The sequence below is a fragment of the Lepidochelys olivacea genome (genome assembly GCF_965140295.1).
Source record: "Lepidochelys olivacea isolate rLepOli2 genome assembly, chromosome: 4".
NCBI classification, from domain to species: domain Eukaryota; kingdom Metazoa; phylum Chordata; order Testudines; family Cheloniidae; genus Lepidochelys; species Lepidochelys olivacea.
The window spans coordinates 142,743,839-143,032,196 of NC_140414.1; the positions used below are offsets into that span (position 1 = coordinate 142,743,839).

General features: G+C 43.4%; 1 protein-coding gene across 2 annotated transcripts; it reads right to left on the minus strand.

Annotated features, from left to right (window-relative positions):
- Window positions 1-107,671: 107,671 nt before the first annotated feature.
- Window positions 107,672-242,041, minus strand: DNAAF9 (dynein axonemal assembly factor 9). Of its 2 annotated transcripts, none has more exons than XM_084626795.1 (37): window positions 241,901-242,041; window positions 228,507-228,586; window positions 207,824-207,943; window positions 206,063-206,187; window positions 200,062-200,158; window positions 197,616-197,722; window positions 196,157-196,234; window positions 191,984-192,082; window positions 190,887-190,942; window positions 186,978-187,113; window positions 185,153-185,234; window positions 179,288-179,324; window positions 173,296-173,380; window positions 172,755-172,831; window positions 172,023-172,067; window positions 171,416-171,461; window positions 168,588-168,699; window positions 167,240-167,310; window positions 166,407-166,457; window positions 163,281-163,368; window positions 159,509-159,612; window positions 153,856-154,002; window positions 149,938-150,023; window positions 149,541-149,639; window positions 149,135-149,252; window positions 148,569-148,657; window positions 144,944-145,102; window positions 141,283-141,408; window positions 138,916-138,953; window positions 123,796-123,931; window positions 122,855-122,941; window positions 121,451-121,557; window positions 120,624-120,698; window positions 120,213-120,415; window positions 117,585-117,650; window positions 114,283-114,376; window positions 107,672-111,793 (listed from the first exon to the last, which is right to left on the minus strand). In XM_084626795.1, exons 1-37 carry the CDS (start codon window positions 241,999-242,001, stop codon window positions 111,681-111,683), a joined length of 3,540 nt encoding a protein of 1,179 aa, XP_084482921.1. In that variant the 5' UTR covers window positions 242,002-242,041; the 3' UTR covers window positions 107,672-111,680. The 2 variants fall into 2 exon arrangements, with proteins under 2 accessions (XP_084482921.1, XP_084482920.1); XM_084626794.1 differs by having other exon boundaries at window positions 173,296-173,383.
- Window positions 242,042-288,358: the final 46,317 nt, after the last annotated feature.

Sequence of the window (288,358 nt, forward strand, 5' to 3'; positions counted from 1 at the left end):
TCCCATGTAGATACTTATAAACTGTAATCAAGTCACCCTTAACCTTCTCCTTGTTAGCTAAACAAACTGAGCTCCTTCAGTCTATCACTATAAGGCAGGTTTTCTAACCCTTTAATCATTCTTGTGGCTCTTCTCTGACCCTCTCCAATTGATCAGCACTTTCTTCAGTGGATTGTAAGAGACCCCCGCCCCTACCTTATCTGGGCTTTGTTAGTTGACACATTGATCCACATGCATTCAAGATCCTGTGGTTCTGAGTTATCAATGACTCTAACACAAGTAAAGGTGTCTTTAATTCAGAGTGCCACTCCCCACATATCTCTTTTACCTACTCTATCCTTCCTGAACAGGTTAGAACCACTGATTGTAACATTCAGATCATGCTAATCATCCCAGCAGGTTTCAGTAATGCCAGTTACATCAAATTTCTTCTCATCAATGAGAATTTCTAGTTCCTTTGGCTTGTTACCCAGCTGTCTAGTGCCGGTATATGAGCAACTGCAAAATTCTCTGCTGCACCTGTTCACTTTTGCCTGCTTAGCACCCTCTCCTGGGGTTACTAGCTTGACGTCCTCCTGGCTGCTCCAGCTAGTCTGCACCCAAGATTAGCTCCCCTACCTGTGAGATACAGGCCATCCCATTTATACCATCTCCTCTGCCCCTGGAATACAAGAGGCGGGAGAATTTCTTGCATGGACGGGATAGGAGCCCATCACCCCAGCTCCCACTTGGTCCCTTGCGCTGCAGTGGCCACTCCAGCCCTGCTCGCCTCCACCTGCATGCCTGTAGTTACTGCTTCCCCATTGGTGGAGGCGTGGGTTGGGGGGGCTGGCCAGAACGGGATTGGCTCTCAGTTCCTATGGCCAATGGGGAGGCAATAACTGGAACTGGGTGGTGTGGGGCAGGGTCAATGAGGAAGTGGAGCCAAGCTGTGCATGGCTGGAAACAAATCAGCCCGCACAATATTCCCACAATGGGGCCGCTAGCCCTCTCTGCTCCCCAGTCCCACTTCCCCTGCACTGAAACATGGCCCAATGTTCCATAAAGCCAAAGGAATGCACCCAAGTCCTATTTACCTTGAAGAGAAACTTCTACCCCTGCTGCCAAGCTGCACAGACTCATTCCCATGCACAGAAATCCCAGCCAACACACCACCATGCCCAAGAGTAGCCAGCTCCCCCCTCTGATCCTCCGTGACCATCTCTCAGTCACACACTGCATGCTCCCCCCCACCCCCCATGTGCTCTCTTGTGTCACCCCTCAACCTCTGTGTCAGTGGTGGCCTTAGTGAGAAATGCACTGGTCTGTAACAAATGTTTTTCGGGGGTTTATAGCTGTGTAGTGAAACCAGCCCATGAAGCACTAAGCTCCCCCTGACTGTTTGCGCCTCCCTCCCCCCAAGAAATAGGCAAAGGTTTTCAGTCCTCAAAACCGACAGGCATCAAGAGTGTCACCAGAAGCCAGGGCTGTGGTAGCCTTGTGCCTCCTAGGCCCCAGGCCTGTAATGGAGTCCTTCTCCCAATCCCGCCTCAGCAGGCTCCTTCCTCTGAAACCCTCCCTCAGGATAAAGAGGGGGCACATAATGCTGACCTCCCTCCCTCACCCCACCCAATCCATTGCCTCACCTGGGTTTCTAACCTTATAGAGAAGTGCCCGTGGGTCACAGAGGAAGCCTGGAAACCAATGAGGCACTACCAATATTTCAACAAGAGGAGGTTATTGAAACCTCCCACTGATCCTGTGATAACCCTTATGCCAAGGTGTGAGGCTGAAGATGGGTGAAGGGCTAGGGAATCTATTAATGTATTCTACCATGTAAACAGAAACGTTCTTCAGCCACAAGCAAGCAGGGAGGTAGCACCCCATGACAGAAGGACCCAGTAAGTGCCACTTGCTGGAATTTTTTTTATATTTTTTTCCTTGAAACTGAATCTGTTGAGACTAGAGCTGAGGGAGTGTGAGTGTGTCACTGTCTTTATGGTTCCATAGAGATAAGTTCATCTCTGGTAGGGTTGGGTATTTGACCAGTCCACAAGTAATTGGTCAATTGACCAATGTCAAAAATGGTCAAACACTCCAAAACAATAATTTATTAAAGAGTAACAAAAATTAGTAAGACTTTATGGTCTTCAATAGACTAAACCTTAGATAGATACTTATGCCTGATTACAAACAAAACAAGTGACTTAACTGAGCTATTTTAACTCAGAAAAATGCAAAACACAATGAAATGAAATTCTAAGAAATGAAAGAATGGCACAGTGACACAATCAGAAAGGCAGGCTGCCACATTCTTGCCTGGAGTATCTGATAATATTTACCCATGGTCAAGTAATAGGCAGTCAGTTGACTGGTCAATTGACATTATTTGACCAGTCAGTCAATTAACCAGCTTGCCAAGCCGAGTCTCTGGCATGGAGGATACCACAGAACCCAGAGAGAAGGGAAATCCAGAGGTGGAGAAGTCTGGGTTCCATTTGGTTCGCTGGTGGCATTTTAACGAGGGGCTCCCAGAAGTACCCTTGAGCAAATGACTGGGGTCGGGGAAGTATGTTACATACTTCAATCATTTTTCTCAGACCCGAGTACTTCAAACACACACTCACAACTTTTGTGGGGTCCCACTTATTAACTCCTTTTAGGGAGTGCCAAAACCTCCTCATTAGCCCCTCAAGTCCAGCCCTTCTTCTGCCTCTGGAGCTAATGGGGACGGGCATCCTCGCCCAAGTGCAGGAGTCCCCCAGTCCTCCTCCTGGTGCTGGGAGTCAGGCCATTCAGCTTCTCTATAGCTGGCCTCTTTTCACTCCATCCTTTCACCTGTCGGATGAGAGAGGGCGGCAACCCTCTTTCCCAGGGCTCGTCCCAATTGGCTGGGAGGGAGGGGAACCATCCCCACCCTGTGCTACAAGGCTCCTGGTCCCAGGCCCTAAAAGGAACAGTGATCTGGGTTTCTCTGAACACTAATTATTCCTTGGGGACAGGTTCATCTCTCCCAATATCTGCCTCTGTCACTTCCCAGGACTCAGGTATATCCAATCTTCCAAAATCTTAAAGGGGCATTCCAAGGAAGAGGGGTTGTTTGATCCCTACTCCTTACTGCCCTTAAAGGGAACAGACCACTCCTGTTACACTCCCCATTCATAAGATGGAGATAAGATACCTTCCTCTGTAAAGTACTGAGGTTTGTAGATAAGAGCGACTTCTAAATTCAGCCTAATTTGGCACACCACTACTGATGTAACATGCATTTCTGCCCCTCCAGCCTTACACCATTCTGCTCTTCTGCTTCTTCAATGGATACATCTTTTATGCAGCCTGAGGCAGGCGGTCATTTCCCAGCTAGGCCAGCCTACCATAGGGTCTGTGGTCTTTCACACACAGCTTGCGGGCTGTGGACGTTTTGTCCTGTACATTAAAATGACTAGATGGTGTTCTCTGACATGTATCTTTCAGATGTTCATGCACTGAGAAATCACCTGTCAAGATTCAGCCCCTTGCAATTTTTTTCAAGCAGCTGTGATGTTAGCTTCCTAGCTGTGAGGACCAGATTCTTGTCTGGTGCTGGGCCAAGAAGTTCAGTGAGAAATGAGAGCGCCCGGCTCCTCACAAAATTGGGCCCTCAAACTCACAGGACTTGCCCTCAGCTGCCCTGCACCTTGGTGTTGTCGTTTATACTTGTGCAAATGCTACCAGTGCTGAGTAATGGTATTCTACAGAGGCCTAAGTGACGACACAAGGTGCAAGATGACAGAGAATCAGAGCAACACTATCCGCAGACAACAGGACATGCCTCAGCTACGTCAGCTCACACCAGCTGTGGAGCTGGCCTGTACGTCTCCCTCCTCCACACAGACTGTACCACCCAGCTGGGCCGTGTGGTCTAGTAGCGAGGGCTCAGGACCGGGAGTCAAAAGGCCTTGGAGCTATTCCCAGCTTGTTACTGACCTGCTGCATGACCTTGGGCAAGTTTCCCCTCCTGTCCTTCGTCTGTCTTGTCTATTAAGAGCTTACAATTTAAGGGCCAGGGAGTCTGTCTTACAAGACACTAGACAGGGTTTGCTGGCATAGTTGTACTGGTGAGCCGAGAGAGTTTGTTCTGGCAAGAAGGACGTGTGTTGGTGTAACTGCATCTACATTAGGGCTTTTGCTGGCACAGCTTTATCTGTCCGGGGGGTGATTTTCCCCCACACTCCTAACTGACATAGCTATACTAGCAAACCTTTTAAGTGTAAGCCAGGCTTAAGAGTTTGTACAGAACCTAGTACAATGGGACTGATCGCCTTTGAGGTCTTTTGTCGCTACCATAGTACAAACACTTACAGCAGTGTTTAACCACTGCTCAACTCAGCTGTTTTCACAGCCTTAGAAATAGTCTCGCCTATGTGAAATATACCATAGTTAATCTACATGCTGAAGGAAAGACATCTCCAAACCCAGAGAGCATGGCAGAGGAGCAAAGCAGGAGAAAGTTTCCTCTGAGCATTGTTGGGAATGGTGATGATTCAACCGCACATTAGGAAGATAGAATCTGCCACCTCATCATATCTCACAGAACAAAGATAGACTGTGGTACCCCCCATTTTTCTCCCTCATTAGAGCTGTGAAATGCAGATGACAAAAAAAGGGCGTGGAAAAAACTGGAAAAGTGCAGCTTTGACAGGCTGCCGCTGAATTTTTGGGGTCCCAAGAAGAGCTACTGAATGCTTAAATAATCAATCTGAGCAAAGGTTTCCACATGCAGGCCCACAGTATAATACTAAAAAGGGAAACAAGAAAAGGAGAGATCAAAATGGGAATGGTAGGAGAGCAGACGGCCTGCAGCTATTTTCTGGTTCCCAAGCGATAGAGATCATGAAATTGCATAAATCAGTATACTGCACGAAATTAATTTCACTCCTAGTTACTATGCACTTGATAGTCAGACTTCTGGCCTCTATTTGAGTGTACGTATAATTCACCATTTAATGCGTTATGGATCCCCTGATCCTCCACCCCATGTTCCCACATGGAATCAGAGTCTGCTACAACTACCAGCTGGAAAGTTGCTCCTTTAGTTCAAGCTGTACAGACTCACGAGTTAGATCAAAAAGAACGAGGAGTACTTGTGGCACTTTAGAGACTAACAAGAGGTCCTCGATTCAATCCCCAGTGGTGACCAAGATGGTTACTACATATGTGCTATGGGCAGCCTTCTTGATTGACACATCAGAGATTGAACCAGGACCTCCTGACCTGCTACAGCTTGAGATAGGAGCCAGCACTCCCTAGCTGGGGCTGTTACAGATTCACATCCTCTAAGAACTGGACATAGAGAAGGGACCTCAAATCAGTGGATTACATATACTACTTTACCAATGCACATACATGCATTTTTTCTGCACTAATGCCTGACCATACAGAAGACAGATTCGAACGCTTGCATGTGCGGGTGTTGAAATTCTTCCATGCCCTACACCTGTAGAACAAGAAGGTGGAAACTGCCACAGGAGTAAATGCTTCAGACAAGAATGTGGAATGCAGCAGCTGATATCGTTGTGTCCTGGAGGGCAGGCACATGGCAAGACAAAAGACCACATGGCATTTGCTGTTACTAGAGGGTACATGTCTGCAGTACTCTTCAAGGCAACGTGTGTTAGTGGAGCTACAAGATCTACCTTTTTCTTTTCAGCTGCATAGTCAGGTCTCCCATTCAGGCCCTCATTCCATCTTGCCTCAATTACTGGAACATCTACCCCTCTAGCCTCCCAGATGCTTACATTGTCTCCCTTTAAGCCATACAAAATGCAGCTACCAATATGGATTTAAGCTTCCTGTCACCCCCTTCAGCGTTCTACATGATCCTGCTGTCCCCTCACATCCTCCCTTGTCAAGATTCACACACCCTCTGCCGTTGTTCCCATCCTTGTCCGCCTACCTGTCAGCCTCCCATGAGGCCACTTCTGTGCCTTCTTCCAGGCGGCTCCCTAAGCATGGCACGCTCTCCCTGAGCTCACAGATAAGGCCCCTCCACTAATAGGGACCACTGATGTGGACTGAGTGAACCTTGACTAGGATAAAATGTGTATTTTTAAAAGGTTTTAAACCAACATGTTTTAAAACCATGGTGTATACAGGGCACATTGTGGTAGCGTTCTCTGAAATGCTTCTGGTTAGCCAATTGCTAAGAGAAACAAGTTTGTTTACATTTACAGGAGATAATGCTGCCCGCTTCTTATTTACAATGTCACCTGAAAGTAAAAACAAACATCCACATGGCACTTTTGTAGCCAGCATTGCAAGGTATTTAGATGCCAGATATGCTAAACATTTATATGCCCCTTCATGTTTTGGCCACCATTCCGGAGGACATGCTTCCATGCTGATGATGCTCATTTAAAAAATAAAGCATTAATTAAACTTGTGACTGAACTCCTTGGGGGAGAATTGTATGTCTCCTGCTCTGTTTTACCCACATTCTGCCATATATTTCATGTTATATCAGTCTTGGATGATGACCCAGCACATGTTGTTTATTTTAAGAACACTTTCACAGCAGATTTGACAAAAACACAAAGGAGGTACCAACGTGAGATTTCTAAAGATAACTACAGCACTCGACCCAAGGTTTAAGAATCTGAAGTGCCTTCCAAAATCTGAGGGACAAGGTGTGGAGCTTGCTTTCAGAAGTCTTAAAAGAGCAACACTCAGACATGTAAACGACAGAACCCAAACAACCAAAAAAGAAAATCAACCTTGTGCTGGTGATATCTGACTGAGACTATGAAAATGAACAGGCATGGGTCTGCACTGCTTTGGATCATTATCAAGCAGAACCTACCATCCGCATTGACGCATGTCCTCTGGAATGGTGTTTGAAGCTCAAAGGGACATATGAATCTTTAGTGCATCTTGTAAATATCTTGCAACGCCAGCTACAACAGTGCCAGGCGAACGCCTGTTCTCAGTTTCAGGTGACATCGTAAACAAGAAGCAGGTAACATTATCTCCTGCAAATATAAGCCAACTTGTCTGTCTGAGCGACTGGCTGAACAAGTAGTAAGTCTGAGTGGACTTGTAGGCTCTAAAGTTTTATATTGCTTTGTTTTTGAATGCAGTCATTTTTTGTACATAATTTGACAATTGTAAGTTCAACTTTCATGATAAAGAGATTGCATTCCAGTACTTGTATTAGCTGAATTGAAAAATACTCTTTTATTTGTACAGGGAAAATATTTATAATAAAAATAAAGTGAGGACTGTACACTTTGTATTCTGTGTTGTAATTGAAATCAATATATTTGAAAATATGGAAACCTTCAAAAATAAATATTTATATAAATGTTATTCTATTAATGGTTTCATTTTTTTAACCATGCGATTAATCACAATTATTTTTAATTGTTTGCCAGCCCTAGTATTATACACCAGTTTCACGGCAGCATGCCAATCAGGCTACCAAGGAGCTCGCAGCCTGCAAAACCCCTGGGAGCTTTTTCTAAATGAAATGTTTTGGGGTTTTTTTGAGGTGCCACAAGTACTCCTTTTCATTTTGTTTTTCTTTTAAATCTCTTTTGTGGGAAATTTAGAAATTTCTGATTTTCATTTCAAACTGGAATGAAACATTTTCTGAAATGTTGGAGTTTCCTGCAAAAGAGACCAGCTCTCTTCAGAGCACTTAGGGCCTGATGGTACAGGCTGCCCACACTTGAACTCCCTCTGAGTAGAGTGGAGTCTATAAGGAAGGCAGAGTCAGTCATCTAGCTCCTTGCTAGATGAGGAACAAGGACTGGCCTAATGAAAATAGTCATAGTGCTCACAATCGCACATTCCGGTCCTGATCCAGCTCCACCCAAATTCTTTCCATTGATTGTACTAAGAAACATGCACAGGCTGCTTGCAAGGACTGATAAGGAACAAAAAACTTTACCATAAAAGCAGAAAAGTCAAATTGATTCTGAACTTAAGGGGAACAGATGAAGAAAGCTTAACCAGACTGGATCTTGTTTTGCTTTGCGTCAAAACAAGATCACACTGAACAGCTACCCCTCCTCAACTAAAATCAGCATAGCTACAAGTTTCCCAGAAAAAAAAAGGAGCTTTCAACAGCATGAAAAGGCCAATGTGACTGAATCAGGCTGGGTTAGGATGCAATTGTGAGAAAAGAAAGAGCAAACTGATTTTTGGTCTGACAAGCAGCATCTGCAATTGCGCAGCCCATTCAGTAATGCCCCATGAGTCAGAATCACAGGTTGTCAAAATGGAACAGAAGCATGTCAGCGCAACGCATCAGGATGTAGCGGATGAAAGCAAAATCCCAGAAAACTGATGGGAGAATTCTATTCTGTATAGATTCTTGCACTGCAATCATCCCCGCAGTATATGAACACCTTCCGGTATTGCGGTTTTTGTTTTGAGTTTTGTTTTTATACCTGCAGCTTTGTGTTTATATGGGAGAAGAAATGTACCATACAGTTGGAGCAAACTGTGGTGATGTTTGGGATGGTCTCTAGTTCCTGGAGGTGTTCATTCCACAGTCTCGGACCAGCTCCCAAGAAAGATCTATCTTCTGCACTTTTATTACAGAGAACACACCACTGTGCCAGAGGAGTGAAGTCGTTGACTGTTGTCTATAGCTTTAGGATCTTTTAGGTATCTAAGGCCCAGGCCATTTAGTGCCTTGAAAACAAGAACAGAGACCTTGAACTTTATGGGAAGCCAGCAGAGAGAGCGTGAGAGGTCTCGTGCTCACGGTAGCCTGTGTTGCTGAGGAGACATGCTTCAGCCTTTAGTACTGGTTGAAGTTCCGTAAGTATTGCAGGTTTCATGCCCAGGTACATTGCTATAGTCCAGGCAAGAGGTGACAAAAAGGCATGAATAATTGAAGCCAGGTCTTCACACACCATGACAGGATGAAGTTTCCTGGTCGGCTGGAGGTAGTAGAAAATGATATTTGTGGATGCTGCTATGTTGCAGCCCACCATCAGCAATGCAAGAGCACTCCTACACTACTGAATTGACTGACTGTGGGTGTGAACCTTCCACCAAAGGAGACTGCACCGTGGATGCAAGCTCATCAAGATGCTTTCCTCTGTCCACCAGCATCACTTCTGCCTTGCTCGAATTCAGCTTCGACCAGCTGTTCTTCATCCATGAGCTGATCTCTTCCAAGCACTAGGCCATCTTGATGGTACTAGTGTAGTTGTATATGGTGAAGGATAGGGAGAGCCATGTGTCATCTGCATATTGCTGGCACTTGAGTCCATGTCATGTGACCTGTTCACCTAGTGGCTGCATGTGGATGTTGAAGAGGACCGGAGAAAAAATGGATCCTTGTGGCACCCCACAAGCAAGGGGTCTAGTGGTGAAGGTCAAGTTTCCCATCCAGGAAGGACTCAAAGCATTTTAGCATATTACTCTGGAAAAACTCGTGGTGATTGTGGGAGGTCCTGGACAATTGGGCACTACATTAGCCTTTTTCCATCTTTAAAAAAAAAGGGAAGGAGGAGAATCCGGGTAAGTACAGACAAGTCAGCCTCACCACAGTCCCTGGAAAAAACCATGGAGCAGGTCCTCAAGGGAACCATTTTGAAGCACTTGGAGGAGAGGAAGGTGATCAGGAACAGTCAACATGGATTCACCAAGGGCAAGTCATGCCTGACCAAGCTGATTGCCTTCTATGAGGTGATAACTGGCTCTGTGGATACAGGGAAAGCAGTGGATGTGATATATCTTGGCTTTAGCAAAGCTTTAGATACAGTCTCCCACAGTATTCTTGCCAGCAAGTAAAAGATGTATGGGCTGGATGAATGGACTATAAGGTGGATAGAAAGCTGGCTGGATTGTCGGGCTCAACGGGTAGTGATCAACAGCCTGATGTCTAGTTGGCAGCCGGTATCAAGCAGAGTGTCCCAGTGGTCGGTTTTGTTCAATGTCTTCATTAATGATCGGGATGATGGGATTAATTGCACCCTCAGCAACTTCGCGGATGACACTAAGCTGCTGGGAAAGGTAGATATGCTGGAGGGTAGGGACAGGGTCCAGAGTGACCTAGACAAATTGGAGGATTGAACCAAAAAAAAAATCTGATGAAGTTTAACAAAGACAAGTGCAGAGTCCTGCACTTAGGACAGAAGAATCCCATGCACTGCTACAGGCGGAGGACCGACTGGCTAAGCAGCAGTTCTGCGGAAGAGGACCTGGGGATTACAGTGGACGAGAAGCTGGATATGAGTCAGCAGTGTGCCCTTGTTGCCAAGAAGGCTAACGCCATATTGGGCTGCATTAGTAAGAGCATTGCCAGCAGATCAAGGGAAGTGATTATTCCCCTCTATTCGGCACTGGTTAGGCCACATCTGGAGTATTGAGTCCAGTTTTGGGCCCCCCACTACAGAAAGGATGTGGACAAATTAGAGAGTCCAGCGGAGGGCAATGAAAATGATTAGGGGGTTGGGGCACAGGACTTACAAGGAGAGGCTGAGGGACTGGGCTTGTTTAGGGAGGTGTGGGATTTGATAGCAGCCTTCAGCTACCTGAAGGGGGGTTTCAAAGAGGATGGAGCTAGGCTGTTCTCAGTGATAGCAGATGACAGAGCAAGGAACAATGGTCTCAAGTTGCAGTGGGGAAGGTCTAGGTGGGTTATTAGCAAACAATATTTCAGTAGGGGGATGGTGAATACTGGAATGGGTTACCTAGGGAGATGGTGGAATCTCCATCCTTAGTGGTTTTTAAGGCCCGGTTTGACAAAGCCCTGGCTGGGATGATTTAGTTGGGGATTGGTCCTGCTTTGAGCAGGGGATTGGACTAGATGACCTCCTGAGGTTTCTTCCAACCCTAATCTTCTATGATTCCCTGCCACCTCCTTTGCCCCCACACTTCCTTGTTTTGTCTCCCCACTGTGATACAGCATGGCCAGAGGGCAGCAGGGGAGTGTTAGAAGGGAGCCTTATTCCCTGTAGAGGGAAGAAAGTTTGCTATAAATTAAAGCACCTGAAGCCAGTCACATGATAAAAAACCCCTGCTTCAATCAGACAAGAGGAGGAGTTGAAGCAGAGTGGATTGGTGTTGGAGCAGAGAGCAGCTGGAGGGAAGCAGAGGAAAGTTTGGAGAAGTGCTGTGGTGGGCTAAGAAGACCAAGACCCTAGGTAAAGGGAAACCTGGTTTGTGCAGAGGGAGGGCAGGAAGCCCCACAAGCTGAAGGGAAGGAGAGGGAAGTAGCTCAGGGGAAGGAATCACTAGTTCTAGTAGTTTACCGCTATCCCTAGGGCCCGTGGCCTGGGTCCCTCCCTCTCCATGCCCCTCCTCTAGGACACTAGTGGGGCAGTTAATACCCTAGTTCAGGAGCAAGAAATCGTGCCCTGGGACCCTCCCTCAAAGAGGAGAAAGCGCGAGACCCATCATAGAAGTGCTGGCAATTTGCCACACCACTAATTCCCTATGTGTTGAGGATTGTTGCAAGATTGTGTCTCCTTCACAGGCATAGTTCCATGGACTCCACCCAACACCTCCCTAGTAGTGCTCTGCTAATCCAGGCCACCTCTTCCTCAAACCAAGAAGTAAGGGCAGGGACTGTACATTTTAAAACTAGATCTCAAATGAAAATACTAGTCTTGAAAACAGTAAAATGCACACGTTGTGCTCTTCCCGCACAGTTAATATTTACAAAACAGGGACAAGTGAGGACAAATGGCATCACCAGGGTGCTAGAAACGTGTGTCACTAGGCAGCCTGAAGAGTGTACGTTCCAGGGGGAAAACCCATTATTCAGACTTGAACTTAGGTGGACTAAAAAAGGAGCCAGAGTGGATGCAGAAGAGACACACACACAATGGGCATCCCTAAAGCAGACTGTAATGGATACACATCATAACAAACCTTGGAGCCACCAGGACTTCTAGGATGACTTGACTAAAGGGGCAAACCCTCAGAGACTTAGAGGTTTAGTTCAGATGCGATTCAAATGCTTCTCCAGAGTCAATCTGGAGTTGGAAATCTCTGCAGCACAGGGTGCCGTAACAGATTTCCAGGACCTCCTGCTTCTGTGCAAGCCAGAGATATGATGAGATCAGGGTCTCTCACATGTTTTCTTATGCTCCTACTCCAGTCTGAAATCTGGAAATAGAGATGAAAAATAAATTGTTACATCTATTGGCCTGAGAAATTAGCCAATATTCGGGATTCTGAAGGTTGTTTCCATAAGGAGAAATTGATAAGAGTCATGTATTTCTTTGATACAATCCTGTTTACAAAGAAAGCCCTATTTCTCAGAAGGAATCAAACGGAAGGCAGTTTCCTTGGTCATGGTTCCAAGACTCTCTTCATCCAGCACTCTGCCCAAAAAGCATGCTCTTGCTCTCCTTCATCAGTGCTACCCATGTCTCCCTTGCCTCTTTCGTTGGCTTTTCTGATGCCTTCTTTGTCTGCTTCTTTCTTCTGCATGCACACACACACACACGCAATCAAATCAGTCCCCCACCCCTGTGTTTGTTATCAGAGCCCCCACCCCGGAAACTCCTTGGACTGCATGCACAGCTATTGCCCACATTTGCCTGAGTTCTAGTGCTTGGGCAGTGGTTTTCCATAGTTTCAGCTATCACTAAACAAAGATATATTTAAATTGTTTTCCCCCTTTTGCCTGAATAGAAAGCAGCCACAAGATTCCAATTTTGGATTTGTGTGATGCAGGAAAGCTTCAGGTAGGGGGGGCTTTTATTTGACTTTTACCAAATTACACATCAAGCCCTTTGCCACTGTTTGTGCAATTCTCATCCCGGTTTATGAAGCAGAATGTACAGTCCCTGTGGTACTTTCATGCATTTGATCAAAAAGGCATCAACTTATTTCAATTTCATGTAGTCAACAATAAAGGGAAAAAAATAGTATAATGAGGGGAATTGTCAAAAACAATGCGTGTTTCCTCCGTATGAAAGAGAAGCCTGCTAATTAAAAGCATGCCCTTGAAATATTCACCAAGGAAGAAGATGCACAAGACAGGGACGCTTAGTGACAGGTACCTTTGATGAATGATTTACTGTATTGTTCTATGAAAATTACCCTGGCACCATAGCAAGGAGACAAATTCAGTAGGCATGCTAGGTCGAATCTAGAGTAACATTTTCATCAAGAAACTTTTCATATTTCTATGATTGTGGCATCTAAGGCCCCAACCAAGAGTATGGCTCCATTGTACTAGGCACTGGACAGACACATAGTAAGAGAAAGTCCCTTCCCCAAAGAGCTTGAAGTCTAAATAATTAAGTCAGACAAAGGGTGGAGGGTAGCCAGCTCTTGCAATTTTAGCATGAGTCTTGCAATATTTGATTTTTTACGAAGAGCCTTAAAGTCATGTGATGACACCAGAATCTCAGCTTTCGTTAAGAAAAAAAATAAAATACCCCAATATGGACTTTAAAGAGATGGCTGTGGTCATGATTAGATTTCAAACAGAGAGCCAGGGCTAGACAGCCACCCACTTGCTGGGACCAGGTTACCTGCACCTGACACTCGGGGCCCAGCCTGGGACTGTGGGACCATGAAGCCCCCTTAACTCTCCAGCCCTGGCTGGCTCTCACAATGCTTTGTGATTGACAAGCAGCAAACCCCTCCAGGACCTGTTATCACTCAGCACAACAGCATGTGGAGCCCCACACCCAGCTAGATTTCATGAGTGGCTCTGGGAGCATTCATGCATCACACAGAGAAAGGCATCAGCCAAATCCCCCCAGCTCCCAGCACTGTTCCTAAGGAATATACTGTCTTGCATTGCTCAAGATGAGCGATGCAAATGTATTAATTGGTTCACCACTTCATCAATGGAAAGTGAATATACATCAGCCTTTGTAACCTAAGCAGATTTACCACACACTTCAGGCAAACTCATCATCTCAGGCATTGGCACCCTGACAGCAGGATTGTCTGGCTATGTAGACTCCCTCCTCAGGCCCTACACTACCAGCACTCCCAGCTACCTTCGAGACACCACTGACTTCCTAAGGAAACTTCAATCCATCGGTGATCTTCCTGATAACACCATCCTGGCCACTATGGCTGTAGAAGCCCTCTACACCAACATTCCACACAAAGATGGACTACAAGCCGTCAAGAACACTATCCCCGATAATGTCACGGCTAACCTGGTGGCTGAACTTTGTGACTTTGTCCTTACCCATAACTATTTCACATTTGGGGACAATGTATAACTTCAGATCAGCGGCACTGCTATGGGTACCCGCATGGCCCCACAGTATGCCAACATTTTTATGGCTGATTTAGAACAACGCTTCCTCAGCTCTCATCCCCTAAAGCCCCCACTCTACTTGCGCTAGATTGATGACATCTTCATCATCTGGACCCATGGAAAAGAAGCCCTTAAGGAATTCCACCATGATTTCAACAATTTCCATCCCACCATCAACCTCAGCCTGGTCCAGTCCACACAAGAGATCCACTTCCTGGACACTACAGTGCTAATAAACAATGGTCACATAACCACCACCCTATACCAGAAACCTACTGACCGCTATTCCTACCTACATGCCTCCAGCTTTCACCCTGACCACACCATCCATCGTCTACAGCCAAGCTCTGCGATACAACCACATTTGCTCCAACCCCTCAGACAGAGACAAACACCTACAAGATCTCTGTCAAGCTTTCTTACAACTACAATACCCACCTGCGGAAGTGAAGAAACAGATTGACAGAGCCAGAAGAGTTCCCAGAAGTCACCTACTACAGGACAGGCCTAACAAAGAAAATAACAGAACGCCACTAGCCGTCACCTTCAGCCCCCAACTAAAACCCCTCCAACGCATTATTAAGGATCTACAACCTATCCTGAAGGATGACCCAACACTCTCACAAATCTTGGGAGACAGGCCAGTCCTTGCCTACAGACAGCCCCGCAACCTGAAGCAAATACTCACCAACAACCACATACCACACAACAGAACCACTAACCCAGGAACCTATCCTTGCAACAAAGCCCGTTGCCAACTGTGGCCACATATCTATTCAGGGGACACCATCAAAGGGCCTAATAACATCAGCCACACTATCAGAGGCTTGTTCACCTGCACATCCACCAATGTGATATATGCCATCATGTGCCAGCAATGCCCCTCTGCCATTTACATTGGTCAAACTGGACAGTCTCTACGTAAAAGAATAAATGGACATAAATCAGATGTCAAGAATTATAACATTCATAAACCAGTCGGAGAACACTTCAATCTCTCTGGTCACGCAATCACAGACATGAAGGTCGCTATCTTACAACAAAAAAACTTCAAATCCAGACTCCAGCGAGAAACTGCTGAATTGGAATTCATTTGCAAATTGGATACTATTAATTTAGGCTTAAATAGAGACTGGGAGTGGCTAAGTCATTATGCAAGGTAGCCTATTTCCCCTTGTTTTTTCCTAACCCACCCCCCCCCCCCCCCGACGTTCTGGTTAAACTTGGATTTAAACTTGGAGAGTGGTCAGTTTGGATGAGCTATTGCCAGCAGGAGAGTGAGTTTGTGTGTGTGTTTCCAGGGTGGTGGGGGGGGTGGTGGTGAGAAAGCCTGGATTTGTGCTGGAAGTGGCCCACCTTGATTACCATGCACATTGTAGGGAGAGTGGTCACTTTGGATAAGCTATTACCAGCAGGAGAGTGAGTTGGGGGGGGGGCGCACGGCGGAGGGTGAGAAAACCTGGATTTGTGCTGGAAATGGCCCAACTTGATGATCACTTTAGATAAGCTGTTACCAGCAGGACAGTGGGGTGGGAGGAGGTATTTTTTCATGGTCTCTGTGTGTATATAATGTCTTCTGCAGTTTCCACAGTATACATCCGATGAACTGAGCTGTAGCTCACGAAAGCTTATGCTCAAATAAATTGGTTAGTCTCTAAGGTGCCACAAGTACTCCTTTTCTTTTTGCGAATACAGATTAACACGGCTGTTACTCTGAAACCTGTCACTGGTAAAGATAAACAGTAACACAAATTTATTGATTACAAAATATAGCTTTAATGATTATAAGTGATAGGAAAAAAAGTCAGAGTTTGTTACCAAAAGAAAATTAAATGTAAGCATGCAGTCTAAACACTCAACTCTATTAGACTATGCAACCTCTAGAGGCGTTACCATTTTTGGCCATCCTCACCAAAGTGGTCCAGGCAGCTGCCATCATCCCCTAGGCTTATGAGGAACCCCTGGAAGAGTCTGAAAAGGGGGAGGATCTCTGGGTTCACACCCAAGGCTATGGCACTGTTATTTGGAGAGTATTGGTGATTATCCGGCAAGGCACTGGGCTTTCTGCCACAAATTGGAATGCTCTGCTCTCAGAAGTAACCCAGCTGCTGAAGCAGGGAGCCTATCTATGTGAGGAAGAGGGCACACTGGTATGCAAGACCTGAGATCTCAGGACTAATAAGGAAGTCACCCAGATGATGCTGCCCCAGATAGCTGCCAAGATAATGCTACAAGCCTACCATGATGCTTTGGGCCATGTTGGCCCCCAAAAGACGGAGATGAATGTCCACAGGAGGTTCTGCTGGGTGGAGATGGCCCAAGCCATGCAGGAGTGGTGCAACAGCTGCTCGGTCTGCACCTGCAGAAGAAACCCAGGGGTGGGGGACAGTGCCCCCCTCCAGCCAATAGAGACTAGCTCACCCTGGGAGCTGGTACCATCAGGCCACTTGAAGGTGGAACCAAGCCAAAGGACAGTTGCATACATTCTGACCATGGTGGAGCATTACATCAAATTCCTGGTCACTACACCCCTCAGGGAGATCACAGCCAGAGCAACCACAGAAGCCTACTTTGTCCAGCCCTCTAGCTACCCTCCCTTTCCGCAAGGTGCTCACAGACCAAGGCACCCCCTTTGAGTGACAGATGTTTCAAGCGTTGTGCTCTATTTCTGGCAGGCATAAGCTTATGATGACAGCCTACTGCCCACAAGGCATCAGCCTCTGTGAGTGAGCCAGCTAGACATTGCTAGCGGGGCTGAGGACACATTCAGAGACACAGCAGAGAGATTGGCCTTCCAACCTGCCGGAGCTGACCTACATGTATAACATGGTGCACTCCTCCACAAAACACAAACCTATTTTCCAAGGTTCGGCAGGCACAGCCAGCTGCCAATAGACATGCTCCTAGGCATCTAACTGGGGACCCCAGAATGGGTCCATGAGCTTTGCCAATGCCTCCATGAGGCAGGCTGCATTGTAGCCACTAACATGGGCCAAGCCCAAGACAGAGTGAAATGGAGCTATGACGCACATGCTGGTGCCAGCCCTGGGGAAATCGGGTCCTACTCAAGCAGCAGAGGTGCTCCAAATTGAATTCCGCCTAGGGCCCCCTAAAGTACATGGTCTGTGGGATCCTGTACCCCAAATGGCCAGTAAACAAGAGCCAAGCAGAGTCTGCGGACAGACTGGAGAAGGTGGTCCACCAGAGCATGCTCAGGCCTTGGCACTGAGCGCGAGCCGTGAAACAGTGTGGAAGAGGAGATCCTAGTCCTAGGAGCCAGGAGGCATGGCCGAGAGGCGTCACTAGACTCCAATTAGTGGGTGGATAGTACTGGGGGGATCCCCTCTAGAAGCACCCGACCCTGGTACTGGCCCTGAGACAAGGGAAGAGCAGAGTGAGGAGGTTGAGGGACCCAGAGAGGAGGCACCCAATTCTGGCCCTGAGGCAGGGGAGGAAGAACCTCAACATGGGGGCAGGGGGGAACAGAGCAACAAGGCAGGAGCACCCCAATGCTCTCAAAGGCCAAATAGGGGGACCCCCCCCAACCTGACTGATACAGCAATGCTGAGAGTGGTCAAGCCCCAGAGCATGTCTGCTACCTGAGCACAGGTGTGTTGATGTGATGGTGTGCGTGGGGCTGAGCAGAAAGCTTCTCCCCCTCCCATCTTCCTGCTACTCTGCACAGACCTGATTGGCTGGGGGTGCGGGTGTTACTCCAAACCAAGGACACAGAATTAACTGTGACCCCTGGAAGGGTGTTTGAGCCAATGAGCAGATGAGGGTGGGACAGGGGATGAGCCTAGGAAAATTCAGAGAGGAAACAAGATGACACAGGTGCAGGAAGCAGGAGCGCTGAGCTAGGGCAGAGACAGAAACTATACATATAAAATTATGGGGTCTAAATTAGCTGTATCAACTCAAGAAAGATCTTGGTGTCGTTGTGGATAGTTCTCTGAAAACATCCACTCAATGTGCAGCAGCAGTCAAAAAAGCAAACAGAATATTGGGATTCATTATGAAAGGGATAGATAATAAGACAGAAAATATCATATTTCCTCTATATAAATCCATGGTACGCTCACATAGAATATCAGGGTTGGAAGGGACCTCAGGAGGTCATCTAGTCCAACCTCCTGCTCAAAGCAGGGCCAATCCCCAACTAAATCATCCCAGCCAGGGCTTTCACAAGTCTGACCTTAAAAACCTCTAAGGAAGGAGATTCCACCACCTCCCTTGGTAGCCCATTTCAGTGCTTCTCCACTCTCCTAGTGAAAATTTTTTTCCTAATATCCAACCTAAACCTCCCCCACTGCAACTTGAGACCATTACTCCTTGTTCTGTCATCTGCTACCCTGAGAATAGTCTAGATCAATCCTCTTTGGATCCCCCTTTCAGATAGTTGAAAGTAGCTATCAAATCTCCCCTCATTCTTCTCTTCTGCAGACTAAATAATCCCAGTTCCCTCAGCCTCTCCTCATAAGTCATGTGCTCCAACCCCCTGATCATTTTTGTTGCCCTCCACTGGACTCTCTCCAATTTTTCCACATCCTTCTTGTAGTGTGGCGCCCAAAACTGGACATACTACTCCAGAAGAGGCCTCACCAATGCCAAATAGAGGGGAATGATCACGTCCCTTGATCTGCTGGCAATGCTCCTACTTATACAACCCAAAATGCCATTAGCCTTCTTGGCAACAAGGGCACACTGTTGACTCATATCCAGCTTCCCATCCACTGTAACCCATAGGTCCTTTTCTGCAGAACTGCTGCCTAGCCACTCAGTCCCTAGTCTGTAGCTGTGCATGGGATTCTTCCTTCCTAAGTGCAGGACTCTGCACTTGTCTTTGTTGAACCTCATCAGATTTCTTTTGGCCCAGTCCTCTAATTTGTCTAGGGCCCTCTGTATCCTATCCCTACTCTCCAGCATACCTACCACTCCTCCCAGTTTAGTGTCATCAGCAAACTTGCTGAGGGTACAATCCATGCCATCCTCCAGATCATTAATGAAGACATTGAACAAAACATCTTGAATACTATGTGTGGCTCTGGTCACCCCATCTCAAAAAAGATACATTGGAATTGGAAAAGTTACAGAAAAGAGCAACAAAAAATGATTAGGGGTATGGAACAGCTTCCTTATGAGGAAAGATTAATAAGACTGGGACTTTTCAGCTTGGAAAAGAGATGATTCAGTGGGGATATGCTAGAGGTCTATAAAATCATGACTGGTGTGGAGAAAGTAAACAAGGAAGTGTTATTTACTCCTTCTCATAACACAACAACTAGGGGTCACCAAATTAAATCAATTGGCAGCAGGTTTAAAACAAACAAAAGGAAGTATTTCTTCACACAACACACTGTCAGTCTGTGGAATGCCTTGCCAGAGGGTGTTGTGAAGGCCAAGACTATAACAAGGTTCAAAAAGATCTAGATAAATTCATGGAGGATGGGTCCATCAATGGCTATTAGCCAGGATGGACAGGGATGGTGTCCCTAGCCTGTGTTTACTGGAAGCTGGGAATGGGCACCAGGGGGTGGTTCACTTGACGATAACCTTTTCTGTTCATTCCCTCTGGGGCACCTGGCACTGGCCACCGTCGGAAGACAGGAGACTGGGCTAGATGGACCTTTGGTCTGACCCAGTCTGGCTGTTCTTATGTTCAGTGCTGCTTGGAGGAGAGCCAGCTGCTTGGAAAAGGGGGACTCTTGTAAATGCTTGGCCTGGAGCTGCAGGAGAGCTGAGACCGCACAACAGGACCCATCATTCTGAGATCACACTACACATCCACCTTGGAGTGCACACACAGACTGGGCTGACCCAAAGGCAGGGAGGGGATTGCACTGGCATGGCGAAGAGAGTCAGTGTCTCTAGGCCAAGCATGGGGGGCTGTGTGCTGTATGTTGCATCAAGGGCATGCGAGATTGCATAACCCCTGCTAGAGACCCTGACCTAGCTCTACTCCTACCTGGGTTAGATAGAAGTATTGTTCTATAGTTAAGGGCGGTGCTTGTTTCAGGGGTTAACTCTGACACCCTCCTTCCCCTCAGAGGCAGGGTTGGTGTTTGTGCAGAGGTACATGGTTGGGACCCCACTCCCAGCCCTAGGAATCCCCCAGCTGCCATAAGGCAGAGAGGGGAAGTGACTTGCCCAAGATCATCCATCAAAAATGTGTTGAAGCTAGGAATGGAAGCCAGGTCCCCAGAGTGACAGTCCAGTACCTTTTCCACCAGACCAGCCTTCTTCTCGTAGTACAGAACATTCATTTACAGTTTGTTTGTTTTTGGGGGGGGAAGGGGTTTGCACATATTTACCTCCATTCCCAAGGTTTTATTCCAGATTTTAATATTGTTTTATTTTAATGCAAAAATATAATGGCATTTTTCTCCTGGAGTTGACAGTGAGCCAAAGGGAGAATAGTCCCATTTGTAGTCCTGTCTCTACTCCTAAATGCCATTAAGAAACAATATTTATGGGTTTTGAAATAAGTTCCTGTCCCAATCTGGCTTCAGGCCCATCCACTGCCTCAGTTTCTCCTCACAGGTTGGATCGCTGTACCTTCTAGTACAATGTGGTCACCACAGTGACTTGGCTCTCCACCTAAATCACATGGGGATGGATCAACATCAATCCCAGTGTCTTCTGCCCACCTTGCCAGGTACAGCTCTTCCCTCCCGAGCAGCTGTTTTCTCTTCCCTTGCCCTCAACTCATTCCCAGCCCATCCTTCCCAGCTCAAGTGCCAGCAACTCCTGGGCTTTAATCAGTGCAGCTTCCCCCTTATAAGAGGGATCACTACACCCCCGACCACAGGGTGGCAGTGTAAGGAGAATTCATGTACCTGTTCTGTGGGCTCCCAGCCCTGGCAACCCCAAAGAGTTGGGCTGTCTGCCCAAAACCATAGTTATTTTTAACAGCATATGCAGACCGAGTATTTTATGTTTTTATCTTTCCAAATGGTTGCAACATAACACTAGTTTATTTCTTAAAATCTAGTATCCTACACACAAGAACCAAAACCAGAGAGAGATAAAGAAGGCTGCTCCATAAGGCAGAGGCACACAACTCACCCCACCTTGTTCTAGGCTAGCAGCAAGATTGCATGCTTCCTTACAGAGCCCCTTAGCCTGCAAGCAGAATCAGGAAAACCCTGATAAAATTATAAGCTATCACTTCAAATTAACAGAGTTTTCACACTGACCTGCCCTATGTCTCCTTCCCAGGGCCTCTTCCTAATTATCAGCCCTCCTGCTGTTTTATAGAGCATCAACATCCAGGGCTCCTCTCCCTAGAGCCATTCTCTGCTTGGCTCTCCCCCTCTGGAATCTCTCCCCTTTGGCTGATCCAACCTGCTCCTCATCACAGGGCCCATCACTTGACTTTACTCATTTCCTCCACTGGGGAGGTGAGCCAAGTTTGGCACAGGGGCAGTTGAGTCCCAACTCTCTTAAAGGGCCAGCTCATCCTGTGACAGTCCCAATCATAGATAGATTCATAGATCCCAAGGCCAGAAGGATTATCTAGTCTGACCTCCTGTATAACCCAGGCCAGAGAACTTCCCCAAAATAACTTCTAGAGCAAATCTTTCAGAAAAACATCCAATCTTGATTTAAAAGATGTCACTGATGGAGAATCCACCACCCTCCTTGGTAAATTGTTCCAGTGGTTAATTACTCTCACCTAATAATGTATGCCTTATTTCCAGTCTGAATTTGTGTAACTTCAGCTTCCACCCATTGGATTGTTGTAAGGGTGTGGGGCCATCTCTCATGGTCAGTCTCTGAGGGAGGCCACACCTCTTTGCTGTCACACCCCTGGAACAACAGTCTAAGACAAGCAGGAAAGTTAGAGTCTCAGGGCTCGATCCCTCCAGAGGGATAGAGCAGCGAATGAACCAGGGGCCCAAGCCCTCAGCCGGGGCAGGGTACCAAATAGTTTAAAGCCCAACCCTCAGGGAGGGTAAAGCCAGGTGTAGTCTGGGAAACCAGGCCCTCAGACTGGACAGGGTACCAAGCACAGGGCCCTGTGAACTATCTGGGGACCCCAGCCTGTAAGCAAGGGGGGGGGTATCAGCAGTCTAGGGCTCCAGCCCTCAGGCAGGGGCAAACACCCAACACAGTTGGGGGGGAGCAGAGAGCAGCAGTCAGTAGACTCCACAGGCCTCCTGGCCAAAGGTGGAGAGGCTGCCACCCCAGGGGTGGCAGGGGGACACAGGCCCACCCAACTCCCCCACATCCCAGTCCAGGCCCCTAACAGTGAGGGAGTCAGCGGGGCCACTGGGATCTAGCCACAACACACTGAACCGGTCTCAGGCAGCAACCCAGCCGGACCGTAGTTGGCTGTTCCTAGGCCACTTCCCAACCTTCCCTCTGGGTGTACCTGGATCTCTGGGTTGTCCTCCGTCTCCCCTGGGTACATGGCAAGCGGCAATCCCAGCTACTCCCCAGCACCGGGTGCGTCTAGTAGCTCAGGCAGTTCGGCCAAGTCCTCGGGACAGCAAAAGTCCTCAGCGGGCTCTAGCTCCAGCAGCAGGGTGGAAGCATCTGCCTCCCTCAGCAGCTTCAGCCCAACTGAACTACAGGATCCACCTTTTATACTTCCTCTTCCTGCCCCGCCCCCTCTGCTTCCGGCATGGCTTTCCTGGTTCTGCCCACCAGGGGGCGTCTGGTCCTCCCTCGCTGTCCATCTCCGAGGGAAGCCACGCCTCTTTGCTACAATTGTGTTATACCTTTCTCTGCTAGACTGAGGAGTCCACTATTAAATATTTGTTCCCTGCGTAGATACTTACAGACAGTAACCAAGTGTGCCCTTAACCTTCTCTTTGTTAAGCTGAATAGATTGAGCTCTTTGAGTCTATCACTATAAGGCAGGTTTTCTAATCCTCGAATCATTCTTGTGGCTCTTCTCTGAACCTTCTCCAATGGATCAACATCATTCTAGAATTGTGGGCACCAGAACTGGACACAGCACTCCAGCAGTGGTCGCACCAGTGCCAAAGAACCTCTCTACTCTGACTCCATGTTCCCCCATTTATTAATCCAAGGATCACGTTAGCTCTGTGGTTAGATGTTCAGCTGCGTGTGTGTGTTCTGTGTTCTCCCTGTGTGCTGCCCAGCAGTGCTCAGACAGACAGCACAGCAGACCTTGAGCAAACTGTCCAATGACCAGGGGATCCGTTAAGGGACAAGGACACCCAGCCAGGTTTATTGTTGACGAAGCACGGTACTAGTATCCCGCAGACTCTATCAGACCACTAATACATAACAATGGACCTTTCCATTCCTCCCTAGGCTAGACATAAAAACTCCCTCTGAGATACATCTTTATACCCTAATACAAACAAGGTACATATTGCTCCTCTGACATAGTTAGTTATCACCCATCACCTTGTACATGTTGGTTCAATCAAAACATCTCTATTACATACTGTCATCCTGACCTTTTCTTTTAGGAGGAATCATCGTGTTCCTGTTATCCTTGGAGAATTTTTTTGTACCATCCTTGATATCAGGATGTGTTTGCATGAGTACTCTGTGCCTAGCACTTCTTAGGAATGTGTATTTCTGCAATATTAGCCCTGTTCTTGCCAGATTCTGTGAGCAGGTCCTGCCTCTTGCTCACAGCTTGTCTTTGCTTTAGATCAGTAAAGCTTTAACTACTACTTTAGCCCAGGCCTCAGGCCTCTGATACAAAAGCTTATGTCTCAGGCTCTCTTCCTACTACAAGCCCTTTAGCCACAGCGTTGCACTGGGAGCTCATGTTCAGCTGATCATCCACTGCCACCCCCAACCCTTTTTCACAGTCACTACTTCCTAGGAGAGAGACCCCCATCCTGTCAATATGGCCCACATTCATTGTTCTTAGATGTATACATTCAGGCATATTAAAACTCATATCATTTGCTTGTGGCCAGTTCAACAAGAGATCTGAATCACTCTGCATCAGTGTCCTGTCCTCTTCATTATTTACCACGCCCCCAATTTTTGCACCATTTGCAAACTTTATCAGTGATAATTTTATATTTTCTTCCAGGTCATGAATAAAAAGGTTTAATAGTGGAAGGCCAAGAACCAATCCCTGCAGGACCCAACTGGAAACATACCCACTTGATGATGGTTCCATTTACAATTACCTTTTGAGACCTATCAGTTAGCCAGCTTTAAATCCTTTTAATGTGTGCCCTGTAAATTTTATATCTTTCTAGTTCTTTAGTCAAAATGTCATGCTTCTGTTAGAAATTCATCACCAGGATATGGGGAAAAGGGGGAGGAGGGAAGAGGAAAAATAGAGGAAACATTTGTAGGGATGCACAAGAAAAGGAGAAGGTTCCATATGAACTCTGCATAATAAGCTCTTCCATGGGCAAATCAGGATTATTTTCCTTTAGAAAACCATGACCCCATTACTTTCCCCACCTGCACAAATGTTTAATTCATTGATCAACCCACATGCCCAGTGTACTGTATATTTTCTAAGAACATTGCAGCTCAGAATAAAAATACCTGCACAGCAAGAAGCTATCCAATGCTATGATTTATTATCCGTATTGCAGTCACATCGACGAGCCCCAGTCATGGACCCGGGCCCATTTGGGCTAGGTGCTGTACAAATACAGAACAAAAATGGTCCCTGCTCCAAAGACCTTGCAATCCACACAAAAGGGCTGATTAATCTAGCAGACAAAAAAGTAGCAAGGTCCAATGGCTGGATGTTAAAGACAGAAAGCAGCAAATTGGAAATAAGGTACAAGTTTTTAACAGTAAGGATAGCTTAACTACTTGCACAGTTTACAATGGCTGTGGGACAGTGGTAGGCAACCTGCGGCACGCGAGCTGATTTTCAGTGGCACTCACGCTGCCCGGGTCCCGGCCACCAGTCCCGGGGGCTGCACTGCTGGCCTGGGGTACTGGCCTCCTGCCCCCTTCCAGCCAGGGTTCCATCTGCCGGCCCCGCGCAGCCCGCTGCCGGCCCCAGGTCCTGGCCACCGGTCCAGGGGGCTCTGCTGCCAGCCTGGGGTCCCAGCTGCCAGCCCGGGGCTCTGCAGCTGCCCCCAGCTATGGCCCACTGGCCCCAGCCTGGGGCAGTGAGGGGTGCAGACAGGGGCCAGAGGGGTGCAGCTCAGCACCCCCACCTTAAAAATTGTTCCAGCACCACTGTGTTGGGATATTTTTAATTTGCTGCTTACATCACTATCACGCCACATGGAACAGCGCACTGCGTTTGACATTGAGATTAGAATGAACACGCAAGAACTGGAATCAGAATTTTCTGACAGATTTCAAGATTTCCAGCGATTTGCCCCAGTGCTTTCTTTTCTAATTAAACTTGAAAAGTTCAACGAACGCGACTTGGATTTGTCTGTATTTCAGTGGGTGGGTGCTGAAGATTTCGAAATGCAGCTCATTCAGTTAAAAAGCTCAGAATTGCAGGCATCAAAGTTTGGAGATCTGCGGAGTGCAACTGAAGCAGCCGAGAGAGATCATGGGGCCTCTATTCTGACCTACTGGACGTCCCTGCCAGTGAAATTTAACTGTTTGAAGAAAATTGCGTTTGCAATGCTTTCAGCATTTGGATCCACATACCTGTGTGAACAGGTATTTTCACACATGAAATCTGTCCCTCTTGGAGCTGGTTAACAACTGATCACTCAGAAGCCTGTGTGCAGCTTAAAGTATCCAAAGACGTGCCAGACGTTGGAAAACTCAGCAAGGAAAAGCAAGGGCAAGGATCACACTAAACTGATAAGATCTCCATTTTAATTTAATTTTAAATGAAGCTTCTTAAACATTTTAAAAAACCTTATTCACTTTACATACCACAATAGTTTAGTTATAGATTATGGACTTATAGAAGGAGACCTTCTAAAAACATTAAAATGTATGACTGGCACGCGAAACCTTAAATTAGAGTGAATAAATGAAGACTCGGCACACCTCTTCTGAAAGGTTGCCGACCCCGGCTGTGGGACATTTACCACTGGGAGTCTTTAATTGGAAACCAGATGCCTTGCTAAAAGAGATGCTCCAGGACAACCACAACTTGCTAGGCTTGTTGAAAGAACCATCAGGTGGAATTCTCTGTGTGCTGTGCTTGGAGGTCAGGCTAGATAGTCATGATAGAGGCTCCTGGGCCTTCAGATTTATCACTCTGGGGAAGTTAAGTGTACACTTAATTTGGAAAGTACAACTCTCGTCCAGGTAAAGGCATTTAAATGGACTATTTTAAACTATTTTCCCTGGCCTCATTTCTTGGCTTCAACTTCACTTTCCAGGGAATTGGAATGGAAAGGCAGCCGACAGCCAATATCTAAGCGTGAGCAATTCTCCCTTGTCTCTTAATTTCTGGCTTCTTGCTGAGGGCTTTGTGAAAAAGCAGCTACACACTTCAGGAGCCAAGAGTGGCTGGAAGGGTTTCGCAATTAAAATAAATGAGTAAAAGAAATTACTATGCCACATATTTTCCCCCTTGGAGGGGTTTAAAGTGCCTCCCGCACGGTTCTTGTAGGACACATTTGCTGCTGGTCACTGTCAGAGGCAGGACACTAGACTAGATGCATCACAGCTCTGATCCTGTCTGGCACTTCCTATGTTCCTAGTTGATTTCACTTCTGAAAACTCACATTTGACCTAGCCAGTTTAATGGGATGCCCGCATAGGTGGGCACTTGTAAGCCAGTTAGAATCCTCCTTTCGTTATGCCCATTTCATTAGTACACATACGGCACATTTCAGATCACATCAACAGGAACTGTAACTGCAGTGGTTTGCTTTTCTCTGCAAGCAGAGCTTGGGAAACCTGGCTGGACAAAACAATATACTGCTAGGGAATGATTTTGTGCTGGCAGAAGGATGGAGAAGATGCTCTAAGATTTATTCCTTTTAAAGCCCTCTCCCCAGTTCAACTAGCATGGTAGGATATAGATATTCAGGCCTGTCTGTAAAGGCCTATACTCTAAGAATTTAGGTGTATTCTTATCACTTGGCTAGTTATAGAGGTATAAAAGAAAGAATCAAAATCACTGTCTGCCGGTGTAAGGTCCTTCTCCTACTGTGACAGTCTGAGGCCCTGTGCTTAGGCTAAGGCCTTTGGCTAAGCAGCAGAGGCAGCCATAAGCTGGGAAGCGACTGGTCACCTCCTCACATTCCAACCTAGTCACACTGAAATAAGGTGCTATTGGGCTGTTAGGAATACAAACCTGTCCTGATAATGCTATTGCCTCCAGAGAAAGGGAAGTGCCTAGAAGATGTAAAAGGAAACTTAGTTTGATAGCATCCTGTCTGGCAAGAACTCACTTATCAATAGCTGGGATGTGAAATCCTCATTTCTGTGTTTGTTCTATCACTGTAGTCCCCATTTCCCTATTGTTTGTCTGTATAATCTCTGTCTGGTTCTGGGATTGTTTCTGTCTGCTGTATAATTAGTTTTGCTGGGTGTAAACTAATTAAGGTGGTGGGATATAATTGGTTACATAATCATGTTACAATACATTAGGATTGGTTAGTTAAATTTCAGGAAAATGATTGGTTAAGGTATAGCAAAGCAGAACTCAAGTTTTACTATATAGTCGGCAGTCAATCAGGAAGTGTGTGTGTGGGGGGAAATGGGAACAGGGAATGGGGGTGGGGAAATTGGAATCATGTTTGGCTAAGGGCAGAAATGGGAACAGGGACACAGGTAAGGCTCTGTGGTGTCAGAGCTGGGAAGGGGAACGCTAAGGAAGGAAACTGGAATCATGCTTGCTGGAAGTTCACCCCAATAAACATCTAATTGTTTGCACCTTTGGACTTCAGGTATTGTTGCTCTCTGTTCATGCGAGAAGGACCAGGGAAGTAAGTGGGTGAAAGAATAAACCCCTAACATAGCATAGACCCTGTGCAGAGCCCTGTGGATTTCTGCAGTGTCTAGGGGTCTGTGCTAGTGTTATTAATGTTTGGAGGGATTGAAACTCTATTTTAGCCTCTGATGGAATTCCACTCACTGCAGGTGCACCTCCTTGTCGCTGCGTCTGGGAATTAGCTTTGGCCTCCTCTGGCACCCCCTTCTGCCCGTCATTTGCACTGTAGCCCCTCTCTCCATAACTCAGGGTCCTCCCTTCTCACCATTTGGCCCTCCAGCCAGGTCACTATATAATCCCCTTTTTCCAGGGTAACATCGTCCCACTGGACAAGCTGTCTAGATGCTATCTCAGATGGTCTCCAGGTCCTGTGCCACTTCCCAGTGCCTGGTAGGGGAACCTGGGTACATCCCCTATGCTGCGTTCCAGCCTAGGGACCCTGTGACTAGTAACCTACGTCTGCTCAGTCTCAGTCCTTCTTGTTGTTTCCCTGGGCTCCTTCCTAACCCAGCTCTCTATCTCCTTGCCTATCTCTGGATTTACTCCTGGAGATTCCTCTGCTCCCCATGGTTACTTCACCGTTATCAGCCTCTTACCAGACTCCCCAGTCCAGGACAGGACCCCAGGATTCTCTTTCTTATTCCTGGCCAGCTCTCTTTTCCTCAGGAGTGACTGCAAATCTCATCTCTATGGCCTCTTTCTGCTCTCACTTCCTGGCTTATACTGTTAACCCAGCTCCTTCCCCATTAGGCCTTATCAAGCCCTGGTTCCCCTCCAGCTGCAGCATATAAGGTTAATTAATCCTGTCTGGCCCCCATTAACCCGCTCAGGGCTTGTGTAGGGTCTCCCATGGGTCCAGCAACCTTCCCTTGCTAAATCCTTGGTGCAACGATCTGCTAACTGTGAAAGTTTCCTTTTTACTGACTTTCTGCAAATACAAAGTCACATCACTAATAATTTCATGTGCATTCTGCTCCGAGGTGCGTGTGCGCACAGTCCCTCCTTGCCACATGCATCCGAGGGCAGCATCAGAGCCTACATAAGTAGGAAGGGAAACACACAACAACCTGCCGCCTCAGTAAACCGTGATTTCATTACCCAGGAAATCCAGAGCAGAACTGATTGACTAATATCCGTGGAAGCTTCTTTGACGCATTTCTCTCATCAATTCCAAAACAATTTTCCCCTTTTCTGCCAAGTTCTGCAATAGAGGGCTGGAAAATATTCTTCTAATGACATTTTTCCCATGCAGCTGGCCACTAAGATTTTCCTATTGTTTGACCACAGCTCTGATCAAGAAGATGCACGATATTTGCAGATGGAGTGAAGATGTGGACAAATTGGAGAGAGTCCAGCGGAGGGCAATGAAAATGATTAGGGGGCTGGGACACATGACTTACAAGGAGAGGCTGAGGGAACTGGGGTTATTTAGTCTGCAGAAGAGACAATTGAGTGGGTGGGGAGGGCTGGATTTGATAGCAGCCTTCAACTATCTGCAGGGGGGTTCCAAAGAGGATGGAGCTCGGCTGTTCTCGGTGGTAGATGACAGAACAAGGAGCAATGGTCTCAAGTTGCAGAGGGGGAGGTCTAGGTTGGATATTAGGAAATACTATTTCACTAGGGGGGTAGTGAAGCACTGGAATGGGTTCCCTAGAGAGGTGGTGGAGTCTCCATCCTCAGAGGGTTTTAAGGTCAGGCTTAACAAAGCCTTGGCTGGGATGATTGAGTTGGGGTTGGTGCTGCTTTGAGCAGGAGGTTGGACTAGATGACCTCCTGAGGTCTCTCCAACCCTAATAGTCTGTGATTCTATGTGTGAACAGGAACAGGGGAAATTATGCCACGTAGGATATGCCTGCTGGCGCTGTAAATTTCAGCAAGGGGAGACATACTTGTGCTAGCTCTGATCAAATTAGGATACTAAAATCAGAGTGTAGGCAGTGGGATGGGCTAGCAGCCCTGAGAACAGTCTTCTCTGAGACATGGGGCGTGTATTCAGGCAGCTAGCTACTCATGCTGCTGGGGCAAACCTATTTTTAGTGCACTAGCTCAATCAGAGCTAGCATGTGTGTGTCTCCTTGTGCTGGCAATTACACCTCCAGCTTTAAGTGTAGACCTAGCCTTAGTGAAAGACAGTTAGACAATAATACCAATAAAGCGTATCCATGCTCAGAGATGCCAGGGTGTCGTCCTGAGATAGTATTTGCATTACAATAGTACCTAGCAGCTCCAGTCATGTACCCCGTTGTGGTCAGTGCTGTACAAACACAGAACAGACAGACAGCCCCTTCCACTAAGAATCTAAAGAGAAGTCATTTCACTCCCCACCTCTGGAACTGTTAGTCCTGCTGCTACAGTGGGTGTTCTTGGCTGAACGCCCCTTCCCTGCAAGGAGCATGATGGGCTGGAATGAAACTAGGTCCCTCCCAGGGTGAGACTGCGATGACTTGAGGAAGATATAGGATTTGCAAACAAAGGCTGGGGGTAGGGGTGGGCGTTGGGGGGAAGAAAAAGCATGATCTTCATTTTCAAACCCCTGCCCCCCGGATAAAAACGAAACTCCCATCCATCCATTTTCTTTTTCTCCGCCCAAACACGCCCCCACCACAGCCCACTTGTTTCTCCCCTTAGCGATTCTAAAGAGCTGGCTGGGGAGAGGAGGCAAACACTGCCTTTGCAGGTGCTGGCTGCTGCTGTGAAAAAGTACCTTCTCTCTCACACTAGAAGCGCTTTCTATATAAATATGGGTATAAACACGCTCTGGCCAATCGCTGTGCAGAACTCTCAGGCCCTCTGGAGTGCTCACAGCTTGCCCAGTGCCCGCCGTGTTCCCCAGTTCTTTGTAGTATTTTTAGCTCAGTTGGCACTGGCAAGGTGCAGACGAGAACAGCCCAGGCCTGATAAGAAGCATATAAAAGGGATCTGTGAACCACCAGCGTTTGCCTGACCTTGGCAGACCGCAGCGAGACAGGGACACATAGCAACTAGGGAGGTAAGTAAAACCAACTATTGCTAAACCTCGGCTTCCACCTATGACTGCAGCACGCTTGCCCGTCCTCAGGGAGCAGGACGTGGCTATTTAGCACATAGTATTTGAAGAAAAACGGGCAGAGGCCAGACTTGGTCACGGTCATTGATTGAGCGTAAGGCTGGGCTCTCAGGCGCTGTTCTATATTTGTTTTCTAAGCTATGTTAGTCGGTGCTGTCATTCTGACACAAACTAATTCCCACGGCACAAGGGGCGGATGGCTGCAGCTTGACGTTTCGCATTTCAGCTGCTTTCTTCATTGACCTATCACTCCACACACTAACCTCAAGTTCTCTGCATCCCAGTGGGTTTCTCTTCTGCTCACAGACTGGCCAAGGGCCTGCCCCATCCCAGAGCTCACCGGTACTCCACGGTCAGCCAGTCATCAAGAGATGGCAGGGGCTCTGCCTCCTTGCCTGAGCTATGGGAGTGTCTGAAGGTTTTTCCTTTGGCTTATGTACACGTATAAGCTGTCTCAGCTATGACCCATTTTGTGACACAGAGCAAATACAGAAACAGCAAATACATCGAGTTGCCCCCTAGCTGCGAGGGGGTTGTTATAGGCTCTCTGAGTGATTTTCCAGGCATCAGACTGATTGTCCTGGGAACCGAGTCATAGAAATGGAAAAGATCTGTAGGTCCTCTCCCTTCTCCCTCAAGGTCCTGTTAACCCCCAGCTCAGGTACAGCGTGAGCAGCAGCAGTGCAAGCTTTCCCAGCAGGGCCCCAGGAACACAGTTTGGTCCTGATTGCTGGGGGAAGAGTCATTGCTGTTTCCAGCCTCCTGGCAGGGCTGCCCGTAAGGGAGCCAGCTAGCGCTGCTTGGGGTGGCGAGTCTTTGTGAGGTGGACACCTGTGCTCCTCCACACTGGCTAGATGCCCCAAGACAAATCGCAAAGCCATTCTAGCTCTGTGATTCCTTTACCTACAAGCAAGGCTACTGCCTCCCCAGGCAGGAAACGGGAAAGCCCTGCCCGTGGTTTTTGAAGCTTCAAGACTGAGCCCCTGGCCGTGAGCCAAAAGATAACGCAACCGGCTTTTCCTCCCTATTGAAGGGGAGGAGGTTTGCCGGAGTTATTTTTCAAATTCAAATAGCAGCCCATCCCCTTAGAACCCAGCCTTATCTCCAGAGCTGGGGACACATCTCTATGCAACAGACTTCATATTCATACCAGTATTTCAGTGTTATTCCGTCCACAGCTGGAGCAGGAGAAAGGCCATTTGCAGTGACTGGTTAAACGGGCATCTGCAGTGGCTGGGTGTAGAAAGAGGCTATCCTGGAAAGAGTACAGCGGAGGGCAACGAAAATAATTAGGGGGCTGGGGCACATGACTTACGAGGAGAGGCTGAGGGAACTGGGCTTATTTAGTCTGCAGAAGAGAGAAGTGAGGGGGGATTTGATACCAGCCTTCAACTGCCTGAAAGGGGGGTTCCAAAGAGGATGGAGCTCGGCTGTTCTCAGTGGTGGCAGATGACGGAACAAGGAGCAATGGTCTCAAGTTGCAGTGGGGGAGGTCTAGGTTGGATATTAGGAAAAACTATTTCACTAGGAGGGTGGTGAAGCACTGGAATGGGTTACATAGGAAGGTGGTGGAATCTCCATCCTTAGAGGTTTTTAAAGCCTGGCATGACAAAGCCCTGGCTGGGATGATTTAGTTGGGGTTGGTCCTGCTTTGAGCTGGGGATTGGACTAGATGACCTCCTGAGGTTTCTTCCAACCCTAATCCTCTATGATTCTATGGAGGCTGCCAGCCTGTCAAAGGCAACAGGGCTACAGCATGTCACTTGTCAAGAAGGAGGTTGCATGTCACTCTCCAACAGCTACTAACATAAATGATCCCACCACTGACAACAGTTTCTTGTATGTTGCTATGTGCTCGCTGGAACAAATGCTTTACGTGCAGCACATTGCAGGTACCGGGACACTACATTCATCAGGAACCATGCTGAAGAATCAAAACAGCAGCTTGTCCCGCTTCTGGGAACTCGAGCTGGCCTGGAATTTTTCAACTCAACTTTTTTTTTTTTTATTATTTCGGTCAGAAAATGCAAATTTGTTGAAACCAAAACTTTTTGCAGAAATGTATCTGTTTGGGCAAAACTTTTGCTGGGAGAATTTCTGGTCAAAACAGAGAGACAGAGAGCGAGAGGGTTAGGGTACTTGCTGGGCTATTGTTGGATGAGAGGGTCTGTCTGTAGCTACAGAATTTTTGGTTCATAGGCTGAACTGAGGAATTGAAGGAAAAATTGGGGGGGTCAAACAAAACCTGTTTGGGGTTTTTTTAAAAACCTTTTTAAAATAAAAGTGAAGTTTGGAAAATTGGAACAAAGCGTTTGGCAACAATAATTTGAAAAGGGTTCAATTGAAATCTCTTCTCACTCTCACTTTTTTAAATTGAAACAATTAGTTACATTTGATTCAAATTTGTGAAATGGCTCAATCAATCTGAATCTGCCTTTTGGGGTGAATAAGTTCTGTTTAAAAATTTTGCAGCTGTAGGTCAATCTGTCAGTCTCTCGTGGTTTTTTCGCTTTTTTTTTGGTTTGTTTTTTTTAAAAGGTCTCATTTTTGTTCTGCATCGGAACAAAACCAAATTCTGAAATCTTCACATATTTTGCAAAACGGAATTCTTGTTTTCCAGCCGGCCCTATTGGGAACCGATGACAAAGCTGGTCCAAGACACAATTCACCTAACCATAAGGAATCCCCACAATTCTTGCTGCTGGCTCGCAGGCTGTACAAGTACAGAATGATATCATTTCACAATGACAGCACTCCAGCATCTCCCAGGTCAGCCTAGTGACTGTACAAAGTGGATAAGAACAAGAGTGTTACTCATATAATTCTAATTCCCTCTTCTCAGGGGGAGTGATCTTGTGAAATGCTGAGTGTCCTCAGTGCCACCTGGTCTCAATGAGAGGTAAGGCTGCTCAGCACCTAATTGTTATTTATTATTTGTACTACCATAGCACCTAAAGGTCCCAACCCAAGATCAGGGTTCCATTGTTCCAAGCACCGCACAAATGCACAGTGAGAGAGAGAGAGAGAGAAAAAGACCTTGCTCTAAAGAGCTTATAGTCTAACCAGACACGCCAAGATCATGCCGCAGGTCAGAGCTGGGATTGGAACCCAGTCTCCAGCTACCTAGGCCACTGCTTTACCCCCAAAACCACGCTGCCTCCTCTACCTTGTGGGAACTAGTACAGAGAGAGCAAGTTGAGAAAGATTGGGCTTATTTTGCTGTGAGTTCATTGCCAAGTTGACAACTGGTGATTGTCACTGTACCTGCTAGCTAGCCAAAGCCAAAGTTTCAGAACTGGACTCTCTGGCTCTCACTCATCAACCTGCATACCAACCTGTATTTCCAGGCGCGAGCTGGTGCATACAAACTGAACCACTAGCTGCTTCCGTTTACGCTACAAATGAGCGAACAGGTGGGCACGAAAAATTTGCCTGTGTACATTTAGAAGCTGGGCTGCAGCCAGCTTTAGATGCAGTCCTAAAGTAAATCTAGACCAAGTGGTGTCTTCAGGCTGTGGGGTCAACCCATAAGCTGAATGGTTCTGCTCTTGGCAAACCCTCTATGAGAGGTTGCATCATAGAGAGCTCCTCAGAGCATCATACACTGAACCATTACTGTAAAGCACCTACATAGGGAAGAGTGCAACTAGCTAATAAAATGGCAGCTACTATGAAGGTAGTGGGGAAGTATCCTACTAACATGAAAGGGGATTCTCAATGGCTGAGATGCACATTGAAAAGGCTGAAAGAAGGTGTAAATCACACCCATTTGGGCTCCTCTGGGAGCTCACATTTGCTGCCCTTGGCCCAGTTCATGGGCAGGCAAATTAAGTGTAAGGGACAGCGTTGTATCCTTCAGGAGGGTATTAGATTATTATGTATATTGCACTAACACCTAGAACAGGTGTCTCTCATTCATGGTCTCCCCCATCTGGTGGTGGGATGCAGTCTGTGCACGCCCTGCGCACCAGAGCCGCAGAGTTCCAGACAGGGAGCATCCTGATTCTCTACCAGTGGAGCTAAGGGGAAGTCTCTCCTTGGCCAAACCAGCAGGAGCTGCACCATGCTTGTCTTGCATGCAAGACCCTCTTTGCAAGTCTTGCTGTGATGGCCAGCCACCTCACTCACCCACCAATGGAGCTGCCTCGGCAGGCCGGGGAAAGAATCACCCCTTTAAAGCAGACAGCAGGGTAGCACAGTGATGACTGACGTGCCATTTCATTGGAAGAGTCAGGCAAGAGTTCGAGTAGTTGCTGAAAATCCACTCTGCCTCTGCATGCAAGGAGCCGGAGGGATCCGGCGAGTGACACTTCTGGGCTGCACTGTGAGTGCTTCACAGCACGACATGCTTTTTGCATTTCACAAACAGTCACTTTGATATTAAAAACCAGAAACAAACCCAACCTAATAACAAGCAGCACTTGGCAGCCTTCCCCAGTCATGGAGGGAAGTAGAGCTGGGGCAAGAGGGGATTTTTCAGTTCACTGCCAAAGCCCCCCACACAAATGGTTTGGGGTCAAACTGGGAATGAAATTTTTCAGCAATTTTGGTGAATCGAAGAACTAGGAAAAAATAATGTGGGTCAAACTAAACTGTTGGATTCAGTTTTGTCAAAATGAAACCAGACAAAACATTTTGTTTCTATTCTGACCATTTTTAAAGGGTTTTGACGATTTTAATAAACCGGGAGGAAGGTTTGAAAGGGAAAGAACGGAAAAATCAAAAGGTTCCATTTCAAAAGTGTCAGAATTTGTTTCAGAATTTTTTTTATTTTGTTTTTTTGTTGTTGTTTTGGTTGGGCTTTTTTTACACAAATTTGATGGACCTGACACGAAGTTGCAAAGTGTCTTGATGTCACTGCATGTTTCGCTGACAACCCCCCCCCCAGCACCAGTGGAAAGGCTTAAAGCGCACAGGAACAAGTTCTGGGAGTGCTTTCCCATCTATGGGATTAACCCACTGTGACGAAGTGGGAATGTTCTTAATGGTTTCTCTGAACACTGTGTGGGTGCCTCAGTTTCCCCTAGGCATTTCTTCAGTATCTAGGTGGTGGGATAAGGGTGGTGTGATTGTTGCAGAGCCTGAGAGGACCAGTGTGAAGCTGTCTGCACAGAGAATGGCTGACACCCTGTCTCCTGGCAACTGATGGCCTGGGCCCCTCCCCTGCAAAGGTGACAATTGAAGGGGTTGGAGAACAAAGAGATCAGGTGGCCTCCTGGACTGGGAAAGAGATAAAGGCCAGAGGAGGGGCTGGAGAGTTTCAGTTTGGAGCTAACTGGGGAAAGAGAGGGAGGTCCAGACCCAGTGTCTGGCCTCCCTGGCCCCAAGATAGACCTGACTGAGGGGTCCTGTTTCCCGTACCTACAAGCTCTGTTTTGGACTGTGTTCCTGTTGTCTAATAAACCTTCTGTTTTACTGGCTGGCTGAGAGTCATGTCTGTCTGCGGAGTTGGGGTGCAGGGCCCTCTGGCTTCCCCAGGAGCCCTGCCTGTGCAGACTCACAGCGGGAAGCGCACAGTGTAAAAAGCGGATGCTGAATGCTCCGAGGTCAGACCCAGGAAGGTCGAAGCCATGTAAGTTTCTTGCCCTGGAGACAGTCTTCTCACAGAGAGGAGGCATGCTCCCCCAGAGTCCTGACTGGCTTTGTATGGAGTAGTTCCAGAGCATTGCCCAGTGACTCCATGACACCCACCTACCCTGTAAGTCTGGGGTCAGGCCTTTCATTCCACTCCCCAACCCACACCCCTGTCCCCCTTCCAGCCATAAGCAGTAACAGAAAACAAAACCAATATATTAAACCAAAATGTGATGGAGCAAGAGGTAATGCTGTTCTACAGATACCAAGTAGCTTAATGAAACTGAAGGCATCAAATAAACTTTTGTGGGATAATTTTCACACCTGGGTGCCAAAATACCCATTTCAGGCACTCAAGTGTTAATTGCATGGAGTACTGGCTTGGCTCAGCCCGGCTCTAACATAGGGGGATGTACCAAATTGTTATTCTAATATTACAGAGGGGAAACTGAGACACGGCTATGCCCAAGAACACATACGGAGGCACTGTTAGAGCCAAGAACAGATCCCAGCCCTGGATGGGAGCAACAACGCCCAATAAGCTTAAATACCTCTATCAATTTCCCTTTGACTCTTTCTTCCCAGCTAAATTTCCCTGGTTTGACATCCTTAAAAATTCTCCTGTGCCTGGAAATGGCTTTGCAATAGACTGTGGGGTGATTCCAGCTCACCTTTGCTCTTCTCTTACCGGCGGGAACCTTCAGTGCTGTGGGTTGCAGCTCCAAAGCATCAAATACAGAGTGACTCTACTTACACAGGCTGGTGATGCAGAGTAAATATTTCCTTTTAACAGGAATCATAGAATCATAGAATATCAGGGTTGGAAGGGACCTCAGGAGGTCATCTAGTCCAACCCCCTGCTCAAAGCAGGACCGATCCCCATTTAAATCATCCCAGCCAGGGCTTTGTCAAGCCTGACCTTAAAAACTTCTAAGGAAGGAGATTCCACCACCACCCTAGGTAACGCATTCCAGTGTTTCACCACCCTCCTAGTGAAAAAGTTTTTCCTAATATCCAACCTAAATCTCCCCCACTGCAACTTGAGACCATTACTCCTTGTCCTGTCATCCACTACCACTGAGAATAGTCTAGATCCATCCTCTTTGGAACCACCTTTCAGGTAGTTGAAAGCAGCTATCAAATCTCCCCTCATTCTTCTCTTCTGTAGACTAAACAATCCCAGTTCCCTCAGCCTCTCTTCGTAAGTCATGTGTTCCAGTCTCCTAATCATTTTTGTTTCTACCTTTTCTTCACAGACCTTCACAGTTACTCCACCGAACTGCCATCTGGACAAATGAAGATGGACTGCGACTCTGGCAAGTCATTCAAACCCCAGGGTGTCAAAGTGAGCAAATCTATGTCTACCATTTGCTCTTCCTCAAGTAATGCTAACTGCCATGAAAGCCACCCCATCCAAGGCCCTGCGAGGCAAGCTCAGGGTAGGAACCACAGTGAAAAACTGTCCCCGTCCCCAGATATCATGTCAGCTGCCGCTAGAGAGAGTCAAATATCAGACTTCTATAATGGCAATGTGGCCCTGGGGTGCCCCTCTGACACCTCGGAGAAGTTCCACCAAAGGGTTGCCAAGGAGAGCAGATGGAATGGGGAGACCACTCCGAAGGAAATCATGGCCACAAAGAGAATAGCCAATGCCCCCAAGGATTCTCCCATCAAGCGTACTTTCCTGTTTGGGGAAAACAAAATTGACAACGGCAGCAAGATGTCCCTGAAGAAATCTACTGTCCATAAGCTGCCTGAGAAGGGTTGTTCTCCGCTAGCTGTTTCCAGAGAAGGGCCGGATGGCTTGAGAGGAGAGACACAGGCATGGTCCAGCGTGACCCAGAGAAAGAAAAGGCGAGACCTTTTCCCAGACTCAAAGGTTTTCAGCCACATAGACGCTCATGTTCTGCGTGTGAGCGAGCAGGTAGGTACTTTAGGCACAAGCTTCCTCCAAGGTCTATATTGATATTGTTAATGAGAAACCAGCCTTTTAATGCTTTGGCTAATGATGAGCCAGCTTTCTGCCTTATGAGTTGAGAGAAAAATCACAACGGGAGGCTGCTGTTGGCATGAACAAATGGCTTTCCTTGCCAGCAGAATTAAAAGAAGGGCCAAGGCGTGTGGCCTTGGGTCAGCCTAAGATGCAAACACACTTATTGCTCATAACAGGTTCTTTTGCTGAGACAGCTACATAAGAAATTGTATTGAGTTGGTGAAGTATGCACAGATGTATGAGCTTTGATTAGTACAGACAAGTACAATTGAAATCGTAAGCAAAGATTACACAAAGAGTAGAATAAATATAACCCCCTGGATCATACATAGGTACAGATAATTCCCCCCCAGTCGATATATTTACAGCCATGTGCATACTTACAACTTTATGGTGGCCATTAGAGACAAAGATGAACAAAATAGGAAATGGAGATCACCACAAGAGGGCTTGTTCGTATTCCGCCATTCAGTTGTCCCTGGTGTCCCAACCAGGTGTTGGTCTGACCGTCTTTTCCTTATATCCCTCCCACATCTGGGAGAATATTTGGTTTAGGTCTCAGCCCTTTGCCCAGGTTTAGTATTGCGGGACCATAATCAGGGATACGGCTGCTAACAAAAGCTATTTGTTTCAGAGTAGCAGCCGTGTTAGTCTGTATTCACAAAAAGAAAAGGAGGACTTGTGGCACCTTAGAGACTAACCAATTTATTAGAGCATAAGCTTTCGTGAGCTACAGCTCACTTCCTCAGATGCATATCGTGGAAACTGCAGCAGGCTTTATATATACACAGAGAATATGAAACAATACCTATTCCCACCCCACTGTCCTGCTGGTAATAGCTTATCTAAAGTGATTTCCAGCACAAATCCAGGTTTTCTCACCCTCCACCCCCCCACACAAATTCACTCTCCTGCTGGTGATAGCCCATCCAAAGTGACAACTCTTTACACAATGTGCATGACAATCAAGCTGGGCTATTTCCTGCATAAATCCAGGTTCTCACATCCCCCCCACCCCCATACACACACAAACTCACTCTCCTGCTGGTAATAGCTCATCCAAACTGACCACTCTTCAAGTTAAAATCCAAGTTAAACCAGAACATCTGGGGGGGGGGGGGTAGGAAAAAACAAGAGGAAACAGGCTACCTTGCATAATGACTTAGCCACTCCAAGTCTCTATTTAAGCCTAAATTAATAGTATCCAATTTGCAAATGAATTCCAATTCAGCAGTTTCTCGCTGGAGTCTGGATTTGAAGTTTTTTTGTTTTAAGATAGCGACCTTCATGTCTGTGATCGCGTGACCAGAGAGATTGAAGTGTTCTCCGACTGGTTTATGAATGTTACAATTCTTGACATCTGATTTGTGTCCATTTATTCTTTTACGTAGAGACTGTCCAGTTTGACCAATGTACATGGCAGAGGGGCATTGCTGGCACATGATGGCATATATCACATTGGTGGATGTGCAGGTGAATGAGCCTCTGATAGTGTGGCTGATGTTATTAGGCCCTGTGATGGTGTCCCCTGAATAGATATGTGGGCACAGTTGGCAACGGGCTTTGTTGCAAGGATAAGTTCCTGGGTTAGTGGTTCTGTTGTGTGGTATGTGGTTGTTGGTGAGTATTTGCTTCAGGTTGCGGGGCTGTCTGTAGGCAAGGACTGGCCTGTCTCCCAAGATTTGTGAGAGTGTTGGGTCATCCTTTAGGATAGGTTGTAGATCCTTAATAATGCGTTGGAGGGGTTTTAGTTGGGGGCTGAAGGTGACGGCTAGTGGCGTTCTGTTATTTTCTTTGTTAGGCCTGTCCTGTAGTAGGTAACTTCTGGGAACTCTTCTGGCTCTATCAATCTGTTTCTTTACTTCTGCAGGTGGGTATTGTAGTTGTAAGAAAGCTTGACAGAGATCTTGTAGGTGTTTGTCTCTGTCTGAGGGGTTGGAGCAAATGCGGTTGTACCTGCATGCCTCCAGCTTTCACCCTGACCACACCACACGATCCATCGTCTACAGCCAAGCTCTGCGATACAACCGCATTTGCTCCAACCCCTCAGACAGAGACAAACACCTACAAGATCTCTGTCAAGCTTTCTTACAACTACAATACCCACCTGCAGAAGTAAAGAAACAGATTGATAGAGCCAGAAGAGTTCCCAGAAGTTACCTACTACAGGACAGGCCTAACAAAGAAAATAACAGAACGCCACTAGCCGTCACCTTCAGCCCCCAACTAAAACCCCTCCAACGCATTATTAAGGATCTACAACCTATCCTAAAGGATGACCCAACACTCTCACAAATCTTGGGAGACAGGCCAGTCCTTGCCTACAGACAGCCCCGCAACCTGAAGCAAATACTCACCAACAACCACATACCACACAACAGAACCACTAACCCAGGAACTTATCCTTGCAACAAAGCCCGTTGCCAACTGTGCCCACATATCTATTCAGGGGACACCATCACAGGGCCTAATAACATCAGCCACACTATCAGAGGCTCATTCACCTGCACATCCACCAATGTGATATATGCCATCATGTGCCAGCAATGCCCCTCTGCCATGTACATTGGTCAAACTGGACAGTCTCTACGTAAAAGAATAAATGGACACAAATCAGATGTCAAGAATTGTAACATTCATAAACCAGTCGGAGAACACTTCAATCTCTCTGGTCACGCGATCACAGACATGAAGGTCGCTATCTTAAAACAAAAAAACTTCAAATCCAGACTCCAGCGAGAAACTGCTGAATTGGAATTCATTTGCAAATTGGATACTATTAATTTAGGCTTAAATAGAGACTTGGAGTGGCTAAGTCATTATGCAAGGTAGCCTGTTTCCTCTTGTTTTTTCCTACCCCCCCCCCCCAGATGTTCTGGTTTAACTTGGATTTTAACTTGAAGAGTGGTCAGTTTGGATGAGCTATTACCAGCAGGAGAGTGAGTTTGTGTGTGTATGGGGGTGGGGGGGATGTGAGAACCTGGATTTATGCAGGAAATAGCCCAGCTTGATTGTCATGCACATTGTGTAAAGAGTTGTCACTTTGGATGGGCTATCACCAGCAGGAGAGTGAATTTGTGTGGGGGGGTGGAGGGTGAGAAAACCTGGATTTGTGCTGGAAATCACTTTAGATAAGCTATTACCAGCAGGACAGTGGGGTGGGAATAGGTATTGTTTCATATTCTCTGTGTATATATAAAGCCTGCTGCAGTTTCCACGATATGCATCTGAGGAAGTGAGCTGTAGCTCACGAAAGCTTATGCTCTAATAAATTGGTTAGTCTCTAAGGTGCCACAAGTCCTCCTTTTCTTTTTGTAAAAGCTATTTGTGTCACTTCATTTCCAACAGTTTTGATACGTGAATGTGGTTTCTCTGTGGTTACATGTACCAAAAAAAACCCCAAGAAACCCCTAGAGGTCTGTTATTTCAAGCTTAAGCTGCCCTTTTGTGGTTTACTTGATTATCACAAGATGTCTATTGCTAACTGTTATAATGCACTTCAAGCTAACTGTCTAGGCCTCATGCTTTGCAAAGCCTTTCACAAAGCTTTTTACATTTGCTTTCCATGTTAAAATGGGTTAAGATAGTAAAATTAGTAGAGCTGTAATTTAATATGCATTAACACAGGCTATAATTTAAGTTTGCACCCTAAAATCAGGTCGGGGTTAGCAGTCAACAGGTGACTAGTTGGCTGGGGTGCCCACCTGAGACACCTCAGATGGGCCTATTCTCCAGAAAAAACACTGAGTACTCTAAAAACCAGGTCCCTTTTAAGGTGTCAGGTAAGGCACCCAAAACCAGCCACATCTGGAAATCTTGGTCCCAGTTGACTTGAGCTAAGAAGAGTCTCCATTAGAGACTTGTAGTCAGGCTCATACTGTATTGAGTAGTTCATGCCATGACTGTTAAGTCTGGGCCAAAGCTTAAGGAGATCCCATGTGATAAGATGAGGCAGCAAATAGTTGTGCTTAGGTAATTGGGGCTAGAGAGCCAGTGTCTTTCTTGTCCAGAAAAGAGAGAGCGAAAGAGAGCACCAGAAACAACCCCAGGGTCTGTCTGTGTCCAGCAGCTGCAATACAGAATCCCTTTTCTATCCAATACACCTAAGTCCTGCTCATTCTCAACCATGAGGCATTCTACTGGATCCTCTTTCCAGGCCGACCACTGGACAGACAATCAGAAGCTCATAAACTCTAAACTGGGTGTAAGATTCAAGCCAGCTCCCTGACACATTTCACCACATGAGGTTTGGAGAATGGGGCTCCATAAGGTCTAAACTTTAACTGCAGTTGTGGAATGATACATGTTTGACTCTGTAAGAGGTCCAGGGATTGTCACACAAACAATTACCTATGCTAAACACCACCAGGTTAGCCTCAAGACCTCCATAATGTGTCAAAGATCCAACAGTTTAATTGGCAACCTTTTGTTACTTACGCACCAAATGTTAAGTAGAGAGAAGGCAAAAGTTCAATTATTTACTCGGCACTGAAAGTAATTGCTCTCCCTGTTCTGTAGAAATCTGTCATTCATACCCAGCCGCAGGCTAACATCGCTTGGGATTTGGAGGCAATTAGTTTTGTCTCCATGCAAGCTTTGCTTCAGGACCATGGAGATTACCTCATATGCTACAACGGAGCTTGGGAGAGACGGAGGCAACAGCAAAAAACACAGTAAAGGCACCCCTGGGAACAGAGAGCTGTACAAACCACCCACCTGCTTATTTAAAATACTGAATGTACTGCAATCTGGTGCACTTTGTCATTTTCCCCTCTCCGCAGTTATTATTGTGAATGCTGACAACAGTAAAGCAACTATCTGCATTGCAGATGTGCGTGGGTCCAGTGCATTCTGCCAGTGAGGGATCACCGCTGTTCAGTGGCCCAGGTCTTCTCTGGGGTCAGGAACGCCAACCTAGAGGACAGCTCCCCAGAACGAGCTTCTCTCCGCAAGAGACCCAACAGGGAGCCCTTGAACTTTAGACTCAAAGCTAAATCAGGCCTTAAGCCAGCTGGGAGCAGTGCCATTGACCTCAGTGGGGCTATTTGCATATAGGGTTTCTCCTGTGAGTCAGGCTTTGTGTGTGTGTGGGGGGGGGGGGGGGGGAGTTTGGGAGGAGGGAACCCAGTCACTCAATCCAGAGTGGTCAAGTGGAGCCACTGGACCTGTTTACCTAGCACCTAGAAACCGTGGCCCAGATTCTCAGCTGTGCCCAGTAACTACAGAAATGATCAGAAGCAGGGACTGCCTAGGAGCTGCTTGGAGATGCCCATTTCTGGGATCTGTTCTAGCCAGCTCTGGCCCAAGTGGAGTTTAGAGCAACCTTGGGGCTGCTCCATGCCGCATGATGACTCACTCATGCTGTGTGAATCCCCAGCTAGCAAGTTCTAGCCATGTTCTGACCCTTTTACACCAGGGGTCGATGCAAAGGGACCAGCACTACAAGTGAGTCTGGCCCTACCGTGAGCACCATACAAAAGGACAGACATTAATGCATGTTGTGGCTCGTGATACACATTCAAGTTGCTCACATAAAATCCTGTCCTTGCCAGATAAAATCAAAGCCGGCTTTGCCGTCAGTCCAGACCATTGTTCAGCTGATTACTGATGAGGCCCAAAGCAAACTGGAGACCGTGCGAGCAATATGGATATGGCTGTGTCACAATATCCGTGAGTACATTTTTCATTTCAGCTCGACCCATAGTAGGGTGATTTGTCTAGATTGAGGAGGATGGTCATTAGGAACTAGCCTAGGCCTTGGGAGCCCCAGGCTTGATTCACCAGAAAATTTGCTAGTGGTACCCCAATTTACACCAGCTGAGGATCTGTCCCCAAGGCTCTTTACCAATTCTTCTTTCATTTGGGGAGTTGCCAGGGCCTCTGGATAATGGTTGTGGTTTCATTTCCTCCTCCTAGGATATGATGTGGATGGCTTCTTAGGGTTATCTCAGAAGATCCATACCCCAGAACAGGTCCGGCAAACTGGAAGAGGCGTGTGCTCCGGTTATGCCCATTTATGCCGAGAAATGTGCAGGTATAAATTAACCGTGGTCTTACCATCCCACCAACACAGTGAGAGTGGCTGGCACTGCTGGACAAAACATGTTATGTGTTTATTTCCGTACTACATTACGTCCGTTCACAGGGTGCCCTGCTCTCTCCTGGAGACTTGACTTTTGTTCTTTCTTGTTTTTGTCATGCTCTTATTCCAAAATAAAAGTCATTCTGTCTGAATGAACCGTGACCTACGCAAAGAACAAAGAAAGAATTGGGAAGGTCATTGCTGATCCTCAGAGCTAGCAAGCTCCACTAAGGGGCTATTAAAGCAATGGAGGTGCAGGCCCTGAGCTCAACAGCAACCATATGACCATAAACATCCTGGAAAGGAGACTACAGAAGTCTGAGCTATCATGTCATCTGAGTGGCCAGCAGTTAATTAAGCACCAACTCTGAGTGGTTTCCAGCCTAATCTGTGCTTTCCTACCATGAATGTTCCCATCCTTACAGGGAGGCAGGTGTGAGCTGCATTGAAGTGTCGGGCTACGGGAGAGGTACCGGATACCAACAAGGGCAAAATTGCCAACAAAAGAAATCCAACCACATGTGGAATGCAGTTCAGCTGGAAGGACAGTGGTACCTGCTGGATGCATGCTGGGGTGCAGGCACTGTGGATGCAGAGAAGAGATTGTTTATACCCAGGTGAGACACTGACCCCTCCATAACCTCTCGTTTCTCATTTCCAAACATAAAGAAAGCCACTTATTTCGGATGTGACTAAATTAGCCATTCTCAGCCTTTCCATACTGTGACTCCATGTTACAACAGAAAAAAGGTCCAGGGTCCCCACCCTCCCTCTCATCTAGTCCTCAAGAAAGGGATGGTAACTGCAAATCCCTGAAACCTGAACACAGACCTTACCCCCAGGGATCACCAGGCCCCCCTGGTTGACACCCCATGGCCTAGAACACTGGAGAGACACTTTTATTTAATATTGTACATGTAAATCAGTAAGTCCTATACATCAACCACCTGGGCTCATTCTATGGTGATCTGTGGATCACAGCAGGAAATTCGGAATCAGTATTTCTGGATGCTATCCCTGCCTCACCCTGCCCATATAACTTCCCACAGCATTCCGCATAGAGAATCATGAGCTAGATCCCACAGCATTCAAAACAATGGATGTTTTGCAATTGACTTGAACAGAAGGAGAATCAAACCCTATATGGGGATGGACAGGGATGGCATATATAGAGGTGGATTCATTTTGGAATCCATCTCTAAGCCACTAAAGAAGATGAAGCTAGTTTCCTCCTTCCACCCACAAATCATTCTAAAATAGATGCTGCTATGTATGGATTTGCACTCCGTGGTTGGAGTGCCTTGTGGACCTAAAGATTTGATCCAAAGCCTATTAAAATTGCCACACTGATTTCAATGAGATTTGGATCAAGCCATAGGTGGGAACCTAACCAAATACTACAACCCACTTTGAAACACAATATTGGGTATCTGGCAGGTGAAAATCTGAAAAGTTAGGACCAGAATGCATGTTTTTATTTAAAATGCAGTTTTGAAAGTCATGCTTTTGTAAATACAGATTTTTAAAGAATAGTCAAATAATACCTTTTCTCCCACCCTGAGTTTTTGATTAAAAATGTGTCAGCATGTAAGTAATTAATCTCCAGTTCCACAGCCATTTTATTATTATGAGGCTCTAGACAGAATTGCTGGCGGTTTCTCAGCCCATTCTGACGAGGTAAATAATGACTGAGTCAAAATTATTTATCAAATCTGATAATATTCCATTAGACATTAGAAACTTGACTTTTTTTTTACTCTACTGCTGCATAATGAAAGCATTGGCCATTGGCAATTCTTTTCCTTGGAACAACTTCTGAACAGTATCAGCTTGTTTGGGTTGTTTTTGAAGAGTGGAGAGGGAAAGAGTGGAACAGACAGCTATTGTCTCAGGGAACAGGCAAATGATAACTGCTCCCTCTGGGTTCAGTCCAAAGCTCACTGGAAGTAGTAGGCATTGGTCCAGTTGGTTAAGTCCTGATGAACCTATCCTGTATGGTGATGAGTGCCCTCAACGCCTGTTGAAGTCAATGGAAGTAGAGGGCCCTCAGCAAATCACAGGATCAGACCCTAACTTGAGCGCTAGGCCTGCTCTGCTTTTTAATACTGATTCCAAATCTCCTGCCATGACTCAAAGGTCACAGTAGAATGAGTCAAGTTGGATGATGTACAGGCGTTATTTGTTCATTTGGTTCTGCTTCTACAAAGGCATAACAGTGAGGACGATCAACCGTTGGAGTGACTTAAAACCAAGACGGGACGTCTTACTAAAATATCTGATCAAGCTCAACCATAAGTAGTGGGGCTTGTTGCAGGTATCAGTGGATAAAATTCAATGCCCTGTATTGTGTCGAAGGTCAGAATGGATGATCATAAATGGTCTCTTCTGGCCTTGGAATCTAGGCATTCTGCTTTCAGCACTAGGCATAGAATCATAGAATCATAGAACCATAGAATATCAGGGTTGGAAGGGACCCCTGAAGGTCATCTAGTCCAACCCCCTGCTCAAAGCAGGACCAATTCCCAGTTAAATCATCCCAGCCAGGGCTTTGTCAAGCCTGACCTTAAAAACCTCTAAGGAAGGAGATTCTACCACCTCCCTAGGTAACGCATTCCAGTGTTTCACCACCCTCTTAGTGAAAAAGTTTTTCCTAATATCCAATCTAAACCTCCCCCACTGCAACTTGAAGATCTCAATATGCATCTCAATATGCGTATAATTATCCATGAATAAAATCTAAAGTCTAAATGCGTACTTGAAGATCTCAATATGCATCTCAATATGCGTATAATTATCCATGAATAAATTTAGGCTGCAAGTCAGAAGAAGGTTTCTAACCATCAGAAGAGTGAGGTTCTGGAGCAGCCCCCCAGTAGGAGGAATGCGGGCAAGAAATCTAAGTGCTTTAAGATGGAGCTTGGTAAATTTATGAATGAGATAATGTGAAGGGATTGCTTGCATAGCAGGGGACTGGACTCAGTGGGCCAGGAGGTCCCTTCCAATCCCACGTTCTTAGTACTAGAAAGATACAGACAAAACTTGTGTTGGGAGAGCACTAAGCGGCCAGAAGAACTGGTTTGTGAGGAAAAATTAAAGGAACAAAACATATATAGTGTGGTTGAGTGACAACAATTAAGCAGGAGGATTAAGATAACTGCTTCAATACCTGAAGGGTGATAAAACCCTAAATGGAGAGGAATTGTTTAAGGTAGTTCATGGAGGTATGGGAAAAAAACTTCTGGACAGTGAGATCTTATGGATTGTGGAAGAAAATATCATAGAAGCCCCCCCAAGTCCCACTGTACTGTCCAAGGGAACTGAACAAGATGACTTCATGAGCCCATAGGTGACTCTCTCACATGTATGATTCCATGGTATTATACTTAGCCAAGGTACAAAAAAGATTTTATTGGGGGCCTGCAAAGATTTTTCAGAGTTAATGTACCAGATGGGTGTGAAAGGCAATCTGCAGCTGAGGCCGAAGGTCACAAATTCTAGTGGGGCCTCTGGAGAGAACTTATGGAGGAAATGGGTTCAGAATGATGAGGCGATGAAAGGCCAAAGCCCTGGATTCTGAATTTAAGCCCAGAAAGCAGCATGATCCTACACACGTTCCAAATGACGTTACATGTCTGTGTGCTAAACCTGAGGCCGCATTCACCCCTTGTTTAAGCAGATCCAACTCTGCTGAAGTCCATGGTGCTGTATCCTCAGACTTCAGTGCTGAAGGAGGGGGCTGGGATATGAACGTTTGCAGTGTCCTCATGCTGTGGCCTGGTTTCCCTACTCTTGCAGGTATGACGACTTCTTCTTTCTAACCGACCCTGAGCATTTCATTGAGACCCACTGGCCTGATGAGCCAGAATGGCAGCTTGTGCAGCCGCATGTCTCGCTGGAAGACTTTGAACAGAGAGTTTTTAAAACGTCGGAGTTTTTTAAACTGCAGCTCTCCCTTCTTTCTCCAAACCACTCCCTTCTCAAAACAGGTAAATGCAAAGCAAGGACCTCCGTTTACAGCCATTGACTCCTAGGTCCTGATTATAAGGTGATATCTTTTTGCAGATATAGGCCCCAATTCAGGAACAGGGCTTAACTTTAAGCACATGCATGTGTCACATTGAAGCCAATGGGCCTTAAGCGTGGGCTTAAGTGCTTTCCTGAATCGGAGCCATTGTTCAGTACAGTGACTGGAGAACCAGGAGTGAAGATGCCTGAATTGTACTTAATCTGGGCAAGTCACTTAAGCCCTTCTGTGCCTCAGTTTCCCCATCCCTAAAGTAGGTACAATACTACTTCCCTATCTCACAGTACAAATAGCTGTAAGATCCCTGAAACATCTTTTCACAAAGCACTCTGCTAGAGGCAGCCGCATAACAAAAAAGTGGGACATGAGTTTTCTTTCTTCTAATATTGCTGGGATTGCAGCGAGATTACAATATAAAGCATGATTGAAACATTCCTGTCCTATTTCCTGAGGAAGAAGGGTTTTTCCCCAATCAGTGGAAGTTTTATAGCTTTCTGGGTCAGAAACAATATGACCTTTACCTGCTTGAGAATCATTTTTGCAGCTAGTTAGTTTCCCCAATGTTCATCCTCCTTGGCAGTCAGTCAGGTTTTTCTGCCATTTATTTTATCAGACGGGAAGGCTTCTAGGGAAAAGTAATCTTATAAATTATTACAAGGCTTAAGAAACCGTTCTGAAGAATCAGTGGATTGCTAACAAAGCACAGCAGAAAGCTTTTGATAGAGAGGAGCCATTTAACCGGAAATCCAAGTCATGCCATATTTCAGGAGGTCTGGGCTTTGCTGATAGTGTTGAGCATATACCTTGACTCAAAGATGGAAGATATAGCCCTCCTCCCCCCAACCCTCACAGTGCTCTACAAGTAATGAATACTTACAACATCCCTGTGGGGTAGGCATGTGTTTGGCCAAGGCATATACATATACATGTCGGTTCTGGGAGGGAGTTTGAGTGTGGGAGGAGGTTTTGACCTGGGGTAGGGGGGTTGGGAGTGGGCTCTGGGAGGGAGTTTGGGTGTAGGAGGCAGCTCAGGGCTGGGGCAGGGGATTGGGGTGTGGGAGGGGATTCGGGGTGTAGGCTCTGACTGGGCAGTGCTTATCTCAAGCAGCTCCTGGAAGCAGCAGCATGTCCAGTAGCGGCTCCTAGTCTTACAGGCGACCAGGTTGCTCTTCGCATTGCCCCTGCCTGCAAGCAGCACTCCTGCAGCTCCCATTGGCCACGGTTTCCCGTTCCCATCCAATGGGAGCTGCAGAGTCAGCACTCGGGGTGGGGGCAGCACACAGAGACCCTCTGGCTGTGCCTCCTCCTAGGAGCTGCTGCTGGACACGTCGCTGCTTCCGGGAGCAGTGCGGAGCCAGGGCAGGTAGGGAGCCTGCCTTAGCCCCTCTGTGCCACCGGACATTCAGTGTCCTAAAATCTCCCAGATTGGCTTCAGTAACCTCCGGGAGATCTAGCCCTATTCTGGGAGACTCATGGCCAATCCGGGAGGGTTGGCAACCCTATTTGTGAGGCGGTAGCAGGAAAGAAAAGGAGTACTTATGGCACCTTAGAGACTAACCAATTTATTTGAGCATGAGCTTTCGTGAGCTACAGCTCACTTCATCGGATGCATACCGTGGAAACTGCAGCAGACTTTATATACACACAGAGAATATGAAACAATACCTCCTCCCACCCCACTGTCCTGCTGATAATAGCTTATCTAAAGTGATCATCAGGTTGGGCCATTTCCAGCACAAATCCAGGTTTTCTCACCCTCCACCCCCCCACACAAATTCACTCTCCTGCTGGTGATAGCCCATCCAAAGTGACAACTCTTTACACAATGTGCATGATAATCAAGTTGGGCCATTTCCTGCACAAATCCAAGTTCTCTCACCCCCTCACCCCCCTCCCAAAAACCACATACACAAACTCACTATCCTGCTGGTAATAGCTCATCCAAACTGACCACTCTCCAAGTTTAAATCCAAGTTAAACCAGAACATCTGGGGTGGGGGGGGGGTAGGAAAAAACAAGGGGAAATAGGCTACCTTGCATAATGACTTAGCCACTCCCAGTCTCTATTTAAGCCTAAATTAATAGTATCCAATTTGCAAATGAATTCCAATTCAGCAGTTTCTCGCTGGAGTCTGGATTTGAAGTTTTTTTGTTTTAAGATAGCGACCTTCATGTCTGTGATTGCGTGACCAGAGAGATTGAAGTGTTCTCCGACTGGTTTACGAATGTTATAATTCTTGACATCTGATTTGTGTCCATTTATTCTTTTACGTAGAGACTGTCCAGTTTGACCAATGTACACGGCAGAGGAGCATTGCTGGCACATGATGGCATATATCACATTGGTGGATGTGCAGGTGAACGAGCCTCTGATAGTGTGGCTGATGTTATTAGGCCCTGTGATGGTGTCCCCTGAATAGATATGTGGGCACAATTGGCAACGGGCTTTGTTGCAAGGATAAGTTCCTGGGTTAGTGGTTCTGTTGTGTGGTATGTGGTTGTTGGTGAGTATTTGCTTCAGGTTGCGGGGCTGTCTGTAGGCAAGGACTGGCCTGTCTCCCAAGATTTGTGAGAGTGTTGGGTCATCCTTTAGGATAGGTTGTAGATCCTTAATAATGCGTTGGAGGGGTTTTAGTTGGGGGCTGAAGGTGACGGCTAGTGGCGTTCTGTTATTTTCTTTGTTAGGCCTGTCCTGTAGTAGGTGACTTTTGGGAACTCTTCTGGCTCTATCAATCTGTTTCTTTACTTCTGCAGGTGGGTATTGTAGTTGTAAGAAAGCTTGACAGAGATCTTGTAGGTGTTTGTCTCTGTCTGAGGGGTTGGAGCAAATGCGGTTGTATCGCAGAGCTTGGCTGTAGACGATGGATCGTGTGGTGTGGTCAGGGTGAAAGCTGGAGGCATGCAGGTAGGAATAGCGGTCAGTAGGTTTCCGGTATAGGGTGGTGTTTATGTGACCATTGTTTATTAGCACTGTAGTGTCCAGGAAGTGGATCTCTTGTGTGGACTGGACCAGGCTGAGGTTGGTGGTGGGATGGAAATTGTTGAAATCATGGTGGAATTCCTCAAGGGCTTCTTTTCAGTGGGTCCAGATGATGAAGATGTCATCAATATAGCGCAAGTAGAGTAGGGGCTTTAGGGGACGAGAGCTGAGGAAGCGTTGTTCTAAATCAGCCATAAAAATGTTGGCATACTGTGGGGCCATGCGGGTACCCATAGCAGTGCCACTGATTTGAAGGTATACATTGTCCCCAAATGTAAAATAGTTATGGGTAAGGACAAAGTCACAAAGTTCAGCCACTAGGTTAGCTGTGACATTATCGGGGATACTGTTCCTGACGGCTTGTAGGCCATCTTTGTGTGGGATGTTGGTGTAGAGGGCTTCTACATCCATAGTGGCCAGGATGGTGTTATCAGGAAGATCACCGATGGACTGTAGTTTCCTCAGGAAGTCAGTGGTGTCTCGAAGGTAGCTGGGAGTGCTGGTAGCGTAGGGCCTGAGGAGGGAGTCTACATAGCCAGACAATCCTGCTGTCAGGGTGCCAATGCCTGAGATGATGGGGCGCCCAGGATTTCCAGGTTTATGGATCTTGGGTAGTAGATAGAATATCCCAGGTCGGGGTTCCAGGGGTGTGTCTGTGCGGATTTGATCTTGTGCTTTTTCAGGAAGTTTCTTGAGCAAATGCTGTAGTTGCTTTTGGTAACTCTCAGTGGGATCATAGGGTAATGGCTTGTAGAAAGTGGTGTTGGAGAGCTGCCGAACAGCCTCTTGTTCATATTCCGACCTATTCATGATGACAACAGCACCTCCTTTGGCAGCCTTTTTGATTATGATGTCAGAGTTGTTTCTGAGGCTGTGGATGGCATTGCGTTCCGCATGGCTGAGGTTATGGGGCAAGTGATGCTGCTTTTCCACAATTTCAGCCCGTGCACGTCGGCGGAAGCACTCTATGTAGCACCTCCTTTGTCAGGACACGGCCCATCTGGCCGATAGTTGATGCAAGCAAGAAGACAAAAGTGCTTTCACTCAAAGTTTCTGTTTATTCAGTCTCCAGCACTTACACATGTTGCAATGGGTTAGTAGAGCCCCCCACATTAACCCCAGAATAATATTTACCCAAGGACTTGAAGAGGTCTTGGGTGGATGTCTGTAGACTTCCAGTGGCCCACAGGGGAACTTGAGAGGTGTCCAAGAAATGGTCAAGGTGTTCCAAGTGTTCATGTGTCCACCAACCTCATCTCTTTTCCCTTTTTAATACCCAAATTGTTAGTATTACATAGGTTAGCCATCAGATAAACTGCTGAGCAGAAACTAAGTTAAGTGTGGAGTTTTCCAACCTGGCAGGCAGAGAATTTTCTATCAGTTAACCAGCTGTATTGCACAGAGCAATAGTCATTATACACTGACCTCACCCTTGGTAAGGCAACTCCCATCTTTTCATGCATTTATACCGGCTCCTGTATTTTCCACTCCATGCATCTGATGAAGTGGGTTCTAGCCCATGAAAGCTTATGCCCACATAAATGTGTGAGTCTCTAAGGTGCCACAAGGACTCCTCGTTGTTATTGCCTGACTTTCCATCTTGCACAACTGTATTCTTCAGCTCAAGTCAGAAGGCACAGGGTCATGTTTACACCTCATGGTCACTAACTTCCCTCTCCCCTCCTGGTGTGTTAGCTGTGCTAAAGTTTCAGAAATGGCCTTTCTAGCTGCTTTCAGCAATGAGTATAACAATTGGTATTCCAGCTGCAGGCAGTGGTCTAGGCATGTTATTAGGCTCTGGCCTATCAAAAAAATTCCCCCCTCCTAGGGTAAGATATGGAATTAAAATACATATATGCAGAAACTGCTTTGGAACTCATCTGTGGTTTCACCTACCTTCTCCTATATACAGGAATCTTCAGAACACAGATGGAATAAATTCAGTATTCCCCAGATATGTTTATAATGTATCCTTTAATTATCTTTTAGAGTTTCCCTCCCAAAGCAGAACGTGTTGTTCTCCATATCTCACCATCTTCAGCTTGGTTGAATACAATGTTCTTTTCTTTCTGTCTGTTTAAAGATCCTAATATGATGCAGCCAGCCAGGGCAGCAGCTTAGGAAACGGACGTTGGCCGAATTTAATAACAAGCAAACCTGCAGTTAATAAATTCTGTCATCTGTAAGGTCTCCGGTGGAGACTTGCCAGAGGATTATTGTTTGTACTTACTGCATGAGCCAAGTCACAACTTTAACAAATCAAGGCAAAAAAACAAAAACAAAAACCCCAGCCACTTCACACTTATGTTGGGTGTTTGTGACAAATACCAAAACTCAGGATTTGCACTGAAAATTTCCATTAATTATTTTGATAACGAAACGCTTCCTTTCATATGAAAAGCCTCTGAACCTAGGGCAGATCTACACTATGTTATATTTATATTGCTAGAATGCCCTGAACATCAACAATTTCATACTTACGTTTCACTAACTTCAAAGATGTAGTAAATTCTGATGGGGGCAGCAGCTGCCCTGAGGCAGCTGCATTTAACAGTGGGTTGAATAGTCCCTGGGTACGCGGAACAGCATCTTCAGCATCTGCTTAACTTTATTCACAGGCTTAAATCCCTTTGAGGCCAGTGGAAGGTGAGCATGTGTTTCAGCACCTTGCTGATCCAAGGTCACAGGCTGTAGAGCACCTTGGTAGCCTTCAGGAGTTAGAGAGACTTTATAGCCTTCCTTCTCTCCAGCCTTTCATCTTGGCTCATAATTTACACCTATGCAGAGATGGGGGGTGCAAAATGCAATTAAACCAGGATGTCTGTGTTTAACTGCACAGGGGTCAAGAACATCTGATGGAGTGAGGGGACTTGCCAGTTGCTGGAGGGACCCTGAGTAGTGTGTTACATCAGCAAACTCAAATATAACATAAAACAGAGCAGGGGGACTATCAATGAGTGCATCTTGAATTACCTTATGGAACTCTCACACTTCTAAGCCTCAGGAACATCCAGATGCCATCATCCCACACTTCCAACCCAAGAAAATGGATCCTCTTATCCTACAGTGATGGCCAAAGTGTTAAATGCCTTTATTGTTTTAGGTTTCAGAGTAACAGCCGTGTTAGTCTGTATTCGCAAAAAAAAAAAAAAGGGGTACTAGAGGCACCTTAGAGACTAACCAAATTATTTGAGCATAAGCTCTCGTGAGCTACAGAAGTGAGCTGTAGCTCACGAAAGCTTGTGCTCAAATAATTTAGTTAGTCTCTAAGGTGCCACTAGTACTCCTTTTCTTTTATTGTTTTTCACCAAAAAGGTTAGCCATGATCAGACAACTTACATCTTTGTAAATGGTATAAGCTCCGAGACTGAAATAGAGAAAGAACATGTTAAGAATTACTTAGACAACTTAGATATCTTCAAGTCAGCTGGGCCTGACAAAATACATTTTAGAATACTTAAGGAATGCTCTGAAGAGATCTCTGAGCTATTATCTTTAAGGACTCATGGAGGATGGGAGAGATCCCAGAGAACTGGAAAAGGGCAAATAGAGTGCCAACCTATAAAAAGAGGAATAAGGACAACCCAGGGAATTATAACCCGGTCAGCTTAACATTGGTACCCAGAAAGATAATGGAGCAAATAATAAGTTTGTAAGCACCTAGCAGATAAGGTGATAAGTAACAGTCAACATGGATTTGTCAAGAACAAATCATGTCAAACCAACCCAATAGCCTTCTTTCATAGTGTAACAAACGTTGTGGTTGCAGGGTGGGGAGCAGTAGATGTAATATAGCTCAACTTTGTTAAGGCTTTTGATACAGTCTCACATGACCTTCTCATAAGAAAACTAGGGAAATATAGCTTAGATGAACCTGCTATAACGTGGGTGCATAACTGGTTGGAAAACCGTTCCCAGAGAGTAATTATCAGAGACCCACAATCAAGCTGGAAGGGCACTGAGTGGGGCCCTGCAGGAATCTGTCCTGGGTCTGGTTCTGTTCAATGATTTGGATAGTGGCATAGAGAGTACACTTATAAAGTCCGAGGATGATACCAAGCTGGGGTTGCAAGCAATTTGGAGAACAGGCTGAGTATTCAAAATGATCTTAAACTGGCAAAATGGTCTGAAATAAATAGCATGAAATTCAATAAACACAAATGCAAAGTACTACACTTAGGAAGAAATAATCAATGGAACAAATACAGAATGGGAAATGACCGGCTAGAAAGGAGTGTTGTTGTAGCCATGTTGGTCATAGAATCATAGAATCATAGAATATCAGGGTTGGAAGGGACCCCAGAAGGTCATCTAGTCCAACCCCCTGCTCGAAGCAGGACCAATTCCCAGTTAAATCATCCCAGCCAGGGCTTTGTCAAGCCTGACCTTAAAAACCTCTAAGGAAGGAGATTCTACCACCTCCCTAGGTAACGCATTCCAGTGTTTCACCACCCTCTTAGTGAAAAAGTTTTTCCTAATATCCAATCTAAACCTCCCCCACTGCAACTTGAGACCATTACTCCTCGTTCTGTCATCTGCTACCATTGAGAACAGTCTAGAGCCATCCTCTTTGGAACCCCCTTTCAGGTAGTTGAAAGCAGCTATCAAATCCCCCCTCATTCTTCTCTTCTGCAGGCTAAACAATCCCAGCTCCCTCAGCCTCTCCTCATAACTCATGTGTTCCAGTCCCCTAATCATTTTTGTTGCCCTTCGCTGGACTCTCTCCAATTTATCCACATCCTTCTTGAAGTGTGAGGCCCAAAACTGGACACAGTACTCCAGATGAGGCCTCACCAATGTCGAATAGAGGGGAACGATCACGTCCCTCGATCTGCTCGCTATGCCCCTACTTATACATCCCAAAATGCCATTGGCCTTCTTGGCAACAAGGGCACACTGCTGACTCATATCCAGCTTCTCGTCCACTGTCACCCCTAGGTCCTTTTCCGCAGAACTGCTGCCTAGCCATTCGGTCCCTAGTCTGTAGCTGTGCATTGGGTTCTTCCGTCCTAAGTGCAGGACCCTGCACTTATCCTTATTGAACCTCATCAGATTTCTTTTGGCCCAATCCTCCAATTTGTCTAGGTCCTTCTGTATCCTATCCCTCCCCTCCTGCGTATCTACCACTCCTCCCAATTTAGTATCATCCGCAAATTTGCTGAGAGTGCAATCCACACCATCCTCCAGATCATTTATGAAGATATTGAACAAAACCGGCCCCAGGACCGACCCTTGGGGCACTCCACTTGATACCGGCTGCCAACTAGACATGGAGCCATTGATCACTACCCGTTGAGCCCACCAATCTAGCCAGCTTTCTACCCACCTTATAGTGCATTCATCCAGCCCATACTTCCTTAACTTGCTGACAAGAATACTGTGGGATTCTGTGGTCCTAATATATTAGAGCCACAAGGTGGGTTCGGTAATATCTTTTATTGGACTGACTTCTCTTGGTGAAAGAGACAAGCTTTCGAGCTTACACAGAGCTCTTCTGGTCTGGGAACTGTACTCAAAGTGTCACAGCTAAACATAAGGTGGAACAGATTGTTTAGCATAAGTAGTTAACATGTATCCTAAGGGACCATTCAAGGTAATGTAGCCTATTAACAGCCCTGCAGTCATGGCGCAAAAAAGGGGGATTAATGGGTTTCAGATTGTGATAATAAGCTATAAAGCTAGTGTCTTTATTAAGCCCATAATTTTTAATGTCTAGCAAAGTTATGTGTTTCCTTTAAGAAGGAGGACTGAGAGGTCAGATATGGAGTGATCATTTCGTGGCAAGCGTTCGCCCACAGGTGACGAGGTTTTTCTGTTTTTGTTTTTTGTCTTTTATCACTTTTCTGTGAGATTTCATTCGAGCGCATAGTGATTGACTGGTTTCACCCACACAGTCGTTATTGGGGCATTTACTGCACTGGATAAGGTACACCATTGTTGTGACAGGCATGTGTAGGATCCAGGGGTCTTGAAAGGTGTGTCGTTGTGTGGTGGCATTTATCATTGTAGCAGTGGAGATACGTCTGCAGGTTTGGCATCCGTTGTTCTGGCAGGGTCTGGTGCTGTTTTGAATTGGTGCATCCTAGTCTGTGGGGAGCTTGCTTCTGATGGCAAGCTTGGTGAGGTTGGGGGGTTGTTTGAAGGCCAGAAGAGAGGGAATGGGAAAGATTTCTTTCAGGATGTGGTCCATATTGAGTATCACTTGTAATTGTTTCGTCATACACCACCTTGTGTGTTCCAGTATGAGGTGGTAGGTAACAGCTAGGGGTGTACGGTCAGAGGGTTGGAGTTTGTTTTTTTCCTGTATTGAGGGAGTTTCACTCTGGATATTGGGTGGCCCATTGCATGATCCAATCTACTTCTCAGATCCAGTTACCACCCCAAACACACTGAGAAATTGGTTATCTACAAGCCCTCAGACACCACAGAACATGCTGCTTAACACACTTAAAACCGCCTTCACCAAACAAGGACACTCCACCAGAAAAGTAGATTGCATCATGCAACAGCAGGATGTTCTTAGTGGCCTAGTGTATCAGGCAGGCCCAGTGTTTCCAGGACCGGAAAATGGGGGCTGGCATGGGGCATACGTAAACCTACCCAAAGAGTAAAAATGCCAGCAGCTGGGAATACTCTGTACCCTACCCCGCCCCCCAACCAAAGGAACATTCACACACAACTTTGCTGCTTCCTTGAACAGAGGAACAGAGTAAAGTATCCAAGATGTTTCAGGCACATCACAGATATCCCAGCTGCCTGGATAGCTATAATTATATGTTTGTATTGCTGTAGTGTCTTGGAGCCCCAGCATGGACCAGTACTCCATGGCGCTAGGTGCTGTACAAACATATACACTATCCATCCTCCTAAAGATCTTTTCCTCGTGTAATAATGTGTAATTCTCTTAAAAGATATTCTGCCTCTGCCTTAAAATACAAGATATGCGCACATATCTGTGTCAAAAGAAAGTTAAAAAGCCAAACAAGAAAGGCTCAAAAAAGGAAAAGGGACTCAGAGGTGTAAATTGCCTCAGGCAATCTAATACATTTGCACAACTCCTCTGTGCTGTGTGGCTGAGCTCTAAGCTGTATAATCAGAACAGAATGTTACCCAGGTCATTCATCAGGTACACTCTGTGAAACTCCTGCATTTCCCCTCCTCCTGGTTTAGAGCTGCCTCCCAGACAACAGCACACTGAATTTTTCTATTTAAGGTGACACCTCCCCCCGCAAAAAAAAGGGGGGGTGGGGGGCAACTTGTCTGACTACAGTCTGGCTGACTGCTGTGGGATTTCCTCCCAGCTGTGCTGCAATCCTCTGAGCTTCTCAGCTGCTATGATAGCAGCACGTCAGATCTGCACCTCCGGTTCCTGCATCCAGTGGGAGAGCTACTATTAAAGTAATGCTCTGGATGGGACACGGGGTTTGCCACATAAGTCTAATAAGTTCAGGAAACAGCTCCCATTGACAATGGTCACTCTGGAAAGCGACTTAATAACCCTAAAAGCACTTTCCGTGTGTAGATCTCGAAGTGCTTTACGAGGGAAAGGCGATTTCATCACTCCCGTCTAACTGGTGTGGAAACAGGGGGCACTAAGAGGAGAAGTGACTTACCTCTGGCCACTCAGCCGGTCAGTAAGGGCTGGGTGTAGAACCCAGATTTCCTGACTCCCAGTCCAGTGGTATATATCCAGACTGCTTCCTATTATGTCTGCAAACCTGCCTTTTACTGATGTTACGAAAGAGTGAGGCTTTGGGCTGAGAATTAAGTTTACTGTGATCCTCACACTGAACTGTGATCTTAAGTGTTTCACCCCTTCCCCTTCCTACAGAACACGGGGAAGCAACAGTGTCTCTGAGGAGCGCACATCCAGCAGAATTTAGCTACCATCTCTCCAAGCTCTGTGGCAACGTTAGCAAAGAAGCTTTAGGCACGACTCATGGGATGCTGACAGTGTCTGAGAAGAGCATGACTCTCAAAGTTCTCCCCCCTACGGAGGGCTTGTTTGAGCTGATGATCTTCGCGCGGCCGGCGGACACTCAGAACCCCTATAGCTGGGTGTGTTCCTATCAGATCAAGTGCCTGGAGTCACACAAGAAAGAACTGCCTGAAAACCCCTTTCATTTCTGGGGCCTCCATCCGAAGGGGAAAGACTTTGGGATCGAGGAGAGCAACTGCGGCGAGGACCTGATTGTTGTTGCAACAGGAACTTTGCTGTTGACGCTACAGACATCTAGACCCTTGCTGGCCACGTACCAGCTGGTGAATAAAGATCTAGACACCTCCCTGAGCATGAAGTGCCTGGCCTCTCAAGCAGAGGAGGAGAAGCTGAGTTGCCACGTGCTGTGTCCTTTTCTGGGTTACTACAGACTCTCTGTGTTTGTGAAAGATTTAGGAGGTGACCTGTTCAAAAATGCAGCCAACTTCCTCATTCGTTGCTCTGGTCCCATCAACCAGAACGAGCTCTTCCCATCTGGCCTCAGCATGCACTGTGGGACAGGGATCAGCACTGGCTGTAGGGGCTTTTCTAACCCCAGCCACCCTGCCCCCATCATCAACACCAACCAGGGTAAGTGCAACATCACGTTCCACACCCGGTCGGACACCGAAGTGGCCGCCATCCTGAGTAAGGACAAAGTGACCAACACCAAGTACCCCATGGAGAGATACGTCCTGCTCACCCATCTGGGAAACAAGGTCAGTGTCTGTATCCTGCTTCCTGAATCAGGCCTCTACAAAGTGGGGCTCTTCAGCAGGAACAAGGACCACAAGGATTTTGCTCATGTCTGTGACTACGTTGTCCGCTGCTTTTCCGAGCCACGGTGTCTTCCGTTCCCCCGAGTGTACAGCATGTGGAGGAAAGGCTGCATCTTGCTACAGCCCAGGACGGGAGTGCTCCAGGAACGAAGCTGGATTAAGTTCAGAGTCAAGCTGCCAAAAGCCTATAGAGCTCTCGTGGTCGGGCAATCCAGGACTGAACTGCAGCCAAATTGCAGCAAGATCTGGGAGGGGGAGGTGTACACCGGGCTCGCTCGGACTGTGCTCAAGCTGGCAGTGAAGTTCAGTCAGCATTCCACCAGCATGGATGTCATCCTGTCATTTGATGTGGAAGGCAGCTCCCCCAGTTCAGAGGGGTCTTCAGGGTAAATGATCCAGAGATATGGGGAAGCTGGAAATGATCAGGAGAGTGATGGAAGCAAGCAAGAAGCTCTCAAAATTGAGGTGCTTTGATAAGAGACATAAATAAGTCCAATGTAGGAGCATGTCAGGTGGAGGTGCAGAATTGTACATTGCATATCATTTTCTGCAAGATATCCTGAGGTGCCTAGAGATGATGCAGCAATTTAATCAGAACCAGAACGCTGAAAACTCCTAATAGTCTACATGTATCGGGGGAAACCGTTGTTTGACACCTCTCCAGGAAGATTGTTTAACTGCTTATTACCAGATTGAATAATTGTTCAGCATGTTTTAGTTAAAAGAAAAGGAGTACTTGTGGCACCTTAGAGACTAACCAATTTATTTGAGCATGAGCTTTCGTGAGCTACAGCTCACTTCAAATAAATTGGTTAGTCTCTAAGGTGCCACAAGTACTCCTTTTCTTTTTGCGAATACAGACTAACATGGCTGTTACTCTGAAACCATGTTTTAGTTGACATTTCTTCAAGATCTTGGGAATTAACAGGGTTTTTTTCCTCCTCAGAGCAAAAAAAAAAACACAAACCTGGAGCCAAAAGCATCAGGTGGTAGCAATATTTTTAAAAACATAAATATGTATAAAGGAAGTTAATCATTTCCTGATGGAGTCCATGCTAGCGAGGGAGAATGTGTGTCATTTTTAACTGCCGCTTTAAAATTTCTCCCAGGATCTGAAGAATGGAGTCTACCAGTCCTTCACTAGCCAGCTTGATGCGTAAATGCACTGTACATGTGTGTGCTGAGGATCTGGAGCGAGAGCTGGGAGTGGGTACAGCCGACAGGAAAGCAGTTCCTTGGCCTAGATACACCATATAAATAATAGAAAAGCCTGGTCAGAGAAGCAATTATAACCTGACACATGCTAAAAGGCAGCCTTGTAGCAGAGATAAGAACACTGAACGGGCAGCTTGCTACATATAACAGCATGGATTCTACTAGTCATATATTCTTCCAGAACGTGTGTATAATTTATAAAAACACGGACACAAAGAGTAATTACATTGCCAACCACCAAAACGCAGCCACCTCTGGGGTGGTGCTAGACAACTGAATGTTGCACAGCAATATTATGTGACAGTTTAGGATAGGAAGAGCTGGTTACTATCTCCAACTGCACCGCCAAAAGGAATCTTTACAACAGGGTTTAGCTCAGCATTTCCACCTTGTTTGGAACATATGAACTGCCCCTCTTTTAGAAACTGCTGTCATTGCTGGGGGACTAGAGAGGGCAAGAGCAAAGAAGTGGGTATCTGTACAACATCCAGTGAAACCATCTCCACACCCGCTCCACACTGATGTTTTAAATGGAAATTCTGGCTGCAATACCTTTGAATGAGGTCTAGGGTTATTTTTGGATGCTTTTAAAGAAACAGACGGGGCACTGTCCACTGTTATTCAGAGGCAGCCTATTGTGTTTGATGTACTGAAGAAGTTGGATAAAAATGGCTTTTACTTAACTTCAGCCGGCTTTTCCAGGGCATGGAAAATAATCAAACATCTGAGCTGCTACACTGGTGAAGGCCAAGGGCCCCATTTTACAGGAGCTGAAGAACTAACTGGGAAAGCACAAAAGTCCTGGAATAATAGGGAGAAAATCCTGCCAGGAACATGATACAAGGATAATTCAGAACCGAGATGGATCTGCCTGGGAAGCGTACACATTGCCAACAAGCTAGAAGCACAGAGCACCTGGCAAGGAGGGAGGTGTGACTGTGATTACAAGTATCTGTCAATAAAGTGTGTCTCCCAAGATGCACCTGGGCATTTGTTACACATTTAAGTTTCTTTTTCAAAAAGATAAGGATCAAGGACAGACACTGCTCACACTTACACACAACCCCACTGACTCTCAGTTCAGTGGGCTTGTAGGGATAGACTGAGAACAGAATTGGGTCCAGTGTGCTAAAGATTTAGCTCAAGGAAGGTAGGAAACCATGTTCCCCAAAAGGGAGAACAGTCAGAGTACCACAAATACAGGACAGCCTATAAATAAATGGGTAGGGGAGTGAATCGTCAGTGGAGAAGGGGATGTTTGAGACCGTGATGGTTTCTCAACAGGTGCATCCTCTCAAGAATATCTTCCTTTTCCTTTTGTTTTGAAACAATGGACCAGATTCTCAGCTGGCGTAAATGCATTGAAGTCCGAACCGGGCAGTACTGCCTAGGGGCAATACTCTGGGCTGGGTCAGCCGGTGGCGGGAGTCAATGGCTGGGAGTAGGGAAGCCTGGGCCCTTCCTGCTCCACCGGGTTCCAAGCCAGGGCCCAATAAATAGTACTTCAAACCATGCAGCCTATGGGATGGGCACCCCTATGCCTGCTCCCTGGGCTACTTCCTACCCTGAATTCGGTTCCTCTGAGGGTGCCACTTGTTTACTCCTTAGTCCTCTCTGGTCACACTCCAGAGGGGCTTCCTCTCCCAGTCACAGCTCCTCGTCATTGACCTCCACAGCTGAAGGGCCTGCAGCAGCTTGGCAGTAGCACCTGATCCCGGCTGCATGGGGCCTTAGTGGCTTCTTGGCAGGAGCCTGCACTACACAGCTACTCTCCTGCTCCGTCCACCTAGACTGAACTGAACTGCTCCCTGCCTCCACTGTGAGCATGCCCAGCAGGGGCAGCTGGGCAAGGTTTTCTAGGCCCAGAGCTGCTCCTTAACCCTTCACAGCACACCTTGATTAAACTGAACAGGACGGTGCCACTTTGTACCAGCTGTGGATCAGGGCCAATATTTCCCCTCTTTCCCCCAAAAAATCAATTGAAGAGGGAAAGGAGCTGCCCAGCAGGCCAGACAAGGTGATCATAAAGGTCCCTTTTGGCCTTAAAAATCTGAGTCACCAAGGAAATTTGGTGTGTCATGTTCATGCACTCCTCTGTCTAAAGGAGATCTGTCATCTCCTTTGTGCACCAAACCTATATGGCATTACCCTTCACATGTAAGGCTTTCCCTTCTGCTCAGATCCCTTTTTGTGGGAGTCACTTGCCTGAAATGTCACCATTTATTCCAACGGTCTCTCTCACAAAGATTATTTTAAAGCGTTAAAGTGCTTAAAATTGGATGGTTAGAGGGGAGGACAGAACTGGAGTAAAAGAGCAACAGAAAAAGGGGTATCTAGCCAGAAAAAGAAATGATCTCATCAGCTCCAATCCTACAAGCAGATCTACATAGGCAGAGATGGCTCAAGAGGCAACATAGCCTAGAGCTCAGAGTACCGCCCTGTGAGTCAAGTAGGCTGGGTAGATCCAGCTCTCCTATTTAACTGGTGCGTGACCTGGGGCAAGTCCCTTCATCTTCCTGTGCCTCTGTTTTCCCTCCCGCTTTTGTCTTGTCAATTTTGTAGACTTTAAGGCCAGAAGGGACCATTAGATCATTTAACCTGACCTCCCGTAGAGCACAAGCCATTCCATTTCACCCAGGCAGCCCAGCATTGAGCTCAATCACTGGTAGGTTTGACTAAAGCACGTCTTGGGGTTGGCTAAAGCGCATCTTCCAGAAAGACATCCAGTCGCCATAGATGGGGAATTCGCCACTTCCTGTGGTAGTCTGTTTCAGTGGTGATTCACCCTCACTGTTAAAAAGGTGTGCTAATTTCTAGTTTGAATTTGTCTGGCTTCAGCTTCCAGCCACTAGTTCTTGTGCTGCCTTTCTCTGCTTGACTAGAGAACTCTTTTGTGCCTGGTATTTTCTCCCTGTGAAGGTACTTTGACACTGTAATCAAGCCATTTCTCAAGCTTCTTTTTGATAAACCAAACACACTGAGCGCAAAGTCTCTTATTAAAAAACCTTTTCTCTAACCCTCCAGTCATTTTTGAGGCTCTTTTCTGTATCCTCTCCAATTTTTCAATGTCCTCTTTAAAATGTGGACACTGGAAATGTACACAGTATTTGTGATGTTGGCAGACCAGGTGCCAGCTCATGCCTAGGCCCCTAGGCCTCTGAACCCTGACAAAAGCACAGCTGGAAACCAGACTGGCTCACCCGTGTGTTAGTGTTGTTAAAATGGTATTTGATTTATAAAAAAATGTGTTTAAACTTTATGAAATGCTTGTAAGTTGCTGCATGCATTAATCTCATTTATAGTCTTTTTACCCCATGTTATAAGGTACTATTTAAATGTTTTCTCTATAACTATCAAAGTGTTTGTAATGAAACTGGAAACCCCTGCAGACTTAAGAGAAGCATTACCAAGTTTGAAATATTAGTTTACCACAAGAGATGTCATCTCCTGCCCAACAAAAGAAGGCCTATAGACATCAGACAAGCCACTGTGGACCATCAGTGGACAAAAGACTATGTTGATTGCTCCCTCCACATCCATGAAGAGGAGACATGCACAAACGCTCATCCCATCAGCTTGAGCTCTGGGAAAAGCGAATAAAAATCCCGGTCAAGAAAAAATGTTTATCCTTGTGCTGCTTGGACTTCAGGGAGAGGGCAAGACTTCTAAGCATAAGCAAGGGATCCCCAGCTGTTTAGCTTGGGTAAGCCCTAAAGGACTCTCTCAGCTTGCACATTACAGCAGCTTCGATCGTTTTTTGGAATCTAAGGCCTTGTCTACACTGCAGAGTTGTGTCTCCAAAAGGCAGCTTTGGACACACTACAGTGCCACTTTGGGCGACAAAACTCTTCAGTTTCAATGACAAAATAAAACCTCCTTGACGAGAGGCATAAAGCTTCTTGCGTCAAAGTTAAAACAACAAAGTCTCAGTGTAGACACTCTCGTTCATTATGTCACAAGAACTGGCCTCCCCCAGTATCCCAAAATGCCTGCCCTGACCCTTCCGCGAACTGTTTTGAACTCAGCAGCCCTGCGCCCCTCCCCTTTCAAAGCTCCATGCAGACAGCTGAGCATGGTGCTCGGCTCCAAGCAGCCAGGAGCAAACCACTTACATGGAACGCTCCTGCTCTCTCCCACGCTAGGAACAGAGGCAGGCAGGGACAGATGTGTGTGTGAGAAAGAGAGACTGCTGTGCTGTGCAGAGCCAGGGGCTGATGCTGGGGGTGTCCCCCTCCCCCAGGACTGGTTGTTTCCGGCAGCTGTCTGAACTTACAAGACAGTGTGTCGACACACTCACGCTCTTACAACACAGACGCCCCCAACACACACTGTCTCTCACATACACCCTCCCGCTCTCTCACACACTGCCCCAACATACACGGTCTCCCCTGCACACACCCATACACACTCCCTGTCACGCACACTCCTCCCCACCTCACCCCTCGCACGTTTCAGTTGAAAAGCAGCTGGCAGTCTAGTAGGATGCCCATGGAACAAGGGGACAAACTTTGACAAACTTGCATCATGTGATGCCGCACCTGCCCCATGAGGCATTGCAAACCCTTCCCAAAGCTCCCTGCGGCCAGTCGCACAGTGCACCGCTCTCTGTGTTGATGCAAGAGCTCCTAGTGTGGACGCTCCCCGCCGGCGCAAGGAGCATAGTGTGGACTTGCAACAGCGCTTTAATTAAAATGGCATAACTTTTGGCGACAAAACTCTGCAGTGTAGACATACACACACAAATGTTACAGTTTTAGGCTATGTTGACCTGCTTTAACCTTGTAAATAACTTATTTCTTTCCCCTAGTTAATAAACCTTTAGTTAGTTTATTATAGGATTGGCTACAAGCATTGTCTTTGGTGTGAGTTCTAAGGTGCAACTGACCTGGGTTAAGTGACTGGTCCTTTGGGATTGGGAGTAACCTGAATATTGTTGTGATTTTTTTGGTGTAATGGACCATCTATCACAAAGGCAGGCTTGTCTGGGTGGCAAGAAAGACCGGGGTGCTCAAGGGGACGTCTATGACTCCATGTTAAGGCTCTCATAGTGCTTGAGGAGTTCCCATTTGATACTTAGTTCATGAAATCTAACCATAGAACCCACACCCAGTTTGGGGCTCGTGCCTTGGTTTGCCGATTTCCAGGAGACAGCTCCCCCATTCTGTAGGTTTAAGCAAAACTGCTCAAAGCCAGTCTTATTCTGGAACAAGAGTGGTCACGCAGGGCGTGACAGCAGTATAACTATAGCAACTTAATTAGACCAGTATAACTTTCAGGCCAGACAAGCCTTAAATGATTTGCTATTATCCCCATTACACAGATGGGGAGCTGAGGCACAAAGAGAATAAAAGGCCAGATTTTTAAAGATATCTAGGCACCTAAAGCTACAGACAGACACCTAGTGGGATTTTCAGAAAGCATATATGCGCCCAATTTCCATTGACATCAATGGGACCATACTAAGTAGATGTAGGCATTGCATACACCTATTCTTCATTTTGTTTTTATTTAGATTTAGACACCTCAAAGCACTTGCCCAAGACTCTAGATGCTTTGACAAAGCTTGTAAACACGACTTGCCCAAAAATAACAAAGCCAGAGCAAACTCCACCCCACGTGAAAAAATAAAATCCAGTCAGCGAGAGATCAAATCCTCACCTCTACAGCGGTCCCCACCCCCGCACTAGGATCAAGTTACGTAACTATAAATTACAGCATGTACTTGCAGTTAAGAAACACGCATTGTTCTCTGCCATTTCTATTCAATATGTTTGTTAATGACTGGGATAAGGGAGTGGAGCGCACTCTTACAACATTTCAAGGCAACGCCAAGCTGGAAGGGGTTGCGAGAACTTTGAAGACGGGATTAGAATTCAAAACAACCTTGAGAAATTGGAGAATCGGTCTGAAATCAACAAGATGAAATTCAAGAAAGACAAGTACAAAGTACTCGACTTCAGAAGGAAAAATCAAAACTACAATGAGGCAGTAGTACTGCTGAAAAAGGATCTGGGGTTAGGGTAGATCACAAATTGAATGTGTCTCAGCAACGTGATGCAGTTGTGAAAAAGATTAATGTCATTCGGGGGTTTATTAACAGGAGCGTCATACGTAAGACATGAGAGGTAATTGTCCTGCTCTTCTTGGCACTAATTATCAGGGGGTAGCTGTGTTAGTCTGTATCCACAAAAACAATGAGGAGTCCGGTGGCACCTTAAAGACTAGCAGATTTATTTGGGCACTAACTCCTCATGGTCTTGGCACTAATGAGGCTTCAGCTGGTCCAGTTATGGGTGCCACACCTTAAGGAAGATGTGGACAAATTGGAGAGAGGGCAGAGGAGAGCAACAAAAATGCCAAAGGTTTAGAAAACCTGACCTCTGAGGAAAGGTTAAAAAAATGGGTATGTTTAGTCTTGAGAAAAGAAGACTGGCGGTCTTCAGATAGGTTACAGGCTGTTATCAAGAGGAGGGTGATCAATTGTTCTCCATGTCCCCTGAATGTAGGACAAGAAGTTATGGGCTTAAACTACAGCAAGGGAGATTTAGGTTGGATAGTAGGAAAAACTTTCTAACTTTAAGAATAGTTAAGGGCTAAAATAAGCTTCCAAGGGAGGTTGTGGAATCCCCATCATTGGAGGTTTTTAAGAACTGGTTAGACAAGCACCTGTCAGCGATGGTGTAGGTATACTTGGTCCTGCCCCAGTGAAGGGGACTGGCCTCTCAAAGTCCTTTCCAGCCCAACGTTTCTATGATTGTAGTTCAAGAAGTCCCTAGCAAGATTCCGTATGCACATGAGTGAGCCAAATCAGTCAAAGAGGGGTCAAAAAGAAGCAACCTTATAATCAGTATGGGGCAAGACAACTATATTATCCCCAGCTCCAGGCTTGTCATGGTGCCATCTTAGACATGCCCCTCTTTTTGATTCAAAGTCCAAACTTTGGGTCACTAGCAGGGATTGAACCCAGGGTTTCAGTGCTAAAAGTAAAGGGGGTGTAAACTAAAGGAGTAACTCCATTAGCTAGTAACAGTAGTATGTGCTTATCCTCCTGTGTAGAGCAGCCAGCAGAGGGGGACTTGGACTGAAGTGGTATAGAGAATCTTCTTTCTAGATGTCTGGCTGATGTGTATTGCTCATATGCTCAGGGTCAAACTGATAGCCAGTTTGGGGTTGGGGAGGAATCTCCCCCCATGTCAGAATGGCAGGGAACTTGGCGGTTTACCTTCTTTTGCAGCATGAGGTGTGGTTCACCTGTTGGGATTATCTGGGCACGTCTCACCTAGTCAGTTCCCTGCCGTTGGTAGCACCTCGACCTCTCCTGTTCTCTGCCTGTGGCACACAACTGTTTAGTCTCCTGAGGATTGAAATCCTTTGGTCTAACCCAAGTTGCTGGGCTCAGTGTAGAGTGTGACTGGGTGAAACTTAGTGGCCACTGATAACCAGGGAATCAGAGTAGATGATCTAACAATCCCTTGTGGCCTTAAACTCTATGAATCTATGAAATACCCACTGAATCAGAGTTCCCCTAGTATCTTTGGGGCAGGCACTATAAATGAGTACCGTAGCAATGAGCATGTTGAGCAGGATTTGACTGTATTCTTTTGGGGAACAAAATACCTTCAAATAACCTCTCCAAGTTTTTATCATCAGACCCAAGCTCCACACAGACCAGGACCCGCCAACTCAAAGTGGCACCGGACCCTACCAGAACAGATGTAAAATCTGTAGCCATATCTCCAGTACTATGATGATCAATACCCCTCACAACACACCTTTCAAGATCTGTGGGTCCTACACATGCCTATCACAATGTACCTTGTCCAGTGCATTAAATGCCCCAACAGCAAGTGTGTGGGTGAGATGAGACAGACAATCACTACACCTTCGAATGAATTCACACAGAAAAGTGATAAAAGACAAAAATACTCCCTCACCTGTGGGCAAACACTCGAAGCAATCATTACCCATCTAACCTCTCAGTCGTCATCCTCAAAGCAAACCTGCAAAAACCTTTAAAAGATGAGCCTAGGAGCTTAAATTCATAACTTTGCTAGACACTAAATATCATGGGCTTAATAAAGACACTGAATTTATGGTTTATTATAACAATCTGTAACCCACTAACCCCCAGTTTTTGTCATATGACTACAGGGATGTTAACTGGCCACTTCACCTCAAATGGTTTCTTAGAACGTGTTAACTCCTTATGCTGAACAATCTATTCCACCTTGTATTTAGCTGTGACAGGCTGGTTACCTTTCCCAGACCTGAAGAAGAGCTCTGTGTAGCTCGAAAACGTCTCTCTTTTACCAACAGAAACTGGTCCAGTAAAAAATATTACCTCGCCCACCTCGTCTCTTTAATATACTGGGACCAACACGGCTATAACACTGCACACATTCAAATATGCACGTCGTAGGTCTGAAATGCAGACTGAGGAGGTGTGAAGGAGACATCTATGAGATTCTGGGTGCTTTTATTGGCTCATTGGGTAATACTTCCTTATTTAAGCATTAATACAACCTGAAACACTGAATTGCTCTTAGCCGAGTTTTTGACAGATGTAATTGTATATATTTCCCTCAGAATGATGGTGTTAATGGGCTGCAGGGCAGGAAATATGGAGCAAGCGTCTGTGGATTGGCTCTCTCAAAATGACTCAGTCCAGAAGTGCAACCCTGTCCAGCAATGTGGCTTTCTATGCCATGAGATCATGTTGGGAGCATGAGAGGTAAGGTGACTGCACAAATAAAATAAAGCTCGCAGGCTGCCAGTTCTTCCAACGGTAGACTGTTTAAGGGATGGATACACACTGCTGAGAAATCTTTGCTGCTTTTAATTGCTGGAGTCTTTGGCACCAGGTTCTTTTTTTTTCCACTCCCCACTTCAACATAATATAACAAATTGTTATATATTATTTACAGTAGCACGGAGAGCCCCTCCCCTGAGATTGGGGCTTCATTGTTCTAAACAGTATGCATACACATCATCTGTATTGCACCTCGGAACGCCAGTCTTGAAGCAGGACCCGCTGGTCTAGGTGCTGTACGAGACACAGAACAAAGACAGTCCCTGCCCCCAAACGTTTATAATCCATGTACAAGACAAAGGCTGGATACAGACAGATCGACACGGGAGCACCAGCAAATAACGTGACAATACTGGTCAGCATGACAAGCCGCCGTCTCAGCACACGAAGCAGCCTAACCGTTATAATTAGCGTAGAGAGTTCCTACCCCATGGACAGTACAAAGTAAATAGACAAGACAGACAGAGGAAGTATTACTACCCCAGCGGTACAGGAAGGGAACTGAGGCACAGAGAGATTAAGGGCACATCTACATTGCAATTTAAAACCCATGGCTGGCCCGTGCCAGCTGACTCAGGCTCACAGGGCTCAGGCCAAGGAGCTGTGTAATGGCAGTGTAGATGTTTGGGGTCAGGCTGGAGCCCAGACTCAGGATAATCCCAGAGTTCAAGCTGCAGCGCAAGGCCTGATGTCTACACCACAGTTAAACAGCCTCTTAGCCCGAGCCCAAGTCAGCTGGCACAGGCCAGCTACAGGTGTCTAGTTGCAGTGTAGACATACCCAATGTGACTTGCACCAGATTACATGCTGCAGCAGAGCCAGGAACTGATCCCAGAGCTCCTGAGTCCCATCTGAATGTCTTAAACACAAGATCATTCTTCATCTCCAGTAACAACCCTCTGGACCTCCACAACAAAGATTTGCAGATACCCATGAGGCAGGTATTTTGGAATTTAGCGTTACCTGGTGTTTAAATACCACTAAAAGAATGACTATTTACTATTTACTGGTCAACCAAATAAGGAAATATCCCCTCCCCCAAATAATCCATGGGTTGTGAAAACATGGAAACAGAAATGGGGAAACATCTAGCACTTGCAAAGGATATTTCAAAACTTACCCCATTTATAATAGCCCAGAAGTTATACTTTATTTCACAAAAGATTGGGGAGAGAAATAAATAGGATTAAAATATGTAAGAAATGTTATCTGTTAAAACAGAGCTAAACTCTTTCACATACTGCGAGAGCCACATAAATCTAAAAGACCAGAATTTTATTTGGAGTTTCCATCGGAGATTTGGGCGGGGGAGTTGGAGAAGTTCTCTGGTCTGTGGAATGCAGGTCAGACTAGACCAGGGGTTCTCAAATTTCATTGCACCACGACCCCCTTCTGAGAACAAACATTTACTACATGACCCAGGATGGGGGACTGAAGCCTGAGCCTGCCGGAGCCCCCTCCGCCTTGGGTGTGGGGACCAAAGCCCGAGCCCAAAAGCTTCAGCCCCAGACAGGGGCCCTGTAACCTGAGCCCCACCACCCAGGGGCCAGGGCTGAAGCCCTTGGGCTTCCGCTTCAGCCCCAGGCAGTGGGGCTCGGGCTTCAGCACCAGGCCGCAGCAAATCTAAGACCGCCCTGGCAACCCCATTAAAACAGGGTCCCGACCTACAGTTTGAGAACTGCTGGACCAGACAATCAAAATGGTCCCTTCTGGCTTTGGAATCTATGAATCCCTAGGAAGTGACTATGTAAGGAAATATCTACATAATCAAATCTCTGGTAAAAACAAACCAACAGATGCACTCCCCTTTCTCAACTCCCACCCCAAACTGTACGGCAATTTTGACAATGTGAGGCGAAGTGGAAAAGATGATTCAGAAAATCTCTGCAGAGGATTGGATGGATATAATGCCAGCTCCTGCTACAAGCGGTGGAAGTTCACCCCCTTGTGAAGAGAATACCAGGGGAGAATGATGATCAGGTATTTTTGCACATAAACTTTGCAAAACCAGGTACACAAAATTCACAGCCAAATGCTTGAGGGAGTGCTGTGATATATGGAACAATCCCCTGGGATGATAACGAAGAGTTATCATTGGTATAACGGTAGAGACCAGCGACCCAATTGAGATCAGGTTCCCATTAAGGTAAGCGGTATGCAAAAATGTCTCCCAAATTCCAGTGACTATGATGGAAGATAATAACCCAATTTGCAAAATTAACCAAACACAGACGCCTCTTTAGCATTCTCGCAACTGCAGCCAACACATGTGTTTCGTCACTATGGCTACAAAACCAAATAGCTACAGAAAGGTGGTTGACAAGAATAAGAGAGAAACGGAAGAACTTCCAGACTGTGTTAAACTAACAGCTGAACTATTCGATGTGAGATGATGGGCCAAATGGGCTGCACTGGTAACAGAACCTTGACATAGCCTACGCTGCTAGCTCTGTTGTCTCCCCTTATCGTGTATGGCTGTCAACCTCTCAAGACTTACTAGGAAAGTAGCTTGCAGAAATCCACCGTTTGGTTTATCTTCAATAATAGCTCAGTAACTAGGGATAGCTGGATTTCGCTCTTGAGTTTGTGTTGCCCTAGGAAAGGACATTTTCCCTCCATCCCACCCTGCATGAATTATTTATATTGCAGTAGCGCCGAGAAGCCCCATAGAGGTAAGGGCCACATTGTGCTAAGCACTGTACATAATGGAGATGGACCCTGCCCCAAAGACCTTACAGTAAGATGAGAGGTACAAGATGGATGTAATTAACGGGAGGAGCACAAGTTAACAGTGAGATAATCGTGACCAGTGAGATAAGCAGGCCACCACATCTTCTTCCTCTATGGCATGGTTGGCACTGCCTTAACCACATTTGCCCCTGGGTGTCACAGCCAGATGATGACATTCCCAGAAGCCCTGAAGCAAAAGTGATAGAATTTCCAGGAATGAGGGTCTGGTCTACACCGCAGATCTATGCTGGTAAAACTGTGTCACTTGGGGGGGGTGGATTTTTCCACACCCCTAAGCAACATAGCTAGACTGACCTAGCCCCCCATGTAGACAGCACTATGTTGCTAGGAGAGCTTCTCCCGCCAACACAGCTATCGCCTCTCAGGGAGGTGCATTAACTACACCAAAGGGAGAGGTCTCTGCTGTCAGGGTAAGAGCATCTGCCCTTAAGTGTTAGAGAGGGGCAGCTGCATCAATGCAGTGTTTTAAGCGTAGGCCTGCCCTTGGTTACTGCACTGGGAACGCAGATGCAGTATCTCCCAGGAACAGCACTCACCAAAGGAAGTGGGCAAGGTGTTACTCGATAATGCCACATATTAATCAGCAGTGCCCCCGGGGCGGGGCGGGTCTCTTAAGGAGTCTCCTATCCAAGTTTTGACTAGGCCCAATCCTGCTTAGTTTATAAAACCTGACAACATCCCAGACTGGGGTACTTTGGTTGTTGTTACAGGTCAGTCCAAATAAGCTTCTAATAACTGAGGTGCTCCCTGGTGCTTAGAACTATAGGAACTGATTCAGCATTGCACTACTCCAGTGCATAACCAGCAATTGCTGATTGATTAATCAAGGTGGTTTTATGGAAACTAAGTCTTGTCAAAACACTCCTGATTTCATTCTTTGATGAAATTACAGGTTTGACTGATAAAGTTAACTGTGTAGATGTAAAATATGAGAGAAGATGGGTGAGATAATATCTTTTATTGGACTAACTTCTGTTGGTGGAAGAGACAAGCTTTCGAGGCCCACAGAGCTCTTCTTCAGGTCTGGGAAAGGTACTCAAAGTTATTTACAGCTAACTACAAGGTGGAACAGATTGTTAAACATGTTGCAAAAAAACATTTAAAATGAACTTGCCATTTAACACCTTAGCAGTCAGGACAAAGAGTTAGGCCTGGTCTACACAAAAAGTTAGGTCAACCAATCTACATTGCTCAGGGGTGTGAAAAATCCACACCTTGAGTGACACAGTTAAGCCAACCTTACCCTCAGGGTAGACAACACTAGGTCAATGGAAGAATTCTTCCATCAACCTAACTATGGCCTCTCAGGTGGATTACCTACACTGATGGAAGAACTGTCTACACTGACGCATAGACATGCCCTTAATGGATTTCAAACATAAAACCAGTGTCTCTATTGAGTCCATAATTTTTGGTGTCTAGCAGAGTTCACAATCCCATCTTCTAGAGGTATTGTGCATGCTTCCTTTCAAGACGAGGACCGGGAGGTCAGTCTTTGGTAAGGTGTTTGGCTTAGTACTGCACGGCATTCTGATTCAAAAACTAGTACTATACAGAATCAATAAAGCACACATTAGATAGATTAAGAACAGGCTCGCGGACAGATTTCAAAAAGTCGAATGGTAAATAATGAGGTGGACAGCACCATCATAGCGTGATCAGGATCATTTGGTGAGCTGGGCCCATTCAAACAAAATGCATTTTAGTACAACTAAGTTCATACTGCTAAGAGCAAGGAATACAGGCCATAGCTGCAGAGTGGGGAACTGTATCTTGGAAAGCAGCGATTCTGAAAAGGATTTAGCGGTCAGAGAGGACAAGAAACAACATGAGCTCCCAGGGCAATGCTGTGGCAAAAATTGGAGAGGGTATAGAAAAGGGCTGCAAAATGATTCAAGGGCTGGAGAATATGCCTGAGAGTGAGACGTATAAATCTCAGTCGGTTTAGGGTACCAGAAAGAAGCTTAAGAAGTGACTTGATTACAATGGCTAAGTATCTTCACAGGAATTAAATATGGGTACTAATGGGTTCTTTAACCTAGCAGAGAAAAGCATAAGATTCAGTGGCGGGAAGCTGAAGCCAGATAATTTCTAATTAAAAACAAGGCCCACATTTTTAACAGTGAGGGTGATTAGCCATCGGAACAGATTGCCAAGGCAAGTGGTGAATTCACCATCTCTTGATGTCTTCAAATCAAGACTGGCTGCTTTTCTGGAAGATGTTTTAGCCAGACACAAGTGACTGGAATCAGTACAGATGTAACTGGGTGAAATGTCATGGCTTGCACTACACAGGAGCTCAGACAAGACGATGTAATGGTGCCTTCTAGCCTTCAACCCTACGAATCTATGCGTGGAACTCCATTTTCCAGTTACAATTCCAGAGAATGAGGGCACGTCATAGGCGTTGACTTCTAGTTTTCCCCGGGACTGCTCCACCCCCACTCTGCCTTGAGGCCCAACCCTACTCCGCCCCCTCACCCAAGGGCCCTGCCCTCACCCCGCCTCTTCCTGCCCCCAGTCCACCCCCTCCCTGAGCACCACCCACCCCCTCCACACTTCCCCAAATCCCTTCCCGAGCCCCTGATCTGCTGGTGGGCAGCGTGGCCGAACAGCTGTTTGGTGGTGCCACCCGATTAGCTCCTCAAGGGTGCCGTCAAACAGCTGAGGCTGATGGGTGCTGAGCACCCGCTGTTTTTCCCCGTGGGTGCTCCAGCCCCGGAGCACCTACGGAGTTGGAGCCTATGCACATGGCTGACTTCCACACTCAGGTCTCACATTTACCCACACACTTTCAATACAGTTGAGGAGGTGGGTTTGTTTTAACAGCACTGGACTCAAAATTTCCACTTTTCCTGCCGGAAGAGGGAGAGTCTCTTTTACAGAAACTCCGTGTTGTTCAGTAGAACCCACTCTATGGCCAGGTGGAATTTTAAAGGTGGAAAGGTAAGATGCCGGTGCTACTTTAACTTACATAATTGTGGCGGTCACAGCTCCTTAGTTAAGCATGAATTGAATATTGCTAGATATTTGCTAGATATGCATTTGATCTGTTCATTCTTTTTACATGCCCTGCAAATGTATGTTGGATGGATCATTCTGCAATAAGGGTGAATAACACATGACTGATGATAGACCCCAGAAATGACTGATACCAAAGGACGTATAAAACAGAAGTAAGGCAACAGTTGTGTTGACTGGATTTGTTTTCTCTCTCTGACTTTATTTTATTTCACCTTGGAAGAGCCATCCACAGCCAGCTGAGCTCCAGTCCCTGTGGTGTTGTGTTACCTCGGGGGCTCTGAGCTCCGGGGCCGGGATCCCCAGTGAGGTCAGAGAGGTGTCAGCACGTGGCATAAGCACCCTACTCTTGCCGCACTGCTAAACTGGAGGAGGCGCCCGGCTGTATCCTGGTTAGATGGGAACAGGGGTGGAGGACAGGTTGAGACACCCAGGCAGCAGAAACTGGCTTTTGATCAGCCTCATTGTCATGGGCTTGTGTGGCATGAGCACAAGGCCTTAGCCTTGTTTTCCCCCATTGCATTTACTTTTCCTGCTGTTGGGGAAATTGGAGACATAAGAAGTCAGTTTCACAGAAATAACTGTCCTCTCGCTCGTCTACTGGGGAGATGAGCCGCCTCCACCAGCGTCCGGGAAGGCTTTATCGACGGATAAAATCATTAAACCCAGCTTCAGCTTGCAAGAGCATCGGTGCCTGTGGTCTAGTCTCAGAGCCCTGCGAACACAAGGCTCAATATTACCAGTAACTGCCAGCAGCCGAGACTGCTGCCTGCCCAGCCAATAACCCCCTGTGGAACGCGTCCTGCGTCTGGTTTTATTTTCCTACCTTGACTGAACCAGTCATTTTACAATGTACCTGCCAGCCCTCCTCCCGCAGAGCAGGGCCCGGTCATTTCCCATCAATGCCACCAGAGAACCAAGCTCTTTGAAGCTGTAAACTGCTCTCCACCTTGCCATTTGGCAAACATCTGGGCGACAGGCGAGCTCACAGGTGAGAAAGCCCCGCTCTGGGCACCACTGCCTGAACCGCCTGATTGGGATGCTCACACCGCACCTCGGCCCTCAAGTTGTTAGGGGGTGTATGGACTGTACAGCGCCCAGCACTGTGGGCAATAAACCCTAAGGGGTTACGGTCGAAATGGTTAAGACAAAGGAAGGATTATTCCTGTTTCAAAGAGGCACAGAAAAACGTCATGACTTGCCCACAGCCACACACGCAGGCTGCGGCGCAGTCAGACGCTGAACTGGATCGCCCGAGTCCCGGTCCAGGGTTGTGACCACAAGACCCTGTAAAGGCGGTGGGCTCTCTCACCAGCCCAGCGAGGAACCAGGGCCGTGCCGGCGTCTGTTTCAGGCCCTTGCCCCAGGGCTTAATTTACTGGTTAGACAGAAAAGTAGTAATCCCCAAACACAGCAATTCCCCAGCCCAGCGCAGGCTGCCGGCCCCCAGGGCTTTCCCCTTGCCTCTCGCAGACCCCTTCCTGTCTCTAGCCCCTTCCCTGCCCACAGGACGTCCTTTATATCCCAGCAGGCCTGGCTCTGAGCCACAGTCTTCTACCCTGTGACCCCAGGACCTGTTTTCTTCACCTGGAAGGTGGGCTCAGCCCCGGCCCTCTTAAAGGGCCAGCTCACCTTGTGACACCATCCTTCCTGCCTAGTACACCGGAGTGAGTGACAAAAAACCCCCCAAGTGTCCCATGGACTCTGTTCGCTTCCTGGCCGAAGTCACTAGCGAGAGATCAAGGGCTCCGTGTGGCTGCAGGTTGTCCACTACATTGTGCAGGGCTCAGTGACGTCGAGCAGATGCTGATGGAGGGGGAAGGGAGCCAGAATGTGTCCTGAACAAAGCCTGGGCTGTATGTGGAATTCCTTCGGGCCTCCAAGGGAAGGATCCAGCCGGGGATGGACCTGCTGCATAGAAACTGTAGGGCTGAAGCAAGCTGGGGCAACGGTTGCCTGCATTTATGGCTTGCTCAGCCCCAAGCATGTTGCTGCCGTGAAATAAATACTTACATCCGCACCAATACTAATTCATCTGTCAGCTGCCTTCCGCACTGCCAGCCATTAAGGCAATGCTGCCCTAGCTTTCCCAACCCTGTAGGGCAGCAGCTCCCAAACAGTTTCCCTGCATATCCCCATTTTCAGATGCATTGCTTCCCACAACCCCCAACAGCCTGGAGGATGCCATTGAAAAATGCTTTACAAAATGGCATCCCCCATGTAGTGTGACCTCGCCTACGTATGGTGCGTGCGAGGTCCTACTGCATGGAGGATGCCATTTGTGGTATCCTCCATGCAGTCGGGATTGCCACAACCCCACTTGGAGTTGCCACTCGCAGTTTGGGAACCGCTGCTGTGGGTGTGAGGGAGTTGCCTTTGTTCGTTCCTTTTAGATTGATCCCGTAGACTCATGATGGACAGCCGCTGCTCCTCCTCCTCCAGGAGCTCTTTGAAATGACAACTATTATGTTTCAGATCATACACACAGAGAAGTTAGGTACAAACATAAAACTCTCTTGCTGGAAGGTTACACTATAACACTACCTTAATTTTTTAGAATTCAGAACGATAACACAAAAGAGCCTGAAAACAGGGAAAGAAAAAAGCAGGCTGCTCCCTAAAAGAGAGACACAATTCACCTACACCTTGCTGTAGGCTGGCTTTCTGCAGACTTGCTGCACAAAAGCCAAGAATACCCTAGCCTGTAAGCAGGGCGAGGAACCCCTTACTCATAAAGTGATCGCTTTTCATTTTAATGCACCTTTTAATACACCACGACAGTTTACACTATCCAAATTCTAGTACAACTTGTATTGTAAAATAAGGGGAAAAAAATCTTCTTTCCTAGTCAAAGCATGACTGCTCAAAAAGGGTTTTAGGATCTGGTCAAATGATGCAATACAAAGAGGATGGAACTATTTTTCCCCCCTCCACACTTGTCCAAGTCAAACGCTCCCCTGAAAACATTAGCCTGCTGAAATGACAAGCTGAGCAGCGATTTGGGAACAGCGGCTGTCCCGAAAATCACTCTGGGAGATGGGGCTTCATTGGCACAGGTTTCCAGCTACCACCAAGATGCGTGTCAACCTCTGACACTGTTACTTTTTGATCCCCCCCCCCGGGTCTTTTTTTTTTTTAAAGGCAGTTTCTAGTGCAGCCTGGAAAAGATGCAGGTCTCCACCAACAGAGGTGTGGGTCTCTGCCAAGAGAGGTGACTGCTGAGGAGTCTAGACTGGGTGCCCTGGGAGGACCACAGAGGGGGAATATAGGCGCCATTGCCCTGAACTGTGGCAGGGAGTTCTGCTTCCATTCTGCCCCCGGCCTTGGGGCCCCACTGCAAAATGACGTGGCTGCTTCCAGACGGCGCCGACTGGAAATTCCATCCAATGCTGAAAGGCGGGTTCAGCAGCTAGGGATCTCAAAACACCATTACAGCATGAGCCCCACGGGCTCAGCAGTATCCTTAGAGCTCCCGGTAGGATGCAGGCAGCGAAATCGGTGCTTTTGGAACGGAACCGGGGTCTGGAGGGTTTGATATCATGTGATGTTCTTGTACAGCCTCGACAAGGACAAGTGATGCTGTCAAAGGAACTTGTACAGGACTATTAGCAGGCTTGAGATACACAAAAAAGTTAATTGGACTCTAGAAATCCACCTTCAATGCTGGGCTTACACTACAGCAATGGTGCTTAGGTGTACGGGGAGACTTTGGCAAACCAGTAAAGTGCCTGAAACCACTATGGCTTATTGCCAAAAGCAGCCAAATCAGCAGGCTGTAAATTAGCCAAGTCAGCAGGCTTAGCTCAACCAAGGCAGGAGGGGGGGTGGGTCTTTGGGTGCCACAGAGAAGGCAGCTAGATCCCACTTGATCTTCCTGATAAGAATTGTGTTGAAGTGGTTGATCCATGCATTTTAGAAGAGCAGGATGTGCCCCAGGAATGTCTATTGGGGGCCTCACGGCTGAAAACTCTGGAAAAACCCACACCTGGTTAATCAATAATCAGAAGGAACCTTTTGCTGGACCACTGAAACTGCTTGTTAACAAGTTTTCTTTAAGGGACGTGTCTAATGCATAAATAAGTGGGAAAAGTTTGAGGTAGTTGGACCCTTTTTGGACTCTCCCTCTGGATACATCTTGTAGTCCCCACGGGCAGATGGAAGATTTCGCCACCAGAAGCCTGCCGCTGTGCCAGTCGAGAGGCACGCTTAGCATTGGTAATTATCAAGGGTTGGGGTGTTTAACAACCTGTTGTGGATGTGTGTAAGTGCTTGAGACTAAGTTAAGTTTAGCTTTAAGTGAAAGCACTCTTGTGTTGTCCTGTTCGTGCCAGCCATCGGCCGTGTCTCCCCTGATTTATTTCCTGACACCACCTCGCACAGAGTAAAAGTTACCAAGAGCTTTGGGTTGAAAGAACCCTGGGTAACATAGGTAGCCCTGGAATGGGTGCCATGCAGGTGAGTGGACAGACAGATACCAGGCTGACAAATGCCTTCGACAGCGAGAAGGCCAGAAATCCAGCGTCTGTTGTGCACAGAATCAGCGGTGTGCATTTTTCTTTTCTGTTTTTTTAAAGGGAGACTGTTTGAACTCTCTTTCCTTTTATAAAAACCAAGAGGAAACCAAAGGCAATTTGGACTAATTACAATGTTTAATTAATGGGAAGGCTCTGACTTAAAAGACACAAAAGCAAAACAAATTAAATTAAATTAAAAAAAAAAAGCCAGAATGATGGCCCAGCACTCTAGCACGATAGCGTTTGCCTCAGGCCAGAGGGTCAGGCTGGATTTCAGCCTGGAACATGCATCCCCCCAGATTTCGTGAGCTGAAATCTGTCGGTGTTGTGGCTTAACCCTTTGAGTGCGGACCGTAAACAAGACCAGCGTTAAGTTGAAGTTGCTGCGACTGTGGCAACCTCAAGCCTTAAAAGCAAAATTTAACAATTATGGTCATTCAGTGCTTCCCTGAAACAACATGACTTGTCCTGCCTGGTTCGATGGGGATACAGATACAAGAGAGTTCACGTTTGCAGAAAACTTCTCATTTGCCTTCAGAGTAAATATGGCAAATTTCCAGCCAAACTAATGTTCGAAGGCAGCAATATATGAGTGGAGAGGATTATAAGTCAGAGATATAATAGAACCTGGACACAACAGGCCTTGGGTTAGGTCCCAGGTTACTGGAATCTCCTTCAGTCAATGCCGAGACGCAACAGTGAAGCAAGTCTGAGCTTTATGGATCACATAGGCACTGCGTGGGTACCCACCCAGCACTGAGAGCTTCTCTTGACTGCTGAGTTACCTCAGGTTCTAACCTGGGTGTTCCCCCAGCCCCACTCCCATCCTCACACGAAAACCTCTCACACAAGTGTGGTGGTGCTTTAAACTGAAGCTAGCTGGGTTGTAGGCTAAAGCCTGAGTGATGCTTACACTTGAGTTGCCCAGGGCTTGTCTTCACGTACACCAGTGCAGCTGTAGCCCTTTAGTGAAGACACTACTATGCCAATGGGAGAGCTTCTCCTATCAGCGGAGTTAATTCACCTCCCCAAGAGACAGAAGCTAGGTTGACGGAAGAAGCCCTCCTGTCACTGTCTACGCTTGGGTTAGGTCAGTATAACGACATCGCTCAGGTATATGAAAAATCCACACCCTGGAGCGATCGAGTTATACCGATTTAAGTCTGTAGTGTAGCCCTGACCTAACATGACCAATCAACAGTGTGGATGCATGGCTAAGCCACTTGAGTGCTGGCAAGCCTTCAGTGCCTTCCCACAATTGCTCCTGGTCTATGCTTTCTTGTCACCTATCTACTTCCTGCTTCCAGACTGGAAGTCACCTACCAGTGACTAAAAGCAGGGGTGCTGGAACGGGTGGGGGGACGGATGGGATGGAGAGGAGTGAGCAGGGTGGGATCTTGGGGGGAAGAGGCAGTGTAAAGTTGGGGCCTGGGAGGGGCCTGGCCATGGTTCAGGTGCCAGTGCCCCCCCCCCAGCACACACACACACTTTTAGGGAGCATCCACCACTCCTGACTAAAAGTCTAGTGAAGATACAGCTTGTCTGTGCAGGAGACAGAGCTTTGTCATGGACCAGTCCAAGGCTGTGGAACAAACTCTCCCAAGAACAAGGGACCATCACAAACCTTCCCACCTTCCGCTGCAAGTTTAAAGGGCATGTGATGGGTTGGACCCCCCCCCCCTTTTCGGGGTGCCACCTGATGTGCTGGGGTCCCTCTGGGCCCACCTGTCCCACCGGCCTGGGTTTCCCTCACACTGTGTTGCTATGACCAATTTCTTTCCAGCGCACACACACAAGTAGGGATACACCCCACTGTAGAATCACTTCCTTCCGAGGACGGAGAGGTCAGGTATGGAGTGACTGCTTTGTGAAAAGTGCTCAGCCATGGATGATAAGGTTTTTTTTGTCCTTTTTGCTGTGAGACTTCATTCAAAAGCATAGTGATGGCCTGGTTTCACCTATAGAGTTGTCACTGGGGAATGTAGAGTACCAGATGAGGTATAGCAAAGAACAAGATCGCATCATAGAATGAGCCACCCAAATATTCTGAGAAAACCTGCTACAATACAGACAAAAAACCTCCTGACTGCACACTCGTACTTGTCACCTGCAACCCTCCCACTCTGGAACACACACAGGTATCAACAAAGAATTATAATGGGGACCACATCCTGAAAGAAACCTTTCCCGGACACCCTTTTCTGGTGTCCAAACAACCCCCCAACCTCATCATCAGAAACAAGCTCCCCACAGGCCAGGACACACCAACTCAAAACAGCCGATGCAAAACTTTCAGCCATATCCCCACTGCTAAGATGATCAATATCCCCCAAAACACACCTTCCAGGCTCCATGGGTCCTACACATACCTATCACAACACTGTGGTGTACTTCATCATCCAGTGCACTGAATGCCTGGAAAACAACTGTCTGGGTGCAACTCTCAAATGAGTACACTCTCAAATGAACTCTCACAGAAAAATGAGAAAAGACAAACACCCTATCACACATGTGCGAACATTTTTCACAAAGCGATCACTCCATATCTGACCGCTCAGTTCTCATCCTAAAAGGGAACCTGCACAGCACCTTCAAAAGGCGAGCCTGGGAGTTTAAATTCGTAACTTTGCTAGACACTAAAAAAAACATTGGTCTTAATAAAGACACTGGATTTGTAGTTTGTTTACAACACTTTGTAACCCACTCCCCCCTCCCCAAGGCTACCCAGAGGATTCAGGGGGCCTGGAGCAAAGCGCCTTTTTAAATTTTTACTCACCCAGCGGCGCTCCGGCTCTTCGGCAGCGGGTCCTTCACTCTCTCCGGGTGTGTTCAGCGGCACTGAAGGACCCGCCACCGAAGTGCTGCCGAAAACCTGGAGCGCTGTCCCGCCCATAAAAGTGCAGCAGCGGGCCCCAGGGCAAATTGCCCCACTTGCCCCCCCCTCTGGGCAGCCCTTCCCCTCCCCCTTTGTTTGTCCTGTAACTGGAAAGGCGTTAATGGGCCACTTCACATTGAATAGTCTCTCACAGTGTTTGTTAACTACTTATGCTAAACAATCTGTTCCATCTCCCATTCAGCAGAGACTTTTGAGTACCTTTCCCAGAGCTGAAGAGGAGCTCTGTGCAGCTTGAAAGCTGGTCTCTTCTATAAACAGGTGCTGGTCCAATGAAATATATGACCTCACCCACCTTGTCTCTAATATCCTGGGACCAACATGGCTACCACAACAGGGCAAACAACTCTTGACCCTCTTAGTCATGATGCTTAATCAGTGCCTTTCAGTAAGGATGATACTACAGTAGTTTGTGTGGACTAATAACCTGTTCAGAACAGAACAGAATCCAGCATACACTGGGCTCAAGAGGTTGTTGGGAAGAAGACAGTTGTCACTTGGGTTATTCCAGAGTCTCCTAGTCAGGAATATGGAGAAGATATCCCTAGCAATGCATAAATTGCATTCCCCCTAACTGCATTCCCATTGATAGAATCTTAGGACTGGAAGGGACCTTGAGAGGTCATCTAGTCCAGTCCCCTGCACTCATGGCAGGACTAAGGATTATCTAGACCATCCCTGAGAGGTGTTTGTCTAACGAGCTCTTAAAAGCCTCCAATGATGGAGATTCCACAACCTCCCTGCGCAATTTATTCCAGTGTTTAACCACCCTGACAGGACTAATGTCTGACCTAAACCTCCCTGGCTGCAATTTAAGCCCATTGCTTCTTGTCCTATCCTCAGAGGTTTAAGAACAACAATTTTTCTCCCTCCTCCTTGTAACAACCTTTTATGTCCTTGAAAACTGTGATGTCCCCTCTCATCCTTCTCTTTTCCAGACTAAAAAAACCCAGTTTTTTCAATCTTCCCTCACAGGTCATGTTTTCTAGACCTTTCATCATTTTTGTTGCTCTTTGCTGGATTTTCTCCACATCTTTCCTGAAATGTGGCACCCAGAAGTGGACACAATACTCCAGTTGAGACCTAATCAGTGTGGAAGAATTACTTCTCGTGTCTTACAACACTCCTGCTAATACATCCCAGAATGATGTTTGCTTTTTTTGACTCATATTTAGCTTGTGATCCACTCTGACCCCCAGATTCCTTTCCGCAGTACTCCTTCCTAGGCAGTCATTTCCCATTTTGGATGTGTGCTACTGATTGTTCCTTCCTAAGTGGCAGACTTTGCACTTGTCCTTATTGAATTTCATCCTATTTACTTCATACCATTTCTCCAGTTTGTCCAGATCATTCTCGATTTTAGTCAGAGCCTCCAAAGCAGGGGCTCGCGACCTCTTTCTTTCTGAGCCCCCCACGCACATGCTATAAAAACTGCACAGCCCACATGTGCCACAACAACAGATTTTCTGCAGATAAAAGCCCAGGCTGGCATTAGGGGGTAGCAAGCAGGGCAATTGTCTGGGGTCCCATGCAACAGGGGGCCCCACAAAACTAAGGAGCTCATGCTTTGTCTTTAGCCCCGGGTGGCGGGGCTCAGGGCTCTGGGCTTTAGCCCTGCATGGCATGGCTTCGGCTTTCTGCTCTGAGCCCCAGTGAGTCTAATGCCAGCCCTGCTTGGCAGACCCCCTGGAAGCTGCTTGTGGTCCCCCAAGAGGCCCCAGACCCCTGGTTGAGAACTGCTGCTCCAAAGCACGTGTAGCCCCTCCCAGCTTGGTATCATCCACAGACTCTATAAGTGTACTCTGTATGCCATTATCTGAATCACTGATGAAGATATTGAACAGAACTGGACCCAGAATTGATCCCTGCAGGGCCCCATTCGATATGCCCTTCCGCTGGACTGTGAACACATGAGTTATGAGGAGAGGCTGAGGGAGCTGGGATTGTTTAGTCTGCAGAAGAGAAGAATGAGGGGGGATTTGATAGCTGCTTTCAACTACCTGAAAGGGGGTTCCAAAGAGGATGGCTCTAGACTGTTCTCAATGGTAGCAGATGACAGAACGAGGAGTAATGGTCTCAAGTTGCAGTGGGGGAGGTTTAGATTGGATATTAGGAAAAACTTTTTCACTAAGAGGGTGGTGAAACACTGGAATGCGTTACCTAGGGAGGTGGTAGAATCTCCTTCCTTAGAGGTTTTTAAGGTCAGGCTTGACAAAGCCCTGGCTGGGATGATTTAACTGGGAATTGGTCCTGCTTTGAGCAGGGGGTTGGACTAGATGACCTCCTGAGGTCCCTTCCAACCCTGATATTCTATGATTCTATGATTCTATGAAGCGCTGATAGCTACTCTCTGCAAACAGTTTTCCAACCAGTTATGCACCCACCTTATAGTAGCTCCATCTGGGTTTATATATATATATAAAGTCAATCATACATACATATACACACACACACACAGCTCCCTAATCTGTGACCTTCCCTTTTCAAATCCTTTAAATAAATAATCCTTATGTTTCTAAAAATGTTTTAAAGGCAGAAAGAAGCCACTTCTACAACTGTGCTAGCTGTGGAAGGCAAAACAGCCAGAATCACTTGAAAACCATCAGAGGCATTGCCTAAAAACCATTGCATTACAGCTACAGACAGGTCATCGTGCCAAAGCATGGACGTGGTTTTCTGGAGAACACCAAAAATCCTGCTCAGAAATGATCTCATTCTTTTGGTATGGCGCCCATACCCATCAAACATTATCTCTAGAGCCGTGGAGAGGGGGATTGTTTCCATTGGTTGGAAAAGACACTAACTTTTAAATATACGATTGATTTCTCCTCCCTGTTTGGCATGCAAAGTGCTAGTCCAGATTAATGGCCGAGCTAATGATTTTAAAAGTGTACAGGAGAGGCCCAGGCAGCCGTGGGTCTGTGAAAAAAAACTGTCTTTAACAGGGTTAGCATTGTGCTCAAACGTCAGGACCCAGTTCACACAGCTGTAGCTGTGGTGTCAGTCCCAGGATATTAAAGAGAAGGTGAGGGAGGTAACATCTTTTACAGGACCAGCTTCTGTTGGTGAGAGAGACAAGCTTTCAAGCCACACAAAGCTCTTCTCCAGGGAGAAGACGAAGAGCTCCGTGTGGCTCGAAAGCTTGTTTCTCTCACTGACAGAAGTTGGCTCAATAAAAGATATTACCTCCCCCACCTTGTCTCCCTAAGCTTCGCCATGGCAGACTGGCTGCAGATAATTGCAACAGCCTCCTTGAACAAAGCGCTGACAGAGCGGGGCAACAGCTTTCAAGCAGGCACCATGCTGCAGCGGGGGGCTGGACTCAGCTACGCCACTTGCCAGAGAATCGCCTCATTTCTGCACAATCAAAACGTTCTTTAAAAACAACTGACGTTCTAGCCATCGTGGATATAAAGGAAATGGCAGATGAATGAACTGAGCACTGTCTGCAGGGTGACAAACAAAAGCTGTGAGACGTGTGAACTGATTCATCTCAATGGGATTGACAACTCTGGAGCTTAATGACGACAGTTTGAAGTATCATTAGTTAGTGGCAGCCTTCAGCTTCTCCTGCATTGCTGGCTGGCACAGTGGCTAGTTGGGTGAGTTTCTGGCTACTGTCAAGGTTTGCAAAGGTGGGAACGAGCAGTTCAAGTCCTTCCACAAGGCAGGGAGTGGGAGGGGAAACTCGTCGTTCTGCCCACATGGAGGAAGGAAACAGGCAGTTACACCTTGTGTAAAATTAATATGGCTAATATAATGTTATGGAGGTTAAACTATCTGGAAGAAATGTGCATTTTCCCATATGTGTACAGTGCTAAAATCTGAAGCTGTGTCTCAGCTATAACCTGAGAATAAACTTAAAGCTTGGTACAGCAGAGAAACTATTGCAAACATGGTCTGTTGTACAAGAGGGGAAACTGAGGTACACCACCTCATGAATTTCATAACTGACCAGTGAGTGGGGTAATTCACTAGCCTGACTATAGAACAAAATAAGGACAGCCTGGAGGTAATTCTTCTGTTTTTCCTGCAGTTAGCAAGGAAATTTGTAAAAGAAAGTGATATTATTATTATTAAGCAATAATCTGTCCCCACCAGGGGGGTGCAAATTCTTTCTTTTGTTTTTCAGACACTCTACAAGCAAGCTGGCGCCAGAAGGAAAAATAACCCAGAATACCATAGATTTGTGTTTGTCTGTGGTGTTTGTCTTGTTGCTAGCATTGTTGTTTTTTAATTAACAGAAAACCTCATGATATGGGTGAGGGATGGATTCAAAAGGCTGACCCTGGCGGGGAGATGTGTATGGGAATGTAAAATGCTCAACTCGGAGGCCAGCACCTGTGTAATAGCTAGCTTGGTACCTGGAAATGGAACGGCAACTAAGGTGGCCCCCACAAGCCCTATGGAAATAACAAGAAGGGGAGGAGCTCACTGGGAATCAATGGAGGGGTGTGTAAAATAGTGTAAATCAACAGAAGATGTTTGGATGTGCCCTTCTCCTATGACTATAGAGTAGCAGGATCAATGGCCTATGCAAGGGGTGGACAATTGGGTGTACTGTTTATAAGGTGTTTTGCTGGGAATGTACATATTACTGGGGGCACAATTACACCAGCCCATAACCAAACTACACACATCTACATGCTGCTGTCTGGACTTTGGTGCACAAATGGATCTGTGAATCTTATTGCTGTGAATAATCAAACCAGGGCATACTGCCTGATTCCATACCAAGTAGTTAAGCTGATTTGGACAATAACCCATTTCTCTGTGAACATTCAATGGACTTATGATATGGACAAAAGCAAGCAAAACCTGCAGGGGCAGCTTGTTGCAACTGCCAGCAACTGGACACATAAGATCGTGACCCCGTCGAAGGAGGAGAGGACGTGTTTTGGGGGTGTCTCGGATGTTGCACCATACTGCGGTGGTCAGGACTCGGTGTTGCTGTGGATTTTGTATTGTTAACTGTACTTGTGTTACGTTGCATATGGAGATAACCTATAAGTAATGTAATAAGCCCTCCAAACCCTACAGTGTACAAGACGCCCCAGACCCAACCTTCTCAGGCCCACTCTAATGGGAAGTCTGGACCACTAATTGGACTAGGTGTGGTATACGAGAGAAGGTGCAGGGCCCGGTACTACACAAGGGGCAGTGGGACAAATGGAATATCGACACCTTCCACCTTGATGCCTGGCCCTATCAGGAAATGTGTCGCCATATGTCCTATGTTTTTCCAGGAATACCTGGGCAGGAGGATCCCAAAAGAAAAAGGAAAAAAAAAGGGGTGGAGTGTTAGGATATAGATATTCAGGCCTGTCTGTAAAGGCCTATACTCTAAGAATTTAGGTGTATTCTTATCACTTGGCTAGTTATAGAGGTATAAAAGAAAGAATCAAAATCACTGTCTGCTGGTGTAAGGGCCTTCTCTTACTGTGACAGCCTGAAGCCCTGTGCTTAGGCTAAGGCCTTTGGCTAAGCAGCAGAGGCAGCCGTAAGCTGGGAAGCGACCGGTCACATCCTCACATTCCAACCTAGTCACATTGAAATAAGGTGCTATTGGGCTGTTAGGATACAATCCTGTCCTGATAGTGCCTATTGCCTCCAGAGAAAGGGAAGTGCCTAGAAAATGTAAAAGGAAACTTAGTTTGATAGCATCCTGTCTGGCAAGAACTCACACATCAATAGCTGGGATGTGAAATCCTCACTTCTGTGTTGTTCTGTCATTGTAGTCCCCATTTCCCTATTGTCTGTCTGTATAATCTCTGTCTGGTTCTGTGATTGTTTCTGTCTGCTGTATAATTAATTTTGCTCAGTATAAACTAATTAAGGTGGTGGGATACAATTGGTTACATAATCATGTTACAATATGTTAAGATTGGTTAGTTAAATTTCAGGAAAATGATTGGTTAAGGTATAGCTAAGCACAACTCAAGTTTTACTATATAGTCTGCAGTCAATCAGGAAGTGGGGGTAGGTGTGTGGGTGGGGGAAATGGGAACAGGGAATGGGGGTGGGGAAATTGGAATCGTGTTTTGCTAAGCAGGGGAATGGGAACAGGGACACAGGTAAGCCTCTGTGGTATCAGAGCTGGGAAGGGGGACACTAAGGAAGGAAACTAGAATCATGCTTGCTGGCAGTTCACCCCAATAAACATCGAATTGTTTGCACCTTTGGACTTTGGGAATTGTTGCTTTCTGCAAGAAGGACCAGGGAAGTAAGTGGGTGAAGGAATAAGCCCCCTAACACTTCCCAGCTGCCTATACCCTGGCTTCTCAACCCACCCCGCCAAGGCAGTTATGCATTTCCAGTGCAGAGCTCGGCAGCACTGATCTGGATTGTAACATCCTGACAAACCCCACGGAGGGAGAAGGCCATACTGCTTTTACCATGCAGCACAATGCTCAAGCCAGTGAATCCTAGCACCTTCTCTCTGCCGCCCGCTAGATATCCACGTGTGGCCTTATGATTTGCAAGGTCTCAGCCTTCCCGGGGAATGGAACACAGAGAGGAAGCGACAGCTCAGTTTTCCTCCCCTGCTGCTAGTGGTGGTCGGGAGCAGACACACAGAGCAAGCTGGCTCCTTAGTAACAAACAGGGCAGAACCTTAATGTCTGCTCATAAGGCAGGCAGGGAAGCAGCTCTCAGAGCTATGGGGAAGGCAGTCGGAGACCCTGAATAGAATCTGGAAGGAGAACAGGCTACAGAGCCATTACTGCAGTGGTGGCCCCGAGAGTGATCAGATTGTCCCATTCTCATGCAGTAGGGTAGCACATCACCTTCCGCAGCAATTGTCCCTATAGGCCCATTGGTTCAGCAGGCTAATGGGGTACACGATGCGTGCAGGACGGGGAGATATGGCAGCAGCTACTGGCTAGCTGGCAGCCTTGCACAGGGAATTTTTGCACAACCCAGCGAGGTACCCGAAATGGACTGGCTACAGAGCTCTGAGCAAGGTGCACACCAGATGGGGTCGCTGTGAGATCCTTCAATGCTCTGCCAGGTATGGCCGAGGTTAGCTTAAATAAGGTATTTTGCACATAGCACCACCTAGTGGCTGAACAATACAATAGCTTCTCAGCTCCTCAGAGTACTTAAGTCGTCTCTCGGCCTATCAGAGGCTGTGATCAAAAAGCATCTTGATAGTTTTGGTCTTTTGGCCCCGAGATGAAAACCTTGTCTGTGACTCTTGGACCGCGAAGTACAAACATTTCATTTACACACAATTTTAGTGCTACAAAAACATCCTGGGCCTAGCGAAGCTACGGTGCTGGCCTACTTTTCACAACCGTCATCTTAAGCAAACCGCTCACGCTGCAAGGGAATGAGAGTCTCTTCTTCCCCCTGGAAAGGAGAGCAAGTAGGGAAAGATACTGCAGTGATGGACACTCAAATACCATAGCAATTGGTGTGGTAGAAGAGCTAGAATAGAAGTTACATGGCATGAATCTCAGGCTCTGGCGTGAAATCCTGGCTCAGTGAAGTTGATGGCAAATCTCCCATTGATTTCAATAATGCAAGATTTCACCTATGGGGTCTATTCACGGGCTCTGCCATTCATACCCTGTGTGCCCTCAAGCCCATCATTTACTTGCTGCGTGCCTCAGTTGGTCTTTTTAAATTGGGCTAACCTACCTCGCAGGAGCATTGTAACGAGGGCTTACTAATTGTAAGATGCTCTGAAATCCTGCTGTGGAAGGTGCTAGAGAAGGGGGAAATATTCAGCTTTATCATCATTCGTTGTGGTGCTTTTGCAATGGTAACTTTTTGGTTTGGTTTAGTTTTAAACCCAAGGACTAAAAACGAAATCAGCCACACCTTGCTGCCACAATCACAGCTCTCTGGCAAGCGTAGCCCTCTGCCAGCTTAAAGTAAAAAAATCTTATAATTTTTCATTTAATTCAACATATTTATCAAGGGGCAAGTCACACCCTTTTCGATGTCCAGTCACTGCCCTCTTCCTGCCTGCCTTTTGAGGCCTTTTTACGTGCTATGTTCATTTAAAGTGTAATATTTACAGGGATTCTTGTAGCCCCATTCTGCCTCTGGTTGTCCTGAACCCAGGTGCTATGTGAAATTACAGCCTTCGCTGTTGCTACCTCCACAGCTGACCCTGTGCTCCGCTCCTTCTATCCCCCACAAATAAGGCCCTGCTCCCACAAGCGCACACACACACCTATAGGGGCAGTGCTAGTGGAATCAAGGGAGTGGCGTTTAATAGCTAATGAGAATCGTTACTTGGCAATTACAGCACTTTCCAGAAAATGAGGCATAGAAGTTACATGGCGTGCCAAGGATCAAACATCTAGTCCATGCCAGAGCTGGGCATGGAACCAGCTTTCCCAAGACCCAGCCCTATGCCCCACCCCTATCTGTTTCTGTGAGAGCAGGATCATGCTCATACCCACCCATTCATTACCCTCCCATCGTCCCTGTCTCACACCCACACAAAATCAACTCGCTCTGGGAACGGTGGATCAGAGCCTGGAAGGTTCGAAGTGCTGGATGGAGCCTTCAGCAGAGACTGGGGTCAGATCCCAGCAACGGCTACTGTCACTATTGCTTCCCCAGTTGCTGTCCCCGGGAGCTCCTTCCCTCCTCTTTCCCCTCACAGCCGTTGTGAGATCCTGCAACGCAAACTGGCCTGACGAGCTCTCCCATGAGCAGGAGCGAGTGAAGCCATGCTCCTGCAGGGCACTCTTCAAAGCCAACACCCCATTTATTTGGTGCCAGCTTAGTCGACAGGGCCCAGTCCATAGGGGTGTGTGAGGTGGCTCAGCCGGCGGCTCCTGCGGGTTCCGACAAAGCCTGTGCTGGGTGAGAATCTCCTCATTTTTTGAAAGATGAACCCGACTGAGGACAAAATTTGCCTCAAAAGGGCAGAAAAGGAGCAAAAAGAAAACAGGGGAATCTCAAGTAGGAGCAGAGAGATTATTTTACCTCTATATCTGGTGCTCATGCGGCCGCTGCTTGAACACTGTGCCCAGTTCTGGTGCCCACAGTTCAAGAGGGTTCTGAGAAGACTCGTGAGAATGATTAGAAACCTGCCTTATAGTGACAGCCTTGAGGAGCTCAATCTATTTAGCTTAACAAAGGGAGGGTTAAGAGGTGACTTGATTACAGTCTAAGTACTGTGACAGAGCCGCCTTCTCTGCCTCAGTGGGTTCCCCACTTCCCCTTAGCAGTGGGCCAGGGTATTATTCATCTGTGCCTCAGAGTTTTTGCCCATGCCCCTGGGCTTGCTGTCCACACCTTACCTGAGCAGGGTTCCTCCTGGCCTCCTTGACGTGGGGGATGGGGAGGAGAGCCTCTTATAGTCTCTGGTAGCCTCTCTGGGCTTGGTGGCAACAGACCAGGCACCCAGTTCAGTCTCTCCCCTCTGGTGGGGTCTCTTCCCTCAGACCTCTGGGGCCCAAAAGGGTTGTTCACCCGATTGATGAAGGTTTCCCCAGTACCTGTGGGGTTTCCCTCTGGGTGCTTGTCAACATCTGCACCGCCCAGCTCTCTGGTAGCTCGCCTTCCTCCAGAGCTCCTAGTGCGTGCCCCTATCTGGCTGGAGGGGAGACTCTTAACAAGTTCTGGCAGGCCCTTGATTGGCCCCAGGTGTCCTAATTAATCTAGAGTAAACCTGTTCAGTTACCAAGGGAAAAGGGACCTGCTTATCCTGGAGCTAATATACCCGCCTTCCAGCACTCTCCTGTAGCTGTCTGGCCTGACCCCATCCCATTACCTACGTGGGGAACAAATATTTCAGAATGGGCTCTTCAGTCTAGCAGAGAAAAGTCTAACATGGTCCAATGGCTGGAAGGTGAAGCCAGACAAACTCAGACAGGATATAAGGCATAAATCTTTGACAGGGAGGGTAATTAACTACTGGAACCATTTGCCAAGGGATGAGGTGGATTCTCCATCACTGGCAATTTTTAAATAAAGACTGGATGTTTTTTTCTGAAAGAGACTCTCTAGGAATTATTTTGGGGAAGTCCCCTGGCCTGTGTGACACAGGAAGTCCAACTAGATGATCACACAAATCTCGTCTGGCCTTGGAATCTACCAATCTATCAAAAAACCCAAGGAACACTTTGAAGATACACTGTGAGAGCCAAGCTTCCAGCACGTTCAGTGGTTAGAAAGGAACTGAGGGGTGGAGTTAGGGCCAGTCCCGCTTTTATTCCCAAAGAACACTCCAGATTTGAGGAGAGGAGAGGGGACAAGTGGATCCAGTTGCTCTCCAGAAGGTTCTGGAAACTCATTGCCCAGGCACTTTGAGCGCACCCATGGGAATATGCAGAGCCCCCTTGAAGGAGGGCAGGCATAAAAAGAGAGAGCAAGTTCACACAAACATTTTAAAAGGCCACTGTTTGCGTTGATGCTTGTTTAGCCAGTACGCACAAACTTCCTGCTGCGTCTACCGTTCTCTCTCAAACACAATATCCCCATGTTCGACAATGTTAGGGTTTGTTTTAAATCCACACACACAAGGGAACTCACAGGTCAGGCTTTTATTTTGCAGCCACAGAACTTTACAAAATAAAGCATGGTAGAGAAGACACCTGCCCCTTTCAGATTCTGTTTCGGGGGGAAAAAAATTAGAGCTTATTTTTTGTTCTTAACACACTGGAGATTTTGAACAGCAGAGCTTCAGCCAGAATAAATGGTCACGAACAACAGGGAATAAGGATTGTGAATAGAAATGCCAAGAGACCCTGTTACACAGTTACCCGCACAACTAGCTACCACAACAGCACCTACCAAGAACACACACCTGCAGCTAGTTACATCAATACAACTTTTCTCAGGTACTTTTTAATTTTTTTTGCAAAGGGGAGTGGGGTAGGGAGCACCACCTCAAGCTGTTTCAGGGCTTGTCTACATAGACCATTGGTGCATGGCAAGCCAAGGTGTGAACCTACAGAGCGCAAACTTGCTGCACAGTCTCGTCCTATGTGGTCCCTGCTACGGCATGCTAGAAGTTCCGTAGCGTGATTTGACGTTTGAAACAGAGTACATCAAAGCACACCGTAGCAGGGTCCACATGACACATAGCATCCCATGGATTCACACCGGAGCTTGCTGCTTGCGAACTCACTGTGTAGACAAACGCTTAATGAGATTTCCCCCCTTTTCGGGTCTCCATTCTTGTATAATGGAGTGGAGCAAGCTACCTCCAGCACCTGCAAAGAAAGCCCCTTTTTAGGACTGCTCATCAGTCCTTACCACCCCACCCTGCAGCCAGAGAGCAGGTGAGCTCTAGAGGGAACCAGCTGCTTCCCAAGGAGATAGCACAAGTCGGAAGTCTTTTACGTTTAATGGGAAAACTAAGGGCAGACATTCAGGAAGTCAAGGCTGCTATTCGGTATCGGGGAAATGAGCAGGGTGGACCTCCCGCGTGAAGCGGCAGTGTTGCTGACTCTCACGATACTTGATGTTTCATGTGGAGCCCCAGCTCCTGGATCCACCCAATCATGTGATAACCTCAGCTCTCGTTAGCAAACCTTATTTAATCTCTGCTTCCATTAAAAAAAAAATCTAGCTTTCGTGGTTGAAGGGAAAACATGGGAATGTGACCTGAAGGCTCAAAACCAGAAGACAAGAGAAGAGAATCTAAAACGTATATTTAAAAAAACAAACAAACAAAAAAAAAACATTGGGGTGGGGAATGCTGAGCAAGTCTTGACCCACCTGCACCCATCCAGCGTTGTAAAAGCCTAACTCAACTGCATCCCATTCCTGCCACCAACTTCCACCACGAAAAAAACCACCCCTTCATTGGGTATTTGCATTCAGTCTCTTCTCTTACGAGAAAGCAGCAATGGTTTTGTGGTTAAGGCCGTGAGCTGGCCCTCAGGATGACTGCATTCGGTTCCTGGCTTCACCACATGCTTCCCACGTGACCCTCGGCAAATCATTTAAATCTCACTGCAACCCACTTCCCACATCCCCCACTGAAAATGTGGGTAAACCGAGGGATGTTGGGGAAGGTCCTTCACTGGCCTACATGTCTTGGATGGTTTAGACCAGTGGCTCTCAACCTTTGCAGACTACCGTACTGCTTTCAGGAGTCTGATTTCTCTTGCGTACCCCCAAGTTTCACCTCACTTAGAAACTACCAGCTTACGAAATCAGACATAAAAATACAAAAAAGTGTCCCAGCACACTAGTACTGGAAAATTGCTGACTCATTTTTACCATATAATTATACAACAAATCCATTTGAATATAAATATTGTACGCACATTTCAGTGTATCGTATATAGAGCAGTATAAACAAGTCATTGTCTGTATGAAATTTTAGTTTGTATTGACTTCGCTAGTACTTTTTATGTAGCCTGTTGTAAAACTAGACAAATATCTAGATGAGTTGATGTACCCTCTGGAAAACCTCTGCGTGCCCCCCAGGGGTACACATACTCCTGGTTGAGAACCTCTGGTGTAGACCCAACTCCTGCATGTTGGCAGGGAGCTAGACTAGACCAGTGGTTTGAGCATTGGCCTGCTAAACCCAGGGTTGTGAGTTCAATCCTTGAGGGGGCCATTTAGGGATCTAGGACAAAAATTGGGGATTGGTCCTGCTTTGAGCAGGGGGTTGGACTAGATGACCTCCTGAGGTCCCTTCCATCCCTGATATTCTAGGATTCTATGACTGTGTTGTCCTTTCTAACCCTCTAGTTCTATATTAAAACCTCCTTTGTGCGCTTCGACTGGAAGCTCTGTAGAATAAGCACTCAGCTACTCTGTATCGTGCTCAGCACAAACAGGCCCTTGATCTCACATGGGGACTTCAGGAGCAAGCGTAACAACAAAAGTTTGCATCAATTCAGCCACCAGAAGAGCTCGAGTCCCTGCTTTCGTGTGGGCTCCAACAACCCCCATCACAGGGTGACACAGAGGGAGCAGGGCCAGCACCCCTGTGCCAATCATCTGACCCAGATTTAAAAGAGGGCAGCTGGGCTGGGGGAAGGGGGAAACGATTTAGTGAGTCAGAAATAGGAACCAGGAGCAGCCCGACTGCCAGAGTCCCCTGGGAGGGGAGGCAGTGAGACCCTGAGACATAATGGGGGAAATCTACTAGGAGTAACACAGCCCAGGCTGAGTTTTGCTTGTTGCTTGTTTGTTTTGCTTACGTTTGGGACCATGAGATGGATGAAAAGAGAGCCGTGGGCAGGGCAATGAGTCCTTCGTTGGCTGGGGAAGAAAGCCTGCCTGGTCAACCTTTTTCTTTCAGAGGCCCCCCGTCCCCCAAAATGCTATAAAAACTCCACAGCCCACCTGTGCCACGACAGGTTTTCTGCATTTAAAAGCCAGGGCTGGCATTAGGGGGTAGCAAGCAGGGCAATTGCTGGGGGGCCACATGCCACAGGAGCCCACACAAAGCTACATTGCTCAGGCTTCGGCTTCAGCCTCAGGTGGCAGGGCTGAGGGTCCCGGGCTTCAGCCCCATGTGGTGGGGCTTCAGCTTTCTATCCTGGGCTCCAGTGAGTCTAATGCTGGCCCTGCTTCGTGGCCCCCCTGAAACCTGCTCACCGCCCCCCCCACCCCCCGAGGGCCTCGGACCCCTTGTTGAGAACCACTGTGTTAGATTACCTCTGAATTTAATCGCCTCTCCCAAGAAGGTCAACAAGGAGGGGAAAACCTGACCCTCCCCCCAAGCCCACGATCTTGTACTGGTGCATAAGAACTGCTAACGACAGCTGAAGGGCTGTACACTGCGAAAAGTAGGGATCCAAAAAAATACCTCCCTGTTGTTGTCGGGTTTTTTTTGCTGCAGATATGTTTGCTCTTTGCCCTCAGGGAATATTGTGAAATATTCCCAGGGAGCCCCTGCAAAGAGGTCAGGGCGGGGTTCAAACTTGAATAAGATGGAAAAACTGGTAGACCAGGAACCTAAAATAGTAAAATGTTTGATTGTACATAGAGCAGAGCAAGAAACTGTCTTCTCAGCCTGCAAAAAAAAAAAAAAAAATTGAGACTTCAAAAAAATGTCCTGTTGTATACCAGGGCAAACCCAAGACCTTTAAAAAATCTTCACCCAAAAACCTCACACAGGCGACGGCCTTCACCTCAGGTGTTGGAGACACAGGTTCTAGTCCCTCCCTTCCTGATTCAGGCCAGAGCCTTGGATTTGCGTCTCTCACCTCCCAGATGAGTGCTGTGACTACCAGGCTGTTGGCCACGGTGAAGGTTGCGGGTGCGTCTCTCATGTTGACCAGAAATTCCAGCATGGACTGAGAAAGCTTCCCGTCAAAACAGATACATTCCCATGAAATGCTTCCATTTGCACGAATTGGCATTTTCCGATTTAATAAGGAAAAAAATTCCCAACTGGCTTTGTGTGTAAATGCATCTTTCAGGAGTCTCAGACTTCAGTGGTGCACCTGGACCCTCCTGGGCAGACCCTCATGCCCATGCAGAGCCTCTGAAGTCAGTGGGGCTACCCAGGAGCTAAATCTTGAGCAGTGTCTGGGAAAAGGAAGGGAAATTTTAAAGAGTTGAGTGCTGGGGTATATGCTAACACGATGGCAGGTCTCCAGTTGTAGATGGAATTCCCTTCCCTCTCCTGAGCAATCTGGAAAACCAGACTGCTCAGAATTGCCTGTCAGGGAACCCCCACTCCCAGAAGTCCTGGGAGGCCTGCCATCCCATGATCTCCATATGGCCATGTGTCAGATGGTTGGACTGGCATGGATGCTAGGCATAGGGGGTCTGGGTGGAGAAATTGTATTTCCAGAGCTACTTGTCCTTGCCTGTGAAGGCTGGGTGAGGGAACCAGCTCCCAGTTCCATCCTAGGGCACAGCGAATCTATCCCCAGAAAGGTGGGTTTGTACACAGACGGTCAGATTCTCCATTGCTCTGCACCTTTGTGCAGTTATTTATACCCGTGTACAATGAAGTGTAGAGTGCTACCGAACAGAGAGGTAGTGTTATACACCCGCTAAGGGCGACTGTCCTTCATTCTAACCCGAACTCTGCACTGACTCCCTGGGGGGCCTTGGGTACATCACTTCACCTCTGACTCTGTTTTCCCTGCTGTAAAATGGGAAGAATAGAGAAGGACCCCACAGGGCTGCTGTGAGGGAAGCTGTAACAGTGGCACTGCTGGGGTAGACAGACTGTTTGAAGGCTCTCTCGCCAGACCGCGTGGACTAGAAGTAAGTGATGTGCGCAGAGAGGACTATGCAATGAAAGGCTAAACAGATCTTTACTTAGGCCGCAGGCTCTTCGGTGCAGAGACCATCTTTTTGTTCCACGTTTGTGCCATGCCTAGCACACTGGGTTCCTGGTCCACGAAGGGGGCTACTCCTAGGCACAACACACATACACGAAGAACAATACAGTGCACTGAACATGGAATGCATTATGGAGTGGGTCACCTTTTGCAAAATTCTACTTGCCCGTGGCAAGTCTCGTTTAGTTTTTCTGGATGAGCAAGTCATTAGCTTCCCCCCACCCCATCAGCCTGCTGCATGGAGCTTGGATGACAATTCTGCAAGGCTCTGTTATGTGCAGTGAACCAAGTGACACCTTCACAAGGCACAGCAGACACTAATTACAGTGCATCTGTCTTTGCTTTTCAAACTTCCTTTTATTCGTCAATCTCTTAAATTAAAAGAAAACCAAACCTGCTATGACCTGATCCACACTGTGTAGGGCCGGTGCCAGGCTCCACAGAGTTAGGGAAGCAGGGCAGGCAGATAAGCTCCCAAATGACTAATTTTCTCAAAGCCAACAAGGCGGGGGAAGTGACACACTGACTCCCACTCCATTGAGAGGCCCAACTTTCAAGTTGACAAGATAAAGAGTTAAAGCGGGCGGAGCGAAATCTTACAAAGAAAAATGATTCCGTAATAAATCAGATAATAGAAGGCAGGAAGGTGCACTCCGTGGAAGGAGTCAAAGTCCGGAACAGGATGTATATAAAACAAATATTGAACTAACTTTGATAACACAGAAAAATGGAAGATTTGCGGAGGGGTTAACCGAAGGCTCAATTTTAACCATTATAAATTTCCTGTTTTACTTGAGCTGGGGGCTTTCGCAGCGATCTATAGAATACATTGTGTGCCTAATGATTTCCTAGCCATGAATGGGTAACTTGGACGAACAGTCCAGGCCTTTTTGTCTGTACCAGAGAAATAATGCTATTGAAATCCCCTGGGCCTTGCTGTTGGGAGTTGTCTTTCCTACCTAGGCAGCCAACTAGCATGAAGGTTTATTTTAAGCAATTCAATAGGGCTCTCTTATGAGCACCTCTCAGAATGCGCACAATGGGAGCGCAGGGCGATTCATTTAAACAAGCGTTCCATTTTCATACAGTTCCTGTTGTGAATGTGTCATTTCAATTCCACTAGTAATTCAAGAAGCGAATAAAACACCTTTCGTATGTAGACGTGCAGGCTAAGAAATTCCAAACGAAGGTTCTTTGGCAGGCTTAATGTTTTACTGACGGCTAAGCAGTGTTGGGAACCTCTGCAAATATTGCCAGACTCCCTAGAAGATAGGGAGATACAAAGGTAAGTACGTTACTAGAAATTTTATTTCAAAGGGTAAGTTCAAGTTTATTAAGAAGATTCTAAATGACATTCACGGTTAAGGTTCTCATACGAACCATCCCCACCCACCATCTACGGTATGGAAGCTCTCACCATTCACCACATGACAAACTAAAACCTCTGTTCTGTTGAGTATATTCACAGATTGAAAGACCAGAAGAGACCAGTCTGACTTCCTACTAACACAGGCCACAGAATTCACCCACCAATTACTCTGTCTAGCTCAAGCGCTAGGAGAAAGAAATCCAGTCTTAATTTAAAGAGGCTAAGTCATGGCAGGTCAGACACCTCCCTCGGTAGTCTACACCAATGGCTAACTGCCCTCTCAACTCTGCACCTTGCAGCCTTCAAGTGCTCACTTTTGGATTGTTTGCCTTTAATGTAGCCCACAAAGAGCCCATTACTATCCAGTATCTTCTCCTTAGGTAAATAATTACTGTGCATGATCAAGCCACCTTCTAACCTTCTCTTCAGATAGCTAGATAGCTCCAGCTTTCTAAGGTACGTCTACACTGCACCTGGGAATGTGCTTCCCCGCAGGGGTAGACAGATGTGCTAATTCTGAGCTAGTGTATGAAAATATCAGTATGGCTAAGTGTAGCATGGGGTAGTGGCTCAGGCTAGCCACCTGAGTGCAAATCCACCCAGACCCTCTGGGTACATACTCACTGGCTACCCTGAGCTGCCTCCCATCTCTACTGCTATTTTTAGCATGCTAGCTTGATCAAAGCTAGTGCATCGGTCTACACATGCTGGGAAGCATGCTTCCAAGCTGCAGTGTAGACATATCCTTTCTCTCTCACTGTAAGGGATGTTTTCCTCATCACAGATCATTCTTGTAGCTCCTCCCTGCATCCTTTCCAATTATTCATCCTCCTTTTTTGAGCGTGGACAACATCACTAGACATGGTATTATTCCAGTGCAGGTCTCACCAAGGCTGTATAGAGGTAATACCACCTCTCTCCACCTGCTCAGTAGCACCCTGTTAATACAACCAAGTACCACGCTAGACTAGCCCTTTAGGCAAGAGCATCACACTGGGAACTCATGCTCAGCTGAATGCCAACGGTCCACATTTAGATGCATTGCAAAACCTGCATCCATATTTCTGACCTGTCTGCTATGAAGGAGAAAGGAGAGGTTCCCTGCATAGGGACCCTCCTAATTTACAGCAGATGCCTCCCCTATGCCAGAAAGGGACCTCACCTCACCAGAGCCGATGGCCAACAGCCAACTGGCTGGTCCTGGTGCAGTGCCTAGGACCCAGACAGAGCAATAAAAGGTGCACAAGATGCACCAGTCCACTCAGACACAAAGAGGCTGCCAAACAGAACTACATGAAGGTTGGGTCCCCCTCCCATTCAGGGGGAGAGAGGAAGAACTAAATCTGCCAGATGTTTGGAGAGACAGCTAGTATATGCAGATCGGAAGGGGTGAAGATGGCTTTCTGGACTGCAGGGGAAGGGATCTTTGTACCCTACCAGGAGTGTAAACAAAGTTTCCATTTGGAACAAGGGGATAGGTGTAAGAAGTTGAGCTCTCCAGCCCACAGTGGGAGTGGGATGAGGCACAGTGTTGTCACGAGACCATACGTGAAGAGTAAGATGGAATATCATTGAAGTCTGTGGTCCAGAGTTGGCCTGGAGCAGGAGGAATAGTTGTCACGGGTTGTCCACCTGTTTATGGAGGCCCTGATTTTCAAGAGTGTTTAGCCATTCTGGGTGCCTCTGTTTTTGAGGGGCATCCTGGTGGCCAAAGGGCCTCATTTTCAGAGCACGCTGAGCGCCCAACCTGGCAACCAGGCCGTTTGAGGTATCTTGGAGTTGGACACCCAAAAATCTTAGCCAAAGTAGGTGGGGAGAGCTGTGGAACATGGGCCATGATGGAAAGGCTAAGGAGGCCTGAGAAAGCATCAAGAGTGGGTGAGAACGAAGGGACAGAATTAAGCTTGGGGTTGCACATTTGCTGAGTTGCTGTGGTTCTGAGGTTTTTTTTGTTTTTGTTCTTAATGACAGTGTCTCAGGACTGTTTGAAAAGCACTCTATATCCTCCCCCCAAGAATTTTCTTCATGGAAGTTTCCTGAGGTTTTATTAATTATTATTTTAGATAAAGAAAATGATCACTTATTTGCCTATTCATACAACGCTAAACCAGAACAAACAGGCAGCTCTCAGTGAAGTCACCAGCTCTGCTCCTGAGAGCTCCAAACCATGGAGGCTGTATGGCAAAACCTTTTCACAAAACCTGAAAATATGGTTTGCCAGGGGCATGTTAATGGTGGTTTCCAAGTTTGACTCCAACATGACCAGACTCACATTTGAGACCTCATGGAAACCTTAGTGGTCCCCCACATCTCCTCTGCCCTTTGTGACCACATTTCAGGCCTCCTTTAAGATATACACTTCAGTAGGATGCTTCCAAAAAGCTCTGCTGGGATGGCAGGTTCAGGCTTATAATTGTCTAGCAGAGTCCAGCATTTACAGTGACAAATATTTCATAAATTAACTTCTAAACCCTGATTGGTTGAAATAGCAGTATACTTCAACTTAAAACAAGAAACATCCAGTTACATGCTACCAAGGGGGAAAAAAAAGCCACCTAAAAACTGAGGCAGGGGAATAGCTTGACATTTCCATAAACAGCTAGAGAAACTGGAGTTTAAGATTATCAATTTATTGCAGGCAGAAAGAAGCATACTGGATTACTCATCAGGCCTTTGGTCATTACTCTGGTAGCAGACAGGCCTCTTCTCCTCGGCGCACCTAAAAAAAAAATATTTAAAAGGAGAACACATTCCCTTTGAAAGGAAAATGTGACACAAACATTGGGTTGCAGCCTTTCTAGAAATCTTCCAGATGGCTTGACAGTTGCCAAGGTTTATATCCTTTTATACATTCAGGCTTCCAAACCTTTAAAGATGAAGCTTGAACAAGGATTATTTTTTAGACCGTTAACTCCTTGATGCCAAGGATCCCGAAATCCAGCACAACACCAAAAGCATCTTGTTAAATCATGCACCAGCACATTCTGGATTAAAACAATTTTCCATACTTTCTCAATAAAGCATTTCTCCTTGCATGGGATTTTCCTTGCAATCTGGTTAAGACAATTTCACATTTCATCTAAAGCCACGTACGGTTTGACCTCAGATTAAAGCATACATGCTAAATAAAAATGCTGGGTAAATCCAAGCGGCAAAAACTAAATGGAGCAAAAGGGAGGCAAGTGGGACAATACAACTTGCTAACGGAGGGCTAAAATGTAATTAAAGCATACAGCATCAAAACACTGTCTAAATCGACATTCAAAAGATGACTCTGCAAGGCCTAAACAAATGCAATGAATGAAACAACCTTGACTTTATCCTCCTTTATGAATGGCTTAGGTTGACTATTCAAATCCAATTAAGAAGTGACTATGTGGCAAGATAAAAATCATACGGAGTGTTAACTTACCAGCATTTTCTATCTAAAGGCCTGGTCTCTGGCGGAAAACCTCCTATTGACTCAACTTCTACTGGACCTAGTACAAAGGTCCCAACTTTAAACACGTACCTAAGCATTTGTCAGATCAGCGACTAAGTTCTTTATAGCATTTCTGAAAAGAGCAGCAACATTTCTGGAGACTGAGGTCTAATATTTAAAAGGTAACAGTCCGGAAGGTTGGTGGATTCTGGCAAAACTCTTGGTCTGGTTGGTAGAAACTAAGGGGCAAAAATTGCCCATTATTCAAAAAAGCTAACGAAAACTCCCTCCTTTCCCCCCCTCCCCCGATTTCAGTACAGCACAGCAAGGCCAAGGCCAACTGCACATACCCAGCAGCACTGTAAAATGGGCTAAGAAAGGGTAGACTTAAAAAAGAGAAATGACTACCGTGCTTTCAAATGTGACCTGTTTAGCTGCAGAAAATTCCTGACCATCAATTTAATGTTATATTTTGAGTGGTTTTGAGGAAGCATTGGACATCGGGCACAGAAACTTACCTTTAACTTGAAATTAAGGGATGAGGACAGGCAGATTGCTACATCACCTCAGGGAAGATTGCTCAAGGGGAAAACAATCCATCTTGCTTTAAAAATCAACTTAAATTTCACTTGATAGCAGGTGGTGAGCTAAGATTACTGTCTACTATGCAAAACATGCTCCTTTTATTGTTATTTTGGTTTTTCCCAACCCCTGCCTATCCCCTACCCCTATTTCATTCATTTATTGTTTTATCATAGATCTCTGGGGCAGGGAGTTTCTTGTTTGCATAAATTACTATCAGTGAGTTGATCTGAATGGATAATGTAACATGCTGTACATCCACCATGGATCAGTGTTCATTTTAAAGAGGTGGACATAAGAATTTTTAGTAAAAAATAAATAAATAAAAATTAGGTTAAGAAAATGACAAATAAAGAAGAATATAGTTTGGTAAGGAAGCAATACTGTAATCCAGCCGGTCAATAGCTAATGGGATAATTTGTTTTTAAAGAATGAGCAGCTGGTTTTCATTTAAAAACACTGGCTTTTCCCAGTCTAATTGGTTTGAGATGCGTCTCTCTTCACTAGTGTTTTTTTGTTTTGTTCCTTTATAGCTTGCTCTCTCATCCAGTTGTTCTCTGCAGTGAGTGAGTGAGTGAGCGAGCATGGCTGTAACCCTAGCTATAGACAGGGCAGAGACTGGCTATCCAGAGCTGAGCCAAGGAAGCTAGTTGTTTTCAGTCTAATATTGTTGGATATGCATATGTTTTTTTCATTGTTTACAAAAAGGTGTACCCAAAACACACTTCTTTGGTGAAAGCTTTTTCACATATGGCTCACAATTTCCCCCAGATGGGATAGGGGTGTTCAGATATTCAGGCTCAGCTTCTCTTTCTATGTAGTAGTTCAGCATTATGTAGAAAAAGCGGGGAAAGAAAAGGTATAAAACTTTTAAATACAGACCGGGGGAGGGAGGGCAGCTTTTCTTTCTCTTAAGAGGGAGAAGCAGATTTTCAGGTTTTTCAGTTCTGGAAGACTGGATGCAAAATATAGTCTGTTTCTCTCAGGTTAACAATGAAAACCGACCACACAACAGAACCACTAACCCAGGCACTTATCCTTGCAACAAAGCCCGTTGCCAATTGTGCCCACATATCTATTCAGGGGACACCATCACAGGGCCTAATAACATCAGCCACACTATCAGAGGCTCGTTCACCTGCACATCCACCAATGTGATATATGCCATCATGTGCCAGCAATGCCCCTCTGCCATGTACATTGGTCAAACTGGACAGTCTCTACGTAAAAGAATAAATGGACACAAATCAGATGTCAAGAATTATAACATTCATAAACCAGTCGGAGAACACTTCAATCTCTCTGGTCACGCGATCACAGACATGAAGGTCGCTATCTTAAAACAAAAAAACTTCAAATCCAGACTCCAGCGAGAAACTGCTGAATTGGAATTCATTTGCAAATTGGATACTATTAATTTAGGCTTAAATAGAGACTTGGAGTGGCTAAGTCATTATGCAAGGTAGCCTGTTTCCTCTTGTTTTTTCCTACTCCCCTCCCCCCCCCAGATGTTCTGGTTTAACTTGGATTTTAACTTGAAGAGTGGTCAGTTTGGATGAGCTATTACCAGCAGGAGAGTGAGTTTGTGTGTGTGTGGGGGTGGGAGGGGATGTGAGAAAACCTGGATTTGTGCAGGAAATAGCCCAACTTGATTGTCATGCACATTGTGTAAAGAGTTGTCACTTTGGATGGGCTATCACCAGCAGGAGAGTGAATTTGTGTGGGGGGGTGGAGGGTGAGAAAGCCTGGATTTGTGCTGGAAATGGCCCACCTGATGATCACTTTAGATAAGCTATTACCAGCAGGACAGTGGGGTGGGAATAGGTATTGTTTCATATTCTCTGTGTATATATAAAGCCTGCTGCAGTTTCCACGATATGCATCTGAGGAAGTGAGCTGTAGCTCACGAAAGCTTATGCTCTAATAAATTGGTTAGTCTCTAAGGTGCCACAAGTACTCCTTTTCTTTTCACCTTTTCCTTAGCTCTGTTGGTCATTTGAGGAGCCCATATAAAGGAGAGCAGGATGCGCATACTACAGCTAGTTCTTCCAAAGCACACCCTATAGTGAGTGCTATCAACACCTCGTAGATTCCCAGGCTAGAAGGGACCACTACGATCATCTAGTCAGACCTTCCGTATAACAGACCAGAACTTCCCCAAAATTCCTAGAGCATAATGAATCTTAAGCATCAAATTAATACAATTAAAAAAATAGTGCATAAAGTTAATGATTTATATCAAATAGGAAATAAAGTTGCTGGAAAAGATACTGAGCATATGGAATAAAGATATTGCTGAATATATCAAACAGTTCTGAAATAAAGGAAATGTCAAATTCAATTACTTTTACATAGGCTTGGAAGGATTAGATTTTTAATCAGTAGATGTCGATAAATGTCAATTTCACTACACACAGATGAAAAAATATTTCCATTGATAATCAAAGGCCAAAGAAAGAAAAATGCTGCTTGAGAAATTATTAGAGTTTGATTTAAGGATACTTACTTTGTATATTTGGACATGTGATGTTGACTGTGTGTGTCTGAACAGTTAGAGTGATTGAATCTCAGTACCTAGGTCATAAAATAATTGTGTGAGCCCTCCCCAGTTTCCTGCAACTGTGAAAATTTGAATAGATACAAATTGAAAAAAACTACTTAATAAAACACTGACATTATCCATCAAAATTATCAAAAACACGTACTAAAAGACTATTTTTACATAAAACCAGTTGCTCAAAAAGTGGTCCTTCCTCTTACTTACATGAATAAAAGGAACAGGATTTAGCCATTATCCAGTGTGTGCATAAAAATGTAAACACTTTCGCCTACAACTAAGTCCATTAACAACATTCTGAGATGAACATTAGTCGATAATTGATTTTGCTTTAAAAATTAGTAAAATCAATTTTGCTGTTGAGACTTGCAATACGATTTCTTGCTTTCAAAGAGTAAGTGGCCATAATTCTTTTTACAAGTGTGCAACTGGTTAAAATCAAGCCTTGAGTAGTTACAATAAACAAAAATCACTTCCTTGAGCTTTACCCAACTAGTTAAGAGGCTTACCATATGGTCTGATATAAACCAGCAGCTTTATATGATGGTTTTGCTTGACAGAGATCACTTACCATGAAGATTTTAAGTGTACACAGAGAGCTTTAGTTACAAGTGATCTCGTGGCATTTTGTTTCCTGTTTTAGTTAACTGTCTAACACACCTAATTATATGTAGCCTTAATTTAAAAAGTGACTGCTGAGAGCCTCAAAAATATAGCTTAAATAACCTTGAACTTGTTCAATTTGTCAAAGAATCAAATGAAAGACAACAGATGGATATACTTTATTGGTTCTTAGCATGACATCGGAATTACAGTTGTAAAAAATCACACAAACTGCAGGTATAAACATGTAAAACAATACAAAAATAAATGGAAAGGTAATTTTATATATTTACTGAATCGAGTTGTGTAATAAATACAATAATAAGCAAAAAAGCTTCAATCACACAATTCAGTTTAACTGAAGTTACAGTAGTGTTTGTAAATACAAGTTTTAACTTAACAAGTTGCAAATATTAAAGCATTGAAAACTAGTATAAAAGTGAATTTTGGCACATTGTAAAGTGAGATTTGTTATATTAGTATTTGACAATTATGTAAAAATGAAGCAGTTTCTCACTAGCCTTTTGAGGTACATTTTTAACAATCTAAAATTAGATTAACAACGTTGTTCTAACAACTCACAGTTTACAATTTACTATACTAGTTACAATTTTCCCTTTTAAGAATACCAAGCAAGGTATTCCAGAGCTTATATCTGTGCAAATTCAGAAAAATCTCAATATAAAACTTATTAGGGAACTTAATTGCAACTTAAATCCTCCCTGCAATCATTTTTGCTAAATAATAATACAAAATGTGTAAAAACTGGAATACCAAATTCCACAGCTTTATAAAGAAATAATCCTAGGTCACAGCTCAGTTCAAGTTGCAAGTGTTCCCTTGCTAAGTTTGTCACATTTTCCACCCCCCTATAACTTCAGCAACTTCTGACCAACACTCATTCTCTGTGAGAAAAAAACACAAGCTGCTAACGTTAAGGTCAGCAAAGCATATAAACCCTTTGAGGACTCTTAGCACTTCATCACAATACCAGAAATGCCTGGACACAAAGTTACTGTTATCCATTTTCATTATACAGTAAAAAGACAGTATAATGGCACTTTTTACTTATTTGAACATTTGCAGCTTATCGAGAGATAGTGCTTTTTTTGTTTTACAATAGCTAAAAATTTCAAAAACTAGATATTTATGATTAACCCAATTCTTATCTCAACTTCAAAAAATAAAACCCAGATTACCCTACAGTTAGGGTTCAGCATGGTATATACATCTCTGACAGGAATACAAAAATGACGATTTTCCCCCCTTAAAAAAAAGGGGGGCTGCTGACTGTTGGAAGCAAAATGAATCAGCAACTGCTATAAAACATCAGCGGCATCAAGTATTTATACATTTTAGTCCTCAAAGAGTTTTTTTAAAAAACGATTTAACCATATGTGCTAATATTCTTCACTAGGTTAATTTTAAGTCCTTTCACCAAAACCGTTTCTCCTTTAAAAAAAAGGGTGCAAGCAATACAACCCATGACGTCCACTCCCATAATTCGCTTAGTGCATCAATGGCGCCATATGCAAGGCACTGCTATGTTTAAAGGATAGTATTGTCACAGTTTCACTATTTCGGTAATTTTTTAAAAATCACAGTTAAACATTAAAAGCTGAGGTAATCAAATTATTTCAATACCAAAATATATTAATTGAAATAGTACCAGTATGGTGAAAGGTCTTCATCATATTACACAGTTATTGTTACCACTCAGCATGCAGTACAGCATATAGTATCTATACTATGCCTTTGTTGTGGTGAACTCTTCTGATTCAGGCTTTAAAAACAGCTTGATTTGTGCAGCAATAATCCCAATTTAATATGTTTATTATTTCCTGTTTTGGTCACAGGGCATCTCGGTTTTAATTAGCTTATTATATACTAAACCTAGATGAATCAGCCCATCGATATTTATTTTCAAGAGCTACACAAATTAGCGTTCTTAAAGAGAGTTCAGCAGAGTATAAGCTACAATATCTTCATCTATCAATTGCACTTAAAACCTACTCCATTACTGATTTCCAAGTTGAGACAAAGTGTCAACAAAGTGCCATTTGTCTCAGCTCCTGGTATTTTATGTCTGACATTACATAGTCATACAGCTATTCTAGATATATGGCTTTTGCAGATTAGACAATTTAGGCTAAAAAGGAGCAAACAGTGTTTACGCTAAGTTATATTGGCAAAGAATATTCTATTGTCTAAATGCCCCTTTTGTTGCAATATTACCTACAGAATTTTATATTTTCACAACGCTGTTTTAATACATAGTTTCCATAGCCAATTTTACTTTGTTTCTAAACACTGACAACACCCCAGAAATCAACTGTTAACTACGTTTACCTACCAGGCACTAAACATATTAAAAGACTAAAGTGTAGCCATGCATAGATAATTCTCGAGCCTTATTATGATGCTCTATACCTGTAATATGGGTTGCCCCAGACAGCATACAAAACTTGGAACTAAATTGCTGGCTTTTACTGTGCTTTATAAGGAAAACATTTCTATCCTATTCAAGTCCTGTGGTGTGCAAGATAATGCCTAAATTCTGAAAGCTTTTAACATCTAGCATGAAAAAAAAAAAAAAAAAAAAAAAAACCATCTAAGCAGCAGCCTTACAAACATTTAAATTCTAATCTGCACCACCTGGAATTCAAAATCTGTACTTTCTTACAGAATCTGTATACCCTAATGATCACAGTACAGGCAGCTCACTGAGGTTAGCTAGTAGTGATGTATACTAAAATTTTATCTAAAGTGTTCCAATTTTTATGGTCTAATTGAAATTTCAGCCATTTAAGATTCCAAATATAAAGGATTTATTTCCTAACTAAGGCATCAAATTTCTATGTAAACTTGCACTTGACTGTAGGAGTTCAATATTGTTTTCCTTTCTTAACAACAGAGCTTATGAATACAAGTTAGGCTGCATTATTATAATCATACTATACGGAATTATTCCTTCAATAAATTCTTATTGCATCAAATACATCTGATCAACAGAAAGGTCACAGATGCACTAAAAGCTGATCCTTATCTGTTCCTGAGGCAAAGGAGTATGCAAGTTAAAATATTCAGCCATGGTTGGTTTCCACAAAACTAATTTCCAAACACACAGTGAGCTACAGTAAGCTGTTTTTCAAGGTAACAAGCCCTACAATAAAGACAGGCAGTAGCCTGCAGGTTAGCCACTTCAGAGTCTTGGCCAGCACTCTACGCAGTCATATTCAAAATAATTCTTGTTTAATTTAGAGGACAAGGTGCCATCATTCTCACTATAATATCAGCTTGAAAAAAAAACAAACAGGCAAAAAAAAAAATCAAACCCAGTGTTTCAATTCTGTGGAAGGCTATGGCACACTGACTCTCCTAAAAGCTTGAGAAATAAAGTACTTCAAGTACTATTCTGTATTTCTGTACTGTTCTTTTTTACCTTTGAAAAACATATCAAAGTAGACAAATAACTCATCTCTTCAGCCAAAAGATACCTCGCTCATCCCCAGATGATTTGCTCAGATGTGGGCGCTAAAGGAAAATATAGAAGATAACCCTTTTACTCTCAAGCAACGGCAGGTCATAGGTTACGCCACTCTGCCTGTAATGCATTCTGCATGATAACGATAGTATCGCAGGAGAAAATGAGCCATTGAGAGCAGCAGTATCAGATCAGGTGATCAGAGCTTTGCAAGTGTTCCCCCATTTCTCGCTTTAGGAACACACTCAAACTCTCATACTGAAATACTACAGGGCATAACAACTGTTGGCCACTTTTTCATTTATGGACACTTGTGTACATTCTGTACAGGAAGTTTGATAGGACTTTGAAAGAAATGAGCTCCAGGTTTTTGATTATCTGTACCACAGACCAATTTCACTGCTCATACACAAGGCTATTAGGACATACAGTTTTGTTTTGAACATGTAATATTTCCACTGCTAATCAGAGAAATTCCAGGTGATACTTTTTATGATCTGGAATTAAGGTGAAGTGGATGTGAACCAGACTGTACAAACAACTAAGTAGTTACCAGATTAAAATGCCAGCTTTACAGGAATGAAGTTTCATTTTAAAACTGCTGAAACCTAACATTTTACTTTTCATTTTCTTGTTAACCAGCAAGGCTGCCGCATTTTTCGGTTACTGATAGTCAGATGACAGTTTAGAAATCCAATGTTTATGTGCATTTAATACCACGAACATGCATGCTTATGTCTTCTGCTCAAAGAGGTCATGATATTCTTGTTCTTCTAGCTCTCTGTTGTACTTTTCGATTTCTCTGTTAGCTTCTTCCAAGTAGTCATTCATGAATTGGTCCATTACTGATGTCAAAATACTAAGGAAAAGTATTCACCCAAATAAAAATGTGCGTTAGAATCAGAACAGGTTGGACTAACTAAGCAACTGATCTGCATATTAACAGGATGAATTTTCCTCTGTGGGCAATAATGCAATGTATTAGCATATCCTGGAGTCAGAACGGATTACCAGTACTCCTCCTCAAAGAGGCTGTAAGAGTTACATAGGTAACTTTCTTAAACGCAATAGGAAAAAATAATAAGGGCTGTGACATATACCAGCAGGGCAGGTAAGTGACAGTAAGGATATCTCCAGGACATCCAGTCTCTGCCCCATCCGTTGCTTCTCTAAAATCATCCCAAGCTTCAATCTGATGTCCCTGGGGAAAGTTCTGTTAACAAAATCAGGATTCCTATCACCAGCTGCTCTTTCAATCTGGCTTTTAAATGTACTCTAAAAAAAATGTAGACCCATCCCACAGTATCTAGACTCTGGAAGTATGTATCATTTGTACCGAATTTCATTTAGGAGGGGAGAGTAAATGAGAAAGAGGGTATTATTCCTGTTATTAGACTGTTTTAATGGCTGTGAAAGGGTGGTTGATGCTGTGGTACATTAATTTGGGATAGTCTCATCTATTACTTGGTCTTGCATATCAGAATTACATGAATTTGATTAAGTAGGTTAATATTTATGGCCAAGGTTTAGCATATGTGCTGCTTTGCTCTCCCTTAACTTTTCTACCAAATGACTATGGTTAGGGAATGCATCCAAGAAGGGAAGAGAGGTCTGATGATTTAAGAATTAAAATTAAGTGCCACAGAAGTTGTGGAAGGACAGGTCAGCCCTCTTGCTCAAAGAAGAACTGAAGTATCCACCTGCAGCTTTCCAAGTAAATTACAATCAATCAGTTACTGAAGATCAAGAAATAATAAAAACAAAAGTGAGAACATAAAAGCAGACTTGAGGTAAGTTCTTTGTGGCGGAGATGGTCTTTTTGTTCAGTACCAAATGCAATGGGGTACTGGTTCCTAGGCACTGCAATAATACAAATAAATAATAGTTTAGAGAGAATCTTAGGACAAAAATATTACAAAATGTGATGGACACATGAGGAATTGTACAGTGGGGGGTCTGTTAATAGGACTCTGAAGTTTTGGCCAAATATTGAGACATATGGCAATACACCAATTCAGGAAAAAAGTAATCAGTGATATTCAGGAAAGAAAATTTTTAAAAAAACCCTTTGATCTTTGTATACTTTATTTCGTCCTGACAAGGAACAAATTCTGCTGATTTAAGAAAGCAAAGATCGCTAATTTCAGAGTTTAATGTATGCTCCCCATAGCTGGTTGCTCATATCAAGTAAAGGGTGCAGAACCCAAGAAAGGGTTTTTAAACAACAGAGAGAGTGCAGCCGTATTTTAATTCACAAGTAAATACTGGAGGATAATCACGCACATGCTTCTGATTTTGTGTGCACACTCTGAAGACAGCGATTAGTTGGTATGCACGGGAGGTTTTTCCACATCAATCAGGCTAGAAGGTTTTTTACATTAATGAAACTTCAATATCCAAGGAACAAGAATATCCAGAGATCTTGCTGTCTTTTTATTTGGTTTCTCTAAGTATATATTCTTTTTGTGACTCATTATCTTGAAAGGTAGTTAAAGGATTATTTGGTTTAAATTGAGATTTTTTTTTTGTATAGTATGCTTCTGATTATCTGAAAATCGCAGAGGACACAGATTTTGTTTGGATAATCAGGAGTTTGGATAATTTAGAGGGCAGGAGTGGCAGTGAAGGGAGCTCTCTGTAGCTCATTGCCCCGCTCACTCACTCCCATGACACCAGGACTACCCTCTTGATTGTTGCAAGCAAAAGGGGTGTGGGTGGGGAGGAGAGGAGAGGAAGGCTGCTGCCCTCATGGGGCAAAGAGGAGACTTCTGGCCATTACTCCGATCTGCCCCAACAGGACCTTGCACATGCAGGGATCATGTGTCACCAGCCCTGCAGCTCTTTTGTCATGGCTCCACTCACTCAGTCCCACGACAGGAGGGCTGCACAAGGTTTCCTGAGCTACTGCAAAGGCCATTCAGCAACAGGGTGGCCTCCACCAGAGCCGGGGGTCTCTGCTCTATCATCTGAACCTCCACATTATCCTAATGCAGAGCATGGAGACAAGGGAAGGATTTGGATAACAGGGTTTTTGAAAAATCAGGGTTATACTGTACTTGATTTTCTATATGATCTAATGACCAATGGTTTGTTCAATTCAGCTTCTTACACGGTGACTGTAGGAGTGATCTATTAATGTTAGAGCCTGATATGGCAAATGGTCATATGCTGATTTAAAACATCAAAACCCTTCACTTTGCATGATCACCAGCTAGTCAGCTGGCTCTTTTAGGGATAATGCTCCGCCTCAGTATTCCATACATCAGCTTTGTCTAAATCTGCAGCATACTTTCTACAAAAATACTCATGAATTTAAATACATATTAAAGGATACGTGGATGGTAATCCATCTTGTCCCCAAAGAAATTCACAAACTGAGTTCCATTGTAAAAGTAACCAGCTGGAAGTGGATCCAAGTGGCGCTTCACCTGCATTCAAAGGCAAATACTGTCCCATTAGACTGTCAGTAGCTCTAAATGTCTAAAACATGGTTATGTAAGTCTATGCAGTTAAACAGAAGGGGATGCCTCTTTCGAGAAACTTACCAACCCAGTACAAAAGTGCTTGACCTTTTGTTTAAATGAGTAGTCACTTTGCAAAACAGGCTTAAATACTAACATGATTGCAGTATCTTTAGCTGTTACCTTATAATTTAATTTTCTACTAGGAAAATTGAGGAAAAAACAAAACGTTTATTGTCCTCTCAGTTGTAAAAGAGGACCCCAAGGGCTTGTCTAGACTAGGATAAAAGGTATACTCTTAAAACTTTGTTAGCTAAAGCAATGTAACACTAGTTCGGAAACGGCAAGTTAGCCCAGCCCTGTTTTAGTTAATATAATTTAAAAATACGCCTTTTATCCTAGTCTGAACAAGCCATTAATGTTAACTGATACAGGGCTACCTTCTTGTGTCTGCAGACAAACCCCTCAAGAGACATGGACTGGCCCTCTTCATCTCAGTCTAGAATAGATTAATAGTTTCCAAGGCCAGAAGGGACCACTATGGTCATTGAGTCTGACCTTGTGTATAACAGGCCACAGAACTTCCCCAAAATGATTCCTAGAGCGTATCTTTTCGAAAAACATCCAGTTGATTTAAAAATTGTCAGTGATGGAGAATCCATCATGAGTCTTGGTAAATCTTCCAGTCATTGGATCAATGTATATGTTTCTCTGCTAGATTCAAGAGCCTATTATTAAATATTTGCTCCCCATGTAGATACTTATAGACTGTACTCAAGTCACCCATAACCTTCTTTTTGTAAAGCTAAATAGATTGAGCTCTTTGTGACTCACTATAAAGCATTTTTTTCAATCCTTGAATCATTCTCATGGCTCTTCTTTGAACCCTCTCCAATTTATCTACAACCTTCTGTACTGTGGACACCAAAACTGCAAATACCGAACACGGTTGTACCAGTGCCAAATACAGAGGTAAAATAACCTCTTTACTTCCACTTGAGATTCCCCTGTTTATATATCCCAGGGTCACATTAGCTCTTTTGGCCACATCACCACATTGGGAGCGCATTTCAGCTGATTATCCACTATGACCCCTATATCTTTTTTAGAGTTACTGTTTCCCAGTATAGAGTCCCCCATCATGTCGGTGTGGCCTACATTCTTTGTTCCTTGATGTAGATATTTACATTTAGCCATATGAAAATGCATATTGTTTGCTCGTGCACAGTTTACCAAGCAATCCAGATAGCTCCATATCAGTGACCTGTCCTCTTCATTATTTACCACTACCCTAAATCTGTATCATCTGCAAACTTTATCAGTGATGCCTATGTTTTCTTCCACATCACTAATAAAAGAGAGCCAAAACTGATCCCTGCGGCACCTCCCTGGAACCATACCCACTGGATAACTTTTCCCCATTTACAATTACACTGAGACCTATCAGTTAGCCATCTTTTAATCCATTTAATATGTGCCATATGAGTTCTAGGTCATTCTAGGTTTTTAATCAAAATGTCAGGTCTGTCAAAGCCTTACAGAAGTCTCAGTGTATTATGTCAACACTATGACCTTTCTCAGTCAAACCTGTGATCTCAAAGAAGAGATCAAGTTAGACATAGCCTATTTTCCATAAACCCATGTTGATTTGCATTGATTAAATTACCCTCTAATCCTTTATTAATTGAGACTCTACATCTAACAGCCAAGGTGCTTACATCACTCCTGTCCCCATAATACCTGAACATCTCTGACTGTATCTCCGTGATTGCCTAAGAAATGTGGGAACACTCATTGCACAAGCAACTATAAATACTCTGTACATCAGTCCTCATTTCATTTAAGAAAATGGTGGCATGAGCACTAATTCCTTAAGCAACAAAAGTGGGGTAAGGAGTGTAGTCACAGTCATTGTAGTATAATGTACTGTAATTGTCCTTATTTGAAGAACAGAGAATGCTTTAAAAATACATTAAAATATGTCTTAACTACTTAAAGAACTAAGAAACAGGTTGCTTCATGGAGGTAGCCTTATAATAAAGGTAGTTGTGGGGTTGCTTTTGGATGGTCTCTTATGACAGGTTTCCTAAGGCGGCCTGTTGCATAGATTTCACTGCGTTTCAAACTAATTTTGAAACATATTCAGACCTTGGTAATGTGAAGCTTTTATCAAACAATTTGTTTAATTAAATTTAAAATTGATATATTTTGAAATAAAGGCACATCCTAATGACGTGCAACTTAACAGCTTTGCACCCTGTGCCATTTTCCAGACTGACTCTCCACAAAGATCTCCTGCAACTATCCATACATTTGTTGTGAGGACAAAATCAAAATAAGCCTTCATTAAAATGCAAGAAGAGTATAGGCTAAAAAATGCTGAATAGCTTGCCATGTAACTTCAAGTACTCGTAGTTTCCCATATCAGATCATTAAATCCATTTTCTTTCCTGCTTTTTATTAACTAGAGATACATGGTTCTATTCCAGATGCATTACTACTTCAAGATATATACTGAAGAGCAAGAGCAATCTAAGATTGAGGCACTAAGTGCTTATGATTATAAGGATCTTTTTCCAGTCCTATGACATGACCAGATGCTTCCTTGACAAACTTCACATTTCATACAGGAGGTTTTAGTGTTTAATCACCTTCTATTACAACAGGAAGCCACAGAGCAACTTGTAAATACTCCTGGTTTGTCTAAAAACAGACTGTACCAACAGCAAGACCAGCAAAGGACAGCTTAAGAATAGCAGCTGCAGGGGCAGACGAATATAGTGTCCACAGAAAGAACTATCTTAAATGAGTTTATTTTTGCCTCTCACATGTAGATGACAGCATAGATGAGCAAACAGTATGTATCTATATAGCTTCCAAGAATTAAAGGAAATACATCCATCACTATTCTGAAAATGGGATTATTACTATGATGTGATAATCCAATTCCATAATAGAGTTTTGGAAGTGGGAGCATGGGGCTATTTGGAAACGAATGCTTACACAGCACTCCCACCACTTATCTGGAAGCTTAACAGCATCAGGAAAAATAGTTTTGAATGTATCAAGTCAGAAACTTAGAACACAGTTCTTGCTATAGCCTTCTATCATATAAATGGGCACTTAAGGAAGTGAGGATCAAAACAAAGCCTTGATGCTAATAGCTTGTACTTACATGAATGTTTTTGATCTCCTGCGGGGTCAGCATTCCTCTGGTTTTCAAGGCTTTCCTCTGAGGTTTCTATACATAGATTCAAATACCAAAAATACATTTAATCCTCATGGCAACATCACACTACGGTATAATTAAGGTGCCAAAAAAACAACAACAAAAGAGCAAACAACCAGAAAAGTAAAACTACCAAGTTCTCGCAAATATGAAAAAGGTAGCAATCGGTAAACAAAGATAATTGTGGTTTCAGAGTAACAGCCGTGTTAGTCTGTATTCACAAAAAGAAAAGGAGTACTTGTGGCACCTTAGAGACTAACCAATTTATTTGAGCATGAGCTTTCGTGAGCTACAGCTCACTTCATCGGATGCATACCGTGGATGCACACCGCATCCGATGAAGTGAGCTGTAGCTCACGAAAGCTCATGCTCAAATAAATTGGTTAGTCTCTAAGGTGCCACAAGTACTCCTTTTCTTTTTTTAAAGATAATTGTGCTTAATCCTAACACAGGGTATTTTTAAAAAATGGATATGAATGCTAATAAGTGGACACGGTTATTAAATTGCATTGTTTACTTAAGGCACTCTAGATTCAATTTTTACAAATACAAACGTAAAAAACAAGAATCTTATACAAATGTGTTTTAGTTAACAGAACAGAACAAAAATTCTGAAGGTATTTTAACGAGACTAGTTAAATAAGCTATTGTAAAAAACAAAAAAATGACATAAGAGGCAGAACAATCAAGTTTTTAGACTTAATAAAGAGACCTATACCTCACTTCTTTAGGCAATATGCAGAAACTGAAGTTTATACTTAAATACTAAGTTATTTAAAACCCCTGAATCAGTCTCTACTGTTGATGTTGCAGGGGATGAGAAGGCACTTTCATTATAAATTCCATTTACAGGAGGTTTGGAAATTTTTGAGAGCGCTACTGGTTGGGTTAAAATCTTTCATGTTTGCTCTCAGTCCAAAGATTATGCTTTTATTTTCAAGGTCTGATTGAATTCAGTTCAATCATTGCTGAGTTAGCTGAAGAAGAGGAGTGTTTTTCACCCTTGGAGAAATGTGCTTATTTTTAAAAACGTCCAATCTTCCATGAACTTAGTTCTCAGAACAGATAAATGCCATTGGCATGTAAGAAGCAGCATGATTTAGAAACAACATTTGTGTACATACAGCATGTACATTTCCCACTTAAAAAGAAAACACACCCCATGCTGGAGGAACAAAAATAGCATGGCATGAGAACAGGGCTGGAAGCCAGAAACTCTCGAGTTCTAATTCTGGCTCTGATAAGGACTCCCCTCTGATTTCTGGAGAGTCTCAACTTCTCAGCCTACGCTGCATTCCAAGATGCTACACATACGAATTTATAGTTGTAGAAAAGATTGTCATTTATTATATCAGAGAAATCATGACCATCTAATTAAAGATTGTACCAAAATGTTTATGGACAAGGAGCTCGAGTTAATACAATGTATACAATCATAATTTTAATAGTTCCTGGCTCAAGTGCTGAACTGTGCAAACTTAATGTTCTCAGTTTTTGTATGGAGTTTTCTTAAAAAAAAAAAAAAGAATTGAAAGAGATACACTCGCCAGTACTGTGGAACTGATTGGAAAGCACTGTAATATCTTTTCCCATACTCCTCAGGAGCTCAGACTGGTCACAGCCTCTAAAAAGCCTACAGAAGCACTGACTGCAGTCCCTATAAATATCTCACAGACAAGACACTCTTGTCCATCTTACAAAAGTGCATGCACCCAACCCTTTACTCTTCACGATGTGGCTATGTTAGCCACACACACGTACACATTTTGGACTTACTTAACAGACCACTTCACAAACTTAGAAAAAAAAAAATGTACCGCCAAACTGAACGTATGATTTTCAAGATCATGTAAATCAAAACCAGCTTTCACCTGAACACAGGTTATTTCCATGCTATATTTAAATTTTCTTTTCACAGCAGCAGTTTGCAAAATGTTTTAAAAACAGGAAGAAAACACATCCCCTCCCACCAAAAAAATTGTCTCATGATGAAAGATAGCTGAATAGTTTTTGCTCAAAACTTTTTTTTTTTTTAAATCTTTACCGTCAAGCACAGACCAAGCCTAGAAAATGTAATGCCCAAAATTTGAGCAACTGAGACCAGGAGGGAGGAATGGAAACAGTTATACACTAACTACAGTGGTTACTGCCGCTCATTATCATTACACCCAAGTGCAGGTTCCACACACTGAACTGTCAGCTTCAACGGCTCTGGACCCTACCCATATGCAGGGCAACCATGTCTCAGTCCAAGTCTTCTTGGGTTTATTTGGACATACTCGCATACTCAATTTGCTATGGAGTATTCTGGAGGAAAGAGTTCTCACCGTGATTATGCTGTGACATGCTTTAAAAACAAAGTTCGAATTACAGGTGGCACCAGTGAGCCTTTTCAGCCATCTTGTTGAAAAGATCATTTCTAATGGTAGAATCATGTGTGCTCTATACAGTGCATAGTTAACCAGTTTCCAGTCTACTTTAACAATAAGAACATTAAAACACTCAAATTTCATTTTGGATTTTTAAACGAGGCAACACAGAAAAAAATCAACAGTTATAAGTGCGTCTGCAAACCTGCTTTGCAGTTTGTCTGAGCCAGTCTTTTATATCCTCTTCCTTAAGAGAGCAGCCAATGAATACAAGGAAGTACTCCTGCTGACTGCTGCGATCTCTGTTATCATTTCTTGAATCAGGAGGAGTAGGCCCCTCCTGAACAGGCACAAGGCTTAATGAATTAGATGATGTGTTATGACAGACTTCTATCATCTTATCAGAATCTACCAAAAAGAGAACACATTTTCTTTAAACACTGGGCTGGTATAGCTGACTTACCTCAGTTATTTTAACAGGTAGCACATGTGCATAGATGCGTATAGTTCCTTTACAAACCAAACTACTACAAATTATATATTTTAGTATTCTGGGAGTAGGTGAAAACAACAAGTGTAATCTCAAGACCATGCATACAAAGTACACTCCAGTTACCTGAAAACTTAACTTTGCCCAAAATGTGGTATATGTTTCCAGAAAAAGGACTTGACTTAACTGATGACTTAATTGCTGTATGAAATAAAAATAAAAACAGGTTATTAAACTTATTTTTCCTCTTCCCTGGTGCAGCTCATTCAGCACAGATCACCTTGGCTACCAGTGGAAGGTTAGAGTCCCAATCTCTAAATAACCCACTTCACACTATTTGCTATGCTACGTCCCTTGAAGCCCACACTACTTGTAACTTCTCTTCCCTACGGGGGAGAAAAGGATGTATACTCGAAGGGTACTTATAATAAAAAAGTATCCCTCCCACATAATTGACTCTTAGTGTGGAGAGAAAGAAGATTCTCAGAAAAACAATTTTTAAAGTGACAGAAGGAAAGACATTATTTCTACTCTAAAAGCACATTTTCACTCTAGAAGTGGTCTGATTTTGTAATCATTGCAAGAAATTATATATAAAGTTGCAAGGTAGCTATACTTTAACACAAGAAAACAGAAGAAAAAAGTGTTTATTTCAACTTAGAAAAAGCTTCTAAGTATTGAAGTGTATGGGATAATTACCCTCAAGTGGTTTGACTGCATATTAAAATGTTAGATTTAATATTAAAAGCTTACACTTATTTAAACAAGGTCATGAGTCTTTAAGTTTCCAGAATAGACAAAGAAGTCAAAATACACAGCATATGAAGAACTTTGAGGAGAAATTATTTTCTAGATAAAAATTTCACATCATTCATGATTAGCATAGCACAGGGTCTCCTTAACTAAACACCCACAATATTTTAAATCTTAAAGTCACCAAAATCCATTTTTACCTTTACATTTGGTCACAAATCGTGTTTTTTCCAGAGGACGGCTAAACCACACACAGATCTGAACCATTGGTGGGAAGACAGAACCAGCTCCAAACTTACCATCATACCTTTTTAACAAAAAAGGGAAATCAAGTTTATTTGCCAAAGATATTTTTGATTTCGTTTCCCCAGACTTCATGTGAGCAATCAAAGTTCCTGTAAGTGTCCATTTTCATGCTTTATCTGCTTTTTATCTAATAGGTTTCTAAAAATGAAGAATATTTGTTATTTTAACAACAGAGGAGCTTTCATGAAGAGATTGCTAAATTCATTGCTTGTAAGAAGAGAAATACAAACGGTAAACAAGGTAAGAATTAGAATCATACAATTTCAGGGTTGTAAGAGACCTCAGGAGGTCATCTAGTCCAATCCCCTGCTCAAAGCAGCACCAACTCCAACTATTATATATGTAATTTTGTATCACGACTGATATCAGGAACCGCTTCTATGAAGTTCCTGCTGTTAGCACTTTTTCCCCCCTAGGTGCACTACATTAAGAGACAGAATCCCAGCATCAAGAGGTTTGAAACAGTTTTTTCTCCAACCCAATCCTCTTCCCTTTGGAGCGATATGGGATCTAAAAGAAGCCTTACCCTTACTCCATGATGGTTTATTTAAGAAACCTCTTTCAAACCCAGTTTGGAGTCAAGGTGTAATTAATTCTGAACAAGAAGCTGTTCTGGACTGACCAGGTATGTTGGTTTAAGGGCTGCACACTATGCCTCTAATACTCTAAATGTAACTAGAAAACAATTGGTCAGGATTTGGGACTGGTGCCAGGTTGGCAGTTCTGGAAAACAAAGTCTTCTATTTGCCACACAGATACAGCACAGACAGCAGCAGCAACATACCATCCCCAGCAACGTGTTGCAACCCTGAACTGTAGAAGATACCACTAGGTGTTAGAACAGAGTTCTGTTTCCATGTATTTTCTGTCCTTGGCCTCCGCCGAGGCTGCCAATCAAGAAGGCTGATGTTTCACTGGGGATAACTGTGTGCTCGTAACTGAAACGATACCACTAGATCATTTAATTTAGGCTGAACAGATGTCAGACTGAATTTACTTCAAGTCAGTACTGACCTACTCCTCTTATTCTCACAGGGCTAGCTCTTGCTCTCATTGAAACAGCAACTTTGCCACCCATTTAAATGGCAACAGAAGAGGATCCTAAGTAGGCAAAAGATGGCACTAGTGGATCTAAAAACACTACTCACAGGCTCTTAAAAAAAAAGAAAAAAGACATTTACAAAGTCATTGGTCCACAGGTATGAATTGTCTTGAAAATATAAGCTAGTGGGGGCTTCTAAAATCCTTCATGTTAATTAAAAAATGCTTTTTTATTATTTCTCAACTAAGATACTTGCCAGCCAGGATACATTAAATATCGAGCTCTCATCATCGGAGGATTTGAAAAACTGCTTTCAGAGAGAATAAGCTCAATATCCTCATTCCTATTAAAAAGATAAATATTGAGATTTTTAATTTACAGAACACAGTAACAATAGCCATTTATCTGTAAACCATTTATATAAATTAGGATGTGCTAGTCACATTGCAGTAAAATAACGTTTACTATTTATGGTAAATTAGAAGTTTTTGTTTAAAAAGAAAGGAATTCTCTACTCAACTAATTTTCTATTTGCAACTAGGATACAAGTAAATATACTAAATAAAATATATAACACAGCAAAAAAGCCCTTATAAGAACTTCATCGGATCCTCAATTCAACTTTTACTGATATTGAGTACGACTTACTCATTGACTTTGGTCCCATTAAAGTTGAGTGGGTTTACTCATCCATGCCACTCAATGTGCGTAGAGGTTGCACAATTGGTCTCTAATGGAACAAATATTAATTTAAACCTACAATCTGTAGAAAGAGAATCTTACCTGCACTGCTGTATAAAGTAAAACCTAACATGAAAATTACTCTGCAAATGAAAAGCTACACCCATTTTAAACCTTAACTTTTCCTAAATCATACTGTATTATTTGTAGCTTATGGTCATTTAATGTATTCCTTTGACACTTAAATCCTTCGTGAATCATGCTGTATCAGAACATCTGGTTGAAGTGTAGATGACATTCTTAAAATGCCAAAATTCCAAGAATAGATGAGGTATCCTGTTATCAAAGAAGTAATCACTAAGAAAAATAAACATTTTTCTAGTTTATGTACTAAGTCCACTTTCTGTTTATAGGTGAAAGTCAAAGATGGTCAGCTTTTCTTGTAAGAGAGTGTTTTCCATTTTTAGAACAGCAACTTGAAAATTGCAAAGAACTGGAAACTTCAGCCAGTATTACCTAGTTACGAGGCCATTTTCTGCCAAGATAAATGAAACAGCAGGATTTGCTGCTCGTATGAGGCTCTGGAGTTGTACAAGGAGTGGGTGTCTCTGCTCTGTAGTATGACTTGTGAAGACCACATTGCTCACCAGCCCTGCATGAAGAAATTGGGGAACAGTTCACTCAAATAATGTCTGCAATGGTGGAGAACAACAACAAACATATGCTGGTTAAGTAGTATAGCAAAAACATTTTTCCAGGTTGTAACTGTTGACCAGTATATGCTGGCTAGTATATACATAAACACACTGCTCCATGTGTATGAAGAAGCACCAATAACATTAAGCACAAATATTTTAACAGTGATACAAACTAAACTGGCCTATACCATAATCCTGTTCACTTTATCCTAAGTATCTCACTTAATTTGCTGAAGTAAATATCTGGCATAAGCAGATAGAACAAATTTAATCTTGATTTTGACCAGTTTCCTATGTCTTAGTACAAGCTAGTGAAGTACCTTCACAGACCAGTATCTGGAATGCTAGTATATAAAACTAAGATAAAGAAGGACCTGTACAACTAGTTAGGGAACTGGGACAAACCAATGGGTTGGAATTTAGTGACATGTAACGAGATGTGTAACCTGTAAAAAAAAAAAACATAAAAATAACACCAGGTGAAATGTACAACTTTGGGAGCGCCCCTCCTGTATAAAGTGAATATAATGTCATTGCATGAGAGAGTTTCCTGGAGACTGGTGTCATAGATAGAACCTTTTCCCTATGCAATATTATTATTGGCTGAGAACAATAAACCTGACTGACACTGGTTATTTCGCCTTTTGAATATATTTCATAACGAATCCAAGTATTGTCAAGCAATTGACTACTCAGTTTATCAAAAGTAATTTATATTTGTTTGCATCTCACCCCAATAAGTAAAGCTTATTACAAATGAGAAAATCTAAAGCGGACAGCATTTTGAGCAAGTTATGTGGAATAATCAACAGATTTAATTATTCCGAATTATTAAACATTTATATTGCAGTATCTTCTAGGGGCCAAGGAGGCGGTGGGGGGGGGGGAAGCGTTGTCAGTTGCGTCAGGCATTATACAAATATATAGAAAATAAGTCCCTGAACTCCAACAATCTTACAAGCTGAAAGAGACATGACATGACATAGGTTGCAGTTAGAAAGAGGGGAATAGTGTATTTAGCAAATAAAATTATTCCAGTTTGGGGCCCCCGCCCCAGAAGCACTTTACTGACTTGTGTGAAGTTATGTACGTAAGTAAGCATTTGTTTGTGAATATTTAGTTTACAGTCCAACTAGAATACAGTCATTTGATATTCAAAAATGAGAGAAGGTTAGAGAAGAAAAACCTCTGTTCTTAAAGGGAGAGTAACCATTGCTAGGTATTTCCACCTTAGAGAAGCCAATTAATAACTGGATAACAAAATTAAGTCATAGCAAAGCTACTAATGCCATCATGCAGCTTATATTTTATTGTTACACATGTCTCAAAACACACTGAGTACCAATATTCCTCATTGGTCTTACAAGCAGTTAAAAAAAATCACAACTTTAAAAATATTCACCCCTTTGCAGTGACGGTCTTTAGTGGAAAAAGTTTTGGAGGGACAAGGCAGAAAGTGATACATAACCAGTGTTCCCCATCAATGTTCAGAGATATTGTTAGTCTCCTATACTACATAAAATTGAGGGTTTCAAAACCAAATCACTTAAAGAACATTACTCTGTGAAAGATATTGTATCCTAGTCATTCTGACTTGGAATTGTGGAGTTCTAATCTCAGGTTTCTTACTGACTGTATGGCCCTGAGCAGCTTTTACTCGGCCACTCTAACTCAGCTTCCCCATCTGTAAAATTGGGATATTTACCTTCCTCACAATGAAGCTCTGGGGCTCAATCTTGTGAAGTGCTCTGAAGACAAAGAATTGATACTACTTTTGATGCAGCAAAGGAAAGGCTTACTTCCATGAGAAATTTCAAAGAGATCTATCATCCCCTATACAAGCAACAGCGCTAGTCCACACCAGTTCTCCTCAGCCAGGGGTACATGTACCCCTGGGGGTACACAGAGGTTTTCCAGGGGGTACATCAATTCATCTAGATAGTTGCCTACTATCAGGAGGATGTAGGGGTAGGAATCAACCTTTGGACTCCTGTACTCAGGAACTCTTAAAACACTGAAATGACTGGTATGGTGCAGCTCTACAGTTGCAGGGGGAGATTTTTCTAAAGACAACTCTTCCTCCGGCAACAGGCAGCAGGAATCCTTCAGATTTTTAAAGATCAGGTGGTATCACTTTACAGAAGCCAAGTTTGATCAGTCAGCGCAAGAACCAATTTAAAATAAATAAAAGGGAAGGAAAAAGCCAATATAATAAAATTGGACTTAAAGAAAAATGAACATTTAAGCCTCATGACAAGCTCAATACACATACGTCTGTCATACCATTTTAGAGCTGAGACTTCGGACAGTCAGACAATTGTCACTTTTAGAGACAAAAATAGAAAATATTTTTCCTTTCTATTTTCAAAACTGTTCTTTTCGACACCAAGTTTGCATTCCACTCCATAATAGTTCCACAAGATGACATAAATGAGGATAATAGCTGGAAAAATACTAGTGGGGCACCTAACTTCCTTGAGTCTAACCTTGGAGAAAAGTAACAGACTTCAGCTGGTGCTTCCATAAAGAGAAATTCCCTCTTTAAAATCACAAGGCTATCTGTTCTCCCAGACTTAGGGCTAAACAACAGCTACAATTTTCATCTACAGGAACCGTCCTGGATTTGAATACAGAAGATGCCCTTTTACACCTGGTGAACAAGTACAGCATGGAGACAAATTACAAGTTAAATGGGAACCAGCTGCTGTTGTTGCAAATGCCTTCTGAAGAGAATCAGAAATAAAGTACTAGCTTCTATCGCCAATAAGCCTTGGGCACCAGAACCAGTTTTATTAATGGAAAGCATGTTGGCTGGAATATTGGTGTTATCCTCCTTCTCTTTTCTTAAAGTACCACAGGAACCATTAATTTCTGAGCAGAATTACACTGAAGAAACTTCTGTCTAATACCTCACCCAAGGGATGGCGGAGCACAGGGTGCAAGATCCCTAGTAACTCCCAGGTTGTAGTACTGAGCTTGAAAATTCCCCCATGTCCCGAGACCAATTTATAAACTATTTCAGGTATTTCCCCTATGCCATGGACACTAACATGAGACAAAATAGAGGGTACTTGCAAGAGAAAACCATTTAAGGTAGAAATACTTATGGTGGGAGGTACTGTAAAGGTCAGAATTGGGCCTTCTAATACCTTTATCTTATGAGGTTCTTAGACTAATTTCAGAAGCATCTTCATTGTCAGATACTGAAACTGGGATTGAGAGGCTGAACAGCAAGCACAGAGCAATTCAAACAAACTCAGAGACACACTTACAAGTTCCGATGTGGATCACACAGATGACCTGAAAGGTAAGAAGTATGCCCAACAACAACTACAACTTGGTTTGTAAAGTCACGTGTTGGATATTTTCTTTTAAAAAAATTTCCCCATTTAATTGGCGCCACCAAATGGATAGCCTGCATATGGCTGCTTTACATTACTAGTTCATAATTTTGACTGAAAACAAATGAACCATATATTTAGCTTCCTACTGTGTGTAAGTGACAGCACAATAGATGTGCACCTCAACCCAGCATTACAGACAACTACCATCAGGATTGAAAAGAATGAAAAAACAGGCAAGGATTAAAAACAAAATTAAAAAGAAACAGGCAAGGAGGCAATGGTTAAAATGGTATCAGCCAAACCAGAAACAGGAAGCAAATACACTATGCATTAATAAAGAAGATGAGAAAAGAAATCTCCTCATAATGCCTTCTCCTTTCCCCAACTCCCGCATTTGCCTATTTAGAATTACTTCTATGGCAGTGACCGTCTCACATTTGTCTGTACAATCCCATGCAGATCCAGGGAGCTACAGACACAATTGTTTCCGCTCTGTGGAGCTTACAAATTAAGGGTCTACTCATGCAGGTATCTTTACCCATGGAAGTAAGTATTTACAAAATTAGGCCCTATATTAAACTGGCAGACCACAAAGTTGAGATGAAGGAGACAAAGCCAGGGAGGAGGTGAAGCGGGGGCGGGGGTTTGTGAAATGAAAACTAGGAGATGGTTAAATACACAATTTCACTCCTTAACGATTTTGACCTTTTAGTATTTGAATCACCCCTTCCCCTCCCTCTTCTGTTTCTAAAATCTGTGTTTCCAAAAGGGCTTCGGTTTGTTTACTCCCTTTATTTATACACCTGCCTAACCGATGAGGTTATCAGGAATGTGCACAGCTCTGAGAATAGCGCGTTAGATAATGAAGTTCAGAAACAGCAAGGGAAACTCAAAAACCTATGCTTCACAGTGATAATGATTCCGTTTTGTCCTCAGCAAAAAAAAATAGCAACTTTAAACAAAATGGATATCTAGGATGTTAGAAGATGATATCTGGAGCATTCCTTGTCCATGCAGAAGAGAGATTACCTAGACTGAACTGTTGCAGAGAACAATTTGGAAGCAAAAGGGGATTGCAGAAGTGTATGGAGGGAATGGATGGAGACTAGCAAAAAAGACTGAAAAGCTAACAGCAAAGGAATTTCAGAAGTAGGAAGCCTGCCAATCAATCAGTAGGGCCACTGGATGATCAAGGCGCTAAAGGAGCACTCAGGGAAGATATAGCCATTGCGGAGAAACTAAATCAATTCTTTGCATCAGATTTCACCGCACAAGATGTGAGAGAGATTCCCATATCTGAGCCATTCTTTTTAGGTGACAAATCTGAGGAATTGTCCCAGACTGAGCTCTCATTAGAGGTGGTTTTGGAACAAATTGTTAAATTAAACAGTAAAATGTCACCAGGACCAGATGCTATTTACCCAGGAGTTCTGAAGGAACTGAAATATGAAATTGCAGAAATATTACGTATGGTATATAACTTATCACTTAAATCACCTTCAGTACCAGATGAGTGGAGGATACCTACAGTAACACCAATTTTTAAAAAAGGGCTCCAGGGGTGATCCTGGCAATTACAGGCCAGTAAGAGTAACTTCAGTACCAGTCAAACTGGTTGAAATTATAGTATAGTAAAGAACAGAATTATCAGACACATAGATGTACACGATTTGTTGGGGGAAGAGTCAACATGGTTTTTGTAAATGGAAATCATGCCCCACCAATCCATTAGAATTCATTGAGGAGGTCAACAAGCATGCGGACATGGGCGATCCAGTGGATATAGTGTACTTGCACTTTCAGAAATCCTTTGACAAGGTCCCTCACCAAACGCTTTGAAGCTAAGTAAGAAGTCATAGAAGAGGGAAGGTCCTTCTCATGGATCAGTATTGGTTAAAAGACAGGAAACAGAGGGTAGGAATAAATGGTCAGTTTTCAGAATGGAGAGAGGTAAATAGTGGTATCCCCCAGGGATCCATACGAGGACCAGTGCTGTTCAACATATTGGGAAAAAGTTCCTCCTCTGCCTTGGTGGGTCCTGCGCTTATTGGTGGATTTGCTCACCTCAGAGATTCACAGCAGCCCTCAGTTTGGCCACTTTTGCCAGTGGCTCAAACCTGCCATTCACTCAACTAACCTCATCACTGGCCAGCATGGGGAAAAGGAGGAGAACAATCCCCGCCATCTCTGCTGACCCACCGAGTGGGTCAGGGGACAGGCCAGAGACCTTCCCCTCTGGTGGGACCCACAGTCCAGGTCAACTCCTCTTATATCAAACAGGGAGATGGGGAGAATGGAGGGAATCCGGGCTCGCCCTCTACTCTGGATTCCAGCCCAGGGCCCTGTGGATTGCAGCTGTCTACAGTGTCTCCTGTAATAGCTACAACTCCCTGGGCTACTTCCCCATAGCCTCCTCCCAGCACCTGCTTTATCCTCACCACAGGACCTTCCTCCTGATGTCTGAGAACGCTTGTACTCCTCAGTCCTCCAGCAGTATGGCTTCTCAATCTCAGCTCCTTGCGCCTTCTTGCTCCCAGCTCCTCGCGCGCACCTCACTAACTGAAATAAGGTCCTTTTTAAACCAGGTGCCCAGATTAGCTTGCATGTTCTAACTGATTCTAGCAGCTTCTTAATTGGCTCCAGGTGTCCTAATTAGCCTACCTTAATTGGTTCCAGCAACTTCCTGATTGTTCTGGAACAGCCCATTATCTTATTCAGGTGTCATAAATATAAAGGGAAGGGTAACCACCTTTCTGTATACAGTGCTATAAAATCTCTCCTGGCCAGAGGCAACATCCTGTTACCTGTAAAGGGTTAAGAAGCTCAGCTAACCTGGCTGGCACCTGACCCAAAGGACCAATAAGGGGACAAGATACTTTCAAATCTTGTTGGGGGAAGGCTTTTGTTTGTGCTCTTTGTTTACGTGGTTGTTCTCTTGGGACAGAGAGGCCAGACAGAAATCCATCTTCTCCAACCCATCCTAATCCAAGTTTCCAATATTGCAACCAGTATAGGTAAGCCAGGCAAGGCGGATTACGTTTATGTTTTGTTTTATGTGAATTTTCCCTGTGTTAAGAGGGAGGTTTATTCCTGTTTTCTGTAACGTTTAAGGTTTTGCCCAGAAGGGGATCCTCTGTGTTTTGAACCTGAATACACTGTAAATTATTTTCCATCCTGATTTTACAGAGATGATTTTTACCTTTCTTTCTTTTTTTTTTTTAAATAAAACACTTCTTTTAAAAACCTGACTGATTTTTCCATTGTGCCAAAAATCCAGTGGTTTGGGTCTCTGATGATTTTGTAACCAATTGGTAAGGATATTATTCTCAAGCCTCCCCAGGAAAGGGTGTGTGTAGGGCTTGGGGGGATATTTTGGGGGAAGATGTCTCCAAGTGATCTCTTTCCCTGTTTTTTTTTAAAATGCTTGGTAGTGGCAGCATACTGTTCAAGGACAAGGCAAAGTGTGTACCTTGGGGAAGTTTTTAACCTAAACTGGTAAGAATAAGCTTAGGGGGTCTTTCATGTGGGTCCCCACATCTGTATCCTAGAGTTTGGAGTGGGGAAGGAATCCTGACAGGGGAAAGGGACATGCTTAATCTGGGGTTAATATATCTACTTTCTATCACACTCCTGTAGCCATCTGGCCTGACCCTGTCACAATATTCATAAATGATCTGGAAAAAAGGGGTGAACAGTGAGGTAGCAAAGTTTGCAGAGGATACAAAAATTACTCAATAGAGTTAAGGCTGAAGCTGACTGTGAAGAATTACAAAGGGATACCACAAAACGGCAGATGAATTTCAATGTTGATAGATGCAAAGTAACGAACATTGGAAAACATAATCCCAACTATACATACAAAATGATGGACTCTAAATTAGTGTGACCACTCAAGAAAGATCTTGGAGTCACTGTCGATAGGTCTCTGAAAACATCCACTCAACGTGCAAAGATAGTCAAGAAAGCTAACAATGTTATGAACCATTAGGAAAGTGATAGATAAGACAAAAAATATCAATGCCACTACATAAATCAATGGTACATCCACACCATAAATACTGCATGCAGTTCTGGTCACTCCATCTCAAAAAATATTAGAATTGAAAAAGGTACAGAGAAGGGCAACAAAAATAAATTACAGTGTATGAAGCAGCTTCCATATGAGGAGAGATTAAAAAGACTGGGACCCTTCAGTTTGGAAAAGAGATGACTAAAGGGGGATGTGATACAAGTGTATAAAATCATGAATGGCATGGAGAAATGGAATATGGAAGTGTTATTTACTCCTGCACATAAACACAAGAATCAGAGGTCACCCAATGAAGTTAACAAGCAGGTTTAAAACAAACATAAGGAAATACTTCTTCAGACAACACACAGTAAACCTGTGGAACTCATTGCCAGGGGATGTTGTGAATCATAGAATCACAGGGTTAGAAGGGACTGCAAGGGTCATCAAGTCTAACTCCCTGTCAAGGTGTAGGATTTGTTGTGTCTATCCATCCAAGACAGATGGCTATACAGCCTCCTTTTGAAAATTTCCAATGAAGAACCTTCCACAACCACCCGAGATAGTCTATTTCATTGTCTTACTGTTCTACAGTTAGAAGTTTTTCCTAAGATTTCATCTAAATCTGCTATGCTGTAGTTTGAACCCATTGCCTCTTCTCCTGCCTTCTATGGCAAAAGAGAACAACTTTTCTTCATCTTTTTAAGGTAGCCTTTCAAGTATCTGAAGATCGCTACCATGTTCCCCCTTAATCGCCTCTTTTCCAAACTAAACATACCCAGTTCCTTTAGCCTTATCTTGCGTGGCTTGCATTCCATCCCTATGATCATCTTTTTCGCTTGCCTCTGGATCCTTTCCAGTTTCTCTACATCCTTCTTATACACTGGTGACCATAATTGGACACAGTACTCCAACAAAGGCCTAAACAGTGCCGATTAGAGAAGTACTATCACCTCCCACGACTTGCATGCTTTCCTATTATCTTCTGTTACCAGCTCACCTTCTCCACTGAGCAGTGGATCCACACCATCCTTTCTCTTTTTGTCTGACATATTTCAAGAACCTCTTCATAGAATATCAGGGTTGGAAGGGACCTCAGGAGGTCATCTAGTCCAACCCCCTGCTCAAAAGCAGGACCCATACCCAATTAAATCATCCCAGCCAGGGCTTTGTCAAGCCTGACCATAAAAACTTCTAAGGAAGGAGATTCCACCACCTCCCTAGGCAACGCATTCCAGTGTTTCACCACCCTCCTAGTGAAAAAGTTTTTCCTAATATCCAACCTAAACTTCCCCCACTGCAACTTGAGACCATTACTCCTTGTCCTGTCCTCTTCCACCACTGAGAATAGTCTAGAACCATCCTCTCTGGAACTACCTCTCAGGTAGTTGAAAGCAGCTATCAAATCCCCCCTCATTCTTCTCTTCTGCAGACTAAACAATCCCAGTTCCCTCAGCCTCTCCTCATAACTCATGTGTTCCAGACCCCGAAACATTTTTGTTGCCCTTCGCTGGACTCTCTCCAATTTATCCACATCCTTCTTGTAGTGTGGGGCCCAAAACTGGACACAGTACTCCAGATGAGGCCTCCCCAATGTCGAATAGAGGGGGACGATCACGTCCCTTGATCTGCTCGCTATGCCCCTACTTATACATCCCAAAATGCCATTGGCCTTCTTGGCAACAAGGGCACACTGCTGGCTCATATCCAGCTTCTCGTCCACTGTCACCCCGAGGTCCTTTTCCGCAGAACTGCTGCCTAGCCATTCGGTCCCTAGTCTGTAGCTGTGCATTGGGTTCTTCCGTCCTAAGTGCAGGACCCTGCACTTATCCTTATTGAACCTCATCAGATTTCTTTTGGCCCAATCCTCCAATTTGTCTAGGTCCCTCTGTATCCTATCCCTGCCCTCCAGCGTATCTACCACTCCTCCCAGTTTAGTATCATCCGCAAATTTGCTGAGAGTGCAATCCACACCATCCTCCAGATCATTTATGAAGATATTGAACAAAACCGGCCCCAGGACCGACCCCTGGGGCACTCCACTTGACACCGGCTGCCAACTAGACATGGAGCCATTGATCACTACCCGTTGAGCCCGACAATCTAGCTAACTTTCTACCCACCTTATAGTGCATTCATCCAGCCCATACTTCCTTAACTTGCTGACAAGAATACTGTGGGAGACCGTGTCAAAAGCTTTGCTAAAGTCAAGATACAATACATCCACTGCTTAATACAATACATCCACTGCTTCCTGTTGTCTCTAACATTTTTTGCCAGCTGTAACTCATTCTTTGCCTTGACTTTCCTGATTTTGTCCCTAAACATTTGGGCTATTCCCAGGTATACTTCCTTGGTGACATGCCTCCTTCCATTTCCTGCGTGTATCCCTTTTGGTTTTTAGATTGCTGAAAAGCAACTTGAGAAGAGCCACAGGAGGCCAGTGTGGCTGCACATCTTTCCTCTGTGTCGGAATAGTTTGATGATGAGCCTCTAGTATTGCATCTTTTAAGAACTGCCAGCCCCCTTCAACTTCTTTTCTTCCTAATTGGTCTTCCCATGGGACCTCGCCTACTGTTTCTCTGAGTCGGGTGAAATCCACCTGTCTGAAGTCCATTGTCCTTGTTTTGCTGTTCTCACATGCTCCTTTCCATAGGATCTTGAATACTATCAGATCATTATCACTTCCTCTCAAGTTCCCGACCACCTTCACATTCGCAACTAATTCATCACTGTTGGTCAAAACCAGATCCAAAATGGAAGACCCCCTACTTGTTTCCTCGACTTTCTGACTCAAAGCTGTCGCCTGCACATACTAAGAATCTGCAGGATGTATCATGTTTTGCTGCAATAGTCTTCCAACAGATATCAGGGAAGTTAAAAGCCCTCTAACCGACACCACCTACAAATAGCCATATGAAGGCCAAAACTACAGCGGGGCTCAAAAAAGAATTAGGTAAGTTCATGGAGAATAAATCCATCAATGGCTACTAGCCAAGATGGTCAGGGATGCAATCCCATGCTCTGAGTGCCCCTAGTCTCAGACTGCCAGAAGCTGGGAATGGAAGACATGGGATGGATCACTCAACGATTGCTTGTTCTGTTCATTCTCTCTGAAGCACCAGGCACTGGCTACTGTTGGAAGACAAGATACTGGGCTAGATGGACCATTGGTCTGACCCAGTATTGGCTGCTCTTATGTCAAAGAGTTTGGGCAATTTTTAAAAGCTTATGCAAGGAAGGAACTGAAATAGAACTGTTTAAAGGTTACATAGTATTGCCAGGTGCTGGGTAAATTTCCCATCACAGTTCTGCCAATCCACTTCTGACCAGACCTATTAATTACTGTGAGTATCAATCATGTTAAATAATATGATTTTATAATAGCAACACATATCCATTAAGTACAGAGATTAGACTATGGAAAAGAACTGTACATCTAGTAATAAAGGTTAATAGATCAAGCTATTGTGCCTACTGATGCCTAAAACAGGAGTTTTCATGCAAGATATCCAAATATGGTCCATTCAAAGGAGGAAAAAACAACGTGCGACATCAGAGGCACGCAAAATCCTAAAGGCAACAGAACAATGCCTCAGTCAAAACTCAGCTCTGATTATATTTAGTGTTCAGATTTCCTTATTTTAAAATGTGCAGTTTTTCCTCTGAAAAATAATGTGAAAATGGCAACTTCTTCAGAACATAGGCTTTGCCCTACTGGATTAGACCCCTGGTCCATCTAGTTCAGTAAATTGTCTCAGACAATGACCATTCAAGCAGATACTTCTGAGGAAGGTGCAAGAAACCCTGCAGCAAGCAGATGTTGGGTAATTACCACCAGGGGAGTCTCCTCCTTACTCCTGATAGAATGGCTTGAAGCAGGTGGTTTGTATTCCTCTAATTTTCCCCCCCACTTTTAATATTTTTATAAACAACTCTGGATATTCTAATTATCCATAATGTTCAATCCCTCTTTGAATCTTGCTGACTTAGTGGTCTTAACATCATGTGGCAATGAGTTCCACAGTCTAATTACGTCTAAATACGGATTTTTTTTTTTTATCAATTCTGAATTTTCCACTTTTTAATTTAATTGTCTCTTTGTTCTTATGCTAACAAACAGAGGTAATAGAAGTTCTGACTGTAGCTTCTCAGTATCATTATTTTATATACTTCGACCATATCCCTTCCTATTCATCTCATCTCTAAATTACACAATCCCAATCTTCTCAATCTTTGTACCAGAATTTTCCCATGTCCTTAATTCTTGTTGCTCCTTTCTGTATTCCCTTTAATTCTGCAATTCAGCACTGAACATTGTATCTCAGATGAAGAAAAAATCCACAGATTTATATAATGGCATCATAATACTTTCCACAATGGTCATCATCCCATTCTTACTCAGATTTGCTTCCTTTGAGAGTCCCGAGTCACTTCAGTTTACTTTTGTGGTTAAAATAACGTTTTTGCTACTATTTCTCAGCACTGAAGAGCGAGCATACTTGGGAAGGATGATGTAGTCTGTTATGACACAGGAATAACAGAATTCTACATCAAAACAGCTACAAGAACTACTATTTGTCCCCAGTTATTATCTGTATTACTGTAACCCCTAGGAGCCCAAGTCATGGATCACCACCTCACTGAACAAGGGACTGTACAAACACAGAACGAAAACAGTCCCTGCCCCAAAGAGCTTAAAAGCAAGTGACAGATTGATAGACAGACAGACTGGGGAAGACAAGGAAACAGTGAGACAATACTGATGATAGGCAATGGTCACAGCACACCAGCAGCTTAACCACTGTCAAGTTTTTGTAGGCATCATGGCAAAGGAAAGCTTTGGGGAGGGATTTGAAAGCAAATAATGAAGTAGCTTGGCAGATGTTTACAGGGAGTTCCTCAAGCAAGAGAGGAAGCATGAGAGAAAGCAGGAAGGTACTTATTTGAGAATTTAAACGAGTGGGCAGTAGAGGCTGGCATCATGGGCTGATCAGAGTGTCCACAACTCAACAGCAACTGAGAGGTAAGGAGGGGAAAGATAAGTTGACTGTAAAGGACCTTTTAAGTGAAGACAAGCAGCTTATGCTTGATGCAACTGAGAAGGGGAACCAGAGAAGGGATGCAAAAAGAGGGGTGACATGGTCAAAGCAACAGACTGGGAAAATGGACTTTGCAGCAACATTCTGAATAGATATGAATAGGATAGACTGTATATGTCAAGGCCAGAGTGAAAGGAGTTTAAAACAGTGAAACTCCACAGGCGTAACTGAAGGCAGAAAATGGTCTGCAGAATCTTTCCTACCATTCATGATCTGTAAGAACAGAGACTGACTTTCATATCTCAGGTTGAATTTGCAGGCTGGCAAAAAAAAATCTCTTTTCACTTAGAAAAACAGTTATAATTTATGCAACACCATTATTCTCAACATGTTTAACAGGTACCACTATAGTTTTCAATGGGATTGCACAGGTGGTGTTACTGAATGTAGTCTCCCATTTGGAACTTACATAACTATTTGCTTGAGGAGACATGAGAAGGGACAGAACCCAACTCATACCCACAGCTGTTCTGGCCTCCCATTGTGACCAGAGAAAATAGTAGTAAACACATGTTTTTGTTTCAAAGCAAGCAGATGTGACTGAATACCACCACAAACTGGATCTTTTGAACATGGTGCCATTTTTAATCACTTTTCAGAGTAGAATCAAACGTTAATACTGTATTAAAGCAGAGTATTTCTTATTTAGCTACAGCTACTGGACAACAATCTACTTTCACAAGCTCTTTCAGTATTACGAAAAAGTAATAACTGTTGTAGGTTTCAATGCAATTTCAATACTTACCTTTATGCACAGGTGACTTTCATAAGTCAATATTCACATTGTACACATTTTTACTCAGTTCTTTGAGTCCAATACACAAGGACGTGGAGTGACTGAAAATTATTATAAATTTTTCTATGATGTCTAGAGTAGCGGTGCCTAACCTGCAACTGTCAAGGTAGTTAGGAAGCAGATTGACACCACTGCAAATCAATGCAACGGGTGTCAATTTAACAAGTCGAGTGAAGTCCCGCTAACTCGACATCAGAGCACTCTCCAGTCGGCCCTGGTATTCCACCGTCCTGAGACGATTAAGGTAAGTGGACTGGAGGGCATCTCCCGTTAACGCAGTGCAGTGAAGATGCCGGGGTAAATCAGCCTAATCTACATTGACTCAGGCTATGTTATTCACATAGCTGGAGTAGTGTACCTCAGGTTGACTGACCCCGGTAGCGAAGACAAGCCCTTTGATTATGAATAAAAAAAGAGGATCCGTGAGCAGTATTCCCACTAATTTTTTACATCCACATGTGGAATGCATTTTATGTGTACCAATATGGAGGTGATGTGTGACACATCACTTTCATATTGGTGCACATAACAAAATTAATGTGGTGGGGGTGGGGCCGAGGCGTTTGGAGTGTGGGAGGGGGCTCAGAGCCGAGGCAGAGGGTTGGGGTGTGGGAGAGTGAGGTCTCTGGCTGTTGGTGCGAGCTCTGGGGTGGAGCTGGGGATGAGGGGTTTATGGTGTGGGAAGAGGGTTGGGGTGCAGGGGGGTCTCTGGGGTGGGGGCCAGGGATGAGGGTTTTGGGATGCAGGCTGCCCCGGGGCTGCAGTGGGGAAAGAGGACTCCCGCCAGCAGCTTGGGACTGGTCGAGAGGCACCTATCCCCAGCCGTGGCAGCTTTAGCAGGCCTGGGTCTGGGCCTGGCCAAAGGAGGGGCACCTCTCCCCCGGCCATGGCAGGTCTGTGCTGGGGCCGGCAGGGAGTGGCTCTCCCAGCCCCAGCCCTGAGCCCCTGCACAGGGCTTAATGGGCAGCTGAGCAGCCACACAGCTTAGAGGGAACTTAGTCCATGAGCCATGCTCTGCTTTTTAAACTGAAGCATCTGAATAATTCCTGTTTGGAAGTTGGAGGGTGTGGGGGTGGAAAGGGGCTCGGGAAGGAAGGAAGGAAGGAAGGAAGTGGGAGGACACCTTCAACTGCACAGCTCACATGTGCCCCCACCAGCTGCATCACAAAGGAGGAAAAAGAGGCTAGCTCTAAATTGCACTAGGCTACGAGAGCATGCCTGACTCTGCCTGAGCCTAAGGGGTGCCCAGGAAAGGCTGACACCCCTTCCGTTCACTGAGGTCCAGGAGAGAAGGACATTAGTAGGAACCGAGAACTAACAGTTAGTTTTTGCTTGTTGATTCTCTGTCAGCCCAGGTTACAGCAGCCAGGAGGCTGCTCTACATTGTGCTGGCTGACAACAGCGCCCTAGGGACCACACTCCATCTGCGGATAGTTGGAATGCATTATTCTCCAGCCATTCCTCCCTCCCAAGTGATCTATTGTGGAGAGAGAGGCATCGAAAGCAACTATTTAGGACAAAGAATGTACCTCAAAGTATTCATACTGGCCTCTTGACAGTTCTGCAAAATACATGTTTGGCCCTTAGGCTGAAAAAGTCAGAAATGCCTGCTTTAAGCAACATTTAAAGCCCAGGTATTGACAGGTTTTGTTCTGCATCATTTCCCAAAAAAACAAAGTTTAATTACCTTGTGAACACTGATCCAGGAATTTAGGAAAAAGGAATCTGGAAAATTAAAGAAGAAATCTTAATGTTAAAAATTACGGTACAAACTGTTGCTCTCTACCAACAGTTACCCAATACTATCTATTTCTAGGCGGCTTTCTATTCTTTGCATTTATACTAACTATGAATCAAATTCAAGCATGCTTTTCATTTAACAGAAGCTTCACTGTGAAACCTTATTAGCAAGTGAACCACATGTAACCCTTGTTTCATATGCAGAACCTTTCAGAAGTGATGCAAAATACAAAAAATGTGCTAGGATAATTGGGATAATCAATACAGGTGTCTTTAACTAGGTAAGGTGCTAGAAGTAATTGGGGTAGGTGTCTACACCCTGAAAAACATGAGGAAGACACTAGGTCAGATAAGAAGGGTCTGTAATAATTAACGATTTTAGTTTGTGGTAAATAGCTAATATAGCAGGTAGTTTTTATAATCACTTTGGAACAGCAAGTGTCAGTTGCAAACCTGCTCCCAGGATTGAATGAAGTATTAACCTTTTCTGTAACAACACTGATTTATCTTTCATTAATAAACTGATTGAGACTAGGTATCCAACATCTAATCAATAATCTAAATCGAGCCCTAACACAAGAATAATCTTTGTGTCAAGTTGAAGACTCCCAGTCATTTGAACATTGCCTACTATTAGACTTAACATGGCGTCACCACCCTGACCCATCTTCAAGACTTCTTTTATGCTATCCCATGGCCTGGAATAGCCTTCCAAGTCATGTTTACTAAGTGGTCTCCCTGCCTCTAAGCACTTTTGGAAAACTAATTTTATGAAGCTTTCTTGTTTCAGGGACTATTTTCTGTTCTATTTCGTCTATCTGGTATTACACTGAGTTAATTAGTAAAAGATTGGTATATACTTTGAAAAGGTGCAGTATTAAACATGAGTTACTGTTGTATTTCTGGGTTGTGCCTTTAGAATACATCATAAGCTTTTTAGGGCAGGATTTGTATTTGGTGCATTTTACCAAAATGCACAGCAGTGACACCATTTATCAACTTCATCAAACCTGTAACAAGCTCAAGTAAAGGGGTAATATTCTAGAACAAAAGAAAGCCCTCCATTGGATACCTACAGTAATTAAACTTTGGAGGACAAGAGGTTCTTTTTGTAAATACAAAAGATTCAGATCAGACAGCAAGACACAATGTACTCTTCTGGAACTCTCAAAGCTTCCATACTCAGAAAGACCAATTGCAGCATAAAGCCATTTTAGGTCTGCCAGATTCTGTTCTTTTGCAAGCTCTTACAGAAGGAAGCTTCAAAGTGAGGCAGAAATAGACACTACATGGGCTATGTCTTTGCCATCAACAGCTACTTCACTTCAGGAGATAACCTGCAATTCTTTCATCATACTCTTAATGAAATATTTATAGTAATAACCTTCATTTGTGGTTAACATTATCTATGTCAAATTGAAAGATTATGGTGGAGGCACTTGGTATTTACTGAAAGAGATAGAATTCATGTGTTTCAATTCACCAATCTGTTTACTGAGATCACAAATAGCTGTAAAAATGGTGTGTAGTGCTTATATCTAGGATCACGGAGTCTTAAAATCAGCTCTGTTCCACATCCCTTGAAAAGCATTTTAACAAAGTATCAAGTTTTTGTCATCTCTGCAGTTTGGACTGGGCACATGGGAAGAGTTTATGAAGTGTATTTTGCTATTTAAAGTGTTAGTTGCTTGGCTGCATGCCAATTTTAAAGAAAATAACCTAAGAAGCACAACTAACACTTCCAGAATTTCCTCTCCCATCTTTTGCCACTATATTCTGTAAAATTCGAAACCAAGAAAATTCACATCTTGAATTTGTAGTGTCTTCATTTGATAGCTGACTTTAAGAAAACAAAAAGTAATAATTAATCAGGTACCCAAACTGAAATAAAAGTTTCTTATTGTCTGGCAATATGAAGGAATAAGAAAGATTCACTGAAGAATCACTACAATGATTTATGGGCTTTGTAAAAAACAACAACTATAATTTGTTTCTCTTTTTGTTTGTTCCTACATAATCCACAGATGACATTAATTTCTTTTCCCAAGTTAAACCTTTTGAGAACAAAATTTTGCTTTTCCAGTGGATGACAATCCTACATTAAATGTATAAATCAAGCTGCATTTAAAAGCTCTGTTAAAATTATGTAAACTTAAAACAAGAACATTTATTGAAGTTACAACACAGTAAGCCAGCTCAGCTGTGCACAAGCAACACAGCATAATATGGTTGCATCATTCTCACAAGGTTTTAGAACAGACCAAACTATATATACACAAACAATACACAAAACAATTCAGATTTTTTAATGTACCTATGTTCCATATAGCAGCTAAGTGGTTCTACGCAAGTAGAAATTGTTCCTATGATGAAAGAGGACTTCACATCAGGGTCAGGGTGAGTCTGCAGTGCCTGTACAACATCAATAACATCTGTATATCTGCAAAGAGAACGAAGTGAAGAAGTGTGAAGTGACAAATACAAGAACCATGTCAACAATTAATCAAAAGAAATTACTAAAGTTCTAAGAAAATGCTTGGTACACAATTCAGTATGCAAGAAATTTAGGCACTCAGATATTTACTTACACAAAGAAAAGAGAAGTGCCATCAGAAATTACTGACAGCTATTGCACAATGCACTATTATGAACTTAACACTGAATAAGTGTAAACGTCTGCTTTCAAGAGGCACAGAAACAACAAGATGGGAAGAAATTCACATTATGCCTTCTGCAAACGACGTGCATGTTAACTGAAGACTTAAAATAACACCATAAATTTGATTGAAGTCCAAATTGTAGGTTTTGTAAAGAAAGTACAAAACCCAATGCCAACAGAAATGTTTCTATGACATTTCTTTAAGAATTCCGACTTAAAACATTCCACTTGAATTGAAATATTCCTCCGCTGTGTTTGTAACGCAAACGTTGCCACATTGTACTAGTGCATGAGAACAAAATAAATGAAATTGACTAAACTGAGTTTATGATTAAGTATTAACTTTTAGGCAAATTATCTCTTATCCTTTATTTCACTGGCATTAAAATAAAGTCCTCAAATTATATTAATAATTGGGTTTCTCTGTACCAATCAATGCCCAGAGTTCAACTCCCAACAAAATGTGGGAAGTCTAAGATCTACCAGCCCACGCTGCAAACTTTTTAGAATTCTCTAGCATAGATTCAGCTTCAGACTTTTGGTGAGATGTGGTTTTAGAAATTTAAACCTAAACCCAGAGAATTTACCTGTGGTATAAAGCAAAGTTCACCTAACTATTCTATTTTACTATCCATGATGAAAAGCAAACCGTGATCACAGCCAAAACAATGTAAAATATATTAGTAACAGTTAAGAATCTGACACCAAGGTAATTTGTAGGCATATATTAAGAAATCATTAGTTTTTCTTAAACTACAAAACAATCAGCATGAGAATCTTTACACTGAACGCTATTCTAATGTTCCCAATAATGGAAACTAGACAAAACAAAATAGTAAAGAATTTAGTGGTGACCAATGTACATGAGTTTACCTAACAGTATCCTTTTCAAATATTGTACACTTGAAAAGCCGAAACGCTATGACTTAAGGCATGTCTACACTACGAAATTAGAATTAGAATTTATAGAAGTTGATCTTTAGCAACCGATTTTATACAGTTGATCATGCATGTTCCCACTAAGCGCATTAGGTCGCATTAGACTCCTATAATGGTACCCACTACTGTATTATCTGGTTTAGAAATGAATATTACTTCTAAACCAAGATGGAAAAAATTGTTTCAATTTAATCTTACATGTAAATTATCTGATGGGAATGCTGAGGTAATCATAGATATTAAATCCAAATGAAGAGCACGTTTCTTTAAAGGATTAGAACATTTATCAGTGAAGACAATTTGCGTTTCACTAGTTGAAACTGTTACATTCCTGGCAGCAACAGGGCGGACAAGATTTAATTACTCGGGGAGCAAACCCCTGAATACGTTGCCAAGTGCGGTGCCAATGACAGAACAAACAGCACCCTTCCTTCTGATTCGAGACAGACCAATTCCCACCATGGTGCTAACGCGTGCTGTTGAAGTGGTCATCTTTCAGAGGATATTTATAAAAGCAGAGATTCTATCCACTCATGTTCTTTAAAGATCTAATAGCTTTCCCCCCACAAGACTAGGCACATTTACGTGAAATAGAATCTGACCAAGGCCTACTTAAAATTCCCCCGACAGTTTTAACTGAATATGGTTTTGTTCTTCACAACCAGTTCTAAACCAGAGTTTCAGAGTTTGCATGCTCTGCTGGGCGCAGTCCACTCTGGATCAGAGAGAGTATCAGAACATTCAACAGCAAAATCTGTTGCATGTTCACATGTATTTATCTGAGTAAGAACAAATGACATAAAACCAAACATGTGTAGATTTATTTGTTTCTTGATTTATGCAAATTTAGGTTAAAGGTTGAGAGTTTTTAAATCCAAGAGACATGAAATCCTAAACTATGGTTCTCATAGCAAATACAACTCAGGCTTGTCTACGTGAACGTTTAGTTTGCTTCAAACCGGTGTATGAATCTACCGTATGCTAGCCTGCCGTGCGCTAACAGTCCATATGGACCCTGCTGATATGCGCTATCCGTTCATTAATGCACTTTAATCCACTCCTGTTTCAAAGCTGTCAGTGAACTGTCAGTGTGCTTCAGCATAGCACACATGGACAGTTAGTATGTGGCAGGCTAGTGTGGGGTAGATTCACACACCAGCTTGCAGAGAACAAAACATTCATGTAGACAAGCCTTTAGCCTCACTTGGATTTATTAAGGTACTATACATGCAAAGGCAGAACAACAGTTCTTATAGCTCACATATATCTCTTTTTGTGTTTAAAATCTCACTCACAAAAATTTAACTTTTATGTTCACATTGAGGAAAAAAATAATGAATGGCTTATTTGGATCACAAAACCCTGACATTATTTATTAAAAATCCTTTTGCACTGCTTGTTCAGAATAAATTTACAATGCTTTTTCAAAGAAAGATCTAACTGTGGTATTCAAAGAATTAAATTACATCTTACTTCCTGAAATTAAATATTTTCAAGACATTCAAAATTAAAGTCTAGCAAAAACCTTTAAGGCTTTTAAGTAATTTTCCACACAATAGGTTTTCCCTTGGAAAGGAATGGGATGGTACTCCACCCTACGGATATTTTTCAAAACATTTTCAGTATCTCAACCTTCAAATATAAAATTAATTGTGAAAAGTAGGATGTTTGTTCAGGTAGCATGCTTTTCTGCACGATGCACAAAGCTGTTGTACATTTTTGCTGTACCTTATTGTTTTCTTCGCTACAAATAAATGATATCTACTGGGTAACACAAAGATGTATGTATTTTGTGGCACTTGCATGCATACAGTAAACACAACAGTTGTCGCTCCAGAAATTAAACAATGCTGTAGCGGGTACAGTAACTTCCACCTGCAGTTCTCAAAGTAGTTTACAAGATTTACCTCAGATCCCCCAAAAATCAAGGGCTTTCAAAATGGAGATCAGTATCTTTGGTTGGCCACCATATGTGAAGTGGGATTAAGGGGAGGGGTGGGATACCAATGTCGTGCGTTCTCATCAGTTTCTGGAGGATGAGTGTCTCGCTATCATGACCCACTAAAAGGCTGTGCTGCACTAGAAACATACTATCAGCAGCACTCGGGATGAAATCTGAGAGAGCCAGAGGTGAAGTATTCTCTGTTGAGGGCTCCAGACACTTGAACAGGTTACTGGAGCGTGTAATGCCAAAGCCAAGCCTGACTGTTGTCAGAACATGAACCAAGACACACCATTTTACAAATACCTTCTTCCAATGAAGGAAGGCAGGAATTACAAGTTACAAAATAGCTTAACCTAGGAGATATGAAGAGCAGAACTGAGAGCAGCGTACTCTCTTGATGATCAATCTTCTTGTATTTGACGAACTACTTACCCTTGCAAGACCACCAACAGCCTCATTTTCCTTCTAGCGTAACTGGCCTGACGCGTGCTGCGGTTCTGCTGGGACTCAAGAACACTTGAAAGGTAACGCTGAAAGTGGGCAGCACTGAAACATTCAGGGCTATCCATAGTCTGCCGATAAACAACCCACCTGAAAAAATCAAACTGAGTGAGATATCAGCTCAATTCTGTTTTCTCTTTATACCATTTTATTTCTGTTCTTTTCCTTTTGACCCCATGGCCATCAAAAATAAATTTGTGACCAGTACAAAGTAATTCCCTATTTCTGGTCCCATACAGAAACAAAGGAGAAACTCACTTAGGCTTCAGAGTAGCAGCCGTGTTAGTCTGTATCCGCAAAAAGAAAAGGAGGACTCGTGGCACCTTAGAGACTAACAAATTTATTTGAGCATAAGCTTTCGTGAGCTACAGCTCACTTCATCGGAATGCATCCGATGAAGTGAGCTGTAGCTCACGAACGCTTATGCTCAAATAAATTGGTTAGTCTCTAAGGTGCCACGAGTCCTCCTTTTCTTTTCACTTAGGCTTATGTCTTTTCAGCATCAGCCTACTGTTTCTAAATTGCTGTCAATGGCTTTTTTGATATGAAACAAGGTCAAATAGCATCTTCAAAACAATGTGCCAGAGTAATTTTGATATGTGTGTTAGTAATAAAGTTGAGTGATCACGAGCAAGGATCCTGGAAATCCGTTTGCCACAGAAAAACGGACAGTCTGTCCTGGGGCCAGTTTTGTTCAACATCTTTATCAATGATCTGGATGATGGGATTAATTGCACCCTCAGCAAGTTTGCAGATGACACTAAACTGGGGGGAGAGGTAGATACGTTGGAGGGTAGGGATAGGGTCCAGAGTGATCTAGACAAGTTGGAGGACTGGGCCAAAAGAAATCGGATGAGGTTCAACAAGGACAAGTGCAGAATCCTGCACTTAGGAAGGAAGACTCCCATGCACTGCTACATGCTGGGGTCTGACTGTCTAAGAGGCAAAAAGAAAAGGAGTACTTGTGGCACCTTAGAGACTATCTAAGAGGCAGTCTGGTAGAAAAGAACCTGGAGATTACAGTGGACGAGAAGCTGGATATGAGTCAACAGTGTGCCCTTGTTGCCAAGAAGGCTAACGGCATATTGGGCTGCCTTAGTTGGAGCATTGCCAGCAGATCAAGGGAAGTGATTATTCCCTTCTATTCAGCACTGGTGAGGCCGCATCTGGAGTACTGTGTCCAGTTTTGGTCCCCCCACTAAGGAAGGGGTGTGGACAAATTGGAGAGAGTCCAGCGGAGGGCAATGAAAATGATTAGGGGGCTGGGGCACATGACATATGAGGAGAGGCTGAGGGAACTGGGATTATTTAGTCTGCAGAATAGAAGAGTGATGCGGGATTTGATAGCAGCCTTCAACCACCTGAAGGGGGGGATCCAAAGAGGATGGTGCTAGACTGTTCTCAGTAGTGGCAGATGACAGAACAAGGACCAATGATCTCAAGTTGCAGTGGGGGAGGTTTAGGGTGGATATTAGGAAACACTATTTCACTAGGAGGGTGGTGAAGCACTGGAATGGGTTACCTAGGGAGCTGGTGGATCTCCTTCCTTAGAGGTTTTTAAGGCCCGGCTTGACAAAGCCTTGGCGGGGATGATTTGGTTGGTGTTGGTCCTGCTCTGAGCAGGGGATTGAACTAGATGACCTCCTGAGGTTTCTTCCAACCCTAATCTTCTATGATTTTATGAATTTGAGTTTTTACAGAGAATCTTTAGTTTTTGCATTTTGTCAATAAAAACAAAAACATATACTAAGTATTAACTACATTTTATTTAAAGTACCAGTGTCACTTATTCCAGTGGTGCCCAACCTTATTACAAAGGAGTGCCACATAAACCTAAGCCCAATCTTGTTGGGCCAAACAGATTTTTTAATAAGATTTCAGTTGACAGCAGGAGTCCCACCACTTGGGGCTGACAATAGGAGCTTTATTTTTATTGTACTTAAAAAAAACCTTCTGAAAATATGCAATACCGACATAGAAGTATTTGGTATAAGTGAGAAATAAAAATTTGCAATTTTCAAATTTTATTTTAACGATTGATGACACTGGTAGGCTCCGAACTTGCTTAAAATTGTAAATATATCAATATAACGTGTTCAACTGATACCTATATTTTACTATACTATATTTTGTAGCTAGGGAAACTAAAGTTGAGCGTTGCATTTTAATCGCGGAAAACCACAAATTTTTATGGTTTGAGATTTTTTTTTTTTTTAAAACATGAAAAACTAGGATTCCTGATCATGAGACACTGTATGGACCTCAACTGAACTATCTTGGACAGGATACAATTTCAGTTATATTGTTAGAATGAAATTTTCACCAATTTTATCATTTAAACAAGTAATGAAATAAGGCTTTATGCAGTAATCATTTCAAAAGAATCTTACATGTTTACAATAAAAACAAAACACACACGCACACCCCTCACATGGACTACAGACACTGCACTATCTCAGTTTGCAAACTTTAAATAAAAAGGTCCAAAACAAGACACAGAGAAGACACAGAGAAAACCCCACCATTTATTTTTACATTTGGCTCAGACAGAGAACTACTTGAAAATTTAAAATTACTAAATTCCCATCCAGCCAGGTCTTGTTAATACTTGCTGGAGCCACCTTACTACAGAGACTACATTCCAGATGTTTAGATTATAAGCTTTTGGGGGAAAAGGAAAAGGGGTTTGTTTGTTTGATCTTGTACAGAGCTGAGTACTCAAACAAACAAGATACAATTCTAAAATGATTCTTTCCTATCTCCATATGTTGGTAAAAGTTACACACATTCTCTCTGGTCTGGCAAAAGTCAGCAAAACCAAACAATTATTTTTAAAGCAGATTCTACATTTAAAAACAATATTTTAGCTAGATTTCAAATATATTCTCATCTCTTACACAAAAGATGAGTTATATTTGCTTTAAGACTCACCACCAGAGGAAACAAGCAATGAAATCTCTCTACCTGTTCTCTCAAAGTGCTGACAAAGAAAATCACCAAGTGACCAGTCACTTTAGCCTAACATTTAATGTTTCATCTGGCCCTTTTGGAGATACTGCTAATCCTACAGATGAATTGAACAGTCTCAGAGAACCCAAACAAATGGACATACAGCAGTCACAACTGGCCATCTGAATTAACTTTCTTGTGAAATCTGTGATATTCTCATTCTTAATGTAGAATAATATCTACCTACCTAAGATACTTATGAGACACCCCCCCCTCCTCCCGCCGGCCATTACTTTGGAATCTAAGTGCCTCATGATTTTTACTGCACAAGTCCTCACAACACCCTTGTGAGGTAACAGTGCTATTATTCCCATTTTCAGGATGGGGAACCGAGGCAAACAGAGACTAAGTGAAATGCTCATGGTCACACAGTCTGTGGCACGGCAGGGAATCAAACCCATATCTCCCAAATCCATGGCTAGCAACCTAATTACTTAACATTCTTCCTGAATATAACAGTAACTGTTCAGCACAAAAATGGAAAAATCAACCAGCTTTTTTCTTTTTCGAGGACTGCTGTAGAAAGTAGAACCAAAACTACACTAACCTTCCATACTCCTTGTTAAAAGTGACCAGGAAAGCGCACAGATCACTGGAGTGACAGCCTGGAAGCCCTGTTACAATAGTGATAACCACCTAAAGTAAAAGAAAAAGTTATATTTATTATTATTACTGTGATTATTTTTCTTGAAGTGCTCAAAAGTATGCTAGACACCTCACAAACTGATAAAACAAGTTCCCTGCTCCTAGAAACTTAAATCCTAAATACAAAACACCACCACTGAAAGCAACAAACAGTGGGAAGACAGAGAGAAGGGAGCACAATGGCTATAAATATAACATTGGTTATGTAGTTATTTAGATATGTCACATACATGTCTTTTTTATATTTTAAGTTAATCGAATGTGATTGGACAACCAACCTTTGAAAGAGCTGCATGTAATGCAAGGCTAATTGAATAAATGCAGTGCAAAATAGATTTGCAAAGCAAAAGACTTGTTTACATTTTACATACAACAGAAGTGAAGGTGTAAGTACAGTATTTTATCAACTTTTTTCCTATCCTTTTTTTAAAAAGTTGTTTTAAGGGTTTTGTTTTTACGCTATCTTACCTTATCATTTTCTGCTTTGCTAACAGAAATGCTTTCCGACTGTTGTAACAAAATAGGAAGGTGTGCTCTCATTACTGGCTCACGACTTATACTGCTGACTGCAAAGTGTTGCAGAAACCTTTTAAAAGTAAAGTTGTATTATCTTCTAATCAAAACAATGTGGATTTTTCCCCTCCACATGAATAGCTGTAACTTGACTACAGTAAAACATGTTACTGGATGTAGACCTTAATAGAGACCTCCCAGAGAGGGAAAAATATTCCAACTCTGTATTAATATTTACATCTCATAATAATTATTTAGTAAGAAGAGGTTAGAGAAACAATAGGTCTTAAAATATGACATCTTTGCAATAATTCTTGGAAACATGTGATCTTTTGAAATTACAAAAAACCCAACTCCTCACCTCTCTAGTTCTGGGAGGCTAGCGGACACTTTTAGTTGGCTCCATCTTTCCCCATCGGGATAGGACAAGGCATTATATAGCTTCTGCATGTTGGAGTATCTAAAATAAGCACAACTATTTGTTTAGTTCAAAACAAACCCTGACAATTTCATCTATTTTTAATCCACATATCCAAGTAGTAAATTCTGGTAAAAAATTAGTGCAAAGTAAAAATTGTTCTTATAACTCTCTAAAACATCTAATATTTCATCATTATTCTGGCTCTTCAAGTGAATCAGCTATAAAACATTCTACAGTGCTTGAGAGGTCACATAGCTCGGCTGAATGTTAAATAGAAAACACGACACTATATGTATAATTATACGTGAATGCACGAAGATGAGCAACATCAACTTACAATCTCTTGTGTTCTACAGATAGGAAATCTGCCTGGACCACCTTTAAAGATACTCCTAAGTTTGTCTGTTGCCACGAGGAGAAAACCTGAAATAAAACAAAAAAACAAGCCTCACAACACTGGATTGATTTGCTTTTCACACATTTGAAATGTTAGTGTAACAACAATCTAAGAGTCTTTTAAAAGTATTTTTCTTTCATACAGCAAATTAAGTCTCTTATCTACAATGCCAACTCAGAATGCTTCTTTTCTTTAAAACAGAAAAGCCCCTCACTAAACAACCATCTCCAGCCATCCCATGACTGAGAAAGCTGAGTGGTAGGAGAAGCCACAATCATACATATTTGGAAGGAAAGATGTTTACCCCACACAAGGCAAGCAAAACAGAAGCAAAAAAATCAGGGATCTGCCAAATAAATGGTCAACAGTACTCATGCATTTACAGGAAAATAATGGATACAGATTTCAGGTAGCTTCCTGATGCAGAGCTGAGATTTCCAATAAGCATCCCACTACTAACCACACTGGGACCGAGACAAGGCAAAAAGAAAGGGGAAACTGTATACCAAATGGCAAACAAACTGGGCTGTGACATTACTTGTGGACGCTAAACTGTGTGACATACGAAATGGACAAACCAGAAATGTTTACCTGAAATTGAAGTTCTGAGAGTTGTGTCTTCAATGATCCACATTACTAAGAGAAATGAGGCTGAATGTGACTTGCAACCCCTAATTTCAAGATTTTAAGCCAGTCTCACAACGGATGTACCAGCATAATGAAGACAGATATCTTCAGCCATCAACTGCTAGCTCCTTTTCAGCCCCAATGCTGCTAAACTATGCCAATGAATAATGCATATCTCAAGCAAGTTGAGAAATGGGTCTATGATACAGCTCTATCACACTTCTACGTGAAATAGTCTCTCACCAAATGCAGGACCATTCACACTTAAAACACGATATAATTATACACGTCATGTCATACATCTACTTTCATTGCTAATGATCACTAAATATTTACAATCCCGTTTCTTGTAGCAAGACAGGAATTGGATATGTGTACCCTTCCTTCAGGAATGTGGAAGCCCTGCAACTTTGAAAAGAATAAAAGTGCCTAAGCCTTTTTTCTAAGAACTCAGTTCCTAGTATGAGAGGAGGGAACCCTACAGTCCTCTAGAGTCTATAGCATCGCAAGAGATGAGCAGATATAGGACAGCCATACCATTCCATCAGATACCTCTTTGTGAATATAGGGTTCTTCTGCTTCCTTAAATTAGAAGGGACAATGAAACTCTAAAATGGACAGTGGTATGAAAAGCCAGAAGAGTTCACATTAATGGCTTCTGCACTGAGAAAAGACACAGGACTCAATGCCTATTGCCTGCATACTACTGAACTGCGGTGAGCAGAAGGGGATATTTAAACAGTTTCAGAGCTCTAAGCTTGTTTTGTATCAATGAAAAGCCTACAAACTTATGCACTGTTATGACAGAAGAATCATATTAAACTCCTGAAACAGAAGGAGGAAGCTCCATATTTCCTTTGCTTCCAGTGGTAACTAAAATATGGTACCTAAAACACTGGACTGGTTCAGTTCAAAGGGACAAAATGGTGCAAACAGAAGTAATAACTTCAACCTTTAAATCATAGCAGACCATGAGAGGGAACATGAGACTAAAGTTGTTTTCAACACTTCCCACAAGTTTCTTCAATCCCAAGGTGAATGTAAGAAATTAGTTCGATCTATGTACAACTGCCTTTGAAGTCAAGTGTTTTGTAACGTTGACCTGATTTTACTTCTAGTGAGGTGCTGATTTAACTTTCTGAGACAATGGCTTAAATCTTATTCATCTAAGTCATGCTACCCTGAATGGCACTGTGTGCCCAGAAGTCAGATTTAGAGGAATCGGGAGCAGACGTTGCAGAAGATTTTTAGGTCTTTCCATCCTCTAAGTAAAGGCAACACCTACAGTCACCCTTTTCAGTATAAATTGCTGAGACATAAAAAGATGAGACAAGAGAACAATCTTCCAACAACAATTTAGCATCTCAGCACTTGATGGTTTTACTTTGAAATCCTAATGCATACAATAAAATTAAAAACTATGACATTATTATTGAAGACAACATATTACTGGCCTGCTTAAAATCTTCAGACTGTTCTGCTGGACTCAGAACCTAAATATGTTAATGATTATAAAATGTCCCTTACGAAACACAGCCTTCTCCACACTTTCCAGTACAATCTACTTTGTGAGTGAGACTATCAATTGAAGGGGTACATGACAGTACTAAATCTAAACAAATGAAGCTTTTACCTTCTTTAAAGACCTCCTAGGATCGTGATCCATAGGTGTATAATCAGAAATATGCAACAAACCACTCCAATTTCAAGCATCAGGACCTCTTAATGTAAGTGATAACAGTAGAAGAACTCACTTGATACAAGGAGGACTTGTGGCACCTTAGAGACTAACAAATTTGAGCATTGGCACCTTAGAGACTAACAAATTAAGGTGCCACAAGTCCTCTTTTTTTTTGCGGATACAGACTAACATGGCTGCTACTCTGAAACCTATCACTTGATACAGTACACTTCCAAAGGCCGCTATTACAGAATGGTAAGAACAAGCTATTCAAATACAAACATTTTCCCCTGACTTGACTCGTAAGTTTTTCTTTTCTAATGATCAGATTTAAAAAGATCTTCAAAACTTTTTCCAGGACTTATGACTCCTCTTTCATAAGGAGAGCTTCTCTGCTTCTTCATGATTCCTATAAGGATAAGTTTAACTGACCAACATGCTTTGGCGAATAATTAGATAAACTACTAATCTGGAACCAGAGAAACAAGAGGACTCATGATTTCTGGGTTGCCAGGGATTGCGAATATCACAAATTAAACCAATAGTTTAAGAAACAGGAGGCAGTGGAAGGGGACATTGGGAAGATACAGAGCACTATGTTAAAAAGCAAGCTATCATTACCTCTACAGAGAAGACAGTGCACTGATCTCAAATATTCATAAAAAATATCTTCTGTGTTAAAAATATCTTTGCCATTAAAATTATCTTTAACTCAGTAGATAGATTTGATATCATGACTGATTTAGATACTACGAAAACTAAGTATAATTACTGTAGCAAAAAATATACACCAGTGCCATACCTGAAATGTGACTATTACAGCCTTTATACTCTACAACCCAAACTCATTGGCTAGAAGGGAACACACATGATAACTTTAACAGTGATTATGGGGTAATATGCTAATGACAATCATAATCTGAAAGTTATCATTAGGAACATGCACAAAAGTTAAGAAAGATTTTCTCACACACAAGATTTGAGGAATCAAGCACAGAGTCACATTTCTCTCATACTGTTGGGAGAAAAGGCACTGGTGATTAGCAGCTAGATATAAGGCCCATGCCCTGGGACCTGGACTAGATGACCCAGGGAGTCTCTTGGGCCTTAATGTCTACAAATTAAGTTCCAGAAGCTTGAGGTGAGGGGGAGGAGTGGAAGAGTTGCTCTTGGTCACACCACTAACAGAAAGAGATGATTACCATGGATGCTCACCTTCAGAAAACTGCTACCCTCTAACTTGTCATATTAAGACTTTGAGAAGTTGAGATTTGAGAGCTTATCTTAAATCCAGAATCTGATTTTATTTTTAGTCAGGTGCTGATTTTACTTAATAGCTGCACTGACCGAGGCATAAGAAAGTCAACTGGCTTGCCTAAGATCCCATGGTGAATCTCAGTGACTCATCCTATATTAGGAGCCCAACTCCCACGCTCTAACCACCTCCTTATCTTGCTTCTTAAAACATCTTCCTTTGTCCTTTCATCACATAGAACATTATATGGGTATTTTTGTTACACTTTAAGCAAGATGGTATTTATTTACTTTACCTGTGAATAAAAAGCTTTATAGATCTTTGATTTTGGGAAAAGTCCAATCATCAAGAAGTTGCTTGGGGTATGGAACTGAACTGGTAGATGAGCAAGCAAGGAACTTTTGAAGTCTATAAAGAGAGCAGCCACAACACTGGTAGAATCCTAGAAAGGAAATAAAAGGAAGTTTTACAATAAACTGTTTTGAGAATTCAAAAAAAATCATTTTTGTTATATTTACATGCATAATTATTAGTATTATTTCTCCAATCTATAGCACTTTATAGTCACATTTACTGTGCATCCTTTCAAGCCTGAAAAGGCGATCCCGAAAGAGTTCCAGTACAGAAATGTAGCAGAAGGAGCCACCATAATAAGTGATATGGTTTTCAGATAGCCAGTCATAAGACAAATTCTTTCTCCTGTGGTATTAAAGAGTTAACATAAGTTTGAAAGGGGCCTTCAAGATGGGTCAGCTGGACTTTTTTTTTTTTTTTTTTTTTTTTAAAAAAACAGAGTTGCCTTTCAAAAATTTCTGCACCCTCTAAGACATAAATTTCCTTCTTGAAGCATTCAACTGTGGCTTTGAGGTTTAGGCAACCCACAACCATCCATATGCTATTTTCCTCTACACTAGTAGTTCCCCAGAGTTCTCTGCTGGCAGACCTCTTTTGGTAGTATAAATGGTAAAATCTGTAACACTGAAGGTTAAAATGGATAGCATAGCGGTAAGTCAGGCAAGCTTACCTTACATCACAGATTTCACAATTACTACCATGAGAGGAACTGTGCCAGTAGTGAAGTATGGCTATGAGGTTTGCCAGTAGAGATGCAGCATGTAAGTATATTGCAAGTGTCATGTCTATCTCATAAAGCCCCCTACAGAGTTTAAATTCAAATAAATAAGTCTAGTATTCCTACTGCCAAAATTATATTCTTGTAAGCCAAAAGAAAATTGAAACTAATGAGATTCCTGTTCCCTAGAACTCATTAAAGTGGGATTCCTGTCAATTTAAATATCATTTTGATTTAATAAAATTATGTTGTATTTGCATCCAACAAATCTCACAATGCTTTTACAAACATTAATGAAGCCTCAGTATCCTGTAATGAAGAGAATTTTATCTCTACTTTACAAAAGTAGAAAGTAAGGTTCTATCACTTAAAATTCACGCAGGACATTGGTGGTGTTCTTTTTCAAAAAGTTTGACTTCTAGCCTCCTTGCTAAATACAATAAAATACCACAGGTACAGCATAATGAAGTTTTGTGTGCACGTATTCCGGATCACAAACACTGCTCCTGGGAGGACTGGTGGTGTTCTGCCTAGGAGATGGAAGTCTAGTATTCTTGTAGACCTTGCCTCGGACAGCTAGTAGACAAAAAAATCCCAGTTTTATTTTGCACTATCCTACTAATGAAAATTGAGAAGGAATCAAATTTTAGGCTGGTCAATGCTTAAATATGAACGCCTCAATCTGGGGAAGTCTTTCAGCATAGCCATCTACAAGCAGAATTCCTACCCGGGCTACTGATCACTCAGAAGGGAGAGAAAAAGTCAAGGAGGATTTTTACAAAATCCATCATGGATGCCAAAAACGACCACATTCCCTTTTTTCCTTTTTCCTTAAAGATGCAATCACCTTGTATACTATAGAGTAGCAAGGCTCAGAAACTACTTCATTCTCCCCACCTCTACTAACTACCTCTCTATCGTAAGGAACGTTTAGACCTGGACTTCAAAACCCAGGGAGCTTGACCGAGAAATGAGTGTGTGTCATGCCACGATCTGAACTGGGTTGTGGTACCCATCGCTTCTGGGGCACTGCACCTCTCCCACAATGGCAGCTCCACAGCATCAGTGAACGTGGAACAATCCAAACGTCGAAATGGGACCATACAGAAGCCTCATGTCAGCAGCAACAGTTTGGTATCCCACATCAAGAGGCAAATTATTTTAACCAGAAAAGGTAACAGCTACTTCATCGTTAGCTTTACATTTGTAGAACACAGTAAATTTCCCAAGCCATTTGTCTTTTATGTAACTATATTTGCTTAACAATGCAATAAACAGAATCAAGCTTTACAGAATCTTTCAAAGCATATTATAGGGCAGTACACCAAGATGATTTCTTTTCTAGAGGAAGACGATAAATCTTACTAGCCAGCAAAGTGCAATTCAAAAGGTCAATAGTCACAAAAAGCCTTAAAATATATCGTACACTGTGCCTTCAAGAACTACTAAAACTATGAAGTCTCAGAATTGGTGAGAAGTTAGTCCTACCCAGACATTATTTATGCTGATTAAATCAAGCTAGACATAAAAATTCTGGACACAGCACCGTTAAAGATTAGCGGCATTTGAACTATCAAAGCTTAAACTGAAGAAGTTACATTTAAAGTACAATGCCAAGTGATTGAACAGTATCTAAAACTTGTACTGCAACTAGATGTTTCTGCATTGACAGAATTTATTGCTTTTGTTCACTTTTTAGAAATGCTAGAGAAGTTTGAGAAAATTTTCTTGTGCAGACCTAAAGTTTAGGTTATGAGGGTCACAGGTCAAACACTAACAGGTGCTGTCATGTGTCTTATGGTACCCCTTTCTACCATGCGTTTTTGTGTAGTTTATCGTTTACTACGATTTTCCTGTACTTTTAGTTAAGTCATAGTAATAATCTTTCTCTACCTAGAATGGAGAACACATGGCTTTCTTCAGAGAAAAGCATCAAGATTTTAAAAGGACAAAGCTCAGCCCATGCTAACTCACTGGAAATTAAGTGGCATGTTAACTCAGCAGCCCTAAGAGTGGGAGTCCCAAATCAACTTCCAAACCTATATTTGTTCGGTTGACAATGTTACTAGGATTAGTTGTAATTAAAAGATGAAACAAAAAAAATAGAAAATCTAGATTTTAGAATTTTATAAGATGTGCATTTTACTTTGCGGTCCTACTTACTCTTGCTTGTAATACTTTCTCACTTGGAAGTGCAAATGATTATCCTTTCCTCTGTATCTATATTATTGTTACGCTCTACCTTCCAAAAACAGTGCACTAACAATCCCCTTATCCTCCTGTCATGTTTTAATATTTTTAGCTCTATACCCTTGCTTCATGCCAAGTCAGTTAAACAATAAAATTCTCCTTCAAGGTTTTGCTTTGCACACAAACCTGGCAACAGTTCAAAAACGATAGCCAGACCCCATAAATAGCCAGAGTTTTATGAAAGTGAGTGTCTTGAATCAAACAATAGAAGGAAGGTCAGTGTTAAAATAGCTTATACAACTACAAAGAGTTGGTCAATATGGTATTAAAGAAAAGGCAGCTAAGGTAAGGGTCTCTTTACTGTTGTGCTTTTCAACTTTAAGCACACGCCTTTCTTGTATTTTACTTTTTTTAAAACTTTATGAAATCATATCTACACAATGCTCTCTGGAAGTCTCTGTACAGTAACTTAAGTACTTGAGACTGAAGATAAACTGGTGCTTTTCTTTTTAGAGCACATACGAAACTTTGTGCTCATCCCAAGTAATCTCATATTCCTACTCTCAGTAATAAACTTTGAAAATAAGAAATGAATGTAGTTAAAACAGATCTGTCTACCTTTAAATGGAGCTGCCCACACTAACCCAATGCTTAATTCCCAGAACTCACATCACAGCAAGACATCAGAATCAGCATATGTTTAACATGGCAAATCATCATCGTGTAATGGACTAACAATTTGGTCAGAAAGTGGCAAAAGCCAATGTCTGCTAAAATAATGGTGTGACGTGTCATTCCATATTCTTTAAGAAAATATGCTTATGATATGAATATGACAACTGATATACTTTATGCAAAATGGCTCATGTGAGTCATTGGAAAGGTTATGATTTACTGAATGTGATTATAAAATTTGTATGCGTGTATCATTTCTGTATCTGAAGTTAGGAACATTGACTATGTATCTGTATTTCAACTATGCTACTTTTGGTGATGCGCACTGCTAACACTTCAGGTACAACAATAGAAAAGCCAGACAGGGTGGATGGCCCATCAGCGAGGACAATGTGCTGTGAAAAGCTTGGCCTTCCTGTGGACACTCCATACTGCCATTGACTCATGGACGCTGTGATACTACAGGATCAGGTGGTCTTGTCACCTCATACTAAAACATTACCTGGGATTTCTTGTAACTTTCTACTGTAAGAGAAGGGGGGAGTCAAGTTAGGGAAACAAAGGATTCCTGCCTTATGTAAATTCTATTTAAGGGTGGACAGGAAGGCAAACACCAATCCTCCTCTCCATGGCCTGGAAGAAAGACTACAAAAGGGAAGGCAGGAGGGGAGTCCAGACTGAGATAGGGGTCCACTCTGAAAAGGAATATAGCTGGAACTCTGAACCACAGAAACTTTGCAGACTGCCTGCAACAATATCTAGGGTGAGAAATGCTATTTGTAACCAATTTCTTTAGTGAAACTAGCTTAGTTTGCGTTTGATTTCATCTACTTAGCAATCTGCTTTGTTCTGTTTGTTACCCCTTTTTCCACTTAAAATCTCCTTTTTATAGTTAATGATTTGTTTTGTTGATTATTAAACTCAGTTTCTGTAATTTCTAACTGGGGGCACAAGAAGTGTGCACACCTCTCTCCACATTGAGGGAGGGGGCGAATTTCATAATATATCTTTGGGTCTGCACTCCAAAGGAGGTGGACAGCTGAGTGCTGGAGCAAGTCCCTTAAGCTGAGTCTTCCCAGAGCTGATCTGCAGCTGGGTGTGGCCCTGCCTGTGTGTGTGTGTGTGTGTGTTGGAGGAGGTTTTTAAGAGCCTGGCTCAGCAAGACAGGTTAAAGGGAGCCCATGCTGGCAAAACAGGTAGACTCAGTGGTATCTCAGCACATTGGGTGGGTTGGACCTCTTGGGAAGCCATCACAAATGGTTCATGTGGTTTACTGTAATTAACTGGAATACATATAATAATGTAGAGCACATATGCAGCATGCTTTTCTTCCTCACTTTTCTCTCCCTGGGAAAGGTGAGCCAGTCATCCCTTTCACAGTGTCAGTTACACAATACTCTCCAACAGTAGATAAAGACACGCCTCGTGACCTTTCAAATGATAAGTGGTACACTGCTAGCAACATCTGACTGAAGGTTTAAAACGTCTGGTATAGCTGCAGCACTTCATCTACACACAAACCATGTGACTGGAGCTATGACTTGAAACACAACAATGAAAAATCTGGTTAAAGTAAGTTTGCTAGATGTATAAACGAGTAAAATACATTTTGTTTTCATTTACAGTTATTTACTTTTAATCATTTCACACTATTTTTTTTTAAATTAAGCTAATAAAAAAACAAAACCCCTTTCCACTGCATAAAATAAAGGTAGCAGCCCAAACTACAAAGATATCCATGATGAAGTTCCCATCCTAAAATCTCATCCTACTTACAGTTCAGCCACCATGAAAGTACAGAAAAAGTAGTATAAAGAATAGGAATTTGAATCCTGGAGTCTAAGAAGTATCTAATTGGCATTCTACTGAATATCAACAATATTCTGCACGTCTTACAAACACTACCATAAAGATTCAAACATGTTTTTGCTAGTTACTTCATAAATACCCCTGTAAAAAAATAAATTAAAGACAATCTCCGACAATAACTGCAACCCACGGAAGCACTTACCCCATCATAGAACTGAATGGAATCCATATGATTTTTTGAAACAGTAATGCTCCCATGATGGGGATGGGAAAACAGAATACCATCTGAAAAGAAGTATAATTTACCTAAAATTGAAAATGGAAAGATTATTCATGTATGCAACACGCCACTACTTAGCAATATCTATTGACACTTTTTTCAAGAAAGTCTATTCAAGTTGTATGACGTGATGTAACTGGTGTTTCAGTCCAATATATTATCTTATGCAACAAAAGCAGAAGTAACCTATTCCACAGGAAAGCAATCCAGATAGCATCTGTACATCTGTCCCAAACAGTAATTTTTACCAGATTTCTCCAGATGCTATCAGGGAAGGAAACACTTTAAGGAACTGCCACATTATTTGTGTAAGTTCTAACCTCAGGAATCTCTTTAAATTATAATAAATAATAATAATTTTTTGCGGGGCTTTAAACAAACAAAAAAAAACCCATTAATGATTAACTGCAAAACTGAGAAAAACAGTGAATGCAGATTAGGAGAGATAAATACTGGACATGGGCATGGTTTCTGTGTTTCACATTTCATAAGAATTTTTATATACTTTTTTTATTATACACACAATTTATATCTATATGTAAAAATTTAAATATATATAAAATGTATTAACATGTTATTTTCTATAAAAGAGCCAACATCTGATACCTCAAGGAAAAATTTTAACCTATTAATGTCAAAACAGGGCCGACTTTGGACATGCTAATCTGGCCAGTGTCACTTTATATAATTACTATTTCAGCATAATAAACGGCAGGGAACAAGTTCTATTTTTCTTTCACCAATCCCAAACATCACTTTTGCTGTTGGTAGATATTATCTGCATATGTGGAGACTATCAAAGATTATAAAATCCAGTTCCTTTACTTTATTGGCAGACACACTTATCTTCATATGCAGAATAAAAATCTATCATTTTGGTCAGCAATTTTCAAACTTGCTCGTGATCCAGTAACAGTCAGTAGGTCACACAGTACTGTCTCCCCCTCCTAGTTTCCAGCTGATTTTACAGGCATCAAGGCTCTTAAGAAAACCTGGATGGCCTGTGGAAGCAGCTGGAAAGAAGGAGGAGACAGCCTAGTTTTCACAACAGTTAAACAAATGCTGTTCTAAGGAAGGAGCTCAGCTATTAAATAAGAGAAGGAAAGGAACCACAAGCTGACATAAACAAAACTGCTTCTGCTAGCTATAGCAGAAGCCAAAAGAGACCAGGAACTACCAATGGGACCAGAGCCACTATTAATAGCCATTCCATCCGGGGGCAGGGCAGCACTCCAGAAGAAAAGCACATAGGAGGAGGAAGAAAAGGAAGAGAAGTAAAAGAATGTTCAAGAGGAGTAGGAAGAATTATCTATTTCTCTATGGAAGGGAGAGACTAAATTGAGACAAAAGTAAGGGAGAGAACTGAAAGAGAGGATTAAATAGGATATACATCACACACAGTCTACCAAATTATGGTATAATGAAACAATAGATGTCTTAATACCTTCTCTCTTGAAAGAGAACAAAACGGAAGTTTATGGATACAAAATCTTTAGCATTCTATTCCAAAAAGAAAACACCAATACAAAACAAATTAGCAGGTTTCAAAGTAGGACTTTCATAGTACAGGTAGGTAGTTGAAGTGACAGATCAGTCATTGTTTTTGTGAACACAATTGACAGTTCAACTTCAAAGATTACAATTAATGGGAGAGAATACTGGTTTTGAAGTTTGTATTTATATTTTCTATGTATAAATGCTCTCTAGCATTCCTCTTAAGCCTGTGACTACCATACTGAAAGTTCAATAAAATGGAACACTGTTGATGAACACAATAGGGAGACTAAAAAAATACAAGTTTAAGGCCAGAATGAAGAGCACAATGAAAATAGAGGCACACAATCTAGCCTTTGACTGTGTATTAGTAATCCATGTCTTGAGACAATGGCATTTACTGTTCAATAAAGTGGCAGGTTGTACACAATTACACAGATGTCAGACTGTGGGTGTTTGGGAACAGCTTCATTACTCCCAAGGCTAAAACCAAGCACATTGCAGAGTTAACATGCCTTTTTCTTGGGTGGTTGAGAAAAGAAAGCAAGACATGTGGCTTGTCACAGAAGACAGGTGTCAAAACAGCGGACAAGTCAAAAGGAGGTAGTAAGTAGGGGAGTGAATTATTTTGAGGGGAAATTCTATAGCCTCCATTATGCAGGAAGTCAGACTAGATGATCACAATGGTTCCTTCTGGTCCTGGAATCTATGAATCTAAGATTAGAGCTTCTGGAACAAAAAAGTAAGACCAGAAAGAGACTAGATTTAGCCTATATCCAAATGCCTGGGGTCAGGATAACTTCCAAGTCACCTAATTACCTCACACAAGACCAGTTTGATATCATCCTACTTTCACTTTTATCCAACTCTTAATATGGCAAAGAATGCACTTTAAATTGGCAAGATCCTGTTAATGTATTGGTTCAAAATAAAAGAATTCCTAATCACCACAAATATAATCCTGAAACAGGAGGAAACTTTTACCAACAAATAGGAATAGAAACCATTTATACATGGAAAGAATTCTGAAAAAATATTTTAGATTTAAGTTTGAGTGAATTTAATCTTCATTAAAACAAGAGACTCATCGCACTGAACTGAGCCAACCACACGGTATCCAGGTACTACAGAAGTTTTCCACACAGCTCTGCCAGCTAATGCAATTCAACTCTGAAATGTTCTAATCCTGGTTCTCTTACTTAGGCACAAAGGGCCAGTCATGCTGAACTGTGCAGTCATCTGGCAGTGTGAATGGCTGGGGATGAGGAGGCCAAGTTCATGTTCCCTTGCTACATAAGCAAGAAATTAAATCAAGTCTACAGAGAACGTGCAGTATAATAATCCCCAGTGCCATCTCCTTGTAGGTCCCCACCTCAAAAATTATCAAAAAAGATTTAATCTAACAGATCTCACAAAATAGAAGAACATGCCATTTGGCAGACATTGCTGAACAGTTTAAAAAGAACAAACCCAAAACCACTATTATTCTCCTACCATGCTATAAAGAGACCCAAACCTCATTTTGCACAACATTGCTATGCGTGGCTTAATACATTTCTCCACCTTGTAGTCAGACGTAGTCACTCTAAACTCAATCTTGCAATCTGAAAATTATTAAGTACAAGGCACATCATGCTATTTTCACCCTATCTCTGTATCTACTACTAAATAAGATGCTGAACAGATATTCCTAGACTGCCGCAGGACTTTTTTTTTTTTTTTTTTCCCCAAGTTTTCAACTTCTGCCAAGCACTGGAGAAGATGTAAATTCTCCAGTATCTTTATCTCGTATTTTGGCAATAATAAAATAAAATTCGTAATAAAATTTCTCCTCTCTGGACAGAAGGACAAAGTGAATTTACCCTAAATATCTTAATATATAAATTATAGTTTTCTGCTTATGAACATACTGGTTTGTGAGCCCCCAGACTTAAAATATGAAAAGAAACAAATGAAGCAGAGAATATCAATATAATGCCAGGGAAAAAAAGGAAAAATCCTCTCAGTAAAAATAGCACTATTCTGAATTTGTTTCGTGCCAAGCATAAGTATACCATGTATATATAATCTGCCTCATGTGTAGCCTGTCAACCCAAAGAAGAGCCTAGTTCACTACATGATTAACATCTTCTAGAACTGTGTAACTACTTAGAATGTTGAACTGTTCTTTAACACTTACAAAAGACAACAAAAAACTCACCTTCCTCAGGCATGGCCTGTGAACTGCTAGAATAAATATATGCTCCATCACCTCCTGTGAGGAAAGTGCCTAGGAAGGATTCATCTTCCTAAAAAGGAAGCAAAATGTTTTACTGTAACATTATAGACTATATAGGTGATGGAGACTATTCATTCTGAACCTGACCAAGTTTTAAACATTAGATTTACATTACGCAGTAAAAGGATGGGTTTGCATTAAAATATACCATCCCTCAAAAAGAGAAGTCCCTTTTGCCCTTCTATGGTGACTCTACAAATGCAAGTTAGAAGATAGTACTCAGATATAGAAGATCTCTAGTTTTGTGGACAATACTTTCTCTTTCATTAAACAGCTGCTGGCATTCAAATTTATGAGACAGCTACTGCTGAGTGCATAATAGCTGCTCCATTTGCCTACATAGTCACTATATTATTATTTGTTGTTTAAGTACCTGGATTACAAAAAATGCTATATAAAACCAAATTCTGTTCTGTAAATACGTTTCTGAATAAAAATAAGTACTTTTAATAAAAATATAAAAGCCTAATTGATAAATAGTTTTAGAGTTCCTGTCAGACAATTAAAGGACTAAATTACAGAAAAAACAGATATAGCAAAAACAAGTAAATGGTAAAGGTTTAAATTGAGAGAAGCTAGATCAGTGCATTAGACCCTTTCTCATTAACTTTGTAAGTATTGCACCTAATCTCTGCATTTCCGAAGATAAGGTGGCTTTTAATGGCACAACAAAGGTCTGGAATATCATTTTAAAAAATGCTTCCCCCACACACAGTTTTGTAAAATAAAACCTATTAAATTATTTTTCACATTCACAGAGCATAGGCTTTTCGTTTTTATATTATCAGTCGACTGAACCAAAAGCATGTTATACAGTTTAATAGGAACATAAATCACAAGAATATACTTATATTGAAAGGTTAGGCAACTGCAAATTAAACCACAGATGAAAAACTCAAGATTTTTGAGATATTTCCAGATGCTATACAATTTTGTTCATACTTTATATGCATATACACACTCTATATTTATTTATTTTAGGCATATAGCCTGTTATAAATTAAAAAAAATATGTATATTAGTATTGGTCTTTTCAATACATATTTTTGATAACTGAACTCAAGGGGTAACATTATTTAAAACCAAAATTCCAAAGAAGTCTGATTAATAGAACTCTTTTTGGTGTTAGTTTTTAGCTGCGTGTTTGCAGTAAAGAAACCTAAAACTGAGTTTCTGTCATATTCACTGACGTAATCTGTTATTTTTGTACAATGTAGTTTGAAGGCGGGGGGAAAAAAACGGGAGAAAAAGAACAAACTTCCTTATATACAAAAAGACAAACCAAATAATACATTATGCACAGTCCATTATACGAGGACATGTTGTTTGAAGGGCTGTTGATTAATTGCAGTTAACTCATGTGATTAACTCAAAAAAATTAAACGCAATTATTCACAGCTTTAATTGCACTGTTAAACAAGAGACTACCAATTGAAATTTATTAAATAGGTTGGATGTTTTTCTACATTTTCATATATATCTTGTATTCTGTGTTGTAACTGAAATCAAAGTGTATATTTTGATTACAAATATTTGCACTGTAAAAATGATAAAACAGAAAAAATAGTATTTCAATTCACCTCATACAAATACTGTCGTGCAATCTTTGTCCTGAAAGTGCAACTTACAACTGTAGATTTTTTTTTTGGTTACATAACTGCACTCAAAAACAAAACAATGTAAAACTTCAGAAGCTACAAGTCCACTCAATCCTACTTCTTGTTCAGCCAATCGCTCAGACAAACAAGTTTGTTTACATTTACCGGAGATAAAGCTGTCCTCTTCTTATTTACAATGTCAGCAGAAAGTGAGAACAGGCCTTTACATGGCACTTCTGTAGCCAGCATTGCAAGGTATTTACGTGCCAGATATGCTAAACATTCATAAGCCTCTTCATGCTTCGGCCACCATTCCAGAGGACATGCTTCCATGTAGATGACGCTCGTTAAAAAAATAGTGCGTTAATTAAATTTGTGACTGAACTCCTTGAGGGAGAATTGTAGGTCTCCTGCTCTGTTTTACCCACATTCTGCCATATATTTCACGTTAGGGCATCTCGGATGATGACCCAGCACGTGCTGTTGTTCGTTTTAAGAACAATTTCACTGCAGATTTGACAAAACGCAAAAAAGGTACCAATGTGAGATTTCTAAAGATAGCTAGAGCACTCAACCCAAGGTTTAAGAATCTGAAGTGCCTTCCAAAATCTGAGAGGGACGAGGTGTGGAGCATGTTTTCAGAAGTCTTAAAAGAGCAACACTCCGATGCAGAAACTATAGAACCCGAACCACCAAAAAAGAAAATCAACCTTCTGCTGGTGGCATCTGACTCAGATAATGAAAATGAACATGTGTCTGTCTGCACTGCTTTGGATGGTTTTCGAGCAGAACCCGTCATCAGCATGGAAACACGTCCCCTGGAATGGTGGTTGAAGCATGCACATCTGGCATGTAAACATCTTACAACGCCAGCTACAACAGTGCCACGAGAATGCCTGTTCTCACTATCAGGTGACACTGTAAACAAGAAGCAGGCAGCATTATCTCCTGCAAATGTAAACAAACTTGTTTGTCTAAGTGATTGGCTGAACAAGAAGTAGGACTGAGTGGACTTGCAAGCGCTAAAATTTTAGATGGTTTTATTTTTGAATGCAGTATTTTTATACATAATTCTATATTTGCATATTCAACTTTCATGACAAAGAGATTGCATTACTGTACTTGCATTAGGTGAACTGAAAAATACTATTTCTTTTCTCTTTTTACAGTGCAAACACTTGTAATAATAAATATAAAGTGAGCATTGTACACTTTGTATTCTGTGTTGTAACTGAAATCAATATATTTGAAAATGTAGAAAATATCCAAAAATATTTAAATAAATGGTATTAGATTATTGTTTAACAGTGCGAATAATCGCGATTCATTTTTTAATCGCTTGATAGCCCTAGTTATTTTTGATCAGATCTTGAAAGCATCACCTTTATGTTTTGACTAAATAAGTTTACCTTGAATTAGCAGTTAGTTTAAGCAGTATATCATTACATACCTTCACTATTTGCTGTGCCTTTTCAGACAGTTTCACTTCATTATCTTCAACCTGCAGGCAAAACCAAATTGCATTTTCCATTTATATTCACAGTGAATGATCGATCTGATTTTAAACTTGCTTTAATAATTAAAATGCTGCTCAGTCATGGGAAACAAATGCCCTTTATACAGCTTTAGTAACAGCACTAGGTGACTAATGATATTCAAAGGTGGGGGTCCAGATTCTGTGCTTTAAGCAACCTTTGCACCTTTCCAATTCTGCGCTGCTGTGGGGGCCAAAACACGGCATAACTTTGACATCCAAGGGACTGCTCCAGTTAAAGCAGCCTCTAAAGGCCAAAGTGGCATAAAAGGGCTGGAGAAAGGAGAATCCTTCCTCAGATAATTTTTAGCAGACTCTCTCCCAGGGATCAGATCCTCAGTTGATGTAAATCAGCATGGCTCCACTGACTTCACAGGAACGACGCAAACTGAGGATCTGGCCTCAGACCTCCAATTTTGTAGGAGCAGTTCTACACTGACAACAAGTCACATTAGCTATCCAAGTGCTATAAAATGCCCAACAATTAATTCACTTCTCAAAAATCAGACCTGTCAGCTTGGATAAACCATACAGCAGTTACTTACATGTACATTTAAGATTGATGGAATGACTAAATACCTTCAGCATAAGCCATTTTCAGATTCTTTAAAAGGAATGTTACTTACCAATAAATGGAGTTAGAGTATTCACACATACTTTATATGTTTATATTTACCTATTTTTTCTTCTAGTGGAATGCATTTACAAAACTTACAGGGTATGAAATACTTAAGTTGCACTATACTAACCAGCCAAGAAACATATCTTGGGATAGCTGCAGTAAGAATGATGTAGCTGGTTTCTGTATTAATACTGCCATCTGTTGGAAAGCAAATGTCAAAAATAAAACAGAAGTATTATTCCTTCTGAACTATTTACATACCTTATCAAACCACCTTATTTTCCTATTAGTCTCCACTACCAGCTATGAGGATTTCAAGTTGCTATTAGTTTACTTATAAACTACTGATTCTCTGAAGGATCGATCGGTGTTCCTTACATGACAAGGTTCTCAGCCTTTTCAGTACTATCACCCATCCATCAGAAATCCTGCAGAGCACATTAACAGTCCTCATCCCCTCCAGGATTCTTATTTGCCTTTCCCTTTTTGCCAATGTCCCTCAACCCTTCAGCTGTTTATTTTCTCTCTCTGACTCCCACTACCGCCTGAGCTGAACATGTTTTACCTTTTCCCCCCTTTCTCCTCTTGTGGAGCTGGGAAAGCAAGGAAAAATGGAGCCCAGCTTTGGGAAAAAACAGTCCTGACCAAGATTAAACAGAACACTTCAGCATACGTAATATTGGTATTAGGGTTTTGTTGTTGTTGCTGTTTTGTTTTATTTTTTAAAAAAGAGTTAGCAATCCACAAGAATCAGATAAAACCCTCCTCACATTGCAAAAAAAAGATGATCCACTTGGTTAGAACCCAATGTCTTGAGCAAATTTTCTATCTTATGCTATAGGAATTCTTAACACAAATGACTGTTACCAAAGCCTTTGGCTTTTTTCACTCTGGCACTGTGGAAAATATCTAGTGGAGTTTGAAGTTGGTTGAAGGTTACCTACTATCCTGTATTTTAAATCAAGACTGTTCTAAAAAACAAACAGAAGTTGCATCCACTTCATTTTTAATTTTCATTTACTCGTTTCTAGCTTTGAAATAAATATTACAGGATGAGAAAACTATATATGAAATAATGAAAGGTATAGAGAAGGTAAATCTGGTGCTTCTATTTGTCCTTTTTTATAATACAAGAACAAGTGAATATTCAATAAGACTGAAAAGCTGAGAAGGCAACTATGCATGAGAGTCTCCTGTCTAGCAATCCCATGAAGCTGATAGTGGAAACAAACGAGTCCCTTAGAGTAGCTGCAGAGAAAAAATGAATGCAATCTTGTCCATTAAAATTAAACAACCGGATTCATTAGATTACTAGCAAATTAAAAATTTTAGTTCGGTCTTTACTTACTAAAATCTTCAAAATAGCAGTGATAATATACAAGAAGTTATTTTACTACTCCATTTAATTACATTATGAATTGATAAAAACAACATTAAGAGATAGTAATGTGCATGAAAGAGCTTGAAATAGTTACCTTTTTCCTTTATAAAGATCTGTGATGCCAGAAATGATTCTGAGAAGACAACAGATCCCAAGCATCCTCTTCCTCCTAGCAAATCTGGAATGTCATATATTGTCATAGCCGCCTGTAGCAAATGGGAAGGGAGGAGAGGTAGGAGCGCCTTTTATAATTTTTCAATTTTTATCTAAAACGTTGTTAGAATCAAAGTTCAAATTTCAGCTGCGTGAAATATTCTACTTCCACACAGAATTGGACATGGAGAAGCCAGTGATTTTAACAAATGTAACAAGAATGTGTGGCCTCAAATCATAATCTCTCAAATCTCACAGCTCAAACCTGAATTGTGTCTCAAACAGCTTCACTCTGCAAATGTAATCTTGGTACCCCTCCTCACTTCTAAAACATACTACCTAATTCTTAATCCCAGGTATAAACTAACCAGAACTAACCTAAAAACTATGTTAGATTACAGGGGAAATGAACAAGAACTGTTCAGTTCTATTAACAGAGTTCACATTTGTTTTACTGGAACATTTTAGTGAGATTATTGCTCAAGAGAAAACGTCTCTTTAGATTAAACTTAACTCTACTACCTTGTTTATCAAATAAAGCACCTACGAAAAAGGAACAATGAAATGTCTCATCCCATAAAACATTATACCAAGCCTCAACGCATGGACCCTATTTATGCAGGTATGGAAAAACAGAGGCATAAAAGCTGACAGCTAAGAGACTTTAGAACCAAGGGATGAACAAGGACTACATCAATTAAAGAGCAGCCAAATTAGTCACATGATAAAATACTAAACTGACTCTACCGGAAGCTGTTTTTTCCTAGTGTTATCAGTCTCATATCAAACTGTATAAAAATGAACTTAAAACCAAGAAAAATAATTAAATTAAAACTTCTATACCTAAGGTACAGAATAAGCACAAATAAGTTTCCAGTTTATGCATGTATCAATAAAAAGCATAACAACTGTTTGTGTTACCTTAGCTTGTGATTTCAATATTTTTTTAGCATTTGGGTTTCTTGAGTGATTTGTAAGCTTGTGTGTTGCTTCAAAATGTACTTAAATTTTAACTACAAGTTAACAGAGTTTTTGATTGGGAATTCTTTAAAATAAGATGAGCACCACACTTGTGAACTAGGTTGGAGTGGAAGGTTCACAGGGTCTGAGTTGTGGAACTCCTGCTATGTAAATACTTTAATTCTGAAGCCAGAGCTTCATAGCTTCTCTCTCAAATTCCCCACGTTTCTCCGGGAAAGCTCTCCAACCCATTGCTTGGGGAAAAAAGGAGGGAGGGGGAGCAGCTCAAGACAGCCAGCTGTGCAGGGGAAGCAGGTCAGACATAACTGTACACACTATAGCTGAATTTTCAGTTTTGCAGGAAGAGAGAAAAAACAGACCCAAGATTTAAGTTGCCACTGCTGGCATATGTTCACATTAAGTAAGGAATCTGGACTTCAGTGTTACTACTGCATCTTTTGAAAATCTTGGTTGTTACTGTTCTTTAATACTTAGATCATCAAGACAGAGGTTACTTGCCAGTTGTCTCTGTACATTCATGCTTGTGGGATCACACATCCTCGCAACTAACTAGTTCATCACCAGGATATGCAATCCCACCAGTGTGAATGTGCAGAGACTGAAGAAGAAATAAATTACTGCAAAGGCTCTCACCCAAAAATGGTCCTAAATGCCAAAAATATTTGCATTTTTTTAAAAACAAGATTCATGCTAAGTAATTTCCAACCTTTTTAAGGATTTGTGTATTAGACCTAGGTTCTCTTGTACCCTAACCTACACCTTTCTACTTTTTTGTTTTCTTCCAACCCTGTTCTTTTGTTTGTTCTACTTTCCTTATCTTGTTTTCTTTGCTCCATTTGTTTGCATTCAGATTTTAAAAGTCTACCCTTTTTTGCACTTACTCCCCAGTGTCTTCCGTTTGTAGTAGAGCTGGAGAGTGCAGGAATCATGCCCCATTTTCTTTCATCTCCAATGCTGAAAAAAGCCTCACTCCGGGAAACACTGATATGCAGATTTAAAGCCAGAAGAGACCACTGGATCATGTACTCTGACCATTGTATAACACAGGCCATTAAATTTCACCCAGTTACCTCTAATGAGGCCAATAACTTGTGTTTGGCTAAAGTATATCTTCAAGATGGGGTGCCTTTCTAGATTTTAAGGCACCAAAGATGAAGAATCCACCTCTTCCCTTGGTCATCTGTTCAATGGTCAGTAACCGTCACTGTTAAAAATGTATAACTTATTTCTAATTTTCATTAGTCTGGCTTTAATTTCCAGCCATTGGTTCTTGTTATAAAAGAGTATTTTAGCATTTAAATACTAGCACTAATAAAACAAGTTTCATGCATAGACCTGAAAACTCTTCAAAGAGATAAATATCATCCCTATTTATATATGGTGAAATTAAAACAAAGAACTTAAGTGTCTTGCCCAAGACCACACAAGTACAGCAAGGATAAGAACTCTGGTTCAGCCAATGGAATCAAATTCAGGTCTCTCAAGCCCAAGTTCTCTGCCCTATCTATTGGGCCAAGCTCCCAAACCACATCAGGAGCTAACCAGTTCTTGCATCCAAAAGCCATCTACCAAAGACGACAGAGATTTGCTGCTGTTTACTGAACTCAAAAATCTTACAAAAATAAGTCTATCTAATCCCTTACTATATCTTTTGAGATCTTAAGTGATTTTTTTTATAAAGAGATCTTTACATTTATATATAGCAGTTCACTGCAGTACAGATTATTATCACATTTAGAAATACTCATCATTGGAAGTTATTGCACAGCATGGAATAGTTCTACTTACGGTTTTAACTAAGTACAGGCTATCCTCATTATCCAATGGAATAATTCTAAAACAGAATAATATTTCAATATTTAAAGACTAGATAATTTAAATGAGAGTTTACAATACCAATCCAAAATAACTATTTCTATTTGAAAGAAGTGTTCTATACCTCCAGGGCATTTTAGTCACTCCGGTAAAATGCAGGTGAAATTTGGTTTTAGACAATATGGCAAAATGTAAGATGCCATAAGTTTGAGAAGAAAAAAAAACCAAAAAAACAAAAAAAACTTACGTCAAATAAATTTATTTTTAAATGAAAACTCCTAATGTGCGCCTGATGCTCCTATATATTAACAGAGATAATAAAGATGCTCTACCCAGCTGTTTCGTTTTTAAAGTGCTACTAAGATTCCATAAAAATATAAATACACACAGAAGGATAACAAGCCACTAAACTGCCTCTGTATACAAATGCTAAGGCATTTAATGGTTGCCCTCATTTGCTATAACAAACTTAAAGATCATAATGTCTTCTCTAATGTGTTTTGTGAAGGCTAAAAATACTTTGTTGCTGACCAGCATTAAAATTACTTATTTCTCATATGAAACATAAGATAATACTGACCTTCCATGATTATTCACAGCTTGAATCTGAAAAGCTATTTTGGAGCTGTGTACAAAAAAGAGAGAGAGTATCCAGTTAAACTGTTTTTTTTATTCCTAGAGGTCTGCTAATGACTATGGTTGTCTATACTTGCAGTGGCGTGTAGGGGATGTGTAGCTACGTGTGGAAGTGAAAGGCTCTGGCAGGGGGAAGCGATTGAGGAAAGGCTCCGGCAGCCTCTCTCTGTTCCTAGAGTCTTTCCTTGTGGTGGAAAAAGACTCCAGCAGGGGAGACGCTGCGCTGTTAAAAATAGCGGCATAGACATGGGAGGCACTGTTTGGGCATGTAGAGAGCTGTCTATACTCCCTAGGGTTCAGACATGGAGGGCGCTATGCTCTACTCTATTAAGCTGTGCCTTACCGTATACTGCTTTTTATACCTGTCCTAGCTGGGCATGCAGTGTCTGTACCCTACACACTGCTGTAAATGTAGATAATGCTTGAATCATATCATTTTTACATGCTAAACTACATGCAAAGAAACTGATCACAGTTTTAAGGCTAAAATAACTTTCAAGTGGCTAGGAGAATGTGGAGAGGAAGAAAAAATATTATTATTCTACCAATTCAATTTAAATCTTAAATTTAGTAATCAAATATAAAACAAGAAATATGTTTTAAGTGAAACTTTTCCCCAAAGAAAACAACCGAGTTAAGACAATATGAGCAGAAAAGCTAATAAATATCTAAATACCGTAATGCAGTTTTAAATTGTGTTAGATGAAAGGAATCAAGCATAGACATAAGAATTTCTTCTGCGGTTTCTTTTGCCTGCAAATAAATAAATAAATAGATACGCGTACAGAATTCCCATTAACAAGATGCGCATGCAGATGTTGAACAGAAACCATACCCCGGGCAGTAGAGGCACAATACCACAGTTGAGCCAGACTACTGAGTGCCCAGATTACTACCAAACGTCACTAGGTCAGACACCTCTTGTATGTGTAAAACTTTGAAACAGCACTAATTAAAATGGACATTTCAGAGACTCCTGCTGGAGGCCACCATCCCAATGAAAAGTAACTTGCTATTGATGTCAAATAACCCAGTTTAGGCAAAATTAAAGACTATATGAACTTTACTGTAATGTATATGCAAGCCAAAAAGGAAGATAGAAATGGTGTAATTTTATTCAGAAGGTATTCCTTAAAGCCAGATGTATGTACCATTCTGAAGACAATGCCAACAAGCTAATTGCTGCTACAAGATACAGGACAGGCATTTTAAATTACCTTGGTTGCATTGGAAGTTTCGGCATAGCATGCAATACCAGCAAGGACAGCCTCTACAACAGCAGCATATATCTGGGACAACAGCCTGCTGAAACGACAAATACAAACATAACATGAATTGCTATAGCCAAAGTTTTTCTTTTCTCATAACAATCCAGAAATCTTTTACAGCACAAGACCCACACAATGCCTTACTTTAAAAAGAACAGACACCTCTTAAAATCTCTAATATTGTGCCTAGTTGATTTATTTTCATGACATTTTATTTGCACTTCGGTGGATGAAAGTAAATTTTTTAAAGTTAAAAAAGTTGGATATTTTAAAATCAGATTTTTGATTTTGTTATTTAAATTATAAGTTCTTCTTTTTAAAAATAAGCCTGTTTACAATTAAATCTGAATTTAACACAAAATATGTTAAGGCCTAAACTTATTTTAATCTCTTAAAACATTGAAATAAAAAATAAATATGCTTAATCCATGAGCCTCTATCAAAAACTGAGTTAAACGCTGCTTTTCTACATAGAGAGAGAAAACTATAGAGATAAACCCCCAGCTTTTGAGGTCAAGCTTTATGAATATGGCACAATAGGACGTGTACTGTATTAAGGGCTTGACCCTGTGGGGGACCCAGAAACTGTGCTACTGGGTGCAAGAGACTGGCAAAGTCACCATAGTCACTGGGACCATGCCTCTGACTCCAGGAGACACCATCATGGATCTCATCAGGATCATCCACTGAGCCTACCCAGATGGTCTCATACTCCTATTTAATAGTTTCTCTCGACTTGAGCTCTGATAAATATTCATAATTTGAGAACTGAGTCTATGACTACACCCAACATTCACCATTTTCTAACATAGTAAAAATGTCCAATGAATAAGAACCTGAAAATATTAAGCTACATTATTGCCTATATAAATGTACAGAGTTAACATGTACCTCCCAGGTAGCAACAAGGTGTGTGTAAAGGCTCTATTTACTTGTAAATCAGCATGTTTTAATGGTTTTATCAACCAATGAGAATGCACCATTCTTTACAAAGTAACTGTAGTAGAAATGAAAAAGTTGATTAAAATTGATGATAATCGAGGCTTTCCACTTGGTGATTTAAATGAAATCCATCCCAATTTGTCCTAAAGGAAATACTTTCAAAAGCCCTCAGCACTAGCTTACCTCTGTTCCCACTGGAATCAGTAGAAGTTTACCATGGGGTCAAGTGGGAGCACTTTTAATGATATCACCGTGAGATCTCCAATAAAGAAAAATACCCATGGTCTCGAAGTAGGTCATGCAAGCAAGCCCTACATGCCCAAAGATCCTGGAAACACATTGGGCTGACCTATCTAAGGGAAGAACTGGCCTGTTATAGAAATGTTCACTAAAAAAAATAAAATAAATCAACCACCACACACAAATACCATCCCACCCATCCACCCCACTTTTTGGCTGTGCAATAGAAAACTCATCCCATATAAAGGCCTGGTTTAATTTCCTTCCAAAAAGGGGAATGGAAAGACTCCCACTGACATCGATGACAATTAGATCAGGCTCTAAATGAATTATACACCTTTCAATAGCTCTACATCTCCAGATTCTTTGAACAATTTGTGGGCCTGTCTAGGAATTCCCAGCCTTCAGTATGCCATATATCGAAAAAGTGGGAGAAAGAAAAGACTCTTCTGCTTACTGTCCAACCTGCAGTAGTAGCCTCACTAACTAGTGGTCTCCCAAATCCCAAACTTTGCTCAAGAGCACCTCAATTCCACTACCTGCATTCCTACAATTGCCAGATTATAAGGAGTGGGGTTAAGTCCCCTGGACACACTGAAAGTTACTCAGGAAGTAAAGAAGCAATCTTGTATGCTTCTTGAAACTCCCACGCATGGTTCACTCTGTGGTGTAAATTTTGGGGGGAAAAACCTTAAGTACCTCAATATATTTTTATTGAGAGACTGCAACATAAGACTGGTTCAACCAAACCCTGACCAAGCCATTGTAGCTGACATCCCACATAGACTTACAGCAACAGAGAAAGTAACTTTATCTGTTTGTTTATAGAAGAGTGTTGGTTGTTTTGTTTATTTGTATGGGTTCACAAAAATAGTGTGAACTTTCCATAATATGCTGGAAAAAACTAGGTGCACTGAAAACAAGTGAAAATAAGTTTCTGCATGTCTGAGAGATGAAATAATTCTGGCTCAGAACCTAGCCCCACTGGTACACAAACTCCCACAAATATTAGTGAAGCGCCCCTCAGAAATTGATCAGATTTCGAGTTGAACAGATGACGTGGTAACATTTTTCACTTGTTTTGCATTTTGTTACTTTAACTGGGTGTCAGGCTGTGGTATCCTGTTTGGAGGAGTAACGTTAATCCTACACTCGAAGGTTGCAGGAAAAGGATTGTGACCAAAGCCCCCAAAGTACCAAAGTATAAAGAAGTTATGCTTCTTAAATATCCCCAAACCTAGGACTAAGCTGGGCATCAGAAATAACCCTCCTCTTTGTCTTTTTAGTGATCAGTGTCAGAAGATTCTACATCAAAATTATTTTATTAGCAGAGCACCTGGGAGCCCCAATCTTGGGCCAGGAACCCCACTGTGCTAGGCACTGTACCAAAATACAACAAAAGACAGCTCCTGTCCCGAAGAGCTTCCAATCTAAGTATAAGACAAGAGACTACAGATGGATGCAAACAGATGGGGGAGTACAAGGAAGCAATGAGACTATACCAGCCAGCATAAGAGGCAGTGGTATTACCAGCCTAAGTATACAACCTGATCTCCAACATACAGAAATTCCAAACGAATCCCCAACATCTTTTATGTTTGAGACATTAAATTGATCCTTTCTTTCCACATAAGAAGGGAAAACTTGGGAGAAAGTTCTGATGCTCATCCCTGAGAGTTGTCTATTATTTCGCAAACATTTCACTTGAAATTGTTTCTCATTTATTGCCTAATTGGTAATGCTAACCTTTTTTGGCTCCCGAGCGCCACGTTATATCAGGGTAGAGGTGAACTATGTGATTACACTAAACATCGGAATATCTGTATACATTTTGGCACAGTATTTTCTCAAGCTATACATGTCATGAGACATATTTTAGTTTTTAATATTATATAGACAAAAGTCAAAAACACTGGATTATATAAAAGTGACAATGCAGATTTGCAGACTTGAAGCATTAAGGAATCAGAAGCACACAGAGTTGTGAACTACCAGTCCAGGTCCATTTGGCCACATAGCATTCTGTTGCAGAAATCCAACATTAATGTAGCAGATAGATCAAGCCTATTCCTCCGTTTGAATGGATGTATACAAACTTTCTATGTTTGCTGAACTTGATGGATACTAATGTAACTATTCTTCCCAGTTTCCCGGCTTAAACTGAGTTTAAGCCGGTATTTACCAACACCCTGTCCTAAACTAGCTTTCCCTGAGAAACCGCCAACTCTGCTACAATAAAAATATTCATAACAAGATTAGGAAATGCAAACACTACTTTTGGAAAGATAAACATCTGGTCAAACAGGGGTCTCCACACTAAAATAAAGACCAGAGTGCATCAGGTGATTGTACTGAGCACAGATGGAGAAGAGACTTGGCCAATGAGAGTGAATAACAACAGAGACTGCAGGCTGCCCATCGCAGATGGCTGAAGAAGATACTACACATTTAATGGAAAGACCAGCTAACAAATGTGAGAGTAAGAGAGTTGACAGAGCAGGACATGTTAGAAATATACTAAAAAAAGCAAGCTCAGGATGTTAGACATGTACACCAAATCGAACACTTCAAAGATTTATAGATTCCAAGGCCCAGAAGAGACAATTGTTATCACTTAGTCTGAACTCCTCCCACAGGCCAAAGAACTTCCTTAAAGTAACTCCTAGAGCAGAGCTTTTTAAAAAACACCCTATCTTGATTAAAAAAGTGGTCAGTGATGGAGAATCCGTCACAACCTTGGTAAACAGTTCCAACGGTTAACTACTTGTGCTGCTAAAAATGTATGCCTTATTCCAGCTTGAATCTGTCTAGTTCCAACTTCCAGCCATTGGATCATGTTAAATCTTTCTCTGCTAGATTGAAGAGCCCACCATTAAATATTTTCTCCCTGTGTAGGTACTTATAGACTAATCAGGTCACCCCTTAACCTTCTCTTTATTAAGCCAAATAGAGCTCCTCGAGTCTATCCCTATAAGGCATGTTTTCTAATTGTTTAATCATTCTTCTGGCTCTTCTCTGAACCCTCTCCAATTTATCAATATACTTATTGCATGGTGGACACGGTATTCCAGCAGTGGTTGCACCAATGCCAAATAAAAAAGTGATAAAATAACCTCTACTCCTCAAAATTCCACTTTTTATGCATCCAAGGATCACATTTGCTCTTTTGGCATTAGCATTGCACTGAGAGCTTTCCACCACGCCCACCACATCTTTTTCAGTCCTGCTTCCCAGGATGGAGCCCCCTATCCTGTAAGTATGGCTTACACTCTGTGTCCCAAGATGTATATATTTATATTTAGACATATTGAAGCACATATTGTGTGTTTGTGCCCAGGTTACCAAGCGATCCAGTTTACTGTCCTCTTCTTTATTTACCACTCCCCCATTTGTGTGTCACCTGCAAACTTTATCAGTGATGAGTATATGTTTTCTTGCAGCTCATTGATAAAAATATTAGAAAGCACAGGGCCAAGAACTGATCATCCCTTCAGGACCCCCCTAGAAACACACCCAATGGATGAAGATTCCCCATTTACAATTACATTTTGAGAGCGATCAGTTAGGGAGCTTTTAATCTATTTAATTTGTCGATGTTAATTTTATTAAAGACACAAGGTGGGTGAGTTAATATCTTCTATTGGACCAACTTCTGTTGGTGAGAGAGATATGGGGACCAACACCGGTACATCTACACTGCATGTTAATTTTATATCATTCTAGTTTTTTAATCTAAGTGGCATATGGTACCAAGTTAAAGCCTTACAATAGTGTTCGTATATTATCTCAAAACTTACCTTTTTTGAACCAAACTTGTAATCTCATCAAAAAAAAGATATCAAGTTAGTTTGACAGGATCTGTTTTCCTTAAACCCATGTTGATTGGCCTTAATTAAATTACCCCCCTTTAATACTGTATTAATCAAGTCTTATATCAGCTGCTCCACTACGTTGCCCAGGATCAATGCCAGACTGACAAGCCTGTAGTTACCCAGGTCATCCCATTTACCCTTTTTAAATATGACACAACATTGGCTTTCTTCCAGTCTTCTGCAACATACCTTGTGTTCCTGACTTACTGAAAACCAACTATTAATGGTCTAGTGTGATATTCAGGCAGCTTTTTTAAAACTCTCAGAAGCAAGTTATCCATGCCTGCTGATTTTAAAATGTCTAATTTTGGTAGCTTCTGTTTAACATCCTCCTGAGATACTAGTGTAATGAAAAGACTCATCTTATGATCTAGCTGCATCATCTGTTTTTTCCCCCCAAATACAAATAGGAAACATGGTAAGCAAGCCCTTAATTGAATATTTGACAGAGGAAACAGAAGGCAAGGAAGGCTAAGGAAGAACTGACAGAAGACAGTGACACAAGATACTGAATACACAACCTCCAGGGAGAATCACAATTAGCAAGCCAGTGCAGAAACTGGATTGTCTCATGTATCAGTAACACAGGAGGAACTAAGGTATAAGACCAAAAATTATTTTATTTAAAACATTGTTTTGGTGCTGCAGTGAAGTGATATATTAAGTAACTGTCCCTATACTCCACATCAGTTTCCAGATTTCTCATTTTTTAAGCACCTAGTTAAAGCCTCCCCTAGATATACACACAGCTGCATTAAAAAACAAAACAGAACAAAACTGCACTGTAATTATCAGCAGCCATCCCATCTAAATAGGAGTTTGGGATCTACTGTCATGAAGTGGAATTGGAAGGGTAAGTAGGGGGGAAGTAAAAATGGATAGCTTACACTTGTTTAGTTTTCTCGTGCATCTCATTGTCATTTCCTGTATGAAAATGAAATATTTCAAGTTAGTTTTAAATACTATTACATGAGGTTATGCAACATATTTCATGGAAAAGGTATCTACTTTAAAAAAAGCAGAATTATGAATTCAAAAGTCTAAACAATTGGTATTTACATTTTACTTGCAGAGTAATCTTTACTTCTTGTTTTATATAAATTGATGTATAAACTGTGGCTGGTAATTTTGTTTAGGATCTTGCTTTGATAGGTAGGTTTTATTAACCCTCCCCCCCCAAAAAAAAAACAGAGCAAATTTCTGGCTACAACTTGTACCAGTATGTGCAGTACCATGGTAACGTGCCCGCGCCCCCCGATCAGGGCAGGTGAAGAATCCGTGCCACCATTCCTCACAGCTGCCCACCCACCCTTACTGTCAGAGCCCTGCGTGGATACAAAATTTGTATCCACGTCGGCGCTGGTATCCGCAGAAATGGCCCATGGATATAAAGGAGATACCCAAGGATTTGCAGGGCTCTAGTATTCCTTTAAGCCCTCCATTGGTCAAAGACAAAAGGGATGGCGTTTCCTTTATAAATCATGAAAAGTATCAAAAATATAGTTGCACACCTGAGAAGTAGCAAAATACTATGAACAAACATATTTACTCTGTTTGAGAAGTTTGTAAAAAATTACATTTTAACTGCTTCTGTCACAGTGTAACATTACTGGCAAGGCTACATAGAGGCTAGCGCAAAAAGGCAGAAAGAAAGTAACGTATCAAAGGTTTTCATTTCTTTTACTCGCATGTGCACCAGTGTGCGCTAGGTCATGCTCACAAACAAAGAAGAGTAGGAACAGAAGAGCGTCACTAATTTTAAAATTACAAAAAAGGATGTCAGAGGGGAGAGAAGAAAGGACAGTGTAGTAGTATACTCAATCCACACTTTCTACAAACATTACACTAGGAAAACAGGCTTTATCTGAAAAGATTTCTCAAGTATGAACTAACACAGATCCTAACACAAGGAAGAAAGGAGAGCAGCAGAATACAGACCCTGGACTTGAGAAAAGCAGACTGACTCCCTCAGAGAACTGATGTGCAAGATCCCCTGGGAGAATAACATGAGGGCGAAAGGAGTCCAGGAGAGCTGGCTGTATTTTAAAGAATCCTTATTGAGGTTACAGGGACAAACCATCCCGATGTGTAGAAAGAATAGTAAATATGGCAGGCGACCAGCTTGGCTTAACAGTGAAATCCTTGCTGATCTTAAATACAAAAAAGAAGCTTACAAGAAGTGGAAGATTGGACAAATGACCAGGGAGGAGTATAAAAATATTGCTCGGGCTTGCAGGAGTGAAATCAGGAAGATCAAATCACACCTGGAGTTGCAGCTAGCAAGAGATGTTAAGAGTAACAAGAAGGGTTTCTTCAGGTATGTTAACAACAAGAAGAAAGTCAAGGAAAGTGTGGGCCCCTTACTGAATGAGGGAGGCAACCTCGTGACAGAGGATGTGGAAAAAGCTAATGCACTCAATACTTTTTTTGCCTCGGTCTTCACAAACAAGGTCAGCTCCCAGACTACTGCACTGGACAGCACAGCATGGGGAGGAGGTGAACAGCCCTCTGTGGAGAAAGAAGTGGTTCGGGACTATTTAGAAAAGCTGGAGAAGCACAAGTCTATGGGGTCGGATGCGTTGCATCCGAGAGTGCTAAAGGAGTTGGCGGATGTGATTGCAGAGCCATTGGCCACTATCTTTGAAAACTCATGGCGATCGGGGGAGGTCCCAGATGACTGGAAAAATCATGGAGCAGGTCCTCAAGTAATCAATTCTGAAGCACTCAGAGGAGAGGAAGGTGATCAGGAACAGTAAGCATGGATTCACCAAGGGAAAGTCATGCCTGACTAATCTAATTGCCTTCTATGACGAGATAACTGGCTCTGTGGATGAAGGGAAACCAGTGGACGTGTTGTTCCTTGACTTTAGCAAAGCTTTTGACACGGTCTCCCACAGTATTCTTGCCAGCAAGTTAAAGAAGTATGGGCTGGATGAATGGACTATAAAGTGGATAGAAAGCTGGCTAGATTGTCGGGCTCAACGGGTAGTGATCAATGGTTCCATGTCTAGTTGGTAGCCGGTATCAAGTGGAGTGCCCCAAGGGTCAGTCCTGGGGCCGGTTTTGTTCAATATCTTCATAAGTGATCTGGAGGATGGTGTGGATTGCACCCTCAGCAAGTTTGCGGATGACACTACACTGGGAGGAGTGGTAGATACGCTGGAGGGTAGGGATAGGATACAGAGGGACCTAGACAAATTGGAGGATTGGGCCAAAAGAAATCTGATGAGGTTCAATAAGGACAAGTGCAGAGTCCTGCACTTACGACGGAAGAATCCCATGCACCGCTACAGACTCGGGACCGAACGGCTCGGCAGCAATTCTGCAGAAAAGGACCGAGGGGTTACAGTGGACGAGAAGCTGGATATGAGTCAACCGTGTGCCCTTGTTCCAAGAAGGCCAATGGCATTTTGGGATGTATAAGTACGGGCATTGCCAGCAGATCGAGGTACATGATCGTTCCCCGCTATTCGACGTTGGTGAGGCCTCATCTGGAGTACCATGTCCAGTTTTGGGCCCCACACTACAAGAAGGATGCGGAAAAATTGGAAAGAGTCCAGCGGAGGGCAACAAAAATGATTAGGGGACTGGAACATATGACTTATGAGGAGAAGCTGAGGGAACTGGGGATGTTTAGTCTGCAGAAGAGAAGAATGAGGGGGGATTTGATAGCTGCTTTCAACTACCTGAAAGGGGGTTCCAAAGAGGATGGCTCTAGACTGTTCTCAGTGGTAGCAGATGACAGGACAAGGAGTAATGGTCTCAAGTTGCAGTGGGGGAGATTTAGGTTGGATATTAGGAAAAACTTTTTCACTAGGAGGGTGGTGAAACACTGGAATGCGTTACCTAGGGAGGTGGTGGAATCTCCTTCCCTAGAAGTTTTTAAGGTCAGGCTTGACAAAGCCCTGGCTGGGATGATTTAGTCAGGGATCCGTCCTGCTTTGAGCAGGGGGTTGGAGTAGATGACCTCCTGAGGTCCCTTCCAACCCTGATATTCTATGATTCTATGAACTATAATAAAATCAATTCTAAATAACAAAGGTGAATGTTTATGGCAGGTGTGATGTATGTATATTGCTGCTGACTATAAAAAAGAAATATAAAACATGATTTCATTAATGGCCTCTCAAGCATTTTTGATTTAAGAGATCCTTGGACATTATTTAATGCGAGTCATTTTACATACAGATGCACACCAACCATTAACACATTTAAATGTTAATCTACCGAAATTACCTTATGCTATGATTTATATTGGGGAGGCTGCTTGATCTTATATTACCGCTTTGAAGCATACAACTTCAGTGAGAAGAAAGGATGTAAACCTTCTTTTGACAAATGAATTTCCTCTCTGTCCTCACTTAATTTGTGAGCATAAGGTAAGGGGGGGGGGGGGGAGGCAATACAGATGAGACAGCATAGGGAAGACCTTTTTTTTGCAAATACATTTGGCAAAATCTGAAGTTATTTGATCTTGAATAAGATGCAAGCTTTTTTATTTTTACGGGCTTTTTTTAGTTAATAACACCAACTACTGAATTGTATCATAAGTGACTGATTAATAGCCTATCTACATAAGATTCCAAAATTGTCATGTTGAAGCCTAGAATGTCCGTTGAGTCAGTGTGAAACAATGCAAACAGCCTCAAGCATAACTGAGAGCACTTTTTTATTTATTTTTTATTTTTTTTATTTTATTTTCAGAACATCAGCAGGTTCAGTCATCACTGGGATTTGCAGTCTGTCTCCACCCAATTAAGTTCTCAGCCATTTTGACTTATGAATTACTTCTGTGCAATGTACACCTACAGTTAGGCATGTACCTATGCCATGCCAATGATCACCACATCTTTGTGGTATCAGAGGTAACGCACCCAATCACCACTGCCAGAGCCATGACACAGCATGGGCTTTCAGCTACTAGTTTTACTATTAAGTCATTTGCTTCTCATTGGAATAACCTTGGTTAAATGGTCTTCTTGAGCTACTGCAGGCAAAGTTCCTCTAGGGAACACTGGCTGTATGGTAAGTTGATCTGGTTGAAAATTACATGCAGGTGTAACATTTAATATTAAGATCTTCGATTATTGTTATTTATTAGGCAGCTATAAATGTTTCATTACAAGAATCTTTTTTTAAGCAAATGCACTGGAATTTGTGTGTTGATGGTTTGTTTTTTTAAAAGAGTATTTTAACAGGCTAATTATTAAGAGATGAAATTAGATTAAAACTTAATTGCACATAATAGACTGGTATTTGACAAAATCTATTTAATATAATCTTATAGCTTGGAACAAATGTTTTTATTACAATGATAATATTGTTGCAACCATTGCTTGGGTAGACTATTCAGACAACACAAGACAGAGACAAAGGACTAAAAAGACCAGGACAAACTCTTCTCTCTCATCTTCCCTGTAAAATCATCTTCTTTCAACAAAAGAAGAGTTGCGATGTTGCTATGTAATTACCGCCTTGAATTGTTGGCTTTTGATTTCCTATAAACTTCTGTAACAGGCAAGTTAACACTTTCCTGTAACTTGTAAAGCACTACTGCAGTCAAAATTATGTCCTTTACAAACTTCCTACAGTAACTAAAGCAAGCACGTCTCATAATATTTTGAAATTTACTAGGCGTGCAACTGATTATTTTTAATATTTGCTAATAGCTTGGAACAGATATTTGAGACGACTGCACTCACAATTTATGATTAAGATTTATGTACTCCCCAAAGCATTATTTTTTACATTTATCACTGTATTTTATAAACCATGCTCCAGGTGCTGGAGGATATTTAAAAATTCATCTGGCCCCTATTGCCAAAATATCTGGGCTCCATATAAATTCTGAAAATTTTAATATTGGGAAACTTGAATCTTCCCGCTTGAAATCAATGGGAGTTTTGCAAACTTCAAAGGGAACACCATCAGGACCTATTTGTATATATATTTTTAAATGCTATGGGGATCAAGATGATAAGGCAATGAATATCACATAAATCTGTAAAAATATAAGTACATAATACTCCAACATGGTACAATTTAATGAAGCAATCATTAAAAGTCATATGTCAACAGTTACCAAATGGAGGTAGCTGAGATACTGCAGTTATGTTCCTATGCTTAAACCAGGAAGTAACTTGTACCTCAGGTATGGCAGGTAATTTTTTGACATTATAGTGGTGTCAATCATATAGCACATTTCAACTTGAACTTCATATTTATTTTCTTTAATGGATTTAAACTCACACTCAACATTAACCAAATTAAATATGTGACTTTGAACTGCAGTAGCTAAGACACAAGGCCCCCATTGACTTGAATGGGGTGGATTTTACCTTAAAAGCAGAACATTTCCACCAGGCTCACTCAATTCTACTCTCACCATGCATCCCCAGTCTTTGAAAGATTTCCCCTCCCCTACTTCTTGTGACTTTTTTCAAGGTATTTTCAAACTAAATAGAGTTTAAGCTCTAATTATGCCTTATTTCCAAACATCTACTTTTGGAGAATTCCTTGAAAACTTCTGACAGATTTTAGTGAAAGGTGAAGGTGGAGGGACATGGTCAAGATAACCATGTCAGGCTGGATTCTTTGCATGGGCTACTGCTCTACAGATTATCTACAGCTGTGGGAATCAAACAGTATATGCTTTCAATCTCTCTACAAGCAAAACACCAGCTGCTAAATTATTACAAATAATCAGATGGCTATGTTCCTTAAATACTCTGAGATAATGTTGAGAGACTTACCCAGGTAAGGAATGTGAGTTGTTCCAAAAATATAGGTCCTTGAACAAGCCAGAGGTCCCTTGGGAGATACACACTGCACAGCCTAGTTGTCAGTATTAATAAGATGTAAGTGGGTCTTAAAGTCAATAAATAATGGTATAAACATTAACTATAAATAGATGTTTATAATTAATTAAATTATAATTAACTAATTAAAATCTGCCTTAATTTTCTTGCTACTGAAAGTGCAGGAACCAGGACCAGTTGTATTAAAAAAGTTATCTAAGCCTTTTAAAGGTATATTTCAATATTTGACTTGATATGTGTGGTTCAAAAAGGCCTTGAAAACAAAAGGAGTTCTGAATTCCCCATGTGAATTAAGAAAGTGTTTTCAGGTTTGTATATAAATTATTCCTTTTCATTAATGTGCCTCAAGTTCTGCTAAGCATCCATGTCCTTTACCTGTTATTTAATGCTATTTTCAGTGCATCCTACTAGCTAACAGAGCAGAGCAATGTCATGTTAGGTGTACCACCACCTTTAGACCTCTGAGACTCACTGACATGATGTCGTAAACACCATATCAGAAAGCAATCACAACTGGCTCTGACAGACGACAGGTGGTCCTAACAGGAAACCCACCCACGTATGTGAAAATAAAAATAGTATGACTGGTATCCATGTGGGAATAATATGGGAGAGGGTAGGAAACAGAGAATGAAGTTTAATTACACTGTAACATTAAATAATCTTTTCTTGTTTACCTAACCAGTGGGATAGGCCAACCCCATGCTCATCCATAAGGCAGTGACTCATTCAATATTGCTCTAGCCCATGTGGAGTCATAAAATTATTACCAGGCCATTGCTCCCTAATTACCTGTACCTAATAAACTATATTCTACGTCTTTTGCAGTAGCAGCTGTGCAACAGAACACCCTTCTGACTTACAGACACTCTCAAAGCCTTCCTCAACTGGCTACTAGGGAGAACTAAACAACAATGCAACCTGCACACTCCTCCTTCGCTTCTAGTTACCTTCTTGATGCACCCAGCCCAGCCAGCCTGAGGATCTGTATTCCCTGGGGTTGCTTCCCAAAATGCATTCCCTGCATGGGAGCGCAATAAGCCATCGAGTTCATGATATGTTTTAAATTCAACTTTTACTTGAAAATGGAAACAAGTAAATTTTTAAAAAGTTCATCTTAGTAACAATTTTTAACAGTTGAAAGCTATTCAGGGATTTTGTGGTTTGTCTCCAAACCTCATTACATTTTTAAACAACCAGACAATGGTTTTAATGAGTTAACAAGTTACTAAAAAAATTACTACAAGTGTTAATACTGTATATTTTTAGAAATGTTAACCAAGAGTTTTATGATTCAAGCATAACTCAGATTTCAGTTACTGAAGAAAAAAGTTAATAAATTATGCAGCTTTAGAGAGTATTTTTATTTGCAGCCTAGAGTCAGTCAGAATACAGACCAGGGATATTATACCCTATCTTTTCAACTATGCACAGTCCTTAGAAAGTTGTCTTCTTTCATATTGGGCCCAATCATGTGCACCCCATAGAGTGGAACACCCATTTAAGTCAATGGGAGTTTGGCTTCCAAGAGGGGCTGTAGGATTGGTCCCATAGCAACTACAATTTCCTATTTCCTGCCTTTTCATTAAAGGTCTGACTGCTTTACTTGAACCTTTCAGAATATACATTTGTACTGCACACATGTTGGCTGTTTGACTGATCACCAATAAGCATTTTGTAATACAAAGAAAAACAATTTAGCAAAGCAAAAACATACTGTTTGGGGAAGAAAAAAATAAGTAAGTTATTAAAAGCTCACCATGTGCTTAGCAGTACTTCCGCCAAGGCCTGTATTTCGAACCAGATGCCCCTCAGATGGAAAATTAAAGTTACCAGAGTTCAGGTTCTCTTTACTCGAGTGGTTACCAAACAGCACAAAAGGCTGTCTGCTAGGGCTAGAGAAAAATACAATTATTACTTCTACACTTGTAGAATACTTGAGGCCTTGATTATATTTTAAGAGTTTTTGTAAGTTATTTATTGGAATTCCCCCATTAAAACAGAGTATAGCAATGAAATTATAATTAGCTGTATAGTCTACATTGAGAATCAATGGAAAACCTCTGCAGTTAGAAAGAAAGAACCAAACAAAAGGGATCATGAGTTAACAAATGAGTTAACAAAAGATTAGGCAACAGAATATTTATGAAAATATCTTCCAAGCCTACCTCAAGGATGTTAAGAAACTTGTAGTGTAAATATTTCCTATTTGCAATTTTGACTGCTGTCTAATGTTTCTCTGGATACTTGTGGTTCAAGAAAGCTTGACAACTGTCTCCACATGTTTCAAAGAGATTAAACACTATGGAAAGCCCTGACACTATGTGAGAGGGTACCTTGAAGTCCATTGGTTAGCAGCAGGTAAGGAAGAACCAAAGGATAGTTCTTTAGATGACAGCTAACTGAGATCTTTCCTTAGCTCAAGCATAAAATGCTCTGCTTTTGGAACAAAAGGATGACGGGAGTTCTCCTGAGATCAGTAAGTACATGCTTAACAAGTGAATAAGTGACAGGTGAGAACCACAATTCGATTATGAAGATAATCAAATCTATCTCTAACTCTTCACCAGAAAAAACCTTCCTTTTTCAAATATTTGGAGTTACATGTCATTAAGTAAAATGTATTCTGAAAATTGAGTGAGTTAAGTACTTTGTGATAAAAGACTAAAACAGTGCTTTTATATTTTGAGGTATCTAATGTTTCTTTGTATCTCAATTTAACACACAAACCACATTATGTCAGACTTTCAAACAAATTTTAACATAAGTTTGTGAAAAAAAGTGGTTTTCAAGGGGAGGAATGGTAAAAATCTATCAACTATTGACGTTATTTGAAAACTAGACACAAACAAGGAAACAGAGGAGGGAAAGATATGACAGACTATTTTCAACTTCAAACTCCAGATTAGCCAGTGTTACTTTTCCAAAGTGAAAGGAAACTTCGGGAGCTGATGAAGTGACATCTCCTCCTGCATATCCCACCAAGACGATCCCCAGCCTAGAGAATGTGCACAAGTTCATTCGCTATAAGTGAGAAACCAACTCTAAGGGAGTGTCTACACATTGTGTGTTTGGTTAGGATTCTTACCTTGGTATTTACCAATTATTGAGCTGGTTAACCCCTTTACTAAGGCTATTCTGTATATTCCCCTAATGTTTGTTCAAGGCTACAAATATTTATTTTCACAAGGATCCAGCAAGGATAGAGTAGCTGGGCCCTGGGGATATCACAAATGTACCCTTCATCTGATGTGTCAGACTTCTAGCTTATCCATTAAAATGTTGTTTTTCGGATACAAGCTGCTTTGAATCTCTGTACTTAGGCCAACAGTATTATCAGACTAACAATCTTTACCATTTTAATGTGCTTTGAGATGCAGTGACTAAGAAATATTCCAAGAGCACTGTGACGTTATCTAATTAAAATAGGACCATGTAAATCATTGTGGCTACCACTGTGATATAATTGCAATAAATCTTAAATGAAATGTGACATATGACCAGAAAGGGTTAAGCAGCTTACAGGCTAAATGACCCAAAGCCAACCATTAAAGACATGTTAGAAATTATGTGACTGGTAATTAGGGCCATTCCCTGCTAGATAGGCTAGAACTTTGAAGTGCAAACCTGTATTGTTAGAGAATTAGAGGTGATACTAATTGTGTTTACTTCTATCTTGTCTAATAATTAGCTATGTAAACAGACAGTACCTATAGCTATTGATTCAGAGATCAAAAGGGAATATTAACATTTAGATTAGTCTTGAATGCAATGATGGCATTGTCTGTATGTTCTTTAAAGTTGTGACAGACTGCCTAATGGATAAATTATCTCATGTTAATCACCGGTGAGGTTTGGGAAACAGAAGGTTACATCAAAAAAACATTGTTCACCCAGGACTGTATGGTCAAGTGGCTGCTAGAAAATGGTATAAAAGACCCTGGGGTCCCAATCCTTTTTATCTCAGATCTGCTTGAGGCTTCATGTAGGGAAAGCCTAAGCCATAAGGACTGAGATCCCAGTCCTGACCGGACTACCCTGAATATAAACATTGGACTGTAACCTATAAACTATTTCTGAAAAAACTCTTTGCAACTACAAAGCTCACCATCTCTGCTGTGAATCTGAATCTCAAGAATTGTACTCAAGTCTGTACGTACACTGATCTTTTAACCAACATACTCTCTCTTTTCTTTTTTAATAAATTTTAGTTTAGTTAATAAGAATTGGATGTAAGCGTGTATTTGGGTAAGACCTGAAATATTCATTAACCTGGGAGGTAATGTGGTAATCCTTTGGAAGTGTAAAACTTTTCTATACGATCAATAAGATTTTCAGTAATCCTCATCATATTTGACTTGGGTGTCTGGGTGGAGGCCTGAGGCTGGGTTACTTTAAGGGAACTGTGTTGTTGGCTTCTGGGTAACCAGTGAGGTATTACAGAGGGTGCTTTGTGCTGGCTTGGCAAATCTAAGTATTGGAATATCCACCAGCTTTGGGGATTGTCTGCTCCATTCTCTGCAGTTCACCCTAATTGAATGACCACAGTTGGCTCCCCTGGGATCCCAGTCACAAGTACAAAATATTATTAGACAGGTATCTAGATTTTACATGTAAAGTAAGGTTCAGTATGTGTCATTAATTTGCACATTTATAAGTTTATACTTCCATAATATTTCTTTTTCTTAAGTGTCATATAGAGAGATTGCTGTGACAGAATTAATTATGTCAGAATTAATGCTTTCATGCTGGGATGAAATAAGCATTATTTTATCCTTAAATTATTCTTATGTGGCTAGTGTAAGTTTTGGATTTTTCTTATCTACTTATTTCCTTGCTTTTAAGTGTTTGGGTTTTGTAAATGATTGACAAATGTGTCACTCAAACTTTTTTTTTTTTTTTAGGACTATTATGAAAATATGGGGCCAAATGTTCTAACTTGGCCATTCTGCACACACGATGCTCAGGTGGCATGGTAATGAATCAAGTATAAGATCCTGAATAACACAGAATAGTCAAAATGGGTAATTAGAAACCTGAATGCTTGTTCTGTACACAATACAGTCACATGGATGACAATTTACAAAGAACAGGAGTACTTGTGGCACCTTAGAGACTAACAAATTTATCTGAGCATAAATTTTCATGGGCTACACCTTATCGGCTGCATAGAATGGAACATATATTAAGAAGCTATTTTTTATATATATATAAAGCCTCTTATTCCACCTTTTCATGTTCTCTGTGTGTCTATATCTTCTTAGTATATATTACCATTCTATGCAGCCGATGAAGTGGGTTGTAGCCCACAAAAGCTTATGCTCAAATAACTTTGTTAGTTTCTAAGGTGCCACAAGTACTCCCGTTCTTTTTGCGGATACAGACTAACACGGCTGCTACTCTGAAACCTGTCAATTTACAAAGAGTTTGGGGATCCTTCAGGAGAAGAGGCCGTACATAAGTGGTATTACTAAAAATATATTTTATAGCTAAAGATAATATATCATATCCTATTTAGGATTGATATGGAGTTAAGTTGTATTCATGGTCCCAAATGACATTACAATAGGTCTTAATGCATCAGATACAAAGTAACATTATATAAATATAGTACACTGATTGATATATATGACATACATCTTCACAGGAATAAGACAAATGACATTACCTGTTGTCTGTTATATGGCTTGAAATCATTCCATGACTGAAGTAACTTCTGAATGGCTACAAAAATTAAAAAACAACAACCTTGCTACTCCAACGGTAAAAAGAAACACAGAAAGACTGCCAGGTTTAAATGAGAGATGCTAATGCTATCACTAAGGCCTGGCTGACAGATCAACATAGCTACCTTGCTCAAGGGTGTGAAAAACTCACACCCCTGAGCACCATAACTATGACAACCTAACCCCCAATTAAATGCGATTAGGTTGACAGAATAGTGCTTCCGCAGATCTAGCTATCACAGCTTGGGAAGGTGCATTACCTACAATGATGAAAACACATGTTCCGTTGCTGTAGGAAGTATCTACACTATGGCACTAGAGTGGCATAGCTACAGCACCAGAGCTGGGCCACTGCAGCACCCATAGTGTAGACAAGCACTAAAAAATGAACTACAGTACACACCATTTAAAAAAACGAACAAGAAGTCACATATCTTGATTACATAAGATATGTAAACTTATTATTATGTATGTAATATGTAAGATATGTAAACGATTATTAAACTCAACTGGAACCAGTAACAGGTAACAGTGGTGGAATGCATGAGCAGCACCTCCATATTTCACACTTAAGTCATATCGTGGATTATGTTAAAACTGGTCTGAAATTTGCAGTCCCAGCTTTTCTTGTTTGTTGCTTTATATGAATTCCTACCACCAAACTGAAATGAAATGCATACATAAATTTGAATCTATTAGACAGACATGCCATACAAATAAGGTCCATTATCAGTGCAAAACTCAACACTGAGTTTAGCTGAAAAGTTAAATTGCCATTCTACACAGATGAAACATTTGTATTATACTGTACTGTCATGTTAAACCAACAGGAATCATAGCCTGAACTGTACAATTTAGGAAAGAAGAATATTCATAAGCTTACACGCCGCAACAGACAAGTTTGCTCATAACCATAAAGATGAAAAAGAAAGAGGGGAACAGAAGAAAACAAAACCTATGAAATATAACGGCAAGGTGGTAATAATGAATCAGCATTAGTGACATTTGCATTTCAAAGGGTTTAATCAAGTAAACATACCTCTCCCGCCTGAGATTCTGACAGCTCAAGGATGAAAGGAATTTCAGTGTCGAAATTAGCAAAAAAGCTGATCCATTGGTGTTCGAAAGTCATTAAATCCTGAGGAGGGAAAGAAGCAATACATGTTGTTCTGTTCAGCTAATGTCATGTCAGCAGGGCAGTAAATCACAGATGTTAAATGATGAAATCAACTGTGCTACACCACTTTTGTTAACAGTCCAATTACATAAAATCTTGTTTTATGACCACTTTAGACCACTTTTATGACCACTTTAGATCTTGAAATTTAGTTTAGTCACTCAAAGCTTAATATAAACTGGAAAATTCAACTATCATTGGAAAAAATAATCTTCCATCCAATACGTAATTTCAGTCTAAAAATTAAGCCATTTATTTTGAGAATCATAGAATATCAGGGTTGGAAGGGACCTCAGGAGGTCATCTACTCCAACCCCCTGCTCAAAGCAGGACCAATCCCCAATTAAATCATCCCAGCCAGGGCTTTGTCAAGCCTGACCTTAAAAACTTCTAAGGAAGGAGATTCTACCACCTCCCTAGGTAACGCATTCCAGTGTTTCACCACCCTCCTAGTGAAAAAGGTTTTCCTAATATCCAACCTAAACCTCCCCCACTGCAACTTGAGACCATTACTCCTTGTCCTGTCCTCTTCTACCACTGAGAATAGTCTAGAACCATCCTCTCTGGAACCACCTCTCAGGTAGTTGAAAGCAGCTATCAAATCCCCCCTCATTCTTCTCTTCTGCAGACTAAACAATCCCAGTTCCCTCAGCCTCTCCTCATAACTCATGTGTTCCAGACCCCTAATCATTTTTGTTGCCCTTCGCTGGACTCTCTCCAATTTATCCACATCCTTCTTGTAGTGTGGGGCCCAAAACTGGACACAGTACTCCAGATGAGGCCTCCCCAATGTCGAATAGAGGGGGACGATCACGTCCCTTGATCTGCTCGCTATGCCCCTACTTATACATCCCAAAATGCCATTGGCCTTCTTGGCAACAAGGGCACACTGCAGACTCATATCCAGCTTCTCGTCCACTGTCACCCCGAGGTCCTTTTCCGCAGAACTGCTGCCGAGCCATTCAGTCCCTAGTCTGTAGCTGTGCATTGGGTTCTTCCGTCCTAAGTGCAGGACCCTGCACTTATCCTTATTGAACCTCATCAGATTTCTTTTGGCCCAATCCTCCAATTTGTCTAGGTCCCTCTGTATCCTATCCCTGCCCTCCAGCGTATCTACCACTCCTCCCAGTTTAGTATCATCCGCAAATTTGCTGAGAGTGCAATCCACACCATCCTCCAGATCATTTATGAAGATATTGAACAAAACCGGCCCCAGGACCGACCCCTGGGGCACTCCGCTTGACACCGGCTGCCAACTAGACATGGAGCCATTGATCACTACCCGTTGAGCCCGACAATTTAGCCAACTTTCTACCCTCCTTATAGTGCCAAACTGAATGTCAAACTGAGTTTTCAGATTACTGGGTAAAAGCTATTTGAAGAGATACTCACTCAAAAACTGAAGAGACAAACATATAAAAATGAACAGGATCAAAAATGAAGTACTGCCTAATATATTTTAAAAATGTATTCTGTACATTGCTTCAATACAGATTTGTACTTTTAATATCAAACAAAGACAGTAACTATGCATGGAGAGAAGGAGGGGAAAAAGTGGCTTCTTATAACTAGAAATTATTATATTATAAGATAAAGTCTGCCCCATGTGTCTTCACCCCTCTATCCCTAAACAACATGGCTGGAGACGGCAAATATGTATACCAAGTATGCTAGGTGTCAGATACAGAACGGAAATGAATCAGCATACAAATGAACAGGACTTTTTACAAGTTAAGGCAGTGAGAGTTAAGAATGAAATTAAAGCATCAGAAAAAGAATAGAGGAAAAACAAAATTTTACCATGCTGATGAAGCAGCTATTTGGGATGAGTATATAGTGTATCAGAATTATAACAAAGTTTAGTGTGGGATCTAAAATTATTGCACAATATGTATTATGTGGAATGGCTTCCATAGTTTTCCTAGGTATTAACCTAGAAGATATGGGGGAATGGGTGTGGGTGGGAGAGGAAGGATTATTGAAGTGAGGAGGTTTAGACTGTGTGCTCTTTTTTAAAATGGTATGAGTCAAAATTATATTTTTATGTCCACATTATAAATTTAGCAACAGGCTATGCACAAGACAATACAGCCTATTCACTTACAGCTTCATTAATGCAGTGCTAACAATAGAAAACCATACAAATTAGACAGAGTAGTAACATTTAGTCTTACACACACTTTAATGTGGCCATTTAATGTCTTAACAAAATTGTTTATTTATGACTACAGACTGATATTCTTGAATTCTACACATTGAAGCCATAAGCTGCAAGAAAACCTCTGTTCAACAAGAATGGGCAAGACCAAAAGTTTTCACATAAGGTATTTTAGCTTTCTAAAATAGCATAATTGAGAAGTACTTTCATTAATTTATTCAGGACAAGAGGGTATGCCACATGCTTTACGTCATAATTCATTGTTTTAATACCAAGCAGAGTTGTCAGACTTCTTGCATCAAAGTTTTCTTAGAGTTAAAAGAAACAGAGGCAGGAATTTCCAAAAACTCACCATGTGGACCAAACTCTGCTCCCACTGAAGTCAGCTGAATTTTCACTATTGACTTCAATGGAAGCAGAGTCAGGCAAAGTCCGAGCACTTCTGAAAATCCCACCCTGCATCTTCTATATATTAAAAAAGAATCAGCAGCCTCACAACAAGAGTTTGAAATGCGGGGGTGTGGGTGTGTGTCTAATAACATGTGAAGTGAGATTGTCTCAGTCCAACTACTTGGTTAATGAGATTTTAAGCACTTTGGGCCACGGATCATCTCTTTCTTGTGTTTTTACATGGATCTAGCACAATGGAACCCTGATCTCTGGATTCCCCAAGTGCTACCACAAACATCAAACCAGCAAACCACACACCCTTTAAATGAGAGGTACCCACATGACAAAACAAAAACTCAGCTAATACCTCACACTCTGGTGTCAAGAGCAACAATAAACCAAGACGACGAGAACTGAGTATGTAAGAATTACTGTACACTCTCAACCCTACAAGTGGTCAGGCTTCATTGTCGTAGAGGATGCTGCCTGAGAAACATAGGGAAATTACTAATGTCTCTACGTTTGCTGTTTCTGTTCTATGCATGACATAATTAAACTGCCAATATGGTAATTTTTAACAGCACACCAATTTCTAAAAATGCACAAATGTAAACTTGTAAACTCCATATAAAACACAAACTTAGCTACAACTAATCCTGAGTATCCTGTCCACATTTATGATTGTGGAGATAACCATCGAGACCAACCAACCAAAAAAAAAAAGTGTTTCAACTGCCTGAGAGTCCGAGACTAATTTCAGTTTTAGGTAAACCGCATTAAAACAGGAGAAGATTAGACAGAACAATTAAAAAATATATACATAATCCCTCTCAAATTGCATGCAAATTGGATTTAGCAGAGGCAATACTAAGCCTCTCAAATTGATGTTTATGTCAACTAAACTTTAACTATCAAAGGCATTACTATTCTAGAAGCATATATTCCACCAACTTCAAATTGTTTTAGGCATTTAAAATCAGACCACCTCATTAGAAAACAAGTTCACTGGGAAATGCAAACAAATGTATTATAAAAATTGCCTGTGGCCACTATGTGTCACTGTTGATCTGTTTTTAAACTATTAAGTAGGTATGAATCAATATGGATCAATTAGGATAATGATAAGAAAATTGTTGTTCTTTTGTAACACAATGTTTTTGCTGCCACACACTATTCTTTTAATATGCACTGAAGGATTGGTGTCAAGAACATACATAGAATATAGTGTTGTGACCTGCAAAGAATATAGTCAACTCACGCTATTGTGGGAATTCTCTCTATAGGCTTGATAAGGTAAAGAACACAGTGTCTTTAATTCCACGGAAGTTACAAAACTTCCAAAGAAAACACTGCAACACCCTCATAGTATGGGGAGTCCACACTTTGGCTGATGTAGTCAAACCAGTATTTTTGTTAGACACCAACGTAAATGGACACTTTGTCAAAGACTGGTCATGAGTTAGTTCAAAAAATTTCAGCTGCATTACCTCAAAGAGCAAGTCCTCCAGGGAAACAGGATCCATTTTGCTGTATGTTTTCCACAGATCCATGCTAACATCCATTAACTGCAAAACATTTTAATATATATCTTTTTACTGTGAAAATACTGTAGGTAGTGTGACATGCACAGATTTATGCAGCACTCAAGCACTTTATTAGCTGCTGGGTGCCGAGCTGTTTTGCAAGTCTGACCTCCAGCCTGCTTCAACAGTTTGTATGAATCTGAAACACTCAACCAATGGTATAAATGTTTCAGATTCAAGACTGGATAAGATTTAAAAATTCTGGATAACCCAACCTAGAAGATTCATCTCCTTCACATTAAGTGATAGCATGTAACAGATATTTAGGTCTTATGTGCTTCTTTCATACAAACTGTATCGTAAAAGGCTTTTTTCAGAGTTAAATATAATCGAGTTAATTAAGAGCAGAGAAGAGAGACATTAACAAGTACAGCCAAGGGGGAAGAGACAAATTTGCAGTTAAGATTTAAAAAAAGATTGAGAGTCAATACGGTAGAGCAATACAAGAAAGCAATTCCAAATGGCTAGAACTGCAGAAAAGGCAACTCCTCATTATGAGTGAATTGTCAGAAAGGCAGACAGTACCAAGCTAAAGCAAGTTATAAGTTAACTGGCACTAACGCTGATTAAAACGTTTTCCTCCATAGGTAAACATACATATGGAGCTATAATAATTCAAAAATATTCAAAGAGACACTTTAAATGCTTTCTAGATTTTGAAATATTTCAGAGTTTTTCAAAACACAACACTGAAAGTTTCTTATATGACTGCTTAATCTAGTCATTTCAATTGCTCTCTTCATTGAATATGGCAACAGATTGCCTTCTAAGACATGGTTTCCATTAATTTGTCATTTACAGGTAAGTGCATTAACCGAGTTCTGTGCATAATAGCATTGTGAACATGTGCCACCATTGTATCATCACATCTGATGAAGTGAGCTGTAGCTCACGAAAGTTTATGCTCAAATAAATTGGTTAGTCTCTAAGGTGCCACAAGTACTCCTTTTCTTTTTGCGGATACAGACTAACACAGCTGTTACTCTGAAACCTCACAAAATATTAAGAGATGTGATTATTAATCTGTAAATAGTTTGTGAAATATTGATTAAAAGTCTGAGTTGCTTTCGAAAAAGAACAGAATAACTACTTTAAGTATAAAAAATGTTTTTAAATGTTCTAATGAGGATAACTTTGAACTGCAGGCGGTTCCTAGTCCCTGTGTAGCTGCCCGCTTCAGGGGTGTGGGGACCCACAGATCCCCATTTTGTCAGGGATATTTTTAGTAAAAGTCATGGACAGATCACAACTTCCATTAATTGTACTTTTCTGCCCGTGACCTGTCCCTGACTTTTACTAAAAATATCCGTGACAAAAGCTTAGCCTTAACAATAACAAACTGAAGTACTTGCTTAGTACATACCTCGTATTTCATGGTAAAGAAGCCATCGCCACCGATCCCCTCCAGTGCAAAGGCCTGCACTACCGGCCACTTTTCTACAATGAACATATCAAATATCTGTAGATGACCTACAGGAATCAAATATTTCACAAAAAAAGTTAAATTACTACAATAAAGCATCAGTTTAATATATCTCACCTTTCTTATTATGTGCCAAAGTTATTCTGAGGGTCTAATATTTCTTTCTATATATACTCAACAAAAGCTTTTTCATCTGGCTTGTTGGAGGAATGGGGGGTGTCTGTCAGTGAAAAATGTCAGTTAACTAAAAGGGAGGGAGTTTGCACTCCACAGCTTCCCTTGGCTGGGAACCACAGCCAATGGGAGCTGCAGGAGGCAGCGCCTGTGGGCGTAGGCAGCTCACAGAGCCACCTGCCGCGCCTCTGCCTAGGAGCAGACAGGACAGGTCGCCACTTGTGGGGAGCTGCCAGAGGTGAGTGCCCCCCGGATCCGGCACCCCAAGCCCCATTCCGCACCCCAACCCCCTGCCCCAAACTCCATCCCAGAGCCTGCACCCCCTCCCGCGCCCCAACCCCGCAACTCCTCCCACACACTAAATCTCTAGGAGCAGCAGGGACATGTCGCCGCTTCCGGGGAGCCATGTGGAGCCAGGTAGGGAGCGTGCTGGCCCTGCATCTACCGGACTATAAACCAGACTTTCTATGAAGATTAGAAATGCTGGTTTATAGAGCTTTCCAGTTGGTACAGGGCCGGATAACACAGCTTTTATTGTAGTTTAAATATTTCACTGTGCTTGTTACAAAAAAGCAGAGTTCAACTGAAAGCCAAAGAAAACAATCTGTTGATCTTCGATGCAAAAGGAAGAATACAGAACTAGCTGTAAGATCGACAATATAGACTGTATATGTAATTAAGAAGCAAAATAGTTTATGTACATCAGTATTCTACTTTTGGAAAATATTCCAATATACTTTTGGGGGGTTGGAGGGAAGGTGGACTAAAAATTAATTGCATGAAAAAGTTAACATGGTAAAGTTAACCTGGTAAAGTTGAGAAACAATATTCAGTATTACAGAATTTCCAGAATGTTTAATGTTTTTTTCCCACAACACTAGTTAGACTATGCTGTATGTCCTTTACAATTTATGAAAAAGACTGAGGTCCGAGTCTCACAAAACACTTCAGCAGATGGCTAACTTTACACTCATGAGCAGTCCCACGCAACTTAATAGGAATATTCACATTGAAATGTTTTTGTAGAATTTTAGGCCTATGAAGCAAAGTGTAAATAAGCAAAGGAAACCAGAAACGTAAGTCAGCGGTTCTCAATTAGGGGTCCAGGGCCACCTGGAGGGCCGTGAGCAAATTTCAGGGGGTCCACCAAGCAGAGCCAATGTTAGACTCTCTGGGGACCATGGCAGAAAGCTGAAGCACCGCTGTGCAGGGCTGAAGCCCAGGGCCTTGAACCCTGCCATGTGGGGCTCAAGCCGAAGCCTGAGCAACTTAGCTTTGTGGGCCCTCCTGTGGGATGGGGCCCCAGGCAATTGCCCTGCTTGCTACCCCCCAACACCAGCCCTGGCTTTTATGTGCAGAAAAGTAGTTGTTGGGCCATGGAGTTTTTATAGCATGTGGGGGAGTGCGGGGTGAAATAAATTTCACCTTTTGTCAAGAGCAAGCAAGAAAAATGTTCATACAAAAGAAATTGAGTTATGAGCACCAAAATAAAGGAGAGTTAGAGGTGAATATGGAACGCAACCATAACTATCAACAGCGGTTTCCAGCTGTCAACAGAAAGCCAGACTTACGGTAAATGCATAGCTCAAAGATTTTTCTGGAACAGTATATTGCTCTTTTTTTAAAAAAAAAGTCAACCATTACAGAGCAAGTGCATTTCAGTATTTTTGCACCACATAGTGTATCCTGTTTCCATTCCTGAACACATTTATGAAGGAATATAAAATTAAAATGTTCAGCGCGCAAGTCTGGCAACAGATCATACAGGAAATCATGCAGTCCAGTTTCTTCTGTTCTAAAAAAGGAAGCTTGAATAAAAAAAGTTTATTCTTTCCTTATACAAAAGTGTATTTATCTGCAGCCCCCGTCAGAACAGAGAACTTCTGTACTTGGCCAAACACTTTTCCCAGCATGCAAATTAGGTCTTTGCCTCAGGCTATGAGCGTTCACTATGCAGAGTGCACACACACTGTTTTCTCTGAAGAGAAAATAAAAACCTCAATAAATTAAGGTTCAGATTCTAAGAAATCCAAACCGAATATAAAGTAATAATTTATCCATGTCATTTTAATGTATTACCAGCCTCACTTACAATAAAAAGGAGCTTCCAGAGGTATTTTAACTTATTTTTGTTATAATGTCATACTTCTATTCTGACAAATAATGATCAAAGAATTCACCAAAACAGTGAAGTAATACAGTATTAACCCACCTTGGGAGCTGTAAGGAATGCCGATTCGACTACAATCTCGAACCATGTCTACGAAGCTGGCAATTTTAAATTCCTCGGCAGCTTCTTCATCTTCATACTGACAGGAGTGATTTAAAAATTAGTTTTATTAAACCTAACATTTTTTGGCTGGAGATCTTTACAGTTAAAATACATTTTCAATAAAGGTGACAACTGCCATTTTGCATAACCAATGCTGATCATACACTACATTATTCCGTACAGTAACAAAGGCTCTCTAAAGCTATTTATTTAACAACTATACTCTGGAGACTTCAGCCATCATAGCATGAACATATAAAGGCCAAAGGGTACTGTTTGCAAAAACTAAAATGCAAAAGTGAACATGTTTTAACAAGTTTCAGAGTAACAGCCGTGTTAGTCTGTATTCGCAAAAAGAAAAGGAGGACTTGTGACACCTTAGAGACTAACCAATTTATTTGAGCATAAGCTTTCGTGAGCTATAGCTCACTTCATCGGATGCATACTGTGGAAAATACAGAAGATGTTCTTATACATACAAACCATGAAAAAATGGGTGTTTACCACGACAAAAGGTTTTCTCTCCCCCCACCCCACTCTTCTGCTGGTAATAGCTTATCTAAAGTGATCACTCTCCTTACAATGTGTATGATAATCAAGTTGGGCCATTTCCAGCACAAATCCAGAAGGCTACACAGGAGAAAGCAAGAATACGTCACTCTCAATTTCCAAGAAAGTCTCTCCCCCCCCCCCCACCTACTACAAAATGGACAGTTAAAACCAACAGGCGTGTTTGCGTGGAAACGTGCACATAACAATGAAAGAGCTCTAAGTGCAAGGTATTCTTTTCACTGGAGAATTTCAAGACTCTTTACTAGTTATTTACCACAGAAGATTACGGAGAGAAAAACAGTTATCACCATTTTACATGATGAAGAAACGGGAACAGGGAGGTGAAATGATTTGCCCCAAGTCACACAGCAAGTGAATGACAGAACCGGGAATGAAACCTAGAATTCTGAACACTACTCCCCTGCTCTGGCCACTAGACAATCTGGTCTTCCTGATCCCTCTACTATATATGTTTACAGTAGCATGGTTGGGGGATTAAGAGAGGCTTACCATTTCTAACACTGTAGGGCAGCGTTTCTCAAATCTCCTGGGTGGTGATTGGGGGGAAGGGGGAGGCGCAAAGCAGTGGCAATCTGCCAGCAGGGATTGGGACCTGCCCCCTTCTGGAGCCACAAATGCCAGAAGAGCAGGCAGCCAGTATGAGTTCCCCACCTTCCCGGGAGGAGTGGGACTCAGGCTTCAGTCCTGGAGTGGCAGGTTCTGGCCCTAGGCTTTGGCTGCATGGCGTCGGGCTCCATCCCATGGCCGCAAGTTTGGGGCTCCAGCCGTGGGGCCTCAGGATCGTGCTCCAACCTCCAGCCACGTGGCAGCAACTGCCAGCCCTGGGCTCACATTCCCTCACCCCCCAATTGCCCCTGGCCTCTGCTGTGTCCTCTGGCCCCAGGCTTCGTCCACACGCTCCGTCCCCCAGCTGTGTGGCAGTGGGCACCGGGCCTGGGCTCAGGCCACCGGGCTTCGGGCCCAGCCATGCAGTGGCAGGTGCCAGCCCTGGGCTCACCCCCACCCGCAATCGCTCCTGGCCCCTGCTGCCTCCCTCCACCCTTCTCCATCAGCCCCCATCGCCCGTGGCCTTTGCTGCCTCCCCAGCTCCACATCTGTCGCCCCAGCCTCTGCTGCCTCCCTACCCACCTTCCCATCCATGGCTTACTCAGCCCCGGCAAGCCAGGAGACAAATTAAGTCTGTTGTGAAAAGTGACATTTGTATGTTTGTTCATATCATTTTATACTGCCTTCCAGCCAGCTAGCAAGTCTACTGCTGTGAAAAGTGATATTAACAAACATACAAATATCATTTTTCACAGAAACAGACTTACTGGCTAGCAAGCAACCAAAAAAGCAAAAGAAACAACAACAAAACATAAGAACATGCAAAGCACCTTATTTGTTTCTAATCAGTTTGGGTCCAGTAAAGTAGAGAGACAAGTGCATATTTTTTGTATTATTGAGTCTGCAAAAAACCCTACATAAAGAAATTTCAATGATTTGGACGTGTACATGTGCATATTTATTTGTTTTTCCTGAAGTTAATTAAAGAATTTTAGGAAAAACTGTCAGAGTGGCCACCATCAAGAGTTAGTAGCCACACTGGGAGGCCACCAAAAAAATCTGTTGAGAGAACTCCTGCTTTAGACCTATGAGTGAATTATACACTGATTAAAGCAAAACAGGAAATGGAAATACTATAAGAAAGTGTAAGCAGACTTTTCATAAAAGGCAAGCCAAACAAAGCCATTTTTATTCACAGTATGGGAAAAATTAAAATACTTACTAATCATTTTTTAAAACTTAAAGCAAGGATTTGATGCAGAGTCCTAGCCAGTTTTAGGATAACCCACAGATCATCCTTGTCTTGAGTAAGCTCAAAGAGGAGTTGTGCTCCAAAGGCTGTCAAGTTCAGGAAGATTTGCACCAATGTAGTTACACCAGCACAAAACCTTTATACCAGGGCAAATTCATACCACTGCCAGGCTTATTCCCCACCCCCGCCACCCCCACCTGGTGTAGTGTGTCTACACTGGGGATTAAATCAATATAGTTATTCCAGAACATGTTTCTTTAAACAATCCCTAATTCTGCTCTCTCACAAAGTTTAATATGCAGCCCAAATTCCTCTCACACAACCCTCTTTCTCCTCCTTCAGGGAGTTGGAGCATACTCTTTCAGTTCAAAACCTGTTCCCAAGTGACTTTGTCAGTTACTCAAATTAGATTTTAAAATGCCTCAGACCTAGCTTTCCTGGTTTCCAGGGGGACACTGGAAGGTCTCTCATCAAAGGCTTTTCAGTACAATTGTCAATATATTGCATCACATATGTAGTATACAGTCAGTATACTTCTGAAAGGTGGTAAGTAAGAATTTAAAATAAGTCTCTTTATTATGCTATATTGCTATTTTTAAGACATATTTTCAATGGCACTTCTTTTCCATCACTGTTCAGTACAGTTACTTCAAAAACATTGTGACCAAGTGGAAAGACAGGAGAACACTAAATTTTGCAAGATTCTATGAGAGCTGCACAAGCCGCATGTTCCTTTTTAAAGCTTTGCCATTATTATTATTATTATAAAAGCTTAGTTAAAAATAGGCAATACTTTGGTATGCCACTGTAAAGAAAAACTACTAAACCCTTTAACAAACAGCCACAGACTATCATTTATCAGAAAGAATCAATATAAAATGGTTTCTGAAGGATGACAAGATTTCACTGCTCCTATGAACAGCCAGAAGTTCTCTAGGAAACTAGCAGTCCCATATACATTTGAAGAAATGGCAAAAAAAGTCCATCACACTGTGTTGACATTTATTTGCAGTACCCCAGAAATCAGCATCTTTACAGTACAAGGAACCTCAGAATTTACATTTTATTTCACTATACATTATTCAAATAGGGTATTTGGCTCATCTTTCTGTTCATAATCAGCAATTTGAATCAGCATCATGAGATTTCATTAATATTTAACCAGAGCAGACCACACACAATGAATCTAATCAGAGAACAGCAAAGTAAGCATATTTTTCAAACCCACTTTATCTTCTTAAAGAGATTAAAATACTTCTAATTGCAAAGCACATTTGTGATGGTGTGCATGATTGATTACTACTGTAAATGAGCACAGGGCCCTCAGCTTTGGAACCTACTGCCACCCTAGGTTTGGAATAGCCTGGGTGCGTTGACCTTCCAGGCAGCCAGCAAGGCCTACCTCTTCACTAGGGCTGTTATGGAGAAAGTTTGATGAGGGTCAACATTTAGATTTTGTTACAGATGTTTTGTCATGTGGGTAAGCTGCTTATTTTAGTTGGATGCTTATATTCTAAAGTTTCTATCAAAGACAGCTAGAGTATATAAAAGCTTTGAGGTATATTTTGTATTTCTTTTGTTATAAATCTAAATCTATGTAATAAGTAGGGGTTGGGGAGTGAAGACAGAAGGACATAAAGTGGCTCCGCTTCTCTCCACCAACTGCAAGTTACAAGGTAAATATTGAGAACCTCCTCTGCTCAACCTTCCCTCTAGCTCTGCTCCACAGCCAGCCTTTGGGCCTCCCCCTTTATCCATACTCCTTCTCTACCCTGAGTTCCTCTTACCCCACACTATCAAGCCACCTCTTGCAGTTGAGGCAAACAGCTAAATCTCCTGGGCTTCCCTAGCTCTGTCAGACTGGAATTTCCCTTTGACAAACTACAGCCCTCTGGAATGAAACTGCAGCCCAAGTTGTCAGACTGATAATTTTGCAGCTCCCACTGTACTCATTTGCCCTCCCGTAGCCCTGGAAAAAGAAAGCAACTGACAGTGTCAGCAGTCACATCAGACTTCCGTGACAGATATCAGTTAACTAAAAAATGCTGAGTCGCCTATGTCCTCTAAGCTACAGAAGAGAAAAAAAGGCTGAATTTATAGCAACTTTAGTAATTAGATTATTAAAGTAAAACTTCAAAAAGGAGTATTTTTAAAGTATTTCCGCCACAAAAGTTCCTCTTTCAAATCTTCCTTTTCCCCCTATCCTCTTGTTCATGTCCTTCCATTTGTCCTTTCCACAATCTCTACTGATCCATCCTATAGATGGATAACCCACCTACTGCACCTCCCACCCTTTACGCACACTTTCATGCAGGCACAGGGGAGGAGAAAAAATAGCCTATGCAGGGGATAAAAAGCTCCTCTTTCCTTCTCCTAGAAACTTTATAAAGGGCTGCAGCCAGAAGCTGATGCCCACCACTTCCCATTCGTTCTTCCCCAATCTGCTACCAGCTCCATGTGTCAATCCTCTTTCCACCAGTGGATTTCAGCGCAGTAATTAGGAGATGGGTATAAGAGAGCTCTTCATCGGGGCAAGGAGATTCTGGACCCAGTGCTGGCCAAGTTTTTCCCCTTTCCGTTAGATTTGTTGGGGGGGGGGGGGAGAGTGGGCGACATGCTTCCTACTCTGAGTACCTAGATCAGCAGATGATATGCTCCACAACAAATGTCCACATGGAAGCTGTTGCTACATGCTGCCAGGTATTACTGCACACGTTCACAGTCATAAGTGGCTCAGTCTAGGATAGTTTCAGGGGACAGTCTCAGCAGTTAAGTACCAGGCTGTCCAGCACATGAGTGTATATGAACCAACACTTCATGGAGACAAAGGATCCAAGTGCAGGAGTGGAAATTTAAGATAAATCAACTTCTTGCTAAATCTACCAGAATTTGAAAGGGATAGTGTTTAAAGTGACACTTAATTTACTATGATCACAAGACATGGCCCAAAGTTGTTCCTATTAAAGTTAATGGAAAAACTTGCATTCACTTGAATAGGGACGGGAGTAGTCTCTTGAAATAAACAAAGAACAAGATATAATTTTTCTTTAAAAGGTTAAACTAAACCAAGCTTTTCACAGATTCTCATTTATATTTTCCCTCCTCTTCTAAATTACTTGCACTTGCAAGTACTTGGACTGATATCAAAAGGACCTGAGTAATTAAAAAACTACTATTGGGTATTTCAGTGTTCACTGTGATACTTAATTCAGATTCTATATTTTGCTTATGCCACAAATATTCTTTTCTTGCGACATGACCACCAATTTCTGTCCAGTCAATGACACTGTCAAGGATGGAAGAACCAGGGAAAAAAACCCATTCCCCAGCTTTGTTTGATTTGTTCCTCTAAAACAGCACACAGTGTTCAATCATATATTATTTCTGTGTAACGTAACAAAAGAAGATAAACAAAAATGTAGTGATTCTCATTTGGATCAAAAGGCAGCCTGCAGTTTATTGAAGAGGCAACTTTGCAAAACAAATACACGGGTAAACCTTTGAGTCTCAGTCACTAGTGAAACATTACATACCTGCAGTTCTCAGTGTACTTAGTCTGCCTTCACTTACCTCATTTTCAGTCAGGCAATGGAAATGCAAGTTTCTCCAGGATGCCACATATGGCAAAAGATAACTGTAGTTTACAGGGTTACAATACAGATGGACACTGTCAGGTTTTATTAATATGATTACATCTGCAATAACCAAAACAAGAGGCAAATCAGAGATTACTACTTTAACTTCATAGCTACAAACTATGAACTAGAAATCTAAATTATATCTACACAGAAATCTAAGGAATCGAACAGGAATTTTTTTCCTACAAGTACCCAATTCAAAAATATCTGCAAAGCATAACAGAAATACATGATGGAAAATGCTACTAGATCTATCCCCCATTCACCTAATACAGCTACCCATTTTTGGAAAAAAAAAAAAAAAAAAAAAAACACCCCCCCAAGCATATTACTTGCTTTCTCAGCAACCCACTATGACTATTCTAACCTCTTATCTGAAAGCTTGTCTCACCATGTGCTTTGAAAAAAAAAAAATGCCGAGCACTCACATAATATTGTATAAACAGACATATTTGTTCTAGTATGAAAATTAATCTTAAGGGGTCATACTGCATTATCGAGATCACACAAAGAAAAAAGGGGGACAGGAACCTGATGTACCCTTTCAGCGTAAAAGATTTTTTTTTTAATCTCTTGATATGAAAACAGGTTGCCAATATGCAAAGCCACCTTATCGCCTAAGTTTAGAAATTAGATACTTCACAGAAGAATTCCTTACTTTTATTTGCTTCTCCTCCTCTCAACCCAACGTAACATACGAGTCCAAAAAATATTTTTAAAACTTTTAAGCACCCAAGATTTCATGTTAATTTTGGTACCCAGTTCAGTCAATACCCCTTCAATTCCATTAACTCTATAATTTTTATATGATTTACCAACACACACTCACAGGAATTTTCATGGATTTTTTTAAACTGTACATAAAACTCAAAGTGTAACTATAGACTCATAGATTTTAAGGTCAGAAGGGACCATTATGATCATCTAGTCTGACCACCTGCACAACGCAGGCCACAGACTCTCACCCACCCACTCCTGCAATAAACCTCTCACCTATGTCTGAGCTACTGAAACTATGTACCTCGTCTTTCAAGAAATGGACATTGATAGGGCCCTACCAAATTCACGGTCCATTTTGGTCAATTTTAGTGTCACAGAATTTTTTAAATGGCGTACTTCATGATTTCAGCTATTTAAACGTGAAATTTCATGGTGTTGTAATTGTAGGGGTCCTGACCCAAAAAGGAGTTGGGAGGGAGGGTCGTAAGGTTATTGTACGGGGGAGTGGATTGCGGTACTGCTACCCTTACTTCTGTGTGGCTGCTGGCAATGGCACTGCCTAGAGAGCCGGGGAGCTGCAGAGCAGCGGCTGCTGGCCTGGCGTCCAACTCTGAAGGCTATGGTCTTGCCACCCTTCCTTCTGCGCTGCTGCCTGCAGAGCTGGGCCCCAGGTCAGCAGCCGCGGCTCTCCGGCCGCCCAGCTCTGAAGTCAGCGCAGAAGTAAAGGTGGCAATACTGCAACCACCCTAAAACAACCCTGTGACCCCCACACACACACCCACAACTCCCTTTTGGGCCAGGGCCTCCAGTTTGAGAAATTGGTCTCTCCTTTGAATTCTGTATACTCTACGGTAAAAGCACAGGGGGAGGATTTCACAGTCCATGACGCATTTTTCATAGCCGTGAGTTTGGCAGGGCCCGAGACATTGACAAGCAAGTATGCAAATACAATGTTTAACATTATATTACTCACCATCAAGAACTTCTTCAGGAAACCCCGTTTTCTCAAAGTCATTGTTATTCTGGTTATACAAACCAAAGAGAAGGTAGTTGGCCAGCTCCCTACAGCCTTCATTGTATCTACTATCAATTCCTGAAAAATAATGAATATATGAGCAGCTACAGTATGAAAAGTCAGCCCTCCCTCTGGATTAACAACTTTGACTGGTCTTATTCTTGTGCATGTGATACTATGAATGGCAAAAGCACTCTAATTGTTATGGTGACAGTTAAGTTTAAATCTAAATAGTGAAAGCTAGGCACAGACACTCACTAATACTAGAACCACACTCATCTAACAAGGGATGAGGGAAGGAGAAGGGAGAAATTATATGGAAACCACCCTAGAGCAGACTAAACAAAAATTCTTCCAAAATAATTTACAGATTTACACTTTACTACATTCTCTAATCATATCTAGGAATCATAGCCAAACACTATACAATTAAGAATAGCAATCCTGTATAATCAGGAAGTCAAGTAATTATTTTGGCTTCTGTCAAAGCAGCATGACTATAATTTTTAAGTCTACAGTATCCACAACATGTCTGGAGAACATTTTTTACTGGCACTTTCCCAGAATTAAAAACTGTTGAAGTTACTATATTGTTCTTATGAGATAACACATGAAGTTGAAAACACCATCATATTCTGTTTTTCAGAAATAAGTTATGGTTCTCTGGGCATCCGTTCTGGATCAAGATGCACTAGCTATATATAAAAGGTAAGTATTGTACAAAGCCTATGTATCTTCTGCAGAACTTGAAACCTTTGCTGCAGATAAGCACTACAGCAACTGAAATCTCTAATGTTACAATTGGATGCTGCTCAGCTGTTTATAAGATGTTAAAGCTAATGGTATATATCAAATGACATACAATAGCAGAGGTAGAATATTACCAATTTTTGAAATTAATAAATTATACGACTCTCAGAAAGTTTCAAATACAGCAGGTTGTGGTCCAGAGCTTTAAAAAGCATGAGACATACGAGGTGGATCAGATAACATCTTTGATAAAACCAATTTCTGTTGGCGAAAGACAAGTTTTCGAGCTACACAGAGCTCTTCTTCAGGTCAGATTATTTAACAAAAGGGATAAAACGGGGTAGGTTTTTTTGGGAAATAATGGATTGTTAGCTGCAAGGGAAAAGCATCATACTACTGCTATAGCCACCAAGACGCTCACCAATGACTTTGTCTGCCAATCTGCTCACGAGCATGCGTGCCACACTTTGGACTTCAGAGTCACTCCAGAATCCACAGAAAGATTGCATGAAAACATCATCGTCGAACCAATGGACTATACAGTTAAGCAGTGTTATGAACTTAAGCTCCCAGGCTCATGTGTGTGTGTTGTGCAGGCTTCCTTCGATGATGAGGATCAATGGGTCATATATGTGACTGGTTTGCAAAAAGTGTTTGCCCACAGGCGATAGGGTGCTTTTGATTTTTATCAATTTTCTGAGAGTGTGTTCGAGAGCATAGTGATGGTCTTGTTTCACCCATACAGTTGTTGGGACATTCGATGCACTGGATGAGATACACCACATGTTGGGATAGGCATGTGTAGGATCCTGGGATCTTGAAAAGTATGTTGTGAAAAGTACTGATCGCTAACAGCGGGGATATGGTTCTGCATCTGTTGTTATGGCAGTGTCTGGTGCCACTTTGAGTTGGTGTGTCATGGTCTGTGGGGAGCTTGCTTCTGATGAGGATATATTTATTTCATCAAAGTTTAAGTTAAGAAAACACTGAAGTTGCACAGCTAAGTACTCAAAAATCAGAAAGTGACAAAATTAAGATTGTGTATACAACTATAACCCTAGACTCTTGTGCAAACCTAAGTCCCTACAGTAATCAATTATGACCCTACTATTTCATATTTCCCCCCCCCTACAGCTTTGTATGCACATGCAGCATCTTGTCCATATACATCCAGCATAAATAATGGAAGAAAACGTATGCTACTTCACTCCTCATTCTCCTACTTAAAAAGTGATGAACTATTTTTACTTAAACATTCCAAAAATTAAAAAATTCGTTGTTGGGCTGAGATCAAACCTAGAAAATATCGACCAAGAAGGTAAAAGCTTTGGAATGTTTTAAGTAACTGAACACACAGAATAGGAACCACTAAGTAATCTGAACTATAGCTTTGTAACACTCCAGCTATAGTTCTCAGAATGCATTTATGTATATGCTGTCATATAGATACTAGTTGGTAAGATAAATAGTTAACGACAATCACAGGTACTGGAAAATTATTATGAGAGCTTGATACCATAATGAGCAAGAACTCTGCTCGACAGAAGATAACATTCCACCTGGCAACGTTGTTACAGGAGCAGAACAAAGTGAGCTTCCCCGTAACTCTGATTTAAAAATAAATTACACTATTATCTTTATTTTTTTTTTCAAAAAAGAAATTATAAGCAAAGAAATCTTATTTGGTAGTAAGTCAGAATTTCACCACAGTGAAGTCAGATTCCAAAGTTAACATTGTGGTGGGGAATTTTAACACTTCCCTTGAGCATTAACAATAGGGTCTTTCATGACTAGATCATTCTACACTTGCAATAGTAAAGAACTGCACTTTTCATAACCAGAGATGCCTGTAACATTCTGTATTACTAGACACAGTAAAACATTGTGTGGTCACATAACACAAGCCACATTGTCATTCCCACGTGCATGAGCGTACTGAATGTACTGACTTTCCCAAGAGTAAAGCCTCAGGATTCATATTGCATTATTATTTTTTCCATACAATACTTCATTGCTGTTCTCCCCAGCCCCCACATCAGAAGGGCTCCAAAGTTAAGCCAGGTCCCCACCCAACTCCAGAGAGCTGGCATAAAAGGCCATGAGGATCCTGCCCCAATATCCCAAAGCTAGATTACATTAGAGATGCCAGAGATTCTTAGAGTTATCAAAGGTATTTGTCCCCTTATGATGCAACCCTACACATTAAGTCCAAGGTCTAGGATGGGGATTAAGAGGCAAGATAGAGGACATTTATTTAAAAAAAGAGTGGTGGATGGGCAGAATTAATAGATGAGCAAGATAAAAAATGTAAATCTACATATGTATCTGCTCTAACAACAGCCACGAATCATCTGCACAACCACCACCACAATTTTCATTTGCAATTCACAAGTACCAAGTTTACCATGTTCTTTGTTTGCCTATCAAATGATATCCAAGTCCAGTTCCTCTGCAACTGTGTTGAAATAGCGTGTTTGTTATAACCAGGTTGTGTCTCAGGCAGAAATGTAGTAGCCTCTCTCCTTTTTAGTTTTCTTCCCAGCACCCAAATATGTCTATTGCTCCAGGCCAATATCCCATCTAATCATACTTTTGCATTAACATCTTCCACCACCCCAACATATATCGTCTTTAAATTACCTGTATAACTTCCTTGTAATTCCCTATTCCATGTACTGTTTGTTTTGATCACATTTTTCACCCCCAACTCAATTTGAGAGAGGAAAACGCAGCCCTTGTTTGTCTAAGTGATGACTAAGCCGGCATGTTTTTGTTTATTTTTCCATTCTTCATTCACAAAAAGAAAAGGAGTACTAGTGGCACCTTAGAGACTAACCATGTGTAGCTCATGAAAGCTTATGCTCAAATAAATTGGTTAGTACTAGTGGCACCTTAGTCCCTAAGATGCCACTAGTACTCCTTTTCTTTTTGCGAATACAGACTAACACGACTGCTACTCTGAAACCTTGTCATTCTTCATTCAGTTTCTATAGTCCAATATTCACCAAGTGTTCAACTAAGACTCCTTAGATACTGGCGATCAGATCTAATTGTTAGTGCTGGCATTAAGGAGGCTGAAATGACAAAAGAGTGTAGAGAACAAAGATTTATGACGTGGACAAGCTAAAAGAGCCTAATATCAGGGAACAATATGAAGAAGCCATGTGCAAAAACATCAGATCTCTGGTGAAAAAAAGAAATGAATGCTGGAGAGACATGGAACAGTGTATAAAAATGGGATTGCAACTAGAGTGGATGAATAAATGTCGGGCTAAAAGACGAAAACGAAGAAACCAAGGTGGATATCAACGAAGTGCCCTGCAGTTGAGTGACAAATATAGGGAAATGGTGTCCAATAAGTTCTTGGAAAGTACAGGGGGACAAGTTTTTGTTTCAGAAAGTGGAGGAAGTAACCAGAGGGACAGCCGTTTTAAACTTGATTCTGACCAATATGGAGGAATTGGTTGCAAATCTGAAGGTGGAAGGCAATTTGAGTGAAAGTGATCATGAAATAGATTTTGTGGTTCTAAGGAAAGGAAAGAGTAAGCAACAGAATAAGGACAATGAACATTAAAAAAAGCAAGCTTTAACAAACTCAGAGAACTGGTAAGATCCCATGGGAAGAAAATCTAAGGGAAAAGGAAGTTCAAGAGAGCCGTCAAGTTTCTCAAAGAGACAACATGAAATCCACAACTGCCAACTATTCAGACACAAAGGAAAGACAGAAACAACAGTAAGAGGCCATTATGACTCCATCAGGAGCTCTTTAATGATCTGAAATTAAATAAAGGAATCCTAAAAGTGGAAACACAGATATATTGCTAAGGAGGAGTACAAAAGAATAACACGAGCATGTAGGGATAAAATCAGAAAGGCTACAGTGCAAAATGGCACCAGATGTATAAGGCATTAAGAAAGGGTTCTATAAATACACTAGGAACAAGAGAAAGATGAAGGAAAGTGTAGGTGCTCTACTTAATGGGGAAGGAGAGCTAGTAACAGTTGACATTATAGAGTCTGAGGAGTTTAATGCCTATTTTGTTTCCATCTTCGCTGAAAAGGTTAATGGTGACTAGATACTAAACAAATTGTCAAGAACAAATCATGCCAAACCAACCTAATTTCCTTCTTTGACAGGATTACTGGCGCGGGGGGGAGGGGAGAAGAGCAGCAGGGCAGGAGGAGAGAGAAGTAGACATAATATCTATTGATTTGAATAAGGCTTTTGACACAGTCCCATATGACATTCTCATAAGCAACCTAGGGAAATGTGGGTGGGTGTACAACTGGTTGAAAGACCGTATTCAAAGAGCAGTTATCAATGGTTCACTGTCAAACAAATAGGTTCCATCTAGTGGGGTTCTGCAGGGGTCAGTCCTGGGTCTGGTACTATTCAATATATTCATAAATGATGTATAACGGAGTGGAGAGTGTGATTATAAAATGTGAAGATGATACCAAGCTGAGCGGAGTTACTAGCACCTTGAAGGGCAGGGTTAGAATTCGAAACAACCTTGACAAATTACTGAACTTCATCTTAATGACTTCAGACCAGTTCTCCAAAGGCAAGTGCAAAGTATTTCACTTAGGAAGGAAAAATCAAATACACAAATTACAAAATGGGGAACAACTGGCTAGGTGGTAGTACTGCTGAAAAGGATCAGAGCATTATAACGGATCACAAATTGAACACGAGTCAACAATATGATGAAGTTGCAAAAAAAAAAAAGGGGGGGGGCGCTACGATTCTGGGGTGTATTAACAGGAGTGTTGTATGTAACACGTGGGAAGTAACTGTCCACTCTACTCAGCAGTGGTGAAGCCTCAGCTGAGTACTTTGTTCAATTCAGGGTGTCATATTTTAAGAATAATGTGGTCAAACTGAAGAGAATCCGGAAGAGAGCAACAAAACTTATAAAAGGTTTAGAAAACCTCAACTGTGAGGAAAGGCTAAAAAGAACTGGGCATGTTAGCCTTGAGAAAAGGTGACTGACCGGGACCTGATAACAATCTTGAGCTACATGAAAAGGCTGTTATAAAGATGGCAGTGATCAATTGTTCTCCATGTCCACTGAAGCAGGACAAAAAGTAACAGGCTTCATCCGCAGCCAGGGAGATTGAAAGAACTAACTATAAGGGTAGTTAAACTCTGGAATAGTCTTCCAAAGTAGGTTGTGGAATCTCCACCATTGGAGGTTTTTAAGAATAGGTTGGGCACCTATCAGGTATTTACTTTGTCCTCCCTCAGCACCAGAGACTCGATTAGATATAGATATACAAACCCGCTCCCCCCACAAATTGTATCCCTTTATCCCAACTCTTCATAAATCACTTCTTTGCAAAACTGAGGGGTAAGGTAGATTTACGTAGTTCCATTGAACATACAATTGCACACACTCTGTGTAACAGGGGGCTTCAAATTGTAAACTGGGAGGGAGGGACCAAGGACCAAGTTTTAATATACGATCTATCCCAATGGGGGTCCTGGTCCTGACAGGTGCCTCTGGGCATTACGGTTATATATAAAATCTTGTTTATTACTGCTGTTATGCCGATTGGTCCCTGTGAGGCTCATTTCAGAGCATCATCAGAAACTTAAGACTGTTACTGTAAGTAAGAACTGTGCACCTAAATCACTGCTGTGCTAGAACTAGTTTCCAGGAGCCACTTGCTAACATTCTACTGCCCTATTAAAGATTTGGGGTGACTTTCTGGGAGCCAGAGTTCACCCTCTTTGGATATTGACTCATTCCAACTCATTCCTAACAGAGAGCAATTTCTGAAAAGATACACAACTTCCAGGAAAGCATATCCCTCTTTAAAAGTTTTATCCCAACCGTCTCTTCAGATTAGGAACACTGCAATATGCTATCAACATACTCCATTTGTTTTTCAGGTACAAAAGACACATTTTTAGCTTAGTGCATTGTAATATAAAAGTTTATCATCTCTTTCCTTGGTGATGACTTGAGAAAATAACTTTGAAAAATGTTAATACAAATTAGATCAATGGTTCTCAACCAGAGGTACACATACCCTTGGGAATACACAGAGGTCTCCCAGGAAGTACGTCAACTTATCTAGATATTTGCCTAGTTTTACAACAGGCTACATCAAAAAGCACTAGCAAAGTCAGTACAAACTAAAATTTCATACAGACAATGACTTGTTGATACTGTTCTATTTATTACACAGTAACAGAAAGTGCATATATGCAGTGCATTAGACATGAATTTTGTGTCATTTACGGATGTCTGCAAGCAAGTTAATGATGTTGAAGTTGTCATGGCCCGCATATGATTGCGATGTAAAAATGTTTTGATTTTTAAAATGAGGAGTTGGAAGCAGCAATAGGAATATATTGCTTTTGAATTCACATTTACAAATAGTGATCCACCTCAAGCTTTTTGGAAAAACTCTATCAAACAACAGTATGAAGCCAGTGCATTTGCAACAACATTGGAAGACAAAATACCTTGTGCATGTGGATAAGTCAGCAGAATTTTCTGAAAGAAAGTTTTCTGAGTTCCAGACTTGTCAACTTAAAATGAAAAGAGCTTCAACTATTTCTACAAAAGCACCTGAAGCTTCATATGTAGATCATTTGACCCACTTGACATCTGAATTCAAGTCATATTTCCCCAACATTCAACGCAACTCAGCTCAACTTGACTGAGGAAACCCATTCCTTTTGTCAGATGTTAGAAGCAGTAACATCTCTGCCAGTCAGCAAGAAAACCTCCTTGAGCTGTCCTCAGACCATGATCTGCAAATTAAGTTAATGACTCCACACTAACCCAGTCCTAGTGTTTAGTACAGAAAGAGCTCTCTGAACTTGGGAATCATGCTTTGGATGTTCTATTATTTTTTGGATCAACATATCTTTGTGAAGTCTTATTTTCTGCTATAATGCCATCAAGACAAAGAGTAGAAACAGACTCAATATGGAGAAAAACATATCTGTTGCTGGCACTTCACTGCCTCCAAAAATGACAAGGCTCATAAGTGAAAAACAGGCTCAAGTATCACACAGAAATGTAAGTACAATATTTATATTCCCATCCATTTATTTATTATATGGTAAAAATGAGAAAGTAAGCAATTTTTCAGTAATAGTGTGCTGTGACACATCTGTATTTTTATGTCTGATTTTATAAGCAAGTAGCTTTTAAGTGAGGAGAAATTTGGGATATGTAAGACAAATCAGAGTCCCGAAAGGGGTACAGTAGTCTGGAAATGCTGAGAACCACTGAAACAGATCATGCAGCCCCTCACTCAGATCCACACCTTCTACTAACATTTTCACCCTGATATGCACAGCTTCCTTATGGGGCAGAAGGAGGGATTTTTATAGAAGCCTCGTGTTAATATATTGGCGGCAAATCTTTCTTGCGTCAAACCCATCAAACCAGGTCCATGCTACAAATCTTGTGGCAGCAAAGTGCTGCCATATGTTAACAAACCATATGTCAACATGTCTTTGACACTGCATCCCATAATGCTTTATGGGAATATGTATATATAACATAACTGGAATATGCTTTATGCTACATATGCCATGTAACAAATCTCTGTAAAGGTTATGATCTACTGAATATATTCATCCTATTTGTATGCATGTGTCATTTATGTACTCGAAGTTATGAATACTGGCTGTGTACTTGCTTGATTTTAAGTAGCCTTAGTAAAGCATTTGGTCAGCTTCTTGAGAAAGGAATGTGCAAATTAAGTGCCCAGTCAAGAAACACTTAATGAACAATGGATCTTGGAAGACTCCAATCCCCATAAGAAGTCTTCCTGGAGACATTCAAGACAGCATGTGGGCAATGACTGCTGCCTGTAAAAACTGAGTCATGCATAGACATGCGACTCAAACATGTGACTCCAAAACTCCATCTTGGAGCTGGACTCTGCATAGGAGAGAGGAGGGGGTCTCCACCCACAAGAGAAAGTCAATTTAAGCCCCTGGAGACCCCTCCATTTTGTCTTCAGCTGGCTCAAGAGATAAACTCTCCACCCCAAAGGATACCTGAAAGAAACTGGGACAAAGGACAGTAACTACAGGGGGTGTGAGTGATTGCCGGACCCAGACTAGGAGGAGGCCAGTCTGTGAAAGAAGCTTACTGGAACATCTCTGAGGGTGAGGTTTCATCTGTAATCACTTTCTTACTCTATTAGGCATAGACTTGCGTGTTTTATTTTATTTAGTTTGGTAATTTACTTTGTTAGGTCTTATCACTTGGAACCACTTAAATCCTCCTTTTTCTATTTAATAAAATCACTTTTTACTTATTAATTAACCCAGAGTATTTATTAATACCTGAGGGAAGAGTGGGCAAACAGCTGTGCATATCTCTATATCAGTGTTACAGAGGGCGAACAATTTATGAGTTTACCCTGTATAAGCTTTACACAGGGTAAAACTGATTTATTTGGGGTTTGGACCCCACTGGGAGTTGGGCATCTGAGTCTTTGCCCTGGTCTACACTAGGACTTTAGGTCGAATTTAGCAGCGTTAAATCGATGTAAACCTGCACCCGTTCACACAATGAAGCCCTTTATTTCAACTTAAAGGGCTCTTAAAATCGATTTCCTTACTCCACCCCTGACAAGTGGATTAGCGCTTAAATCGGCCTTGCCGGGTCGAATTTCGGGTACTGTGGAGACAATTCGACGGTATTGGCCTCTGGGAGCTATCCCAGAGTGCTCCATTGTGACTGCTCTGGACAGCACTCTCAACTCAGATGCACTGGCCAGGTAGACAGGAAAAGAACCGCGAACTTTTGAATCTCATTTCCTGTTTGGCCAGCGTGGCAAGCTGCAGGTGACCATGCAGAGCTCATCAGCAGAGGTGACCATGATGGAGTCCCAGAATCGCAAAAGAGCTCCAGCATGGACTGAACGGGAGGTACGGGATCTGATCGCTGTATGGGGAGAGAATCCGTGCTATCAGAACTACATTCCAGTTTTCTAAATGCCAAAACATGTGTCAAAATCTCCCAGGGCATGAAGGACAGAGGCCATAACAGGGACCCGAAGCAGTGCCGCGTGAAACTTAAGGAGCTGAGGCAAGCCTACCAGAAAACCAGAGAGGCGAATGGCTGCTCCGGGTCAGAGCCCCAAACATGTCACTTCTATGATGAGCTGCATGCCATTTTAGGGGGTTGAACCATCACTACCCCAGCCGTGTTGTTTGACTCCTTCAATGGAGATGGAGGCAACAAGAAAGCAGATTTTGGGGACGAAGATGATGATGATGATGAGGTTGTAGATAGCTCACAGCAAGCAAGTGGAGAAACCAGTTTTCCCGACAGCCAGGAACTGTTTCTCACCCTGGACCTAGAGCCAGTACCCCCCGAACCCACCCAAGGCTGCCTCCTGGACCTGGCAGGCGGAGAAGGGACCTCCGGTGAGTGTACCTTTTAAAATACTATACATAGTTTAAAAGCAAGCATGTGAAAGGATTAATTTGCCCTGGCATTCGCGGCTCTCCTGGATGTACTCCCAAAGCCTTTGCAAAAGGTTTCTGGGGAGGGCAGCCTTATTGCATCCTCCATAGTAGGACACTTTACCACTCCAGGCCAGTAACACGTACTCGGGAATTATTGTACAACAAAGCATTGCAGTGTATGTTGGCTGGCATTCAAACAACATCCGTTCTTTATCTCTCTGTGTTATCCTCAGGAGAGTGAGATATCATTCATGGTCACCTGGTTGAAATAGAGTGCTTTTCTTCAGGGGACACTCAGAGGAGCCCGTTCCTGCTGGGCTGTTCGCCTGTGGCTAAACAGAAATGTTCCCCGCTGTTAGCCACGGGGAGGGGGGAGGGTTGAGGGGGTAGCCACGCAGTGGGGGGAGGCAAAATGCAATGAAAGCACATGTGCTACGTATGTAATGTTAACAGCAAGGTTTACCCTGAAAGACTGTAGCCACTGTTTTATAAAAATGTGTCTTTTTAAATATCGCTGTCCCTTTTTTTTCCTCCACCAGCTGCATGTGTTTCAATGATCATAGGATCTTCTCCTTCCCAGAGGCTAGTGAAGATTAGAAAGAAAAAACAACGCACTCATGATGAAATGTTCTCTGAGCTCATGCTGTCCTCCCACACTGACAGAGCACAGACGAATGTGTGGAGGCAAATAATCTCAGAGTGCAGGAAAGCACAAAATGACCGGGAGGAGAGGTGGCGGGCTGAAGAGAGGACTGAAGCTCAAATGTGGCAGCAGCGTGATGAGAGGAGGCAGGATTCAATGCTGAGGCTGCTGGAGGATCAAACCAGTATGCTCCAGTGTATGGCTGAGCTGCAGCAAAGGCAGCTGGAGCACAGACTGCCACTACAGCCCCTGTGTAACCAACCGCCCTCCTCCCCAAGTTCCATAGCCTCCACACCCAGACGCCCAAGAACGCGGTGGGGGGGCCTCCCCAGCCACTCCGCCACAGAGGATTGCCCAAAAAAAAGAAGGCTGGCATTCAATAAATTTTAAAGTTGTAAACTTTTAAAGTGCTGTGTGGCATTTTCCTTCCCTCCTCCACGACCCCTCCTGGGCTACCTTGGTAGTTATCCCCCTATTTGTGTGATGAATGAATAAAGAATGCATGAATGTGAAGCAACAATGACTTTATTGCCTCTGCAAGCGGTGATCGAAGGGAGGAGGAGAGGGTGGTTAGCTTACAGAGAAGTAGAGTGAACCAAGGGGCGGGGAATTTCATCAAGGAGAAACGAACAGAACTTTCACAACATAGCCTGGCCAGTCATGAAACTGGTTTTCAAAGCTTCTCTGATGCGTACCGTGCCCTCCTGCGCTCTTCTAACCGCCCTGGTGTCTGGCTGCGCGTAACCAGCAGCCAGGTGATTTGCCTCAACCTCCCACCCCCCCATAAACGTCTCCCCCCTACTCTCACAGATATTGTGGAGCACATAGCAAGCAGTAATAACAGTGGGAATATTGGTTTCGCTGAGGTCTAAGCGAGCCAGTAAACTGCGCCAGCGTGCCTTTAAACATCCAAATGCACATTCTACCACCATTCTGCACTTGCTCAGCCTGTAGTTGAACAGCTCCTGACTACTGTCCAGGCTGCCTGTGTACGGCTTCATGAGCCATGGCATTAAGGGGTAGGCTGGGTCCCCAAGGATAACTATAGGCATTTCAATGTCCCCAACAGTTATTTTCTGGTCTGGGAATAAAGTCCCTTCCTGCAACTTTTGAAACAGACCAGAGTTCCTGAAGATGCGAGCGTCATGTACCTTTCCTGGCCATCCCACGTTGATGTTGGTGAAACGTCCCTTGTGATCCACCAGAGCTTGCAACACTACTGAAAAGTACCCCTTGCGGTTTATGTACTCGGCGGCTTGGTGCTCCGGTGCCAAGATAGGGATATGGGTTCCGTCTATGGCCCCACCACAGTTAGGAAATCCCATTGCAGCAAAGCCATCCACTATGACCTGCACAGAATCGGCTTTCCACAGCATGAACCTGCCCCATTAGCACCATGATGCATGCATTGGCAGGGCCCATGCTTTCAGACAAATCTGTGTCCATGTCCTGATCACTCACGTGACCGCGCTGACGTCGCCTCCTCGCCCGGAATCGCTCTGCCAGGTTCTGGTGCTGCATATACTGCTGGATAATGCGTGTGGTGTTTAATGTGCTCCTAATTGCCAAAGTGAGCTGAGCGGCCTCCATGCTTGCCTTGGCATGGCATCCACACAGAAAAAACGCACGGAACAATTGTCTGCTGTTGCTCTAACGGAGGGAGGAGCGACTGACGACATGGCTTACAGGGTTAACTTACAGGGAATTAAAATCAACAAAGGGGGTGGCTTTACATCAATGAGTATTTCAGGCAGGACTTCACAGAGGGTTCCAATAAGAAATGGTGCACTTAAGTAATTGTTCTTACTGGAACAAGCAGGTTGGTCTGGCTTCTGATTGATGCATGGCTAGATTTACCTCGCTGCACCTTCTCTGTGAGTGACTGCAGTGTGACCTAGAGGAATGAGTCCCCTAGATGGGGGGGCAGGGGGAAGCAAATGAGTACAAAACAAATCTGGTCTATTTCTTGTTTTGATCCACTCCATCTATCTTTTACATCTTTGGCTGGCAGCAGATGGTGCAGGAGGACTGCAAGCCATCCACATCTCATGGCTGCTCGGCAGAAGATGGCACAGTAGGACTGCTAGCAATCCATATCGCCTGCCTGCTCACCATAAGATGGTTCAATAGAACTGACTGCAGGACTAAAGAGAATGACCTGGTCAAGTCGCTCCAAATTTAGTCCCTGCGCCCCGTCTGCCCAGGCGCTCCTGGCCAATGTGGCCCGGAGCATCTCAGACATGACGATGACGGCTACCAGTCCTACTGTACCGTCTGCTGCCACAAGGCAATGGGTTGATGCTGCTGTGTAGCAATGCAGTACCACGTCTGCCAGCACCCAGGGGACATACCGTGACCGTTACCTGAGCGGGCTCCATGCTTGCCGTGGTATGGCGTCTGCACAGGTAACTCAAGAAAAAAGGCACGAAACAATTGTCTGCTGCTGCTTTCACGGAGGGAGGGAGGGAGGGAACGGGGGCCTGACGATATGTACCCAGAACCACCCGCGACAATGTTTTAACCCCATCAGGCATTGGGATCTCAACCCAGAATTCCAATGGGCAGCGGAGACTGCAGGAACTGTAGGATAGCTACCCACAGTGCAACACTCCGGAAGTCGACGCTTGCCTCGGTACTGTGGAAGCACTCCACCAAGTTAATGCACTTAATGCACTTAGAGCATTTTCTGTGGGGGGACACACACTCGAATATATAAAACCGATTTCTAAAAAACCGACTTCTATAAATTCGACCTAATTTCGTAGTGTAGACATACCCTTAGAGACAGGAACACTTCTTAAGCTGCTTTCAGTTAAGCCTGCAGTTTGTGGGACGTGGTTCAGACCTGGGTCTGTGTTTGTAGTCGGCAAGCGTGTCTGGCACAATCAGGCAGGGTTCTGGAGTCCCAAGCTGGCAGGGAAGGCAGGGGCAGAAGTAGTCTTGGCAGCCCCAAGGGGGTTTTCTGTGATCCAACCCGTCACAGTCTTCCTTTAAGATATCAAAACACTATTTCTTGGGTCAGGCTCTCTGTCTTTTTCCTTCAACCTTGATCTGTTGGACTCCTACTCACATAGTTGTCAGGGCTGCACTTTGCATGGCCAAAGCATCTGACTCTGCACGCCCTCATTTTTTCCATTTATGGGCGTTACTTTGAACATGTTTCTAACAAACATTTGTCATGTGGTCTTCTTTCTTGCTTACACCAATCATCCACCTCAACATTCACATTTCTGTGGAAGAGATCATTTCTTTATTGCTGTTCAACACTCGGCACCACATATTAGAATTGGACAGACCACTGTTTTATAGAGACCTTCCCTTTTAATCATACTGGTATCTTTCTGTTACATACTATACCTCTTCTCTCTGTCCATTTGAGCCAGTCATTTATTATTTCTAGTTCTAATTTCATTCAGAGTCTTTCAAAATATTATGTCTCTCCAACACATATCCCCATTTATCAAGTTCCTCTTTTCCACACTATCTTACTCTTCACTGCTCAGAATGATATCTGCAAACAACATGCACCAAAGTGGCCTTCTTGTATGTTCCTTGTGACAGTATCCAAGTCAAGGATAAACAAGATAAGGGCTCAATACTGATCCCTGATGCACTCCCACCTTTGCTGACCGTTGGTCTGTTTCACCAGTACACATTCTAACTATTGATGTTACACTTATATATGTGGCTTGAAAAAGCCGCACAAAGTTTTGGTACCATTTTCTCCCCCATATCCCACTAGATGACTTTGCTTGAAACTCTTATCAAAGCCTTTTTCCAGCTCAATGACCACCACATAAGCAGCACATCACTGACTTAAATCCACACACTGCTCTGAAAATGAACCCTTTACCTTTCTGCAGTATTGTCAAGCAGCAAGACTTTACTCATCTAGTAATTCAAGTTTACACGTCTAGCTAAAAATATACAACATTCATTCTAATTAATATGCTCTTGATTGAACTTTCCTAATAAATGGTTACTTGTGAGCTAATGTTCAATCATGCAGTCTAAAGCAGAAGAATTAAGTATTACAGTACAATACCTGAGTCACCAAAAAGCAGCTGCTATGGTATGACAGAAATGATCTACAGATATCCTCACAAAACATTTGGCATGTGAAAGGCTTCTGAGAAAAAGTCACCAAAATATCCAGCACCAAGATCTTAAAAATGAATAGTACAGAAGATCTAGCATGAAGAAAGAAAGAAAAAAAAGCATTAAAGACACTACAAGTCTACCCTTTCTAAACCTGGTGCAGATTTTCATTACAACTGATGAAGGAAATGTCTATAGCATTTATTACCGATGGAAACACTAATAAAATTTCTGGAAACCATGACTGCATGCATAAAAATAGTGACACTCTAGAGTAATGCTTGATCTACAAGTTAAGTGTTCATAGCCACCTCAAATTCTGAGAAGGTTAATAGGTTAGTTTAAGTATTTATCAGTGTAAACATGATTATACATAATACTTAAGTGTTAGAGGAACAAGGAGGAAATTCTTGATGTAGGACTCTTAAAATCCAAGCTGGTCATAAATCTGTACTGGCAGCTTTTTCTTAAAATAAAGAAAATAACTCACTGATTTCTTACAGATGAGAACATTCACATAAACTAACTACATATAACATTTAATTAGAACCTAATGAATCAAAGTTTCCCCATCGTTAAAATTGTACAGGATCTGGTCACAGTTAACATCTGGATGTGCTAATAGACACCAAATCTATTAGCGCAAATATGTGACTTCTGACATAAATCAGAAACTTGAGCTTTCACACAGGTTGTTGGGATACAATTCAGTTGCTGCCGACACAGCCAGATCTATTAGCAGTAGCCAGATGAGAGCTCAGTGCCACAATATTCAAGAAAACAAGGACACCCAGGTTGCGTTCAGAGCTGCATCAGAATCTAAACTAGTCATTAATAATAGAGACATGACTGCACTGAAACAGGAACAAGACAGTATAAAGGTGTTATAGTCCCATAATAAGCCTAACAATGCAAAAGTCCCTTTACAACTCTGGTTAAGCATCCTCTTGTGGATGATCACCAGGCTGCTGTGTTTGGATTCAACTGCTGAAGCCCCTGGGTCTGAGTAGTGACTGGTCACTGTTAGCTTTAGGTCACTCTGCAGTGCAGACCCCATATCTGACCTCCCTCTTCACAGAGAGGATCCCACAGTCCAGACCTTTAGACTGTGGTCCTAATGTCTCAGCCCTCCAGAGTCCCTTGTTAGCTACTGCATGCTCCCAGAATAAGATTCATGCACATAGGCCTTCTTTATTTGTAACCCATTTCTGTGACTAGTGTCCTGTTGACTGATACATACTTCATTTTGAGAAGGCTGAACAGTTTCTCTGCATAGATTTTCTGGTTACAAAGCACCCAAGAGAGGATTCCTGCAGAGAACCAAGCCAAACTGGCCCTGCTAAAGGAGGCACAATGAGAAATGGGCACTGAAGCCTAGGGACCAAATCTAAGAGTGCCAGAGTCACGGAACTCCCTCGAGTAAAGTGAAGGTCCAGGGCCTATCAAAAGGAAGGGTGCAATCTTGATACTAGAGAGTAGTACAAGGCGTAGCATGTTCGGTGATCCGTGACACACTTATAGAAAAATATGGGTATCACCACACAGTCTTGGAATTCAAATCCCAGATGGTACTAATACAATCTTTTCTCTCCCTCCTCCTCTCCCACTCATTCAAAACCAAAATAGAATAATCAGAATCTCAGACAGTTAAGATTAATTACTGTCTGAGCAGAGCTAATGCACAATAGTAACCCATAGCAACAATGCTAACTGATAAGGTTTGCACAATCCTCCTCAATTTTCCAGCTGCTGTTTGGTGTCATCATGGCAATGTGGTATCCATGCAGATTCCATCCAAATAAATGGCTAAAAATTTGAGGAGCATAAGACAAAAAAAACCAAAAAAAACCAACATTAGACGGAAGAGGAAAAGAACTGGAAATGGAGAAAAAGAAAAAGTGCTACCAGCACAACTTTGGAGTATACCTGCTTCCATTTGAAGAAAAAAAAGAAAAAGAAATACTCCCATCCAACAAGAGCCATTGCCAGAGGTCAACTATAGTTAAATGCACCTTAGCAAGTGTACGTTTACCACCCCAATCAGTAGACTCCATTGTCTCCACCACATTTCTACCAACGTCTTCAGACATATATTCATCATCTCCTGCCTTGACTATTATATCCCCTTCTGTGGTCCAAAGGCCCAGCTGTCCAGATTCCAGCATGTACAGAATCACGCTGCCTCCCTTCTTTCTTATAAGTAGAGAGGAGTGCAACCACATCGCTTATCTCGCCTCAGATGGTCCAATTGGCTCTGCCTACTTATTTTGAAATCCAGTTCAGGATAGCTCTCCTTGTGTGTAAGACCTTCCATTTCTTTCCTCTATACTTGCTGCAGCGTACCTTGCACCTACACTCCCCTGCATCTCCAGAAAAGTGCGAATTTCAACTCGCTGCAATACCTTTCCTAGGCTGAGCCAGCAGACATTTGTATGATAAAGTCAGTCCTGGTGTCAGTGTCTTCAAGAAGGGAAATGAATTGGCGATGATTAAGTCGTCTCTTTCTTATGTAATTCGCTATTTTCACTACTGTGCGAACATCATGATCAATGTCCAGGACATTTTTGCAGAGGGCCTCCTGATGTATAATACAATGCAGAAAAATCACCTCTTTATCAGGGTCGCCTTCTTTTACTTTGTCCTGAATTCTTTTAAAAAGTCCTACATTTTTCCCTGTTAAATTTGGCGATCCCTCTGTGGTTACGTTTGCCAGTTTACTCCAGGGGAGCTTCAGATGTTCAAAGCAGCCAGACGCTTTCTCGTATAAATCCCATCCCTTAGTTGTGCCTTTCATTGATTCCATTGATAAAAATTTCTCTGATTTCAAATTTGTCATCAATTCCTCTGACAAAAATCAAGTAACTGTGCTGTGTCCTTAATGTCAGTGCTGTCATCGAGAGCTAATGAAAACAATGTAAAGCCCTGTGCTTTCTTGTTCAACTCAGAAGCCAAATGTTCATCAATCACTTCTACATGGCAAGCCCCGGGCCCCGCTCCCCAAGCCGGAGCTTGTGGCCCACCCCTGCCCTATACTGTATCTTCTTTGCCCCTCTGCTATTATTTTTATTTAACTTTGTCATTTGCAAAGCTATAAAAACAAAATTTCATTATACTGAAACTTATTCACAATGGTGTAGACAACAGTGCAGTGATTTCAGTTATGCAGTAGAGAAAAATAATTCCTCCCACTGGAGCAATTACTGGGTCAAATCTTGTGGCATGTGTTAAGAATGTGGTCAAACTAGAGCATACCAGTTTTTATTGCCCTTGTAGCTGTGAATCTAAGTAAAGTTTTCAAAATACATGCTGTACAGTTAAATAAGTGTCCTCAAAAAACAGCTCAACCTAAAGGCGAATTTGCAAGTTTTTTTGTTTGTTTGTTTTAAAGTCAAGATCCCAAAAGAAGAAATTACATAGCCATTTTAACAATGTAATTTGTGATTAACTAAAATTAGCTAAACCCCAATCATCACTTCTAATCTGTCAAGAAATCTGAGCTGCAACTTCTGAGAGAACCAGGAAGATGACAACTTCCAGAAAAAACATTATTAGAACAGGAGTTAAACATGTACCTGTTCATTTACATCTGTTTACGGTAGTTGTGATGTCATTCACCTCCTGCAAAGAACCCAGCAATTCTACCATTCAAATATCTCTGGATCTTAAAGATGCATGTTTTTAAAAATTCAGCTTTAATTATATTTTTAACTGCCACTGAACCCTCCACCACCCACCCTTCTTTTGGAATCTTATAAAGAAGTTTTTAACTTTAGCATAAAACTGTAGTTCACACTGATATAATATCTTTCTGAGAAGGGAGAATATCTCAATATTTATAATACAATAATATTTATATTATGATACTTTATGCCTAAGTAAGTATCTGAACAGGAAAAGATTTATAATGTCGGTCTCTTTAATCTAAGAAACAGAACATAAGGTCCAGTGGCTGAAAAAGAAGTTAGAAAAATTCAGATTAGAAATAAGGTGCATTTTTTTTTAACAGTGTGGTTAATAACTTAAGGAACTGGAGGATTCTCTACCACTTGAAGAGTATTTAAATCAAGACTGGATGTCTTTCTGAAAGATATGGTCTAGCTCAACCAAATTTATGGCCTTGATGCAGGGTGAAATTCTATGACCTGTGTTGTGCAAGTCAAATTAGATGATAATAATGGTCCCTTCCGTGACCCCCAAAACAAATGATGATGTTTGTGCTTCGTATTAACCAACAATAAATGATACAATTTTCCATACTGGAAATAATTATGCATGGTATGCTGATTTTCTGTATGGTTTGAAATATTTCACATCAAGATTCCCTTATTCTGCCAGATCGATGAGCTCACAGTGAACAAACTCCAGAATGAGACAAACATTACTTGCTGCTTCTAGCAACAGGCATAGCAATTCTTTAAAGCTGCTTCTTTCCTTCTTGCCTTCCACTGCTGCTTCGAAAGTAAGAACAGCAGCAGGAGTTCAAATTGAAAGCAACAGATATCAAGGAATACTATGGTGCAAATGGAGGGCTGCTGTGTCAGTTGCATCACTTAAAAACAATCTTTCGTTTTTTTCTTTGGTGCTAGTCTAAATTGGGAGAAGTATTTTTATTTATTACTGCATCACCGAAATGCAAAATGTTGTTGGATTTAAAATTACAATACCGGCACAGGCTCATCTTGGAGAAATTCCTTTAGCAAGTGGGAAAAAAGTGGTTTCATCTTGCGCCAAAACTCAAAAGATTTCTTCAACTATTGTAATTAATATCGATATTCTACATATGGAAGCAATCCAGAATGTTACCTAGTCCACCTTCTGCCAAGGCAGAATTGTTACCTCCTGTACATTTATTAGTTTTCTATCCAGTCTAGTTTTCAAAATGCCAACTCAGCCAATGGTCTTCCACCAGTTCCCTGGAAGGCTATTCCACAGCAAGCTTTCCATTATATCCATTTCTCAATTTAAAGCCAGTATTATGAGTTTTATCCTCTCTTGAGCTACACTAAGTAATTCCTCCCCTCTTCAAAATATTTATATATTGTCACGTCCCCTCCTTTGTCATTGCTTAGCCAAGTTTTATATAAAATTTTTAACCTTGTAGTCATGCCCTCCAGATATCTCAATCACTGTTCATGGAATTCCCTCCAATTTGTCAATATCTTGCTAGTAATTAGGTACTTACAACTGCAACACTATAGGCAGGATCACACCCTAGGCATATAGAATGGGGCTATTACCTTCCTGTAAAATGATGCCTTTGTGTACACAGCTCTGTTTTGTATTAACTTTTTTGGTGCCATAAAACATTGCAAACTCATGTCTAGTTTATGTGCTACTGTCACCATTAAACAATAACTGCTCCCCGGTTTCTCAGAGGTTGCTTGTCACTGAATCTGTATTTTAAATCATTTACCCTTAAAGAAAAAAAAGAGTCCATTGATTTGGGGAAGGTAGCAGATATCCTTTTCTGTCTACGTTTGTCAGCACAGTAAGGAATTTAGAAAAGATACCAAAATGGAAAAATGTGGACTATTATTTCTATCTATGATGCATCTCATTTTGTAGTTTTCAGCCCATGGTTCTAAACTTTACATCCTGCCATATTTCTCCAGCTGCAGTTGTATTCATGGCTCTTAATAGTCTAATCTGTGCATTTTTTAAAGGTGTTTTTTACTCACTTTAACAGTTCAAAAACTAACCTAAAATGCAGAGGATTCCATCAGGTTGAGATTTGCTGCTCTGTGTCAGGATGCTTTGGATTTGTCGAAGACGGCTGCAACTGCAAAAGAAAGAGTCAATCCTTAGAGACAGTGCTTAAAAGGACTCAAGATTGGGCTGACCAAGGGTTGGTCTTCCTTTTTAAAAAATATATATATATATATATATATGTAAGGACATGAAATTCTACATGGATCCCCTCATTTCTCTTTTAAGTAAGTTTAAAGCTCTATTATATTAAACAAAGCAAAAAGTGAACTCCAGTACCCATGATTTTATTTCTATTTTTTTTTACACATATTCATTGTTATAGGGTTGTTTTGTTCATAAAGAAATAGATTTGAGTTTTGAAATTTCAAAGGGGTGATTATAAAGAAAAGTAATTGGAAAAGGAGAATAAAAGCTATTGATGACACTCCTGACAAGGTCTTCTGTTCTTTACACGTTTAGATCCCATAGCTAATTTATTCCCAAGGGCAAAAATTCTTTCACTCCTTGGCCAGGCAAAATTCACATTTAACTTTAGTAACCTCTTCCTTTTAAAAAGAGTTGGCAACATTATAACAAGAAACTGAAATTAAGTATTAGCTGCAATGTAGATTTTTGGAGTCAAAAGGATTATAGACAAACACCATCAGAAATCAAGAACACAGTCACAAATACAAAAAACAGTATTTCTCAATGTTCAAGTGACAATAAATGCCCTCAATAAAAGAAAAACTTTTAATATTAAACAAAAACAATATCTGCCTCCTCTTATTTACTTCTATAGTGCTACAATTCATGTAGCAACTACTCATTAAAGGTTTCCCTGAACTGATGTGAGTGGCTAGAGTCTGACAAGTATCAGTTACAAACATTTAAGGACAGATGTGATTGCTTTCACTGACCAAAAAAAACCAAAACCCAAAACAATTAGTACTATTTTGAAGTGCTTAGTAGCTGAAGTGGACTTCTCAGCCATATTAAATCTAGCTTAAGTTATAAAAATGTGTTTCTCCCAAGATGTACCTTTCATTAAAAAAAGAAAAAGAAAAAGCGTTCACTGACTACACCTCCAGGAAGTATCTGCTTACAAAGCCGCACACAGAGAAAATAAATATTTTTCCTAACAATTAAACAGCTATGTTGTGACAACAGTTTTACAAAGCGTCAAGAACCATAGTGATCCGAGTCACCACCTTCCCCACCAAACTGCTGTCTGCAACACTGGATTTTTACCACCTTGGCAATGCTGGTAGGCAATTTATTGTCTTCCTGTTTACCTAGCATCAGTGCAGGTCCACCAGCACTAGCAACGGCAGGAAGGTTAGCGTATATCAGCTAGCAGCATTTTTCAATCAGGTCACCTAGACCTGTTCTGAGCAGGATTAGTCAATGTTGGTAAAAATATCTACAGCAGCTCTACACTAGCGAAGTCTGAAGAGATTTGGATAGTTTATCTTAAAAAGGAGAAAAATAAGAAGGGACATTGTGAAACTATAGCGAATAGCACAGACCAGGTAAAAAGAAAAGGAGGACTTGTGCCACCTTAGAGACTAACAAATTTATTTGAGCATAAGCTTTCATGAGCTACAGCTCATTTCATCGGATGCATTCAGTGGAAAATACAGTGGGGAGATTTATATACACAGGGAACATGAAACAATGGGTGTTACCATACACACACTGTAGAGAGTGATCAGGTAAAGTGAGCTATTACCGGGGGGGGGGGGGGGGGGGGAGGGGGGGGGGACGACCTTTTGTAGTGATAATCAAGGTGGGCCATTTCCAGCAATTGACAAGAATGTCTGAGGGTGGGTGGGGGGGAATAAAAATGGGGAAATAGTTTTACTTTGTCTAATCACCCATTCACTCCCAGTCTTTATTCAAGCCTAAGTTAATTGTATCCAGTTTGCAAATTAATTTCAATTCAGCAGTCTCTCATTGGAATCTGTTTCTGAAGTTTTTTCATTGAAGAATTGCCATTTTTAGGTCTGTAATCGAGTGACCAAAGAGACTGAAGTGTTCTCCGACTGGTTTTTGAATGTTATAATTCTTGACGTCTGATTTGTGTCCATTTATTCTTTTACATAGAGACTGTCCAGTTTGGCCAACGTACAGGGCAGAGGGGCATTGCTGGCACATGATGGCACATATCACATTGGTAGATGTGCAGGTGAACGAGACTCTGATAGCGTGGCTGATGTGATTAGGCCCTATGATGGTGTCCCCTGAATAGATATGTGGGCACAGTTGGCAACGGGCTTTGTTGCAAGGATAGGTTCCTAGGTTAGTGGCTCTGTTGTGGTGTGTGGTTGCTGGTGAGTATTTGCTTCAGGTTGGGGGGCTGTCTGTAAGCAAGGCCTGGCCTGTCTCCCAAGATCTATGAGAGTGATGGGTCGTCCTTCAGGATAGGTTGTAGATCCTTGATGATGCATTGGAGAGGTTTTAGTTGGGGGCTGAAGGTGATGACTAGTGGCTTTCTGTTATTTTCTTTGTTGGGCCTGTCCTGTAGTAGGTAACTTCTGGGTACTCTTCTGGCTCTGTCATTCTGTTTCTTCACTTCAGCAGGTGGGTACTGTAGTTGTAAGAACTGCTGGAAATGGCCCACCTTGATTATCACTACAAAAGGCTTCCCCACCCCCCACACCCCCTCCCGCTCCTGCTGGTAATAGCTCACCTTTCCTGATCACTCTCATTACAGTGTGTATGGTAACACCCATTGTTTCATGTTCTCTGTGTATATAAAATCTCCCCACTGTATTTTCCACTGAATGCATCCGATGAAGTGAGCTGTGGCTCACGAAAGCTTATGCTCAAATAAATTTGTTAGTCTCTAAGGTGCCACAAGTCCTCCTTTTCTTTTTGGGATACAAACTAACATGGCTACTACTCTGAAATCGTGCAGCCAATGCAGCGTTTCTAGTGAAGACATAGCCCAAATAATAGGCAAGGTGCTGAAAAGGTCAAGCAGATTGGCAAACATTTGTCAATAGCTAAAGGCACATGCAAAAGAGCGGTAGGTTTGATAAATTAGCAATTGTTATTACAACTACTACTGCGTTCTTGCAGTTTTCCTTACAGAAAAGCAAAATTTTAATTTTGGACAAACGTGTGTGGTTTTATGTATGAGGACTGAGTTATGTATGAGGACTACGCATACAAAGATAATGCCACAGTATTTTGTTTCATTTAATAAAGTCCTAATACTCCCCGATTGTGGAAAAAACAGCCACCTTCCTTATTACTCTTAATTGCATCCTGTATTCCTACCTCTAATTTATTCAGTGCACTACACACAGACTTCCTTTTCCTGTTGTTTCCCAGCCTGACATTACTGATGAAAGGGGCAGAAATAAAGTGCCATTAAAATGGACTCCCTGTTGAGGGTTATAGACTAGTTTGCCATATATCTGAGCCATAACCACAGCTGTGGTAAGTAGGTAACCTATATTATTCAGCAGATGTAACCGATGTACTTCCACTGCTGTACTGAAGTGTTGCTTTGCATACGTTTTGTTTCACATTGGTAAACGTTATACTCCTCCCACAGAAATGTTTGAGACTGCCTCACATATGGTGAAGCTTAATGTCATAGATGTCAGTGAACTAAAGAAACCAAAAGATCCACGGCACAATTATGCAAAATCTGCAAGCAACTAAAAGATGTCTCTTTAGGAGCTTAAATAGATATTTGCTGTCTGTCTGGGAATAAGAGGTTTGTCACATGACAGGTTTCCTGCTCACATACTGCACTACAATCATTTTTAAATATTGAGTCCAAAAGGCTCTCCTATTGTTTTTAAAATAAACATCACTCCTCAACAGTTGCCAACAAAATGTATCCTGGCCTGCTGTTACTGCCATTGTAGCCATAGGCCTGACTCAGATATAAACAGCCAATTATGTTAAATCTGCTGGCAGTTTCGAAATACTGACGAAATGTTCCCTCGGGAATAAAACATGAAAAATAAACTCATTTTCAGACAGAACAACAAGCAGTAGTGGTCTGGATATATATATCACTGCTCTTACCTCAAACAAATGGCAGTTTCAAACACAGCAGTGAGGATAAAAATTGCTGGTTTTTATATGGATTCTTGTTTAAGTTTTTTTTATATACAAGGTTTATTTTTAAAAATAAACCTATTTAAAATGTAAAGATATGACAACATTTATATGAAGACCTAAACTTATTATAAATGTAAAGTCATGTAAATTAAACAAAAATATTCCATCAGTACATGTTGGCTGCTGAAATTTTAAAGAAAGTCAAACCAGTGAACTGAAATTCACTAGCTAAACACCTGAAATCAGAATTTGTTGACGTACCCAGTCACTTTTTGGACAGCAATAGCCACTTCTGCAGAGCCAAGAGAATATCTTCCTCATTTCAGTTTTTTCAATTAGTTCAGTTCAAAGACTAGTTCAAAGTTGAGAAACTGATTGGGATTGAAAAAGCAGGAAAGCATGTTTTCTTCTTCCAATGTATGAATAAAAACTAGGGGTGAGAGGATGAGATCTACCAGTTCTAAAAACTTAAAGGTGACGATGATCAGAAATTCACTACCTCCCTCCTTCGTTTAAAACATGAGTTAGTTTTAAATGCAAAAAGCATATTTTGATAAAAAAATTCATATATATCAAGAACATTTAAGGCAATTTTATCTAACTAATTACAAACAATTCTAAAATTATACTTGTGTATTTTTCATTGCAATCCAATTTCTATCCAAATGCAGCTTGATGCAAATCATGAGTAAAAAATTAATCTAATAAATAAGAAATGCATCATTCAACATTGTCTAACATAGTAAAACATGCAAAAACTTTAATAAATCTATGTTAAGCTATAATTGCTTAAAGAAATAGTCTCTCCTCCTGGTTAGCAAAACATATCGAATTTCCTGAAGAGCTATATTTACTTGCAAATCAACAGGTTTTAAATGTTACCAACCAATGAGAATTAACCTTTAAGAAAAATACTAAAAAGTACAAATGTAAACAAGATTAAAATCAATTACATAATTTATTTGGATTTAAATCAATCCAAGTTGGGACTCAGTAATCAAAGTTTTTGGTTTTCAGAGTTACAACAGCCTGACCATGAAAGAGCCAAATACCCTCAAAACTCACCAACTTCAACAAGATTTGCAGGTACTCAGCTTCTCTCAGGCTCATGCCACACCTTTGTGAAAACGTAAATGGCAATATTTTCCCCAAACTTTGTATATGGTTTATTTTTCTAATGAGCACCCCCCCCCAAAATCTGCCTGTCACACAAAGCAGATGAAACTGAAACTTTCCAGCCTTCTTAATACATTATGTGCCACATTAAGAGTTCAGAATCCAGTGTCTTACTCATTCAGTGGAGCTGCTTTTGAGAGTGGGAGATCCAACAGATTACAGACAACACTGAATTTGCAATCTGTTTTACATGCTCTTTAGAGGTCCCCCGCCCCCCCACACACACGTATATCTAGTTTTAATGTCTTCTTCCTTAAATAAGCATAAATAAGGTTCTACATTTTCCATATAATCTGCATGACATGTTTTAGAGGACCACATTCCATTTTTTTTTGCTTTTTGCATTCATGAGATTTAAGTCTGTTAAGATTCATATTTTCCTTGCACTTTGTAATATTTGCTACTCCAGCTCTGTCTATACCCCATATTTCAAGTGTTTATGGAAGTTCAAAAAAAAAAAGAAAAAAGTTGCTTGGGGTCCCCCAGGCAATTTAGCACATCTGAACACCACTACTGTCCTAAGAGTAAATGCACCAGCACTCATGTCAGAATTCTGTTTTACAACAGCCATGTAGGGTTGGAAGGGCCTACCTCAAAATGGCATCTAGCCTAATAGTTCTCAACTGAGGTTCCGACAAGGTCTTCCGGGGGTATGTCAACTCATCTAGATCAGTTTTTCTCAACATGGGGGTTGTGAGCCCCCAGGGGCAGGGGGGTCACAGGATGAGTTTAGAAGGGTCACAAGTGAAGGGCTGGCATTAAGAGGGTGGCAAGCAGGGCAACTGCCTAGGGCCCCATGAAGTGGGCAGCAGGGCTTGGCCCTCAGCCTCCTGAAAGGGGTACAGTAGTCTGAAAAGGTTGAGAACCACTGATTTAACCCATCCCCCCATGCTGGGGCAATGTTTGTGTACTTGCATTTACACTAGCAAGCTTTGTTTCTGTAACTCACCACCACAGCAGCAGCTGTAACCATTGAACCTGGAGTGCAAACAGAGCTCAGGCCTGGCTTTCCCAGCTGGATATGTGGGTAAAATTCTGTTGAGCCCTGTCTACACCACAGCTACTACCACTAATACCATCAATAGAGATGCACTCGTGGTGAATTACAGTTGAAGTTTGAAGAATAGGAGGACTTGTGGCACCTTAGAGACTAACCAATTTATTTGAGCATGAGCTTTCGTGAGCTACAGCTCACTTCTCGGATACAGTATGCATCCGATGAAGTGAGCTGTAGCTCACGAAAGCTCATGCTCAAATAAATTGGTTAGTCTCTAAGGTGCCACAAGTACTCCTTTTCTCTTTGCGAATACAGACTAACACGGATGTTACTCTGAAAATTGAAGTTTGACTACACAATGACTACAGTCCTGACAACACAGTGACTACCAGAACAAATGCCTCCATCAAATATCTGTTTATCAGTACTTTGGATATCAAAGGTGATAAAGGAGGACACCTGGCTGCTCAAAAAATGAAATGTCCCCCACCCCCGAACTTCTCCTTAACTGGGGCCCAAAGGACACAAGAGCATCAACGACTGTAGGTTAGGTTGCACCATCTGGTCCAAAACTACCCACATTAGTAAGAGGTGGTACATCAGCAGACCTAAAAATAATGAAAAGTAACTAAGTTATTACTTTGATTTGGCCCAAAGTTAGTTGCAGTTTGCCCATGCAAAAGCTGCACATGCTGTTAGCAAAATCCTTGTTATTGCTCTGTGAAGGTGTACAACTGATATCGAATACAGTAGTCGAGCACATTTGTTGGGTGTGGGCAAATCAAGAGTTGGAGCTACGAGTACAAATGTCAGGCAGACATATTCTAACAGGAGCTTATTTTTATTACAATTAAGAATCTCAATAATAATGGAAGGATTTAAGTACAAGTGAAGTTTTTCCCCAGGTGCAGATAACGAGAAAGCATATGCCAAGTGAGTATTACAACCAGAAAGGTTGCTGTTCTACTGTGAAGTATACTTTGACAGAGACTACTGATACCAGTTTACAGAGTAGACACTGGCCAGGCAAAATATATTTTTCTTATAGTTTGTACACAGGGAATGTAAAATAGTATATTTCTCTCTTGCTCTCACACACACGCACAAATGTTGTTTCTGCAGTTATTCTGGGTGACGTCTCTCTTGCTCCTGGGATAATTAAATCAGTCACTGATTACAAGAGACAAAGCCATGTCTTTATCTGTCACATCAGTGAAAGTCAAATGGTAATGGCATATGACTTTTGAAGGCTGAAGGGTAGTGGAGATGTCGTTTGAACCAAAATAAATAGTAACTAAGTTTGTGATGCTACTTCTACAGTTTGGGCAATTTACTATATTTGTGAATGATCACTGAACACAAAGGGACAGCATCTTTCAGCAGCCCAGCACTGTTGTTCTGAACAAATGCAGTGTTGGTTTGTATACATGCTTTTTCATCATGTACCAAAACAATGCATTCTTTAAATTAAGCTTTTTTTCTTACATAAATGGGTGATAATTAAGGGAAGATATAATATATTAAACCAGGGATAATCTATTTTTTATCAAGGTCCAAATTTCTTGGTCAAGGTATAGTCGAAGTCCAGACTCCAAGGAAAATAATAATAATAAAAAAAAAGATAAATAAAAGATTTCGGGGTCCATTCAAAAGCATCTGGTGGTCCAGATTTGGCCCACAGTCTGCCTATTAACTACCCCAGTACTAAACCCTGAGCATAATTATACTAATAAAGGGAAGTTGTGAGACAGAGACAAAGCTGTGGCAAGGAAGCACACTGAAGAAATGGGGTAAGAAAATAATGAGGATCATTAACAAAAAATCACCACTTGTCTGAACATCTGTTAATATATTGGTTCAATACCTTTCACTAAACTCATGGAGCTCTCTTGCACTCCCACTCTGCTGGTACTCAGCCAGTGGTCCAACAGTAGATTGCCAGCTGAAAAAAATGCAGATCTCTCTGGCTCCTCCTACTGCAGCCCCCAAACACCAATCAATACTCTCATTCTGATGAACCATGTGTCATTTGGTAGCAGAAGTATCGGCCAATGCACCATGACTGGTTTTCCCAACTGACGCATGGAAAAACCAGAGTGGGGGGCAACATATGAGAGTGAATTTGGCCAAGAGGAGAGGGTATGTGGGTGGGCCGAGACTGAAGTCTCATGTTGTACCGCCAGCTGAAGACAAAGGGGCATTTCAGAGTGGTAATGTAAGACAGAGACTTCTGTCTTGCTGGTTAAGAGAGCTGTAAAAGATAACTGCCATTCTATCTGAAGCAGTGTAAGACAAGCATAGCATGGACATAACGACACAATATTGTAACCACATAGATGAAAGAACAATCAATTGCTGTACTACCATTTGATTTCTTTAGTCTAGACAAAGATTTCACTCCTTGGCCAGTAGGTGTCAAGTAGATTTTTCAAGCACTGAGTATCACTACCTACTCATTTTGATGACAGGTAATTTAATTTTTTTTTTCTATTCACTTTCTCAAGACTTAGCTAAAAAAATTTCAACAATGATCTAAAAAAAGAAGTTGAAAAAAATCTTGGTGAAGCTTTGTGGGAAAATGACTAGAAAAAAATATTTGTTTTACTTTTTTCTCAACAACTAAGAAAAATCTTTACATTGAAAATAATATTTCACTAAGAAAGGTAACAAAAACATGCATCCCTCTCTTCTGTCCCCCTCACTCCATGAGTGTCACCCCTCCTGCCCTTGTCCATGCTCTTCCTTAGTACACTTACACCTGGGTCTGCAAACAGAAGTTGTATCACTAACTACATACTCCTGGATGTCATTCTGCACCAAAAATTTAAAAATTCTACACACAATATTTTAAAACGCTGCAAATTCTCCCACCTCTGGCACTACCCTGACACAACACAAAGGCCGGACCTGCCCCAGAAGCACAGTAGGGCCCTACCTCTCCGCGCCAGGTGCACCAGGAGTGGGCAGGAAGGCAGGCTCAGCACAGCAGGATCCAAGTGTGGAGGGGCTTAGTGTGGGGAGATCTGGGTGAGGAGAGGTATGAGTTGAGAGGGTTCTGTGCCGGACAATCTGGGTGCGGGAAGCTCAGTGGGGAATCCATGGGGGGGATCTGGATTGTTGGTGTGTTCTCGGTGCAACGGTAATAGGATTCTGCAGGGGGGTCCAGGTGAAGGTGGTTGGGACTCAGCAGGGGTGGGGGGGAAATAGAGCTCAGCAGGGGTCTCTGGGGGGTCCAGATGCTAGGGGAGTAGGATTAGGATCCAGGTGCAGCTGTTTGGGGCTTGGTGGGGTGGGGATGCGGGTGGCCCGCCAGGGTGGTGCAGGGGGAGTGGGGCTCATCGGGTGGGGGGGGGTTCTGAGTGCAGGGGGATGAGACTTAGTGGGAGGGTCTCAGTATGAAGGGGTCTGGATGCACAGGGGTTGGGCAGATGGGGGAGCAGCTCCCTGTACAGTGATCCCTCCCCCTGCACCTGAGGAGCGATGAGTGCAGGAAGCAGGGGGAAGATTGCAGAGCTTCCTGCAGCTGGGGGAGAAATCTGTTGGGGTGGTCTGACCCAGCCCCAGATGCCATGCAGGGGAAGAGGCACCCTCCGCAGCACAGCCAGGACTAGCAGCTGAGACTGGCACAGGGTAGGAGCCATGAGCTGGGTCTTCCCCAGTCCCGCCCCCGCCCCAGAGTGATTTACCTCCCTGCTGGCTGCCCTGGGCACCCAACACATACTGCTGCGGAGGGTTGCATGACCGCTCTTCTGGCTTCCCTTTGCTTCCCCATCAGAAAGTCAGTTTTTCTGCAGGGAAGCAAAGAAATCTGCAGGGGACATAAATTCTACACATGCGCAGTGGCGCAGAATTCCCCCAGGAGTAGCCTACACCATTATAGCTAAGGCAGTTAACAAAAACAAAAAAAAATCTTTTGTGGATACAATAATACCTGTACGAAACTGCTTATAGATGTATAGCTTATTCTCTCTCCATATGGGAGTAAGCTATATCTGTACAAGGCACCTTTATACCAATATAAATGCATGCACACCTGTCAGTTGTACCAGTGCAACAATTTCAGTTAAAACAAAACGCCTCTAACCAACTACTCGTACAAAAATCTGCACATAGACCAGGCCTTGGCTGAAAACAAATATATCCACTACCATGCCTCCCTCCTGCCTGAACGTTCTTCATCTTTGGAATAAGTGCTCAACTAATTTTGTTAGTCCACCAGTTACATTAACCATCTCTAGTCCACAGGACAACCGTTTCAAAGATTTTTGGGAAGCAATCCACTTAAAAAGTCATAAAACTCTTCAAAGTGAAACACATACCTTTCAATGTGTTTTCAAAACGAGAGTCTCATATACAACATATATATAGTCCTCCATAATATATATCAAGAACAGCACAATTATACCAATACACAATATAAACCTTCAGTAGGAATATGTCCTCAGCATCAAGAAATTTGGAGACAATTCCCTTAATCCCTCTACCCCCAACACACAGCCTCAGAAAAATTTCTGCAAAAACACAGTAGCATGTGCCTCAATGAATATTCAAGAGGTACTATGAAGGGCACTGAACATGAGGATTTTCCACTGAATGCCTATCTAAGATTCCCATTTAAGAAAGCTAGGAGACCTATTTTAGAATTTTGCTTTAATAGTACAGTACCTCTACCTCTCGTCTAAATATTTCACCTGTCAACGAACGCCATGACAGCCTTACTGAAGCACTTTAATAGACAGTGACTTTACATTTTTCCTACCTCTGAAGTAGTAACCTGTATTATAAAGTACAGATCACCAGTGTTATCCTTGTTTGTAAACTAAAGTAGACAGCTCTGCAAGGGTTACACAAGGGTGGGCAGCTATTTATAATTCTATAACAAATAAATTTAACTTGTATTGTTAGCTGAGATTTTTTTACCCAATATTTTCTTTAAATATTTTTTGCATGAAAATACATGCTTTTTTAAAATTAAATCTGGTTCTATCCTACACACACACAAAAATCAATCTCATTAAGAACCAAGCAATACATCAATTTTTGAAACAACACACTTCTTGGAAGACTTCTTTTAGCTGTTAAGTATTCATTAAATTTTTTTAAGACAATTTAAGATTCTTTATTCCATTTTCCTGATACAGTGCCCAGGATTTCAGCTATGAATGCCAATTTCCCAAGCACCCTACAGAAGTCCAGAAACTCTGAAGCACATGGAAGAGATCCAAGAAAAGTTATCTTGGGATGTTTCTCCATTATGATATACTCTAATAATTTTCCATTTGAGTTTGGGGGAGCAGGACTGTTTTGTTTTATTTTAAAGTTACTTCTATTAGCTACCACAATTCTTATTGGCAGTCTGGGAGTATTCATTGCAAACAGACTTTTTTCCTCCCCATTTGAATTGAAACAGTTACAGTGCATGAAGTGAAATGGAGTGCCAAAGCAGAAAAAATTAGCAGATGACATTTGGCATGTTAGTGGGAGGAGTTACAGATGCTGGCTGGATATGCTAAGGCAGCTCAAGACTCACAGATGTTTCTAAGGAATCAGAAATTCTCCAGGCAGCACTGAAACAGGATCACATATTCCAAGGTCACTTGTTCCCCTAAGCAAAGAAGCTTGAACAGAAACCATTTTCTCTTTTAGTAAATGAAAATTAAACCATATGGACTCAAAAGAACACCTTGTTATTTCAAATTTTACAATATATACTTTCCATTTTCAAACAAAAATGAAGCAGTGTTAATTTTAAAACATCAGATTTCAACATCAACAGCTGAAGGACAAGCAGTTTCAAAGAATAAGATTCCCCTTTCTCCTCCCCACCTCTCATAACTAATTCAATTTCCCACTACACAAGGAAGAAGAATTTAACCTTCACACAACAGCTTTCTTAATACACTGCAGACAAACAGAAAGACCACCATTCTTTGAGCTAGCCTTGGAGGATTTAACACACAGGCATATACCCTTAAAGAATGGCAGTCCCATTTTTGGCTACTTTATGCATTGCTTAGGAAAAAAGAGGAAGACATTACAAAAAATATTCATTTAGCCATTTTAATTTTGGTAGCTCTGCAAAACATTTTGTGGTGGCATTTTGGGTGCTGCATATGCTAGATCCCTGTTACTCTAGTGTCTAGTTTATGTAGTGAACTGCTGCCATATATTGCATTTTAATTATCCAGAGCCTCTGGCACCTCATCCTGTTCATGGTACTTTATAATCAAAACACCCACGTGCTCCCTCTCAGCTAGGCTACTGGAATCGGGTAAGAAAAAATGGACAGAGCCCTAGCAACCCAACAACAGCAGCGCCCGGACCTAACGCCTACAATGCCAAGGGAATCCCCTCCCGCGCACCCCCATGCTCTGGCTCTCCACACCCCATTTCAACCCCCCACCATGCACACCACCCTTATTGCCCATCCCTCTACACCACCCCCAAGCCACCCCTTTCTCATAGACCACCCTACGCTCCTAATCCCCTCTCCCAATCCCACACCCCCACCCCCTACAACTACGCCCCCGGCCTATAATGACCCCACCATTCCCAACTAACCACCCCTCCCCCGCAGGTCCCTCCCCCACCCCCCCTGACTCCCTATGCCTCTGCCCCACCCCCCCAGGTCCTCCCATGTCACTGCCCCACTCCCCCCCCCCCCGATGCAGATGCCCCGCTCCCACTCCCCGAACCCTCCCCCACCATTCCCCAGACCCCCAACCACCCCTGCCCCGCCCCCGCAACGCCCCCCCTGACCCCAACCACCCCTGCCCCGCCTTGCCCCAATACTCAGACCCCCACCACTCCTGCCCCGCCCCCTCAGAGCCCAACCCCGGACCCAAACCACCCCTGCCCCGCCCCCACAGCGCCCCACCCCCACTCCTCAGACCCCCCGCAGCGCCCCGCCCCCACTCCTCAGACCCCCGCCACCCCTGCCCCGCCCCCGCAGCGCCCCGCCCCCACTCCTCAGACCCCCGCCACCCCTGCCCCGCCCCCGCAGCGCCCCGCCCCCACTCCTCAGACCCCCGCCACCCCTGCCCCGCCCCCGCAGCGCCCCGCCCCCACTCCTCAGACCCCCGCCACCCCTGCCCCGCCCCCACTCCTCAGACCCCCGCCCCCACTCCAGTCCCCAGGCGGGGCCGTTACCTAACGACGGACTCGGCGCCGCCGCGGGCCCTGGAGCGGCCCCTCCGCAGAGCGGCGGGCGGCGGGGGCAGCAGCAGCGGCGAGCGGGGCGACAGGGCCATTGTGCGCGCGGAGCCGGGCGCGGAGCGCAGAGGCCGCTGCTCGGAGCCGGGCGGGGCCGGCTCGCTCCGGGAGCCTGGGAGGGGGCGGGGCGAGAGCCGGACCGCACCACCCCGCCCGCTCGGGGGGGGGGGGAGGGGGAGAGCGCGCCCGCTCACCGCCCGCGGCCCGGACTGAGGAGACCCCGACCCCGACCCCGAGGAGGAAAGAGGTGTCCCCGATACCGCCTCGGCCCGGCCCGGCGGAGTAACCGATACCCCCCCGCTACTGACAATGGTACCGCCCGGCAATCGGGGGGGGGATGCAAACCTGAGCGCCCCGCCCCTCACCTACCCCACAGCACCCCCCAAACCACCCCCCAGCCCCGCCCCAGCTCCCCCAAACCACCCCCCAACCAGGGGCCCCACCTCCCCGTCACCTCCCTCGGCCCCCCCAACCACCCCCCAGCCCCGCCCCAGCTCCCCGTCACCTCCCTCGGCCCCCCCCAAACCACCCCCCAGCCCCGCCCCAGCTCCCCCAAACCACCCCCCAACCAGGGGCCCCAGCTCCCCGTCACCTCCCTCGCCCCCCCCACCACCCCTCAGCCCCGCCCCAGATCCCCCAAAACACCCCCGAGCCCCGCCCCAGCTCCCCATCACCTCCCTCGGCCCCCCCCCAAACCACCCCCCAGCCCCGCCCCAGATCCCCCTTACCTCCCTCGGCCCCCCGAACCACCCCCTAGCCCCGCCCCAGATCCCCCAAACCACCCCCGAGCCCCGCCCCAGCTCCCCGTCACCTCCCTCGGCCCCCCAAACCACCCCCCAGCCCTGCCCCAGATCCCCCCAACCACCCCCCAGCCCCACCCCAGCTCCCCGTCACCTCCCTCGGCCCCCCCCACCACCCCCCAGCCCCGCCCCAGCTCCCCCAAACCACCCCCGAGCCCCGCCCCAGCTCCCCATCACCTCCCTCGGCCCCCCCCAAACCACCCCCCAGCCCCGCCCCAGATCCCCCTTACCTCCCTCGGCCCCCCGAACCACCCCCGAGCCCCGCCCCAGCTCCCCGTCACCTCCCTCGGCCCCCCCAACCACCCCGTAGCCCCGCCCCAGCTCCCCCAAACCACCCCCCAGCCCCGCCCCAGCTCCCCGTCACCTCCCTCGGCCCCCCGAACCACCCCCCAACTCCGCCCCAGCTCCCCCAAACCACCCCCGAGCCCCGCCCCAGCTCCCCGTCACCTCCCTCGACCCCCCGAACCACCCCAGCTCCCCGTCACCTCCCTCGGCCCCCCAAACCACCCCCCAACTCCGCCCCAGCTCCCCGTCACCTCCCTCGGCCCCCCAAACCACACCCCAGCCCCGCCCCAGCTCCCCGTCACCTCCCTCGACCCCCCGAACCACCCCCCAGCCCCGCCCCAGCTCCCCGTCACCTCCCTCGGCCCCCCCAACCACCTCCCAGTCACCTCTCTCGGCCCCCCCAACCACCCCGTAACCCCGCCCCAGCTCCCCGTTACCTCCCTCGGCCTCCCAAACCACCCCCTAACCCCGCCCCAGCTCCCCGTTACCTCCCTCGGCCCCCCCAACCACCCCGCAGCCCCGCCCCAGCTCCCCGTTACCTCCCTCGGCCCCTCCAAACCACTCCCCAGCCCCGCCCCAGATCCCCCAAAACACCCCCCAGCCCTGCCCCAACTCCCCGTCACCTCCCTTGGCCCTCCCAAAACACCCCCCAGCCCCGCCCCAGCTCCCCCAAATCACCCCCTTACCCCGCCCCAGCTCCCTGTCACCTCCCTCGGCCCCTCCAAACCACCCCCTAGCCCCGCCCCAGATCCCCCAAACCACCCCATTGCCCCGCCCCACCTCCCCATCACCTCCCTCAGCCCCCCCAAAACACCCCCGTAGCCCCACCCCAGATCCCCCAAAACGCCCCCCTTACCCCGCCCCACCTCCCTTGGCCCCCCCAAAACACCCCCTTGCCCCGCCCCAGCTCCCCGTCACCTTCCTCGGCCCCCCAATGACACCCTGGCCCCGCCCCAGCTCCTCATCACCTCCCTTGGACCCCCAAAACCACCCCCTTATCTCCATCCCAGCTCCCCGTCACCTCCCTCGGCATCCCCAAAACACCCCCATTGCCCCACCCCAGCTCCCTGTCACCTCCCTCAGCCCTCCTCAAAAGACCCCCAGGACCCCATCACCTCCCTCAGCCCTGCCCCCAGGATTCCCCAAACCATCCCCAGTCCTGCTCCCAGATTCCTGTCACCTCCCTCAACCCCACCCCAATCCTGCCCCCAGCCCCACTAAACTAGCCCCGCCCGCAGAACCCTGTCACCTCTGTCAGCCCACAAACCACCACCCTGCCCAGCTCCAGCCCCTCTCCCCAACCCCAGCCCCCTGTAATTCCTTAGTTCTATGCTTTAAAGGTTTGGAGTAATTAGGGCATGTCCTGGTGCAACCTTAACTGTCAGTAAATGAATTTTTGTTTGTATTGACTTTGTATACGGTCCCTTCTGACCTTAAAGTCTATGAGCATTGATGAAAAATGAAACTTTTAGCACACACCAAAACGGGGTGGGAGGGGGACAAAAAAGGAACATACATTGCTCACTGTAGCAGAGAAGTGGAGGAAGTACTTGCAATCCTTCCACGTTTTCCTAGAAGCAGTGTCTCAGATACATCAGGAACACTGAAATCCTCCACACTGTCATGTGTGGCAGGGGGTCAATATCCACTGGCTCCAGTCAGCCAGTTACATTGCAAAGCTCTGTGCCAGGGAGCTCATAAAGATCTGTGGTTTAACCTCAAACTACAGGTGCTCAGCTGGCCACGTGGCAGAGAGGCCCATGCCTAGAAATCAAGCCAGCAAGCCACAGATGCTGAGGCAGTACGTTCATAGTGGATTAGTTTCTGGGCCTTGACATCAGCTAAGCAAGCTAGGGATGCTCAACTCGTGACCTCCCAAGGGGCCTGAGTCTTCACTTCAGCCCCGCAAGTTAAAGATGCTGACCCATTGATCTCATGTAAGCCACTGACCTCACAGTAGCCTGCCCCGGGAGCAGCACCGCAGTCTGACAAGCGCCTTTACTTTGGCATCATTGCAGCAATTTAGAAACGCTGAGCCACGAATCCTCCCAAAGACTGTGCCTTGGTTTTAGCCCAGCAAGCTAACGGTGCTGAGCAAGAGCAGTCAAAGAAGCCACTGCCGGAACAGTTTCCACAGAAGACTCCAATGCTTAGCCAGTAACCTCACAAAGACAAAAACCCTTCTCTCTGTCCACACGCTATTCCTAGGTGCTCTAATCCGCAAGTGTGGCTTTGGCTACCATCTTTATGCTGACAAGTCACAAACCTTACCTCCCTGCTCATGGCCTATCTCAGTCTCCTGTCTTTCTTACATGGCTTCTTGATTGTCCAAGCTCAACATGGCCTACCCGAGATTTTGATCTCCCTATCCCAAGCCCTTGCTTCTGCCCCCTTTCTCTATCACCATGGACATTACACCAACATAATCCAAACGCCACAGGCCTGTAACCGGGGTTTCACTTCTGACTTGGCCCCTCTCTCAACCCAACATCCAGACTATGTCTAAGCCTGGCTGCCTTTTCCTACATTATTTCTCAAATATCTGACCTTTTCTATGTGTCCAGACTGCAACTGTCTAGTCTAGGCCCACCCTGCACCTCAACTACTGTAATCTCTTCCTCCCTAGCCTTGCCCACTCCAACCAACCCCCTCAGAACTGCATTCAAAGCACTGCTTACTAGGACACTCTTCCTGCTTGGCTGCTCTTCTACATCACCGCTTTGCGCTTTTGTTCACTGCCCCTTTACCACTGCATCAACTACAAACTTCTTGTCTTCATCTTTAAGACCCTTAACCACTGAGCTATGGCCTCTACCTATCAGGTTTAGTATACTAGTGCAATATTAAGCCCTACCTTCACAATGCCAGCCTTTATTGCCCATTAATCCGCTTTCTCCTCTGATGCCCGTTTTGCATGGGAAAAGTTCCCTGCCAAAATCAAAAAAACCACTACCTTGCCCTCCTTCAAATCACTCCTTAAAGACTTACCTCTGTCAGGATGTCATGAAAGCACAAACAGCTGATAAAGGCCTGGTGGTGCAGAGCAGAGGTTATTGGTTTTATGCAAAGCACGCTAGTTTGGCTGTTGCCATGTTGTCCCATCATCTCCTATTGTCTTTTTCTTCTGACTGTTGCATCATGTCATTTCTGGAACAGGGACTGTTTTTATTTCCAGTATCCATAAAACCTGAGTACCTGAGTCCTGACCTGGATCACTCAGCACTTGTGTAACACAAATACCAGAAGTCCTGTGCCTTGACATCACCCAGCTAACTAGATGTGCTGGGCCAGTCACGCTCACAGAGGTAGATGCCTTGATACTAATCATGCAGGCTAAAGCTGCCATGCAAGTTTCCCTATTCTCCCTCTCCTGGGAAAGATTGTTGCCCCATAGGAGTTCTTCCTTCCCTACAGATTAGCAGAGAGGTAAAAAACAAAGATCCTGCCACTTTCAACTCTCCCTTCTCTCTAGGAGAAAAAGGAGACCCTGCCATTGGCTTCCCCAACTCTACTCAGAATTGTGTAGAAACAGATTGGTCCAGCCCATTCCCTTTCCACTTCTGGTACTCTCTATTATGGGGCGTGGGTGGAGAAATGTTCCTCTTTACAGTTTCATACTCTGCACACACATGCAGATGCTCAACTTAGTTCTGGATATGACCTGCTTTGGGATATGGACTCCTTTCAGATATATTTATTTCACTGTCCCCATTCTCTTCCTCATGTCATGTACCATCAGAAAAAATACACTGTCAATACACAGTGACATCAACATGCAAGCAGACATAAAGTCACTAAAATTAGTGAGCTCCTCTTACTGGGGCTTAACTTCTGTCTTATTTTCCCCATGTGTGAAATGGAGAGAACACCATTTACGTCTCAGTGGTATTCAGTTTAATGATGTTGACATTTGCAAAGTGCTGTGTAAAGAGTTAATATTTTAAAGACCTACAACTCTCTGGTGAGTTAGAGACCTGGGAGTTGCTAGGCACCAACTAATTTGTACCTTGCAAAAAAATTTTAACTCTTGGCAGCTTTGCACAGAGCCTGATATAAGCATAAGAACAGGCATACTGGGTCAGACCAAAGGTCTATCTATCTCAGTACCCTGTCTTCCAACAGTGGCCAATGCCAGGTGCCCCAGAGGGAATGAACAGAACAGGTAATCATCAAGTGATCCTTCCCATGTCACCCATTCTCAGCTAGGCTTTGTGCCTCTTCCAGTGAGACGCTGACAGGGAGGAACTTGAAGATCTTCCCCTGTATATACCCTTTTTGTAGAGTCAGTTAAAGTTTGGATACATCCCAAAGAATCATTTCATTAAACCTTTCCAAAAAATCTCAACTCCATGCAGTGCCTGGTGGTCAACATTTTTTGGACATGAATTAGTTGCATTGGGGGAGTGAGAAAATTATTTCACAGGCCCACTCAAAAATGCTAAGGACAGTTCTTCATATACCTTTCCCAGCTCAAGAGAGAGCCTATATCCCCCAAGAGGGAGTCACTCCAGTACTAACTACTATAAGTGTCTGCCCCACACAGGAAATTCCAATATGACCACAGAAGAATGCACACACATATCTCCCTCTGCTCAGAGCCACCAAGACCTACAAGAGTCACTCAAACACACACACACACTCAGGAGAGACCGTACACTCCATCACCACCACAGATGGAACAAGGGAAAACCTGAGACTGTCTCAGGCAAGTCAACCAACCCAACAGATGAAAGAGATCCATTCCCCCTTTAATAAAAACCATAAAGATGAAAAGCGGGCATCAAAAACTAAAACAAAATGTTACTCCCTGAAACTCTCCTCCAGCGGCTGTGTAGGATTGGCACTTTTTCCAGATTTCTCTGATGCTTGTAGGAGTCAGGATCACATGACAAAATTGAGAAGATCCCAGAAAAAGCAGGAAAGATGTCAAATTTACTGGAGTATGACTGGCGTGGAAGGGATCCAGAAGATGACTCAGACTCCATCCAGCAGTGACACTAGAGGGGAAGATAATTAACTTTTTCTGAGGTTTGGTATCACACTATTGTTTGGGATCCTCTAAACTGTACAGCTACAAACTCTGTATGAAATGCACAACAGTCTTTAAAGAAGAAAAAGAAAGAAAGTTGACTTGTTGCGAAAAGAGGATGCTTGCTGCACATGCTGTTCAGTGGTTCTTCCTGACCTAGTTCTCATCCAACATTAATCTATAAAATCTGGGTTAAGTATAAAATCTCTGTCCCCTTGACCTAGTGGAGATGCTGCTTGCTGTGCCTTTGGCTCAGATTGCCTGACTGTACTTGTCTTTTTTACCTTTGGAAAATGCTAGGTTTGCAGCCAGGCTTTTAAAAATAAACTCCCCCATTGCACCTGCAGAGAATTTTGTTGTTGTTGTTGTTTTAAAATATTTGTTTCTGGAAAAACAGATGGGCTAAAAATAGCCTTCATGTATATGCTGCCTTACCTACTGTAAGATCCTACTTTCCTTTACACACTAGAGACACCTAAACTTTTCAACCCTATGCTGGCAGCTTGCCAGGGGTCTGTGGGCTACACCTTATTAAAAATAAATGCACAAACCCCACAGTATTGGCCGGTACATGTATCTTCCTTCTTAAATGAATGGATTGTTTGAATTTAGCAGCAGTGACAGCTGAATCTGATCACTCTTTGATCACCTTGCACTTACACTAAGGGTGGGCCTTAGGCCTTACTTTAGGACTTCCGAGAACACGCTTGGCCCTTGTGTGGTTCTTTGGTCTCCCCTGAAATCGATTTATCTTAGCACCTTTCACTGTCATATTGAATACTTTGCCCTTCTATAGCAACATCCATCCAAAGACCTCCAAGTGTTTTAGAGACATGAAAAAGTCCCTTTGCAACCTCTTTGTGATACAAGAAAATATCACTATCCAAGGTGGAGAAACTGAGGCAGGGCACATAGGTGACTTGTCCACCATGACTCAGAAGCAGAGCCAGGAATAGAACCCAGGAGTCCTGATGTCCAGTCCTGATGGTCCAACAAGACCATCTCCCACAATACATAATGATCAATCTACCTACCACTGAAATGTAACTGAGATTCTGCACCAGTGACCTAACAGAAGAGTTGCAACTGAAAAATTATGTCCGTCTATAAACACGGAGGGATTTTATCATTAGTTGTTATTGAGACAAACTGTAAACTACCCAAGATGGGCTCAGCTCAGAAAAAGCTATGCCCTCTTGGTGGTGGTTAAGCACAGGTAGCCGTTCATGGCTTGCGAGGTGAGGTATGGGCTGGAAGGTGAGGTAGGAGATCTCTGGAGATCACAGGGGGTTACATAGGGGTTATAGGTGAGTGTTGGGCGGGGGAGTGAAAATAAAAAAGGAAATTATACCTTCCCATAGGCGCTAAATTAAAGAAGAATTAATCAAAATGTTGTTTCTGGGCAACATTGTTATTTCCTATTCCCAAAATACTCTAGGTTTGTGTTTATTCTGTTTGCAATGATGGAGCAATACATTAAAATCAATATTAATATTGCCACGAAAATGAAACGGCTGTCGGTGCTTCTGTTATAAATCTCCACGAAGGCTTTACTGCTCAGACATTCAGAAGATCAAGTTTCAATTCCCTACAAGCTTATCATCATTTTTTTATAGGAATTATTTTTTAAAATCCATCCTGTTTATATTTCAGGGAAAAAGTAAGCTGCTTTCACATTGTCCGAGCTTTACTGAACTCCTGAGAAATTTTAAAATGAAGCACCAGGAGCTTGCAATTTTTTTTGTTAAAAAGGAAATATCCAAGTGAATCAGCTACTGTGTTTCACGTTCTCCCTACAACTTCAGATTGAAGGGTTTCCTATGTGTCCATAAAACTTTTAATGGTTTCTCTATTCCACACAGCATCTCAGAAGAAGTGGTTGTGTGCAGATCAGACAAAAAAAGCCTTTTGCATATGCAACTGCTGATGAACATTTAATATAGTAACATAAATAACACCGGAGGGGAAAAACAAGACTGTAACAAGGGGTTTCTGGTGTTGGCCTTCTAGAGAGAAAATTAAATAATGAATTATGATGGCAACAGGTAATTTCTATTTTGTTTGTACTCTCAGGGCTAAAGATCATCACCTTAATCCCTCTATGTTGTTTGAGAACAGTTTTATTAACCTGCTTCTCACCCTCCTTAAATTACTGTTCCGTCAAGTTATAAAGAGCAGAGACAAAGTGAAGAAAAGGGACAAAGCAAGTTCATTCATAAATCTAACATGAAAACAACGGGGTAAATATTATAGGCCAAATGCTCTACTAGTGCAAATTGAGTTTTGCAAATTTACATCAGCAGGGAGTTTGACCCCATGTGCACAAGAAATACAGGGTTATCAGACAGGAAATGACCTGTAGAACACACAAAAACAGAAGAGTAAGCACTTGGTACATGCAGGAAGCCTCTCAAAAATAACTTTATTCACCCAGAATAATCATCACTTTTTTTCCATAACCATTTCTTCTCCCACACAAAACTCATGGCTAAGATACATTTAAGGTTGCACATGGGCAACTATTAATTGAAATAACTTTATTAGAATCTATTAGTTATAACAACAGACAAACGTTTGAAAGTTGGGTAATTTAGGCTTTTATTATTGCTGCCACTTCTTGCCTTTTCCAGGGATCGGAACGCCGATCCTTGTGGCCTTTGCCGTGGCTTTGGTGCTGGCCTACCACTGAACTACAGAAAGGTTGCCTTCCTCATTCTAAATTTATGCTTCTGAGCCCAAGTCTTGAGACCAACTCTGTCCCACCAGTTCAGGATCCTGCTCTGGACCATTCCTCTTCGTTTGCATCTTCCTCAAGTGCTGCACAGCACCGGCTGTTCCAGTCTGGGTAGTTCATGCACATTATAGCAACAGCTCAGTGAATGGCTGCCAGAACATATTCCACTCCCCTATCTTGCCAGGGCTGCCTAAGAAACCTTGCCAAGAGTTCCAGAAGAAACCTTTCCTGCTGAGAGTTGAGCATTCATCTTGCCCTCCATTTTGAAAGAAGGATGAAGAAATGGCAGTGGCTTCCAAGGATTCATGAGCGTTTCCAAAGGACTTAAAGGAGTTTGTCCTCTTCTCCCACAATTCCCCAGGCGTTCCCAGAAAACCTAGTGAAATCTCCTACATGCCACTGCTTCAAAGAACTATGGGATAGGAGGGCAATAAAGCTCTACGGTGAATGTTGGGCCAAAACTGCACCCAGAGCAACATAGTGAGTGTGGACACATTGTGCTGTTAGTATTTACTCCGGGGCTATTGAACCAGTTCAATTACCAGCGGTTCAGTTCCCTACAGTCGTCACAGCCTGGCAGTAGCCTGTGCTGGGTGCTTCTAAGGAAGAAACAAACCCTTCCAACTACAACATGAGAACACAACACATTCTTAAGAGGCATGCCATGACATTTTTAGTGAGGCATGCCACAACTATCATGAACGATTCATCCAACCTTTTCAGTGACATGCCACAAAGCATCGTCCTCCGTGCAGCGTGACCTCGCACATAAAGTGCATACCAGGTCACACTGTGCAGAGGATGCCATCTTGTTCTACAAGATGATGTCCTCCACGCACGTTCAGAGGCTGGACAGAATCGTCCCACAGGTAGGATCCTGTCCGCGGTACACCAGCTGGACCATGTTGGGGTCATACAAAGCATGCGTTGCATACTTAGATGGCATACCACTACGATTCATAGATTCCAAAGTCAGAAGGGACCTCTGTGATCATCTAGTCTGACTTCCTGTATAACACAGGCCAGAAAATTTCCCCCAAATAATAATACCAAAGGCAGCATCTAGTAGAATGTTTCTGTGTAGAATTTAGTTTCTCTTGTACTACTCTGATTTATGGTTCTTTGGCTTTAAGTGATGAGCTAAAGAGATCACAGTGGAATTAAAGTAGTTGAGGGAAGAAAAAAAGCTAGTTTGAAGCAGAAAAGGAGGCATAACCCATCACTGGGGCTGGGCAAAGGACAGAAATTCTGTTTTGCAAAGGAGTTCAAGATCCTGAAGTCTGTTTTCATTCCGATTTGGAACAAGTCCTGAAAAAGTCAAAATTCTCTGTGAAAGAAAATTCTAGAAGAAAAAAAAATCATTTTAGATTGATTGAAACGTTTCATGTAGAGAAAATTGAAATGTTTTGGTTTTGACATGAAAAGTTTTATATTATAGTATACAATACAATATGTAATATAATACAAAATAAAAAAATTTGAAGTCATTTTGAAAGGAAAAATAAATTTTGTTCTGAAACTGTTGAAACAGGTTTTGACTAAACCTCATTCTCTGATGGAAACTAGTTTTGTTGACATTTTTCCAACCAGCTCTCCCAGCACTTTGGGGTTAGACACATGAAGCATGGTAATGCTTTTAGAGACACATTAAATGCTAGACTTCCAATCCTGTTAGTCCTGTCATTATCATGTAACTAGTTGAAAGAGGACATTATAACTCCTTTGCACAATGCTCCTTTGCACAGTGCTGGCACTGAAAGGGCCTTAAAGTAAAAGTGTAAATAGAATTTATTCCCATTTTATGGTCACTTTACACTGACATGCCTTAATGTAAATGAGAAACAGGCCAAAACTGCAGTTTGCTTTAGATCCTGATGGCTGTATGAGGTACAATAAGCAGTTTTAGAGATGTCAGACATGGACGCCCAGCACCCACCGGCAGCCAGCTCCCCCCCCCCCCCCCAGCACCTCTTGCCCGACCCAGATCAGCTGTTCCACGGCATGCAGGAGGCACTGGGAGGGAGGGGACGGAGCGGGGATGGGGCAGACTCAGGGGAGGAACTGAGCAGGAAGAAGCAGGGTGGGGGCAGGAAGATGTGGGGTGGGGCCTTGGAGAAAGGGGTGGAGTGGGGGCAGGGCCTGGGGCGGAGTGGGGGTTGAGCACCCCTGGACAAAGGAAAAAGCCAGCGCTTTTGTGGTCAGAAATTCTTAAATATTCTCAAGCATAATCCAAATTTTTTTTTAATGAAAACCTCTTTCTAATTAAGAAGTCCCAGAAAACATCAGTCCTACTCTCTGGTGATTACAGCAACTGTTGGGGTGTCAGGACTACTTTAATCTCCTCCTGTCTCTCCACAGACTTGCTGTGTGACCTTGGGCAGCGTGTTTGAGGCCTAATTTTCAGCAGTATTGAGCATTTGCAGCTTCCATTGGCATCAGCTGGAGATGTGTGTGCTCAGCTCTCCTGGAAATATGGTCCTCAACCTCTCTGCCTTCTGTGACCGGGTCAACTCACCACCGCAGCACCTCCTACTAGCTATCCTGGGAATTAGCTCAGGGTTGCCAGTGCACCCTCCTCCAGGTGGTGTCTCACCCATTGCCTCATCTGTCTCCAACTCCAAGGACCTGCATCACTCCCTGGACTGCATCGTCCTCTTCTGGACACAGTCCTCCAGTTATGCCCCAGTCAGTTCTTTCCCCACTTCGGGGGGGACCAATAGTCCTTAGTCCAACTAGCACTGCTCTAGCGCTTCCTCAGGAAACCAGTCCTCCTCCCTTGCCTTCTAGGGAAAGACTGCCTTCTGTGCTGCTGAGCAGCCCTTTATATATGGCCTTCGCCGGCCCTGATTGGCTGCTCCAGCAAGCCTTCCCCCTATTGGTGGGCCCAATAAGTCCGTTCCTGATTCGTGGGTTCTGCGCAGCCTTCCTGGTGCTGTTTTTAACCCCTTCTTCTCCCTGTGTGGGGCAGCCACCTCCACCACACTCTCCCAGTTGTAAAATGAGGATAACAACATTGACCCATCTCACAAGGGGGATGTGAGGCTTCATTTATGTTTCTAAAATGCTTTGGGTGAAAGGAGTCGTGTATTAATAATTACAAAATACATAGGCTTGCAATGAAGCTCCAGCAAATATACCTAAAACAGTTTTAATCTAGTTAGTTCGGGTCCCAGAGCAGTGAAGCTGCAGCAGCTTGTGCTTCATCGTGGGCTGTAAAAGCCCAGGTGGAACTCTGGATAATTATTCTTGGAGCTAGCCCCTGCTGAAGCTTGCCCTGCCACAGCTTTGCTGGTCTGGGACCCAAGCTAGACAGGGGATGGTAACTCGAGCTGTAATCCCACCCTGTGATTACAGTGTAGACAGACTCTTAGATTGGAAGCTCTTTGGGGCAGAGACCATCCTTTTGGTCTGTGTTTGTACAGTGCCTACCGGCCCACAAGGTCCTGGCCCACAGCAAGAACTCCTAGGTGCATCAGCAGTAGAAATAATACATAATAGCAATAGAAGAAACCTGTGTAATTCTCCGCCCTGAACTGTTTAAACAGAAGTTTTGAGTCTGATTTTCCTCCTCAGCCAACACTGAGCAGCAATCTCTTTATGCATCTGTGATCACTTTAATTAATCTAATTCTCTCAGGCCATTGTCAGTCAAGAAGAAAGTGATGATTAACAGTGGCTTTACAGTACAACTCTGCCCTCCACACCAGGAAATATTGCATAAATACACATGCAGCCCTTACTCATATGAGTAAGGTCCATCAACAGTTATTAGCCAAGATAGTCAGGGATGCAACCCCATGACCTGAGTGTCCCTAAGCCTCACATTGCTAGATGCTGGGAGGGGATGGATCACTCAATGTTTGCCTTGTTCTGTTCATTCCCTCTGAAGCATCTGGCACTGGCCACAGTCGGAAGACAAGATACTGGGCTACATGGACCATTGAACTCACCCAGTATGGCCATTCCTATGTTCTTAAGTGCTGTAGATCAGGCCTAGCCTGGCTGCTACCAGTCCTTGTTCAATTTCCTTGTGTGTCAATATCAGCATTTATCTAATCCTGTAAGTTCTACCAAAGTATGGAAATGAGCTGAATAGTCCCTGGGCTGTTATGTACAATGTAACCTTCATATTATAATCACTGTGGAACAAAGCCAGCAGCTACAGGGCTACTTAGTTCTGGGCTCCCTGTTTTCTTTCTGCATTGACAGATGGGTTCAAAAACATTGTCCCCTTTGTGCAGTTTATTCACTGATTTGGTGTTCAACATGGCTCCTTATGATCTGTAGGGTATTTACACACACAGACGGAAATTAGTTCAGCAGCACACCTCTGCGAACTAGCATTCACAAGTCATAAGCTTATATATTTTTTGTTATCAATACAAATTAGAGGAATGCAGTTTATTTTGCAGCTTTCTTTGACATCATGTATTTTTAAGCCACTAGGAAAAATCTTTCATAAATTAAATATACGATTTGGGAGATAAGGCGGTGGGGAATGTCATACTGAGTCAATTGTCTGCTCCCCAGAATGCTATTTTCACTACCTGAAATTAAGACAAAAATCACTCATGTAAAAACCAACAACAAAACCCTAGAACTCAACCTCGGGAAATAAAACTATATGAAGCATCCTCATTTCCTGTTATCTTTGTGAAATACACCCGCTTGGGAGAACACACAGGGTTAACTGGACATAAATCTTGGTTTACTAATAAATCCTTTTCTACCTACTTAGAGTAGAGTTAAGCCTGCAAAGTGAAACTTTATAGCAGGTTGGGTAATGTAAAGCTTTCAGGCAGATGCTATAAGAAACATTCCATCCCATGCCACCAATCATTAATTATTATTTATCATGCACAAAAGGTATGCAAGGGGCCTTAAAGAAAACAAATAAAACTAGGAGCCCTAAGGAGTTTACAATCTCCCACTATAATCTGGCAACCACTCAAGTGCAGACACAATGCTATAGTCCCACTGTCTTCCTCTGCAGCATGATTCTAATAGAAAATCCTGGAAAATAATTGTATATGGGATGGTCAGTGCGAAGATATTTTTGGCATTCTCCATTTCAGCACGCTGTGGGTGGCTGTGCTCTTGTAAGCAATGCCATGGATGGTTAATGACCGCTGTCATAAAAAGTGTCGTGGCTCTTTAAGGATAACAAATGGTCAGGAGCTTTTTGTTATGTTTCTCCCCAAAAGATGGCACCTCAGTTGGCACATAATCAGGGGCATTGGTTCAACTGTGCTGACGCAGGGGAAAGAGTCTCCTCTAATGAAATGGCATTGGATCTCCCAGCATCCCCTGGGTATTTCCATGAGGCCTCCCATCCAAGTAATTACTTTCCCTGACCCTGTCTAGCTTGTCAGATCTAGCATGATCACATTGGAAAATAGGTCAAATTTGCTTTAAATGTCAGTTCTCCCAACTAGCCAAGCCCTGGAATAACCTCTTTAAGCCTGCAACAGAATGTGTCCCTGTGTCGGGATGGACAAGGCCCCGAGGCCCCCTGCTGGCAGCTTTGTGCCTTGCCACACCTCGCCCCAGAAAAGGGCAGTAGAGAGGTCGTCCAAGCTGTCTAGAGCAGCTGTGTGGGAAGCAGCCAGTCAGGGCCCAGCAGGCTAGTATAAGAGGAGCTGCAGGGCTGGTGTCATTTCAGTTCCTTGTGAGAGCTAGAGGGGAGGGTGCTCTGTGTGGGCTGCTGGGACTCCACCAGGATGAGGCCCTGGCGTAAGGATAAAGAAGGAGCTGCAGCCACAGGGAAATGGCCCAGGAAATTGTAGCAGCAACACAGTTTATTTAAAAAGACATGGCAGACACCCTGCTACCTATAGGGTCCCTGGGCTAGGCCTGCCCCTGCCAGGCCCCCTCCCCCTGACAGTGGGAAAGTGGCCTGGACATTAAGGGGGAATTGAACTGCAGTGGCCCAGCTGGAAAGCTGCGGCTCTGGGGCACTGCTCTATACCGAAGCAGGGACAATGTGAGAGAGATGTTGCAGAGGGTGCTGAGAGAGGCCCCTGTTGGACTTGTGCCCTGGAAGGGGTTTGCTGTGTTTTTTTTATTTCACATACAGACTGCATGTGGCTTGGTCAGAAGGCTGAGTCACTGAAGACCCACCACACACAGAGAGACTGGACAGGCACATGCACTGAGATGGGTTTGCTCATGAGAGGTGAGTGTGATGCTGTTACAGTCCCCTTATCGTGAACATGACTGTCCCTTCAGGTTCAAAATTATGGCAGCACCAGAGAGCCAGTCAGCCAGGCCGATTTGCTAAGAAGTTAGCTGCAGGCAGTTCTTGTCTGTACACGATACGGTGTGCTTCAGAGGCGCAGCAGTGTCCTGTATGAGAATGCTGATCCTCCCACCACGCGAGAGGCACCTCAAAGAGCCTTTTCTTTGACCCACATCAGGGAGCCAGTGTGGGGGGTTTTGGCCCCTCTAGGCAACATGTCACAAGGCTACTCAGGCAGTTTCTTTTCTGGGGAATTTTCCCCACTGAACGCAATTTCCCTCTCTCTCTCTCTCTCCAGCCTTCGCTCCTATAGTCTTCCCTTGCTTTCCTGGAAGTCAGGCATGATACATGAGAGTAGCAATTTGGTTCTTCGGATAGCCTCGACTGTCAGCTGAAAATATTATAAACCAAGTGCTCTTAAACAGTCAACTAGTAATTCAAACAAACCCTGGAGCTGAACTGTAATTTTAAGCAAAGGTCTGTCCACATCTTTACCATTCATCTTAATGCACAGGAAAAGCTGTTTGACATCACATTCTCTTCTGCTCAGTAACCTATCCAGCCTTCTTTAAAGGAAGACTACAGTGATTTATTAACAGCTATTATTATACCTGTCTTTCATACAGTACACTTTGACCTGCAGACGCTCACACAAAACATACATAAGGATCTTTTCACCCACCACTTAATGCAGCTGTCTCTGGGGTGGAAAATGCGGTTATGTGCCAAGTTTATAGATGCTCCATGGAGACTTTATTAGACACTATAGTGTATAGAATAAACTAAGATATTTAAGTGCCGAATGGGTGAATAAAATGTGCATTGTGAAACCCAGAGAGGGACTAAACTGCCCAGGGATCAGTGTAAAACCTGGGAAGGGATATCCTGGGGTGCTTTCTTCTCTGGGCTGTTTTGAAGTTCAGCTCATGAATACAGAAGGGACAAGACAGCATGTCATTGACAGATCACGGCAACACTACAGCTGCTTGGTTCAGAAAGTGACGGATGCCACCAGACCCCAATGAAAACAAAGGGGGAGATTTAGATAGGCAGATAGGATTTGGCCAGAGCACCACAGCTTACATGTATGAAAAATACCATGGATGGTTAATGTCATCAGCCAAGTAGTCATGATTTGTTTAATGGCCATGGGACCTGAGTTACACATCTGAGCTGAAAGACCGCACCTGCCAGCACTTCTCTGCCCTTTGCACCATTCGGAAGCAGTGGATCGGGGCAGACTCACCTACTGAATCAAGCGCACTACTTCCTGCTGCTCCTGGGCTTTCTTTGGGAAGTTTTATTGCTCCTGGGCTTTCTTTGGAAAGTTTCCTGATGGGGGAAATGCAGCAACTTTCTTGCTAATATTGTTTAGCAGGGATGAACCTGCTACGAAGGGAAGCCCTGGAAAAGCATCTTGTCCACGTACCTAGGCAGCACTGGAGTGCTTACAGATAATAATCCTCTGGCAATTAATAAATTGTTTAGAAATTATTATTAGATTTGAGCTAGGTAACTGGGGAAGAAAGCTAAAATCTGAAGAATGAGTAACACAAAACTTTCAGTGTGACCAGTACTGCAGTTTTACTATTGTTATAGCTCCTAGGAACCCCAATCAAGGACCCGAGATCCATTTTGCTAGGCGCTGTACAGTCAAGTAATCAAAGGAGGTAGTCCTTGCGCCAGAAAGCTTACATCTAGGTAAGAGAAGGCACAACAAGTGGAACCCCCCGCCACGCCCAGCAAACAGGGCAAGATGGTGGTGATGGGCGTGGAAGGACTGGGTAAAAAAATAAAAAGTTTAGCAGAAAAATAGAACTCTTGGCTCTCCCCTTGCCAAAACATTGTTTCTTTGATTCCTGTCCCGCCCTCCTTCTGCATTTCATTCGGGGCATGTAACAACCCCCATGGCGCAAACTGGCTGAGTCACTGCCTGTTAGGAAGAGAAGCTTCGCCTGACCGAAGGAACTAAAGAAATCAATACGCCTGACTCAACTCTGCCATTGTGCTGACAAGATGCAGGTCAATAAACAGCAAATGAGGAAATGTCACATCTTAGGTTTTGATCTGCAACAGCCTCACATTGCTTTATTTGGGAAATAAAAGTTAAGACACTTCCACTATTATTTGTACTGCAGGAGCACCTAGAGGCTGCCATTGAGATCAGGGCTTCATTGTGTTAGGTGCTGTACAAGCATGTAGTAAGAGACCAGCCCTGCTCCAAAGAGCTCACAACGTGAACGAACAAAACAAAAGGTAGAAGGGGAAAGAGTGCACAGAGAAGAGCAGTGACGTGCTCAAGGTAACTAGGGTGAGCAAACAGCAAATGCGAAAAATCGGGACGGGGGTGGGGGGTAATAGGAGCCTACATAAGAGACCCAAAAATCGGGACATCTGGTCACCGTAAAGGTAACACAGCAGCAGATCAGAGGCAGGATTAGAACCGAGATCTTGATTTGACTTAAACCAAGCTATTCATGAAGATAAGAGTTGCAGTACTGAGCCTATTGTGTTTAGATAGTCATGTAAATGGCAAACTATTGAAAAATAAGCAAACATTGCACAAGCTAATGTGTATATTTACATGTCTGACCTCATGACAACCCTCTCTTCTTCCATTTGAGTTGCAAGTAACATTACATAGTTTGCATAAAACATACAGGGAAGGGAGCTGCAGAAAATCACCTTTGAGAATGGATTAGGAACCATTAACTGAACAATAAATAACAGATACGCATCTCATTTGTATTGTTCATTTTTTATATCTGGAAATGTTGTCATCTTTCTGATTAGTGAAGAGATAATTGCTGCAGCTGCACCAGTCAGTATATTCCAAAGAAACCCTTTTTTGTTAATTCAGACAGTGATTTGACAATTGGGGTCAAATTCCTTCCTTGTGTAAGCCTAGTGAAACCAATGCATTTTCACCTGGGCTGGATTTAACCATTACTATTTAAATAATGTGTTCCGAGTGCTTTGTTGCACAGGAGAAAAAGGTGAGGAAATCTAGTTTTCCTGTGCAAAACAGGACATTTAAAATGGATCTACAGACAAAGAGAGCTTATCTGTTCTTGCAGTGGAGCCAGGAAACTGGCTAAGATGCTGTATTAAGAATTCCCGAGTATTCATTGTAGCTTGAAGAAGAAATAGCATGTCGCTCATCTGTCCTAACAGATACAGTTTGGATTCGTGCGAAAGATCCAAGGACAATGACTGGAAACTATTTTCAGTCCAGCTGGATGAGAAGATGAATCAGGAAAGGTTTTATACAGATCAGGGAACTGTATAAAAATTAGATCAGAAATAAAAAGGGAGTAGGAATTCAACTACCCATGATAATTGGTGCGATAACATCTGAGGAAATGCTCACAATGGCTTCATGTTCCTAGACCCTGTGCTTTTTTTAAACATTTTAAACATTCATGCACAACACAGAACTAGATGCTCTTTTAAATTTCACTGTGAAAAATGAAGCAGAAATAATAAAGCAAAAGCCAGGGAACATCTGATGTCCAGTGGTACAAAATGATGCTTAATGTGAGCTTATCTCCTGAACTGTAAAATAACAATGGTTAAAAAAAATAAATCAATCTGGCTCAAAACCTAGCAAAAAGGTAAATATCAGGCTCGTGTTCTCTCTTTCTCTATTGAAATTCAGACTCATGCAATTGCCAGCATTCAAAAACTGCAAATGTAGCATTTAAAGGCAATAGTTATACATTTAAAATACCCCATAACTAGGTTTAGTCCTCAAATGACATAAACAAAATGCAGGAGGGATCTGGCTTTTCCCCAGAGCCTTGCCCACACAATAAAGAGTGACACATGACATAAAATCATGACATCTTCAGAAGGGAGGGACTGGGGAGTCTTCCTTGGCCTGTATGTCTGTCCTATCATTCTATTTTATTCTGAGTTCACCATGAGCTTGACCTTGGTCTTGAAAAGGAGGCGGCACAATGCTGTGAAGCTAAGCAGCAATTCACAGCTGTGGCCAGGAGTGGCAACTGTGACTAAGGACTTCTTGATGCCACCCGGCAGAGGGCACAAGGGAGCATAATGGTTACAGGGATCCCCTGGGTCTGGTGTTTAGATACTAGTCCAAAGAGTGCCATGTGAGCTGTCTGCTGAGAGCCTGTGTCACATGGGTCATCAATCTTTGTGAAATGTATATGTGGATAATATGAGAGGTGTGTGTGTGTGTGTATACTAGAAATTATGTTCTTAAAACCTAGATGCTAAAGGCAGATCTCCCAGAGGTAACATGCCTTAAGACTGGTTCCGCCAGATGGAAGGAGGGAGATACATATTTTCCTGGCTGACCATTGTATATTGTGTGTTTTATAATGGAAGTCTATTTGCATATGGAGTCAAATGCTAGTGAAGAGATTGCAGGGATTTCAAGAGAAGAAATTAATAGGAAGAAGTGAACAGCAGGAGAATTTAAATGTAAGGAATAAAGGACTATTCTAATATATCTAGGCATGCAAAAAGACATGGCATCCTTCTTCTGGGGAGACAGACTGCCAGTGGGGCTGGTCTCATGAAAGGAGGGTCTCTGCCATCCTGGTTGAGAAACACTGTGAGAAGGATTCTGGGGAAGCTGTACCTTCTTGAACTAGAAGGCACCTTGTTAATTATGTTTAGGCTCTAGAATGTGTGTTATGATTTTATTTTATATGGTAACCCTTGGTTTCTAATACTTCTGTTTGCTATCATTTGAATCTCTGTTCTTTGTTAAATAAACTTAACCTGGTTTTCACTATAAACATGTCTAAGTGTCCTGCATTAAGCAGAGCTTGGTCCTACTGTGTGACTGACAAGCTGGGGTGACTTGTTCCTTTGGGCCCAGAGGCTCTGGAATTCTATGAGTGCCCAGTGGATTGGGGCTGGGCACAGCAGGGGGAAGCTCAGAGGACTCAGGGATTGTGTATTTATTGCTAACCTGCAGAGAGATGGCAGAGCATGTGTGGGCTGAGAGGGAGTGCTCATGCTGCCCATGGCTGGTGATGCCAGGGAGCTGACTGCTGGCCGGCACAGACAAGACTCCCTCACACTAAGAACAGGTGGTAGCGAGGTGTCCCTCAATTCAGGGGATCCCAGAGAGCATTGTAGGAACCAAGATGAGGAGGACTACTTAAAACAGTGTCTGGCAGCATCGTCCTTTTAAGCACAGCCCCGTGGTGAAGCTCTCTGGCAAACCATCAAACAGCAACTTATTGTGGTTCCTTTTATTGATTTGATACAAGGGCACAAATGCAGGAGCTGTGGTTTAGTGTAGGAAGTACATGGATGTGGCAATACGCATTCCAATGGCCTGACCATCCCATGGTATGTACACATCACATGCATTCGCGGGGAGGGAGAGGGACTGGAGGTGACTGCTCTGGGAGAGCTTTGAGCTGATTTGGAGTGGAAAATGCAGTTGTGACCCATGGTGCCTGGGGCAGCCCTAACTGGAAATGCCAAGGTCGGGACAGGCTGCAAAGGGGGAGCAGATACCCACCAGTCTTGGGAGTAACATTGAAGTTATTCTCCTCAACTAGTCACTAACTGTGCTTCTGTTCCCCCACACTGGTTATCAAGAAGCAAATAGCAAATCACACAGCCCCCTTTATTGCATTCCAGTTCTCTGGCTCCCAGTCGGCACCTGGGTCCAGTACAGTGACAAGTTATTTTAAACTCTGCTCACATATACAAAAGTTGTTCTTCTGACCCCAGTCACCAGGTCAGTAGAGGTTTGGATCTCACCCAAAATATCACACTGCCAGCCAATTCTTTAGTGTCTAAAACTAAAGGTTTATTACAAAGAAAAAGTAAAGAACAAGAGGAGAGATGTTAAATGGTAAAGCAGTTACATACATATGTTAGGCAAAAATATTCTTTTCCCCCAAGAATCAGGCAAGCACAGACAATACTGAAGGAGGTTTATTGACAGTACCGGGAAGACTGACAAGCAGCTTCTAAGATATGGTGCCATAGTGGCCAGTTATATACATTCTCTTATCAATTCATTTTCATTTATCTGTACATACAGAGACAGACATTGTTACAAATCAAGAGAGAACCCTGAACAAAGATAAAAATAGGAACAGTACATGTGTATAGAGGTCATCCGATTGCATCAAGCATCTATGGCTACCTTGCGGGGGAAGGAGGGATGAGTGCTTACAGATATCTGGTGGGCTGTGAAGGGAGGGTTTATTCTGTTCTAAGAACTGAGTTACTGGGCGGGCATTGACTGTTTAAGCTTATCAATTGTTTACAGTTGTCAGTGTCCTTGCTTCTCAGTGGTTTCTGTCTTTTCTGCTGGCTGAATTTTAACTCCTTCCTGACACATACAAAGACTTCAAAGTCAATATATCAGATTCCTAGCAGCATTGGTGAGTTTGCTGGCTTGAAAGTTGCTCTGGAACACATCCACAGCTTGGATGGGTCATTCAGTCCTTTGTTCAGAGCTTCAGTTTGTAGCAAAGTTCCTCCAGGGGTAAGAAGCGGGATTGAAGACCAAATGGAGAAGATACAGCTGCCTTTTATAGTTGCCCAGCACGTGGCTTGGAGGCGTTAGAGTTCTGTCCATAGGCAAGCCCCTGCACGCCTTGCTGAGTAATAAAGTGTGTCTGCCTTCTCTCAATGGGTCAGTTGTATAGCTGATGGTCCTTAAAGGGCCATCAAGCAGGCTAGGTAGAGCTGATGCCCAAACTGTCTGGGGGTGACACCCAGAAGCATAGCACAAGTTTGAAATACAGACATACGTATCTAGAACTCATAATACAAAGGTGATAGAAACACAGAAATGAGATTATAATATAACTTGCCAGATAACATTTTTGGCATAACTCATTACAATTCTACAATATTAATATTCATTATACCTTCAAGTGTCCTCCAGATTCCATACAGCATCACAGCAGTCTTGTAAAGATCTAGCTATCCCATTTTGTCTGGAGAAACAGGCTATCAGTCATGTTTACTCATCTGGCCCCTGTTACCATAGCGTCTGAGTGCACACACTCTTCAGTATATTTATTCTCAGATGACTCCTGTGAGATAAGGAAGTCTATTCTCCTTGATGCACAGAGACCTACCACACAGGGTAGATTATACAGGAAGTCTTTGGCAGAGCATGGGATTGCACCCTGCTCTCCAGAGTCCCAGGCTTTGCTTTCACTGCAGAAAGGGTGGGTGTTTACATTGCCACGGCTAACTCGATGTAAAATACGAATGGAAATGGGGCACTGTCATTTTTAACCTCCATGTAGCCAGTCGAAGTAAACCCCAGGTGTGTGGGGTGGGAAGGGGGGCTAGCTAGTCAAGGTCAACAAGATGAAAGTTGCCTGCTTCTTGCCACCATGGGGATTTTACATTAAGCTAGCTACCTTGATTTAAAAACACCCCCCCCTCTTCTGCAGTGAAGACACAGCACAGGCCAGTGCCCTCATCACTGGGCCATCCTTCCTCTCCTCAGGGGAAATTTTAGCCCCCTTGAAGTCAATATCAAAATTCCCATTGACTTCAACAGGGTCAGGATTTCACCCCTTATCTCCATTTTAACCTCTTATTTGCCCTATGGAAGAAGCGCTGACTCTAGGTATCCAAAGTAACTTTACCATCAAAGGAGTGGAAAAACAAACAAGCTAGGGAAATGTGATCTAGATGAAATTACTTTAAACTTGGGTACATAACTGGCTGAAAAAGAGAAGTTATCAATGGTGCCCTGTCAAATTGGGTGGATGTAGCTAGTGGGGTCCTGGTTAGAACGGGTTTAGAAAAACACTTATCAGGAATGATCTAGGGTCACTTGGTCCTGCCTCAGTGCAGGGGCTGGACTAGATGAGCTCTCAAGGTCCCTTCCAGCCCTACATTTCTATGATTCTACAAAAAGCATAAAATTAACCATTACCTATGATAAAATGAGGGCAGCTGTATTAAATGAGGTGAGAGGCAGGAATCCTCTATCCCGTTCCTAACTTTCCACAGATGTGCATGTGACCTGAGGTAAGCCACAAAATCACTCTGCTTCCATTACCCCCATCTGTCAGATGGGAACAAGGAAGCTTACCCAACCCTTGTCAAGCAATTTGAGGTTGGTGAATTGAAAGCGCTATATGTGTGCACGTTACTACAGCCGGTTGTTATGGTCTGAAATGAAGTAGAATCTCCATGTGATGGGCAAAAGATTTAATACCCAGCAGGTTTAATGGTGAATAACTAAAATTTAAGTTCCTCCCCTTTAAAAAAAAATACCCTCCCCTCAAGCCAATGAAAATCCTACTCCTATTCAAATCATTGTCTTCATTGGGGCCAGGATTTCACCCCCATACTCTAATCAAATTTCCAAGTACAGTGACCAAAAGAGGATTAAAACATTGGGGAGGCCAGGTAACCTAACCAGCCATAAAACAGGCCAGCACTGAAAGCTATTTAAAAAGATCTAAAGAAATGGCAAGGATTTAAGATTATATTACCTAAAAGATTATATTCCCCTTAAAAATGAATTCATTGTCAAGGCTCCTATAGACATGTTGTGCATATTGCCCATGGATTTCACTCAAAAGAAAGAATTCGATAAAGCTTGCAAGGAATTTATTTGGAAGAGGAAGTCCCAGGATAGTGCTATAAACCATCTGTTGCCTTCACAAAACCAGGATTATGTTACTCGGAAAGGAGTTACACAGCCAGGTGCCACAGTTACCCCATGGTAATGCGTTCCAGAACTGCCAGTGAAGGGCCAAAGTGGGTGTCAACTGGAGGCCACACAGCAAATCCCCTTCATTTTAGCTAGCTTTATACGTACTCTGAGATAATTAATTATGTCTCCAACTCTCTCCGTATGGAAATCTACAAAGCCCACTCTCAATGTCCAATCAAACACACTCTCCTTATTTCTATGGATGTGTGTCAGGCATAACTAATCTACACCTGGGGAGCTGAAGTAATGCAGAAATTGGTTTGACAGCGGGTAGCTGAAACCATTCCAAGACTTAGGACAGCTCTATGGTGAGCCACAATGCTTTATGTCACTACAATGTGAACGTTTCTCATTCATCCGAAAAGCAAATAAAAGGACCTAATTTGAACATCACAATGTGGAAAGCACCTCCATAGGAACAATTGCTATCAAACACCAAGTTCTTGCCTGACATCTGAAAACAAACTGATTTTGCCCAAGATCCCATCATGAACCAGAAACATGGACCAGGAGATCCTACAGAATTACTCAGTACAGCTGGGGTAGAATATTTCTCTCTGTATATACACACAATAAAAGACAGTATTTCATTGCTGAACAATACATTTATTGTTCACCTTGATTATTAAAATCTCATGATAATCCACCTAATTGTGGGAAGTATAGAAACAAAGTTGAAATTTCACATCATTGTTAGTGGCAGTGTCCAAATGTGAAGTTATTGGATGTAAAACTATTAGTTTCTTGCTCATTTGTTAGACATGGAGTTTAAATCAGGATCCCAGACTATACATTCTGGGAACAGAAAGAGACAAACCATATTTCCAATGCAACTGATAAATTTCAGTATGTCTAATGTATTCAGGTACCCATATTGCATTGGGTGGAGCCTTGCCCAGTATGTCGGATGCAGGCAAATCAAAAGAGACTTTCACATTAGCAGCATCATTTTATTATCTCAGACAAGCCCTTAATAAATATTTGGGCACTTGGGAAAACACATTAATTTGGAAAATAAACCTGGAGGGTTACTGGCAATGGAATGGATCCTCCTATCACTTTCTAATTTAAGATGATAAATAGTTCTCAAGATTTCTGTGAAGCACAGCAGTGTAAAACATTCACTCGTTTTTTCCAGCGTATACCATAGTGAAACAAATCTGAAACTGCATGTATGTCAGGTGACACCCAACATTCAAGGTGATGCAAAGTCATCTGTTTATAATTTCTATTTCTCCCAAGCAGATAATGCTAGTGCTACACAAGCTCTGGGACTCTGCCCTCTCTGCTGGCTGCTACCTGACTCCTCAACTGTAACCACCTTTTGTGCCCTGGTCCATCTCAATCTCCCCCATGGCGGATCTGGGGAGGAAATAGCCACAACTAGCAGCCTGCCTCCTTTCCTACCTAATTCAGAACCTTGCACATTTATACAGCATTTTGCGAAATGCTGTTACAAGTGTCTCTCTAGAAGATATGCGGGGCCAGATCCTCAGTTGGTACACCTTCAATGAAGTCCACAGAAGTCCATGTCATTTACAGCAGCCGAGAGTCTGGCCCATGAAATTTGAAGTTTAATATTGGGAGCAAAATTTGAAGAAAAAAAAAGAATCAATTAAAAGTTATAATTTTACGGCACTTGTGGGTGTTGTTGATGCTTCAGGGTGCAGACAAGTCAATGTTCCTGCCCCAAAGAATTTGCAGTGTAAGACCCACATCCCACTAACACTTAAGCACATTCACATGAGTAAAGTGACAAATGTGCTTAAGTGTTTGCAGGACTGGGGCGTAATTTCAGATACGGTGGAAAGAGCAGGTCCAAAAAAACAGCTAGCCGAGGCTGGGAGAATGAGGATGGGGGAGGGAGGTCGCAGCATCATACTTAGGCAGTTACTCCAAGGCATTTTGCACAGCACGGTGGGGTCATTTGGAAAATATATCTATTTAAAAATAAAGAAATGGGACATAAAATAAATGGCATGGCTGACTCTCCTCTCAGGGCGTCCCGGGAGGAGCAGGTAGGTCTTCAGGTGGGATCTGATTGTGGAAGAGTTTGCTGACTAGCTCGAGGAAGGCACCCTATGCAGAGGAGTCAGTCCATTTCACAAAATTAAACACCTCCAGTATTTCCAAGAGTTCAGCTACAACAGGGCCTGCAGGGAAAATGCTGATAACTTGTTACTCTGTAGGCACCAGGAGGCAGCAAATACACAGTAAAGGTGCAAAGCCAGTGAGGAAAGTCTCTGTCAACTGCTTTCCATCTGTTAACTGTGTGTCTCGCAACACATAGGGCTCGACCATCTCCCCGAGAGCCACACACGCAGGGAGCGCTCCATGTACTGGTATCATTTGCTCCTGGTCCTGGGGCATGGCCCCAGCCTTTTCCAGAGCCCCAACCACACGTCCCCAAACCTGAAACTGAGGAAGGTTGGGGGCAGGAGTGAGGAGGGCCGGGAACAGAGCTAGCAAGGATGCAAATCGTGTCCCCCTCTCCTGCACAGTGCCAAGGCCTCAGCCTACATTCACTTCTCCCGGCCCGCACCCTCCTCACTGTGCAATCTCCCATTACAAACCCACACAGACCTGGGCCCCTTGTCTGCATTTCAAAGTTAAATATGCCATTTTCTGCAGCTGGGCTGAAACTCACCCCTGGGCAGCAGGCCAGCACGAGCCCTAGGTACCACTAGGTCCCCCTGGAACTCTGTTTTGAGGGCTTACATGGGAGGTAAATAACACCTCTGCCTCCTGGGTCATAAAGAAGCCCTGATATGGCTTTTTTAAAAAAAAACAAAACAAACGAACTATGGTGCAATTTAGTCCCACAAAGATCTATTTGGACAGAGCAGAAAGGTCTAAATGCCATTAAGGAAAGTCCCTGAGAGACACTGCAAGCGGGTCCAGGCTGCGAGAAGCCAAGCTGCAGAACAGAATGGGGTCTGTGTTACTTTAGTGGTAGACTTCAAACGCGCCTTGAGCTTGCTCCTGGAATTAACAATCCCTCACTGGAGTGGGCAGGCCTGGGTTCCCCCACCAGCCCCTGACAGGAGTTACTCAAGATAATTAAGACCAAAGCAAACCGCAAAGAGTTACAAAGGGATTTCACGAAACCAGGAGAGTGAGCAACAAAATGGCAGATTGTCACAAGCGCGCACCCCTCACCGCCAGACTGGCACCTCCTGCTGCTTCTCTGGGGATTAGCTCGAGGCCGATGCCCCCCTGTCCGTGGGTTGCACACCGTCACGCCGTCCGCCTGCAGCCCCTCTCGCTCCTCAGGAACCACGGTGTCCTCTTTGTTGCTCGGCCCTCCGGCCGTGTCCCTGTTCCCGCCCCTTTGGGGGAGTTTTAGCTCCTCAGTAGTCCTAGGCAGTCCTCTCGCTCACTGCCTCAGTGCCACTCGCCCAGGGGCTGGTGGGGGAAGCCAGGCCCACCCTGTCCTCCGGGTTCCAGCCCAGCGACCCTCAGCTCAGCAGTCTGGGCCTTCTCTCTCTGGCCTCACTTCCCCTTCCCTGGGCTTCTTCCTGCCACCGGTTCCCCTTTTCTTCCTGGGCCTACCACTTCCCAAAGCCTCTTCCCAGGGACTGACTACAGTCTCCATTCACTCCTCCCTTTTTCCCGGGAGTGTCTGCCTTTTTCCCCAGCAGCCCCTTCTGCTTTCAGCTCCTGGGCTTTATAGGCCCTGCCGAGCTGAGCCTCCTTAATGTGAGGGGACTGTTGCCCCCTTACTAACATTCAGTGGGGGTGTTTTAGTTGCTAGCTCCCAGTACTAAAAGGGGAAGGGTCTATGGGAAACCAGGACCCTGAGACTGACAGCCCCCAGGAACAATGGGGAGAGGCCAATGCTCCAGGTCAGCCTGAATGACAGGCTGGGCAGGCTAATCAGGGAGTCAGGAAGCCAGGGAGGTCCTGTCCTCCATGTGAGCTGGAATTGCCTGGGTCGGACAGAGTGGGGCCGAGCTAAGGAGAAAGCAGGGGCCCAAGCTGAGCTGGGGAGCAGAGTTGTGCCGATCCAGAGGGGCCAGAAAAGCAGCCCAGAGAGAGCAGACCCTGTCCTGGGAGCAGAGCTGCAGCCCCAAAGCCAGAGGCACAGCCCAGAGAGAGCAGACTTGCCCTGGGAGCAGAGCTGCAGTGACCAGAGCCAGAGGGGCCAGAAAAGCAGCCCAAGAAGCAGGTCAGTGCTGGGAGCAGAGCCACAGAAGCAGCCTGCAGAGCAGACCTGTCCTGGGAGAAGAGCTGCAGCGACCAGAGCCAGAGGCACAGCCCAGAGAGAGCAGACCTGCCCTGGGAGCAGAGCTGCAGCAACCAGAGCCAGAGGGGCCAGAGAAGCAGCCCAGGGAGCTGGAGGCAGAGCAGCAGCAGCAGCGCAGAGACCGAGTGGTGGGGCTGGGGCTGGAGCAGTCCGGAGCTGGGTGCGGTGAGCAGCGGGGGAGAGCGAGGGGGACCCTGGGCAGTGGGCCCAGCACAGGGAGACGCCTCAGCCAACAGGCTCTGCGGGCCAGGCTTGGACTGTAACCCCAACAGGGTGGGGGCGACGCTGGGAAGAAGGGTCCTGCTACTTAGAGCCTAGAGCATGTGGCCACCACCAGAGCAAGTGTCCAACCCACAGCATCCCTACAGCACAGCCAGGGCCTGAGAAGGAGGCCAGGGACTTACAAGGAACAGACTGTGAACTGTCCTGACGTTCCAGAGACACTGTTTGTGATGTTCCCTGCCACAGAGCGGGTTGATGTGTTTCCTTTAACCTTTCCCATTTTGCTTTATTCTTTTTCAAATTAATTGATGATTAAATAACTTGCATTTGCTTTAACTTGTATGTAATGGTTAGTGGGTCAGAGGAGTGCCCAGTGCAGAGAGAGTACCCCGGAGTGGGGACACACCCAAGCCCCTGTCCTAGGTGACCACACCAGGGTTGGGGGTCGAGCCCCCCAGGAATCCTGGGCCCAGCCTTGTTGGGGTTACGAGGACTCTGCCAGACAGGAGAGTGGAAGGGGAGTCCTCAAGGGCAGGGAGGCCACTGGGTAAAGGAAGTGGGAGCGAGAACTCAGATCCTTTCACTAGCCCACTTCACTGGGGTAGTGCAGAAGCCAGGAAAGTTCCCCACAAAAGCTGGACTATTCTCCCGCTTACATTAATCAACTGCCTAATGGGTTAAGTGGCCCATCTGGCATGCATTCAACCCTGCAGGGTGAGTGTGGGGTAGTCACCCCATCACACAGATGAAAGTAAATGTTGATAAATGCAAAGAATGATAAAGAGATTGCACTACAGTACTTGTGAATTGGGTGATTTAAGTGAATTGAAAAAAACTATTTATTTTGTTTTTTACAGCACAAATTTGTAATCCAAAATAACGTGAGCACTGTACTCTGTGTTCTGTGTTGTAATTGAAATCAATATATTTGAAAGTGTAGAAAACAGTCAAAATATTTAAATGGTATTATATTATTTAATAGTGCAATTAATTGCACGATCAATCACAACTTTTGTAATTGCGCAATTAATCACGATTAATTTTTTTTAATCACTTGACAGCCCTAGCATGATGACATTCAAACAGAGGCACCATTCTAGATGTTTGTGAAGGGTTTTCTGAAAGGCATGAGTTTGGGATGACTGCATTATCCATGAATGATGAAGCTACCAGTCAATTGGGCAGTTCACTCCCAATGAGGTGCAATCACAGCTCTTGGCCTCACTACCACATGCAGTTTTTATTTTATTTTAGAAAAAAAGCCATGTTATAATATTTTTAAGAGCATTATTGGTACCTGTGACCGGATGTGCTCTCCACCCTGGCCCCGAGAGAACTGAATTAGGTCAGGTGGGCCCAATCAGCTAATTAAGCAGTTTAGGCGAGGAGGAGGCCACTAGTTGGAAGCAAGCTCACCTGTGAGGGAACAGGCGGGGCTTACATAAAGCCAAGAGAGGGGCAACAGAAGAGGCAGGCTGGGATAGGAATCCCTGGGACCCAGGAGAATGGTGTCTGACAGGGAAGAGTCAAAGCAAGGTAGGGTGTAGTTTAGGGGGTGAGAGTAATAAGGGTAGAGAAGCTGCAGACCTTAACTGCTTGGTAAAGGGCCCTGAGCCAGAACCCAGAGTAGAGGATGGGCCTGGGTTCCCTGCCATCGGCTGCAGAGGGGCTGAATAAGGGTACTGAATAGGAACACGGCCTGAGTTGCTGCAGGAGTGACATAGTTGGGCAGTGGGCATCAGGAGTGCCTGATGCTGCTTGTGTAGAGAGACTCTGAAAGATCACCCTGGCAGGGGAAACCACTTAGTGACCTGGCCAGAGGGCTGAGTCACAAAGAAGAAGCTTTAAAGTAGCAGCCGTGTTAGTCTACAAAAAGAAAAGGAATATCAAGCGGTTTTAGAGAGTCAGTGGCTGGGCATTGAACCCAGGTGTGCTACTGACCCCCCTTTCCCCCAACTCATACACACTCCCCCACAAATTTAGCACAATGCAGAGGGTTTGTTTGTTTTTTGATAAATTACTTAAACATCTGAATTTATTGTAAAGGGTATAATTGTTACTTACTCTCGTGGGGTGTACGTACCCCATGCTGGCCCCGCAACCAAAGGGTTAACACAAGCACTGTGGCCACTGCTGATTGGCAGCCTCGCTGCAGCTGGGAGGATTGAAGGGCTGGGAAGTAGCCTGGTGGGGTGGCTACTGCAGGAGTGAGCAGGCTGGACAAGGGATCTCCTGTCAGCAAGCAGCTGAAGAGCCGCCCAGGGACAACACCCTAGAAGAGAAGACCAGACCAACAGATTGAAGAACCTGCAGAAACCCAGGGACAGGTAGGAAGATGTTCAGGGAACAGCTGGAGTTGACGAACTCTGACCCAGCGTATCTAGCTTGAGGGCCCTGAGCTGGAACCCAGTGGAGTGGGCGGGCCTGGGTTCCCCTTCCACCCACGTGATGGAAATAAGAGCAGAGAGAGTTTTCAAGGTTCTGGGCACTGTGAATAGACTAACAGCTCTGCCAGGCTGAGTGAGCTCACTCACTTACTTACTTACAGGCTGAGTGAGCTCACCCACTTGGAAGCTGGCCAGAGGGGGTACTGACTCCGCTACTGCTGAGGAATAGCACGAGAAAGTGAAATAGTCTTTATTCTGATGGCAGAGAGAGGGAGCTGAGCCCTAAAATATAGATTGGAACAAGTGTGGATGAAACAATGGAGAGAAACATGGAATTTGCTGCGCAGTCTCCATGTGCCACCTCTGTGCCGAGATGTAGCCAGTTCAACTGCAATGAACGTGCAGTACAAAGAGCAGAACAGTGGAGATGCCAATACGCCATGATACAGACCAGTGTTAGGCTAGGGGTAAGCATCATCTCAGGTTTGCTTACTTTTGAGGGTTGTAAATAAATGTTAATGAGATGGCCTTCCCCATCCCCCCCCAGAAAGGAATGGATACACCTATTAGTACATCTCCCCCCCCCCACCCGTTTTGTTAAAGGGCCAGCTGTGCAGCCGAAGATTATCCATGACCAGCAGCCTAAGCAATTACAGGGTTTTGGAGGCCGTTTTTTCATAGGTGCAGAGAAAATGAGCCACCTGGACAATGGTTCCTGATGTTACGCTCCATACGCTGGCCATATGGGAAGGAATCCACGTAGGCATTTGAGTCCACACCCTGTTTTGTATTACTGAGGTCACGCTGCCTGGTATAGGACACAGCTCAGAGTGCCAATCTCAGGTCAGACTGCCAGAGAACAGGGCACGTACCCCCAAACTCCACCATAAAACTTTACCAAGCCAGTAATATGTGTGCTTTCAAATTACTAACTAGTTATTATGAAGCCACAGACATTCCCCTTCGGGCCCTGTAGCCCCTCATGCCCCACCCAAACAAACCAGACTTTATGATGAAAGGCTATTAAACCCACAATTCATCACACATTAGGTTATTACAGCTCCAGAGAGCCAGCCACTCGCCCCTGGTCAATATGTACTCCAGGATCTAACCAAAGAACCACACTGATAACCAATCCTCTAGTAAACTAAAGGGTTATTAATATAAAAAGAGGAGAATTTATTTAAAGGTTAGAGTGAATCATACTTCAGTTGATTTCAGAGTGTAAATCAAGATCATAGCAGTGATGTTACATCTGCTAGCTTGCAATAAGCCTCTCTGGTTCACCCACAAGATGGGGGTCCTCGGCCCATTGTTCAAAGCTCCCTTTGTTAGAAAACACAGTCCAGAGATGTGGGGCAGGAATGAGGCAAGGAGGTGAAATCACCATCTCCAATTTATACCCCCAGTCCATGTGCATGGGAAAGTAATGGCTCAAACATGGAGCTGTGCATCACATGGTCTATGTGCCGCGCTGAGTCATGGGGTATCCATTGTCCATGTGCTCTGAGGAATCAGCGGAAAGGACCCATTGGAAGAGTTGATTGATTTCTCCTTAGGGTATGTCTACACTATGAAATTAGGTTGAATTTATAGAAGTCGGTTTTTTAGACATCAGTTTTATATATTCGACAGTGTGTGTCCCCACAGAAAATGCTATAAGCGCATTAAGTGCATTAACTCGGCAGAGTGCTTCCACAGTACCGAGGCAAGCGTCGACTTCCGGAGTGTTGCACTGTGGGTAGCTATCCCACAGTTCCCGCAGTCTCCGCTGCCCATTGGAATTCTGGGTTGAGATCCCAATGCCTGATGGGGCTAAAACATTGTCGCGGGTGGTTCTGGGTACATATCGTCAGGCCCCCCGTTCCCTCCCTCCCTCCCTCCGTGAAAGCAGCAGCAGACAATTGTTTCGTGCCTTTTTTCTTGAGTTACCTGTGCAGACGCCATACCACGGCAAGCATGGAGCCCGCTCAGGTAACGGTCACGGTATGTCCCCTGGGTGCTGGCAGACGTGGTACTGCATTGCTACACAGTAGCAGCAACCCATTGCCTTCTGGCAGCAGACGGTACAATATGACTGGTAGCTGGCATTGTCATGTCCGAGGTGCTCCTGGCCACATCGGCCAGGAGCGCCTGGCCAGACATGGGTGCAGGGACTAAATTTGGAATGACTTGACCAGGTCATTCTCTTTAGTCCTGCAGTCAGTCCTATTGAACCGTCTTATGGTGAGCAGGCAGGCGATACGGATTGCTAGCAGTCGTATTGCACCATCTTCTGCCGAGCAGGCAAGAGATGAGGATGGCTAGCAGTCCTTCTGCACCGTCTGCTGCCAGCCAAAGATGTAAAAGATAGATGGAGTGGATCAAAACAAGAAATAGACCAGATTTGTTTTGTACTCATTTGCTTCCCCCTGCCCCCCCATCTAGGGGACTCATTCCTCTAGGTCACACTGCAGTCACTCACAGAGAAGGTGCAGAGAGGTAAGTCTAGCCATGTATCAATCAGAGGCCAGACTAACCTCCTTGTTCCAATAAGAACAATAACTTAGGTGCACTATTTCTTATTGGAACCCTCCGTGAAGTCCTGCCTGAAATACTTATTGATGTAAAGCCACCCCCTTTGTTGATTTTAGCTCCCTGAAGCCAACCCTGTAAGCTGTGTCGTCAGTCACCCCTCCCTCCATCAGAGCAACGGCAGACAATCGTTCCGTGCCTTTTTTCTGTGCGGACGCCCATACCAAGGCAAGCATGGAGGCCGCTCAGCTCACTTTGGCAATTTGGAGCACATTAAACACCACACGCATTATCCAGCAGTATATGCAGCACCAGAACCTGGCAGAGCGATTCCGGGCGAGGAGGCGACGTCAGCGCGGTCACGTGAGTGATCAGGACATGGACACAGATTTCTCTGAAAGCATGGGCCCTGACAATGCATGCATCATGGTGCTAATGGGGCAGGTTCATGCTGTGGAACGCCGATTCTGGGCTCGGGAAACAAGCACAGACTGGTGGGACCACATAGTGTTGCAGGTCTGGGACGATTCCCAGTGGCTGCGAAACTTTCACATGCATAAGGGCACTTTCATGGAACTTTGTGACTTGCTTTTCCCTGCCCTGAAGCGCATGAATACCAAGATGAGAGCAGCCCTCACAGTTGAGAAGCAAGTGGCGATAGCCCTGTGGAAGCTTGCAACGCCAGACAGCTACCGGTCAGTTGGGAATCAATTTGGAGTGGGCAAATCTACTGTTGGGACTGCTGTGATGCAAGTAGCCCACACAATCAAAGATCTGCTGATATCGAGGGTAGTGACCCTGAGAAATGTGCAGGTCACAGTGGATGGCTTTGCTGCAATGGGATTCCCTAACTGTGGTGGGGCCATAGACGGAACCCATATCCCTATCTTGGCACTGGAGCACCAAGCTGCCGAGTACATAAACCGCAAGGGGTACTTTTCAATAGTGCTGCAAGTTCTGGTGGATCACAAGGGACGTTTCACCAACGTCAGCGTGGGATGGCCGGGAAAGGTGCATGACGCTCGCATCTTCAGGAACTCTGGTCTGTTTCAAAAGCTGCAGGAAGGGACTTTATTCCCAGACCAGAAAAGAACTGTTGGGGACATTGAAATGCCTATAGTTATCCTTGGGGACCCAGCCTACCCCTTAATGCCATGGCTCATGAAACTGTACACAGGCAGCCTGGACAGTGGTCAGGAGCTGTTCAACTACAGGCTGAGCAAGTGCAGAATGGTGGTAGAATGTGCATTTGGATGTTTAAAGGCGCGCTGGCGCAGTTTACTGACTCGCTTAGACCTCAGCGAAACCAATATTCCCACTGTTATTACTGCTTGCTATGTGCTCCACAATATCTGTGAGAGTAGGGGGGAGACGTTTATGGGGGGGTGGGAGGTTGAGGCAAATCGCCTGGCTGCTGGTTACGCGCAGCCAGACACCAGGGCGGTTAGAAGAGCACAGGAGGGCGCGGTACGCATCAGAGAAGCTTTGAAAACCAGTTTCATGACTGGCCAGGCTACGGTGTGAAAGTTCTTTGTTTCTCCTTGATGAAACCCCCCGCCCCTTGGTTCACTCTACTTCCCTGCAAGCTAACCACCCTCCTCTCCTCCCTTTAATCATTGCTTGCAGAGGCAATAAAGTCATTGTTGCTTCACATTCATGCATTCTTTATTCATTCATCACACAAATAGGGGGACGACTACCAAGGTAGCCCAGGAGGGGTGGTGGAGGAGGGAAGGAAAATGCCACACAGCACTTTAAAAGTTTACAACTTTAAAATTTATTGAATGACAGCCTTCTTTTTTTTGGGCAATCCTCTGTTGGCCGGTGGCCCCCCCACCGCGTTCTTGGGCGTCTGGGTGTGGAGGCTATGGAACTTGGGGAGGAGGGCGGTTGGTTACAGAGGGGCAGCAGTGGCAGTCTGTGCTCCAGCTGCCTTTGCTGCAGCTCAACCATACACTGGAGCATACTGGTTTGGTCCTCCAGCAGCCTCAGCATTGAATCCTGCCTCCTCTCATCAAGCTGCCGCCACATTTGAGCTTCAGCCCTCTCTTCAGCCCGCCACCTCTCCTCCTGGTCATTTTGTGCTTTCCTGCACTCTGACATTATTTGCCTCCACACATTCGTCTGTGCTCTGTCAGTGTGGGAGGACAGCATGAGCTCAGAGAACATTTCATCATGAGTGCGTTTTTTTTTCTTTCTAATCTTCACTAGCCTCTGGGAAGGAGAAGATCCTGTGATCATTGAAACACATGCAGCTGGTGGAGGAAAAAAAAAAGGGAGAGTGGTATTTAAAAAGACACATTTTATAAAACAGTGGCTACAGTCTTTCAGGGTAAACCTTGCTGTTAACATTACATACACAGCACATGTGCTTTCGTTACAAGGTCGCATTTTGCCTCCCCCCACCGCGTGGCTACCCCCTCCACCCTTCCCCCTCCCCGTGGCTAACAGCGGGGAACATTTCTGTTCAGCCGCAGGCAAACAGCTCAGCAGGAACGGGCTCCTCTGAATGTCCCCTGAAGAAAAGCACCCTATTTCAACCAGGTGACCATGAATTATATCTCACTCTCCTGAGGATAACACAGAGAGATAAAGAACGGATGTTGTTTGAACGCCAACAAACATACACTGCAATGCTTTGTTGTACAATGATTCCTAAGTACGTGTTACTGGCCTGGAGTGGTAAAGTGTCCTACCATGAAGGACGCAATAAGGCTGTCCTCCCCAGAAACCTTTTGCAAAGGCTTTGGGAGTACATCCAGGAGAGCCGCGAATGCCAGGGCAAATTAATCCTTTCACATGCTTGCTTTTAAAACATGTATAGTATTTTAAAAGGTACACTCACTGGAGGTCCCTTCTCCGCCTGCCAGGTCCAGGAGGCAGCCTTGGGTGGGTTTGGGGGGTACTGGCTCCAGGTCCAGGGTGAGAAACAGTGCCTGGCTGTCGGGAAAACCGGTTTCTCCGCTTGCTTGCTGTGAGCTATCTACAACCTCATCATCATCATCTTCTTCGTCCCGAAAACCTGCTTCTGTGTTGCCTCCATCTCCATTGAAGGAGTCAAACAACACGGCTGGGGTAGTGGTGGCTGAACCCCCTAAAATGACATGCAGCTCATCATAAAAGTGGCATGTTTGGGGCTCTGACTCGGAGCGGCCGTTCGCCCCTCTGGTTTTCTGGTAGGCTTGCCTCAGCTCCTTAAGTTTCACATGGCACTGCTTCGGATCCCTGTTATGGCCTCTGTCCTTCATGCCCTGGGAGATTTTGACAAAGGTTTTGGCATTTAGAAAACTGGAATGTAGTTCTGATAGCACGGATTCCTCTCCCCATACAGTGATCAGATCCCGTACCTCCCGTTCGGTCCATGCTGGAGCTCTTTTGTGATTCTGGGACTCATCATGGTGTAACCCTTCTGCCCGTCAGAGTTGGCAGCAACAAGGGCCGGGTTCAATATCTAGGGGTTCCATTCCAATAACACAATGCAAACCGGCTCGAGCCCCCACCCAGTGACCTGGGACAAATATATACCACCCCCGCTGGGCGCCTCCAAGAGGCAATACTTCCCCTCTCGCAAGCACATAGTCTGAGTGTAGCAAAAGTCTTTTAATAACAGAGAGAAACAATGTGGCATTATGTTGGGGAAACACCACCAACCGGATTCATAACACAACCCATGAGCAAAAACAACCCCACCCCAGGCAAATTGGGGCATGCCCTTTTCCCTTTGGTTCTTGAGTCCAGCAACCCCAAAAGTCCAATGCCCCAAAAGTCTCTGTCCCTGGTCAGGGCAGCCCCAGAGTTCGAAAGTTTATCGGCGGAGCTTTACCTCCCAACCTGGGTGGAAATGGGACGGGGGTAAGAGGCACCTTACGTGATCTGAAGCTGACCGCCCCATAGCTCCATAGCGGCGCTCCGCTCCGCTCCGCCAGCCGCCCCACAAAACTCCTTCGCGCAGCTGCACTCCGCTCCACCAGCCGCCCCACGAACTCCTTCACTCAGCTGCGCTCCGCTCCGCCAGCTGCCCCACGAACTCCTTCGCTCAGCTCCACGGCCCACAAGCAGCTCCTGCCATCCACACACTGCTCCGTGTCGAACTGCTTCGCCAGCCGGCCCGCAAACTGCTCCACAATATATCTTCAGGCTCCCCCACTACTTAACACAACACTCAGTGATTTCAGCGCTTAGGTGAATTCAGCTTATAATAGGGGAGCCCCAGTGCTGGTGCACTGTCAGCCCAAAGTGAGCTCAGCAGCCTGTAACTAGACTTCTAATGAAATCAAAATTAGCTCTGATATTCCACAGTGGAGAGAGGAGGAAGTGCAATTAGCATGTAAGGCCCTCACCAAGGGGCCCATGCCACCAAGTATTAATACTTGTCCCCAGCCTCTCTCCATTCACACAGTTTTGGAACCCATGACCCTTGCCTAGCGAGTGCTACTTAGATGATGGTGAATCCCTCCATCGTAACAAAAGGCCACGTACAGTTCCAAGCACAGTTCCCATAATCAGGGTAATAACAATTTATTCTTCCTGCCCCAATAACAGAGACACTGGGGATCCCACAGCAGCCAAAGTGACCATTTGGGCAGCTATGGTCTCATTCTAGGCGTGGTGGGTGTGCCTATGCAAATGAGATCGGCCCCTGAAATTCTTTTCCACAACTTGCCACACCTCACCACCAGATGTCAGGGTGGAGCTCATCCTGACACTGCTTACATCCTCCCCCCAGCCGAGACTTTGTCGTCCCGACAAATCACACTCCCTTTATACCAACTCATTGGTTTCCTCCAAAGGGCCTCAGGAAGCCCACTTTAGCTTCCACAAGCCTGTGTGCTAAATGTATTGGCTCCTCACTAGTCACCCCAGGTGCATCATAAGTTAACCGTTTCACTGGTCTTATCACCCTGTCTCGTCTATTGAGAATCTCTGTTGCCGAAGTAAGGGGAACATCCTCTTGAGTGACGGATGGAGAGGCTTCCCTGGAGGGTCCCTCGGCTACTGGCGTAGGCCCCTGCACTCCTAGTTCTAACGCTGGAGGGTCCAAGGTGCCCAGGACATCCTCTACCTGTCTGTCCCCATTGTCCAATAAGCTGTGTGTGTCATCACAGGGGGGTCTCATCAGCAGCACCGGGGTATCAGAAAGGGGCCTAAATAGTTCCGCCATTGGGTTTAGGGCGGAAGAGGGAAAACTCTCGTTTGGTTCAGCTGATCGAGACTGAAATCTTGTCTCCATCCCAGGATACACCAGGGTTGTGTCTTCCTCCTCAGACTCACTCTCAGATGTGCAGAATAGGGGTAAGTTAGCTGCAGGGGGCCCACTGTCTGTGTTGGATGGCGGCTTTGGTCTAGCACCTCTGTTCTGCCCGGCGGCCCTGCCGTGGCCCATCTCACAAGGGGTGCTTACCAATTCCCCCACAGGGAGCAAAAGGTTTCTATGCACCGTCTTTATTTGCCCTGGACCGTCTTCAGGTTTGATCTTGTAGACCGGCAGATCTCCCAGCTTTTCCATCACCAGGTAAGGTATTGCCTTCCATCTGTCAGCTATCTTGTGTTTGCCAGCAATACCCAAATTTCGCAGCAAGACTCTGTCCCCCGGCTGGAGCTCCTGCGAACGCACTCTAGCATCATATCGATGTTTGTTGCGGTCTGCGTTCTTCCGAGCCGCAGCGGTAGCTAAGCGATAAGCATCCCGCAGCTTTTCTCTTAGTCGGGATACATATTGCTGATGAGTTTCATAGCTATCTCCATCCTCTGATACACCAAAGCACAAGTCTATGGGTAATCTTGGTTCTCGCCCAAACATCAAGAGATATGGGGTGACTCCCGTAGCATCGTTCTTTGTGGCATTGTAGGCATGCACCAGAAATGCGACATGCTGGCTCCAGGTTGCCTTCTGCTCTGGTCGCAAAGTTCCCAACATATCTAATAGGGTTCGATTGAACCTCTCTGGCTGAGGATCACCTTGGGGGTGATAAGGCGTTGTCCTAGACTTTTTAATTCCTGCTATCTTCAGCACCTCCTTCAGAAGGTGACTCTCAAAATCCCGCCCCTGATCAGAGTGTATCCGAGCCGGGAATCCATAGACTGAGAAATATTTGTCCCACAATACTCGAGCAACGGTGGTGGCCCTCTGATCACGTGTGGGATATGCTTGTGCATACCGTGTAAAATGGTCAGTCACTACTAGAATGTTTCCAACATTCCTCTTGTCTACCTCTACAGACAAGAAATCAATGCATACCAACTCCAAAGGTTTGTTGCTGGTGATGTTCTTGAGATATGCAGCCCTCGTGGGCAGAGTTTTCCTTTGAACACATCGAGCGCAAGTCTCACATTTCCTGCGAACATCTTCAGCCATTCGGGGCCAATAGAACCTACTACGAATAAGTTCCAGGGTCCTCTCCATCCCTAAATGCCCAAAGTCATCATGCAGGGCCCTCATGGCCAGGGCTCTGTACTTTTTTGGCAGTACTAGTTGTGCTCGTTGTTTTTGTAAAGGGTCAGTGGTCATTCGGTGTAGCACTCCCTGAATCAGTTTTAGTTTGGTCCATTCTCTCAATAGTAGTTTACCCTCCGGGTTAGGTGGGACAACCGCAGTTGGGCTTCGCCCCTCCCTTTTGGCAAGTAGTGTATCACGAATGTCAATATCTTGCCGCTGGGCTTCTTGCCAGTCAGCCGCATTGAGCATGGGCAAAGGAGATTGGTCTAATGCAATATAGTTCACCGAAGCAGAAGGCATGCATTCAGGGGGCAGGCCCAAAGCTTCTGCAACACATCCCTGAAAGTCTTCACGGGCCTCTGGCTCTCGGCGACTCACACTGCAAATAGCTCTCACTCCATCTGTGGGTATCACAGCAACTTCTGGAGCCTGCGGACGCCTGGACAATGCATCTGCATCTACATTGCTTCTCCCTGATCGGTACTGAATGCTGAACTCATAGCTAGCCAAGGCGGCCACCCATCTCTGCCCTGTAGCATCCAGCTTAGCACTTGTTAACACATAAGTCAGTGGATTGTTGTCTGTCCACACCTGGAACTGAGCACCATACAAGTAGTCTCGAAATTTCTCAGTGATGGCCCATTTCAAGGCCAAAAACTCCAGCTTGTGGGTGGGATAGCGAGTTTCACTATCAGACAATCCTCGGCTGGCAAAGGCTACAGGTTTACATTTGCCTTCCACTTCCTGGTACAGGACTGCTCCCAGACCCTCCAAACTGGCATCAGTATGCAGGATAAATGGTTTGCTTGGGTCAGCAAAAACTAGGACTGGAGCATGAGTTAGGCAAGTAATGATTTCTTGAAAAGCCCTTTCACATCTCTCATCCCACCGTGGCCCAAATGGTGCAAAGGGGCCATTGTGTCTCTGCACAGGAGGCTTTGGGGACCTCCCCTTATTCTTGGACTTAGATTTGTTCTTGCTGGACTGATGTCCCCTGGTAAGATCATTCAGAGGCTTTACAATCGTAGCATAGTTTTTCACAAATCTGCGGTAGTAGCCACTAAATCCAAGGAAGGTCTTGAGTTCTCTGTAGTTACTTGGACGTGGCCATGTAGTGAGTGCTTCTATTTTATCAGGATCAGTACTCACACCTTCTTGGGACACAATGTGACCCACGTACTTCACTGAGGTTCTGCAGAACTGGCATTTGTCAATTGAAAGCTTCAGACCATAATCCTCCAACCTATCAAGCACTTTAAGAAGTCTTTCTTCATGCTCCTCTAAGGTTCTTCCAAACACAATCAGGTCATCCAAATAAACTAACACTTGCAGTAAATTCATGTCTCCCACAACTTTCTCCATGAGACGTTGAAAGGTGGCAGGTGCTCCAGAAATCCCTTGGGGCATGCGTTCGAACTGATAAAACCCTAATGGGCAGATGAAGGCTGTCTTCTCCTTATCTTCTTCTCCCAGAGGGATCTGGTAGTATCCACTTCGAAGATCCAACACAGAGAACCACTGGCTTCCCAGCAAACAGTCTAAGGCGTCTTGCACTCGAGGCATAGTGTACTGGTCGACCACCGTACGGCTGTTTAGGGTGCGGTAGTCAATACACATCCGGATTTTCCCATTCTTTTTGCGGACTACCACGATGGGTGAGGCGTATGGGCTGCGGGACTCTGTAATGATGCCATTCGCAGCCAGCTCCTGAAGATGATGTCGCACATCTTCCATCTCAGAGAGAGCAATCTTCCTAGATCTCTCCCTGAAAGGTCGAGAGTCATGTAGTCTGATATTGTGCTCTACTCCTTTTGCACATCCCACATCCCACTCATGCAGTGAGAACACCTTGGATCTTTCACAAAGTTTCTTCCTCAGGCGATCTTTCCAGTCCTCGGACACTGGTGAATCTCCAAAGTCAAACTTTGCTGGGTCTATTGCCGGAACTGGAGTTTCATACTGGGGTTTTACAATCGACTCAGGCTCAAAGAGGTCTGCTATCTTTTGTCCTTGCTTCACAAAAATATCACGACTCGTTTCATTAGCAATCAGTATAGTCACCCTTTCCTGGGCTTCAGCAGGTAGGGTTATGACTCCACTGGGGACCAGCACTCCTTCAGGGAGCTCTCCTCCCATCGGCTGCTCTATCATTGCTAACGTCCCTTTACTGCCTTTCAGACAGGTACTCATGACAAGCACTTCTTGCTCCGTCCTTGCAGGCACTACTAAGGGGGTTGTGCCCGCGTACTTCAGTGCCCCAAGCGGTAGCTCAGATGTGTCCCTTTTAGCGCTCTCAATTTTCCTATAGGCTTCAGCACAAAGCGTATGGATCATCAGGGTATTCAGGTACTGGTCCCCAGCCCGCCTTCTGCAGTAATCCGCGAGTACCTTGAAGAGACTGGAGTTGGTCCCTATCAGCACAGACACATCAGAAGTCCCTTTAGGGTCAGGGCATATTAAGGCAGCTGTGTCTACCTCTTCTCTCACCCCAGCAACCTCCTCTGGGAATTCCAGGTGCACTATGACATACCCTTGATAGGGGTATTCATCCATGCTGAGGCCACATAGGCCAAGGCCAGTCAGTGGCTGTATAGGCAGGTGCCTAAGCATCTGTTGGTAGAATGACTGAAATATAATAGTCACTTGAGATCCAGTGTCAAGCACTGCTTTACACTCCACCCCTTCGATCCTCACCATGACCTCTGCTCGAGGCCCTATCAGTCCTGCAGGGATCCCAGCTGGACAGTCTTTTCTGGGGGAATCTTCAAATCCTGCAGACCTGGGGGGTCCCCGTCCCCAGACCCTCTGGCAGCTACCGGATCTCTCCCAACTGATCCTCAGCTTTCCATACACTAAGGAGGGGTTTTCTTCATTACGGCACTTGGCAGCACTGTGTCCATCCTGACCACATCGGTAGCAGAAGAATTGACCTTTCCCCCTTCGCCTGGGGGGGATGGTGGCTCTAAGTGCGGGCTTCTCAATCGCCACAGTTTGAGGCTTCTTATTCCTAGAAGTCTTAACTCGGTCAACGGTACTTTGCAGCTCAGCTATCCATTCCGTCAGGACCTGCATTTGTTGGGCAAGTTCCTCTCTGGTGCTCACCATCAGTACACTGGCCATTTGCAGTGGTGTTGTGCTGGCTGGCTCCGATGTTTGGGCTTCCCAAAACTCACTGGCAGCCTGCCTTTCTTCCTCCTCTCGGACCTCTTTTATCAGCTGGGAGTAACTTGGGGGATGTTCCCGTCGTTCTCTTAGCCGGAGATGAAGTAGAATCGGGTTCTGATACTGAGTTCCTCTTACAATTTGAGCCAGTCTGGTCTGATCCATCTGCTCAGCAGTCACTGCTCCCCTCATGACAGCTCTCTGAAGCAGTCTCTCCAGTCTCTGTATGTAGGCTGAAGCCTTCTCGCCCTTTTGTTGTCGGGAATTAAGGAACTTACAGTAGCTGTCTTCAGGGCCCTCTACGCTCCCAAAGTTGTGTTCAAGGGCCTCTAGGCAGTCCTTCACACTGACCCCAGGGTCAATGAGCTTCAGGGTGCGAATCACATCTAATGCTGGGCCGCCAAGGCTCTCTATAAGGCATCTTCGCTTTTCTGCATCTGGTACGGCCCACTCTTGCAGCATTTCAGTGGTATGCTCTAACCAGGGTTCAAACTCCTCCTCCCCAGCAAATAATCTTAACTTACGACAAGAGTCTGACTCAGCATGGGGCAGCACAACCTTTTCCAATATTTGCCCCAGAGCTTTTGTCCAATCATCAGCCGAGGCTGCAGCCTCCGAGCTAGAAGCTGCTGAGCCAGGGCCCAACAAACCTGACATATTAGCCATTATACAAACAGTAATTTCCTCAAAATATAAGCACAAACAAAAAAAAATATATAAATTGTTTCCCAATGTAGTGGATCACTCAACAGGTGCTTGCGAGGGGTACTGACCCAGGCGATCCCGGACGAGCCCCCAAAAATGTAACCCTTCTGCCCGTCAGAGTTGGCAGCAACAAGGGCCGGGTTCAATATCTAGGGGTTCCATTCCAATAACACAATGCAAACCGGCTCGAGCCCCCACCCAGTGACCTGGGACAAATATATACCACCCCCGCTGGGCGCCTCCAAGAGGCAATACTTCCCCTCTCGCAAGCACATAGTCTGAGTGTAGCAAAAGTCTTTTAATAACAGAGAGAAACAATGTGGCATTATGTTGGGGAAACACCACCAACCGGATTCATAACACAACCCATGAGCAAAAACAACCCCACCCCAGGCAAATTGGGGCATGCCCTTTTCCCTTTGGTTCTTGAGTCCAGCAACCCCAAAAGTCCAATGCCCCAAAAGTCTCTGTCCCTGGTCAGGGCAGCCCCAGAGTTCGAAAGTTTATCGGCGGAGCTTTACCTCCCAACCTGGGTGGAAATGGGACGGGGGTAAGAGGCACCTTACGTGATCTGAAGCTGACCGCCCCATAGCTCCATAGCGGCGCTCCGCTCCGCTCCGCCAGCCGCCCCACAAAACTCCTTCGCGCAGCTGCACTCCGCTCCACCAGCCGCCCCACGAACTCCTTCACTCAGCTGCGCTCCGCTCCGCCAGCCGCCCCACGAACTCCTTCGCTCAGCTCCACGGCCCACAAGCAGCTCCTGCCATCCACACACTGCTCCGTGTCGAACTGCTTCGCCAGCCGGCCCGCAAACTGCTCCACAATATATCTTCAGGCTCCCCCACTACTTAACACAACACTCAGTGATTTCAGCGCTTAGGTGAATTCAGCTTATAATAGGGGAGCCCCAGTGCTGGTGCACTGTCAGCCCAAAGTGAGCTCAGCAGCCTGTAACTAGACTTCTAATGAAATCAAAATTAGCTCTGATATTCCACAGTGGAGAGAGGAGGAAGTGCAATTAGCATGTAAGGCCCTCACCAAGGGGCCCATGCCACCAAGTATTAATACTTGTCCCCAGCCTCTCTCCATTCACACAGTTTTGGAACCCATGACCCTTGCCTAGCGAGTGCTACTTAGATGATGGTGAATCCCTCCATCGTAACAAAAGGCCACGTACAGTTCCAAGCACAGTTCCCATAATCAGGGTAATAACAATTTATTCTTCCTGCCCCAATAACAGAGACACTGGGGATCCCACAGCAGCCAAAGTGACCATTTGGGCAGCTATGGTCTCATTCTAGGCGTGGTGGGTGTGCCTATGCAAATGAGATCGGCCCCTGAAATTCTTTTCCACAACTTGCCACACCTCACCACCAGATGTCAGGGTGGAGCTCATCCTGACACTGCTTACATCGGTCACCTCTGCTGATGAGCTCTGCATGGTCACCTGCAGCTTGCCACGCTGGCCAAACAGGAAATGAGATTCAAAAGTTCACAGTTCTTTTCCTGTCTACCTGGCCAGTGCATCTGAGTTGAGAGTGCTGTCCAGAGCGGTCACAATGGAGCACTCTGGGATAGCTCCCGGAGGCCAATACCGTCGAATTGTGTCCACAGTACTCCAAATTCAACCCGGCAAGGCCGATTTAAGCGCTAATTCACTTGTCAGGGGTGGAGTACGGAAATCGATTTTAAGAGCCCTTTAAGTCGAAATAAAGGGTTTCATCGTGTGGACGGGTGCAGGTTTACATCGATTTAACGCTGCTAAATTCGACCTCAAGTCCTAGTGTAGACCAGGGCTTAGTGGCCCATAAACACATGGTCTCTGGCTAGTCTTGATGTAAATCTGTCTTGTGGGTACTACTCAGGAACACATGTTTAGTAATAAGCATACAGTAAAATTTCATAACTTCAGATCTAATGATAGCACATGCATTTCATCAAGATAGCATTGTTCCACAGATTACAGCGTTTCCAATGATATTTTACAAAGCATACTTTGTACATGATTTATCACATTTGTGTAACATTGGTGTAGACGGCCACCTTCCTTTTTACACAGCATCACAACTGCACCATGTGCATTCAGAGCTGCCGCTTGTGCATTCTCCGTGTGCTGGGCACTAAGAAGGAAGACAAAGATTCGGGAAACCACAAACCCCAGTGAAGTCAGTGGTAAGATTCCCATTGACTTTAGTGGGCTTTGGATCAGGCCCTAGCAGTGGAAAGATCCTTAGAAGCTTAGTTCCATTATTTCATCAGACAACTGCAAACAGGACCACTTCATTTGGAGACACTTTACCACAGGAGACAGGCACAGAGTAAAGGAGACAGGCAGAAGTACAGTGTCCTGTGTCAGTAATTGTATACTGTACACTGAAGGATCTAATTTGATGCTCCCTGAAGTGAGAGAGTTTTGAATGGAAGGTGTGGCCATGTTTGCTAACGACACACTGTGGCTTCAGTCCTATTGAGAATGATGGGAGATGGCAGCCACTTTGGAAAAGGGAAATTCTACATGGAATTCTTTGAAGTAAATGACAGGTTTCAGAGTAGCAGCTGTGATAGTCTGTATTCGCAAAAAGAAGAGGAGGACTTGTGGCACCTTAGAGACTAACCAATTTATTTGAGCATAAGCTTTCGTGCGCAACAGCTCACTTTCATGGTCTGTGCGTATATCCATCTCCTCACTGTATTTTCCGCTTTATGCATTCGATGAAGTGAGCTGTAGCGCACGAAAGTTTATGCTCAAATAAATTGGTTAGTCTCTAAGGTGCCACAAATACTCCTTTTCTTTTAGAAGCAAATATTATTCTGCACACCAGCAGGGTCTAGATGGATCAATTAATGTGCAATATATTAGTATGATTTAGAAATCACATCCCTGAAGTCGACACTGCTGCTCCAAATAGAAAATTTTTGTTATGAACAGTAAAACTCTTCATAGCC

Excerpts from the sequence above, each read along its gene's own strand:
- DNAAF9 (XM_084626794.1), bottom strand. The coding sequence starts at position 242,001 with ATGGCCCTGTCGCCCCGCTCGCCGCTGCTGCTGCCCCCGCCGCCCGCC. Across the intron at positions 163,369-166,406 it reads AGGCACAGCAAATAGTGAAG|GAAGATGAATCCTTCCTAGG; the intron begins GTATGTAATGAT and ends CTTCCTTTTTAG. Across the intron at positions 138,954-141,282 it reads AGCTGCTATATGGAACATAG|ATTCCTTTTTCCTAAATTCC; the intron begins GTACATTAAAAA and ends TTAATTTTCCAG.